A 237032-nucleotide genomic window follows, 5' to 3' on the forward strand; every position below is an offset into this window, starting at 1 on the left:
CTTGCAAATGTAGCAGAACAGCTCTTCCAGAATAATGACGTTGTTATCAAACACTGTGTGGGCATTTTAATTCCAGAAGAAGAGCCACTACCCCAAGACTTCTTCCAGAATAACTATTTTGGTAAATTTCCAACTGTAGGCAAGCCCTAAGCTTTTCAGTCACGACTGGAATGAATCATTGCTTTAGGAGAATGCAACAATCCTGCATATAGAGCATCTAAATCTTTTGGGCTCAAAAAGCTACACAGTCCAGAATTGAAATGTGAGCAATTGCTGCAAATTGCAGGTAAACTCTTTTTTACTTGAGTAGTTCTCACTTCTGCAAATGGTTTCACTGAAGTTAAGGCAACTGCTCAAGCGCTTAAGTGCACCTGAAGCCTCTGAAATGGAGACCAGCAAATTAACTGCATCAGGGAATGAAATATCTGTGACAGAGGAGGCAGGCAGAGGTCTGAGTTATCTGCTCCTCAAGAGAGAGGCAGATAGCAGTTAGCAACCTGCACAGTGGCAGATCTGCTAAGAAGCGGGTGCAGAGATTTTGCCCTCCCCCTTCCTCCCACAGCATCCCCTTGATCCAGTATGGTGCATGCTTTGGGACACATGTCCAGGTGACACCTGGCCTCTGCATGCTGCCTATCAGCATGGCCCCTCTCTCTGGCCTTGGTCCTCACACAGGAGCTGAGTTTCAGCATCTGACATCTCCCCATAGCTGTGTTTCTCCCCATAGTACCCTGTGCAGTGATATACACCTCTGCCAGCTCCAGCATCACCCCCATGTTGCAGGTGGGACCTCAGGAGCAGAAACGGTGCCCTCAGTGCCTGTGGCTGCTGTGTACTGTGCACTGCATTGCCCAGCCAGTGCAATGCAGTGCATACTGGTTGGATCATGCTGTTGGGGTCTCGGGTGCTTTGAGGACACAGAGCGCAACCACAGTGTGCACCACCAGGCATGTGCAAGAGCTATCCCATCATTTCTCAAACTTCAACAGAACAGACTATGCTCCAGGCCTGCTGGGGCATCCCTGGGGGACAAGGATGGCTCCCATCTCTACTATACTAGCAGAGAGAGAGTGGAACCCAACAAAGATTATCCTGTCTTCCTTGCCTAGGTTTTCCTCCCCATGGGCGCTAGTTTGTCTGCACCGGTGAAAAGCTGCTACTGACTGTGTGGTAACTGGGAGACCAGGGGTCTAGTGCAAAGTAGAAGGCCCAGCTTGGTGGCATAGGCATACCCAAAGAGACTCAGGATCACACCTTAAAATGCAGTTTGTGGTCTACAAGCAAATCCTGGTAGGAACTGGTGTATGTCTTAGAGATTGCTGGAAGTTTATAGAAGAGCAGGGAATGCAATGTCCTAAGCTCTGTGCTGACACTGGAGCATCCCCTTGGTCCATTGCTTTGTTATATGGTGAGGTCCAGGACATAGACTTTTTGGTTGGTTTATTTTTCTTTTTTTTTTTTTCTACTTTTCAAGTAGTAAGAATCCCTTTTCTAATGTGGATGCACAACTTGAAATGTAAGCTGAGGAAAAGAGGCACCAAACTCATTTGGGTGCTAGGAAGAAATACCCAGTGCTGGTGCTTCACCAAACAGCAGAGAATTGAGTGTCTCCACCTTATCGCACTCCTGCAACCACTCTGATCCCAGGAGGTCACAGCCTGGCTTGTCCCTGCTGCCAGATCATGCTCTGGGTTTCTGTAGCTCATAAAAAAGGGAGCTACAACAATTTACTGCCCCTGTGATAATGCTGGCCATTGTTGGCAATTGCTGGAGAGGTAATCAGCTTGCAGCATTCATTCAGCAAGAAGACTTTCTGGCTGCTATGCAGTGTGACATCAGCAGTGTCACCTGCACCCAAGCCACACCAGAGGTGACGGGAGAGCTAGAGCCCAGATCAGGGGCAGTGCCCTGAAACACCCCCATTGAAAGAGAACTCAGGGTGCTCATAGCCTCGCTTTCCTTCAGGCCCTAAAAGCCTTGCAGTGCCTCACACAAAGGGTTTGTGCCATGGTGTGCTTGCCCATCCAGGTTCAAACCTGCAGTGGGGCTCAGCTCTTGCAGGCAAAGGCTGCCCCAGGTACAACTCTTCTAGGAGAGGTCCAGTGCTGCACCTCACACTGCAACAGGACAAATGCTGCACCCTGGACTGCAGTGAAGTAGGGCTGAGATGGATGTTGTCATGTAGGGGAGGTGGCAATTGAAAACCCTTGCACAAGTGGCTTCCTTACTGAGCTTAGCACATAGCCCACATACTCCCCCAGCAAGAAAACTCTGGGATATCTACAAGGCAAGTGAATTCCCAAGGTGAGCTGTGTGACGGGCTAGGGGTGTTTTTCAAGTTGGTTTTAACTTCTTCGAGTGCTTCCTCTCCCTTTAGCTTGAGGACAGCTAAATTAAGAGCTCTCCTGTTTCTTTTATCTTTTTTCTTTTCTGTCGTTTATGGCCGCTTTGTGCCAGGTGATTTTTATGCTTTCAGTCTCTTTGGAAATCTGCCCATGCCCCTTCCTTTCCATCAGCTTCTTCAACTCTCTTCTGTTTGCTGCTACATCATTTCCAAAATATGATGACCACGTATATATGCAACATCTAAAAGCATTTATTTACATCATTGTACTAGCATCACCCAATAATGCTTACCATCTACAGTTTAGCATCTCTCCAACTACTTTTTGGACTACCACTGACCAGCCACTTCCATTTCACTTCCCCTGATGATACCAATATATTCTTTCCTCACTGTGACTACAGTCAATTATTTCTTCTATTCTGCATTGCCTCCTGGAGTTTTTACACTCCATTTCATCTGCCATTATGTTGCCCAGTTATCTTGCTGTGTCAAGACCCTTCCAATGTTCCTTCCAATTCTCTCTAGTTTTGACATGCTGCGGCAGTTGTGTTCTAAAATATTGCATCTTCCACTATGCTTTTACACTTCATCTGCACTATATCAGAGCATGATCAGGCCTGGATGCATGGAGGACCTAAAAAGAGGCAGAAACACCTGCTGCATAGAGCGTGAGTCCGTTTGATACAAGCTCACAGGGCTTTTGTTTTTGGGAAAAACTAGGAAAAAATATTCCAAGTCTGTGTGGTAGTGCCTCATGTTATCAATGCTGAGTTCCTTTTTCCTCAGTTGGGTGTCCTTTCACATCACTTCTATCTAATCATCATAGGTTTTGTCTGAGAGCCATTTCTGCTTTTATCTTGCTGCTATAATTAAATTGCTTATGTTTTGCAGAAGCTGCTGGTTTAGAGCATCCTGTTGTAGGAAAAAATCATATACCACACTAAAGAATCCTAAACAGGAGCTTACTCAGTGTAGCTTGCAGGCATCTTTTCATCTGTACAGCTTTGGTCTGTCCCAGTAATGCAGGGCAAATACAGAGGAAACTGTGAGCAAGACTTGTGCAACTCATTTTCACACTTCTCTCAGTCATCCTGTAGAAGGAAGGAGCCTGGTCTTAGAGGATTAAAAAAGAAATAAAATAAAATTAGAAGGATGAAAGAAATTCAGAGGAGAGACTGCGTAAAGGAAAAAGCAAAATTACAGGCAAAACAGCAGAGAGGATGGGGAAACCGTGTTCTGCAATAATTGCTGAAAACATGACAATCCCAACTTAACATTATTAGGATGTGGGGTATCTTTTGACACACTTTTCACTGAAAACAGCTAAAACATGTTTAGATGGATACTGCAATAATGAATAAAATCTTCCCATTCTTCCTTAATCTCAGATTGTCTTATTAAGAGCTCAGATTCACAAAGAAGAAAATCCTATTAAGCTATATGTACACCCTAGCACTAATGTTTGCTTTTAAAGCTATCTATCTCTCTCTCCTACGCACTCCCAAATCACTTAAGAGGCTTTTATTAAATTTCAGAGTTAGATAGCTTTCCTTCGCAGGCAGCCCAAGAGTAGGAAATGCTGGCTAGTTAAGAGCAAGGGAAGGCAGGCAGTATTGAATCAGGAAATAAAATGAAAATAAAAAAAAGGAAAAATGAAACATAAGGAAAACATGGTAGGGTTCTCCCTCTTGAACCATCTGACAATATACTTTAAAATGATACAAGGTCCCCGTTTCATACAACCCTGTTACAAGACACGAGTGCTTGAAAGAGCAGAAGACAATGCCACAGAACCAAACAACACTGTAGGAAATTAGCTGGCTTTAATCACCCAGTGATTTACAGTGACATAGCCAAGAGGACTGAGCCGTGAGAATGGCCGTGCTGATCCAGTGATATGTGTTTACTGAGTGGAGATGGACAGGGTTTGCTTCTCTTATACCGAGGATATAATGACTAATACATGATCATCAGATTTATCTTTTTTTTTTTTCTGGGGGACAGATAGATAAAGATTTTGGTTTGTTACATTAGAGTAAATTCCCACTAACTCCCTTGACCTGTTGAATTCATGGATGGGCTAAATTAATTTGCTACATTATTTTCCTCATTAACAGCTTATTAAGGCAGGTTACAAGAGCAAATAGCAGCATATGGATTTCTTGCAGGCAGGCATTGCCTCCAGACAGCGAGGTTGAAGCAGTGGCCACTGTGCTGCCCAGGCTTTGCTCCAGCCTCACGTAGGAGCTTTGCACAGCATCCTCACTTCCTTACTGATTCAGATGGAGCAGGGCTGGAAAACAAGTCCCAGAGGAACCTGCTCCAATGTGTTTCGTGGCGTATGAGGCATTGCGGCGAGGCAGATGATGTAATATCGATTGTTTCTTAGTGAAAGAGGAGGGGAATGTCAGCCAAAGAAATTACGCCTGTGAATAGCAGATGAGGAGGAAATAACGAGAGAATTGGTGGAGTAAATGAAGACATAAAAGCATGTAATACAAAGAAAGAAGCATTTGCTCTGACCCCTGTGACCTGCTGTGGTATTAGTGTACAGTTTTAGTAGTGTAATGATCATTAAAGCTCTGATCGCCATTACGAAGAGCATGGAGATTTCTCTCTCTCATACAAGACTGTGCGTTTCAGTCTGGTATTAATAAAAATTGGTTTCGCATATCATTACACTTCCCTGGCTTAATCATCTTTGAGCGTATTTTGTGTTCAAATGTTGCCATTTTGGGCAGAGCAGTAAGCCAGTCATCTTAACAGGTTGTTTTTTCCAGCATGTCAGTACAATCCCTTTCAGCATCCGCGAGTGCCGTCACTGTTGCCCGTTTCAGCAGACGAGGAGTGAGACACAGGGCTTCAACACCACCATATGACAGTTTGCGTTGACGGCTTTTTTTTTCCTCCTTTGAGATAAATAATACATTTTTTTTTAAACTAGCAACACTGGGAGTGACTGTGTGATATACAAACCTATCAAGAAAGGCCAGTGAAGAATTTTCCAGCAAAACAAACTTTTGCCCCAATACCAATATGAAAATAAAACCAAAATCGGGCTGCAGAAGCAGGTCAGTTGTGGCAGGGTTGGTTTCCCACTGGCTTGAGGTGATGCTGCTGTAAGGACAGTCTCTCCTGGCCCCAGCGGGGCTCAGCTCTGCTGCGGGAAGCCCAAAGCTGCTGGAGCTCCAGCACACGCAGCAGCTCACTGGGATTTGAGGCTGCTCAGCTCATGGCTGGGGGGATCCTCAGGAGACGAAGGCAGCTGTTCCTCTGTTCCACATGGCAGGGAAAAGAAAAGAAAAATTAGGACTGGCTTGATTTTTCCAGACAATTCTTCTTCCCTTTTCTTCCCTCCCCATAGATTTTCAGTGGAAAAAATTACTCATTTTTCTGCCAAACCAAACTTTTACAAATGTCAGGATTTCTTGTGGAATAGATGTCCTGCATTTCAACCAGCTCTAGACAGAGACATTTCAAACCAAGACATCTGCAGCGTGTTTAGTTTCCTTAGTTACATGCCATATGCATCCAGGTAGAAAGGGCAAGGGTGTGACACAGCTTTTTAAAGTATCTGAGTCCTTCCTTGGCTTTTAGAGAAGCAAGGAGTGTATGTCTACAGCCAGGAAGACGGCAACAAGAGTACATCTGACCTTGCCTCTCCTCCACCCCCCCTTATCATATCAGCACGTTTCCAGTTTCTGATTGCCATTGTTTGGAGAAAAACAGTGCTGCAAGGAAGGGCATGATTTACAGTGCACTTACTTCACTAATTCAGGCTGTACGCACAAGGCTAAGAGCATATATCCTTTTTCTCAGATATGAATAGGGTCTGCCTAACTTCGATTTCCTCACTCTCAACAGTTAGCCTGACCTTCTGCTTAAGCTAGAAAGTTTCCCCTGCCCTCTCCTCCCCTTCCAGGTCAGCAAAGCCCTGGACAATAGTCTAAAGGCAATGAGGAGTCTCCTTCCTGGGATATCACCTTTTCTTGAGGTGGTTCTTCTCTGCCTTGCAACATTTAGGACTCAGTTACTGAAGACTGAGTTGCCTTCTCTGGAGAGCTGGTTGCATATTCCCCTCAAAACTAGTGGTAGCAATAACTTCTAAACCCATGGGACAAAACCACATCAGTTCTATCAAGGCTTGGAATAAAGCAGTGATCCTGCTCATCTCTGAAGATGCTACCTTGCTCCTAGAGGCTAATATTTCTAGACGCCACCCATCTATAAGAGGGCAGATAAAGCTGTGAAGCGTGGACCTAATGATACAAGGATGCTTGCATGGGTCTGCAGAGTCTGAAGCTTTACAGCAAGCTCCTCCTTTTCTGTGGCACAAGGGCAAAGTTTCGTTTTGGTGCTGTAAGCAGATAGACACTATCTGCAGTGGATGATGTAGCTTTTGCAATGCATTTGTCTGCATTTGACTGTGCATGTTATGCTCTGTGCTGAAAGGGGTGGCTGAGCAGAGCAGGATGATGCTTGGTTTGTTCTTCTGCTGGTTGTAGCAGGAGTCAGTAGGAGGGAAAAATGGGCTTTTCTGAGAGCAGCTGAGCTGGGGAAACACCTGGAATGAAAGGTGAGGCGAGGTGTATGGCAGAGAACTGGCAGTGACACCAGGGACTGAGTCCTGTGGAGGGTGGAGAGCATGGGTGGGCTCCAGAGGGGATGGAGGTATGTAAAGACTTCACCTGTAGATTAGAGACACAGGAAGCTCCTGAAAGTAGCTGGCGTCTCAGCAGGCCTGCAGGGAAGGACCAGTTGTCCGGGAAGGTCGGGATTACTTTCCACTGTTTTTCTTTTTATTTAGCCTTCCGCAGGGCTCTGAGCTTTCCTGATTTGGGAGTTGCCATATTCTTGATTAGATTCCCACTAAAGACCACTTCAGATATCCAGCCCCTACTACTGGGGTGCTCAGTGATGACTTCAGGGAAAGGAAATAACCCAAACGTTCACGTGCCTGTCACCCCAGCGAGATTTCTCTCCCTGGTGCCAGGAGGGATGCCAGGTGTCAGCAGCATGTCCCAGAGCTCAGCCCGCTGAGCCACCCTTTCCCTGGATCCTGGGAAAAAGATATCCTCTCTCTGAGCAGAAAGCAGCCTCCCTCCCTCGATAGGGAATCCCTGCACAAATCCCTATTTGCAAAGGCATCCCGGTCTTTCCTTGCACCCATAGGGTGCAGCCCCCCAGCCACCTCTCGGCTTCTGCACAGGGAAGGAAAGGGATCCACAGATCCTCCCTCCCTTCTTCCACATGCACAGCCTTGTACCCCAAACCCTCAAAAGCCATTCACCAAAATGTCTCTATTTAGGAAGGAGAAACAGCAACAGGAGTGCTGAAGCTGGGACGTGGAGGGTGTCCTGAAAGAACTAATAGGCTTTATTTTGTCTGCAGGTACAGACAATCTGTCACTGGAAAGAGGGAGACACTGGATGAAACAGATAGTGGAGAAAAACAAAGAGAAATAATTAGGTACACAGTATGCTTGTGGAGTGCATCTTAAAAAGAGTTATTTGGGACAGGCTGTACTGATGCTGTATTATAAAAAGGAGTGGATAATTTTATAAGCAATATAATGCTTCTGTAGTGTGTGGATGTATCTCAGGCTTCAGAAAATAAGGTACTCTGCTTACAGAAATAAAATCTTCCACTTGTATCATATGATTATACAACTTGCTGGATCAATTACAGTCCATATTTTTTAATCTTGTATTTCTTCAGGCCTTGGGTACCAGCCAGAACTGGTGGCTGAATGTGAACTATTAATGGAGGAGTGGTGAGCTTCCTAATGGAAAAGATCACATTACCAAAAAAAAACCCCAACAGCATTGATTTGTTGTGTGTTCATCGATTTAGCCCCTTCCGTGACAGAAGCGAGGCATGCTGTGATCCCACGGCTTGTCCTTTGCCTGTTCATCAGTCCTTCCCCCTGCCTCCTGGTAGCTGTACGCACCTCAGACCACAGCGGCCATGAGAGCTGCAAGAGGCCACCTCCTCCATGAAGGCTGAGGGGAAAGGCCATTAGCTGGACACACCGACCTCTGCTTTTCTCTCCTGCCAGCAACCAAGGACCTCAGGGTCACCAGTGTCATTCAGGGGGCTGCAAAGGAGTGAGGGGTCCTGTGGCAGATGCAAAGAAAAGATGGGGAAGGGCTGTGGGTACTGTGATGGGTTTAGGAGACATGAACAGAAAGGGAAATTTGGTTGGGGAAGGCTTGGGAGAAGCTAAAATTGGGGTATTGAAGCACATGGGTTAAACTGCAGGAAAGAAAGGAAGGATGAACCCCTCAGGTATTCTACCATCCTAAAAACAGATGTATTCTTTCATGAATTTGACTCTTTTTCCTTGGCTGCAATGAGTTCTGAGGTGTTAAGAACCATATTCCATTTCTTCCCATAACCCTGTGGAAGAAGTACATTGCGGCTGCCCCTCTTTGGGCGACAGAACTGCAACCACTTTCACTTCAAACCCTAAAAAAGGGAAAGATGAGGAAGAGAAACCTGGGGAGGACATGACAAACAGCATAGAGCCAGCATGACAACTTCCTTCAAGCCCCTGCAAATGGGACTGTATTGGGGGCATGGCCAAGGAGAAGCAACTGGGCCCAAAACATCACTGCCCGTGAGCACCGCTGCCCTCCCTGCTCTCTCTTCAGATCATAGAATCATAGAATCATAGATCCCTGGATTTCGATGAGGAGCTGCAAAGTCACCCAAAGTCTTCTTCCTCCACTGCGCCAAAGCCACCACGGACTGCCAGGAGCACTCCTGCAGAGGAGGGAAAGCTGCCTCCTGGGTCTTCAGGACCAATTTAATATGGGTTTGGTGTTTGATGCAGAGCTGTTATTGACTGAAGCTGGCAGTACCGCTAGAGCATGTTCATTAGCAGTCGCAATCACTGCACCAGTGTTGTCATTTGGGCGACTGCAAAGGGCTTTGGCACGAGTGACACCATTTGAGTATTTCTGCAAATAAACTGCAAGAACGCTTGCAAAGCTGCTGGAGAGAGATGGGAGGACAATGGGGGGTGAGAGAAATGCAGGGTTTTCATCTGTGAAGGGTGACTTGTCCAGCCTGTCTCCCTAACACACCTAAACCCACTTTTTGACTAGTTCTGATTGAATTACAAATGCAGTTTTCCTCAGTTGTATGAAATTTGGAGATATCTTATTGCAACATCAAAGCAGGACCCAGCCCCCCCTGACTGCTTATTTCCCGAGGTGGGTGGTATTGAGGGCTCCCCATGATTAGTGAGGCCGGGTAGCACAAACAGAAAAAGGAGCACTGCTTACACGGAAGGTTTTTAATCAAGTAAAATAAAGACCACAGCAGAGAAGTGTGTTCAGATTACAGCCAGTCTTAAATACATATCGGGAGTCTGGTCTGAAGCCCTGTGAAGTCAAAGAGTTTTTCTGTCAGGTACAGTGAGTTTTTTGGATCAGGTTGCAAGTGTAATTTGTCTCCTTTTTTAACTTGGTCTTTGTTGAGGTTTTTCTTTTCTTTTCTTTTTTTTTAAATAATGTGTAAAGCCACATCAGCTGTAATGGATTGCTTCTCCTGAGCTGCTTTCAGGAGCCAGGAAGAGAATCATTGAGCCATATTCTCCTGCTTCTCTGCAGAAAGCAAATGGCTATCCTTGGATATCAATCACTGGGGTAAAAGCTAAGAAATGTTACCAAGGAAACGTTGTCAGGCCCATTGGCAGTCTCCTTTGTGTAGTAAGTTTATCCATGAGCAGCATTTTATTGTCTTGAAATCAAGAAATGTTAAAATAACTACATCATCTTTGATGGACTGACCTGCTAGGCACCCTCCCTGGTGTAACCAGCAACCAAAGTATATTGCTCTACTTTAATCCATCAAGTAGTTAATTCATTCATCAGCTTTGGATTCATAATCTAACATGGCCTTCTAATAAATATAAAGTACATTTATCACTAGGTGAAATATGTTATTTCTCCAAACAGGTAAACATTAACAATACTTGTAATCCAGAGCAAGAAAAGAGAAGGACTGCAATGTGTCACACGTTGATCCAGCTGTGAAGCATGAATAATAGCAAAGTGAATGCAAAAGAGACGGAGCTGACTTTGATTGTCGAGATGCTGCTTTTACATTGTGTGGGTGCCTTTAGTACTCAAGAAAGCAGGGGACTAATAGCATCGATTTCAGCCAGACCTCGCAAAACAGGTGCTATTCCACACTTCTATCATCCAGCACTTACAATGCCTTACAGCATGGACCAGCTCCGCCTCTGCTGCCCCAGCCTGGTTTTCCTGATGCTGTGCTACCCACCGCTCAGCACTTCTCAGGAGGTGACAAGTGCCCTCGGCTGCAAGTCACTTCAGTGCAAGCTGAGGGCACCTCGAGCCTCGTAGGAGGCATTCGTGCTTAGGCAAAAATTTGCTATTTAAATAGGAGGCTGTGCTGCGTGTTTCGTGATACACGCAAATAGAAACTCTGGTGGCACTGTCATCTCCTTCTACAGTCCTAGAGCTGTACATCTGTCTTCAAAGGTGGAGGGCTAATGCTATGTGGCAGTGTAGAAATTAAGGTAAATGGGGACAACTGCCCAGCTCATATGAGCCATTAAGGGTGCACACAAAGCCTCTCAGATTTCCCACCAGTGCACCTAAAATGATGTCCATTCCTAGACCCCAGGACCTTTGCAGAGCACCTTTTCCTGAGGCCACATTGAGCACCCCTGTGTTTCCCCCAGAACGGGAGCGGGGAGATATTCAAATGCATGGGAAAAGCAAGGCCATGGTGCAAGTGAAGAGAGGAGCCTCTTTCATGTAAGGCTCCACAGCCAGTCCAGCCCCGCTTTCTCACAAACCCAGCCATCAGATGCTGTGAGCCTGGGGCTAGCACTAGGTAGGAACGGTTTCTGCGGGAGCACTGGAGGCCTAAACAGTATTGTGCCAAACCATCATCTCAAAAGACATCGATAAAACCCATTTTTCTTGCATAGGTGCTTCAAAGCATTATAAACTTTCCCTCAGACAGAGAGGGCACAGTCAATGCTGTAATTATTGCAAAATAAAAAGATTAAAATTGACTAATATATTCAGGCACCAGCATCAAGTCACATATCTATCTAGTTTTATTGGCACTTTCTTGGGCAGTACAGAGGGAGGCAAAGCAGGCAGTCCTGCTCATTAACTGTAATATTCCATGACTTATACCATTATTTCTGCCTATTTTTTTTTCATTTTGTCTTTAAGGACAGAGTGTGCTGGACTGGATGGTCTTGTGTGAATAACAAAATTGGGGAGGGAGGACTCTATTATCCTGGAAGGAATAAAGAAAAAAGAAAAAGCAAGAAGTAATCATGTTTTCTTCCCCTGCTGACTCAAGACCACACAGTGTTGCAGGGAAGGAGTCAATCAGAGGGGATGCTGAGCTAAACAGTGACACCCCAGCGCTGGAGCAATACTCTGAAATCACTCTGCCCTCTGCTAACCCGGGAGGAATTAGCATCTCATGATCCTCCTTGGAGCGACTGTCACTTTTGGGATGCTGTGCCTGGGCTTTCATTAGACTTCACTCGTGAGCCTCCTGCAGTCTGCTGGAGCCAGCTGGCGTTTTGGGTGCTGTTCAGAGGAGATTACATCCATGCTAAATGCTGAGGAAACCTTTAGAGATAAGGACGTGCATAAATGTCTGTCTGCTCAGGGGCCAGGTTTGGCTTTCTCCTTTCTTATTTTACTGCCATTTGTTAGTTGAAATCCATCACGATGCTTCCTGCTCTCAATCCAGGCAGTTCTCAAAACCACAGGGGTCTTCATGAAAGTCTGAGGTGAAGAGGAGACACCGAAGGCATTACCTTGAGACACAGGCCCTAGTCTCTTTTCCACCAAGGACTTCCTCTGCAATGAATGAAAATCAATTCAGTTTTGTTCTTTGCCTCATTTTCCCACCTGGAGGATGGGGAAGATTACATGTTTTCCCAGAGACAAGAGATCTTCCCAGGGATGAGAGATCTTCCTCTCACGGCAGGATCGTTGTTCTTCTACCAGGGCTCTCATCTTAGGCCATTGCCTAAGAGTCATCTGCCACTAACCTGGCCCCTTCCAGGCATCCCTTTGAAAAGCAGCCACAGTATCAACCTATTGCTCCATTAAGACTCCCAAAAGTCACAGAGCAATGTCTCTTCACAGAGCTTAAACTGGTCACAGGCAGTGAGGACTTCAGCTCCTTGGGGAATGATCTCCTTCTCACAGAGGGATGCTGAGTCGTGGAGGCAGGAAGAGAACTTCACAAGGCTGGGCAGAACACCTTAGCCATGGTTTGCTAGGGGATGGACAAGCTGCAGAGGACTGTTCACCCCCACTTGCCTTCTTTCCTCCAGGCTGGATGAAAAGCAATTCCTTTAACTGGCAGAGGAGAGCCAGTATGCTTCCAGGCTATCATTGGTCTGCTCTGTTTACCCAACTCTCTTTTCCCCTGCACACCCAAGTCCCCTTCTAGCCCCTGCAACAGCTGCAGGCAGGGGACAGCGGGAGAACCACTGCCTGACAATGACTTGATAGTGGGTTGTGAGTGATGAACGACTGGTAGGTGAGAGCAGAAATACCTAATGATTGCACCTCATGCGAAGGAGGGAAGGTGGATGGCTGAGCATGGCTAATACACAAGCAAACGCAGCCCCAGTCTGGCTGACAACTCCACTTTCTTGCCTTTTGCCACTTATGCGATGCTTGTGCTGTTACCTGAGCACCATGAAAGCATGTCGGTGGCTCCCATATTATAAATATGGGGGCTCTCAGAGATGCTTAAGAACATTCATAGCTATGCTGCTGCTTTCAGAATGGGCTATTCTGAATTAGTCAAAAATAGCATAATTTATCTTAACTCTGTTCCCCCTTTTCCTGTCCCAACCCCAGCATCATATAAATGTAACATCCTCAAAGTGAGCTTCTGGCTCATTTTTATTGGCAGTTGGTAAGAGGAGATAAAACATGTCTCAAAAAGCTCGTCACAGGTAGGTAGTCTCTCCTATTCTCTGTTACTCTGGGACTTTACCCTGCCAGGAATGAGTAACTCCTCAGGGCAGCTCTCTGTTGCGATATCCACAGGCCCAGCTGCACAAGGCTGTGAGAGCTTGCTTTCCTGCAGGGGGAATTGCGGGCAATGAGCAAAACTGAGATAGAAACATTACAAATATTTTCTTAATCACATTAAACAATCCGAGGGAAAGGAGCCCATGAAATGCAGCAAGAGTTATAGATCAGGCAGGGATGAGCCAGATGGGGAAGGAAAATGTGAGGAGTCTGGAGGGTGCTGAGATAAAATATTTCTGGCTCCTGCCTCCTGCTGAAATCTCCCTCCTAGCTTTAGCTGGCTTGCAGGACCAACTGCTGGCAAGCCAGCTGTCCTCAGCCCCTGTGGGTGAAGGCAACAACCCAGGAGAGCCTGTTCCTATCGGAAGGTGTTGAGCAGCAGAGCTGAGCAGGACGGTGCTCAGGGACCTGCAGCCCTCCTGCCACATCAGCGCCTGGAGGGACTGTACATCAGAAATAACTGCAGCCATGGCACAACTAGTGCCCAGCTGGGTAAGGCACAAACAAGAGCTCCTGACTGTTGCCACTGTGGTATTTAAGCACCAGGAATGATTTTGGGCAGCTGTCCCCTTGAGGGGCTTTGCAGCCACTGTCGCCCCTGAAGTCCCCTGTTCGTGCCCTGCATGGCATAGGCGAGATTGTGCTGTGATTTTTCATTAGCTGATTGCTTTTGCAGCCTCTGAACTTTACTCCTGGATACTTGATCATCTGGACTTTTATTTGTTAAAGGAGGCATGACATATAACCACTCTCCTAATGTACACTGGGCTGGTTTCACCTGCCCAGTCCGAAGAGAGCCCACGTAATTACATATATTTCTGCCTGGGTTTTTTCCACGGATCCTGTTCTTATATGTATGTAAGTGTTCATACGCCACCCAGTGGCTCCCGAGACTCTGGGTGCTGGTCTCACCAGTGACAGTCCCTCCAAACCCACTTTTCCACGGAACACCTCCCCAGCAGTAAGGACACAGCAGCCCAAAGCCATGCTCCTGGGAGTCATAGGCAGCAACGTCCTTTAAAGTTCTTTCCAGACTTTGATGCACATAACCACGTTGCTCTTTTGCTCACATAACCACATCTCTCACTCACCATGCTCTGTAGTCTCGGGGTACAGCATTGCACCATCAAGTTAGTACAAGCTGATGGGCACTGCATGTACAGCTTTTCCAGTTGCTCACATCCAGCATGCACATCGAATGCTTTCTGCCTGCTCACCTGGGCATGTGGTCACATTCCAAGTTGTCAGCCAGCCTTAAAACAAATTAAAGCAAAGAAAGAAATCGCCTTGGGCCAAACTTGGCAGCATCCTTTCCCAATCACATCTAGCCATGAGTCCTTTGGTCAAGCATAAAAATACTCTGTGCTGTGGCCCCCAGCCCCTTACCGGGTCTCCTTGTCCACACTGCCTTGCACTGCTGCTTCTGGGCTGAGCAGGCAGCTATAGGGGGGGTAAGGGGAGAAAATGAAATGCCAGTGTGCAGCTGTAACCAGCTCCATCCCATCTCCGAGTTTACCTTGCCCTCTTTCTCCATCAGAAACTCACCCTTTTCCTGAGGCCTAGACCACAAAAAGACTTGGGCGGGACCTCAGTTTCACCTGAGCTGCCATTCCTGCCTTTCTGTTGGTTTTCCTACTTCATTATTTTCCTGTAAAAAAAAGTCTTATGCCCCAAAGTCATTACCTACCCCTTCAAAAGCCAAAAGCAACCGCAAAGAGCTCTCCAGCAAGATTTGCATGACATGCCATCCCATGCAACAACAAATTTCCCAGCTGACTCTCTATATCTTGCATTTGGCCAGCCCCTGCTAACTTCATGCTTTAAGTGTATGCTTTTTGATTCGACATGTAGTTATTGGATATTACACATTCATCTCACTCATTTTGCTGCTCCCCAAGGGCATGTTCTTCACCATTTGTTGCCATAATGCTCGAGGGCAAAAAGTCATTTTTCTTATTTAGCCTCTGCTCTATTATTTTGCCCTGCTGTTTGCTGTCGGATGCCAGAGATGAGATGCCCCTTTGGGCAAAGCAGGCATACCCGACCATATTTGCAAAGCAAATCACCCTGAGTGAAGCAGCAGCAATGGCTGAACTGGGAGGGAAAACCTGATCCTTGTAAAGCAATCCCCTAATGATAGGCCAGGGACTGATCCTTACATGCACCGATCCCTTCCTCTGGAGGGGAGGATCCTGCGGGTCTCAGAAAGCCCAAAACATGGAGTTTCAATAGATTTGGTTGCTTAAACAGTGCCCTAGCTGTATCACGTCCTATATGCAAGGCCAGGCAAGAGACACCTTTATGCTTACAAGCGCAGCAGGATCAGGGTTTCATTGCAAGACAGCTCTTTGCTAGTTAGCACAGCCAAGCTGGGGCTCAAACAAGTGCAGGGAGCCAGGCAGTAGCTCCTCCCTCCAGCTGCTCAGGGTGCTGTTGGGGTCCTTCAGTGGAGGGAGAGAGATAACAAGATGGAGAATAGCTTTCTGGCCGTTGGAAGAAAGTACACAAGGACAGGCAGTTCCCTTCCAGGAGGCCCTTTGTCAGAGAACAGCCCAGCAGCTTTTATTACTCAAATCCAGGCAACACTGTTGCTCCATAACACTTGACCAACATTGACCCCAAGCAGATTAGACACAGATGAGTGCCTCATTCTCCGGTGATGCTTGTGCTGGCTGCGACTGCTTGCATGCTTCCTGGGGCCAGCCTTGTCATAGGACCGAAACATGGATTCATGGATTTGAGCCTTGCAGTGCCAGCTTCTGTAACCCACTGAAGTGCAAGGTGAGCAAAAGGATGGCTCCCATCTAGAGAGGAGCATGTGGCAGGGCTTCATGTGAAACCAAGACCAGTTTCAGCCACAGTCCTCCCTTTTGCATAGGTACTGCATTCCCTTCCCAAGCGTTTCTGAATCACCACCTCCGTCTGCAAACACTAAACATAATAAAGAGCCATTGCAGGCTTCATCCAAGCCTGGCTATAATCAAATATATTGACTGATAAATTGAGTATAGTTATACCTCTCCATCTGGTCTCAGCAGAGGACCACTAACATTTTTTTCATATACCCTCATTTTTCGTCTCTTTCAGAATGAGATTTGCATCATAGCTTTTTAATGAGCTAATAGTTAAAATAGCCCCCTATAATTATGCTAGAATAATCCAGCATTATTTCAGCTTAATTATAGGGGGATATCTTAACTATACATCATTTGCAGTTCTCAGTCACTCTAATGCACAGATGTCTGAAGAAATGACATAAAACACTAGCAAGTTATAAAATATCTAGAGTGGTGCTCATTGCGTCTGTGGAAAATGATCACATCTATTTTCCGTACCTCTGCTATGCAGTCTCCCTACTCAGATTATTTCCTGCCAACCAAGAGATAATATTGAAAGCAATGGAAATAAAATACTTCACTATCTCATGTCATGCTCTTATATTGTTGACTCTTTCATTTTCATATCTCCTTGATCCTTTCATAAATCTTCTCATCAACATACTACAGTTAATTTCTCCAGATCTTTAGCAGTTCTGGAAGCAAACCAATTCCTAAACCTATTGTATTCATAGCTATGGCCAGACTGCAGGGCTGCCTTTAACTTTGTTGTGGGTTTTGTTTATTTGCATTAAACGACCTGGAAGAATTGCCGAGGAGTACACAGCTATTCATGGTTAATTGCGTCTCCCCACCCTTGGAGACCACCACATCCCTACAAGGCAGCATTGCTGGGAACGTCAGCTCTCCACTCTGGGTAGACATGTCTCGGCTGCACCATGTGGCTCTTCCTTCTGGGGTACCTCCCGCTGTGGGATGCAGGATGCCTGTGAGAAGGCAGGAGGTGACTTACTGGGAAGTGGCTGTTGTTTGGGGAAGGTATAGCTGTCACCTCTGTCCTCCCACACTCAGCACCCCACTGTGTATTGCCACCCTTGGGCTCACCTAATGCTGTTACCAGCAGCTTGGCTGCATTTCCTCTATCTAAGCCTGCATGCAGGGATCTCAGCCCTCAGGAGTCCTTACAGCCATCACTCTTGCCTAGCTCAGTCATCGCTTCTCATCTTACAAGTCAATTCAATTGTCAAAAAACTCTTAGTGGGGGCACAAGGAAAATGGTCTCCACAGACAGTGCTACCTATAGGCAGAGTAAATATTTCCATTCACAGTTTGAGAGCGTGGTTGGAGAGGATAAATGTGGCAGAGTGGCCTGAAAGCAGGCAGCAGTGGGGGCAGGAGCGTGCCCTGCAGTCCTTTCGCTGTCCCTGTAGTGCTTGGGAAGCCAGCACTGACCATGGGGTAAGGAAAATGTAGCAGTTCCTGGGTGCCCAGCAGAGGAGGGCAGCTGCCTGAGAGGGCTGTGCAGCAGAGGTTTGTCTGGGTGTGGAGGTACCTCCCTGTTGCCACCAGCAGCTCACTGCAGGCTGCCAGCCCTGCTGGGCAAGCTCTTGTGGAGATTAGCGTGCTGCCCTGGGTTGGAAAGCAGGAGGATGATGAGTTGATGCCCGAGAAACCTGCACAGTTGGGTGGCAACCCCAGATACTGCTCCAGAAAGACCAATAAGGAAAAATCCTTATGGACCCTGGAAGGTCAGGCTGGCTTTCTGCAAGGAGAAGAGAAACTTTTAGAATTAGACCACTATGAACACTGTTAGCTCTTCCTTCACTCCTGAATAACCAGGTCACCCTCTGCTTCTCCCAAACCAATCTGGTCTTGGACCACATACTTACACAGAAAACAACGCCTTTTCCACCATTCCCTGAGTAGGGGTAAAATAAAGACATGGTGTTGAGATGCAGCTAGGGATTTTATGTGCTGCATAAATATCTTTAGACATTTCCAAACAAAATAGCATATTAGATGTACTTTCAATTAAAAAAAAAATGGAATAAGTTACAATTTTTTGTAATTTATTTTTTGTAACATTATAAAAAACAATTTTCTAGGAGAAAATGTAGCATAGTCTACAGTTGGCACCCTATGCAAGGAATGCAGGAGGGAACAATGTGTGTCCCGAAGTATATACTTTGATGTTCACAGGTTTGCATACTCCAGAGAAGAAAAGATTCACAGGAATATTCCCGTAGGTCTAGGGGCTTCCACAAAAGGAAAAAGTTAAAGACTTGCTCAGTCAACACCATTCCTCATGTTGCCTTGTAATTAAAAGGAATTAGAAGGAAAAACCTTGTTCTTTGGAATAGGAAAAGTAAAGGGATGGTGGGAAAGCTGATGGCAGTAGTCCATGAGGACAGTAACAGCTGCATGCACGCATACGCAGGCAAAGCTCAGCAGTGAGGAGATAAGGGAAGGAGGGCTAGCAAGGATGGCTGTCGTGCTCTTGCATATGACTGGGAAGGCATGGAGCGGGGCATCGGAGATAGGCTGCAACCACATGGGAACCTCTGCAAGGCTGCCTGACTTTGGAGGATGTTACTGTGAAATGCACTGAGGGATAGTTTGTATTATTGAGCAGACTGGGAAGATGGGCATCACTTCCAGGGAGGTGCTGAGCACCATGGGCGAGCACTGGGAGAGGATTCCTAGCTCCAAGGGATGTGCAGGCAGAGCTGCATTTCTCTGCAGTCTGTGAACCAAGTGCTATTTTTAGCTTCACTTCTCTCTTTTGAAACCTGTGGATCAGCCTAATGGGCAGAGAGATAGCATATAATAAATGTCATAACCTCCTTGGAAAATACCTCCTGGCTTTTAAACTAATCCCTTGATACTTTGAGAGGACTGCTGCGTGACACTGATTAAACCTCAGGGGCAAGGCATGCTGAGGTAATAACACTTAGTGCTTGTAAGATGCTATTCCCTTGGCAGGCTGGCCTCTGCCTCTGCTCCTCCATGCAATAGGGGCTTCAGAGCCCCTCGAGACCATGATCTTGATGTGAATACTCTAAGCTTCCACCAGAGATGTTCCTTCTGGAGGCAGGGGCAAGGACAGAAGCCTTGTCCTTATTCCACTGGTCTTTCAACCCCATGAGCATCTCTCTTTCTCTGCAGAGGTCCTGATCTCTGGGGGGTGCCACCTCTCCCTGTTAATTAGCTGTTACTTAGCTGGTATAGCTGCTCACTCTTGTGACTTCTTTTCAAATGCACTTGGACATTTTCTTATGCTTAAGTGGCTGGCAAAGTGGAGGACCTTCAGTTGGGACCGTGAAGAAACATGAGACAGGTTTGATTTACATTTGATTTGGTGCTTTTTGGTAATTTGTTTGGTACTTTTACTTTTGATTTTAAAAGTTTTTAAAAATTTACTTTTTAATCAGGTAGAAAACTGCACTTAAGTTTAAGTGCAGGCAGATGCTTACCAGGAAGATGATGTCTGGCCACGTGAACCCAAAGCAATAGAGGTTGTCCAGGCAAAGGAACAGGTTGACCTACGTAACAAGCAAAATTTCTGTGAGGCACCACAGGAAGGACCAACCATGAATGAGTAATTTTAGGATAGGGAATGCATGCACTCATCCCACATCTTGGCAGATCCTTCTCCAGTGTATGGCAATAGCCTGAAATAAACCACTGGAGGATTCATGGCTGGTGTGTATGTGTATGGAGGCATGCCTACAAAATACCTCAGCTCACTCTCCATGGCTTGCAGGCATGAGCAAGCCCTGGCTTCCTCTGGCCCTGACTGTCCTGTGAGATGTAGTCTTAAGGGTGGCTTGAGCACATGGACCACCATGACCTGTGCCCTTTCCCTCCCATCAAAGAGCATCCAGCTGAGGAAGGAAGGATTCTCATTTGAGCAGCTCACACTCACCCAAACGGTCCACACTGGCCTTGGGAGAGTCACAAGCAGGACACTGGTGGTTGAAGGTACTCCAGCAGTTGATCTTGTCCATGCCCTATCTGCATGGAAGCCCTTGACGGGCAGGTGATCCAGCACTGATACACTGCACCCAGAGAGGGTAGGTGTCCCTCTACATGTCAGCCCTGCAGTTTATACTAAGAAAAGCACTTTGCAAGGCTGTGTTTGCAATGTAAGGGTGGAGTTGGGCTAGCCTGAGCTGTCAGCAGAGATAATGTCCTTGTAGACAGAGTCTCCTTTAGATGTACATAGTGAAGAAATGCATACTCTGGAAACTTTTAGCCTTCCTATGCTTCTCTTTTGATACTGTGTAGCTATAATGCTATATACCCTACTTTTGTATACTAGGGAAAAGTATAGGGAATTGGAGTGCTTGTTCATCATCATCTTGTAAAAATGATAGAAAACAGTCTCATGAAAGTCCTGAGTACTAGGAATCAGTATGCATTTTTTACTTATGCAGGATTTGGAAATATTGCCAGGGAGCATAGGATGAAGACCTAAAGGAAATCACCTTTTATGACCTAATAAATCCATTAGAATCAATTATATTGAGTTATATCAAGCTGAAAGCTGACCCCATCAGCAACTTTCTATGACCCAGTTGTAAAAATGGTAAGGATGAAATTCTTAAGAGTTACACAAGCCTCTAGTACCTGGAGGTCTGTTTGCTCACTTATTTACATATGCATGCCTTCCTGCTGCAGTTCCTTATTAACCTCCTTCATCTTGTATATGAGTTGAAAGTATCTTTTTCATCTCCCTTGCTGCTGCTGAAAAGGCCTTCATACAGGTGTACTGGAAATGTCTGTCTTACACTCAAAAAGTTCTTATCTCCTGGAGATGTCTGTAAAACCAGTTAATGCATTTTGTCAGGGCAACTGACTCCTGTTCCCAGAGCCTGTCACTTGCCTAAAGCTCAGTCCCTCCCAAACTCCTTCAAGGACTATTATGCATAACATCTATAAAGTCTCCTACGTCATCAATCCATAGTAGCCATCCTGGGCTGTGGGTGACCAGGGTTATCATTCCTTCACCCTGCCTTTAAGTGCACTTCAAATAGTGACAGTGCAGCTGATGATAATGCTTGTTTTGGTCCAGAATCTCCCCAGCTAATCGCAGGCACAGGACAGGAGCTCCTGAGTGAGGAGACTGGTTATCAGGGTCCTCTCCAGCAAGACAGGAGTGAGGGAAAGAGAGCATCCCTAGCACCAGAGAAAGCTGTGTCTTCTCTGCCTCAGGGGTAGCCAGACCACACTCCCAAGCCAAAGTCCTTCAGCTGGGCCCCTTAAACTGCATGCAATGAGTCTTCAGGTCTGTGTTCCATTGAGAAAGTTCATCTAACTGTTAAATAGTAATAAAACAAATCATCAGCATGCCCCTAAAGCCCCCTCTAATGGCAGCACTGGAAGGATTAACGAGTTTGAGAGCTAGGTGAGCTCTGCCAGAATGTTCCCAGACACTCTCAGATTTTAATGAATTTGGCCAGCAATCTCTCTTGGTGCTTGCTTTCTTGCATATTCATATGAGAGGCTTTTAACAGCACAAAGCCTTGTAAAGGCAGCATTTCCAGGCTGCACACATGAGCATTGCCAGGAAGCAGAGCTTGAAACTGGGCCATGCAGGTGTGGGAGCTCAAAGTTCATGTGTGCCCATTTGTGTGGTGAGCACCCACAGTCTGGTTCCCCCAGCTGGGCAGCGATGCTGGGGTGAGGAGCATCAAGTCATCTTCCAGAGCTCTTTGAAAAGAAGCCACCAGCTTGGGAAAGAGTCAAAACAGACCTGGAAATGGGCCTGCTGAACCATTCTGAGTAGCTGGGAGTTGCTGTTAACAGCACTGGCTGAGGATGCAGGATTTTGCTCCTATATCACTTGCCCCGTCTCAGTGTGTGAAGTCAGTATTTTAGGGTCATCTCTGGCACATAGGCTCATGATGGTGAGCACAAGGCTGTAAAAGTTCAAAATATTTAGTCCTTAGGGATCTGTGACGAAAGAGCTGAAGGTCACGTTGTGGTATGTGGTACATCACAGTGGGCAGAGAGAGGGAGATTTTGATTGTCTAATGAAGGGTCCCTGATGGACTTCCACTGGATGTTATATTTGTTCATTAATGCCACTTCACTCCATATAACTGGTCCAAATACTAACCCAACAAAGCAAATTACTTCAGCCCTGTGATTTGCCCAGCAATGCATAATTGTGCTAATTAGATTGTCACTTAATTTAAATCCTTAAGTAAATCCTTAATTTAAGGTGAGCCTTTGAAGGTGCACTGAACAAATTAAAGTACCAAACCTACTGAAGAGTCAGGCTTCCCATGTTCAATCAGTTGACCTTAGACACTCTTAATGTCCAAAGGCCACAGGCAACCTCCAGGGCTTGTGCAGGGTTTATGGAGCACCATGTGCTCTCTGTAGAGCAAGGTGCTGGATGGGACCAACTGCTGTGACCCCTAGGCACAAAATAGGGTCTGCTAGGGATGAAGGAGCAGCCAGCCTTGCACGGAAGGGAAGGAAAGGATATTTGGTCTATTCATTTTCTCCATGCCGACTGAGAATTCTGTCAGACATCGTTAAAATGTGTGTTCAGTTTAAAACTGCAGCAAGGCCAGATGCTCACTAAGTGGATACACTTCAGCAAGTGCCTGCACATTAAAATACAAACTAAAAGGGAAAGAGCTAGTGCAACTGAAGCATTAAACAAACACTGACAGGACATGCATGAGCACACATAAATCATCGTGTTTACAGCGAAGGACGTGCAAAGCTCCCATTTGCATTCAGAGACATCTGATTTTTCAGATGCTGCAAACACACAGTCCCTTTCGCCTGCCTAGCCACAGTCTGCCACAGACAGCTACATAAATAGGGGCAAATAGCTACATAAATGGCCAGTTCATCTGGCAGCACATGCCCACATCTGGGAGTGTGGCAGCTCCTGGTCTGCCACAGCTGCGGGACATCACCTCCTGGGACCATCCAGCTGGTTGTCTAAGCTGTCCTGCCACATCATGCCACATCCGTGCCACGTCCTGGCTGCAGCTGCTGGATGTCCCTAGGAGCTACAGCATCCCCCAAACACTGACTATGAAGTGCCAGCACTGCCTCAGCTACCTGTGGATACATTTCTCTGGCTGACACCTCCTGCCTTCCTGCAAGCAGGAAGGATAAACCACAAGCAGTTCTTTTAAACCAAGTAATTCAGAATTTACACTGCAGCTGTCAGAACACAAAACTGCAGCAGATGTTACAGCAGGGCTCCAACCCTGCTGGTCCAAAAAGTAACGCAGTATCCGGTCAGCTCTCACTACCACCACGTGCAAAATCAGACACTGTCATCTACATCTCCTGCTAGCTTACGAGGCAGAAAATCCATCATGATCCCGAGCAAGTCAGCAAGATGGTCCGTGAGGTGACATAATGGTTAACGCTCCCTTACCACAAAGAGTTTTTTAGTAGACTCAGACCATACAATGTGTCATTACCCCCTCGGTTTTGATCATCGATCTGAAGAACATATCGCCTTGGAGATTAACAAAGAAACTCTGGCTGCAAAGCTGCTGAAAAGGCCACTTTGGTTGATTTTTTTTTTTCCATATTGCTTTGTGTTTCTGCTTCACAGAACAGAAGGGCAATAAAAATTAATTTCATGATGCAATAAAATATTTGCCTCTGAGGTTTCTGGAAGCTGAAGCACTAGTATTTTATTCGCATGCAAAAATTCGTTATGGATATAAAAGTGTGAAGACATGGTGTGTTTGTTAAACCTTAGGATATCACAGGCTTAGAACCAAATGAAATAGCATTTTAAACCAAACAAGGTTACAAACATTGCTATTAAAAATGGTAGTAAATAAATGAACCATTTCCAATCCATAATTGTTTTAATCTTCATGGAGTGGGAGTACAAAAGCATCATTAACTGGCCCCAAATGCCTCAGGATTTGGTTCCTAATTTGCAAGGTCTGCCTTTCCTGAGGTTACCAGATGTTCAGAAGGAGTTTTGTGTCGTTATAGGCTATCTTTTTTTCCCAAGGTTGTGTTTCCTATTCTTACTTATGCTCAGTCAAAAACCCCATCTCGTTCCCTCTGTTGCTGCCTGGTTTTGTAACAAGATGGAACAGCAGCTCCAGAAATAAGGAAAGCAGCACAGCCAGATGACCCTCCTCTGAGGGTCAGAGCACTTAGCTGAGGGGTGGAAAGGGAAAATAGAGAGTGATTATGTAGTGTAATATTCATTTTCCCAGACAGTATGTTCCCATGTTTAGGTCAGGTTTGGGATGTGCAGAGTGAGGCCATGACACAAGTCACTTTGTGTTCTTAGTGAGTTAGAAAGACACTAACAAAGTGATTTTTCTGAGAGGTTGCTTTCACTAGCAGCGGAGGATACTAGAGTGCAAAGCAGTAAATTGCTGGCTGACACTATGCAGTGCTTACTGGAGAAATAGCAGAAGACAAACAACCCACTGCTAGTGCTCTGAAGCATAGATACCCATCGCCTCATAGAATCTCTTGGAGTTTAATCAAATACACACAACTGAGGTTTACATTTGTTATCAGAAGTCACTGCTTAAAACACCCAGTACAGCAAAGCTGGGACCCAGCGGCGTGAAAGGGTCTTCAACTGCCAAACGCAAACACCCTGCCAGGGTGTTTGTTAGAGCAAAGGGGAAAGTCTGGGAACCTGTTTCTGCACCAAGTTGGGGAAAGCGGATGAAGGAGGCAGGAGAAAGTTGAGCAGATGCAAAGGGTGGTTTGCGGCATGGTCCCTGGGCACCTTATGCAGACAGAGGCCATTCTGCCCATGGTCTCCAAGCAAAGCCTGTCACACTGGCCCAGAAGAGGACAGTGATACATCAGAAGGGTGGGAAGTGTCACTGAAACAGGCAGAGAAAGGCAAGGATCCACCAGGGAAGGATTTACAAAGTCACCATGACCAAGTTTTAGGGATGAGGAGGAGATAAAGACTATGAGCTCTCAGCAAAGAACCACTCTTCTCACCTTTATCCCTACCAGCATCCAGAGTAGAATCATAGAATCATAGAATCAAGTAGGTTGGAAAAGACCTTCAAGATCATCAAGTCCAACCATTACCCCAGGACCACCACTAAACCATGTCACTGACGGTCTCATCTACACAGTTTTTGAACACTTCCAGGGATGGTGATTCCACCACTTCACTGGGCAGCCTGTTCCAATACCTGATCACCATTCCAGTGAAGAAATTCCTCTTAACATCCAATCTAAACCTCCCCTGGTGCAGCTTGAGTAATGGGGCTTTGCTCACATGTTTTGTAAATAATCAGCCCAGGTCCAAAGCAATGACCACATTTTGTGTTTCAGCTTCCCACCAGCCAAAGTAAAAACTTGGGGGAGCTCTCAGCCCAAAGTGGAGGCCTGATTTTACTGGTAGTAAGCTTATTCCTGCAGCTTAGACCTTTCTGAGCAGAAAGGGAAGGCTCATTGAGTCTTCAATGCATTAGTCTGTTTTAATAAGCATTCTCATTACAGTAGCTAGAGGGTGTTTGGGCAACGTGTGGAAAGGCACAAGCTCCTGTTCTGGGACCATTCGGCACTCTACATCTATGGCATAGTTCCTCAAAACTGTTAAGAACTGCACTCAGTGGCCCACACAGTCCTTTCCAGTCCATGTTCTTCATTAATCAAAAGGAACAGAGTCACAGGCAGAATGCAATTACGCAGGGAAGTTCAGTTATGCATAATAAAAACATCCCACCAGAAGGAGCAGTCCATGAAGGAGGAGCAGTACCAAGAGACCAAGCAGTGGCAATGCTCAGGAGATATTAATGTACAATGAAATTTAGAGACAAATAAAGATTAATACCATTTTGGGCTTCTTCAACAGAGACATGAAGTTGGAAGACAGGATATTTTCTCACTTTCACAGTAATGGGCTCGCTCTCTCCCATATGACCTCTCCACACAGAAAATTACCATGTGTAATTGCTCTGGCAGAGTGATGCTCTTAATGCTCTTAATGCTCTTAGCCAAACACTCTTTATCTAAGATCACGCCTTCTCTGAAAATAAATAAATAAATAAATATGATAAGTAGCCACAAGTTCAAAGAAGAGCTTCAAAATCAGTGAGAAACCAACAAAACTAGCCAATTTTGTTACTTCCCAAGCTTACATATGCTTATGACAGCCCATGCATAGCACGTACTGACTCCTGTGGGAAGGTTAGTGAAGTTATATAGGCAGTTGCTGGATGACAAAGACTAAAGAGGAATAAAGTACGCAATAGATATTACCTAGGAAGGAGACATCATAACTGTCAACTACTGCATGCAGAGAAAGAGCAGAGCACCACCGCCTATGGAGTAATTTTCCTCCCAGAGGAACGTGTTGGAAACATCATCATGAAAAACTATGAAATTGACCCTGGAAAAATACTAATAAATAGATAGTCCCATAGCAGAAGAAAGATGGGCAAAATTACATAAAAATGTCTCAGGCTTATAAACCTGAGAAGTAGGAGTGATGCTGTGTATTTTTGCTTTCATATGAAAAGCTTGCCCAAGTAAGATTTTTCAAAGCAATTTCTCCTGACAGCGTGCTGAAAATGAAGACTTTTCTTTGATAGCAAAAAAGTGCATAAATGATTCACTAGAGAGAGAAAAAAAATCAGAGCCAGGGTGACAAAGACAGTAAGCGAATGTCAATGTGAAGAGGCATTTGAGAGAGCTCGTAAACAAGCTTCCACCCCTGATACATGCCAGCTTGTGGATTAGGACCTTAGGGCCTGACTTTCAAGTGATGTTTAATCAGGTCTCTATTTCTGCTGTTCTGATAAGAAACTGTGCTGCATTATTGCACCACAAATAAGTTTTGAGTAGAAAATTTAGTAGGAAGATACGTGAACTTCCAGTCTGTGGGGAGAATTGGAAAGATGATTAAGTAAAGGTACAAAATGATCACTGAGTAGCTAGAGACTTTCGCTTCTAATTAAACTGGTTCTGGATTCTGGAACAGATGGCAAAGAAACCTGTCTGATTTCAGGGTGGAGTCTGATATCACTTAAGCAATGTAGTTCCTTGTGACTCAAGATGACTGGATTTGATAGTCTATGAAGTCACTTTCTGTCCTGTGATTGCATGTCCCTAGTGCTACTCCCCCTGAAAATAGTTATAAACAGTTCGTTGACTTCCAAGGGGGCATGATGGGAAGACACAACACCTGCTTCTGTGGTCCATACCTCCTAGGGCACAACAGCAGCACTTGGAAAACACTAGCATTGACAGAATGGGTAAAATTCAGTGTGTTCGTGTTGAGCAGAGTGAGAGCCAGGTATAGGATGGTGGCTCAACTCACGGCAGCTATGCCACCACTGCTTGCTGGAGCAAGAGCTCCTTCTGCCTTTCCCTGAAGTGACAGCAGCAAGAGGCTTCCCATTGCACAGGTGGGAGATATATCAAATCCCTGAGTGTGATTCCTGTTTTCTGGGCTCAGCAAGGTACTCCACTGAAGTTTTATCTGCGATCTTTTCAAGATGTATGGATGTTTCCAGGGTGCAGCCGAAGAAAGATCCCAGAGGCAGAAGAACTGCCCTGGACCCAATAGAAAGGAGACGTCAGTCACGTTTGCACTTGGGCTTCAGAACACTTTGATGTTTCATTATTGTCTTGTGCCTATTGCTGTCTGGTCCCACTCATATTCTGGCCATGACCTGATACTAACTTGGTTGCCACCTCTGAATCAAACAAGCCCTACCCATGCACTACGGTTGGAAGTGTGGAAGTGGAGGCCTGGCCCCCATCATTGTACACTCCCCCAGCCCCTACCACTGTGCAAAATGAGTTAAAGATGATGACAGGTCAGGATGGCTGGGTGTCAGCTGTAAATGGTTCTGCACAACCAGGGAATCAAGGAATCATGCCTTCAGGCATGGCTGCACCAACCTGAAAGCATTTCAAGTTCAACCCAACCGTTCCATCCCAACTCTGCTGCACCTCCATGTTTCTTCTGAGGCAGTAATTTGCAAGCTTACAGAGAACGAGAAAAGTCCTGTGCTCTTTTGGTTTGTCTTTTTTTTTAGCCGGATCTATCTCTGTGCCTGTTCTACACACAGTCCAACACAGTCAACAAAAGCAGCAGATCTCAGAAGGCAATGAACTCTAGGGAACCCCTGGCTAGGAGTAAAGTAGGCAGGAGCTGCCAACAGTTTGTAGCTATTCCATTTCCCATTACATTCATGCTAAAAGGCATTTCCTTATCAGAGAGGTGAAGAGGCACGAAGCTCACAGCAATTCTCCTTTCATGGGCAGGATACAACTGGCTGGTTTTGGAGACAGTGAATGAAGCTGATTAACTATCGCTCACTTTTTCACTCCATCAGATTAACAAGGGACATGCCTGTCATGCCAACAGGCTCCCTGCTCAACCCTCTGTATACGCAGCTTGAGTGGCATGATTCAGTCTCACACGCCACCTTCTGAAGGGAAGAGACAGAGCCGTGAGTCAGTAGGACATGGCTCCTAGTGTCCTTAATGCAGTAGTGTCAGCCTTATGAGCAGCACTGAAATATTTATTAAACACAAACACAGAAGTGATTGTGTCGTCTTAATTCGGCAGTGCTGTCTGAAGAGTTAGAAGGCACAATGCAGATCAGCTTAATTAAAATGTTTCATTTCAGAAGCTAATGATCCTTATCTGGCTACAAGGAACTTGATGAAGAAAACAGAAAAAAAAATGAATGAATTATGACATTAAAATGAACTGTGGGACATAATAATAAGTGTGAATTTCCTTTTGTGATGCCTACTTCCCCTTTGTGTACATACCAGCCTGGAATCACGTATCAGATAGAACAGATGATAGCTACGCCAAGGAAATATGGGACTCTTAGCTGGGCTAATGGCCCAGCAAGTGTTAAAGCCCCATTAGTAAGTACAATGGAAATGAATAATGACTGTAATAAATAATGAACACTTGGCCCTTAGCTAAGATGTATTATACTTCCCATTGTATATCTCAGTAGTTGAGAGTATTTATAAGCTGCAGTCACAAATGACCGGCTGGTGCTAAATGTAGCTTGGAGTAGGCAGACGAAATTTTCTTGGAAGTCTCTGGGCCAAATTCAGCAGTGACGTCAGCAATACTTTCCGCAGTACCATTTGTCCCCCATCTGTGGGAGCAATATGCAATTTAGTGCTTAGAGTATTTGAAGAAAATGCCTACAAATGTGGTCATAACGTTTTGCTCAGTGTCCCTGCTCTTTGAACACCAGAGTGCCTTGTGGCAGCCTGTAGGAAACCAGGAGGAGAACCATGAGCAATCTTGGAGAGGAAGCATTTCCCAAAGTCTGAAGGACCATAGCTTCCTTGGGTGGAGAAGGGTCAGGAACTCCAGGGTGGGAATCAGAGGACTGATGCTTTTTTCCCTTGGACAGCCTAAATGGGAAGGTGCCTTCCCACCCCCCATGCCTGCTGTTCCCAGGGAATGTGTGAACCACCACTGGCATATGGGAGAAGCCAGCCCATGGAGGACTGCTGTGGACAGTATTGGGCAGGAGTCACTGGCTTTTAGTCCCCAGGTGCTCAAGGGTTTGAGCAGACCAACTCTGGAGTCACAATCAGGTCACTGGCCATTCAGTGGCACTTCAGAACTTGTAAATTCAGAATAAATCTGAGCAAGTGGTTCCTTAAACCATCCAGTCAGTGACATCCCATCCTGCAAAGGGAGGGAGACACTTGACAGAGTCCAAAATAATTTCAACCTGTGATTTTATTCATCACAGATCCCTATATGATTTCCAGGAAGGTGCGTAAGCCCGGAAAATAGATGTAAACCAACTGCTGATGGTAGTTGTCTTGCTTAGCTTTAATATATCCCTTGAAGTTCTCCACAGCCCCCTAGGGATCTCTGAGTATGGGCTAAAAATTACTGCTCTAGCACTGTAGCTATAAGAAGGGAGACAACCTCACTTGAGAGGCCACTTTCACAGCTGCTAAAACCACGGGGAGCTGCTTCAGAGGCACAGGGGCGATGCAGCAATGATCTATTTTTCATTGTTTAGGGACAGCAAGGCTGCCCGGCACCCTTGTGCTACGCTGCTGCAGAGGTAGATGCTCAGCTAGTACAAACCAGTGCATATTGTCAAGGGAATTTGGACTTTACAGTCCATTTATTTAGCTGTTAAAGGCACCGCTGATGCTTTTGGTAAGCAGAATATTTTCACACAAAATTGGAGGCTTTCAGCAGACCTGTGAGGACTACACCTATGAAGAAACTCTCTTGGTAAACAGGAAGAAGGAGAAGGTCTGTTTGATTGGTGGCTGCAACAACACCCATTTCTGGCAAAGCCTAGAAGAGGTGCTACTTCACCTTGGGCAACATTTGCTCTATTGACATGACTTGTTGTAAACCTGGTACAGTGAACAAAATGTGAACAGAGACCTATTAAAATGTCAAGCTGCAAAACCCACAAGCCACAGGAGGTGTAATTACCTGTAGAAGAAGTGCAAGGTTTTCCTGAAAGCCAATTTCTTTCCTTTGTACCCTTGTCCTCCTTGCAGTTATGTGCTCTACCTACCAAAATATGTGGCCATCATGCTTAGCAGGGGAGACAGAGAAGTGGGTGAGTTATAAGCAAGCTGGACAAAACATGAAGATAAACAGAAGCAAGAGCTGCTTAAAGCTCAATAAGTTTTTTTAAATGCTGGCAAAGAGTATGAGGGAAAGCAGGCATATTTCTTATGAGCAACTCTTACAGGGAGATGAGGCAGCTGGGATGGGATATGAGAGTGTGAAGATGACAATGCCTAAAGGAAACAGCGTCATGACATTTCTTCAGGCTCCCAAAGTCATTCAAAAGGTTAAACTGAATTTCTTTCATCAGACATTATACTAAGTGGAATCTCTACAAGTAAAATCACGTCACTGTATGACTGACCTTTCTTCTGATAAGGATTTAAAATATGTATTTTTAATCAGTCAGAAGGCATTATGTTTACGAAAGAAAAATCAGCTTTTGAGACAAAATTGTGACAAAGATATTTACATGAGCAGTATGGTTTATGGCACACCAGAGTCACCAGGAAGTGTACTTCCCATGACTTAAATTCAGCAAAATACACAAGGACAGCTTTTGTTTTCCAGGACAATTCTTTTCTAAAGGAAAAGAAAAGCAATTATATATAATCTATTTATCTTTGTATTCTCATTAATGTCTTCAGTACTTTCCCTAATAAAAGAAGATGTATATCAATGATCCTTTTCTTCAAAAGAACAAATTTTCCCAGGCAAAAGAGTTGTGAGTGTATAAAAGCATTCCCTAAGAAATACAAACCCGCCAAGCTCTGTTCTATTTTGTATTTCTCTAAGTCAAAAAGTGAATATTATTGAATTCAGTCTCTGTGAGAGATCCTCTGAGCCAGATTTCAGCTCAGAAGAAATTGTTTTTCCCGTGAGGAGAATGAGGAAGTCAGTGAAAACAAAGCATAATAATGGACCCATCTCCCAAAGTTTAGGTATAATATTTCCAGTAGGCACCACCGTAATTCACTTTATTGAGGGATTCAGTGGACATGTTCATAACCATGAGAACAAAGCTCAGGGGTTTTGTGTGGAAACTTGAGGTGCAGCAACCCTAACACGAAATATATATTAGCCATGAAATTTGGCCATTATACAGCATATCTCTGAAGGCTTTTCATGAAAATTCATGGCTGTTTTGGAGCAAGCCTGGATTTCGGAAAGGCAGAGCTGCCGTATGTGAGCAATCCCAGCTGGAGATACAGTGACAGAAAGGCAGAGCACTGGGTGCCACGTTTCCTGGCCTCAGGGATGAGGGGGATGGAGAGTGGTCCTTCCCACTGGGACTGCTGATGCTGGGGAGAAGCCTCGGGCAGGTGGGCAACAATTCTCCAGCCTCTAGCTGCTGCTCACCTGCCCTGGTCCCACGGGGCCATTGGCTGGGTGTAGGACAGGAGGTGATGGTGGGGAAATGTTTCTGCAATGATGAACTCAATCACAAGGGGCAGCCTAGGGGCTGACTGGACCCCCCTGCCATGCCAATAAACATTTTATCACTGTATGAAATGCACAGGGCCTTGCCTTTGAAAATTTAAAACAGCAGTAGAGGCCATGCACACGTTTGTTCTCCATCCCTTGACTGTAGGATTTCTCCCCCAGTCTAATTTTGCTCCAAGTAAAGCATGACTGAGACTCAGTTTCAAGTAAGCAGGTGCTTTTTCTGTGAGTACTCTGTAGAAATTACTCTGTCAAGAAAATGTTCCAATTTAAGATTGAAACTCAATATCTGGTAATGCCAAAATTGCAGCTAATGGACCAGCACCTTCTGAAGATGATGCAACTTTTAAGGAGGTGAGGAAAGATAAGCTATTTCTGCTAATAATGTGTCTGCATTTCTCGGACCCCTTTCAGCTGTCTACAAAATTGCATTCCCTCCCAGGGTAATACAATCAGCCTTTGGGTCCAAGAAGTCGGTGAGAAGCCACAGGCAGAATAAAACACAGGCTTGAAATTCAGACCAACTGGGGTCAGATTTACCTCACCTGACATCACCCATCTGTAAGTCAGTTTCTCCCTCTTAGCAACGAAGAGAGGCACTTATAGTTTTCCTCTCCTAAAGGAGATGAGTGAACCAGCTCTCTGAGAGGTGCCCATCTCTGTTTGGCTGGAGAGGAGGCTTAGACATTTACCTCAGATGAAGTGCCCAGTGTTTCACTAGCTACACTTACATGAGAGAAACCAGGAGATGGTGGCCTTGGAGAGCTGTCAAGGCTGTGATTTTTACATGTCTCATTCAAAACACCCTGGTGAAAAATGTGGGACTCGGAAGTCTTGAAGAAAATAGACTATAAAAGTCTCAGGTGGCCTCAGTCTTGTGTCATGAAGTAGCTGGGGTGGCCAAAAGCTGCAAAGATGTTATGCAAGAACTCTCTGCCCTCCAAAAACACACGACTAAATGAGGAACCGGAGAGATGCACACAACAAGCAAATATTGTTTCTGCCTCATCTAATCAAGACAGCAAGATTTGCTCTGGGCTGAAATGAAATCAATTTTCTAGTGAAAAAAGGGTTAGAATTAAATTTCTATTAAATATTTCACCAGTGTCTGATTTCCACAGAGATTTTAGTTTAGTGTTGCAAAAACTTATGAACAGTATACTGCTCTTTCAGATGACAATGAAGATATTTTGGTTCAGATATGTCGTTACAGTGTTGTACATAGCCCAGTTTCCTCATGTTCCTGGGCTTTAGAGTCAGTGAAGCCACCATCCAGAAAACGTCTTTCATGAGGTGCTGCAGCCAGGTAAGCTCCATGACACCCCCATGGAGACACGATGATCCATCCCAGCAGACATGATCACACCACAGAACCAACGTGGGAGTGCAACACATCTAAACTACATTGCTCACTAGCTAGTACCTCAGACCTGAAGTATCTCAATTTTTTTCTCAAAAACATGGGTGTTTTCTATTGAACAGTTTTGCACCCCTCTCTGTCACTTCCTTTGAAAAATGTCATATGAAAATACTCGTTTGCTAGCAAGGTCTAATTCGTACTCAGGGCAGGTCTCAGCCATATGATGAATGTGAAGATGGAACCTGGCTCAGACTTTCACTGGACCCAACCTCCAGAGGACTTTGTGTGTCCAGTTTCAATCAATGTCTGCAGGAACTGGGAATCACAGAATCACAAAATGGTTTGGGTTGGAAGAGACCTTAAAGATCATCTAGTTCTAACCCATTTGCCACAGGCAGAGGCACCTTCCGCTAGACCAGGTTGCTCCAAGCCCTGTCCAACCTGGCCTTGAACACTGCCAGGGATGGAGCAGCCACAACTTCTCTGGGCAATCTGTGCCAGTGTCTCACTGTGAGGTGAGTCTGGATAGGGTCAAGATGCTTGGCTATGCACAGCAGGCTCACAAACAGAAAGATGAGTGCATGTATGAGTCTGCATGTATGTCCCATGTGCACAGACATAGTGCTGCTGTCACTCAGCCCACGGCATGACTAGCAGAGCCTTTAAAAAGAAACCACACACGCACAAATATTTTATGTGCATGCCTTATACATAAGGCATGGGCCAAACGACTTGCCCACACAGTTCTGAAATGTACCCTTTTAATCCCTCTGGTGCCAAGGAAATGTTATTGACTACAAATGGTGACAAGGAGAATTGCACAATCCAGTCCATACGTATAAAAACCAGCAGGCTGAGCATAAATGTCTATTTGAAGGAATACAGATGAATCAGTAATGATATTAGAGTGATTAGCCAACTGCCTTAATTGATATGTACAAAACCATATGTGCTTATAAGCTTACAAATGCTAACTCATGCTTACCACCATCTGCACAGAAAAGCCACAGTAAATTTCCTTTTTCTAAATGCAGGTTTATCATTTTAAAAAAGATGGGCTGGGAGGGTACTTAAAGGCTGTACCGTGAAATGACCATCACTCCTGGCACATGAGTCTCTCTCAGGCCAGTTTTGTTTAGTGTCTATAATAGAGGTTGGTTGTCGTCCACGTCAATGCAAAGACAAGAGAAATTTAATAACCATCTTTTCAAGCACAAAAATAAAAGCAAGTTCTTGTGACAAATTATGAGGAAGGCCAGTTGTACATTGGCTGCCCTTCCTCTGCAGCTTTCTCCTGGCTCTTTCCTAGAGCTGTATATGAACCCACAGGAGAAGGCTAAAAAAGAGCAATCCAGAAGTACCTAAATGACTTACAAGTCCACAGGCAGGTCACTGATCAACAAAACTTCTGCTGGAAAGCAATGATGGCAGGAAATGGTCAAGTGTATTTTTTTCCAAAGTTACTGTGAGAGTCTTTGGCTGTAGGAACAAGTCCTTACTACCACGACTAGGTAGAGTATGGAGTCCTTCTGTATTGCTGCAGAACAGTTTATGACGATGGTCCTTCATCAATACCAAGCGAAACCAGCTGGCTTTGTTTAAAATCAGATGTGAAGTGGACTCCAAGAAAGCAGTCTAGAATAACATCCCATTGCCAGGGCAATGATTCAGCCTGACTGGAGTGCTCTTGTATCCACAAGCCAGCTCTGCCTGCTCTGCTGTGGGACTGTCAGGGCAGCAGAAGAGCAGCAAAAAAGTTTGAAAAATGACCTCTTCAATCACCAGCAGTATCTGCTAGATGAGTCCAGGGCTAAGGAGAAGCAAAGGTGCATCTGACCTAACTTCAATAGCAGCAGTTTGTATGTAACCATGTGAGTCTTGTTACCTCCTTATTGATGGAAAGCAGGCTCTTCTGAACTCTAAATCCTTAGAGAATCCCTGTGCTTTTAGTTTTTACTTTAGGGTAAGGTGAGCACAGTGGAAGCTCCATCAGCTACATCAATCAAATCTCATCTAACAACAGAGGGACCCTAAAGGGGCTGGCTCTGGTGTGTTTAGTGTGCCCCACATGGGATGCTTTCATTACTAGAAGTTATTATGCTCTCTGAAGCAGTTTAAGCGACAATAGCGAAAGAAAATATTTTTTTTCTGGCTTATCTTCACTGGCCATAGGGGAAACTTATCTTCACTTGCCATAGGAAGGCATATGTTTGTAACTGTAAGGAGTTTTATGTGTTAGCAAGGTGTATGTCCTATTTTAAAAGTGTTGGGAGCTTAAAATTGAGGTGCAATATTCATTCATGCCAAATGTGTGTGTTTTCCCATCCCTTGGCAGTACAAGTATGCTCCAGATCACTCACGGTCAAGGGAAATCGGTCATATATCTGCTAATGTCGCCAAAGCACACAAATTGCAGTGCTGATGCCAGCTCCATAACTGGCCTTGGGGAGACAGCTGACATCCAACCTGGCATGAAGCTCTCAACATCATTTGGTCTGATTCAGCAGAGAGAGTTTTGCATCACATATTGGGTTTGTCAAGTATCAGGTGCCCTGTAAGGTTATAGGACAAATCCAGGCAGATATTTAGGACCCTAAATTCTGCTTAAAATCAGGAGATAAAGGGGGAAAAAGTGCTTATACATCCCCATGGCCTGAAGGCTAAGTCACTTGCTTAAGCAGCACAGCAGAAAGTTTTATCCTAGCTGTCTCCACAGAAAGATCCATTAGGATTTTCTGTGCTCTAGCCTGTTATTTATGACTTGGGCTTCATAGTGGAAGACTATTAAGAGAGAAAAAATGATAAGGATTCTCCTGGCACTTCTGAAACACGGAGGACATGCATGTGTGACAGGCACAGGTGAGTTACTCTCGTTTTAAAAATCCTGACAGCACTGTGCATTAATAGTGCCATAAATATTGTGTCTCTGCTGCAAAAGAAGCTTAGAAGTTGTTATAATTCAGTTGTCACCATTGTGCTGGCACTGTGTTGTGTCTAGGTGACCTGCAGGCTCAGAATAATAACGAGGGCAATTCATCAGAACCTGCCAGTGACAAAGTGAAGGAGTATGTGATGGGTAAAGGCTTTGATCACGTTAGACAATACCATCTAGAGGAAGGATTGGATGGGAAGGTGCATGTTAAGAGTGCGACTTTTAGACAGGTCCCAGAAGTTCTTGAATGACAGGGAATCCCTGGGTGCCTGCAGTAAGTGTCAGTCACTGCCAATTTAACAGGCACCCCTGAAACAACTCACTCCTGAGGAGCTGACAAACATGGCAGGGGGGTGAATAAGTAAGAAACTGATCCAGGGGCCCCCAAAATGCTCTCATTGACCTGATGGTTTATGTTATTGCACCTCAGGAAAAACAATGGCTGGACAAGCACAGCTGATATGTGAGCAAACTCCAGGCTATGGTCCAGCTTGGATGTGGGCAAACTATAACAGGAACAAAGACACCAGGTGATGTTTGGTGGGCATCAGCACCTTGCACATGGGGCCAAAGTAGTAAAGCTCCAGTGCTTCCTGAGTTAGGCATTTGCAGAGCAAAGGAGTCCCTTGGAAACCAGCCGATCTACAAATTGCAGGAAGCCATCTCAGATCTGAAATTCTCTGGGTGTTTTCTTCATCTGGGGTATCCCTCTTTCCCCATCTCCCTGTGCCTGCCTGCCTCAAGTTATGGAAATCGGTACTCAGGATTCCATAAGCCCCAGAATAATGAAGAAGGAGCAAGCCAGATGCAATTGCTACTTTGAAAAAGAAGCACACTCACAGGTACCACGGGGAAGTGAACTTGCCCTCTGTCTCATGAAATCCATACATCAAGGAGCTTGCCCTGAAAATATACCAAATTAAGTAAGGACCTAATACAAAGAAGTTCAGGAAGTACTGGTTTTCCTTTTTACTCAAGGTGTTTAGAGGTACAGGCATACATTAGCACCTTGCTCAGTAGAAACTCTGGGTCAATGCTAGAGCATGAGAAAAATGAAATGTATAAATCCAAAGCATGTTCGCAGTGCTCCAAGCCAGTGGTATCAAAACCAAGTGAACTTACTGTATTTTCACCCAACTATGGCACTCGGTGTCAAGTCAACACAAAAGTCAGTATAGCACACATTAAATGTACTGATGGATTTTGAAAATCAATAGTGAATATAAAGCCAGAATCCAATAGCAATTTCTAAAGGCATTTAGAAAAGCTTCTCTGTGATTCCAAAAGTCAGTTCCATAGCAAATATAGCCAAATAGGTTAACAATAGAACTATATGTCAATAGTTGCACAATAGCAAAAGAAGACCAGAAGCAACTTAAGAGGTCACCCAAATCACCTTTATCCCGAGGAAGAGTCAATGATACACTTAACAGCCCCACAAGTGCTTGTTTAACCTGTATTTAAAACCCTCCAGTAGCTGCAATTCAAGCTGTGTGCTTCTTGTTCTATAGACATGGCAAAGAGGTTCTCTGTAGAGATACTTTTAACAAATTTAAAGGCTGTTATCAGTCCTTCATTCTTTACATTCTGCTGACCCAGTTAGTTTAGTTGTTCTGTGGAGCCCGTGTTTTTGATATCTGTCGGTGGTGGTATTCTCATCTGCATTCCCTCCAGCTGATTCAGATTTTCTTTGAAGTGCAGCATCCGAAACCGAGCTTCAGCAGACACCCTCCCAATGCTGACCAGAGCAGGAGGAATATTTCATTTATGTTGCAGATGTCTATATTCCCCACTTTAATATTTACCTTTTTTTCATCATATAGACAGAGTTGACTCATGTTGAACCTGCAATCCATTAAAAACTCCAATCCTTATTGCAGATTTGCTGAAAATCAAGTATTCGCCATTTGATATTTCTCCATTTGATATTTCTCCATTTGATATTTTAGATGGGTATTTCTACCCAAGTGTGCTACCTTGCACTTTTCTTTCTTGAACCTGACCTTCTTGATTTTCAGGGCATGCCTCCCATTTGGGAAGACTGCTTTGAATTTCCAGTCCTTTCTTTCAGCATGTTAGCAGTCCTTAGCAGGTTCATATCAGCTACACAAGCATACATATTCTAGTCCATCATCCAAGTCATCAGTGGGAACACAAAACAGAGTTATGGCATCATTATAGCATTTCTTTTTTAAGACACAACAGTAGTTAGTATTCTAACCTAGAAGAAAATCTAAAGCCACAACCAATAATGTTTACAGGTGGTACAATACTTAGCGATATACTAAATAACGACAAGTCAACTACACAGAGAGATCTAGATCATTTTGTACACTGGATTCATCTGAGAAGCATGACTTTTAATATGCCAAAATGCAAATCACAAGCATCTTTGGAAAAGAAAAACGCAGGTCATACCTGTGGGATGAGGAAGTGTGTTTTGGAAATTCTAACACTCAGACCTAACCCACTGAAAAGGGACCTTGAAGCAAAATAGCAGCAGGGCATAACAACAGCCCTTGTATAAGTAAGCAGTGAATCATGAAGCAGAAAAAACATCCAGCAAAGGGATCTTCTAAAGAGTCAGAATGTCTCCTACATACGTATTTCCCAAGTTAAAATTAAATTGATAATTCACTTTTTGAAGACACCAGCAACGCATTTCTTTCAGATACCTTTCTACCCTGTAAGATATCATATGATATCAAACGCATATCAGTGCCTAAGATCTTCAATGTCAGAGTGATTGCTTACTTGATGAAAGGAGTGGGGACGTTTGTGCTGCTCTCAAACACAAGCGCATGAGGGCAGAATTCAGATCTGTGTATTCAAGGCACCAGACATGTGGGACAAGGAACAAAATGCTGTGGTCCCCACAGGAGTGTGCAATAATCCATTTCAAACTTTCAAATTCTTAGCCTGTAGTGAAGAAACTGCACAAACCAGTGGTTTCCATTTCTGAATGTTTTAAGCAAGGAAATCTTCTTATACAGTCCAGCTTGCTAGTATATCTGGTTGCTTATAGATTAAGGACTAGTGTGGCTTTACAGCTGCAGAGCTGGGGCTGAGAGGTCTGTTCTGCAATCATTAATATTGCACGGTCGAGTAGAGACCACTGAGATTGAGTCATTTGCCCAGAAACCGGTAAAAATCGAAGAACTGAATGAAGTTGTTCAGTGCCTGAACTAAGAAGGTTCAGGGCAATTCTATTGCTGAAGCTTTAACATGGGCTTTATTTGTTCTGCTGCTGGAGCAGCAGGAAAAACCACTAACAGAATATATCTTTTAAGGACTTGTCAAAGTGCAGAGCTCTTTTTAATTCCTTGCTAACAAGTCTCCACAAGCACGAAGAAAGATTGCAAGAAAGAGGTGCAATGTCAGACTCCATAACACAGCATTCTTGACTGAAAAATTAAATTGCAGCAGGAGTCTGGCTTCCACCATAGCCTCACAGATAGGCAATGTCAGCCCCTCACTAGATATGAAGTGCCAGCCATCTCATCCAGCCCATTAGCTCCAAGGATGGCTGTCTCAGATACTTCAGAGGCTGGTGTGAGGCACTTCCAACACCAATAGCCACAATTTAGCACAGTTATGCAAGGCTGCACTTGAAAAAAACTATTTTGAAAGCAGCATCACAGAGAAGGCCACCTATCTAAACCAGCAGTTTCATCCAAGCAGACTTCAGGATCCAGTGCCCTGGAGCACCCACCTTGGAGAATTTCAAAAAGCTGGGAGAAGACTTTGTTTTGCTCCTCTGTGATACTGAGAAAGAAAGAACTACTGAGCCAGTTTTCCTTAGCTGAGGTGGAGCTCTGAAATCTCCTTTATTTCCACATTTTTAACATCTAACTGCCTGAACTGGTCCCATACAGTACAGCACAGCACAGCTCTAACTACTTTCTTAATGTATTTAAATATATGCAATGAAAGTGTGGCTACGGTGCAATTAAAGTGCCATTTCTGTTCATTTTAAATGTCAGTGTAATTAAAGTTCACACATAATATTCATAAATCTGTAAAATTTCCTATGGATTTTTTCAGGCTCCCCATTTAATGTTTCTGGAGATTTCCATATGTGAAAACTTTGGCTTCTGTTATCACTAGTGCTTGGTTAGTTGAGGTGTTTCTCTAGTCACTCTCTTTGACCCAAGGCTTGCCTACACTGTTGCAGGCTGATATGTGGTCTACATGTCAGGCTTGTACTTGTTCATGATTTTTTTACCAAAAATCACCTGCCATTTTACAGTTCTTTAACCTGCAAACAACTTTATTGAGATAGAGGGGTAGTGCATCCCCATGCACACTGGAAACAGATGAATATCCTTGAGAAACAGCTGCTGTGCCTCCAGTGGTCTCCTGCTTTCACACAGGGCTATGCCAGTGGCAGGTATCATGCAGCTTGATTTCCAATGATGTGCTGTGCTGTTCTGGGATTTTTCCTGGCTGCCTTGTATGTCCTTCTGCCAAGGCTAGAGCAGAGCCAGCCCCTTGCCATGGCTCCTGCCTGATAAGCCCTGGGAACTCTTCTCTTCTAACTTTATTCCCTGGTGAAAACCAAGAGACTCCTCCCTGCTGGAAACAGTAAAATTTTTTACATGTAGGAATTTTCAACATTCCCCTGAATCCTAGCCAGAGTACAAGTGGGTCTCTTGGAAAGGGAAAGCCAAAGATCACCTTTGCAGGGCCAAGCCACTGAAGCAGTAAAATTTTCTGGTTGGATTGTAAGGAGATTTTCACAGCTTTCTCATGACCATCCTATGACTTACAAATGAACTTCCCTGGTATTGCTGCAGCTTTGGACATATTCTTCATAAAGAAAATCAAAAGCAAGGGTTCTTATAGACTGTGCCTCCCATTGGAGAATATCCCCCCCCAAAAAAATAAAAAGAAGAGGAAACCACATTAACTCAGCCAACAACGTACATCAGGCAAGTGTAGAACCACTCCAGTCCCCAGCATTGTGCAAGCACAAACTTCCCTACACTACCTTAAACAGCTTTTTTAGCCTCGCCCAGCTCTGGGTTTGCCTAATATGTTTACTTCTCACATATTTTAATATGGTTACTTCTCACATATTTTAACTTTGCATGGTCAGTTCTACATACCAAAAAATAACTGGCTTTGTCTTCATAGTTCTGCTCATCAAACAATTAAGGATGATTAATGAAACCTACCACAATCTCCCACAAAGTATGAAGTGAGCCATGCTATTGCAGTTATACACTAGTTTATGAGAAGTTACGATGATTCATGTCTGGCATGAAACCAGCCAAGCACCTAGCTGACATATGGCTTCTGAATAGGGACACAGTGCTCTTAGACCTGGAACTGTTTCCTAGAGATATTTTTTCCCACCAGTGAGGACCCTCACTCCTTGCTTTTAGATTGTAGAACACGCAGGAAGCTGCTGTGTTAGGCTGACAACCCTCATCAGCCTCCATCCACCTTTCCTTCTTCTGGTCATACAGCAGCTACTCAGAGTAGGGTGAAAAAGATCTGTATTCCCTCTCCAAATGGCCAATTGAAAGGCTTTAATTAATTAGAAGGATCCTCAAAATGAATAGTGCAATGGGAAAGCACATTCATGGACACAGCAATGTGTCCATGAATACAGAAGTCACATCGCCAATTTCAGAAAGTAGCTGCTATCCTACTGTCTGTGATTTTTCAGTAATAGTCACATTAGTTAGTTCACCCCAACAATCATGCAGATCACCTTGCAGCACCATTGTGAAATACTTTTTTTTTTTGAGAAAGTCCAAATCCTCCCAGGGGACACAAAGAAGGGGCACCCAGGTGTTCCCTCAGTAAGAGAGAACAACCCAACTGCACAAACCAAAGCTTTTCATGATGATGCCTTCTGCTGGGACATTGCCAACACATGTGGCAGCAAAGCAGCAGTATTGGGTCTCACATGTCAGAACCCAAAACTGATCCCCAGATGGGCTGCTGCAGAAACAAGTCTGGGAGAAGTGTCTGCTTGTTCTAGTCTCATCCTCCTCAGGAGTGTGGCTCTGAAGTTGCTGCATGAATATCAACGTGCTTGGAGCAGGCTGATGAGGTTCAGCATCAGTGTATTTCCTCACTGAAAGCAATTGGGAAACGGCTGTTACTGACTTGCAAGAAAAAACCCCAAAACCCCACAGAGGGAAATGGGTTAAAACAAAGAGAATTATACAGATTATTTAACTGGAGCACAAACCGCTTAATCCTGTTGTTGCGTAGTGCATAAAAGTCTCAGAAATATGAAGGTTTTATTCCAAAATAGCAGCGTGGTTGACATGAAAGTAGTTGCAATGCCATGGTAGGACTCATTTCCCCTAAGTCTCAAATTCATATGTCTCACTGTTTCTGGTCCCTTTGCAAACAGCAGAGAGCTAGATACTTCAACACAGTTGTGACAGGGGTGAGGGGCTTGAGCCTGGTGGTTTGGATCCTCCTCTATAGACACCTGCCTCCCTCCACTGACAACCGGATAGCCCCCTTTTGGGTGGCGAAAGTGAGTTAAGTGGGGTAAACAGCAACCAGCTTGAATGCACTGCTGCAGGTTCTCCATCACATCACTTCTCAGGCAGGAACATGCCAGAGCCAAAAAACCTTGAGTGGGACCTTCTCCTGTCCATGCACCAACACTCTCACTGCAACATGGGCGGGTTATTGCCATGTGAGGGTTATGGTGGGCAGGCAGGTGGCTCCACTGTCCGCTCTGGGACAATGTCCTACTCCATCACCTGCTATTCCTCTGGGAGCCCAGTACCTGCTGCCGACCGATCACGTTTCAATAGCATCTCTCTGAGCTGCAGTGTCAGGCACACATGGCAGAGAACAGAAAACAAATTTATGAAGCTGGGCCAACACCACAAGGAAGGAAATGCTAGGTTTTATGGACTAAAGAGAAATCCTTCAGGGAGACAGCCCTTTGCATCATAAATAATGAATACACATCCTGCTACCAAAGCAGAAACCTATGGAACATCTTACACCACTAACAAAATATTTTTGTTAGCCTGCTTTGCCTTACAATAATGCCAAAGGGAAAGAAAACTTGTAGACAGTCAAAATGACTTGAACACATTTTCACTGAAGACTGCTGGATCCCAAGAGAATGTTTGTTTCTAATCTAATAAAGAGAGTCTGAATTCATAAACAGCTCCTTGAATTGAAATTTCTACTTTGTGGAACTTGCATTCAGCTTCACTACCTACGTATGTCTCTGTTCCTGGCTTAGCATGATGGCTCATTCAGATCTGCCCCAAAAGAGATAGCTTTGTAATTGCTTATGCAAAGAAAACCTTTTTTGTTTCAAGCATAAAGTCTGATGGAAGGGAAAACGTACAGTTACTGAGGTCAAAATATATTTTGTCCTTATTTGGACTGGTTTAAGCTTTGGGGATTGAAACGCAGGGGGGCTGTTTGCTTGTTTGTTTGTTTGTTTGTTTGTTTTACTCTGGGAATGCAGCTCTTAAAACAATTAGTCATCTCACAGAAATTAAACAGAAGAAGAAAATCTGACTGTGAAAAAGGTATTATTCATGCCCACATTAACCAAAACAAAAACAACAAAATGAAACGCAAACAACTCAGGGATTTTCAGTGCTTCTGTGCCCTTCATGGGCAGGGAAGGACAGTGCACATGCCCGGTCAGGAAAACTGCCCACTCCATGTGGAAGAAATGCGGCCAGAAAATGGAATATTTGCAGTAGAAAATGTCTCTGCCATAGCACTGAAATGGTTCTGCATTTCACTGTATTCCTCATGAATTTCAAGCAGCACACTTGCACAGCTGACAGTATTAATATTCTGACCTTAACACTCACATTAATATTCTAAAGCAACCCAGACAAAGTGAGTTTACAGCTGAGGTTAACCTCCCCTCTTAAGCCCCTCGCCCTCTTACAAAACAAAAATCAGAGAGCTGCCAACACAGGCCAAGGTGAGAATCCTAAGAAAGAACCAGGCAAGGTGGAAGAAGGAATTTCCCCTGGGAAGGGCTGTGCCCCTTTCAGGCATGCTTTTTGCCTTCTTTGGATGGAGCCATGGGGCACAGACTGGTTCTGCAGCAGGACCAGGAGAAGCATGAGCATGCCACATGTGCAACATGAAAAGCTTTGCTGGCTCAGAGCTCCAAGTGCATTCTGAAATGTACCTGCACCTCGCACACAGCATTTGAGCTTACATCTTGCCTGCTGCTCTCACACCTCCAGGGCACCACTCGTGTCCTGGCACTTTCTGGCTCCATTGCCCAGTGCAAGCTCAGAGCAGGGTCAAGCTCTGCTCTTCGATTTGCTCCATTTCCCCGGGGGATTCTGGCTTGTGCACCAACCCAAATCTAAACCCCATGATACAAAATAACATAAAATAACATAGAAAATAAGATCACGTAAGATGAAATATAAGAAACCAAACCAAAATAAAATGGAATAATAAAACAAAATTCTGTTTCGACTTGTAAGCTTGTGTCCATGAAAGTATTTTTGAAGCTGAAAACCCCTGGCATTGCAAGGGAATAACAGTGCCATTGTTGTTCAGCTCTGGGTGAGCGCAGGGCATGGAATGGAATGGAATGGAATGGAATAGAGTGGAGTGGAGTAGGATGGGATGGAATGGAATGGCATGGAGTGGATTGGCATGGAGTGGATTGGCATGGAATGGAATGGAATGGGGAGTCATGGAATGGAGAGTCATAGAGTGGGATGGAGTGGAATAGAACGTAATGGAATGGAATGGAAGGGTCTACACTAGACTAGAATAGAAATGGAATAGCCTATGCTGTATGATGCGTGCAGGTCTGCATGACAGGTGATGCCCTGGATCTGGTGGGTCAACTCAGAAGGGCGGCTCTCTGCAGTCCAGGTCCCATATCTGCCTAGGAGACAGGGACAGGCTCAGCTACAACAATGGCTCAGGCTGGGACTGAGGGCCCCAGGCTGGGCTGGGACATATCCCCTGGGCCCTAGGCAGGGGGTGATGGGTGGGTGTCCCAGTGGAGATGGGTCCCAGCCACCAAGGCCTTTGAGCACCCCCAGGACCCTGGCAGAAGTAGACCTGCTCTGCTCATAGGTTCTCCTTTAGACATTGATGGTTGGCCTCCTTGGAGACCAAGTATTGGGCATATGGACCTTCTCTCTGATGCAGTACTGTTCTTCTTAGGCTCTTGTGTCTCAGTATGTTTTCCCAAAGGAAACAGCTCAGGCATTTCTAAAAATTAGTACAAGGAAATAGAAACAAATCCACAGGAACTGAAGAGGCATTGCTCACCTCTAAAAGATTTGCAACCATCTGATTGAGGAGCATGTCCTGCTTCAGACTGAGGCTTCCAGCCTCACTAGTGCTAAACATGTGGAAACCCAGCTCATATGGATGAACACAGAAGACTTCCATAATAACACGTCTTCTTCTACACTGGGACCTCTGGGGAGATTTAGATTAGACATCAGGAAGTAATTCTTCCCTGTGAGGTTGGTGAGACACCGGCACAAGTTGCCCAGAGAAGCTGTGGCTGCCCCGTCCCTGGCAGTGTTCAAGGCCAGGCTGGACGGGGCTTTGAGCAACCTGGTCAAGTGGAAGATGTCTTTGCCCATGGCACAGGGTTGGAACTGGATGAGCTTTAAGGTCCCTTCCAATTCAAACCATTTTATGATTCTATGATTCTATGATGGCCCACCTCAGCAGCCCTTTTTTCTAATCCAGCCTGATTTGATGTCATTTCACCAGTTTGATGTCAATCTGTGCCTCTGCTACCTTGAGCAGGGCTGTCATTTGCATCAGTGAGCGATTAGAGTCAGGTCTTCAGTAGTCACTGGCAAATGTCAGGACTGGAGGGATAATTTTCATCCTTAATCAAGGCTACAGAATAGCTGGCAAGTGGTTATGAGACAGTCTCATCTGGGGTCTAAAGGCACTTGAATTGCAAATGGTGTTTGTTCTGCTCTCCTTCAGCAGCCCTTCCGTGTGCGCACACATCTGTGCCTGGGAGAAGAAGGAGGAACCACATGCTTTATCAAAGATGAATGAATTCAGTGTTCATTTTAAAACATTAAAACTTCAGATGACTTCCCAGGGTGGCCTTTATGTGACACAATTACACTGTTACTGAATCTTCCTTTTTTATTCTTGCATGACTTTCACTGGCGAAGATCATGCTGAAAGCAACAGCTATTTTACGAATATTACAGTCCTGGATCTGACTGTTCGCCAAGACTTTCTGTTAAGTGCAGGCTATGTTCAGTAAAAATACTGTGTCAAGGCCAATATACACTAGGTAGAGATTCATTAAACATCTTCGCTTCTATTGTCTTGTTTGGCCAAAACCAAGTAACATTACCTCTCCTAATCAGAAGATGTAACTTGCATGCAAGCCTGCCTTGATTTTTATTGCTGGTCCTTTTAGGAATCTCCAAGTAAACTTTCAAGCCATTTGCTGGCATAAACACCAGCTGCAAGACCAACAGCAAGACCAGCAGCAGGACCAGCAGCAGGACCAGTGAGGTGTGCGGGCTGCCTGCACCCTGCCAGCCTGATGGGAGAAGCAGCAGAGAGAAAGCAGCTCAGCTGTGGTTAAACCCAGGGCATCCACATGCATGGATGGAAGGGTGTTAAGGCTTTGAGATAGTTACAGCGGTAATTTTTTTTTCTGTTACCTTTCCTCTTAGTTCTCCTTCTTTTAGTTCTAACCGTTTTTTTGTGAAACCCTTCAACAATGATCCCCTCACCTTATGCACACCATGTCCTACAGGGACAGAAGCACCACCCCATATGCCTTATTGTTAATGCGTGGAGTCCAGGTCAGACAGTAAGGAAGGGTGTCTTGCCAGGGCTATTGGGGCATTTTTAATGGCTGCATTTGGATGAGAGAGCACTGGGGCCCTCTGCCAAAGCATTTTTCCCGTTTCCAAATGCCTGAAAAACAGGCACAAGGCACCAGTGAGGGTGAGGGAGGAGGAGAGGAGGAAGGCCTGGCCTGAGACATCCTCGTGCCTCATCTGCTATCACAGCAATGGCACCCCCGTGTCTCTTTCAGAAATGTCACCATCTCCTGACTGGTGCTCCACCTTACCTCATGCAGCTGGACCTAGGGGACTCGGACCGTGTTCTTAACTTATAGGAAAGTTACGTCAGATTCAATGGGCAGGTACCACTTCTGCAAATATCGGCCAGCAAGTGTTGCAGCCTCTTCTGGGCAGCCACAAGGGGGCAATAGGACCAAACCTACCTTCTTTTGGCTGACATGTCCCTGTCGGCAGAAAGTAGGTACTCGCAGATGTACTCCAAGATGCCGGGCTCTCTAGGAAGGTACATGTGTGCTGAGCTGCCTGGAGTCAGGGAGATGCATCCCTGGATCAGGAACATCAGTTTGGTCCTGCAGCCCCTAGCCAGGTCGGCCTCACTCAGGAGCCATGAGCAGGTCACAGGCAGAAAGCCCATGCTGATCCCCTCCCCTGGCCCTGTATGGGGCCAGCAAGGAGGAGACACCTCCAATTCTGGTGCAGGAAGCTTGGTGGGAACTGCTCACCCACCTTGCTCCAGGGGGAGGAATCAGAGTTTCACCACTGTTTTCAGAGGACAACATCTTTCAGCTCTGCAACCCACAGCCAGCAGGTGTGCAGAATGATAATTGCTGTTAGAATATTAAAATAATTGTGTCCTTTGCCCATATTAAAAGCTGAAGTGGCATATTCTCACCATAACAAACCCCAGTGGGAACCAGATAAATGTTCCCATTGTGAAAGTACACACTGTAGCGGGGTTCAGCTCTTAGCTGCATCAGAACAACGAAGAAACCTGCTATTTGCATAGAACATCACTGTATTTTACTTCTGTGCTTTCCATTTAGCAACCTTCAAACAATTTTTTTACAGAGACAAGTAGAGGCAAGGACAAGAGGCAAAGCTGTATGTTTACATACTAAACACAGAGTATCTTGAAAAGAGAAAAAAGTCATATGGAGAATAGAAAAAAAATAATATGACTGTTGAATCCAGGTCAGCTCCATGTGAACAATCCTGCTAATAGGCCTCATCAACCAAAGGGAAAATTAGTTCTTGCTGTTGGAATTGTTATAAACGAGGGTTGTTAAAAGATGATTTTATTACTGTGAAGCTGGACTGTATTTAAAAATGTTATTGAAGATTTTCTAGTCACCTAATAATTTTAGTAGGAACCACTTAAAAGATCAGCTGAAAACGTGGTAATTTCTGCATTATATGAACAAGTTTTTTTCTTCAGCATGCAAAGCTACTGTGGTTTTATATTTAAGGTTTACGTAAAGCCTTGGAGCTTAGAGGTGCTGGTGACCTCCATGTGAGAACTAACTTACTAACAGAACCCACCCCCACCAATATGCTAACAAGTTTTGAAAAGTCCCCCAAAAAAAGCCTGTGGGATGAACATTAACATCTACAGGCTAAAGAGGACCACCAGACACTGGGGTAGGGCAATTCAGCTCCAGAAAACTGGCTCAGATCCAGACCAGTAAATAAAAGTAGTTAGCTCCAAGTAGCCTGTCTGCCAGAGCGTGGTGGTCTGAGTTTCTCACAGACATGAGCCTTAGAAGAAGCTGGAGGTTAAGCATGCACCTCAGCTGACCTGGGTTGAGCTCCCCATGGAGCAGACACTGCTAATGGCCCCAGATGTGTCAGCAGAGGAAAGCGCCAGCTTCCCAGCTCAGAAGTCGGTGCCTGCTGGGCATATTTAATTCTGGTTTTAAAGTCAAACCTGAGGCCAAAAGGCATATCATCACTACAAGGTTAACTGGGCTTGCCCCATTGCCATTGCCCCAGCTGAAAGACACACCTCCTTGCAAAACTCTTCTCTCTGCAGTGGTCTATGAAGAAGCACAGACCAGAGCTCACATTAGCACAGTATTTTGACTGCGGTAACTTGGGCAAGGGAATGGAGACGATCACCACATCATGGCTGCTCATTCCCCCAGGAAGCCCTCCAGAGCCAGGAGGGGTACCAAACAAGTTTTCCCTTTCTTCATGATGGGGGAATTCAGAACAACCTTCTCATGGCAAAAATTGGGATGTATGGGATGCTCCTTGCACCATCAAGAGCCACGCTGGCATGTGAACAACAGCACCAGAGTCCCTGTGTAGGGTAGACACCAGTCTCATGGACATCAGTCCAGCAGACAGGGAGGTGCTCGGCACTGGCGGCCCGGGTTACTCCACAGCAGCAACGTACCCTGCTGTAAGGGATACAGCAGGGACAGCTGAGGAGGATTTTGTTCCTTCAGCTGGTTGAAGGGAGGTCAAGACAGGCCACTGACCTCACCGGCTGATCTCACAGGGGAGAGTCCCTGCAGTGCAGCCTGGCAGACACCAAACTTCCCCTTCCATCTGCCTCCACGATTTCCTGGAGCCTGGAGTTATGCAAAAGGTTTTGCTCCATTTCCCTCCATGGCTATCATGTCAGCTTATGGGTAAATTGCCATGACAATTAGGGAGAATAATGGGAAGATGTGACATATGTTTCTTTTACTTCAGTGCTGTCTGTTGAAAATTGGAACTAAAAGGTACCAGGCAGCTTCTTCCCTGCCTCTGGAATTTCACAGAGGGTGACTCCAAAGCATTAAACAGGCAGAAATAATTCCACTTGCACAGACTAAATTAAAAACAATGAAAGTGCATGATTTTCTTTGTAGCAACCCTTGCTTGCAGCAGTTCTGTACATTTCAGATAAATAGAGTAGACGCTACAAAACCTTTTGGAAGCTAATCAAAACCTCTAACACAACAATAAAATCTTCTCACAGCTGGAGCTATAGAACAGCATTAATATTTACTAGCCAATGGGTATATTTACATGAAAGAGGATTCTCAGAGTTTCTTCAATACACAATTAAGGCATACATAGGCTGGCAAGAAAATAAAATAAATCTTTTTATTGTGTCTATGCTAAGATGTCTGGTAATGGGCTAATAATTACAAATGTACATGCAAAGTTCTTGCAATAGGGAAGGTTTTGCAGAAAACTTTATTTTCATTTAAGCACATCTCAAAGTCAACTGTGGCTTCTAAATTGTAGGACACAGAGGAACAAAACCCAAAGGTTTAATTTGGAATCAAGTACTTCACCACACAGCTTGTCGACAAAGATTTAGTGTGAGAACTATGGATATCTTTCACAAATGCCCAGATAACAATAGCATTCAGTTGGTGTTCAAGGCTAGGGAAAAATGGTTTGGAAAGAATAATACTTCTTTTTTAACTAGAAAATATGAGGTGATATTCCTTTAGGTCTACCCTTGTGTTTAGTGTCAGAGTCCAGGCTGGGATTTGCAGTGATGACGGACAAGAGCTGTGCGTACAGTATCTTACAGGGAAATGCTCTGGACATTCATTCCCATTTGCACCAATAATTACCTAACTTTAGAGCTGTTCTGCTGAGAGTTGAGTAAGGCTTTGCTGCATTAGGACCTCAGTTCAATCCTGTAATTCCTGGCATGCTGTTTTTCATTATCATGTATTTGTTATTCATTTGAATTTCTGCTACAGAAATATCAGTACAATATACTGTATATTCTAGACAAAAACAGCTGGAAGATGGGAAAAAGAAATATTGTCAGTGTTCAAATGAATGATTTCCTACATCGTCTTGCCTTAAAATGTTTTAACTATAAAAAAAAATGAGCAACAGTCTTAACAAAAATTATTGGTTTGGGTCTATCAGTCATTAGTGGTTCCTTCTTCATCTTTCAAGGCTCTGTTATCAAAATGTTATCAAAAACATATTGCTAGTGAAGGTCTTGGGCTTTCTCCCTCAGAAAGAGGTTATTAAAAGGGAGAAGGGAAATAAATTTAAACATCCAATTTATTTACCTTTTTTTTTTTTTATTGTTTCTTTCATCTTGGATAATGGAAAGTCGCTAGCACCAGTTTCATGTTACTGGAATAAGTTTCACTTTCAGGTTGTCAGAGCTGCCGTATTATGGCTGCCAACGTCACAGGACGATATTTATTGCTAGAAAAACAACAGCTCCCACTGGATTTAGAATACAATATAATTGCAGTATTTTATAGGGCATAAGTTTCATAAATGCCAGAGGTGATTGGCCTCTCTCCCCCATCCTCAGTGTCTGTTTCCTTCTCCCCCGCTCCACTCCCCCCAGCTAGGTCTGGGACCACTCCAAGCCGGCAATGTTCTCTGCATGACAAGCATGCTGACACACTGAAAGGAGAACAGCATTAATTGCCAGCTTAAGCCTAAAACCACACAAGGGAATTGCTAAGCAAGGCTCAGGGTCGGGTACAACCAGCCTTACACCTCTGAAGCTGGGAATGACACCAAATTTCATGAGACTACCCACATGCAGAGCACCCTGCTGCAGCCTCCAGACTGACCTGAGCCCATCAGAAGAGAGTGTCATGTTGGTTTTTGTCTCCCCAAGTCAGAAATGCTAATTTTCATTCATGGATAAGAAATAAAGGTAAGGCCTTAGAAGAAATTCAAATGTTTGGCTGAAGGACAAATAACTGAGCATTCCTGTAATGTAAAGAAAGCAAGAGTGAGTCCAGTTTTTATTTTGTCCTATCTTCCTTTCCAGCATTAGTAAACATTCACTTCAAGCCACATTTTCCAGAAAGTAATCACATAGGGAAAAAAAATAAAGGTAAGAAATGGAAAAGCACAGGACCATAGAGGTGGTTAGAGATAAGGAAAGCAGCCGTCTAATTTTAGGCAGAGAGAAAAGTTAAGAAAATCAATAAATTTCTTGAGTGAAAAAAAGGAAAGTAAAAAGAGTTCTTTAGTGTGAACAGAAGCCAAGAATGAAATCCTGGTTCCTGGGCACAACCCAGCACTTGGCAGGATAATTTCCATAGGATCTAGGAAGACAATTCTTTAATTTTTCCCTATGAAATTTCCAAGCTGAAAAAGACAGAAGAAATACATAGATCTGCTTTAGCTCTGGGCCTTAAGTAGGGAAGCCATAGTTTAAAGTCACCCAGAGAGTCCATGGGAAGATGCACTCCTTGACACAGCTTAGCAGTGTGGTACTTCCCTCTCAGTGCCAGCCAAACATCTCCTTCCTCACCCTGCACACATGTTCTCATGCACGTAAGGCACAAAATGCAGGTGCCAGGGTGGCTCAGCACCAACATGTGCTGCAGATGAGGATCTCAGCAACTGCGGCATGGTAGTAGCAATGAAGTCTGTCCCAGAGGGAATACAGAAAATACAAGGAGATACTCAAAAGCAGAGAGCACGTTTGAAAACAATCACTTATAGGGGCATTTAGAAAAGTTGCCGGGGGGAAGTGTGCAAGCCATCCCATTCAGAACTCTTGGGGTCTAATTTCAGAGGCATGAATGTTTGCAGAGAATAGGTTTTCAGACACAAAATAAAAATCATCAAGACTATATTTTTTTCAAAAGCTAGAGAGATCCTTGTCCCTATATGGAAGCTGCATAAAGCACTCTTAAACGTACCCTAATGAACCTGCCAGCGTACTTACTAATGAAGTAGGTGCTGACTGCCTCAACAGTCCCTATCCAGAAGCCTCTTCTGGAGAAAGTTCAAGGTGCTGGGTTTACTCCTGCTTGTGGCCAATATTTACAGCCAAAGAGGAGAGACAGCCTTACTTAAGCTGATAATCAGCTTTTGTTTCTGACACAGTTTTAAAAGCTAGCTGCGCAGGTGAGAGTATATGGGAGATCTGAATGTGCTCAGGGCTGAATTTATGCTGACACTAGACAGGGCTGTCACGCACAGAGCAAAGACGTGAGCTACACGGATGCTGCCAATGAGCTCTGGGAGCTGTTTATTTTGTCCAGTGGCTGTTCTTTATCTAAGCACACACCAGGTAGGAGCTTCTTTGGTGAAATGAGCTTGCCCAGAGCCACGCTTCACCCAAGGTTATCAGTAATTTTCAGGGGAGACCAAAGCAGGCATTAGTAGAGGGTCAGAAGAGATGTCACATCCACTCTGACCACTGCTCATCTAGATCAATACCCAACCCTTTGTGATGGTCCAGATGCTTGGTGGCGCGGGACACTCTAATTCTGTTTATGTCCTCACTTCTCAGGGTTTGTACCACTGTGATTTTTGTGACCTTACAGTGAAGTCATTCATATCCAAGCCCTAAAGGCACAGCAATTTGAGGTCATATCTGTAGCTAAGTTGCATCAAAAAGGGGGATGGTAGGACCCCATTCTCTAAACTGACTCATCAACTCCACAACACCTTCATGTTCCCAAGATAGAAGAGAAAGGGTTTTATTACCTGCTGCCTGCATTTCTTCAGCACTTGCCCAAGCTGTATCTGGTCTCAAAATCAGTGGCCTCACAGCAAAATATAAAAACTTACATTGCAACAGATTGACTTGGTGATATTTGCCAACAGAGACTTTCACAGTTACTCTGACTGAGTCCAAAATCCTAAGGTCTCTCTTTGCCAGCAAAACATCTGGTTTGCAGAGTCTGTTACAGCATGTTGTAGGGGTACAACTAATTCATTTCATAGCCACTTCATTGTGCCTAATGCAGCACAAAGATAACAAAGCAGTTTCACTCTAAAACACTAGCTCCCAGGTCGGTATAATGGATTAAGCTGATTAAATCTGGGCCACATCACCGCATGAGGCAATTCGTAATGTCAGTGGGACATTAAACAGCAGGACTTGTCCTCTTAGCAGTCAAACCACATACCACTCACAACCCACTGGAGTGCCCTCTGTAAAGGTCCATGTCAGGCCATGGGCCCTAATACCATGCCTATGAGTCACCATAAAGAACCACCTAATTGAACATTAGGCAACACACATATCTACAGCTGGTCCCTTGGCCACTTCACAAAGAAAGGCAGGGAGATAACCCACTGTGTACACAATGCTGACAACACTAAGTATTTCACAAAACTCTCTTTCATTTTCCTGGGAAGGGCTGCTTTTGATCAGGTGCTGGTGGGGTTTTCCAGATCTTGACTGAAGCAGCATTTGCCTCAGTTGTGCTTGGGACCATTCGGAGGTGGTTTCCAGGAAGGTCAGTTCCCTGCTGCTGCTGCTAGCTGGCCTGGCAAATCCAAGACATGCAGCACAGTCCCAGCCCATCCCTGGGACTTGTCTCCTGTTAAACCACACATCTCCCTGCCTATCGTCACCATCTTTGAGCTGTCTCTGCCACCAATATTGTGTTAGAAAGCCTCTCTATGCACCTCAGCACCTCTGCAGGGTTTGTTGTTAATAGCATTTGCTTACAGGAAGCTTGCAGGCAGCCTTGACAGAAGCCATTACTTTGTCAAGGACATACCATTGTAACACAGCAATTACAGGATTCTGCAGAAGCTGGGCCCACACAGTCCAGATGCTCCGAGAGCTGGAGCACCTCTCCTATGAAGACAGGCTGAGAGAGTTGGGCTTGTTCAGCCTGGGGAACAGAAGGCCCAGGGGAGACCTTAGAGCAGCTTCCAGGTGCCTAAAGGGCGCCTACAAGAAAGCTGGAGAGGGACTTTTTACGAGGCCACGTAGGGATAGGGCAAGGGGTAATGGCTTTAAACTGAAAGAAGGTAGATTTAGAATGGACGTTAGAAAGAAATTCTTCACTGTGAGGGTGGTGAGACACTGGCACAGGTTGCCCAGAGAAGCTGTGGCTGCCCCATCCCTGGCAGTGTTCAAGGCCAGGCTGGACAGGGCTTTGAGCAACCTGGTCTAGTGGAAGGTGTCTCTGCCCATGGCAGGGGGTTGGAACTAGATAAGCTTTAAGGTCCCTTCAAACCCAAACCATTCTGTGATTCTATGATTCTATGATTAATGGGTATAATCCTGCTGGTTTGCAGATCTCTCTAACTCTTACACAATCGCAGGCACAATGCTGTACTGCTTGTTGCTATCCCAAGGCCTCCTTTTGAGGTGCTCCTCATGTAGCCCGCCAAATGTCAGGATAGACAATTACCTCTGGTGATTGACATTAAGGAACAGAGCTTCAGCAGTCATTAGCAGAGGCCTCCTCTACAACAAAACACATTCATCTATTCTTGTCCCCACCTAAAACACAGCTTGTGAAAAGAGAAAGAAAGAAAGAGAGACGAAGAGACATAAAGAGGGAACAAGGGAAAGAGAGAGAGAATGGAGGGGCAAGAAGAGGGAGAGAAAGAGAGAAAGAGAGAAGGAAAGGAAAGGAAAGGAAAGGAAAGGAAAGGAAAGGAAAGGAAAGGAAAGGAAAGGAAAGGAAAGGAAAGGAAAGGAAAGGAAAGGAAAGGAAAGGAAAGGAAAGGAAAGGAAAGGAAAGGAAAGGAAAGGAAAGGAAAGGAAAGGAAAGGAAGGAAGGAAGGAAGGTTGATTCTTTTCCCTTCTGTAAACTAAAAGCTCTGTTATCAATTTTTATTCTTCAGGTTTTTAGCCTGAAGAACTATACAATTCTTTTCTAAAGAAATATATAAACTGCCATTTGATAAAAAGAAGAAGTTTGCTCTCTAGTGGCTGAATTTAAATAGCTCAAAAAAAAAAAAAAAAATTAAACATGGGCTGCTGAAGGAAAGGAGAGTTTCATCCACAATGTGTCCTAATCTTTGTGCCCCTAAATATTTGTTCTCTACCAATATTTACTATGGAGCAACTATCTATGACCAGTGTGATTGTACTAAGGAAAACTAAAGCACAGGGTACTGGTACCTAATCCCATGAGGTTTAGAGTTGGAAAAGGAAATTAGTTCTGTCTCTACATGCTTCCTGACATGGGAAGAGGCTAGAATGGAGTCTGAAGGGTCAACTAGCATGGGAGAGCATGCTGAAAAACCCAGATGTCACTGGTCCGCTCCCCCCACCCAGTCCCTGCCCCCGTTTCCCATTGTGGAGATGCACATCGTAACCCCTCAGGCGACATGTAAACCCCAGTGTCTTGGATGGTGAATGTGCTTCAGAGAAGTGCTTTTCCCAGGGTAGTGCCACTTCCTATCAACAACTAAGAGTGAAAGGGAAAAAACAAAGAAACAAACCAAAGCTACAGCCTCAGTGAAGGCAAACCCCATCCACTTCGTGATATTTTTTAGTGTTATTATTTCATGGAAAAGGCTGAAAGACCTTACACTTCGGCAGCCAGATGGAGAAGGGGATGAGGCAGATGAAAGCTACAGCCAGGTCTCAAAGGCCCGCCCACTTGTGAGACCCATTCCCAGGCAGAGTAATTGCCAATCAGAAACAAACTACTTTATAATTAAAGCATTGTATGAGCAAGGGGATGTCTGGGGCTTTCGCCTAATTGCTAGACGCGGCAGGGAAGCACAGCAGCATGGAGAGAGGGGCTCATGCAACACTTGCTGAAATCAAGAAGAGTTTTGCCATGGAGCTAATCCAGCGCAGCAGCAGAGGTAGGGCAGGCAGAGAGGCACTAGCGATCCTCCAGCCAAACCCTGCTCTATCTTAGCCCACGAGAGCATATACACCACCTCCTCCTTCTACACAACCAGGGCAAGCAGGGGTACAGACAGGCCCTTAGGGATCTCATTCCCAAAAGAAGAGCCCCATGCCTTTTGTCACCATGGATCATGCAAGTTTGGGCCATGCCCCATTGTTTCTGCTGCTCTTGCTCCTGGGCCACTGCCTGTCTCACAGGTTGCATTGAGGAGCCCTTTGTGGAGCATGGGCCCTGCAAAGTCTTCTGCTGGGGAGTCCTTTTTACTTCCCATTGTTTCTTCCCAGAAGACAGGTATAGGTGTTTGACCATGATGCCGGACTACCTCTCTTAGCTGCTATGGTTGTCCAATCTGGCCTCCATAACCTGGTTCATTGGGTCCCCCAGGACCAAGCCCTTCTTGAACAAAGGTATATCTTTGAGAAATGGCTTTTGTGTGAGAAGAAGAGTGGGGTGATAAGGAAAGCAAATCCCTGAGACTGAGCACTGTATATGGGAGAATCTCATCTCACTGAGCAGAAATTCTATTATTGGAAATCATTGTTGAATTTTGATCTTCAAACAAATAATAGATACTTATTTACAGAACAAAACCATCCACACCTCAGACATATTTCATCATTATGGCATTGCAGCATTTTGGAATTTTTTTTTTTTTAAGTTTGAGCTTATTAATACTGTAGATGGAAAACGCAGAACAAGCTTTAGAAACCATTTCTGAGCTTAATCAGACTCTTGGAGATGAGGAAGTGACTAGGTTAGTTTCTAGGGGGGTCTTTGGCTACAGCATCATTTCCTACTGTGAGCTAGTCTAGAGTGACACAACATGAGTGGGAATCAGACCCAGGTTCTGGGGCTCTTTGCAAATCCCTAACCTCCCCAGTAACCACCATACTCTTCCAAGTTCCTCCTACACCAGCTGCCTCTGTGAACTATCAGCTGGACCACACAGATCTACTTCAGAGAAAGATGCTATTAATCCATCCCAGTAGGGACCATCAACCCATTCCTCTGATATAAGGCAGCAATAATATGGAGTTAGCATGGAGTTAGGTTGATATCAAGACCAAACAAACCAGAGCTATGCCAGTAGGATTGGTAAAAGCAAGACATTCTCCTTCTTGGCAGTCTTCACTTTGAACGGGCCTGAGGAAAAAGATGTGTATCAGCACTTTCCTGTGACTATCAGAGCCCTTCCAGGATGTGGAAGCACCATATATTCTCCTTTCTTCCCATCAGTCCTTCCAAGAGGCTAAACCTACTACATGATATTGGACTACCTTCTCCAACTGTTTTGCTCCTCATGTGATAGAGTCTAACACCAGAAAGATGCCACTGTGACTCTCTTTTCTGATCTCCTACATAACTTGGCTCAGTGGACCTCCTGGAAGTGATCAAAGGTACACCTTTAAGAAAAACACCATGAATGTTAAATTGCCTGTGAGGGAGAAACCACCACAACCTTGGTTGAAGTCATCAAAGTCCAATGATTATTACACTCACAGTAAGAAAACGCATCTTTATTTTTGTCTGTTTGCTTACTTTTAGCTTCCACCCACCATTTTTTCTGTTCATTTGCTAGAACGAAGAGCGCTCTGCCATCAAATACCTGTCCTCATCCAGGCGATGGTAAGTAAGTGACCAGCCTCTTCTCAGCCTTCCTTCCAGTATGCCAGACAGAGGGAGGCCCTGGAGACTTTCTCATGTGCTGTCACTTCTCTTCGCAGATCTGTAACTTTGCATTAGACACATGTTGAACCAAACGTTGCTCATTTACACTGAGATGAACAATCAATCCTCCTATGAACTGACCTTCAACATTCTCTGTTATCATCTACAGATATCATTGGCAATGGGTCCTCCTTCTGCAGCATCAATAACATGTTCAGTAGAAATACAGCTTTTGGATAATGATTTGTATCTGTGAATATGAATTGATCCCCAGCAGTCAATGAAGACAAATCTAACACTAATCTAGGCAGATCAGAATCAAGAAAGTAGGTCTTACCTATAGGCCAGAGGAATTTGTCTGGGAAGCAGTGATCCCAGAAAGGACATAAGACAAGGAAGCAGGTTGAACACCAGGTTCTTGAGACGCCACGGCCTTTCCTGGCCAATCTGATCCCTCTTTAATGAGGGGAAAGGGCAGATCTTGCCTGCCCTGAAGGTAGAAATCTGGCAGAGCTAAGCCTGAAATCCTACTTTCCAAATGGCTTCCCCTCCGGAACAACCCCTCCTGCCTACAGACCAACCTGGGTGAGAAGGACATGCCCATTGAGGTCTCCCCTGGCTTCTGAGGCTGGACACACTGTTCGAGATGAAAGATTAAGTCATCCAAGTTGCTGAAATGTCTCTCCTGCACCTTACAGTGTGTAAGGAGGCTGGCAGGAATGGCAAGCGGATCAGGAAAGGGGGGCAGAGGGGGAAATGTGTTAGTATAACGTGACAGGAGTAGAAATTACATTGCACCAAGCTTTGATGTCTCTCCTAACAACCTCTCAGTTTTTCTGATTTCCTTTCCGGCACTGTCACACAACTAGATTAGATTTTGCTTATGGACAATCTGGCTCGGGCTTCACCAAAACCTAAGGATCTCTGAACAGGACATGCTAGAAGTTCATTAGTATAAGTTACACTTCAGCAAAGCTGAATGTTGCATAAAGCCTCTTTTTTTGACCAGTGCTGAATCTGAATGAACTCCTCTTTTGACTCAGCTTTCAGTCCCTGGAATTGAAGACCTTAATTTCCTGTTTTTTAAAGGGACTTAGTTCCCGTCTCACTGAAAGTGAAATCCAGGCTGATTAATTCTGTTGACTTGGGTGCTGTGCTGTGCATTGTCTTTTAATGTAGCTCAAACTTCTTTTAAAAGTGTATATAAGGAATAAAGGTGAATTATGAGGTTGTTCTTATGTATTCTTAGTGTTGCCAGGGAAACCATTTCCTGCCTGTGTTTATCCCAATTCATCTGTTTTTTCAAGGAGGGGAGGTAGACCTTCCAAAATAAACAGACAATACTCTGAAACAAAGATACTTATTAATCAGACAGGGTACCCCCAAGATACATAGCACGGGATCTGGTACTTTTCCAGTCAAGGTCACTAGTTGAAATACATCCCAAATTCATAGCTTCTGGAAAAAAACTGATATAACGAATGGACTGTCTGCATTGCTGATGGTCTGTGCCTAGTGCATCTTGGACCAGGCTGTTTCTAGGGACTTAATCAGTATTGTTGTGTGCAGCTGGCCCTTGAAGTCTATACTCACCTAGAACTGGTTCTTCCAGATCAGACTTGACACACATCTGGAAAGCATTGCAGGGACTTGGCAATCCTGTGAGTAAGGATAAGCACTTGTGGTGGGCCCACAGAAACACCTATGGTGTTCACAGAGCACCTTGCAGAGGATCTGAACCCCATACAGGACCCACAAAACGACTACCCGCCACCGGCTGACATAATGTGGCCAGAATCCTTGTTCCTCAGAAGTGATCTGAATATACCCTTAGAAAAACAACAGAAATGGAAAGAAACGTGTGCAGTTACCATTGGCTTGGTGGGATTGACTGCACTTGAGATAAGTCCAAGAAGGAGAGAGGGTTTATGCGTTTATGCTATTAACCTAGAGCTCAGTTTCTCACTGTTCACATGCTCTGTGACCTTGCCCCATGAGAAGTGGGTAATAGCACTTCTCTATCTCACAGAGGCATAAATACACAAAAGACTGAGAGATGGAAATATCATCTTCTTGAGGATTAAAAACATACTTTCAGTGGCATATTGCCCTGTGCTGTCAAAAAGGACAGCACTGTAATTATCCTCCCGCCTTCTGTTCCCAACAGACAACACATCACTCCCCTTGCACTTTATAAGTTCCTGCCTGCAAGGAGCTCTCTTGAATGAGATCCCCCTTTCCAGAGTTCTGGAGGTCCACCTTGTCCTGGAGAACAAAATAGCCCTGGGGCCCTCAGCCAGCAATTTGCATGCAAGCTTCATGCACACCTGATGGGCTGGTGTCCAACATGCTACACATCACAATGTACAACAAGAAAGCACCAGCATGAGGACCAGGATGCTGCCAGACACTTGCCACAAGTGCTCCCTTTAGAGCCACCATGAAGTAACTCTAGAAGTCAAAACCCATGCTGATGGGGCCAGCAGGAGGGAAAGTAGGGTGGAGAAAAAGGTAGCTATGCTGGCCCTCCTCATCTCTCTCCAGGTGTTCGTACCTCCCTGCCATGTTTTCCGTTTTGCTGTCTTTAAACATTCCTCATCATGTCAGAGCAAGAGTTTAGTGGGAAAACCCTCATTGAGAAGATTATATGCAAATACATTAAAATCAGAGCATATTGCTAGAGTTGTATGTTGCAGATCCTGTGGGTGTGTTTGGCCTGTAGCTTTTCAACTAGAGAGTGCATGTTAAGCTGTAATCCCAACCCTGTGAAAGCCAGTGACTCCAGTGACTCCAGTGGGTCAGGGATGCAGCTCCTTGCATTCAGTACCTGGGCATTTCCACTGATGTGTGAACTGACCTGGCAGGCACTGAGCCTGGCCATTGGGCTTTGCAGGAACCTGGGGATGGGAAACAACAAAGGGGATGATGAAAGTCTGGGGAGGAACTGAGCCCTCACACAAGCACGCAGAACATCCTGCCATTTCTTCTCCTTTCCTAGAAGCATGACACACTGCATCACTGGGAAGACAACTGAACCAGTGTTTTGAAAGACAGGCTCTCAAAACGGCGCAAACTTCTGCAGGACCCTTTTCTGTTTCTGAGAAGTTTTACTCTGTTTGTCTCAATTGCCAGCAAACTTAAGACTATATCTCACTAAGCCAAAAGAAGAGGGGCAATAAAGGACTTAAATGATCAGCTTTTAAACCAACTGAAATGAAAAAGATGAAACAGCTTTACGGAGACAGGCCATCTGTCTGCAGATGTCACAGGCTGGGTTAAATTAGGCAGCCTCACCACACCCCTGCATTTGAGATAACTCTGAGAGATAGCTAAGCACATATTTAAACCCAAAACAAAAGCAAACACACAAAGCTGCTCTAAATTCCAGGCAGAGAAGATGGGCCAAGGGTGGAGTTGCCTGTGCATTTTCTGGAAGGTTGAAACTCCCTTCCCATGCCCTAGGCTGGTGCCTCTCGGGCATCAGCCTGGGGCTTGGCACAGGGAACGAGCCACCAGGGGCAAGGGTAGCAGAGGAATATCTGGTTCTGGCTTCCTAGGAAAAGGATCATGCAGGGCACTGCAGCCTGCACATCACCTTGAGCATGGTGTGCGCATAAGGGGAAGGAGCAGGGAGGCAACATATGGAAGCAAACCTGTTGGATTCAGATCAGAAAATGCAACTGCCTTTATAGCTGGGCTAACTTAGGGTGAGGAAAAAAATCATGCTTCCCAGCCCATGGAGCAGACTCGGGCAATCAGGGTGAGTACACAGGAACTCCACCAGCAGAGACCTTTTGTCAGCTTATTTTTGAGGAAGTCATAGTTGATAGCTGTACCATAGACTTTTGGAGCCCTTGGCTGCACTGCCACCATGCCAGCCTTGCTAAATGCTGGTACTCAAGGGCAGACCAGGAGTACTCACTCAGCTCCTGGGATGGGGGTTACGTTTTGGTCTGACATCCTGAGATGTAAGGGGGGAGTGAGGCATGGAGCTCTGCCAGACCTGTGCTGCCCTTGGATGAAGCCAGCCTGGGCTGCCCCAGCACCACCTTGCTGGAACCCAGAGGAAGGCCTTCATGGATGCCCAAGGGCTTAGGGACTGGCTGGGATCCTGAGCCTTGCTCAGCATCAAGCCAGCATTAGGAGATACACAGGGAGAGCGCAGCAGGGCTCCTGGGGTTGAGAGAAGAGCAGCAAAAGGAGGCAGGAGGAAGGCTGAGGATGTAGCAAGGAGCTAGAACCAGGCACATACTGAGCATTGCCAGGCAGACAAAAAGCAGAGAATCCTCATGTGGACAATCCCTGGAGAGGAAGTCTGACACATCCTGAACCCTCGCTGTGTCTTAGGAAAAACCAAGTATGTTCTTGTAAGTAAACACAATTGGCACAACTTTATCATACTTGCATCTCCTACCTACAACAACCCACACAAAGCTTAAGGCTCATAGCTATATGGGTCCAAAAAATTGTTCAGAAAGCTACATTTGACCCCGCTATAGGACTGATTTTGGTCCCCACTGTTTATACTAAGGAACTCTTTCATATGCAGCATAAGTATTTTGAGTATATAATAGTAAACTATTAAAAGGGCTTTTGGTTTGCGGTATTTAAAATACTTCTTCAATCAAGACTTTGCCTCTTGACAGTATTATCCCTGCAACTTTCTGCTGATCAGTCAATGGAAGGAAAAAATATCATTACAGCTTCTTGCCAACATGCAGTATGATGCAGTTAATTAAAGAAACATAAATTTCATGTGTGATGCTAAAGCTCACCTCTGCACCTCCGAATGCACACTGGCATTAAATCAGCTGGGTAATGATGGGATAATTTTGTTCACCATTTTAAGCTGAGGTCTACATGGTCCATTACAGGAAGGAAATGTCATCTTGTGATTTACTGAAGGCGATGTCCGACTATACGGCCTATAATTTAGGCCAGATTTCCAGTAATATTTTGATTTGATGACTGAAGTATGAACTTGAATGGTCAGACTTCTGAGCACTCTTAAGCATAGGAAGCTTAAATAGTTGGAGATTTCAGAGGAGAGGCTCACAGCCTTGCTGCCCCTTTGCTGCCCTGTGCACCTCCTCAAGCTGGCAAAACAGATCTCTGGGGTGGCATTTGCTGTATTTGCATGGGTAACAGCTGGGTGCACATGACAGCGTCACCCCAGCAAGAACTGAGCAACAGATGATAGAAAGCCAGAGAATTGGTATGTCTCCTGCTCGCACCCATGTCACTGAGGGAAAACCATCAGGAAAACTGTGTCTTTTAAATGAGCAAAGACACTATGTTAGAGTCACCCCTGGTAAACACATGCCTTCAGAGAGACAGGCAACTATATCAAGAGCATCGGTGGTTCAATATAAAATGTTTTAAGAAACAAACAAACAAAAATATTTGCATTGCTTCAGTACCACAAATTTAAAGTTTTCTTTGGATAAAAAAAGACAACAAAACTCTGTAGATTTCACATTTGCCAGATTGTGCATAATACAAGCACAAAGCAGAAGCAATTATTCTTTTTTAAAGAATAAACTATGTGCCAGCCACAAAATCTCAGGGGTCATGTCACTTGCCCTTGGTCTCCACAGCCTTTGCTTGGAAGAACATTTTACCAGGGTCTAGAATACAACTGGCTCATGCTGCAAGGCAGGAAGAGCATTTCTATGTCCATACAACAGCACTGTTGCCCTCAGGGAAACACATGCCACATGCCTTGGGACTATGGAGGGTTGAAAGTGCAGCTCCCAGGGTTAACCATTTCAGGCTTCAGTACTCATTTACCCACCCCACCAGCCTTGTACATCCCAACTCTCCAGTCTCTCGAGCTGTGAAATCCGGAATGTGAGCAAAACTCTGCAGCAACAAGATGCTCACACAAGGTCAGAGCAATAGGAAAGACAAAAAACCTGGGCAAGCCAGGCTGCCAGACGCTGCGCTGGTGCCGCAATCACTGAAAATGGGAACGTTTCCAGAAAGGGCACCGGCTGCATCATTCATTCCTGACAGAGTTATGCAGCTGTTACTTAAGCCAGTCCTTGTCATGCCACAGTTCCCTGATAGTATCAGGAACTACATAGACATTTGTCAAAACAGGATGACATCTAAAGATAGCATTGAACCTAAGGGAAAGGAATTTAAAAGAAAACAAATAACCATGGTTACAGCATAGGGTGAAAAAAGTGTTCCCTGTGTATGGACACATGACTTGGGCGACCTTTGCTGAGAAGGACTCCTGAGACAGCACTAAGCTGCACAGAGCCAGCGAAAGGAAAACGAGTCTGAGCAACAAGCGAAGATATTTCAATGCTCAAGGCTGCACAGCGCAGCTGCTGCGAGTCAGACACCCTGCAGAGTCCAAGGGCTCAGCCTGGGGGCCTCAGTGATTTGTAGCTGCAGCAGCTGGAGCCCACACGCTGCTGCGGTGCTGACAGCCAAGGTGAACATGCCGAAACCTCCACCACACAGCCAAGCTCCTCTACCAACCCACCCAAACACCCGGCCAAGCCACAGATCAGAGCTGCAACTCAGTATCACCCTGAAGCCAGTGTTAGAGTGCCTAGCACTAAGCCGAATGCCACGCTGTGCAAAGCTTTGCAAGTAAGTTCGCTATGGCTGCTCACGCTTGTTTAAAATCATTGGTGGGTTAACCTTGTACGAGCATGTTGGGTGCTGGATGAGGCACTCACTCGTGCCGCTCTGCCTCTCTGCTGCACCACATCCTCCCAGGAGTGGTGTAAAGGCAGCATATAGTCAGCGGCTAATCTGATAGCAGTAGTGTGCCTGCTCTTGCCCAGCGCCTGCAAATCACAGCATGGGTTTATAAAAGCACTCAGGGTTTCCCACGGCCTGGTGTGAGAAGCTGGCAGAGGCCAGAGCCTGCTTACCTGTGCACCTGGCTGGTGTATGAGGAAACACTCAGAGGTAAATTGCCACCCTTCTGTGCCCCTTGAAGGAGCAGCCGGGGTACTACCTCAACTCTTGAAAACCCCATGTGTTGGCTGGTCTCTACGCGACAGCGCCAAGCCTTTTCCTACAGCTCCGCAGCAGCTTCTCACTCAGACCCTATCCTGGCCAGGACAGTGAGGAACAGCAGAACTGAATCACGCCTTTTGCACTTGCTCCACTTCCTCCTGCTGCCTCCAGCACCACAGCGCTGCTCTGGTTCGTGGCTTCCCTGGCCTTTCAGTGATCTGAGGGCTGACCTGTGGGAGGATTCCCGCTGCATTGCTCACCCCGAGAACAGACGTTACTTGATCTTGCTACCCTTTGACCACCACAGCTACCACTAGGCGAACGGCCCACACGTAAGGCTTCTGTCACAGATGCAAACTGACTGAGCTATCAGAGTAGTAAAAAAGTAACAGAAACATTTGCCTACCCAGGCAAATCCAAAGGATTGGTCTTCTCTTCTTTGCCCCCTACATGTCTCTATTTCAAACCTCAAAAGCACTTGGGTACCTAAGTATCCATCTTTCACCACCATGTGAAACAATAAGACCCAAACCAGCAGGATGTTGATGTGGGAACTACTGGTACTGTATGTTCCCGAAACTCTTCTGAGCAACCTGGCCAAGAAAATCCTGCTTTGGTGACTTCCAAGGAAAGTCCACACAAATCCTCTAGCTCCTGAATTTTCCAACTGATATTTTTGGGTGGTGTGGCCTTCCTCCACCAGTGCACCTCCTGGATGGAGTTTCTGACAGTGTTTGCAATACTCAGGAAGGCGACAAGTTTGCATAAAAGCACCACTTCCATGCTGAAAAAATAGTGTCACATAACCAAACTGTGATGAACTGATGAAAGTTTGTTCTGAGGATGTAATCCCAACTGTGTTAGGTAACACTGAAGGGTGGCATTGCTATGGACACAAACAGATTTTGCAATCCTCCCTTTTCTAGCTTACTCACGCACTCTAAGTTAAATGCAGCTGAATTGACCTTTTATTTTCAATAAAGGCCATCTCTGAGTTTCTGACTGGTCTCTATTCTCTTTCTACTAAGCAACAGTATGTCCTTAAAGTTTTATTTTTACTGTATGCAGGCACGAGCAATGGAATCAACACAAGCAATGGGATCCACATACAGCAGCAGTGATAGAATCACCGTACAGCATGGCAAGTTTACAATTGCACTTTGCACTCCAGCCAGTGGTGGGTTTCTCTGTGATGCAAAGGAAGATAGTAAAGAGGCTTCAGCCCTCTAAACAGTACCTCTGTTAACACCAGCCAGTGCTGTGACTGCTGTGGTGTCCCACATCCTTTCTCCCAAATGCTCAATCAGCATTAACCACTAGGCATTTTTTTTTAAAATCAACAATTCAAAGCATCTGACTAATATTTTCTTCAGCTTTCACTTCCCACTCTCCTGATAGCATCCCACTCTTTTCAGTATCTCTCCAGCCACCACGGAGTCCAGCCAGAGAGGCTGAACAAATGCAGAAGCAGACAATGAACTTTCCCAGAATTGCTTTATTTGCTGCAAATAAGTCAGCCAGTAAAATGCAGTGGGAAAGGACAAACTTTGCCATGTTTTTAACTTGCTACACATCTTCAAGATGCGAGTTAAAACTACAAATGGTTATACTGTATAGCAGAATCAAATGCATGACTGAAGTTACAAACAGGTTTTATCGTTCAGTGTGTAACCTAAAGCACCCGACCATTTAATTCCCCAAACCAGTTATATCAATACATCAGAAGACATTGGGTATTTTTCAGTTGTCTTTTTCTTTTTCTTTTTCTCTTCTTTCTTTTTTTTTCCAGAACTATGTTGCAATATAGTTTTTAGCACAGAAATTTATCAAAAGTATTTACAATTAGTTGAAAGTTCAAAGGGGCAAGATAGGAATTCAGATTAAGTGAAAATCTAAACAAATGTAAAGAAAAATGAGGATCAGATTCCAAAAAACCTTCTAGTCTACATCGCAAGCCTTACAAATGTTCCTGATTTGTGTTGTTGTTAAAGAAGTGTAAATTCCATGATAAATTGATGTAGCTCCTGGGATGAATAAAATCAATAATGTAATAACATTGAGTTAATACAAAGCTGACGTTGATTGAGAATGAGTACATAGAATTTGAGGTCTCCTTCCATGCTCAAGGAGACACTAGTAAATCAGAGCCAGACTGCCAATTAAACTTTGTTATTTTAGGGCAGATGAATAAAATAATGTGTGATGAAGAGAGCAGGCTGTGAGTAAAGCTATTCAGGTGGAAACCGAGTGTTCAGGGAGCCTATGATTCCTGAATGGGAGCATGTCAAGAAGTCAATAATGCCCTCAGAAGGCTTGCAGAACCTGATTGTGATGCTTTTTCCCCTACTTATTTCTATACAGGCAAAGCCACTGGGGATAGTTTCAAAGCAAAAGACCTTTACTACAAGGAATGGAGCCCCAGTTCACAAATTAGTCTTTGCAATTTGTCTCCAATTTAGACATATATTATTGCATTCCCTTCTCATATGGTGAAACTGGTTGATGAATGGGCCTGCTTCACCTCCTAGCAGACCTGTTCCCTGGGCATGTTCAGTGTTCTTGCTGCTTATTTATATTCTACCCTTGTCAGGGGTGGAGAGTCAACATTGGGTGAGCTCTAGTCCTCTCTGGATACCCTGCTGAGAGCAACTGGGGGCTAAAGAAAGGAATTTTTGGTTGCTAGTATACTAACTTACACTTCAAATCCCAAGTAAGGTTTAGATAAGTAGGAGTTACAAGAAAACAAGCAGATAACCCAGAATAAAATGAGTGTGTGCAACAGAATGAGCAAATGAAGCCTCATTTTTTATTCCTTCCTCTCTGTCCCTCTTTTCCCTTTCCCAGTGGGATCCTCTGATATCTGGTAAGACTTCTCCCTCAGCAGAGCCAATATCTGAATTATTTGCTCTCCCAATTTTATGGAAATTTAATGTAACTTTGATACCACTGAGGACTACACACTTGAAGCAGGGAAGGGGAAATGACTTCAGAAGCTCAGGGTGCTGCCAGGTCTCAGCAATTGTCTTTCATGGGGACATGGGGAGACTGCAAGAGCAGTGTGACAGCATGAGTGACTTGCCTGCAGGTATGCAAAAGGCCATCACAGAGCCAGACCTCAGGTTTCTCACTTCCAGCCCTCCGCCTTGGGAAAATGCAAAGAAAGATCTCTCTTTTTCTATGGCTGTGAGACCTACATATCAGCTGGATAACTCCTCTGATAAAATATTTAGACATCCGTTCGGACAGATCACAACCTCCTCATCCGAAGAAAATACCTCCCAGGCAAAGACCCTATCACTGCTGTAACGAGCGATTCCTTTGTGCCTGAGGTGTGCGGCAGCCTCGGACTCTCAGTGATGACTGTGCTGGGATCTGTGCTGCACACACCACTAGTGACAAATAACTACTTGACCAGTTACCAAACTCTTCAGACTGACTCTTATGCATGTACACCCTCCCCAGATGTATTGGACCAGAGGATTTCACAGGATGACCAGCTGACCTTGCTTCCACTTGATCCCCTGCAAGTTTGGTCACCAGTTTCAGCAGAAAGGGGAGATGAACCCAGGATTTCCTGTCAGATACCAATGTTTTCCAATTGCAATTCACTGTTGTGTGTAACTATAGAGGCTGATAAGTAATGAGGGAGGAAAGATGTCAGACACGAATGCCCTTGAAATAAGCTATTATAACAATACCATGTCGGGATCAAGAGAAGCACATTATCCTCAAGCTTGTGTGAATGAACTGGGGCTATTTGGCAGCTCTGTAACTCATTCAGCTTTTTTTCCTCTGAGTAAAACACCAAACTCATTCATTATAGTTGGCTTCAGGGCTCTTGGGAGCCACCCTGAAAGCTCTCCATCTTCAGCACGGACAGCTAATCTGGACAAATTTCAAACAGTTTAAGAAAGAGTGTGACCCCCTAGGTAAAATAACCAAAGGTTAAAGGGACATCTTGGTGTGTATCTGTAGAGAATATAAATTGAGATGTTTATTCCTTCTCTCTGGAGCCTGCACAAGGTTCAAATTCAGTTTATAAGCTTATCACCAAAATTAATTCTACAGAGTACCTTAAACATAAACTCCCATTCAGTCCAATCAAAGCTTTTCCAGCGCGAAGCAGCTGAGCTACAATTTCTTCCCTTGTTCAGCCAGCCAAGTCAATGCTCTTAATCAGTATAAAAACATTAGAAGTCAAATGGTGGTTTTCAATAAAAGAGGTTTGATCAGCTTCCAAGGAGGTGGCAGAGGTCTATGGAAAGAAACATTCCTGCCTGCTCCTAGAAAATGTATGTGAGCCCTGTAAAGTGCTGGGCTCCAAGAGGACCCTGTGGCTTGCTGATGACTAACCTCCTTATTCTGGGAGGAGTGTGAACCCCTTCACCCTTCACTCTAATCCACCTCCAGCCTGAACTCTGTGAGTTCCTTTCTCCTGAAAACTCATTTATCTCAGCTCCTTCGACTGGATAATAATCAAGCCCCTGGGCTTTGCCAGAGATCAAAGTATGATTGCTCCAGTTGTCTCAGAATCTATTGCTTCTTTAGATGCTGTTGTTGCTTATTCAGACAAACCGACCTTATGCTGAAAGTCCACAGCAGCTGTGGATTAGAGACTGGGCAATGTTTTGAAAGTGATGTACACTGCGCAGCGTCTGTCTGTCTTTCTAGGTGCTTCCTCAATTGCTTAGGGGAGAGTGCACATATGCCCAAGAGCACTGTGTGGACATGGCTGTCCCCAACAGCTGCTTGTTGGTAGCACTCCTACAACTTTTTTCCAAACACAAGCCCATAGATGACAGCCTCTGCTATGTGCTCATTCAATATACACCCAGATGTGCCCCAGGGATCAGCAAATTTGGCTGGAAGCTAAGGTCCTCTTTTGAACTTACTGTGTAGAAAGTCAATTCTTTCAGCAGTAAAGGAGATACCTGAAGCCCACAGCCCCACAAAACACAGACAGGGAGAAAAAACACGGACACTAATCACCTGTGCACACCAGAAAATCAGTTACACTGCCCAAAGCTTCACTTGTCAAACAGCTAGATCTCCTCACATTACAAAAGGGAAGAATCAGGACAACACTGTCTTGCAATCAGGTCCCTGATGTGCTCCCAACCTTCCTGACATTTCTGTGCTATAAACAATCTCATTCCAAAAGTATTCAAGCACTGACTGCCAGAAACCATTTTACCACCCAAGAATAGCTCAGGTATGTGCCTCTATATGACTGAAATAAAGATGATCAAGAAACATACATGGCAGTAAGAGTAAGGCTGTTATGAAATAAAATCATTCTCTGAAGCTCTAGACTTCAAACATTTTGGGCCAGAAAATTAATGTGAATTAGATTTTGATGCATGCAATTAAGTTACAGCAACAGGACAGCAGGGCCTTTTCAGGTTCATGTGCTGTGAAAAAGAAAAAGACCTAACTAATGAAGATGCACTTTTGCACTCATGAAGTCCTCTCCTCCCCCCAAAAGACTGTCAACAGAAGTGGGCAATAAGACCAATGTAACCCAGATTGTTTGAGGAAGATAGCTTGCTTATAACAAGACCTACTCACACGTGCAAATCATCAACAAACATTTCAATTGGGAAAACTAACCAAATTTGGTGGGAGGAGCCTTTTTTGCCTTTGGAACTATACTTGAAACTAAGCATCACTTGCAGTCATCAGCCTTGTTGGACACATCACTACCTCAAAGAGTTTAATCAGTGAAGCTATAATCTCTCTTTAAGATAATTTGGGCCAATTCTTCTCTCCCCAAGGAGACATTGGGAGGTAGGAGGGATATGTCCACACATTGGTTGGTGCAGAGAGCTGACTGGTAGGAAGCAAACCTCCAACCAGGTCCTAAAGACAGACTTGTGATGAAATTTTTACACCGACTTGTTAAATCTTTATCTGATGTCCTAAGCAATAGCCTGTGCGCAATCCCTAGGTTCAGGAGCTACCTGGAACATGTATCTTTGTCCTGATGTCACCATCGCTTTCATAAATAGAGAACAGTCCTGGGTTTTTTTCCATATCTCCAGCAGGCCAGGTGGAGATGAGGAGATGCACATGGAAGCAGATAAATCTCAAGAACCTTCTCCCAAGCTGCTCGCTACCTGCTGATGATCCATCCTCTCCAGCCATGTTACACAATATCTGTAAATCTACAGAATCTACACACTAACCGAAGTGCTGCAGTCAGTGATTTCTTATAGAAACTATTCCATCTAAAGGAAAAGAAAGGTAAGCGAATTACTAGTCAAAGAAATAGAAATGAAGCACTGTTATCTCTCATTTTTACCTTCTTAAGTGCCCATCAAGCTTATCAGCTTTGCCTTGTTAAGTGCCCATCAAGGTTATCATCCTCTTTGTGCATCTTCCTTTCTTATCACCACACTGTGACAGGCAACTCAGATTTCCTTTGAAAGTCTGACCACCTTACCTGTATCACACATCTCACAGCCCTGACCAGGTGTGACCTCCCAATTTGGCATTCACACAGCCTATTTCCACTTTGGTGCTTTTGACCAGCTTCCCTCTGTTTGCTGACAGAAGTGTGTTTGTGCTTAATTACAATTACCATGCTATTCAATCACTGACAGATACAGGACAGGAGTTGAGTGAGATTTCTAGGAATAGTACATCTTTCTTGTGCTGCTGAACTGTCTCTCTCTGAAATGCTTGTGAATTAGGGATTTGAAGAATCTATTTGTTCCTGCATTTGGCAAGCAAGACATTTCCTGGGTAATGTGATCTTCTCATTCAAATTCCTAAAAGTGGAAAATAAATGCCTTGTTCTTGCAGTTGTTTGTAATATAATTAGTTACATACCTGTGTATGTAAAATACTGTTTACCTCCATTTTTCACCTGTAGTATACAGTGACAGATGATTATACAGAGTAGTTGCTGCATTGTCGCTGAAGAAGGCACCTGATAGCCTGGTTCAGTTCACCTGTCAAGACTTAGAGGTGATTATTTTTGATGCACTGTTAACTCTTAATCACGATATTAATTGTGCCTTGCATGAGACAATGACAGGTTTCATCCTGCACCTTTGATGACAATATGGGGTTTGTCATACAGTTCAAAAGGAACAGGATGAGGAGGGTATCATTCTTTCTCCATTTTTGTTTCAGCTGAGTGAGAGAAATCATGTAGGACAGCAACTGGAATAGTTCAGCAAAAAGCATTCATCCTTCCCACCTCATGCTGGTCACTAGTTGTTGACATGTTTGACTCCTGACCTAGATATCCGTAAGATGATGAGAAATGTGCACATTGAGTGATTTCATCGTTTTACTACAGCATTTCTTGCATCTCCACTTCAGCCAATGCCCATTGCTCTCTGAAGCAGGATACTAGACTTTATCAGTTTGGTCCAGCACAGCAACTCCCATCTTCCTACAAATAAGGAAGGTGCATTTCTTCTTCTGTTTACCAGACTGGATGCACTGTCTGTGTGAATACTTACCAGACTGCTCCCTCCTTGCAGCCTCCACAAACCTAAGTCCATGCTTCCCACACTTGCAGCAAACTGCCATAGTCTGACTCCTGCTGCATGACCACAGGCTTTCAGCAGAGCTGACTGGGCAGTCTTCAGCTGGCAAAGCGAGTGGGTCTGGGAAGGTAGAGTGGTGGAAAGGCAAAAAGGAGTCAAGGCAGTGTAGGGCTTGTCTCACCCACCACAGGCTCAGCTGCAGGACTGCTGCCTATCCATGTTTGCATCATCTGCGGGGCTGAGTGTGGTGTCCCTCCCATCCTGCACGAAGAGTGAGTTCTCTAATTCATCGCAGTCAAAGAAACTTTGGGTGCCTGCATTCAACATGAACAAAGAGTGACAATGTCACTTCTGATTGCAAGCAGTGAGGGTCACAAGACCTCTGATTAAAAAAGTAAAAGGAGGCATAGTCTGAAAACACAAGGATAAGATCCTAAGAAAAGGATCAGGTTTTTTTACACAGCTAGCTAGGTAGTGTGAGATGTGATTCAGATGGGGTTTTGATCCAGATCCATGTAACTACAAACAGGACAAATCTGCCGGGTTTCTGTGCAGCTCCGTTGTGCTTTAGGGAATTGTCACACCCCTGATACTGTGCTGGAGAGGAAGAAGGTGACTTCGCTGCAGGGGAAAGCCTAGCCTGTCATGCAACAGCACCCATATTTTCCCAACCAAAGGCTCCACCGCCACTTTGCCAGGAATGGGAAAGCCCCACCCCTTCTGCAGAAAATAGAGCGGATTGCAACAAACATCCCTTCAAAAATGCGCAGCTCATAATGGCTGCAGGCCGCAGCAGGCCATTTCCTATCCTTCAATTAGTGATCTTCCAAATGACTCACAGTGAGCATTGCATCAAGGGACCTGCAATCTGCGAGGACTATATCCAAGTATTCATTGACAGGACTGGTAGCGCCACTTTTTTGAAGATTGCCCAACTTCTCTTTATAAGGTCCCATTTTCAGGTTGCTTACAGCTCTGCCAACCCTTTATCAGCTCCAGTTCACATGTTTCAAGCTTAGTGCCTGCTTACAGCTCATTGCCTGTTCGTTGGGTTTGGGGGTTTGGTTGAGTTTGGGGCAGATATCTTACTTTCTGTTTAACCAGTTCAGCTGTTTCCAAGAGAGATTTGTCAAAAACCAAAAAACAAACCAAAAAAACCAAAAATCAAAAACCAAACAAATTAAAAAAAAAAAAAAACCAACCAAACAAACAAAAAAAACCACCACAAAACAAAATAACAAAACGAAACCCACCAAAAAACCAAAACAAACCACCCCCTCCAAAAAAATCAAATACAAAAAACCACAACCCAGAAACAACAACAAAAATTGTGGCTTTCTTCCATTAATTTCTCCCTGTGGCAGAGAACTAAAATTTATCAGGCTTATGGTACTCAGGTCATCAATCTGCCATGGAAAGTCCACAGCAAATGGACTCCTGGTGGTAATCAGATTGCAAACAAGCAACATAGCTCACACAGTAGGTGAACCTGGTCCTTCCTTACAGCAGTTATTCCCAGCCGCACTGACAGCATGGAAGCACTGTCATCTGCCTACGATACAGAAAGTCCAGCAACTAGGCTGGCCAAAAAGAGCCTCATCAGAGAAAGGTGAGGATCTGAGCCAAGCACTGGAGCAGAAGAGAAGGGCTCGGTCCTTGGGCTTTCACACAGAGCAGGCTAGGGACCAACAGTGACTGGTCAGCCTCACCCTCTGTAACCTCATAGCACCTAATGTCTATTTGTGCAGCACTAAGACAACATCACCATGAACAGCATTAGACCATCTTGGGAATGAAGCACTAAACTGATCAGGACACAGGCATCAGGTGTGGGAAGCAAGCTTGCAGGCAAGAACCTACTACCAGTGTGCAGCTTGTGGTCTCTGAGTGATCCACTCATTCCTTGTGAGGGTGAAATCTACTTGGACCAAGACCAAGAGAATGACTTGTGAACCTGTCACTTCTATCTGCCTCTGTCATCAGTTTCCTTTTAGTCTAGAGAAATGAGCCCTGCCAATTCATACAAACTAATTTAGAAGAGGCTCTAACTAATTTCTGGAGGTTAATACGTTCCATATGCTCTGGGTAAATACATGAGAATAACTGGCATGTGCCTGCTTCTTGGACTTGGGAGATTGTTATGCCAAAAAGACACCATCAATCAATCAATTGGCATTGATTAATTAGAGGGGAGATGAAGGACAGTGAAGATACTGTAATCCTGTTTTCTGAACAATGGATCTGAGCATGCATAAACTCCAAGCATTCCAGAGCCATGCACCCTGCAATATATGGTGTCTGAAGCAAGATCAGAGACAGTGTGGGAATAGTATCCAAGGGGAAGAGGTGTTGCATGTTGGAGGAGGAAGAAAGGTTTTCAGCAGTGAAACCAGGCAACTATGTGAAAGTAATAGTAATGAAAGAATATGGATGCTAGAAGTTAGAGGGCTAAAGCTGGATAAGGAGAGGGAGTAAAGCAAGGGAGATATACTTGGAGGCGGGAATCAGTGAAAGCCTGTCTGCTTCCCACTCTCCCCCTTTAAGGGCTCAAACTAGACTGGAGAAGCTAGGACTAGCTCTTCCTACCTCCCAGGCCAGTCCTACCAGCTCCATGGCAAAACAGAGGGCCCTTACCACAGCCAGGCTGCAATGGGGAAAAAACAGATACGAGTTCATGAGTTCATAGGGTACAGGCTGGTTCTCACAACTGCATAAAGGTGTGGTGTGACGTAGCCCGGACAGGTATTCACAGCACCAGAGGGCACCAGTCAGCAAGGAGCAGCAGTTAACTGGGTCCTTGGGGCTACAAAGCTAAGAGGGTAGAAACAGGGGGATGAGCTGGAAAAGTAGACAGGAAGGGCTACGTACCATGAGGGTCAGGGTGGCAATGTCAAGAAGCTCACCTATTTTTTTCATTTGCTCTTCGTAACCAACTTGGAGTAAATCTCAGGATACATGGCTTCTGGGATTTCTCTCTTTGCCCTGACAAATCAAGAAAATGAGCCTACAATGTAAATTTAACCTACCTCCTCTACTACTTCTATCTGCTCTGAACTGGGCATGGCCATACCAAGCATACCCCAAATGTGGCTTTGAAGAAAGTTTAAAACACTTTGAAGAAAGGGGAACCACCAGAGCTACTTTACTTCTAGTGTGGTAGAATTTGTGCTGTTGGTCTCTATGGTGGGCGCTCATTTACAGCCCTAGAAGCAATAAGACACTAAGTAAAACTTTCAGCTCTTGCACTGTCACTTACAGACCCCTCAGCCTAATTGCAAAGATGATACCATCTGTATTCCCCTGAATACAGTCACTGTCTCAGTTGTTTTCCTGCCCTCTGTTCACAATCCCAGTGGCAAGAAGGCCCAGAGGCACTCCCCATGACACAAATCTCTGCACTGATACAACCATTTGAACACTGGAAAAATCAGGCTTCCTTTTCCCCTCGGTGTCCTTGTGCTCTGAAATTAGATTTCCTTAGATGTAGGGTAATTAATGTGAGTCCTCTCCTCAAAAAAGGCACATCAGTCGGGCTACAGACGTAACTCTTCAGCTGCATAACAGAGAGAAGTGTACATCCTTCCCATACAGCCTGCTCAAAACCCAGTCTCGGGGCTCTAATGGACTATTGAAGAGAAACAGCTGTGGCCAAAGCAGACTCCCAGCCCGGGAAATCCTTGGTGGAAGAGAAAATACCCTTACCTGGCATGATGATATATAGATGTGTTCAGAGCCAGACTCTCAATTGTTACCCAGCCACACAGCCATCTTCCTGTTTTTACCCTACAAATTAGATCCTCTAAATCCCCCATTTAGCTTCTTTCCCACTAAACTTTTTAGTCAGCTCACTTCATTTTTAGGTTTGAATTTTGTCACAGTAACCGCTCAGAGCAATAGAGGCCTCCTTTGCAGAGGTCACCGCAGGGCCTTTCAGCTAAATTAGCTGCTTTAGCTCTGACAGCCCTTCATTTAAACTCACTTTCTTACTGCTCTGCTTGAATTTCATGGCAAGCTGGACCACCAAGAGCGAAAGGATGTTGTCTACCAATCACACCAGAGATTAGGAACACCATGTTTTGGAATGAAAACTAAGAAAAATATGAGGATACAGCTGAATAAGGGTATTCAGAAAACCTTGATGTGTCATCTTAATCATCTTCCTATTCATGAATGCACTCGAAACCTCTTACAAGGTTATGATAAGGAGTCACTCAGCAGTGTTACAAGAAGACAAAGCGTTCTGGTTTTTTTCCAGGCAGCAAGTTACAACACGCAAGCGAACAGTGTGTGCAGAACACTTTTCACCTCCATGTTACCATCCAGAGCTGTATTTACCCTTGATAAATGATGAACTACGTCCTAACAGCTGTGCTACGTATTTGAGACTAGCAAGGGCAGGTGTAAGGTCATACCGATTCTAGAGCACTGACTATCAAGACAAAGGGACTCCTGCTGTGTCATGTGCTCTGTATTTCATGAAGCCTAGCCTTAGACTATTTCCTGAATCCCTTGTTTTCCTGGGGACATGGCAACAGCTTATGTACACTGCTCTGAAGTTAAAGACCTGGCCAGCTTATGCTTTTTTCCCTTCCTCTACCAAACATTAGCTTGTTCCTTTAAACCCTGCTTAACCTTACTTTGGTTCCTGTTTCTCTGCAGGGTCCATACACCAACAAGAGAAGTGAAAGCAGCTACTTCTTTTCTTTCCACTGCTCTGAGCAGTACTTGAATACTTGAAAGTGAGCAAGAGCCAGAGACGTGTCCAAGAAGCTGAGTGAACCTCCAGTTACAGCTCAAAACAAGGGATCTTTAAGCTAACCCTCTCGTGCAGAATTTCCAGACCTCATCTAGTAGTGGGAGTTTGCTTTGCTGCCAGTAATGCATGATCAGACTGCACAGGAGCTGAACACTAAGGCTGGGATTCATCTCACTGAACGTTAGCTCTCTAAAAAATTCAGATGATCATCCAGGCCTCCTCAGCACACAGTGCAGACAAACAGAAGAAGGGTTCATCACGCCCATTTCATACCTATTTTGGGCTGGAACAAATTGTTCCTGGAAGGTGTCTGTTTGTCTCCAAAAGGAGTAAAGACTCATGTGGGCCAGATACTGAGCTATCAGATCACTGGGGTTAGGTGAGAGGCATTGAAACCATCTTGGACAATTGTGTTTATCTGGGTCTTTTGCCAGTCTGTACATTTGTATCAAGGATCTCCTGATGCACTTCCAAGGCATCCAGAGGGCTGTTGGTGGTGCTTCCAGTGACCACATGTCTCTGTTGCTTTCTGGTTGATTTTGTTCTCAGGAAGTTATTTCCCTTCAACCAGAAACATCATTATAAAAGTCCAAAGATGATGGGCTATATGGAGGAGAAAAAGAGGAGGTTACATCTCCCCCGCTCTTAATGGTGTCTGAAAAATGCCCCAAAGCTGCCCTTAAATGAGTAGCTTTGTGAGCAGTGTGACTAGTGACTCCTGATTTCCTATGGATTTCTGTTTATGGTTAAATTCTCTGATGCTTAATGACATACAAATGCCAATTACAGCTTCCCCTGCACTTGGGGAGGTCATAATGATCCACTCCCACACAGTGTCTGTGTCAGCCATGAGTTCTGCCTGGGCCTTTACTCCAGTGAAGGCATATACAGGATATGTCTTCCAGAGAGCCAGCTAGTTTCCTGATTGGAATTGGCCTGTAAGTTCAAAGATCTGGGTGGGATGGCAGAAGCACAGTCAGTCTTACAGCAAATACAGCAAGCCTCTTCAAAACACAAAAAGAATCAATTTATACTGTAAAGACGTAAACTAAGACCGGAAATACTTTTTCCAATGAAAAGTTTTCTTCACCTCTGCCTTTTTTCCTGTTACTTCGCACCGTTGAAGGCACAGGCCTGGCAGATGGGAAGAAGAAAGAAGTTGGTTTTGTTGTTATTTAGATACAGAGCACCTTAATGTATGCTAGTAACTGCTGAGTCGGGTGGAGAAGGAAAGATAAAGGGCAATTCAGCCCTTTGAATGCTCATATCATAAAACTGAATACGAAATAATTACCATAAATGAGGCAACTAGTTCCAACACCCTCTGCAACCTGGATGACATCCTTCTGTGTCATCAAAATAGAAGTTACTTGCAGAAAACACATCACTTACTACCTTATCTCAGTCACCTGAACTCACACATACAAAAGGAGACGACCAAAGTCTACCAGACCATCTCTCTCTGCAAAGAAATGAACTACAGAGATTTTAACTTTACTTCTTTATCCGAAACTACTGGCACCAGGGCAGGCATGTAATTTTATCCCTAAATAGGGTGTTCCTTGGGCTCTTTGCCAATTTAATTGGCTTATTCATATCCTTCCCTTCCAGATTACCTCAGGGTGATTTACATGTTGGAGGCCTATAAACACTGATGATTCAGTGCATGAAAACCAAAAACACTGTTCAGTGTCTGACAGGGTCCTCACTGACTTTTGCCCCCAAATTAATTGTCCTTATTGGAACAACCTAACACATAATCAAGCTCTGACATCATCCTAATGTTATACAGACAACAGAGCTTCTAAAATACAATGGAACTAATGTAATTTGTTTTTTCCTGGTGTTTTCAGGTACCCTGTAGGAGGAACAGCCAAATGGGAAGATATATAGATGCTCCTAGCCCAGCTTCTTCAGATTACTGACCATTTTGAAGACTGTCTCCTGATTTTCCATGAATAAACCACTTGGACTGACCTCTAAAGAAATGCAAACACAAAGACAATTTCATTTCTTTTCTGCAAAACACAACTTTTCTTATAGCAGTTCAACAGCTACTTAATATGGCGGTGTTTAGAACAAGCAGGTAGACCTTCCAGTGTATTCAGAACAAATTTCCTTCACATGTTCAACCTGAACTCTCTATCTAGGAAATATTTTGCAGGCCAATTAAGGACAACTTTACCTCCACTAAATATGGAAACAAGCAAAGATTTGTATTCATGAATAAAGAAAAAGCTCAAAGAGGTTAATTTTGCCTTTTTGTTGATTAAAGCCTTGAACTTGCATGTACCTCTGTCTTTTTGTGACATGAACAGCTTTGATAAAATGCACTAGAAAACTTTACAGAACATACTTCTTTACATCTTTGGTTACAATTTAATATAGTCTTGTCTCAGTACTCTGACAAAAAGCAGTCACTTGGTCTCCCCTCAGGGAAAGATTGCCACACCCCATATTCGATCAGATTCCACTTTCTCCTTATGCTATATGCCCCTGCAGTGCCTTTCCTAAGCAAGTGCTCTGCTTCTAGGCCAAATCTATTACTGGCTACACAGCCACACATGCAAATCCAGCACCCTCCCGGCAAGTTCTTATTTTGCTTTCCAAAAAAATTCTCCATGCTTAATACCCATCTCCCTAAGACCATCAACCAGCACTTTCCAATGCATTTCACAGTAAGATTTCCATAATGTTTTTAAAAGCCACAGGTTGCTTTGTAAGGCAGTCCTCACTATTCTGGTACTTGTTTTCAAAAGGACTTTGGCATATCAGCTCCTAATAAAGTTCTTTTAATAACAGAGTTTATGCACTTAAATACCTGCCGGAGGATGAACACATCTCCACCATTACAGCTGAAGAATTTCAAAGTCCAGCACTTATAAATCAGCGCAAATGCCTTAAAACTAGTTTGCCTGTTTGCACTGACAGTTGTGGTTACAGGTGTTATGCACTTATAAGCTCTGCCTAGATAGTAAAACTTGCACCCAAATTCACTCGTATTTCCATTCACTGACTGTGTTTATCTACAAAAGATCTGCAATACATTTGTCATGCCCACATTGACTCCATATAACATGTTCATACAGAAGTTCCAAGCAACATCACAGAATTATTACAGTCCTCATATGTAAATGCAAGTGAGCCACTGCATATAGTTTTTAATATATAATGCAGGAGAGCAAACATAATGAAATGGTGGGAAGAATGAGGAGTGAACTCCCTAGAATTAAAGCATATATGTACATAATTTTTGTAAATGGCAAGAATGTTTCACTCCTACTGAATACTTTAGAAACATTTATACCACACACAAACCAGTAAATAAGATGCAGATCTCACAAGAAGTCCCTTATAAGACCTGATCATTTAGAATATTAGAGAGGCATTGCCTAACCAAGAGCAATAAACTCAGCCCGCACTCCATACTCACTGCAGGAAAGTGGAGAGCTGGGCAGCCCCAAGAATTCCTCTTCTTTGACCCACAATGAAAAAAGGATAATAAGGGTGTATGTACTCACCCTTGTCTAGTTTTCAGTTTCTTCAAGGAAAAGCATTATGCTGATTCAGGGCTCCAGTCATGGCCCAGGAGAATTTTGTTCTAATACTCTGCACACATCAAATCTCTACTTTTTTAAAAGTTCTCAAGATTCCCTCTCTTCCCTTAATTCAATCAAGTCTAGTAACAGACGCTTCTTTGTTGCTTGTCACCAAAGTATTTTAAGCACTTTGAGTCCTGTCTCTTTTTAGACTTGTTTCTAAAGGAGTCAGTTCTGGCCTTCAGCTCTTTGTTTTCTTTCAAAACCTTATTGAACGAGTTGTGCTCCTCTGCATTCACTTCAAGGACACCACGTTTTCTTTTGTCATGATAACTCTCACCCTGAAATGTCTCAAACTTACAATCAAATGCAAAAAACAAAACTATTTTTTCCATTTAGTCTTCTTAATAGCATCCTGATGGCTGTGCATTTCAGATAACCCCTCAAAAGGACATTCTGGGGGTAACAATGCAGAAAATTATGCCAAATCCTTGCTTGTCCTAGTTCAGGCAAGAAAAGCCATTAGTGTATTTTATTTGGGAACATCCAGATTATGGCTCTATATCTACAGTTTATGTTGCAAGAGGGATTGGCAGCTGCAGTAGATCTGGCCCTCTTATCCACACCAGGTCCACGTTAGCAGTGCCTTTTCTAAAACATTAAAGGAAAGTATGTGTTGTGTGAGCACGGGTATTGTATAGAAAACCTGTTCCTGCTTCCACCCAAGCCAACAGGAAAACAAAACAGTCTAGGAGTCAGAGCTTTCTTTTCTTTACCCTTATTTAAATGTCAACCTCTGTTTTATGTGGTTGTTTATTAAATAATAATAATACAATAATGCCCAGAGGCTCCAATTAGGACTGGGAAGTCACTGCAGTGGGATTGTGCAAAGGCAGAGGAAAGGACAGCAGGCTGGGAATTGGATGGCTCCCCAGCAGTGAGGAGCATGGGCTGGAAGCTGGCTCGCCTCGGCAGGCGGGAAGGGCTGCTCCCAGTGCTCCTTGCCACCGGCAGCAGCTAAGCCTTTTGTTTGCATGGGAGCTTAATGTTACTTCGGTTTTTGATTTTTATTCATCTAGGGTTTTTTAATGTCAAGATATAGAATAACCAGGAAGACACACAAAGGGGTTTTCTTCAAAGTAGCTGAGCCCACAAAGGGAAAAAAAAGAGCGTATGTAGACGTATATGCTAATTCTTATTAATTAAAACCAGAGTGCTGTGCTGGAGCTGTGCACAGGCTTTATTAGCTAATATTAAAACAAAGGGCTGATTTGCCTTTCACAGAAATTTCACCTTGGCAAAGCCCTGTTTTGCTGCAGCAGAGTTACTCCTTGTTTCACACCAACATGAGCACAGGATTAGGCCAGGAGCCCTCAGGAAGGACTCGAAAGCCAGTAACAAAACAAAAGGACAAACAGGAGGCACATGGGGAGGACAGTCCTAAGGAGCGGGATAAGAACAAGCATGTTGCTCTTGGCAGAAAGCAACTGGCAAAAATTAATTGCACAGTCAGTCTCTTGCTCAGTTCTTTTTGTTTTGTTATGAAACAGGATTTGTTTTTATTATAAAGGAATGGGATATATTTCAGCAGAGGAATCTGAGCTGGATAGGCTTTATGGCAGAAGAACGTTTTATGGGGAGATTTGAATGAAGACAGCATGGATTTGGTTCACAAGATGGGTGCAGTTGTTCCAAGCTTAAACAAAAGGGCAGCATGAACGAAAGCCCTTGGAGGAAAGCAAGGAGGGGAGAAAGTGATCAGAAGAAAGCTGGGCTGGCCCAGAATGCATGGGAGCAATGACACAAATCCTGAATTAATGCACCAGCAGAACGATGGTGAGCCCTGAAGATGAAGCCTGAAACCAAAGGGATGAGCAACCCAAGAAGGACCAAGAAGGGGCACAGCAGCAGTGACATGCTACCGCTCGGTGAGGAAAAAGGAGGAAGAGGGTAGTAAAAGCTTTATCTCCTAGAATGGGTAAGAGAGAGACGCTGAACTGACTGGAAAGGAGAAGCTAAACGTTCCCCTTCAAGAAACTTCTAGAAAGCTGGCAATTTATGAGCATCTTCAGGCTAGAGGTGACCTAAGTCTGGGGAACAATTTTGGAAACAAGATCTGAGGTGGGGAAACAGGTCATTGAAAATATTTCATAGAAGAACAATCGCGGCCTAAAACCAGTGTTCGCATGGGAGAGAAAAGAGAGCAAATGACCTCGGAGGATGACAGAACTACCTGTGGTGGTGAAGAAAGGATGAGGAAGGGATTTGCCAGAAGACAATGGTCATCCTCTTTCATTTTGTGAATGGAAAAAGTACACTAAGTAAGAGGTACTGCATGGGCTTGGCAGAGGGGGCCAGAGATGGGGAAACAGAGGGGTGGATTGATCAGAGATGGAGAAACACGTTAAGCAGTAGGTGTATATAGGTGGCACAGCACACATACATACCACCCATGAAACCAGGAAGCATACCGGAGATCAGCTGCAGAGGGAAGGAGGAGGGTTTTGAGAACAAAATGTAGCCAGATACTATCTGAAAAAAAAAGAGAAGGATGGAAAAGACAGGTAAGATAGTGACAGAGAAGCTGAACCCTTAGTAAACAATCTGGGAAAATAAGAGTTTTAATTCAAATCCTCAGTTCTTTATTGTTCTCTGTAGAGTTTAACAAAAGCGAAATTTTCAGCTGGCTTCCATTGAGTTTCCATGCAAAATTTCCAGAAGAGCAACAGGTCTGCAATGAAAAGTGCATGCCCATTTCTTTGATGTGCACAACAAACTACAGAGGTACGTGATGCAAGTGAACAGAATGGACAGTGTCTCAAACCTTCTCCTAGACCTAAGGAAACTAGTAGGAAATTGTTAATATGCCTCAGTTGTCACTGTGTCCTATATTGGTTTGTTCACTAACATCTTTACACAGAGGAAAAGCCTGACCTTCACTACATCTCAGCCTGACAGAATTGTGTAAACTCACAGAGGATCTGGGCTCCAGTCCACTGCAACAATGGAGAGGTGTTCACAACTGTAAGCATACTTTACTTCAATGGCTCTTAATTCACATGTAGCGTATTACTCACCTGATTAATATTTGGCCTGTAAGTTTTTTTTCACCATTCCAGTTCAATGTATTTTTAGTTGACTTAATTCTACTCTCCAGTTAATATGCAATACCAGGCTGCTCCTTTAATGTTATAATCGTTTACGAAAAATTAATTGCCCTACAAAGATATAAGAGAACATTTTGGAAAAAAATCTTTGCATAAGAAGTTTAATAGTGCATAAATAAATAGTGCATAAAGCACTGTGGCAGTTTTTTAAAATCAAGAGCAAAGCACAGTTTAGTTCAGTGTTTCTCCAAAATTCGGGCAGGGAATGTTATATGCGAAATTTAAAAATGGAAATTCCTTACAATAGGAAAAGGAAGGAAGATAACAGGCATAACATAAATGTTTGTGTATTAAAATGTTTGACAGCGGAGAGTAAGGGTGTGCAGGACATGGGGGTGTAAGGCATTCTTTCTTTAGGTTGCAGTAACATTTCCAGTACCTCATGACACTGCTCTCCCTATACCCCATCCTACACCCCATTATTTTTTTTGACAATCACAACCCTATGCAAGGTTGTGATTGTCCATGGATAGAAGTGCGCACTGATCCACACTTTGCTAGTGTTGCTTTCCTGAAGTTGTGGAGGCAATTGCAGTAGCCAAAGCTGCAAAATTTTACTCACTGCTTCCTAATTATTCTGTATCCAGGTCCATTAGCACAATTCATGTATATACACCAGTGAGTTTAGTAATTTTCCTTTTATAGCCTATATTCTGAATATAGGTGAACTGACTCAAATTAGTTATTACTGCTTCACCTTCTTGCAGGTTGTCGTGGTTTAACCTCAGCCAGCAACTAAGCACCATACAGCCACTCTCACTCCTCCCCAGTGGGGTAGGGGGGAGAATTGGAAGAGTAAAAGTGAGAAAACTCATGAGTTGAGATAAAGACAGTTTAACAGGTAAAGCAAAAGCTGCTTGCACAAGCAAAGCAGAACAAGGAATTCACTCACTACATCCCATGGACAGGCAGGTGTTCAGCCATCTCAGGAGAGCAGGGCTCCATCATGCATAATGCTTACTTGGGAAGACAAACGCCATCACTCCCAATGCATCCCCCCTTCCTTCTTCTTCACCCAGTTTTTATTGCTGAGCACAGCACCATATGGTGCAGAATATCCTTCAGTCAGTTGGGGTCAGCCGTCCCGGCTGTGTCCCCTCCCAACTCCTTGTGCACTCCCAGGCTACTCACTGGTGGGGTGCGGTGAGAGGCAGAAAAGGCCTCCACTGTGTAAGCAGGGCTCAGCAGTAACTAAAACATGCCTGAATTATCAACACTGTTTCCAGCACTAATTCAAAACAGAGCCCCTTACCAGCTGCTGTGAAGAAAATTAACTCTATCCCAGCCAAAACCAGCATAACATGGAAAAATTTTAGTTCCACCATGACTTCGTTGTCGCCGTTTTATATTACAAAACAACTGCAAGGACTTCCTGGGTCGTTCACAACAGTCTTGTGCCACTGAGAGCAACCATATCATACAATGCTTTTTCTTAAAATATTAAGCCCCATCTAACGACGACGTAAACCTCATCTAAAGATTTGAGGTTGATTTTGTTTATTTTAACCTATACTACTGCTATGAGGAGAGTGCTCTTGAAATGCATTCTTTTGGTAGTTATAAATTTTCCTTTGGTAGTTACAAAATTTCCAGTTTAGTTCAGGTAACTAACAGTTCCTGTATCAACACAGTCTGCATTGCTAAAATAGATCTTAAAAATCTCCTGAACTTGACTCCTTGCACTTTTAGAGAAAAATCATAGACTTCAACAGTTATTTGATTGGGCCAATAACCTTTATCTAAGAATCCTTCAACTTCTTGTAATAAGTAAAGTTTCCATTTCTATTTTCCTAATCAGTTCAGCTACCTTTTTCTAGACATGTTCTGGTTTTAATTAATCTTTCCTGAATATATATAAGCGGAAATATACACAGTATTTTAGAGGAAATGGGTGGTTTGAATGTCTTTTATATTGGCAAATATACTTCTGTACTTCTGCTGGAAATAGCTTAGGTAGGCCTAAGAAACATATTTATCCTATTGAAGGTCATTGTATTTTGCAGGTTCAGATCACAAGTTTTGATATCATTTACAAGCATAAGTCAGCACCTAAAGAAGCAGAGCTGACCTTCGCTGACCTCTGCCTTTCATTCCTGTTCTTGTATACCCTTCCCTTTTGCCAGCAGTACTATACAGTTTGCTTTGTATAGCAAAGCAGATTGAAAAACTTAAACCATTTTTCTTTTGGCTGTTTTTCCCACCTTACAATTCCAGCACTAACCCCCATTTTTTCAACATAACTAATCCTTTTTCACTTGGCACCACACAAACACTTCACTGACATCCTCACAGATAACCTCCACTGCATTTTGTCCTCCAAATGTGCAACCGCAGTATGCATCTGATACATTGGTAAGAAACCTTCAGCACACATGGCCAAATTCAAGTGGAAAGACACTGCTTAAAGTGACTTTTGCTCACTTGGGATGAGGTGAAACAAGCCCTAGAAAACAGTTAAGCAAACCAGTGGTCCCATGTTGGTGAGCATAACCTGTTAATGACAAATGAGTCACTGTGTGAAGTGGGAGGAATATGGTTAGATGGCATAAAAGGACTGTGAGGTGGACCCTGCATCAAATGAATAGGATGTCTCAAGGAAGAGGAAACAGAGTCAAGATGGTAGAGAGCGAGAATGAGAGGAAGACATTAAAAAAAACAAAACAAAAGGCAATGGGGAAATAGAGCAATAGCAGAAGGAAAGGGAAGAAAAGAGGATGCATACAGACTAACCTTAGTCAACCGGTTAACATTTCCATCACAGTCCCAAAGCAACACACTGAAAGGGTTACTTTCCCACCCCATTCAGAGCTGTACAAAGGTCAAAATGGTGTCCTGTGTCTGGACTTGTCTTTTTAACAAGTGTCACACTTCAAGTGCAGATCCAATGAAAACTAGCACAATACCAGTTATAAGTTCTCCCATTAACAGTATTAATAAAATTTGTGGGTACTATTTATTTTAAAAATATGCTTATAATATATAATTTTTAAGGCACCTCACGTAGTGCATAATGGGACACTGCAAATTGGTTATATAATAACTAAGTGGAAGAAAGAACAATATAAACAGTGGTTTGCAGACTTGACCCTATGGTGCTTCCTGCCACAATGAAAGTAAAAACACATGTTCCCCAAGAACCATCAAGCAGTTTGTCACTCCTGTTGGACATTTTGCTGCCTTAGGGCTTGTCTACATGCAAAGCTACATTGGTTTAGCTGGGTTTAATCTGCTGCAAAGGGCTGTGTGAAATCTTCTTTTGACTTAAATCACACTTACTTCAGTTTAACTCAACAAATTAAAGGTCCGATAAAGCCTGAGTAACTGTTGATTAGGACAATTGTGGTTCTAATCAATTGCTTACAATTATAGTGCTGCCTGCGCTGGCAAAATCTTCTTTACTAGCAGCTTATCTTGATGAAGTTTTGCCCGATTCCTCAGACTGTTTTAATTAACTTAAATTGTGCCTGAACGCTCCTTAGGACCTGGTGTCACACAAGTTAATGTAACCAAATCTTTTCTGCTGCTGAAAGCAGAATATATATATATCTCAATACTAAGTTCAGTGGGACAGATACTAAGTTCAGTGGGAAAGCACTGGTTATTCTAAAATATAATTATTATTTTTTTATTGCACCCAAACACAGGCACTTCTCAGCTTATGGATGACGGCAGAAGTGGCTGTCTCCATCCTGTGTGGGCACATGGCATTCCAAACTAAACAAGTGCATCATACGCATGCTGAGAGAAACACCCAGGGTTTCCTTACTTCAAAGCCTGCAAGAACAATTTTGCCTCAGTCTTCCTGGGTGAAGTGCTTGGTAAGAATACTTAAGACTGTTGCATGAACACTTATCTGCTTAGGGAAATGTTATGGAAATGAAGAATTAAATGAATGGAAACCCAGCCATCATTATTCCACAGAAAAGTTTCCACAGAAGGAGTTATACCGGTATAGTAATAGTAAGACAATTATAACACTGTAATAATATCAGTACATTTCCTGAGCCTTGTTATGGAGAACCAGAACTTGGTTTAGTTTTAGAAAGGCTTGTCAGCATTCTCCTTACCAAGGAAACACTTCAAGTACTTCCTCTACAGAGGAAAAGGTAACAGCAGAGGGATCATTTTGCTATTTTCTGTAATTGGTTTTAGGCTAAGGCACATCAGGCAAACCTAGGTGAATTTCACCTAATTGTTCCGACATTGTCACAAGCTATCTGGAAGAGAAAGCAAATTATTAATTACTACTTCTATTTTTGTTGGGTAGAAAGGCTCAGCTAGGTCACCCCACCACCCAAAACCTCAGTTATGCTAAGAGTATCATAACCATATTGCCAGCACACACATCAGGTTAGTGTTTAGCCTGACTGGGTGCTGTTATGGCTTAATTAACAATATACACCACACACGGAACACATGAAGCAAAAACTTGCTTCCAAATGATAGAAAGGTTTGTTTTATTTTTGGTTTAGATATCATTTGAGAAAGGCTAGCTTCTATTTCACAAGATAATAAAAAAAACCACTGAAGTGTTAACATTTTATGAGTATATTCCTTTTTATCTTCCAAAGACAACTTGTCTTTGTGCCCATAGTTAACACGCTTTGATACAGAAAAAGCTGAAAGATACATATATTTTGGGGCCTATCAACCTCTCTTAACTTTTCCACTGGCGTGAACTGCGACACAGTTTACTTCAATTCAGAAGCCGAACAGGAAAGAGCTCCGCTCTTCCCACAAGCAGCTATGGCTCTTTGAACCTCTTCCCCCGCCGCACTCCTTGATCAAGAAAGCGCTTTACACAACCGCGAGGAAACCGGCTGGTCACGGAGACACAACTCTCGACACCCCGAGCCCCTCTCTGGCCCGTCCTTAGCTGTCACCTCCACCCGCTTCCTATCTCCGACTCCTGCCTGCTCCCCGCACTGCCCTCCCTCAGTGTGGAGGCCACTAAACGCACTTTACCCTTATACTTCACAGCCAGCTAGCCTCCCGGCGGACACACAGCCGCCGGCAGACCCGCTCGGCACTGCGGTCACAGGAGGCCCCACGCCGCAGGGCCTAGCGCAGGCGGCGGAGCTTCGCTAGCCCCCTTTGTGCCTCCGGAACCGGACAGGAACCCTCCCGCACATTCCCCAAGGCCGCGCCAGACTGCCAGGATGCCGAGGGCAGCCGCGCCGGGGACCAGCCCTGCGCCCCGCCACCCGCGGGCACCACCGCACCGACCCATCCCCGAACCCGCACCCCACACAGCAGCCTCCGAGGGGGGATTTAAATCAGATCCCGGAAGCCGGGGCGGCCGGCGCAGGGCACGCCGGGATTTGTAGTCCCCACGCCCTCGAGTGCGCTCGGCCGTTGAGCGCGAGGCCGGGGCGGAGAAACCACAAATCCCCTGAGCCTCCGCGGCCGCCACCGCCCCGGGAGCGCAGGCGCAGTGTGGAGGGCTGGTTTTTGAATCCGCGGCGTTGTTATTGACGCCATATTGCTGGTGTGGGAGTCACAGGGGGAAGCGCCGCTGCCGCCCGGGCCCCACCGCCATCGCTCGTCATCGGCGGCCCCGGACCGGGTAACCGGGCCCGGCCCCGCGCCCCTCGGCACAGCTTCCACCCCGCTACCAGCTGCGGGCGGAATTGGCCCGGCTAGGGCAGGGCGGGCGGCGAGAGCGGGGATCCAGCCGGCCGAGCCGGAGCCGCTGGCGGGGCCGGGGCCGCTCCCCAGAGAGAGGCCGACAGGGAGGCGGCGGAGGCCCTGACGCAGCTGCCCCCTCCTTTCCCTGCCGCCCTCCCTTCCCTCCCCCCCTGCCCGCCCCAGACAGCGGGGAAGGCGCGTCTGGGCAGGGCCGGCTGCTGCCACCACCGCCGCCGTTGCCGCCGTCTCCCCTGCCCCTCGCTCTGAGCCCCCTTCCGCCGCCCCGCCGCCGCCCTGCGCCATGGCTTGCGGCGCCACTTTGAAAAGGACTCTGGATTTCGACCCGCTGCTGAGCCCGGCGTCCCCGAAGCGGAGGCGATGTGCGCCATTGTCAGCCCCGGCCTCGGCCGCTGCCTCCTCCTCTTTCGCCGCCGCCTCCCCGCAGAAATACCTGCGCATGGAGCCCTCACCCTTCGGAGAGGTGTCGTCCCGGCTCACCACAGGTGAGGGACGCGGCCCCGCCGTGCCCGGCAGCCCCCCGGAGCGGCGGGCGGTGGAGGGCTGGGGGTAAGGGAGCGGGGCGGGCGGCGGCGGCGAGGGAGGCGGCGGGTGCGCAGGGCAGGGGGCCGGGAAGGCGGCCGGGACCAGGGGGAGGTGGAAGAAGAAGAAAAGGGGAAGGTTGGGTGGGTCTCGCGTTCCACTCCAGCCGTTTTCTGTCGGGCTACGCGGCTGGCAGCGGCGGGGGCCGGGGCGATCCCCGCTCGACTTGGCACCGCCGCGACGGAGACACAATAGAAATGGCCGTTTGCAGCAGGAGAGGGGGAGGAGGGACGGGGAGGAAGGGGGGGGGGCGGGTTGAGCCGATGCGGGCGGGTGGCCATAGGAAAGGGGTCGGGGGGGGGGGAGGGAAGACTGGAGAGGGGGACCCGAGCAGGGGAACGGGGGGAACGTCGGTGGGGGTGGCTTGATCCAGTGCTGGGGAAGGTGGGGGGCCAGCTTTCCTCGCGTCGGGGACGGGCACGGAGGATTTTTTTTTTTTCCCCTTTATCACGGGTGCCTGGATGTGGCAAGGAGAGCCGCAGGGGCGAGTCAAGCTGCGGAAACGCTGGGGGTGGCGGAGGGGGACGTGACCGTGGTGTCAGCGGGGCTGGGGCTCGCTCCCAGCCGGCGCCCGGAGCCCCTCTCGGTGGGGCCCCCATCGATCCCTTGCAGCCATTATCGGTGGGTCGAACGTTGCCCGAGCCGAGGCGGCGGCACCTCCTCCCGTTGCTCAGACATCGGGGGGGTGAGGGAGGGGGGAGCAGGGGGAGGGCGGGGAGCGCGGCCTGTCATCAATCACCCGCAAAACGCCAGTGGGAAAAGGCAAAAGCAGATAAAACAAAGGGGTAATTCCGCTTCCAGTCCCTTAATGCGTGCCGCCGTCCCGGGTGACCCATTCTGTGGCATCCTTAAAGTTTGGTAGGAAAACCGAGCAATGAAAGCGATTGTGTGCTAGGGTGAGAGTTGCCTTCGGGGCAGATAAAACGGAATCGGGCAGTCTCCTCGTCCTGGAGACGTCGGGTGAGAACAAAATCTTTTTACATTCTTAACGTGTGAGAGATGAGTCAACCGGTGGCCCTAAAAGCTCCGGGTCTGCTTGTGTAATTGTCAAGCAAAGAATCATCCGAGTTCGCTTTACCAGAGAGCAGGGAGAGAAGAAAGGAATGAATCTTGGCCGGGCACGCAGGATTGATTGGCCCTTCCTTACGGGTTAGTCTAGTGGGTAGCTTCCAGTAATGCACTTAAGAACGGCTAAGCTCGCAGCCGTGAGTGGCTGTGGCGCTGAGGTATGGATCTGTGTCCTTTGTGTGCAGGAAAAAGAAGTCCCTTGCAATTGTTGCAGCTGAATTCCTCCTGCTGCTGCTGCATTCGGTACTCCCTTTACACAAAAGTTAGCTCCGGATTACTGCTGTTGTTACTGAGCATAAAGTTCGAATATGTTTTGAAATTGCTATCTCCTCCATGTAGGAGGGTGCCTTGTTTTTATATTCTCGATTCTGAAAACTGTACAGTAGAACACCTTTTTTACAGGTTTTAATCAAATAATAAATTGCTACGGAGGAAATACGTAGAGGGCATACAGAATACTTAAACTTGGCATCAGTGCCTCGATATTTTTTTGAACCTCTAGGAAAAGATCTTGAATGAGTCAGCGGTCTGGGATGGGAGCTGTGATGGATGGCACTCCCTGGTACAGTGAGGCATTACATATACTTTGAGATAGATGTTTAAAATGACAATTGATTTGATTCTTTTTAGAAGGTAAGTGTGGCTTCATTGCAAGGTTTGCTTTTGGCTTGTTTCCTTGGGATTTGGAGAGCTTAGGTTTTGAATGTTTAATATAAATATTGTCTGGTCAGTAAATGTGTATTGCTGAAAGGAGATAATAACATTTTCAGTAGAGATAACCCACAGCAGTATTTGAGGCAATATTTAGACTTCTATGTTAATGATTTCAAGGGCCTTGTAACTGAAAATGTTACTGAAGTTGAGCAAATACAGGCCTCATCTTATCTTGAGAAAATCAGAGGTGCAGGTGGTAATCCATGTGAGAAGGTGATTCTCTCCTGTCAAGGGTGTGTTTTATGTAAGCCATTTGTATAATACAGTGAAAAGTGAAGGACAGTAAATCATAATGTCTTTTACAGCACTTGACTGCTCCTGAGCAAAACTTGAAACATTTATAAATTGTGTGCATTTACACGTTTTGTTTAAAAGCTCCCTCTGTGGGGTCTGTTACAAGGAGAAATACCTTTGCATGGTGTGAGTGCAAATGTGACTGTTAAGCAGCTTGCGCTTAGGTTTTACTTGCAGTTGAATTCATGGGTATTACCACATTGTGTGTATTTCATTTCGACCAGCAAACAAAAAAAACCAGAGCTTGTAATTTTAAAGGGGCCACTTGAAAGATTGTGTGGAATTCATCTCATCCAATTTTGTAAATGTGCATGTGTCCTAATAATTTGTAGCTTTCTTGATAGTAGGAAGTAACAGACCATTTATTCTAGAACTCCAACTTAGGATGAGGGCAAGTTTGCTATGGAAAAATGTGTTGCTTTCCACTGACTGTAAAATGAATTTATATGACCATTTCTGGTGTAGATTTCTACATTTGGGTCAGAGAAATCTCGCTGTGTGTGTGAAAGGAATTCCAGTCTGACTTTAAAACGTGCTGCCAACTGAGTCACTGTTTTGTTCAGTTTTTATATTGGGAAATTTAGTAACAATAGCCAGAATTCAGTTGACTTCAGTTATGGTTTTCTCAGTGTGTTACTGCAGTGGTTAGGGTTCTAGCACTTAAAAGGTGTCTGTCTGAATTTTGTTTAATGAAAATTAATGGTTATACAAAATCAGAGTTCTGGATATAAAACCTGAGGCTGCTACTTCATTTTAAGTTCACGCTTAAGCATTTTTCTATCTGTCTGATACTCTGTCCTGCTAGTGTTTAACTATACCCAGCAGAGACTATATGAGCACCAGAACTTACCACATGGTGAATCGTTTAAAAAAATGAATTATTTGGAAGCATAATACGGGTTGATTGAGGGTGGTGCTGAGAACTAAGAGTACAGTGTGGTAGTCAGATAAGAAAACAGCTGTCTTCAGAGTGGTCATAGACAAATAAACGGTATGTCTGTTCGAGAGAGGGTAGGCTTATTCAAGATGAAATTTATCTCTAACAAGAGTGGTTTAATATTTTGTGGTTATTTGAACAGCTGTTAGGTCACTTCCAGTTTCTCTGTGAATTTGGCAGCCAGATTGCAGTTGTGGCTATACCTTCTGTGGAACTGTGCTTACTGGCTTGAGCATGCTCATGTGTGTTCCTGCTAATTTTTGGATACCATTGTTTACATCTAGAATGAACATTTTTAGAACAGCGTTCACTATAAGTGGTGCAGAACATACCTGCCTGGCATAAGATGGGTTTGATTTTGAAAAAGCAGCTCCTCTAAGAAGTTTTCTAGTGCTTGAATACTACAGCTGAGTTTTACTTTCATGTAAGTTCTAGCTATATATGAGGCTGTTGCGTATGATCAGAGTAACTGCACTTCAGTCTGGGTGCCTGCGCGTAATGCACTGTACATGTTCGGTTTCCTCTGAAGTGCTAAATGCTGTGCTGTTTGAAAGCTGTTAAATGAGTTCTAGAGGGTGGAAGGAGGAAGCAGTGGCAGTATTATTTTTCTGTTCTGCGGGATGTTTTAGGACCATTATTTGCAGCTTTACCCTGATGAAAGATTTTGTTGGGGTGGGGGGGGGAAAGGGGAAAGAAGGAAAAAGAAGAATAAATTATCCTGAAGTTGTTTTTTAAATTCAAAGGCAGGTCAGCATAGAAAGCCTGAACGTCTGACTTGCTTTTTTTTTTTTTTTTCAGCCGAGACTGAAGCTACAGTGGGAAATACAGTCCAAAGAAGTGGAGGGGGGAGAAGGGAAATGGAATGTTGACCTTAGGGATTTAAATCTAATTCATGCTACATAGTAACTGAGAAGACAAACTGAGATCAGCAGCTTGCTTCCATATTCCTCATCTGAAATCTGAGGTTAACTTGCAGCTAGAACTTTGTAGAATCAGAAAGAATGTTGCATTTAAAAACAGTTTGTGTAATCACTTAAAAATCCACAAACTCTTGCATCTGCACATGCAATTTTTCCTCCATCTGAAACATTCATCTGCCTTCCCCAGCAACTAATTAATGTTGCAAACCAAAAATTGTACTGGGTTGAGTTATTGAGAACAGTCCTTCAACTCAGAACACTGGTTGAAATCCGAGCAGAGATAATGTCAAATGTTTGACGGAATATGGAATCTAGTGAATTTATGCAGTATGTAGTAATGCGTGTGCTTAAGTGGTATTTGCTGCTCAAACGCAGCCATAAGGCAAATGTCTAAAGACAGCAAATGGAGTTGGTTGTCAGAGTCCCTCACGAGGGACTCTTTACAAACAGAAGGTAGCTAAATTTCTCTTTAATGTATACCTTGTTCATTCACAGCATAATGGGGGGGGGGGGGGGCGGGAAAGGATCTAATTTACACAAATTTGCAAAGTTACTGCAAGAAAATGACTTTGACCTTTTTGAATAGGAAGAACTGTTAGTCTTCCCATCAGGCTGTCCTCCCGTGACCTTTTAGTTGCCCTGTTGAGCAAACTTTAACTGTTTCTGCCTGAAACTTGGTCAGACAGTGGCCAAGTACAGGTTTGGCTTTAAAATGAACAGATCTAGCAGCTTTGGAACCTGACATATTAGTAGTGCTGCATCTCCTTCTGCTTAATTTCTGTTTTGTTAACATTTATCTGCATGTGTATTTATTGCTAAATTACTTTGGCAAGATGCCAAGTTTCTTATTGTGCTCCAGTATTGCAGAAATCATCAGGATTTTAAAAAACAAAACATTCCCACCCCTTACCAAAAAACCAAAACAAACAAAAAAAAAGGCACACAATGTCTGCATCTGGAGTTGATAATTTATATGAGAAATTTCTATAGATGCCTGTGGTGCCTATAAATGTTAAATACCCTTTGTTGTAGATGTCATAAAATGTTGAAGCAGTTTTTTGTTTCAGTGGCAAGTCTGATAAATGCAATGTGACATTTTTTTAATGTGAAGAGAAAGATCTAATTGCTGTGTCTAATACATTTTGCATTGCTTGATTTATTTTTCATTCCTCAACCCCTTGATCAGGAGAACTGAGATTTCCTGAAATAACACTTTGGCAGAATGAGCTAATGCATATGTGAGCATGCAGCTTGTTGTGGGAGAACCAGAACCTTCGTCAGCCTGAGACCTTGAGTAATTGGATCTGGTGAAGTGGCCAGCTCTGTGCCACAGAGTCCCATTACGAGCTGCTGCTGGCCGTTCTGTAGCTATAGACACTGGCTGTGAAGTGTCAGCATGTACCCATTATCAGTGTTCTCTCTGGCTTAGAGCATGCTCCTCTGACGTGAGCATGATTTCCAGAAGTATACATTCTATTACTGAAGTCTAACAGACCATGCCTAGTTAAGAAACATAACTGGAACAGCTGTTGTCTGTGACCAAAGCAGGAAAGTAAGAGGAATATCTGGATTATTTTAATTTCTGTCTGTGCCTGTGGATACCCTGGTTAAGTAGATAGAAAAAGTGAAGAATAGTTATCCATTGCTATGTTGCAGTGCTGCCCTTGGGGAAAGCTAGCTGCTTAAAATTATCATTATCAGTAGTCTGGTGGGAAGACCAAAACTAGGAATGTGGTAGCATCAATTAGATGTTGAATAAGTGTGATGGCCTAATGGAAATGTTATAAATTTGAACTAGGACAGTGAAGCAGTTTGGCTTTGACAGGAACTGAAGTCCCAGAAGATGTATGCTGTTGACATCAGGATAGCATTTGATTGATTCACTTAGAAGAAATCTCAGGCATGGTTCAAGTTTGAATGCATATGTTGAATGGTGACATCGCAAACTGAAACCTGAGCTTTAGGTTCCATTTCAGGCCAGGAAAACTGCTACTCTGATTTCAGCCTATTGAGTCACCTTCCTATGTGTTTTGCCAAAGTTGCCTTCAGCTAAAGGAGAGAAGCCAGGAACTAAGATGAGAGATTGCTGGTTTAAAAATCAAGGCAAAAGAAAAAAATCCTTCAGGGGAAACAATCAGCACCTTCATAGTTGATAAGCGGTTATTAAACTGGAGAAGAAAATTGTTTGCCTTGTTACCTTTTCAAATTGAACTGCTGTTTCTCTTGTACGTAATTTCTAGGTAATTACAGGTCAGGATGAAGTAATTAGATGACAGAACTTTGAAAAAGAATAACTTGCCTTTTATCATGAATTAAAGGAAGTAAGAGGACGACATCACTCCTTGGAAATGAATATTTGGCTTTGTAATCCATTAGTGTGACAGATCATATTCTGATTTGCCCCTTCACGTTTTATTCTCTCCTCATTGGGTGTGAAAGCAGCTGAAATGTGAAACATTGATTCCCCGAGTGACATCTCTTACTCTTCAAGACGACTGGCGTGAATGTTGTCCTTCATCTTAATGTGATCTTTTATGAACCTGTGTACTCAACTTTATGCTCTCAGTACATTGTGCTCTAGATGAAAAAAGAGTATCTCATTATTTTCAGATGTATTTGACTGAATCCTCTGTATTTTTAGTGGTCATGGTCAGATAGTAGCAGTTTTATTTGCCATTCTTTATCTTAGCCTTGAACTTGAAGGAGGAGAAGGGGCAATGTAATACAGTCTTGCATAACAGGCTGGGATTCATAATCATCCTGAAATTGAAACATCATTTATGAAGTACTAATTCATTTCAGTGTGTTAGCAGTGTGGCTTTTTCTTGCTGCTACCTTAGGGTAACCAGTAAGGAACACTGAGCACAAGGGGTAAGGTGATATTAAAAAGAAACTGAGGATAGGCCACAGTGATATATGTTTGATCATATTAAATATATTCCTTTTGTAATCTCATAAATTATTGCATGACGCACAATGTCTCATTTGAACTTCAGCACCTATGAGATGGATGTCATTGTTGAAAAAGGCAGTTTGGGCCTCCACATTGAGGAACACACAAGAAAAAAAAAAACCTGACCTGTGTTTGACATCAGTTAAATGCACATTTTAATTCATTTGTCACCTGCAGAGAGAATAGTCAGAGCTAATTGGAAGTAAGAAAGGTTAAGAAAATGAACTTGAAAAGGCAGGAAGGTTTTCTGGAAGAAAAACTAGGTTGGGGAATGAGATCTGCTAATGCTAAGCTTTGTTTAACTGGGCCACAAGTTTAAAGGGCTTTGCGGTTAGCTGTCTGTCATATAGGTATCGTTCAAAAGTTGTCTTGTTTGCACTGCCTTAATATTTCATGGGTTCTTTAAAGTGCTGAGATGCTATAGAAATGTTTTGAACAGAATCTGTTCATCAAACAGTTTTGTGGATTTATTAAGCAAAACCATAAATGTCAGAAGAACTTTGGTGCATTTAAACAACTTTTCTTATTCTGCTAGATTGTTTTAAAAAAGAAAAGATAATTCAATTTGACATTCAGATTTTCGTTTAAAATGAGTCATAAATACTTGCAAGCTTACATTTCACTTCACAATAAAGTAGTTTTGTTTAAAGTCAAAGATTTTATGCCACTGTATGTTAATTAAAATGTTCAGATTTTGCTGCTGCAAAAATGTGCCTGCTTAATTTGAAGCATTACTAGACTGATCATTCATGTGTGAAGTCATTGAACAGTTCAGTGCTACATTAAACTTGTGTTTCTTGACTATTAATCTCCATTTTACCAGTGGTGGAAATCAGGAAGTATGAGATGTGTCATTTTCATAGTGATCTTGCCTACTAACAGCACAGAACTGAGCAGAGCTTGTACTCCAGTTCTCTGTGCTGAGCAGTAGTACCTTAAGTCTCCTAAGTTAGATTAAATAGAGGAATACCATTTACCAGAGCAAGTTATGTACATGCTCTGCAAGTGTGTTCAGTCAGGACTTAATGCTTTTCTTTTTCTGCCAGTGGTTGTTTGCAATGTGGACAGTGTATTGTCATGTTTAAATAGTCCCCCCTCTCCATTCCACTTTGCTTAGTTTTATTTCTTTATTTGAAGTTATAGTAATGCAAACTATCAATTTGGTTTTCTCAGGACTGGGATCTCCCAATGGCGTTTCTTGAGATTTTTTTATTTTCAGAGCGAGATTTGAAGATGGCCAGTTTAAAAGTGTTGTCAAATTACAAGTAGATTAGAAATTACTGTAATATCATTGAGACTTCTGTGTTCACAATTCAGTATAATTTGGCTTAGAACTATGCATCATCAGTGTAAAGATCTTAATTTTCTATCCATATTCTTCCCCCGCCCCCCCAGTTGCTCTCACTCCTTCCATCTGGCTGCTGTTTTGACATTTTCTCTGAACTACTCTGTATTTAATTTGCAGGGGTGATAGGGCTGGAGGAAACCTGGCTGATGATTGTTATTTTACATCTTGCAGTTTTATCCATTGGACCAGAGTCTGTTTGGTTTTTGTTGGTTTTTTTTTTTTCTTAATGATTTTGGTGGTTAATGTGGTTTGAGAATATGTCTGCAAGAAGATAATAGGGGAGCTGTAGAGAAGATTATTATCGAAGTTGTTATGCCCAAAATTTGGCTGATGCTTTTGCAGTTCATAGGGAATCTGGAAGGTATGCCCAAGACCCGGTAGTCGTAGTGAAGGTTGAACATGGTCTGTTACATTCTTCAGTTGACGTAAATACAGTGTGAATGCTTGTAGTCATGTTTCTCATAGTGGAGACACTTTAGGACAGATGTTATCGTATGAGCTAATTTGGTTCCTACTCAAAATTATGCAGTATGACTTTAGCTGGAACAGCATTGGATTCTGAGGAAAAGTATTGTTTTACGACCATAGTGCCGTTGAGTAGAACCATTGCAGGGCTGTTCTCCCACTGCTGCAGTGTGTATGCATATGACTAATTCTGCATGGGATTCTGTTAAATTTTGGAAGCCTGACTGCATCTTGGATTAACCTGATTTATATATTTCTGTACCACGCTGGAGCATAGTATGTATCTTGTCCTACAAAAAGTATGAATCCTCCAGGCATCCTTGAGTGCTTTTTTCTGCAGTTTAGTTACCTTCTCTTCATTTCTGTACTGAGCTTCTTTATTACGTGTTCTGCATTTGCCTCTGCTTTGAACCAAGTTATTGATCTCCCTTTATGGAGTTGAAAATTGTACAAGTGCTGTAGGCATGGGACTGAAAAGATATAAACTGTAAGGCCTTAATCAGTGAACAAAATCCAAGGAAGAAGCTGCTTCACTGACAAAAGCTGGTATTCCTGTTGACTGTAGAAACAATTTCCTCTTTTATATATTGGGAGCTCCTGGTCTGACCTACAGAATTGAACCGCCACAATAGTTAAATCTCTGAAATAGGAATTGGTGAATGTTTGCTTCTGCTTGGCCTAGCATAAGCTTCCTTCACTGACTGAACAAGCTGGTAGCTGAAGTTACTTGTTCACATGGTTGCTTACTAGAAAATGTTCAAATATGAAAGTTCAATAGCATACTGTTAACAAACCTGCAAACTAGTTGAGAATTTTTCATGGTATTGTGTTGGCAAAATGCTGACAGAAGGAGGAAGGTACTGAGTACTTTGCAACTCTGACATGGTCACACGGATTTGTATGTACTGAGTTTCGGAAAGCTGTCTCTGACAAAAGTCTGGAAGTCTCAGTAGAAGCTGATTCTGTAGGAAGTTTTTCAAAAAAGGCACACAGGATTGATAGTTTTACTGCAAGGATTGCTCTTTCTCTTGTAATTCTGCAATGAAAATGAGATTATTAAAAACGCTGTATTTCATTCACTGTGATCAAATGCTGAGCTACATATTGCCGTACTCCTTTAAAAGATGCTATCGATCCATCCGTTGTCTTTATTTGGGTAGATCTGAGGCTGACAGAAATGTTGTGGAATGCTTTTGTATTTTGCCTATGGGTTTGCCATTCTTTGAGATTTTAAGCAGTAGTTGCTTTGTGCATGGTACTTCAGGTACATGTTTTATTCTGGAGTCTTTTGTTACCCATAACAGTATGAATGATAAATGCTGTCTGGGGGAGAAAGATGTCTGCAAGTTAAATGCGTGAAGGGAAGATTATAAATACCAGTAGAAGTTCTACAGACTATTTTTTATCCATATATATTGTATTGTTGATAGTTTCTAAATTTTAACCTTATGCTGTTTATTTTTGTTAGCAGCACTCTGGCACTGATACCTGACCTTAACTAACAACTTTTTTGTTAGTATTCTTCTGGTTCAAACAGTCTGGAGTTACTTTCCTTCAGTTAGATTCAATCTTCGTGTCTTGAGTGGAACATGGTGGGTTTTGCAGGCCATGTTTAAAGAGTCTATCATCTGTTAATTACCTGCAGTGTTAGGTGTTTAAGTGGAAACCAAGTTAAGTGAAATGCTGAATTGTAATTATTTTAGGCTTATTTTTTATATTGTTTTTCTTTCTAGAACAAATTCTGTACAACATAAAACAGGAGTACAAACGCATGCAGAAGAGGAGACACTTAGAAAATAGCTTCCAGCAGACAGATCCTTGTTGTTCTACTGATGCACAGCCACATGCATTTCTCCTTACTGGACCAGCTTTGCCAGGTACTTGGAAAATTCTGTGTAATTCTGCTATGTCTTTTTAGCCTCTGTTACATAAATAATTTTCCCTAGTTATCTTTATATATATATCTTTATATATATCACCAGTTACTGTTGCTTCTTTTGACAATGAATTCTGTGTAATTCTGCTGTATGTTTTTAGACTCCTGCTTGAGTGAGTAATTTTCCTCAGTTATCTGGTGTTTTGTGGTACATTCTCACCAGTTACTGTTGCCTTTTTTCATGATATTAGCATTGATCTGGAAGATTGTAGCTGCTTGTTTTCAGAATCAGTAGGATGCAAAGCTTGCATTGTTTTCAAGAGATCATCCTGCGTACCCTGCCACTGATACTGTAATAGGCTTTTGCAAAGCATCTGTCTTTGCACAAATACACTGTACTGTCATTTTTACATAAAATAGAAGCTTAAATTTGTAAATGGCATTCACAGTGCTTGTGTAAGATGCCTGTGCATATTGTCCATTGTAGATGTCTTCCTTGGGAGGGTCCAATTTTAGTAGTAATCAGAAGTGTTCAGATGGCAGAGAAAGACTTCTCCAAATGCTTTGTAAAGCTCCTAATGTAAAAGTTGTGAAGAAAATTGATTTTAAAGTGGTTCTGAACTACTTTTAAGTGTAAATTGGTGTGCCTGAATGTTTGATCTTAGGTACTTCATCTGCAGCATCATCACCATTGAAAAAAGAACAGCCCCTGTTTACTCTCAGACAAGTTGGAATGATCTGTGAACGTTTGCTGAAAGAACGTGAAGAGAAAATCCGTGAAGAGTATGAAGAAATTTTGACCACAAAACTTGCAGGTATATTATAGTTCAAAAGAATGTGTTAGGATTGTCCACTGTAGATGTCTTCCTTTGGAGGGTCCAATTTTAATAGTAATTAGAAGTGTTCAAATGGCAGTTTAAGTGTTCAAATGAAAGCTTAAAGCTTTTCCTGATGTTTGTTACACTGTACTTTTTTTTCTGATCTAACATGATCAAGATTGCATACAGGACAGAAAAAATGGTGTGTAGTCTCTTTGATAGGTTTTTTCTCCTATGCTGGCTTGAGTAGAAACTATGACTGCTGGGTATTACTAATCAGTTGAAACAGTGGATTTATTTCAGATGGAACTTTCTCTTGCTATCATGTCTGAATTGATGATTTCCTCCTCATTTTTTTTTTTTTTTTTTTTTTTGCCAGAAAGCCTTTCTATTCTCCTGGCTTAAGAGCTCTTTGTGAAGGGCTTTTTTTTCTCCTCCTGCTTGAGAACTGATTTCCTTTTTCTGGAATTTGGCAAGATGACAGTACCTAAGATTTCTCTTTCTCTTCCCAGTACTTGCCTTTACATTGCTGCCAGCAGTGTTTGGTATCTGCCTGAGTGTCAGTCGTTCAGCTGATGCTCTCTTTTGAATTGTTGTATTTCACACCATTTAGCTAATATTTTTGGTGCCTGATGCCAGCTTACCTTTCCATAAGGATCATGTTAATGTCAGCATTATAAATAGGACTTTAGTTGAAGTCCTCTACTTCTAAGCATCTTACTAGCATTCAAGCATCTAAATTCTGGTTCATTCAGAGGTAGGTGCCTTCACAGTATGATTCAGTGTCTACTTTAATATTTGTGGTGATTATAACAGACATCTGAGTGCACTTTAGGGCAGCAAACCTGCTTTTGAATCCCCACAGCTGTTCTGCCTCCCACCTGAAAACACATCAGAATTAAAGTTTGCAGATCTCTTCTGGTGTGGTAGTAGTGATGTGGCCATGCAGAGTGTCAGCAGACTTGAGTCAGCCTTGTGGCTTGCCTGTGACAGTGGGGTCTCTGCACCTGAGCCTCTGTTCCCATTCTGTATAGCTGACCTGCTGTTCCTGTGTAAGAAATTGCTACAGTTTTGAGTCTCTCTTAAATCTGCATCTATTTACAACTGGAACTAGACCTCTAAATATTTTTGTTGCTTTGGACCTAATGCTCCATTTCTGTGCTTATAACCTGCTTCAGACTGATGAATTATGACCCTTTAGAGTGTTACTCTTCTAATTTGTGTATGTTAGGAATTGGGTCACTGCTTGCATTCTCTTAAATACATTTCAGTTACCAGTTAGCAGTGATCATAATAACTATTTGAAGATCAGATATATTTACATTTGTTCCAGACACTTTCTGAGTACAAACTTTTGGTTCTTTACAAGCAGGAAACCCTCTGGCAGGTTCCTTATGTGTGCTCCATGTGTCAGTCCCAAAGGGAACATTTTCTTTTGCTATTTTTTGGAAGGGACAGGGGTGGTTTACAGTGAGATGGGTTAAGTTCTTGTTCTTAGGATGGTGGTCATCAAAAGAGCTAGAAAGATCATCTTACTGCATCCCATATATCAAGCCAGTATTGCATTTTCAGCATTATATGGAGATTTAGAAAGAGAGACTACCAAAAGAATTTACAGATTCCTTACATAGAAGGCCAGTTACGTTTTTCTGCCGACAGATGATTATATTCTTTTCTAAACTTCGTACTGTAAGGTGATACTGATTCTTGCAGACTAGTGAAGTCAATGGAAGTGTACCTGGGAATTCTGTAATAAATCTCAATTGAATAGCTTCATTCAAGTGACTTAGCTGAATGTTTGGATCTGGGATATTTTCCTGATTCCTTTCTGAATCATGATTTTCTTGTAGGTAGTTAGCCAGACACTGCCTTATTTTTTTTTTTTCTTCTCCCATGTTCTTTGTGAGCAGAGTTGTCTTTCACACAGAGTGAGTGTTTGATAAATGGAAAACTCAGATCATGGTAATGCCCTGATTTCCCTTCCTGCCTGTTACCTGAAACTGCTGTGTTAGCATAAACTTGGGTTGGCAAGATCCTTTGCAGGTTTTAAAACCAGGGGAGTTCAAGGGGCTAAGTGAAGCTTTCGCTTGAAAGGTTTTCTAGAATCCAGTTGTGAAAAACAGCTTTTTATGCTAAAGGTCAGGTCCATAGTAATCATGTTTCTATTCATGTCATTCAGCCACCTTTTGATTGAAAACAGGTAGTTAGAACATGTATGATACAGGGTGCCAGTGGTGTAAGGGTGTTTGCAAGTGTTCACTTAAATTTTCATACAGCTCACTGTAGGTTGCTCAGACCTTTGGATTGCTTAACTTTCTGAATCTGAATGCCACAAGAAAAGGGATTTTTAGTAACACAGGATTCTTTAGATTTCCAAAGTCATAGTTTTAACAAAGATGATGCTAAAAAGCAGCTGTGTATGTTGACTTAAACCATTAAAGAAGAAAGCTTGCAAGTTGGTTTCTGGCCTTTAATACATACTTTGAGGAAAAGTTCTAGTTGCTGGTATTTTTGGAAGTGGTTTCTGGGCAACAGATCCTTCAATCTGCTCTTTGTGCTATTTTGTTGTTTGGCTAAGATCCTCGCATGGCTGCTGAAAAGCCATCGGTCAGAACTGCAGCGAACAGAGGTCCTGCTTGTGGGCAGAGGGGAACTGGCTGCCATGACCCTGGGCCCTTTTGGCCAGGGATGAGTGTCCTTAGGTCTTGGGGTCAGATCCGAACTTTGGGCTGCTGCTGAACTACTTGCTGATTACTGATACCCTGTTTACTTCAAAGGTGAAGCTCATCCCTGCAAGAGGATGGGGACTTTAGTGGGGCAAACCTGTGGGACTAGGAACCACTACAAATCTAACTGCATTTTTGGTTGAAGATTGCCTTCTTTGACCTTGCCCCTTTCTCAGAACACCCCACATTGCTGCACATGTATTTTTCCACAAGGGAGGAAGGGGAATGGAGAGGAGCGGCATCTGGTAGATATTACTCTCCTTGTTCAATTTCCTAATTCTGAAAGGTGATACCCTGCTGATGAGTGCAATATTAAACTGAATAAAATATTGCGAATGTATTTGTGTGTATGTGCATAGAAAGAATAATCTCTCAGGAAAATAGCAATACTTAGTTCAAAGCCAAATTAATACATTTGAATCTAAATTTCATTTCAGATTACACAGTAACTGTTTTCATGAAGTCCACAGTCAACTACATGTCTCCTATTGTGGCTACTTCTGTGACTGGAATTAGTTCAGTGCTAGTCACTTGGTGTTTCATCCTTTTAGTTCGTTACTTGCTTTTGATTTTGTGGTGGTCACCAAAAAGAATTCAATTCCGTAGCAAGTGCCTTTCCTCTACTTCTGTGTTACCATTTCATTAAATTGACTTTCTTACATCTTGTGCTGATAGAAGCAGAGAGAAGTTTTTTTTCCAACCCTAGCACTGACTTTAATGCTATGTTTGCTTAACTACTCTGCCCCCATTATGGATCTGTGAAATGAGTACACTTGATTACTTCAAAATACAGTGTCTGATGTTCAGCAGGCATTAGGTGTGTTGAGGTCTGTGTATGTGTGCAGCACAGTTCTCTTAGAGCATACTACCATCATTCCCGTTACAGACATTTATGTGGGGAAGTTTCTTAGGGTGACGTTGTTTTGGGGATGAGCAGGAATGGGGATTTTGGACATTGCTGCATTGTTGTTCTGGGGGATGAGAAGGAAATGGCAGGTATGAACTGTGTGAAGTCACTTAAAACTGCTGTTAGTGGATGTGTGTTTAACTTAAAATGATTTGTATGTATAAAAAAAGTAGCCTTCAGTATGTTCCAGCTTGAGTTGATGTACTTACACTTCTTCTGCTTCATGCTTGCAGAACAATACGACGCATTTGTGAAGTTCACGCATGATCAAATCATGCGACGATATGGAGAACAGCCCGCCAGTTGTGAGTATTGATTCCTTCGGGTTCCTCTCGCACCATTACATTACCGAATATTCAGGAGCTGAAATGGCCAGGCTTTGTTGATAAGCTGCAGCTAGGCCCCAAGTTAAAGTATCTTAAATTGGTAATAGGAAGGCTGACCAAGGTTGAAAGGAAGACATGGGATAAAATGCAGCTTTTGTTTAAAAAAATCTAGGACTGTCTCCCATAACACGCTGGTGGTGTATTTCTGAAGCAGGGTTTGATGTTGCCTTGGCAGGTTTGTGGCAGAGCTGGCATTTATTAACTCCATTATTAACTCTTGCTTTTTTTTCTTTTTCCAGATGTTTCATGAATCACACTTTCTGCATATGTGGGCTGCCCTATACACCCTGTTTTATTGTTGCAAGCTGTTCCAGTAAAGACTTGCAGCAATGCCATATTTTTTCCCCCTGTGAACACAGGTTATTTCAAGCTTTTGTCAGTGGCAACCACTCTTATGCAGCAGCTGGTTTTGGAGTGCTCCCTGATGTCAGTACCACCTGGATGTGGACCTTTGCTACCTGTAATAATACCAGTGGCCTCATTTGCTGTATCATTACAATTTGGCTTCTTATGTTAATAAGTTTGAAAAAGTTAAAGGATTAAAGCTGGTGTTCTAGAAGTTGCCCTTCACTGGTTGTGTAAATAAAATTGTAGAATGACACTTCTGACTGAAGTTAGTGTGATTTTCATAACTGTGCACTACAACAAAGCTGTAATCACAGTTAAGTTAGAATGTAATCCCAGGACAATTTTAAGCAAATAGCCCACAGTACTGCCTGTGAAATAGTGAAGGAGGGCATTTCTGTATTCCATGACTTTTTTGGGGGTTAAGAATGGGTTTATATGATTTCTCATTTTTGTAGTTTTTATTTATTCTATCAGTCTTTAACAAATGTTTATTGCTGCAATTTTTCAGTGTATCATTGTTTTACTGCCCTTGTAGTACTGGAATTTAGTTGGAAGAATAAAACATTTACTTCTAATCTGTTTGTTTTTAATATGCAGGTGGAACTTTTGCTGTGTATGAATAAACTTAAATCTGAGTGTTTAAATGAAAACTTTATTTACTGGCAGTAGTGGGTGGGTCAGGATTTTGGATCAGGAGAAGGAGGTGGGTGAAAATCTCTCATAATTCTTCAGAGGCAAAGAAGTCTTCCTTAGATTGGCTGTGGTGTTTTCCTGTTGTGGAAGCATGTTTGGTACAGAACTGATAAGAAACTGTTGATTTAACTTGCTGCAGCTGACTCAAACAGCTGTGTTTGTCCTCCTTCAGATTGAAATGACGCATTAAAGGAAATCTGTTTGTAAGATAGAGCAGGCACTTGCACCACAAGCTGCAACTGTGTAGGTATTGGAAGAGCTAAAGGTGTGTAATCTCTGTGTTCAGGGTCGAGGAGTTTGTTGTTGGGTGCATTCAGCTTTTTCCAGACTGCTGCTGTCTGTGCAGTTCTGAGTCCCAGAGTGAATTACTGCAGAGTTACTGTATGGCAAGTCCAGGTCTGTGTGCTGTGAGGTAGAGGTATTGCTTACCAAAGGACTCGGGGTATCTGCTTTGGGGACTTGAAAGCAGTTCCAAAGTAATCCTTCAATTATAAACTGATGTCTTCTCTAACTTAACTGCCAGCTTCTGGTTAAGGGCAAGTCTGTTGTGTAGTAAGTCTGTGTACCACTTGAAATTGACAGAAGAGTTTTAGTTGAAATGCAGTTGAAACTTCAGTTGGTAGATGCAGGCATTGATTGGCTCATGCTGATGGTTATGGTATCAGAGAAGCCATGTGATGAACTCTAGTTTTTAGTGAAGGTTTATTCACTTAGTAGTGAGGTTACAAGTTCGGAATTGGGCACATTGCCACAGTATCACAGTATTTTCTGCTCGCTTTCCTGAAACTCAGCTTACCTAAATATGTGGATTCTTCTTAGTCTATTTTCCAAGTCTCAGAAATGGGGAACATATGCTAGAGTCCCTTCTCAGGTTTTATCTGAAGATAAAACCAAAATTTTCAAGGGCTTTAATTCCTGGGTGTTTGTGTTGGGTTTCTCAGTCCATCTCCTTCCTGCTCCTCATTTTTTGCCCTCCTTTTATTGTTAACTTGCCCAGGGTAGAAAAGCCACTACTTCTTGGTGGACCACTGCCCAAACTCCAACATCCTGATACACCTCCTCTGTCTCCTGTGTTCTTATCTTTTCCTTTGGGATAATATTAAGAGTTATAAATAAGAAGTGATGTCATGTCAGCACCCAGCCACTCCTGTGCTGCTCCAAATTAATGCATAATGAGCAGTCTTCTGGCAGATGAAATCCAATGCCACCATGGATGCTCGTGCATCACAGCTGTGGTATGCTTAATTCGTGCCTAGTTTGGAAATGAGATTGCATTCTTTGAAATACTCCATTTTTTTTTAACCTGCTGCTTGTTCTGTCATGGACCTTAAACTGGCTCCTTTTCCTGATCTCGGTGCTGATGTCTGATGTGATGAATTTCACGTGAGTCTTGTTCTAACAGGTGACTTTTTTGTAAGGAAATGATTTGCTGCTTGATTACTTTCGAACGCGTTGGGAAAATTGGGGTGCTGTGGGGAGCAGGCTGGTGCTTAGAAACAAACCTGCTTTCAAGTCAAGTAGAAATGGGTAAGATTCTGTAACTGCTCGGTTCTTGGCACTACATTTTGTGGTGGCCACATGGAGAATATTTGTGTGTAGCTGCAGTCTGCCCAAAAGCCAGGCAAGCTGAGGACAGTTAACGGCAACTTCACAGAGTGAAACCAAAGATCTGGGTTAACCTGGTTTTAAGACAATGATGTGTAAATTCTTTTCAAGCAGCTCTGTTACTGTCTACTTAAAAACCGGTGTGTACATCCTGACTGTCGGGTTTTGTGCCTAGGTGTGAAAGCATGTAACCATAAGATGATTCAGCATTTTTCAAGGTTGAAAAGGAAGGAGATTGCTTCAGTCGTGTGTGCTGATGCTTGCAATCTGCATTTGTACCCTTGAACAGCAAGGCCATTAGCACAATCTGGTTAGAAGCCGTGTTTTGTGAAAGCTCTCTCCCTTCCCCAGTTGGGAATTGGGAAGGATTTAGCTCTGTGATTGCACAGTGGGGAGGAAAAAAGGGAGTATTAAAAAGTTCATGCTCTTGTTGTGAACCAGTGCTCATGACCTTTGTACTGGAAGCCATTCTCTGAGATGAAAAATGTGGGGATGAATGTTTGGCTTGTACAAGCACCTAGCTGGTTCTTGTATTTTACTGCTGTTGTGGGCTCCAAGAGAAAAGTTACCAAGTTTGTGTTTGAAACCACAGTGTGGTAGTGGTGTCGGGGAACAGCATCTGCAGTGGTAGAGAAGCGTGGCAAACTATTCAAAGGAGTTAACTTACTTTGAGGTCTCAGTTTTGGCAGTAGCATTGTTGAAAAGTGTGGCTACTGCAGAATGGGGTATGGTTATCCACGCAGAGGTGGGGCTTTACACTGTGTCATGGTTTGAGAGCCAGTACCACAGTACAAACATTGGGGTGTTTTGGGTGTGTGTATGTCCTGTTTGCAGAGAAGTATCAGCAGAACATGGTGTTACTATGCAGGCAGTTGTAGAAACTAACATTTTAAAATTACATAGTATTTGCAGTTCAAATCTCGCGTGTGTGTATTTCAGCTGGAGTATGTGAGGGTGAGTTTGCAATATTTACAGCAAAAAGTAAATAAATTATATGAGAGGAGCCAAATGTAAAATTGATACTGTATTGCCCGATAAAAGCCTGGTGTTACTAGACCCCCTAGTAGCAAGCACAAGGTGCTTTTTCATGGCTGGAGTGTCTCCTCTGTTCGCGATGGATGTTGGTTCAGAATGCAGCGAAGTTAAGCTCTTTCCAGGCAGGTGGGACTGCAAAGAAAGGCAAACTAAAGGAAATTTATGACCATTCTTTTTCCACTTGTAACTGTCCAACCTTCCTGCCCTCCTTGCTGAAGACCGAAATCACACAGTACTTCTTACATAATTTTAGTCATTTCCCCTTTATACATCTTAAGGTCAGAAGTGCCAAGTACTGAATTAAAACTTTGATCCTGAGAAACCGTATCTAGCATAGCAAATGTGACTGTGTCAAGATTTATTAGTAGTTAAAGGGAAGAAACAGACATTAACTATTAATTTTTCTGTTTTAATGTCATGTTGCCTGTGCGTTTGGGGATTAAAAGCACACGCTGTTGAGGCTTGCTTCTCTTTATTTCCAAATACTTCACCCTCCAGAGGTGTGCATTAGATGGTGTAGGCTGGTCTTGCATTGGGTGATGTGAGGGGAGGGAGCTGCAATAGTTGGCTCCCTGTCCTCATGCAGATAGGTGAGAAGTTTGGCTGTTCTACTGCTCCCTTTCATTTGTCAGGTGCATTTGCAAGATAAATAGGTGCAGTTCAGGATGGAGCTGATCAGCGTTCCCCTCCTCCTCCTGAAATTCCTCCCTTTCCACTGCTTGAAAGCCTTACGTACAAAGGCCGCTAAGATACAGGTCCTCTAGCTTGCCCTCTGAAGTGAGGAACAGTGGAATTTGTTCACCCCCTGAGACTTGGTAGAAGAGAAGATCTTTTGCAGCTGCTCCACTGAGATTGTGAAAGTTCTTGCTGAGTTTTCATCAAGATGTCTCCAAAGTTGTATATTTAGGCAGCATAAAGGCCAATAAACTACTTGTCCTCATTGCCTGGCAACGTTTAGAACCAGGCCCTCCCTTAAGTACAGCAGGAGGTGTGACTGTGGCTCTGCAATTAGAGCAGTTGGAAAATACATGACTCCTACCGTCTCTGAGGGTATTTAAAGCAAGCCTAACCCATCCTGTGCACATTCCTGGGTAACAGCCTGGTTGGTAAGTTACAGGTTCCTGTAATAGCACTTCTCCCCTCCTAGGAGGGATCTGGTTTATGCAAGTGATTCAATCTTCAGTGCCCCAGGCTGTCCTTTTCAGTTGTTTGTGTAGGCTGAAGTGCCAGTGCAACCAAGTGGGAGCATCCGGATTCTACTGACAGGTCAAAGAGGAGGAAAGTGAAGCCTGTAATCCTCTCTAAGGAAACTGAGGAAGGCTGGAAGTTTTCTGGAGGTAAATAGAGTCTCTTTTACCATAAGCTTAAGTAATCACCATTCAACTTTTAAGTGGGCTGGGAGGGACAAAATTTAAACACTTTTCTCTAACTGCAGCCTGTTCCTGTTCCTAGGTGGTAAGACTGACCTGAGGTCTCCACTGAAACTGCTGAAATGCATGTGTCACGGCCCTCAGGAGAGTTCATCAAGGCATGGCACACATGCACGCTTTCCTGCAGGGAAACACAGCTTTCTCCTTTTGGTTTATAAGGCTTTTTCCACAGGTGGAAAACATGGGATGCTGACATTAGCATGAACACATTTGCTCCCCAGAGTCTGAGGGAAATCGATGCTTAATGTGGTAAGAACTGCAGTGTGGCTTTTGAGTTCCAAAGACTGGTCTGGTTAGCCACCCCCATGCTGCTCTGATACCTGGCATCGGGTGTAGGTTTAGGTTTTTCTTAACCTCTGCTTCCTGGGGACCAGAACTCCAGCGCTGACCATGGTTTTCCAGTGCTTCACCACAGCACTTCATGGCTTTTGTTACAGTATCAGGCACTGATCTGCAGCTTACTCTAGGCAGAGAGCAGCAGCTCTCTGGTCTGCCCTGATGACCAAACGAATCAGCAGCAGCTTTGAGCCACTCCAGTCCTGTTCCACAAAGGGGGCAGCATTAGTAACCTACACCCAGATGTAGGCTCTGCTCTATGCAGGCAGAAGCTCAGAGAGCGCACCCTGGGCTTGCTACTGCCCCGGGCTGAGTGGCAGGGAAGGTTCTTTCACTGAGAATCTGTTGGATGAGCAGTGCTTTCACACTCTTAACCAATAGCTGTTATTTTTCACATAGCTGTTTCCTTTGCTTTCCTATAGTACACATCCTCAGCAAAGAGAAAAGTTGCAGCATTTACTTCAGGTGTGGATTTTACTACCTTCCTCCAGCATGCATGATTGCCATGGTCTCATTTAGTCTGTGCTGACACACGTTTCCCTGACAGCAAGTCACCCACTGCTAATCAACTTCAGTAGAAGAAGGGAATGGTTTAAACAGTTTGCTTTTGATATTCTCAAAGAGCAAAAACTTGTACCTTCAAAATAATTCCACCCCTTTCTCCTCATGAAGGAGTTTTCAGGGTGTTATAAGCAGTTGTGGTTCAAAGAACACGCAGCAGAACACGGAAGCTTTACTGTCTTTCTTAGCATACCAGCTTTATTTATTTTTAAATGTGTAGTTCAAGGATCTGGAAGGCATTTTATCATGACAACTCAATTCCCATCAGCTTATGAGCAAGTTACTTAATACTGCTTCATCAGTTCTGGAGCTTACGCAGCCAGTGTTGTCCTTTTTGGCTTGCTAGCCTGAATTACATCAGTATAGTGTTAAATATCAGACATCAAAGATGAAAACTGGCACAGCAACACAGTGTTTGGAACATGAGCATTATGAGAGCAGTACATCACACAGGGATGGTGAGCGTTAAAAACCAACAGTGCTATTCAAGCCTACCCAGGCACTCAGAATGTATCTATCTCACAACATTCGCTCATCACTGACTTCGACTCGGTATGCGAAGTTACAAGGACTGGGGTAGTGGGAACACAGCTGTTGCGCGGTGGGAGAAAGAACAGGTTTACTGAGATCCTGGTGGCACATTAACAGCCTCCCCATGTCAGCCGTGCCACGTGGTCTGTTTTCTGCTTGCTGGGCTTTATGAAGCCCAAGAGTTCCAGTTCAGAGACAGCACGAATAAAACGAGCACTGGATGTTTCAGATAAGGAAATTGCTCTTTTTATGACATGTATTGATGGAGACAGCACTTGCTCTAGGAGGGCAAGATCTCTTAAATCATGGTAAGCACTGTTTACACTAAAATTGTTGGGGAAGAGGGCAGAGCATGATTTGCCTACAGAAGCACAAGTCTTCAATCTAACCACCTTTTGCTAGGTGCAAACTATGTGGCAACAAAGGGAGCTCCTTTCCCCACTGCTAGAACACACTTAAGCCTACGAAGATATTAATTTTGTAGTCTGTCAGAAGAAGAAAGAATTCTTACTTCCATGTCTCCTGACAAAACAATGGGAAGTTAGATAATTACAGAGATATTTTTGGGGGGGTTTCATAAAACAGCACCACCTTTTCTATACTCCTCACTATATGTTTCTTGCTGCCTTCCTGACACACAACTATATATCCTTGAGTTAAATAGAGAATTTAGTTTTGTGTTAATTATCAGCAGACCTGTAAAAAAGGCCGCCTACTAAAGGAAGGCTAGGTGAAGTTTTACAGCATAGAAGTATTCTTCCTGTAGTTGATAAACATCCTTTTGTACAGCTAGTGATAGCTCTGTGGCAGCACTACTGTTGTAGCCACGAGTTTTGGCTCTAATGCTCATCCTTTAGACATTTTTCAGACCTCAGTTAAGAATCAGTACGAAGTGAGAAGCAGAATGCGTGTTTCAAGGGAACTAAAGATCTCAAGTCTCAGGTACTAGAACTCAGGGCTTCTACTGAGGACACTACTTGTATAATCATTTCTTCTGCTAATGCTTCCATCTTCCTCATCATAAACTCCTATCTCTGTTTCTTCATCTGCTCTCTAGGTCACAGCTATCTGACCCTCTGTTCCCCAGTAATGTCAATCTCCCCCCATACAGCAGCTGTACCAACTCTCAGATGATTTAACTGAGTAGAACAGCTTCAACTTGGTTTACAGTCTGTTGGTTCCATTTCAGACTCAAACAGCTCCCATGGTCAGAAGCTGCTCTCTTACCTCGCCACCCCCAGCCCAACTGCTGATCAGCTGATGTATTTCTGTGACATTTCCAGTACATTAACGCTGTTTAAACCAGCCTTATTTCCTGGAATTAGTTATCAATGCACATGAAGCTGAATTTTAAAAATCTACGTTCGTTAATCCTGTGATTACCAAATGTCAAACTTGAGAGCAATGAGAAAGGATACTGGATGATATCATCCACCTGGTCTGAGGAAGCTGCATCTGCATTTGGTCCCTCAACTGCCGTCACCACTGTTGAGAAAGCCTAGAAAGGGAAAAGCAGCACAGATTTGACATGTCACAGACAGAGCTTCATATAAAACAATGAGCTCTGAGCTGATGACTATCAGGAGGAATGAGATCTTGGAATAGCAACTCCACAAGAATGTCAGTTTAGCAGCCATCAAAAGAGCAAGCAAGGTTACACATTAGCATGGCAGGAATACAGAATGAAAGACCTCATTCTCTGACTCGTGTGCCTGCATTTTAAATCCCAGTACAGTTCTGGTCCCTGGCCTGTTCTCAGAAACAATACAAAACTGAAAAACATTCTCAAAGCGAGACTGCTTAAACATGGGAAAATGAAGGAGATTTTTTGGCTATGAAAAAACCTGTAAAACTGAGGGACAGCAAGAAGCTTCTGTCCACTTTTAGTGCCAGTACACAAACAAGGCAGCAGCAAACAACACAGAACAAGTAAAAGGAATGTCCTCTGCACTGCCTGTAGTTAAGCTACAGCATTTCTTGCCAGAGGATGCTGTGGTTGCTAAAAAGGTACACTGGTAATATAATCCAGATAGGCTTATGAGATAGAGAAACCACTGCCGTTTAGGAAACAGTAGAACTAAAACACAGAATCCTAGAATGGTTTGGGTTGGAAGGGACCTTAAAGCTCATCCAGTTCCAACCCCCTGCCATGGGCAGGGACACCTTCCATTAGACCAGGTTGCTCAAAGCTCCGTCCAACCTGGCCTTGAACACTGCCAGCGATGGGGCAGCCACAGCTTCTCTGGGCAACCTGTGCCAGTGTCTCACCAACCTCACAAGAAAGAATTTCTTCCTAGTATCTAATCTAAATCTCCCCTCTTTCAGTTTAAAGCCATTACCCCTGTCTTACCCTACATGCCCTTGTAAAAAGTCCCTCTCCAGCTTTCTTCTAGGCCCCCTTTAGGTACTGGAAGCTGCTCTAAGGTCTCCCCCGAGACATGACTGTTAGCTAGGGCGTATTTGGAGAATGTTATCATATTCATGTACGTTCTCTTGTTACACTCCTCCCCGCTTTTGGTCACATCACAGACAGGATATCAGGCTAGAAAGACCTTTGCTCTTCCTCAGCACAGGCATTTTCTCCAAGAGCCCCACACTTGGCAAGCACCAGCATTTGCCTGAAAGTTTCCATAGAAGTGTCACAGAAGACTTAAAAGAGAATCAAAAAAAAAAACAACCGGTAACTTTGTGAAGCATAAGATCAGATCTGTGCCGAGCATAAAATAGAAGCAGGAGATTTTCATCACAGAGTAATAATGCTGTAAATAAATGATTCACAGTAGTCAGAGGAAGCCTCTGTGGGCTGGTGATTGGATTCTTGCACAGGAGGGACTGAGGTGTGCAATGATTTAAGCTGTCAAAAGAGGCACTAAAGAAAAGCAGACATGCAGCAAAAGGATAAATCAGAATAGTGAGAGCAGGTAAAGACCCTGTTTGCACTGTCACATACCTCTAACCAATCAACAAGGTTAATCAATCTGCCACACTCCAAGTGAAGCTTGTACACAATGCATATGTCAGGGGCTTTATTAGAAATGCTTCCGCCGTCACTCTTCAAAGCTTCATTCTGACGAAAAGGAAAGAATGCAGTAGCTTCGATCAGCTCTTAATCTTGAACAGTTTTAAGGGCTACATAGGCCATTATTTCAGGAAATTCACATGGCAGGTATTTAAACCAAATATTTACTGTTTGTGTGGTTAATGGCAAGTTGAGGGTACAAAGGAAAAAAGAACAAAACAGGAAAATAAGCAAGCACACCATTAAAAACAAACACCAATAAAACACCACGCAGCTACTTCACTCCTGGTGTTGCTTCTACAGTTTTGTACACTTACAGAGTCTCTAATGAGTGATTATCTGATTAGGCTTTTCCCCCAATTCTTTTGCAAGTTCTGTTTACATATCAGGAGGGAAATATTCTGTTCTATGGATTCAGGAAAAGAAACTAGTCAGGATTTGCCTCAGACTGTACTATGTAGAAAAGTGTCTCTTCCCCTCCACCCCTCAAAAGGAAAAAGGAAATCTTAGTACAGATCTATCAGATATACTAAAAAGCAGAATTACTTCTCTCATCTCAGTTTTATCCTTGAAATGTAATGATCATTTCTCTCTGGCTTGAAACTCAGCAGCTATAAAGGCAAAAATCTGATTCCTCACAAACTACTCTGTATGTCAGGAAATTCACGTCATCAGCAGTGAACCATTTACTTGAGAAGTAAAAAAGCCACTTGAGCCAGAAGCAAGAGCTGCAGCAACATTTCGTATCGGTTCATGGTTCTTTTTTCCAGTTTTCAGTTTCATGCACTCTTAAGAATGAAAACACCCACTGACCATTCCTGTCAGTTCACAGAAATTTTTGCTGAAATGCTTTTAGATGCTAGTAAAATATGCAAGTTACTTTTGGGAGGTGTGTGAAGCCCTAGCAAGATGCCTCCATAAATAAATGCTTTTCAAGATAGAAAAGAAGGTTGGGCAAAGAATGTGACTTTGCTCAAGAATCTCTAGCCTACCTTTCACAACTCTCAAACCCTGCAATTTGTGAGACTCAGGTTCAGTTTGGACTCCAGCACTTTGGAGGCATCTCACAGTTTCCAGAAAGCCTGACAATTGTCAAGCTCAGTTATTCTGTACAAGGATCACAGAAGCTGCAGAGATTAGGTTAACATCTGTCAGTTCATCCAAATGGTCTCCAGACAATTCACAGTAAGACGGCTGAGCCCTCAAAATGTTACAATCCAGACATTAATTTACCAGACTATAGTTCAGGAGGGTACCATAGCAGTTTCAAGTACTGCTGTGTTAGTAACCAGCACAGGTGAAGTTACACCTTCTGGCTGATATAGTGGCTCACCAGTGCCCAGAAGGATAACCCAAGGCCTTTCTCTTTTCCCCTCTGCTACTTCACCTAACTCTGTGGCTTCCTACCACTCACCCTTGTGCCAACGCTGGCATTGCTGGATGCTTTGCATTGATTTTCTAATCTCAAGAACAGTTACCACTATCAAGAGAGGATGCAACTTCTAGAGCAACTGCACTCTCCTGGAACAGGTTCATCTAGAGAAATTAGTATCTAGCTGGACCACACATAAGTGCTGAGAATGATCCAGGAAAGATACTGCTCTGGCACTGCAGGGGCTCTGCCAGCACCTGGAAGAGTTCAGCGTCACTTGTGATAACTAGGCCAAGTCTTTACAGCGTAGCAGGAGGGACTGCGTGCAGGGAAACCTCAGCTTCCTGAGGCAGCAGCACACGTGCTGTGCTGAGAGGAAATAACTACACAGACAGGCAGGAAGCTGCCCTAGAACAGGCAGCAGTTGTGAAACCACCAGTACAGCACCACAGAGGTGCTGCTTCAGAAAGAGCGAGGCAGTGGGCACAATCCAGAACACTGTTGATGAGGGGTTCCTCTTGCTTGACCCTGACCCCAGAAGCAAGACAGAAGACAGACTCATCCCTTGCTCTGGAATTAGCGTTACTCTCTTTCCAAAGCACCAAATGCATGTACTATCTCCTTTCCCCGATAAGGGAGCTTAATTGGAACTTGAGGATTTTCATTTCACAGCAATTAAAGTATCTTTGTGGGTAACAGGGCTCATTCCTTGAGATCAGTGTGAAAATTGCCCTTCCTACCCAAGGTCAAGATCAAAACTTGCATGACCATCTAAACCCTGGGAAGATCCAAGATCAGATTTCCTTGTGCAGTGCCTTGCTGCTATTCCAAGTTACAACTTGCTGAATTTTCAAGGGCTCAGTGAAAACAGAATTACACTTTTTTTTTGGCAGTGTTTTTTGTTTGTTTCAGAATAAGCATGATCCTTGGCTCATGTTTTGCTAAATAAATAACTGGTCTGGATTCCTGTAAGAAAGGCATCACATACTAATCATTTGCGGGTACTCCACTGAAGCAGATCCTTTTCTGTCATTGCCCCATGGAAGGAACAGCTCGAGAGAACTTTGCTCTGGTTATGGCCCAGGAAAGTACAAGCCATTCAGAAGTCACGGATACAAACAAGAAAAAAATACTTCTTTGAGTCACATGGATTAAAATGCAAAGCAAGGTACTCAGCCAGTACTGCTGCTGTTAGAAACTATGCCAAACCTTCACAATCTACTTGGAAAACATCAGAAATATGTTAAAGCACGTCAAAGAACAAAGTGCAGGATGACAGAGGGCTTTAAACCCTGTCAACTCATCAAAGAGAATACTTATTAAACACATCAGTAGGTAGATTTTGCTAGCTTTCCTAATCTATATTTTTACAGGTTTTCGAAAACTATAAATGACTGAGGTTCGTATTAGGTCTCTTTAATGGTACCCACTTGCTAACTACTGTTTTCACAAATAAGCTCTTTAAGTGGTTTTAGAAATAGCTCCTGCACACAGCAAAACTGACAGCCATCGTTCCAATAGAGGCACGGTGCCAACAAACCCAGTATGAATCGGGTTGTAGATTTCAAAGACTGATCTTTATCAAGTATGACTCCTGGTAAGTGCTGGCTTTGATTCAAGTAACATATAATCACTCAGCTCCAGCTACAACCAATTGTTTTTCTTCAAAACTGTAATCACAATTTTAAGGGAAATGTTAGGGCACAAGGATAACTCCAAGTAGAGTCTATAATCAAGGACAAAACAAAGAAATGTATGGTCACTCCTTTTCCAGATCCTGCTCTATTTCTTTCTTTTGGTCATCCTGTGAATTTGATTTAGGAAAGAAGTGGAAAAAGGGCTGTTTTTCTTCTCTAGAAAAGGGCAGGGTTAAGTAATAGAATCAATGACAATCCTTCTCTTGGACTTTGAAAATACATAATGTCAATACTCAACAGATATTAGAGTAAATAGAAAATCAACATACTCCTTTAAATATGCCGTATTTAAGCTATTGTTAATGTCATCACTCTGCCTGAACAGAGTCTTCACCTTACAGCAAGTCTACACAGTGAGGACTAAGCATGAGCCCTTTAAAGGAAGTCCCTGGAAAGAACCACAGACACTGTATTTTTCCCCATGGACAGTCATCCCATTTGTAATGGGGGACAAAATTACTTCTCTGCTACATCAACAGGAGGAAGAAAAGATCAAGACTAGAACAGGCTCTGGAAAAATGGATTCCCCACATAGAACCCTTTCCATAATTAGCTGCTTTATTTCGGCCAGCCAGATTCCCCAGCTCTTTGCAAACTCCCCAGTTGCTTATCAACACTAACTTGCTGGTTCTCTGCAAAACAGCTGAATGTGTGCCAAGCTTCATGAAACAGCAAAACTCAGCCTTACACACCATCATCCCGTGTAGCCTTCAGAAACCACTCCAGCACCACGAACAACTCACTTGTTTCTTACCTTCAGGTAGCTGTATGGGTTATTCAAAGCTGTATGAAGTGCAATCCTCGGAGCAGCATTCAAGTGCCCACGAAGAACACTGGCTGTGTTGAAATATACTATCTCATGCAGAGTCTTGTGGTCTGCAGGAACAAGGTAATTCCTGAAAAAGCAACATGAGGTATGGGGGAAGGAGGGGAGATACAAGCTTTACCTTAAGGGAAACAACAGAAGTCTACTGCAGTTAAAGACTACAAGAATGTATGTTTCCCCACCAGTACTGACAAATCTCTGAAAACCGAGATGAACAGTGCTGAAACCAACTTTTAAGCAGGGAAGTTTGTTATTATAAACTCTACATCTAATGGATTTAGTGTAGCTGGGCCACTGACAACAAATAAGGGCAGCAGCTGAAATGCTAATACCACTCATGTACTCCACAGGTCTTGCTTAGCCATCTCAAAGCTTTGTGGTGAGTCTCTGCTCGTCATTGTCTTTATATGTGAAGCTTTTTTCTTGGCACAGTCATACTTCTGTTACCTTCTCTGCCCCCCCACTCCAGCCTCTATAATTAACAAGTGCCTTCATCTCTTCCCCCATGCCAAGCCTTTCACATTTGCTGCTACAGAGCTGCCTCCAAACCCCTTTCTGCTTTGCCTTGCTCACCGAAACAGTTCCCAAAATGCACAGGATATCACACTTGACATCTATAATTTCATAAGTAGAACAGATCAGCAAAGATTAGGGTAAAAACTCTCAACTCTACTTTGCCACATATACCCAGTTCCTCCCTCAACTTTCTTCTGTAGCCAGTTACGTATTTTTTTTAATTGTTATTTTTAGAACCCTCAACAAAGAAAGAAGAGGAAGGAAAAAAAAACGTGCTCCATTCTGCAGAGACCAAACCACAGTTTTGACAAGATTAACATGTTCGCAAGATTTCTGTCACAAGTTACGGTGCAAACTAATACGGGAACATAAAACAGGAAGGCTCACCTTACAAGACTGTCTATATAGTCAACAACTTCAAAACGAAGCATTTCAAACTTTGTCAGTTTCTTAGATCGCCTTGAATCCTTCAACTCCAACAAGGTCTTTAAAAAAAGAGTGGTGCATAAAACTACATGGGAGGTAGTTATTCTCCGGAGAACACAATCTATATGCTTAACATGTATAATTAATCTTTGCTGGCATGTCTTCACTGGTGATGTCTGAAAGTGTGATCGTGCAGTTATTTTTATTTAGGCCAGTGTATTCAGTTCTCAAAGTGGTAGGAGTTTGGGAAACTCAAAGAAATATGTGTTAGGCAGAATGTGTCATTTACAAGTTAAATAAGAAGAAACCCCCTAATTTGCATTTTAAAATCCTAGTTTATGACAGATATTTTCTATAATTGTCATTGTGCCAGGTGGGCCTGACATACACAGTTGCTACTTATTCATTCATTTTTAAGAAGAGTTACTTATACACAACCTTTACTCAGAGCTCCAGCAAGCTGGGAAGAACTAACCACGGACAAGTACATCTTAAACGATTCAGTTAAGGAACTAGTCAGTAAAGCCTACGCAGGCCTAACCTTCTGAAGATGATAAAGGTCTGTCTTCTTCTGGAGCTCCTTTTGTGACGATACGGACACATCTTGTTCTTGGAAAGCTTCTGCTACTAGAACAAAACTAATGTTTGATATGTGGGGTAAACTTTTCCTGACTACCTATATAGCCCCCTTGCCCCTAGAAGCAACCTGAGAAGTGTTCAGCTAACACAGACCCAAACACAGGCAGCTTTTGAGTCTTGTACCTTCTGACAGAGAGTTAAACAAGGACTCTGCAGTGCAGCTTCACCAATGGTAATTAAGTAACCGGAGCAATTCAGCCCTGAGCAAAGATCCAGCACAAGCCTTGCACAGCACTTGAATTGAGCACTTATGTCATCCTAGGTCATACTCTTAATATCTGTAAATTGGACAGATTAGTACTAGATACCACTGATGCTTTAGGAGTGTTCAAAAATCCAATCACTGCATACATATCTCTTCTCATGCGCAAAACCCACTATGTAAGAAATGAGTTCTCCGTACTTAAGGCAGAAACTGCAACCAGAGCAGCAAACGTAGCATGCTAAGTTATTTCACTGTTCAGTGCTATTCTCAATTTATAACAAAACTTTGTTTTCACAGCCATGTAGTTTGTTGATCAACTGCACCAATAATTAGTAATTTTTAGGTAAAACCAAAGAAGCAAAACCTCCCGAATCACCATCAATGGCAGGATGAGCGATAATCAATCAGAATCAAAACAAAAGGTAACTAGATTTCTTGCCTTACTTATGAAGATGGTAATAAGATGGAGATTCCACCTACAGATCACAGGTAGAGCTCCAATCAGCTGTGACAATCACAATATAAAAGCTTTCTGGTGACCTACATAAAATGAGTTGGTATTTTCCAGTACCCCGTGGACATTTGCATTTGTGTTGAAGACTCCAAAACATAGAACTTCCTCTCTCCACTACTGCACCAATACATTTCATGATATTTTTTATCAAATCCTTCAGCTCAAAATAGACTAAGCATAAGAGTATTTTGTTTCCTCAAGCTTCATGTTTTCATTTTTTCCAGTTCATGAGGCAGTTGGGAAGATGGACTTTGTTGTTGTTAACAATAAAAAATAAAGAATTTTGGACTATCTTTTCACTCCAAGAGCTCTGTGGGAGATGTGGGTACATAACATTTTCGGCAGACTGCTGAAAACTCCCACTAAAGATCAACACAGTCACAGAAACACACTAGAAGTAGCCACCTATTCATGTAGAGTTTATCCTAACTTCCCCTTCTCACTTTTTCATTATAGCTGAAGGGCACTTTGAAAACAAACTAAGACCCTTCATGGATTCATTAGATCATCTCTGCTTTAAAAATACCTTCAAATCCTACGCGAAAATAAATACTGCCTTTTTCTTCTATAGTTCTGCATGTCCCTGAATTCCCAGAGTTGTTCTCTTTTATTACCTCAAAGTGAAAGTCAAGCTACTTAAAAGCCTGTTGCTTCTTTTTTCCTAAACTAGACCAACCTTTAGGTTTTCCATCATAGTTCAGATCCTTCAGTGCTGTTGTCTTCAGTGACATATACAGCTTTTTCAAAGTGATCACCTATTTCTTGCACCACAGCCCTGCTGTTACTACATCTATTCAAAAATACATGGTACATGCAAGAGCCAGTTTTTCTAAACAAGCCTCAGTTAACCCCAGAGCATTACGTGACTACTTTGATTAGTATTAGACTGCATTTGGTGGAGATTATTGTCTACTTGTCCAAATGCTGGGTAGCAACCACCCTGATAATGAACTTAATTTAATAGGCATAAAGCAGAACAGATAATAACCACTTCATCTCTAAATGCTCATAGGGGAGCACTACTGTAGTTCAGGGGAGGCAATGAAATTCCTATTCCAGAAGAATGCTGGAATACGTCATATTCCTGTTTCAGAAGCAATACGGCACTAATCTGCCTCTGAAAGACAGAAGGCTGCTGCTCATTTGCCTTACTAAACTTTCAGATACCATGAACAATCAAATACATGGGCCCGACAAGTTACAGCCTGCCAGCAGAGCCCTGACAACTTGGGCTGTGCCCTGGCAACAACAGTGCCCTGGCACTTGGTGTCCTAGCTCTTATGTGAATTTAACTGAACATGCAGGTGAAAGAACTTTATATATACTTGAATTAATTACCGTGTCACAAGGAAGTCTGCTCCTATATATCTCTCAATATCTGGTTTTATTTGTTAAATGCTTTAAACAATTGCAACATCTGGTAAAATGCTCAAAGTATACGTATGACAGATTCAGTGAGTAATGTTTGCTGATCTGCCCAATTTCTTATCTCACATCACTTTTCCACATTATAAAAAGCATGAACCACATACCAATAAAGACCCAACACTTCCTGATTTTGTGCATGTATTTAAAGAAACAATCCTGAAAAATCTGATGGTTTGATACAATGACAGGATATCACCAGGGAAAATTATACCTATTGGTCAGATTATAAACCAGCTTTCCTATAATCTGCAATGGAATGTTCGATGATACACACCCACCTTCTAGTTTATGAAACTGGGTCAAGAACTCCTTCAACTTCCCTATTGCTTTATCAAACTCGTTTCCAGAAGATGACACAAGTATCTCCACACACTGTTGAAGCATTGTTTCCAAATCAGACTTATTCAGCATCCTAAAAGACACAATTGTTGGCTGAAGTTGAAACGCAGAATGATGAAACAGTTTTCAATGTTCTTAGTTGGAAAAATGTTAAAAGATAATTGGAAAAACTCCTTTTAAAAGAGAAAACTTTCAAGATTTCAAGCATTCAGTCTTGCAGTAATTTCTTTCCTTGCTGTTGTCGACAGAAGGAAACAAAGTAACTTGGACAGATGTCCTTTACATTTTCCTGCAGAACTGACAATGAAAGCTTTCCTGATATTCTGCTTAAAAACACTTCCTGGATACAGAGTTACAATGTTTGAAACTGTGACTCTGATTAAAAGAAGTATGAGGGGTTTGTAAATCATTCCCAAGAACGGTTCATGAAATAGTAAAAAAAATGAGATTAGTATGTGTTCACACAGCCACAAAATCCATTACTCTGTGTTCAGAGTGATTCGCAAGCAAAACCCTAATTGCTGTTTTCTGTATTTGGTCACTATAAGCCTAAAACCTAACCACCACTAGAATCACTGAGGTTGGAAGAGACCCCTTGAGATTATCTAGCCCAACATCCAGCCATTTACTTATCTTTAATTATGTATTAGGGCATTTTATAAACATCACCAAGCACTGCTCAGTCTCAGAATCTTCACTTAAAAGATACCAAAGCAAGTCCTTGCAAACATCCATAAATGAAATCCAGATTGCAGTCATTGCATCAAGCTAGTACCACTACACAGGCATGGAACTTTCTTCACTCAATGTGAGAGGTTCCCATTGCTAAACACTCTGGTTCTGAACAATCACACATCTGTAATATCTGCTGTTCCTAGGAGCCCTTCCCAGCTTATTCTTGTGGTTTTGCTTTGTCTTATTGAAAGCAAAGCTGCTAACAGTCTAAGGATTTTAGTTTAGAAGACATGAAAACCACAGCTACACGAAAAAGGGAGCATGACAGAAGAATGAAATGATGGTGATCAGTGTGTCAGGGAGTGCATCTCCGTATCAGCCACCTAAACATTGACTAAGAGAGATTTAAGGAAGAATTTAGGAGAGGCTGGGGAAGCTTCATGGATGTCCGGAAGAGCAATTGCAAATTGATCTCTGGTTTCTAACTGGCAGTTGATGCTAAATGCTTGTAAATGCGACAATTTGAAACTTCAGTTTATCTGATTCCGGGTTATGGATTTTTGCAAGTCTGGTGTTGCTTTCGGATACACTTGTTTTGTACAGAAAAGCGTGAGGAGTTAACAACAGAAGGGGTGACCTTGAGCACACAAAAGGCTAGAAAACATTTTGAAACTGTCTTGTAGAAAATAATGGGTAAACAAGACAGCCTTCTTCCAGGCCAGACAAAACACTGCAATAATTAAACACCTAAGATAGAGAGAGGATAACCAAATTTGGAGATCTATGAAAGAACAATTTATTTTAGTAACATTATTCAAAAAGAAGCTGAAAGTTCTGGAAAAAAATATTTACCACAACAATGGGACCACAGAGCCCAAAGAGCAAGCAAGAAAATGGTTATCACCTATCAGAAACATGAAAGGATCCTTTTAAACCTTTTGGTCTTGAGATTACTGAAAGGTATGACAGGTATCAGAGAGTGGGGTTAAGATTTTAATTCAGTTAGGAGACAGGCTTAAAGCAGAAAGGAAAATCTCAGATCATCCGAAGACAGTAAATAAATCTGTCTCTGATTATTCAGAGGCAAGTTAAGAAAGAAAGGAAGATAGGATGAAGTCCACAGAAATTCTTTCTGAATGCTGAAGTGGGGAATCATCTGAAGAAGTGGTAACAGAGATTGGTCAACAACAAAATGACAACAGTCACAGAAGGGTGGGACTGTGATAAGCAGCATGTGCTGAATGGCCTCGATGAGTGACACACAAAAGCAGTCGGCAGTATCTAGAAGAGCAGAGTACAGCATCTAGACAGAAGACAATAGTTCAGACAGTCCTCAAAAGTTTTGCCACCTAAAAGCTTGACCAGATGTCCCAGCCAGTTAGCTCCCCATAACCAGTCAGGGGAGACACACTCCAACATCTCTTAATCTTATCTGATTGCATTAATCCAATGTGAACTACAGCTCACACACGCTCTCTGTCTCCCTATTATATATTTTAAGACTCTAGACAACTAGAGTAAAGTAGAATAACTATTCTCTAGATTGCTAAAGTTAGATAACCTGAAACACCATCTTTGGAGAGAGCACTTTTAGCAGAACGGATAAAAGCCAGTCCAAGGACAGGCTGAAGTATAAAAACAACCAACCAACCACAAAAGGAACTCAATGCAACAACTGAAAACACCACATTCAAACATAAGGGAGGGTGAAAGAGAGTCTTCGTTAGAAACAGAGAAATAAGCTGATCAAAAGCTTCTCTGTTTTTTACTTTCTAAATACAAGCAAAAAAAGATGGACCCCAGAAAAACACTGACAAGAAGAATAAGGGATCGGAAAAAGCAACCATAAGGGTATCAACAGGTGATGTGGCCCCTCAGGAGGCAGAGATATTAAGGAACAGTGACTAACTTCCATACCTGAGCAAAGGAGAGAAAAAAAGAAGATTGTGAGTAGAAGGGGAAAGATCACATTTCATCATTTTCTTCTAAAAGACAGCAGCAAGATTCTATGCAGAAAAAGCAGAGACAAGTATGCGTACAATGGAAAAGAGAGTTCAAGCTGAAAGAGGAAAAAATAATAATCATGGCTAGAATCCCAAGTATTTGAAGGAATTGGGTTGAAGTAGTTTTGTAAAAAAAATAAAAATAAAAATTGAAGAGTACCTGGATTAGGAAAAAAAAAAAGGGAATTAAACAGATAAGGATAAAGGGGGAGCAAGCCAGAATCTGATGGCACCATCAACTTTGAGACAGGAGAAGAGACAGATGAATTAAAAGTGCAAGAAAGCAAACTAAACATAACAGGAGAAAAAGGAGAGGAAAAAATAGCAAAGAGTTATTAGAGATTACAGAACAGACTGTACAGGAAAACGAGCACTGGTGGGCAAGGGGTGATAGGTGATTGAGTGCAGTCAATATTCAGTGAGTCAGAGAAGGATTAAGGAGGAAATAATGTAGAAATCACAAATCAAGAATGTAATCCTTTCAAAGGGATGAAGGCAAAGAATATAGTGCAGTGGCGATGTATAAGAGTATGTTTCCTTGTGTATATGAGCCCAGAAAGTTTTCCTCCACCCACCACCGAAATGGTTTTTCTATGCAACTTTACTGTCAGACACATAAAACCTCACAGGCTTGGAGGCTCTGGAAGAGGCAGTTATGGTAACGGTGTTGCATCAGAACTGATGTATTATGGCAAACAGCCACTTGCCATAATAAAGCATATTTAAAAGTCTGTAGCTGCAGCATTGCGATTGAATGATTTTTCATTAAGAAAAATGGCCTAGATGACTTTTCCATTTTCAGCACTGACAGTCAGACAACCCAAGTGGAGGCCCTCCTAAAGTCCTAAGCTTATAATAACACAAAAAATTAACTCAGCCCCTGTACAAACTGTCAGACAAAGGAGGCAAGGAGAAAGCAGTAAATTAAAGAGATAAGAAAGGTCTCAGCTATTCATTTGGAAGAGATTCTAATTTTCACAACAGATTAAAATTTAGGCCAACTAAAAGTAATAGTAATAAATGATAATATGTAACACAATCATACTTTAAAAGACAAAACCCAACTGATGTTCTTATTCACACACAGTAATCTCAGTGGTTTCAGCATAATTACTCAGGGCAGAAATGATACTAGAACCTGGTTGAGTTTCATGGAAAGCAGTTGAAAGACGAAAAGAGCAGACAATTATACTTGCAAACAATCCTACAAGTAGCTGCGAACAGGTAATATCCTCAGCTTTAAGTTCCAGAATAACTGATGACTGATATTCTCCATGTGCACAATGGTATTGAAACAAAATGGAAAAAACAAATATCACCTTGCTAGCTGAAGAAATGACTCATAATCTTCTGTCTCCCACACTTGGTTTTCCAAACATGCACAGTGCAGCTCTCTGATCTGTTATGCAGAACGTGAAGAAAAGATAAAGTGTTTTACAAACAAAGTAATGCGGAACTCTTACAAGAAACTTGTCAAAGCAATATGTAATTCCCTTGGAGCTTGTTTTCCAAAGATGCAGAAAGAATGCAAAAGAAATGAAAGCATTTAGTATCCTGGAATCTATGTGTTGCTATGCATGAGGTTTCAAACATCTAACATTCAGATTAAGATAACTGCAGAGAACAGAGAGGAACTCCAATCAAATGCCCCAGCTAAAACATATTTTTATTTTCAAATACTAGGACAGTTCATGCTGATTTTGTAGTTAGGAACAGATTCTAATAACAGTATGTAATACATTGAGAAAAGAAAGACAGACAAGTGCACATGCACAGAATATATTGCTCTACTAGAGGAAGAAGAAATTGCTTAGCACAAGAAGGTGGATTTAATGACGTTAGAGCAATATGGCTATTAAGAGCCATTATCACTGTTCCCTTACTATCATTTTATTCTGTACAGAAGGTTGCTAAAATCAATCTCTCCAACTGATTTTGACTAGCAAGCTAACAGGTGGCAGAAGAGTGTATACTGTCTGCAGTGCATACAGATAATCCCAGACGTGGGAAAGTCCATGTGTGCATTCTATTGCTGATGTGCACACCTGCCTCTTCCTGGAAACTCCTTCCTTTTGACTGGCAAGGTATGCCACTAAAGACATCACATGCTGTTGCCCTCTGCCCATAGCAAGAAAGCAGCTGTTTCCATTTTAAGCAGGGAGCAAAGCAGCAGAATAGTAAACAAAGAGAAAGAAAAAATACTTATTCAGATGCCACACTTTGAAACAAACAAACAAAACAAATTTCACGGAAATGGAATAATCACCTGCTTGCCCAAAGGATACTTTGGAAGAGAACATGTGAAAACATGAAGACATCTCAGAACTGAAACATAATTTTCATGGTAAACATGCAAGTCCTCCAGCAACTTCTGTGTTGTTTCCTACAGTGACAAAATAATTGCTTTATAAGTCATTCTGACATGCAGTTATTTAAAACTCTCATAAAGTACTACAAATGACTCTGAAGTTTGACATTGTGGTGTGCTACGATTTAAATCACCAGTGTTAAATTAAGACCACTATGCAAAAAAGCTGTATTTCAACAGTTCACTGCAATCACATTGCATGTTGTTAAACTTCACTTTCTTCCTCCATCTCACTGGAGATTTTTCATTGATTAGCATTATTCTTTTACCATTTTCAACTATATTTCACTTTAGATTTGGTGTGTCATCCAGCAGAAAGGAGACTGTACACTATACTTTTAGCTGGCAATGAGAAAATATATAGCTACTTTTACTCAAATCCTTATCATTTGCATTTTTATACTACAAATGCATGTAAGATTTTATTTCTTATATTGCAGGTGGCTGCTGTTTTTATTAGTTAGATATATATAAAAAGATTAGTTCACAGAAAATAAATATGCAGTTGCTGTTCCTACGTGCTCTTAATTTGACTTCCACTTATTCAGAGAGAACTGCAAGGAAAAAGAAATCATGCATTCGGAAAAAGAAATTATTAACTGTTGCTACTGAATTTACTGGATGGCATCTCGTTATCACCAGCCTCCCATAGAAGCATATGTAACACTTCTGAAAATTTCTGGTAGCTGTATTAAAGTACTTTGGGCTCATTCCATTTCAGTTTGTTAATCAGAAGATCTTCTCTCACCTGTCTTTAGTCAGATAAAAGAGGAAAGAAAACCAACAGAATTTGTTTTTTCCTTTTATCTTTGAAGATAAAGAGGAAAAACCAACAGGATTCTCTACATATTTTATTGCCATTTTGCTCAACTCTCAGAAAACTATCCCAAATGGAAAGGGAAAAATAAAACAAGCCACTGAAGTTCTCTACAGTTAAACTGAAACAAAGAGTATCAAAGATTAAAAAAAAAACCTTATCTGCAGACAATATAAGGAAGTACTAACCTGTGGAAAGATTAAATATCATACTTCAAAGACTGAAAGTAACAAAGACACTTAGTGCTGCACAGAGCTTTCTGATGTTACAATAAGTTTGAGATGATTAAAAACATTACAGACATTTCTCCCCACAGAGTTTTATCTATTAGAATTTAAGTGTCACTGATATAACAATTGTTTAAATGACTTCTAAGATCTTAGGGGAGACACTCACAAGTTTGTATATTAATTCCAAGCAGGATCATTAAACAAAAATATGTCACACCACAAAAAAAGCTGAGAAAACAAGTTCTCTTTAATGCTGCTACATCAATCTTATTCCCCCAAACCCAGAGCATTATGGCATCTATTAGAGCATCAGAGCACCTATTAGAGCAGCTATATTTCCTCATCTTGTTTCCCAGATCAACTTTGAAAACATTATTAGAAGACTATGCAATATTATTTCCATATATATAGATTGCCACATTTACATAATTTCAAATTAAATTTGCCATGAAAACTTCAGAGTTGTAAGTAATCAGGATGTACAACTGCTTTTTAAACTGATTATTCCAAATAGGTGGAACTCTACCCATAGTTATTAAAAAAAAAGTGGCAACAATGTGGAATATAAACTGCAGCTGATAAAGGGTATTGCAGGTTTAGGTGGTAAGCTTGAAAGGCAAGTTCACCTGGTCCTGAACATGAGCAGTCACCACAGTGACTTTGAAAGCATTTCCAAAGTTCAGAATGATACTGCAGATTAGTACAATATATAGAATAAGCAGCACCTCATTAATGCAGCAGTAGGGCCTTTTGTCCCCAAGCAGACTACACTGCCAGCTTGGCAGTACAGTGATAGTCCTAACCCTGCTGCAGAGATTAGAACAAGTGTCTTCAATTAAAATTTGTCAGAAGCATCATATGCGCATAAGCACAAAAATTCTGGCTTCCTTCCCAAACTCACAGGGTGAGGCTTGTGATATAAGGGGTATATTATTAAACGTATAAAGTTTAATACACATAAAGTTTAAGCTGGTAAGTATTAAACTTTCGAAGCAGCAGCACATTACACAGTCTTTAAACTTGAAACAAAGAAAAAGAGTCTCAGCTGCTCATTCCCACTCCTTCCCTCCTCCTGTTATTTCAACAGAAGCGAAATAATTCTGCAGAAACAACCCAGCAAAAACATTCTCATGTCTTGTCTTTTTTTTTTTTTGTCGGGTTACTTCAGTTGGATCGTTGCTCTGATGACATTAATTGCATAGCCACACAAGGAATTGTGCTGGCGTATTTGCTCAGGTGTGAATAAACAGCAAGGCAACAGCTGTAGCTTAATCTATTTTTGCCACTGAAGACTATAGATCATAAAATCATGTATAAATCATGTCTAGCCTTGACGACTACAATTGCACTGCACTTGCAAACTTGTGTGCTACCAACCTCTCTTCCAGCTATTACTGTTGTTCTTCACACTTGAAAAGTCTTTGCGGACCAGGAAGCTCTGCTAGGATAAATTAATTGCTTTATCTCTGGTAATACTATTTGCCTGACAGGTTAGCTATACTTGAAATGAAGAGTTAGGAGAAACCCTTTACCCTGTGCAATGCTTCTGGCAGGGGGTCAGCTGGTGAAAATAACTAATAGAGCTTTGTTGGTGAACTCCGGAAGGGCTCACAATAGTAGTAACCTGACATTAATCACTTGACGAACCTTCAGATAAACATGTAACGTAAATTAAAGTTTTAATCCTGTATGACATCTAGTGTGAATGTGTGCCTCAGGACCCAGACTGCCCTACTGAGATCAATCAGAAACTACAGAGAGGGTATGGAGGATTAAGAGCTTATGAAATAACCTCCAAGATTACTTACTCATTCTTCAAACACTTCACTGACTCTCCAAGAAAGTCAATCTGAGTAAGCATTAAAAGACCAGGCCACAAATAAACCTTGTAATCATCTTTTTAAGCAGTTATATTTCTAGACATAGCTAAAAGTTGATGTAAGAAAAGTTGTGCAGTTTTGTATAACAGTATATGTGGCAGCCCTAGAGATTTGGAATTCTGACCTGCCGATCCCAATTCTCTGTTACTGGACATGAAGCACAGTATGTACTGTACAAAAGATGTTATACAGAACTATACATCTTAGTCTTGTGTTTTATTATGCTCCACAGACTAATATATTGGGAAAGTTATTTGTGCTTTCCAAAGACATTCTTGAAATTTTACCTTTAAGAAGTTGTCTGCTGTGAGCAGTGCAATCTGTTTCTCTGCTTCTTGCCTTTCTACATATCTGATGGCAAGAAAAGAACAAGAACATAAAAACTATAATGTAAGGTATGATTAAAGGTTACAGGGTTAAAAATTTCAAAAAGTTTATGCTGCTATAAGGGTATCTTTGGAAAGACTCAAAAAGGGACAGTCAAATCCAGCAAGTTGAAAAGCCACTCCAAAACCCTAGAGATCATGCTCCAAGCCAGCTTAACAAGTCCCAAAGTGATTTATGGTTATTTGTCATAACAGCTTGTTTCTGCATTAAGAATGGGGCGGGGGGGAGGAAGGCTAGTTCAAGTGATTACACATCACAGAAGCTGAACTCTCTAGACCAGAAGGTTAAGGCTTCATGAAAATATTTGGAACTGTCCTCTTTTTGATCGATTTACCTTTGCTGTAGAAATATATGCACAAATGATCTACAGTTCTCAGGGAGCTACATTTACATATTCCTTTCCTTTGTTAAAAAGCTGACTAAACATAAGATTGTCCAAAATTTATTTAGCCTTTTACCTTCTAAAAGAGGGCAGTCTTCGAATATTTTCACACTGATCGTGTGATAAAGAATTTACTCGCTTCTTAGCATCTGCCCGTTGGCAACACAGTACACTAAGCGGCTGGGAATAGAAATGTTCCACAATACAGAGCTGAAAAACAAAGCAAGAAACAGTGAAGTTAATAAAATTCATCCTCCCTGCTAAATCTAGCTTTTAGTGCTTTCTTATTACTACAGTGCATATACTACAATGGTAGTAATGGTATTCCTTTAAAAAAGAATTCATTACAGTTCATAAATATTCCGTAAGTTGCTACAGGACACATCATTCTCTTTTAAATACAGTCACATAATTACCTTTTTCGCTGTATGCACTATTCATTTTCAGTACCTCATCTTTCTCTCCTCTTACATGATGATAACTATTGCTTGTCAAATATTTTCTATTCACTTCTGTGAATTACTGCATTCTTTAGGTTATATATTCAGCTCCAATGCTCACAAATAACAAAGAGTATATTTAGAGATATGAAAAGCAACTACTGTACAGAAGCAAACTTATTGCATTTCCTAATTTCAATTTCTGTTTCATGTACCATTTCAAATACACTGCTAAGCTCTTACTGTGCATACGCACAAACACACTTTATCACTGATTTCAGCTGCACTAAAAGTAGCATCAGGGCCTTGCAGGATAGTAGCATATACTCCACACATCTATTCTTAAAAATAAAACAAAACCCCAATCAGACTACCTCACTAAAAACTTTTAAAACATAAAAACTGTCAAAGAGGAAAGACACTTCCTGTCAGAAAAGTTAACATCACTGCTAGACATAATGAGATGATGGTGATTCCTTGTACCTATCACTTAGGAAATCTGATCCAAAATTGCTTCATCCTGAATACTTTTAAGGCACAAAGACACAGACATACCCTGTCAGAGACAGGACCTGTATTTTCTATCAGGCCAACATGGGCTCATTAAAACCTGGTGACTCTTTCAAACAAGAGGAGTTGAAAACCTATCCAAGGCCAGGCAGGTCTGTCTGCAGGAAAAGGTACTAGAGCCAGGATATTTCTCTTGGCCACGTGTAATCACTGAATCTTAGACATCGAACAATCTGAAACACTCTAAAGGTATATGACACTAAAAGGGCATGTTTTACTAACAGGTTCACACATGGAACCAGGCAAGAAAGAAATAATTTCACAATCCTGCATAAGAACAGATTACAGGGACTGAAAATTCTCTGGACAACTCTTGTCCATGATCCACAAAGGCCTGAAGGAGACTCAGACACAGAAATACATCTAGGTATGAAGACCTATATAAGCCAGTAAATTCTTGTTACCATTGCCTACCTGAAATCCTTTGATAAAATTCCAGACAGAAAAGTCATGGTACAAGAATATGTTGATGAGAACCTGCAGAACTTTCTCACCCAGTTTAAAGGGAAACCGGGATGTCAGAAGCAGCTAAGGGAGACAAAAAGGAAAAGTAGCTACAACAGAAATTCTTTCCTGAATTCAACTCATCAAAATTTACATACACAACTCTTAGTATGTGTTAGCATTCAACTAAATGAGATACTAAATACACTGCCAACTTCTAAAAACAATACCTCTACTAAAATATCCATGCAAAGATTGATTTTCAGTTTATTATTTCACCACATTTTCGTAAATACCTTTTGCTAATATGCAACACAAAGTTAGTTTTGCTTAATGCTATTTTTGTATTTATTTTTAAAATTACAAACAGAAGAGAGGCTGCTGTAACCACCAGGGATACCACTACTTTCAGCATGTGTAACAGGGATTTTGGAAATCCTGCACAAAGTGGAGTACCAAGAATCGTACAGGCACAGCATCGACATGGCTTGATCATCTGGAAAACACTGCTAATTTTTGACAAGCAGCAAAATTCAGGCTGCCTGTCTGTACTTTTCCATATTTAAAGCTATGTTTTTCTGGTGGGAATGTCAAAGTGTAATTGCCCAAGTACGTATGGGCAGATGTCAGTGCAAATGAAAGATGAAAGCAGGTATGTGAGTGTGTCTCAATGTGAGAAAGAAGCTCTCAATACTAAGCTACTTTGCAGCTATGAGTAGAAATATCCAAAATACACAGCTCTCAGGAACAGATACCATATCAAAAGCTGCAGATAAACCTACTTTTAAAGGCCACATGTATACTGTGTTTGAATACACACACACTCCTCCTGTTCAGAAAGGGAATTACCTTGTCAATTACAGTAGACAGGTGCTCCTTACAGGAAAGGGACTGGAAAAGCTCTATGCACAGCAGAGAGGAGACAGAGTGAGGAAGTAAGCTGTGGATAATCATTGGAGATGTAGCGATTCCAAAAATCAGTACTAGAGGTAATTCACGGATATGCTGACTAGATCATGGGGAAAAGGAATAAAAACCACAATAGTTACATTACACAAAATCATGAAACAAGTGCATTATGTTCCCACTACAGCGCTAAGCTAAGATGCAGAAATAGGTAAATTAAAAGATTTGTTGCCAGTAAACTAGAAGAGTTTTAATGTAGAGTAAAATGAGAAAGAATGGAATCTATTTAAAGCCCTAAAGCAGAAAAGGAAATTAAATTATATTTTAGGATTCAAATTTCAGGAAATGGCATAAAAAGCATCTTCTCAGTTAGCGTATCATACTGCTCCTGTCTGCCCCCAAAGTTCTATTCAGAGAACTGAATCTTACAATTTATTTTTTTTCCAAAGTAATAAAGAAAAAAGAAGAGACACGAAACAGCTAACAGTGTCCAGAAAATGGACAGATTTTGCACCATTTAATAAATGTAAAACAAATATGAAACACCTCTAATGTTCTATGTTCTATTAGACTTAAAAAATAAAGAATTCAAACTTCTTCAGATTCAATCTTCCTCTTCAGATTTTTTTTTAGTATATGCCTTGCGAACTGATAACCAGGATTGAATGCTGTATTCCTTGTGAACAGCATCAAATTATTCAAAATACAGTGTTTTCAGTATTATTTAATCATCATTTTCCCCTTTTCTAAAAAATTAGTGTTAAGGAGATACAAATTCTGCTATCTTAAATATCTTCTAGGCTAAAATTGTCCATTTATTCCATTTTTATGATTTCGCCACAGCAACTTTTTGACCTTGGTGTTTTAATTGTTATCCCACAATTATTTCATTTCTGGAACTCCTCAGAAGTCATTGCTAGAGACTGAAACATAAACCAAATAAATTTCATCTATTACTGTCCACTGTTGATAACCTAAGAATATCGGAGAGAAATTGAATCTTGTGATGAACAAATCAGAAGAACCTCTCACATTCACCCAACCTCACCCTTTATTAAACACATTTCAGACTGAAATTGAGAGAATAAATGCAATCTCTACAATCACCCAGAGGCCTTTTTTCAAAGTATTATGCAACTCTGCCAAGCTTTTATTTTACCCATCTTCTGTTTACTTTAATCAAGACAATAGTTATAAGCTCATTTGAATCCTCTAAACCTTTTCTTCTGAAGGGACACAGAATCACTTCAAGAAAGTGTATTTGCAAATAGTAGACTGTTAGACTTGTACAGCAATTCATCTACATCCCACATACTGTTATTTATCCTTGCCACAAAATCGAAATAAAACACAACACTTCACAATTAAAACCTCATTCCCCCCTGCTTTACCCCCTAATTATTTCCAGATTATTGTGCATTTCTGATTTTAGTTCTTCAGATGTTCCCTAAAGAGCCCATCTGCCAGATCCGAAGTAAAAAATTGTTTTTATTGTGGGTCTTTCAGCAAGTGAAATTGCCTAGCCTTGTTGAGAGGTAACGTCAGGCATGCATGCTGCAGCTGCCTTGTACAACTGCAGCCACAATTTTGCTGCACCTGTAGTTTCAACCTGGGGACTGAATGTAAGATGCTCTTTTTGGATAATAGCATGAGGTTTTGATTAGAATGCATGAGATGATATTAAGGGAGACAGGTTAAGGAAGGACAGAACCACAGGAGGAGCACCTGAAGTAGTCAGCTACTCATTACGGATCCTGGATGACACAAAAATTCTCTGGGTAAGTTTTATATGCTCCCATTAGTGAGTGACTTTTAAACAGCGTTATATCAGTAGTCATACAATTGTAAAAGTCTGCAGAAGAAAGATCAAGGCATACTGAAAAATTAGTTTCACAATCACAAATTCTATAACAACTAGTACCAATAAATATTCTTATGTAAAGACTTGTATCAGCTACCCAGTATCTCAACCCAGCCCTTCGGCACACTGCTTCAGAATCCCAGGTTAGCCTTAGGATAACTTATCCCCAAAACTTAACAAATAGGTTTTTGCACAATCACTGCTGCAAAGAAGCAGCATCAATATTTGATTCCAATTCTCCACTGGCCTCATTGTTACGCTTCAAAACAGCTGCAAATAGAAAATGGGTAAAGGAGTGGAAGAACTAAACTTCAGCCCACATTACCTGCTGATGACTATGAAGTCTTGAAGGACTTTTGTGGTGAAACTTTCCATGTCTTTGAATATAACTACAACTGGAGGAGATTGCTGGTGTCTTGAAGAGGAAGTTCTTTTTTTGCTCAGAGTTTCAGAATCTGTTTTCTTTAAAGCCATTTGTTATGCATTAATAAACATATGACAGTAAAATAAAAAGATTTAATCACATCTACAATATTATAATGCCTGAAAGTGACATGAGGTGACTTTTTGCTATAGCTGTATTTATTATTAGCATCTAGAATTACAATTTTTCTTCCTTCTGTTTGGCACAGTATGAAGTACAAAGAATAAACAAATCTTAAAATCCCACATTCCAACAAAGGCAAGAATAGCTCTGTGGAACACAACTGATGAAATTCTGTTGGGATTGAGGGAGAAGATTTGAGTTCCACACGTTGCATACATGAAACATTGCCCATTTCTCATATCTTTATCCAGTTATATAAAAGATAATGTACTCATTAAACTTTTGTTTAAACACACTGCTTGTGAAGAAGTCATCGTAAAATCAGTTCTAACGTCATGACAGAAGCAAAACTAAAAATTTCATTAGCTTTATTAAATACAAAGATGCAAAAACATTTTGAAAGTTACTTGCTCACTGCTTGTCAATGTAGCGTGGGCTGCAGATGACAGAATGGCACATTAGCACTAACAGGGTGCCCTTCCCTGGATGGCTGTTCTTGTATAAAGTGTTGTTTTAATAAACAAACATCTCAGCACTCCTGGGAGAAAAGCATCTGGCATGAAGTTGATACTGCATGTTAAGCTTCTAGTTCCCAATTAAACCTCAAAACATACCTTTGTTACACTCTTATACCAGTCAATAAGAGAGTTCATTGAACAACGTATTCTATTCTGGGAAACCTGCACAGAGTCCTCATCTTCCAATGAGACCACATCAGTAGAGCAGTTCATCAGCTGCCCCATCAGCTTCTGCATCAGATTTTTTACGCCTTCCCATTTTTAGAGACACAGTAAAGACATTTGGTTATTCAACTCATACTCTAAAAAATTACCCCAAGTTATCCCTTATTATTTGTTCACTTTTGTGATTATTCGTCTTCTCTCTCCAGAATGCACGCCTCATGCTACAGAAAGCTTGAAAATATTCATGTACACGTGTTGTTAATGCAATAAAAATTATGCTATAACTTGTCTAGATAGCAACAATTCAGGTCAAGATGTTGGCCCTGAACCTTTCCTGAACTCCAGCCACATGCTATTGGAGTGACATAAAAAAAACCAAGCCAGTCAATCCATGGATCTGGGGATGCTGCTGGAAGTGATTCTAGTCTTTTTAGTTAACAAAAAAAGGAACAAGGAGAGTGGGACAAAATTTTATTCTACCCATTCCCCACTTTAATAACATGACTGTAAGCATTTAAAACATGGAATGCATACATACACTATCCAATTAAACAAGAGAAAAGTCAACCTACAACATCAGTGTGCAATGCATTAAGCAGCATACTCTTGACGTTTATGCTACAGCTAAGCAGTATTTCAATCTTCATTGTTTTAAACAGAACTGGACACCTCTTGAAATACAGTAGTAGGCATTATTGCTGTGTTAATATGGGATTGAGCAAATCTTTAGAAAGTCTCCAAGATCCCTCTCACTGTAAGGGTGGTGACACACTGGAATGGGTTGACAGAGAAGCTGTGGCTGCTCCATCCCTGGCAGTGTTCAAGGCCAGGTTGGACAGAGCCTTGGGTGACATGGTCTAGTGTGAGGCATCCCTGCCCATGGGAGCAGGGTTGAAACTATATGATCTTAAAGTCCTTTCCAACCCAAAACATTCTGTGATTCTATGATTATTCTTACATTTGGGTGCAAAAGGTAGGATTTCTAGTTAACTGTTAGCTTATTCAGAAGAAGCAGCAAAGCTATTGCAGTATTTACCTGGGCAATCTTTGGCTTCCAGCAAGGCTATATAAGGAGTAATATTATTTCGAAGGGCTTCTGAGAGATTTCTAAAAGTCAAGTCATGATCTGTAACATTTACACCTAGAAAAAGAAAAATTTTTAAGGGCATTTTTTCCTGTGATTTGCGACCACCGTGATTTAATAATAAACTGAACAGCAGACAAAACCCAGAAGAAATATTCGAGGAAGGAATGAAAAGCATTGCATCATCTATGATGAAAGATGAAAAACTAGCACAAGATTACGCACATATGATAATACTTGCTGATTACAATAAACAGGGAATCTCTGCAAAAAACCCTGAAAGTTGGGGGGGTGGGTATTTTGTTTGGTTGGTTGGGTGTTTTTAAGAAATATTTCTCAGGGGTGTAAATGTGCAAGGAGCGGGATTGGTTTTCTGTCTTCCCTGCTACTCATACCCTCAGAAGCCATCCACAGTCATCTAAGGGCTGCAGACCAGAAAACAAAAGTTCACCTTCTCTAAAAGAACAACACTGCATACACCTGAGACCTGGATCCTCACATGGCTTATGTAAGGAGGGAAATGTTAATATCCTTAGTCAATGACAACAACAAAAAAAAACAACCTCCTCCAGAAGGCAATTCACAACTTCTCCCACAGAGCAGGAGCTTCTCACTTTCCACTGCCTACAAAAGCTGACTACCTTCCAGGCTTTGTTAGTGCTCACATAGTAAACTTGAAGCACAGGCCTGATTTTAGGTTCCCTAAAATGATCCACTGAAAATGCAATCAGGTTGCCTTGAACCAGGTTCAGGTTTACAGTTACTACCCTTTGAAACAAGAGGGTGGGGGGAAGAAAAGAACCCAAAAAACCAAACAATTCCTAACTTCACTAACTTCAGTAATATGATCTTCCACTATTTTCTTGACCTTCTGCTCCTTTTCCAAGATAATGACACTGCTCTCCTACAGGTAAATATGCAGTGCAAGAACACATACCAGAAATACAGAAGCTGTGTAATTCTACAGTTAACCATAGAAACCACTAAGCGTGTTGGGGGCAGAAACAGGAACAAAATGCAAGCATCTCCAGTGCCTCAGGAAAAACCCCCACTAAATCACTACCAGCTGCCTAAAACAGACCTTTAGGGAAGATATTAACTTACTATGCATATCCTATTATGCATAAAAAGGGAAAGAGGTCTTATCCTGCTTCCTTCTCCCAGCCCAGCCTCTTCTGTTAACATTTCTGATGCAGATAATTGCTAGAAGTCATCACTATATTTCTCCTTGATCTTTGTGTCAGTTTTAAGCAGATGTACATAACAAAATATACCTTAAAAAATTACCTAAGACAAGAGCTGCAGTAGGGATTTCTCTGGACTTCATCCGACAAGTCCATTCTGTTTTCTTTTCTTGGAAGTCAGAATGAGACCGCCTCAAAAAACTTACTAGATTATCAAGCAACTGCTTATTCAAGTCTTCCTGTATTTGCTGTAAACAAACACAGAGAGATTTTATTTATGAAGATGCGGAAACACCAGAGTATCTTCCTGTTCCTGCCCCTTTCCTGCATAATTTTTAAACCTTAAAACTCCAGGGTAAAGTTCTAAGTAACACTAAGTTTGCTTGTGAACTATAAACATGTTAATTTATTCACTGTGTGGCAAACACAGACATTTCCAATCTTGGAACTTCTGGTCAAATGCCTCAACTTAGAGAGCAAATGAGCTTAACTGTGTTGTCACTCCACAGGCTTTAAAGGAGGAGAAAAAAACATCTGACAAAGTGTAAGTGACATAGGAGGAATAAAACAATATAATTAGTTTATGGAAGAATGTTCATGAAAATTCCTATTACTCTCTCTTGGCTTACAAAACATTTTTCTGAGAGATTTACATGAGAGCAAACATTGAGTCTCTCCAAATCTAATTCAGGATGAAAGGGATAAAAAAAAAAACCCAAACCAAAACCAAAACCAAACAGAAAGCATTAAGTATGTTTTATAGGAAAAAATACATGACTGCTACATTTGCTACTCTGTCTTTTGCCCTTCAGGATGATTTTCATATGAGAATATGCATACGTAGGAATATATGGAAAGGTGAGAGAAAACAGGGAAAGATAAAACTTTTAAAAGCAGACATAAAGTGGCAGCATTATGTATTTCTTGAATTACGTATATGCCTTTGAAAATCTGTTTCTAATCCAAGGTATTCCTTCTGCTAGAACAGACAAAAAACATCGCTGTACTCTTAAATTCAGCATATCAATATATACTCTAGAACACAGATATTAAAAAACTAGATTAAATCCCTGCCCCCAATAAAATCATCAAGTTTTATTAGCACCAGGAAGTGACACATGCAGCAGTGAACCTGAATTTAAACTAAGTGGTAGAGGCCATTCCTAGCAGCATTGATGAGACAGCTATCAAAGGAGTTAAGGGGACATCTCCAGGAGACTGCACATGATGCCTGCTCAAAAACTTGAGCTCCATTTCCATTATACAGAGGAGTTCCTGTTGCTCTCCTGATAAAACTGTACACAAAGTAATCTTAGTCTTTTCACCCTCTGCTTATTATTAGATATTCTTCTGGCCTTTCTGATGTTGATTGTGCACCTGTGAGCTCCCACACGGTAAATTCTATGGCAACTCAGAAGAAACTGTAACATGGCACTTTAAAAAGAAGAATTTACACCATCAGCTTTATAACAGCATCATAACACCTCCTGTATTACCACACCTCCCATAAAAATCCTCTGAACTGCTTTTTCAAAAGTCATCAGACCTTGAGCTTCTTCTGATCATTATTGTACGTATTTTCACTAAGCTGTCCTGAACAAGAACCTGAATCCTTACTTAGCATGGTTACATTACATATTATTTCTTCCAATGCACACTTGTGAAGATGGAATTCAGGCTGCCATAGCACTGCTCATTTACTAAGTTTTCTTAAAATCCACCAGTCTTTTCTTGTCAAAATAAACTTGCTGCTGGCACTACTTTGCAGTGTTGCAGAAAGTATGTCAGGCTGCTCTGCATCTCAAGGGACCAGCTCATTTACTTGCATGACACTGCTTACTCTGGCAAAGTCATATGAACTGAAAGTTCAGTTCCTGCTGCTACACTAGATTTGGTCAAGATTATCTATTGTGTGGTCTGAAAACCATTATCTGCACATCAAAGCTAAAATTACCATATTATAAGCCCTTCACTTAGGCTTTTTGTTTCTAACCTGGATCCTGGTAGACTGGCAAGTGGAATTCCTCACCTTACAGGAAAGGAATGTTTGTGAAAGACTTTGACGAGATGTACCATAATAAGAACATTTGCAAGGCCACTGCTGACAGCAAGGGTCAAAACTGGGATACCTTGCAATACTGAAACAGAAAAGGTCCAAAATCCACCTTCCAAAAAATTAAGGACAGTTTCCACAGTACTTTTGCCAACTTTTCATGTTGTGAGAAGCCTGAAAGAATGTCACCACCAGATGACAGATGGTGCTGCTACCATCACAGCATAGTTTATGATGGACATACAAAGGCCAAGAGTGCTCCACAACAAAGTGCCTGGAAGTCAAATCCTCTTCACTCTTCAACACCTCAAGTAGATATAAAAAGACTGGGAAAACACCAGCACAAGCACATGGTCTGCCAACAAACTGTCAGATAACAGTACCCTGGCAAAAACTTTGGAGAACATCCTCTAAGCTCCCTTAGCACACTACCAGAACCCCTAGAATAAAAGTCCAAACCAGCAAGCCATCCGCTTCCCAAGTATTCTGCCACAGCTCAGGCTTACTACACCAGGGTTTGAAAGTATATAAGAAAGAAAACCCTGACTGGATAAAGCTCTCACCTACCTGGTCTGACCTCACAGATGATGCTGCTTTGAGCAGGAGTTCAGACTAGAAACTTTCAACCCAAATTATCATGCAATTTTAGACGTAAAAACAATCATCACCCCAAGTTTGCCAACAGTGGGATAAAGAGATGGTAATTCAAAACTCGGGACAAAAAATATCAGAGATACCCCAGTACCTGGATAAAGAAAACTATGTATAGTAGGCAATCTGCTTTTGGGCAAATCAAACTCTAAGGCAAAGCCCATATCAATTTGTCAATGTAGGATGAACTGTCTTCCATCAGGAGAAGGAATAACAGAAAGTATCTGGCACACTCCTAGGAGCATCAGAGAAAACAAGGGTAGGAGATTTAGAACAGGAAAGAACAACGATTTTCCAGATGGCAATGACTCTGTGCTTCTGAGTGATTAAGAGAGGCTTCCGCTATGATGGGCTGTGCCTGCTACTCTAGAAGAAATCCTTGCAGAGCACTAGGGAAAAAATCCCACACTTCTCCAACCTGAAAATCCTGCAGCCACTGTTGGCAGTGTAGAACCGTTATTTCGAAAGCCTTGACAATACTGTGCCAAAGAAAGAAGATCGAAGAAAAGGTCTTCCAGAAGTAGCTACAGAATGCCATCTTCCCTGTAATCCACTCTGTAGTTGATGAGGCAGTTTCTGGTGCAGCTGTCAACATTACTGCCAATGCTGGTAGCTAACATGTCAAGCTAAAGCAGTTGCCAGGAAGATACCAAATACACCTCCACAAACTTCTGTTCATTCTCTACAAGCAGCACTGCAGTTTAGTGCACTTCTTTGCACAGCCTGGCTAGTTATGGTTTGAAAAGGGTGCCGACTAGTCAAAGTGAGCTGGGTCATGGAATAGTAGGAACAGAATTATAGGAATTTATGAGTTTAGCCCAAGGGTCCAGATTTTAAGCTACATCCAGCTGGCTTCTACAGTACATCCCAAAACAAACTTTGGAAAAAAAAAATTCTCATAACGTCTAGAGCCCAAGAGCAGGCAGAGCAACATGGAACACTTGCCCAGAATCCTTGACACTGAATAGAGGAGGAAATCCCTGCTGTACGGAAGCAACTATTCATACCATAATGCAAGCCAGCTGGCTATAGGGAAACAACAGCAGCATGCCATCTAACACACAATGCTTAGGAGGCCACAGTTCAGTATGAAATTAACTCTGATCCCCATCAGACAACCCCACTGACACTGTCTGTACTAATTCAAGAGACTATACTTGCAGCTCTGCCATTCAGTATTTGACATTCATGCAGTTGTAGTCACATAAATCCACTGTGAATTCTAGGCTGCTATGAACTCTGTAACACTGAGCTCAAGAGCAGCCTAAAATCCTCAGAGGGTTGGCAAGCATGTAACTGAATTGAAGGTAGAAAACAGCAGTATGCCAGGAATTAATAAAAAGGACTATTAAGAAGAGAAGATTAGAAGCAGCAGCTTGACGCATTAAAAGCATGTAGTTCTGTGGCTAAAAGTAATGTGCAATTGATGGATTTATTATTACTCTCTTATATTCTGGACAGGGATTCAGTCTCAGTCAGTACTTCTGGCCCTTCTCCTGCTTTAGCTAACTGCCCTTGTAAGTGTGTAAAAAAAGATCTCTAGAAGCAAAACAGCAAGCAGCATTGTTAGAAATGCAAAACACTGCTTTAGTATGTGGTGTAAGACTCACCTCTGTTTCCAATTTGATCTGATTCCATAAAGATTGACAAGTATCAAACCGCAATTCTCTATCCTCTGAATCATTTTCTCCTTCTCCAAAATGGATAGCTAGAAAGAGAAAGCAAAGGCAAGCAAAATGAGATTACTGAAACAAAACATTTTTTCTTGAGAAGAAAATGAAGCACCCGACTGAAATGAGAACACCTTAATATACATATATATCTGAGGGAGATAACTTTTCTCTTAACCAATTAATTAACTGCTGGTATCTGGTAGAATAAGCACGAGAACAAATAGAATCTGTTGCCCAGATATGCAGACAAAAGGTAAACTGGCTTCCATCTCAAGTCCCAGATGAGCTGAAGGCTAAATCAGAGCAAACAGCCTTTATTATTAAAATAAAAATTAAAAAAATCTTTCCCTTGCTTCAGAAAGTTTTGTGGGTCTCTTTCACCTATTAAATATTCAATCCTCCTTTACTATTACAGTCAGATATGAATCATAAGGGCTTGCAAGAATAGATACATGAAAACCCTTTCTGTTCCCCAGGCAAGATGCAGATAACACCAATTTCCTGAAAATAATAAGGTATACTGGGAAAGGACTGTCAGGTTACATGAAATACAGATTTCTTTATTTTTTTAAAAATACATTTAATTGACACAACTGTGTGCCAGAATATTTAACAAGCCAGCAAAACTTTTAAGCACAAACTAGGCCTACATTTCTGGCTCACCTTGAAATTGCCTCTCACTTCTATACATGCTCTTTATGAAAAAGAAAAGGAGAATGGTAAAACAGATCCTTTATGGTAAAACAGTGTCTTGGTGCATTTTCTAAATACATCTGGCTTCCCAGGTGCTGCTCTGCCTCACAGATGTGAGTATAGAAATTCTTCACCAGATTCCAACCAAGAAGGAAAGACAGAGCTGGGAGTAAAACGGGAGACTGAATAGAAACTTGCATAACTGAGTGAGCTTTCTCTTGTCATTTTTCCTCCCATACTCACACAGTCTACATTTCCCTTAAAAAAAAAAAAAAAAAAAAAAAGGTACAGGCTTGCAACCATTCTTATCCTCTCAGCATACATTTTACATGCCTGGGGTAGGTTTACAGCCTCACTAATACCACCTGGAAGAACACAAAAACTGAAGGTGAAGTAAATAGCCTGTTAACTGTTGCTACAAGGCAACATTAAACATAACTATTACTTTTTCTAAGCATATGCATATAAAAAAATTTAATTTGCTATCCATTACTGTCCATTTGGTGGCCATTCAATGGAGCAGCAGCAGCAGACTGATCTGTAGCAAAGAGCCAGTTGATGGGCACGTTCAGTCTCCCAAAGCATTAAAACCACCCCGAACAGCTCTGTAAATGATGAACAAGAGGCACTCCTTACCCTCTATTTTCATCGTCTCCCCTGACACCTCATTTGTATCCCTATGAAAAAAAAATCACTTAAAATACATAATCGTCTCTGATTACACAGGTCACAGGCTTTTTAGTTGAAGGACATCACATTACTGGTAATATACCAAGGCATACTGGTATATTAGCATATTGTCAAATACATTTGTATTACCAAAACTCAAGCTATAGCTGCAAACATGCACAGAAGGCCTTTTGTGGGGTGCAACAGCTCTATCAACTTGTAATGCTCAACTGAAACCTCACACTTGACAGGTTTGGGCTTCCAAACCTTTAGTGATGCACATCAAAGCACTGATTATTTAGAACACCATTCTAACCAACTGCTGTGAGCAGCCAAACTAGCTCACCTCTGCCTCTCTTTTAGGGGTAGATCAGTTCAATCTTTTTTTCTATCTTAAAGATTTGCTAACAACACATTTAGCAGGATTTACCCAAGCATTACTCATCTTGCAAAAGTGAAAAGATAATATCCAGTAATGGATAAAATTTCAATACGGTTTAAGTGCATAGATCTTGGTTGTTGGTTTATTTGTCTTGCGATGACTTGGAATGACAGACCAGATTCTATTTTCCTGTCACTCATTCCCTGAGCTACAGATGTGCCAAGTCTCAGAGAAAAAAAACTTGAAATTAATTTTAAAGCAGGTGTTACAGCAAGTAATGCATGAGCCTGTGGTGATGTCCACAAAAATCTGGCCTTATGACTTTCGCCTCCACTTTTTTTATACAAGTTGTCACACATTTTGACAGCTCTGGTTATGCCAAAAGTTTAAGCTGGGAATAAGAATGGTAAGTTTCCTAACTGAGTCTCAAACAGCAACTATTTAAGCAGCATTATCTGTAGCTCCAATAAGAGTCAGTACTGTTCAGTCTTCCTCAAATGACGAGACCTGTATATACTGCATATAGGCTTAAGAAAATATATATAACAAATACTAGCTGACAGAAGCCGATATGAGATCTTCACAAATGGCTTTTCTGTCTTCTTTTCTCAAGAAACTTAGGCAAACTACCCAGAATATGATGAGACTTAGGAATGGGATATCATTTCTAACTCCCATAGCTTAAAGGTGGCTCATTCAGATAAACAATTTGCCAATAAACAATTTACAGTCGCATGGAAAGGAGTTCTCTTGTTTAAAAAAAAGTGCAAAGACAAAGACAGCTGTACAATCTTTATTGCTGAAGATGAAAAACACATTTACACTAGCCAACAATTTGCTGGGGTCCCTCTGAAGAAATGAATTTTCAGCAATATAGACATCAAGGAGCAATGAAAATCCCGAAGCAGCTATGACAGAACTCAAACAGATGTGGTGAACCTTCCAGGATTAATCCTTCTCAAACATAGAAACGAATATCAAAATGCACTGACCTGTTTTCTGAGACACCCTTCTCTTCTTGGGACTTGGTTTAAAAACAAAGCAGCCCTAGAGAACAACAAAAAAATATATAAACTTCAATATGAGCATCAATCCGACTGGTTCTTCAGGCCACTTTATTTTCCTTTAATTTCAGTGCTCCATTAAACCAACAATTTGAACTGAACTACCAGCATTTAAGGATACTGATTTGCACGTTGCCCCTTTATATTCCTGTTTCAAGCTGAAAACCCCATGGAAATAGTATCCCAGCATATTTGGAAGGAACTTTTTCATCTTCCCATTACGTTCTTCAATTCAATCATCAACTAGAACAGCAGCGGAGTCTTTAAATGTCTCATAACCTCCAACAGGTTTAGAATTGAGAGAAAGTGATTCCCTGGGGACGCATCAATAGTTTTCTCAGTACAGTTTCAGTTAAAAACAACAACAAAAAGGCCAGAGACTGAGACACATAGAAAAAGTGATCCAGAATAATGCAATGAGTATTAATAAGTCACTTACAAAAGCCAATGACACACCATAGCTACAGAGGACAAGGGCATCCCAAGTTGAAAAAGTAAAGACGGTTAGAAGCAGAATGGCAAACGGTTTGGAAACGGTTCAGAAAAGTAAAAACCTTGGCTCCAGGGAAGCCCTCCAGATAGAATTCATCTCCCAGTTACATCTATTTCATCACAAAGGAGGAAGAAATAAACCATGAGTATTAAGCTCTGAATTCTGGAAGATTTTTTTCATTTTCAATTTCTTTCCTCATCCTTGTAAAAATTCATCTCTTTTGAAGGGTTATAATAATTTCCTATGTATCAGAAAAGGTATGCATTCCCCAACTCTAGCTGTACAGCAAGAGAGAAGGAAACACACAAGTATTCAAGACAGACAAACAGATTGATTGAATCTCGTGTTTCTCAATCAAGATGCTTATACAAGCAAAGATTGCTGAACACAACTAGTTCAGTAACTAGCATAAGAATGACCTAGTGAAACTAAAACTCTAGAGGTATATTTAATTTTGATCATAGGCACAAATCTGTTGGTGACTTTACAGATGTTACTTCCTTTCTTATGCAAATAAGAGATTGCAATAGAACACTAATAAGAATATCGGCTTCCTCTGAAAAACAGCCTTATGAACTGCAGGTGCCTTCAGATTATTTACACGTTACAATGTATATTAACAACCATCTAAAACCAGCTGCACAAAAGTTGTGGCTGTTCTACAGATTCTAAACACTCTGGAACAATTCCACTACACACAATGCCTCAGAACAGTAAGTTGAGAGTTGGCACAACTGGAGTTGGCCAAAATAACTATAAATCATATATATAAAAGAAGAAACAATATACATTTAATCAAATCAAACACAAATACTATTTAATGCTCTACAAGCATTGCATTTCCCTACACCACTCAGTGTAGCAGAGACCAGAATATAAAACGTCAAAGTACTACACAGTGCACTCAGCAGCATACTGCATTCAGCTCTGGGGCCCCCAACATAAGGACATGGACCTGCTTGAGCGAGCCCAGAGGAGGCCACAAAGATGACCCAAGGGCTGTAGCACGTCTCCTGCGGATACACGCGAAGACAGCTGGGCTTGTTCAGCCTGGAGAAGGCTCAGGAGAGACCAGCCGCTACCTAAAGGGGGCCTCAGGAAAGCTGCAGAGGGACTTTTTACAAGAGCATGTAGGGAAGGCAGAAACAGCTTTAAGCTGAAAGAGGGTAGATTTAGATTAGATATTAGGAAGAAATTCTTTACTGTGAGCATGGCACTGGCACAGGTTGCCCAGAGAAGCTGTGGCTGCCCCATCCCTGGCAATGTTCAAGGCCAGGGTGGACAGAGCCTTGGGTGACATGATATAGTATGAGGTGTCCCTGCCCATAGCAAGGAGGTTGGAACTAGATGATCTTTAAGGTCCCTTCCAACCCAAACCATCCTATGATTCTACAATAAGGTAAGACACAAGGGGCAAGGGAGTGGGACACACTTCACTACCTACTTAAAGACAACAGCCATTTTTTAAAGGGAAATCCACCTGTGTTGAATTAAGCTTTCACTTTGGAAGTACTTCCCTTTACTCCTGAAAGTAATAAACGTGCACAGCAACTTCCACACCAAAGGATCCAGCTGCACATCACAATTCAGTGCAAAACAATATAAAGGACAGGAGTCTTACGATTATAAAATGCATCCTTCTGCTGTGAACCACTGCTATTGCTCATTACCTCATCAAGTGAGACAGGACATAAACATTCCAATACAACATTTTCAGTCTCACTACATGTTTACACTCTGATGAATGCCCTGTGCCTACTTCCAACTCTAAGTACAGGCCAGATAAAAGCCTTCGGCTCACAAATATCATGGCAGTAATAGATATTTAACATTACTTGTGAGTAACTTCTGCTTTTATTTCTCCATTAAATTAGCTCCGAAGAGAGATCAGTGTTTCAAAGTGGAAGCAGGCAATGCCAACAGACTTGAGTTGGAAGTGGCAACACCTACAGCCACAGCACTGCCGTGAGGTTTACTTCGAGTACGAGCACTTTCTATGTGCTGACAGGACAGAGGAGCAGGGCAGGAGGGCTGACTGCTGTGAGGAAAGAAAAGGTAAAACGGGATTAAGCGGGCATGAGGGCACGGATGAAGAGCCACCAAGACTTGACACAGCATGGGGCAGCCGGAAGCCTGGCACAGGGGATGAGGGCAGCACCCGCAAATCGCGACAGAGGGACAGGGCAGCTCCTTCAGCACCCGCACAACCGCCCTCTTCCTCATGGCGCCCGGCCCAGGTGCAGTGCCAGGGCGGGAGCGAGCCCGAAGGCGGGCGTGCTCACCCGAAGTCACGGCAGAGGGTGCCCCATTTCTCCCCTTCCCCTCACCTTGGAGACGGAGCACGTGCTCATGTCGCCCCACTCTCGCCGCAAGCCCCCGCGGTCCCGGTCGCGCCGCCCCGCCGCCACCACAACCGGGGAGCGAGGGAGGGCCCGTGGCGCACGCGCACTGCGGGAACACCCCCCGGCTCCCCAGCGGGACGCTGCCCATGCCGCCGTCCCTCCCCCCCGGCACAGTGGGACAGGCCCTCTGCGCGCCTCCTCCGCGCAAAGGGGGACCAATGCGCTCTTCCTCTCTCTCCCACCCCCGTGCTGAGAATGGTACGACCCAGCCCGCCCCTGGGCGGGCGGAAAGGGGTGGGGAAGGGGTGGCCGCGGCCTTCCGCCGGCGGCGCGGCCATGGCGGCCTGTGCCTTTCGGAGGAGCATCGCTTCCCAGGTACGCCGCTCCCTGCCGCAGCTTGCGCGGAGGAGGGGTGCGCCGTAACCGAGACGTCCCCTTCACGCCCTGACCCAGGCCCCTACACACCCCTTCCAGGCGGCTGATAGTGGGTCTGACCCGCTATCACAGGGGCTCGGCGCGGGCTGGGCTTGGCTTCCCTTCCCTGCCGCGCCCCGCCCCGTTCTGGCGGCCGCCGTCCCCTGACGGCCCCGCACGCCAGCGGCTCCGCACTGGGCTGCAGGTTCCACCGCCCCGCGGGCTTAAACCCGTGAGCTCAGGAGACTCGTCCCCTTGGCGAGAAGCCAGCCATTAGTAGCTTATTAGTGAGGCCCTCGCGTGGTCTGGGCCTTCTTGTGCCCCGCTCACTGGGCTCGGGATAAGCCAAGTGAGGTGTAGAGGCTGCAGGAGTTGGTAGAGGCAAGCGGGCGTTTGCCGGGATCCTCTATGGGGAAAAATAAACAAACAAAAAGCTATCTGTGGTGGTTTGTCTTGCTTCTCTAAGGTTCCTTCAACGTTTATTGGGTTTGTATTGCATGTCGTGTTGTTTGTAATAGTTAATAAGTATTTGCCTTTTTACCCGGGTTGAAACTTCCTTTCAGATGTAAATGATGCATCCCCCACGGGCATTTAAACAGGGAGCAGTGTTTTTCTTGGATCTTTTTTTACTTAAGCCACTTCGTTTTTTATTTCAAATTTAGCTTTCAAAGGTTTTGGATCTGCCACCAGAAAATTTGATAAAGTCCATATCTGCAGTTCCTGTCTCCAAAAAACGGTAGTGTTTACATTTTATCTTACAATGTCATGTTTTATTGCTGTGTTTATTACTGCAAGAGCTTAACAGGACATAGGGGGAAAGAAATGCAGGAAAAATAAACCAAATCTAAGCTAATATGCCAAACCAAATAGAAGAAGATAAATTAAATGTGATAAAATTGCTATATTTTTTCAACCAAACTCGAAATAAATATAATTGCTGAAATATGGGCAGTGCTCGAATGTCAAATGTTTCAGCATTAATTATCTGAATGTGAAACTGCTTAGAACCAATGTGAAGTTATAATGGATTTTTTTTTTCAGTGTCCTGCTCAAGAGTTTTAATGATGTTAGCGAGTAAATTGCATTTATGCTCGAGCATAACTGTTGTTTATTCTGAGATGGTGTTTGTATCTACTTTCTGTTTGTATTGAAGCAAAGGTAATATTTGGCCTATCTCAGCTTTCAAAACACAGTGAACTTTCAGGTATCTGTGCCTGGCAATTAGGCTCGTTTCAACAGGGTTTTTTGGTATGTTCTTTTATTTTTCAGGCATGTTGCTGATTTCCAGCTTTCCATCGCTTCTGTAACAGAAGACAGTTCTAGTGATAGCTCAGCACAAGACCTTCATCGTCAAGCTCAGAAACTAGCTGAAAGGGTATGCTAATGCATTAGAATCATATATTTATGCTATAATGAACTTACAGGTGTTAACAGGCCTTATGTGGTACATAGTTTTCTTTCTCCAAGCATCTGTTTGGGTCAGAGTAGTTTAATGATTGCACCTATTGTAACTGTACACAGAATCTTAACGAGGAATTTGAGAAGCGGTTTAGGTAAACTTCTTACGAAATTATTGTTTTGAAATAGTTTGAGAGTAAATAATATTGGTGAAGTTAGGAAGGTATCTAAACAGTATGCTGTGGTCTGTACTGTTGCCCAACACTTGAGGAAGAAATTGAGTAGGCAGTGGCTTGGAAAACCAAAGTCTGCAAAATCCAGCACTAAAATGGCAGGGGATAAATATAGTCTCTGTTTGGGGGACAAACAGGCCAGACTTTCAAATCCCAGATGTGCAACCAAAAGTTCTAAAACAACTTAGAGATGACTAGAACCATAAAATAATTCAGTTTGGAACGGACCTCAAGAAGTTATCTGTTCCCATCTCCTCCTTAGTGCAGGTTGTTGAGGATTTTCAGATGAGGTTGCTGAGGGCTTTTGAAATCCTATCAGGTGTTGAAAGCCTCCAAGGATTAAACATCTTCCCTAGGCAATCTGTTCCAATGACTGTTACTATCACGGTAATGTTGTTTTTCCTTGTGTCTAGTCTGTCACTTTAAAACCAGCTGCTGTTCCCAGTGTTTAGAAAGCTGCAAGTCTCTGCTTTATTGTTTGTGGCTCATTAAATAGATCTGGGACATTTAGCCCTACATCTTTACATGGAAGAGCAATTGTAACAGTAAAGAAGAACATCAGTGTAAGCCCATTTGTGATTGCTTCAAACCAATAAATAACGTTTAATGTAGTGGATTGAATTAATTTTTATAGTGGATTGAATTATAGTTTTCCAGTTTACCAGTTTTCATGCACTTTGTTTTGCTTTGTTCCTTTAGCTAAAATGTGATGCTGTAGTGAGTGAAATCAGTACTGGTCCAGGAACAGTGAACTTTACGATAAACAGGGAATTATTAGCAAAGGTGAGTACTATATTTCAGGTGCATTAAAGTAAAAATATATTCCTCAGTATAAAACTATAGAATATTTACTGTTGTCTTACAAAGATATTTTCTATATAAAACTGTGTTTTGTAAGTTCTCGAGGATCCCTTGGATATCTTGTCATATAGGCCTAGGATTTGGAATGAGGCTCGCAAAAGTTTATCCTTATGAGAAAACAATATGTCTACCATTCACTGATAATCATTTAATGATAATCCATTTAATTTTTTCATTAGCTATTTATAATCAGTCTATCTTGGCAAGAACATTACAGCTGACTATTCACTGCAAGAGTAGTTTCAGTGGTAAATTTTATTCATGGATTTTACAAGGTGCTTTATCTGTAGGGATTCTAGTCAGTTTATTGATTCAAGCAAAACTATGTGTCTGGCCTAGTGGGAGTTTTGCTGGAAAAAGTGTGGAATTAGGACATGTAATTTTGCATTATGTCACTGAGGAGAGAGTAGGACATAAGACCTTGCTGTAACTTTCTCTGATAAGAATAGGTCTATGGGTAGATTTGATGATTTACGTGTGTGTGTAGCTTACCTTCTTAGGTGCTGTAATAAGAACAGAGTTAAAGGGTTTTTTCAGTTTTTTCTACAGGTGCTGTTTTTTGGTTTTTGTGTTTTGTTTTGTTTGTTTTTTAAATATTCAATACCTACAGTAGCAGAATTTTAAAGCTTTGATTTTCACCAAAACTCTGTCTATAATTTCTTTAACTTTTTAATTGATGAGATACAGCTTTCAAAAGATACAGACATTTTCATCTGCACACATGATCTTGTTTGCTTGGCAGATCAGCCATCTAATTGCTATTGTGAATAAAGGCTATGGGATCAGTCTCTTGTGTGATTGGGAAACAGTTTACCTGATCAGGCTTTCTGTTCTTGAAACATATTTTCTATTTTTAAATTATTACTATTTTTCAATCTTCCTTGTGGTTTAGACTGTGTTGCAGCAGGTGTTGAAAGATGGCTCAGAGTATGGAGTAAAAAGTGAACTTTTCTCTGCAGTGCCTAGACAAAAAGCAGTAATTGAGTTCAGGTAAGGACATGTGGTGAGTCCTTTGAGGAAACTGCCTTGTCTGCTGGTTGATACTCATTGCTGTAATGTAGGATGCCTGTGAAATTAAACCATATTTACATATTATATTCAGCTGTATTTGGTACAAGTAGAATATAAGTTATCCTTAGGGACTCAAGGCTTTTTCCCAGAATATATTTTTGATATTTAAAGAGTTCATGCCTCGCAGCATCCTGCACTAAGAATACTCTCACTTAGTGCATAATAGCACTCAGTTCTTAAGTAGGTTCCCTTTATTTTGTTATCAAGAAACATGACCTGAATTTTCAGCCACTAACCCATTTCTTTTTTCCCCTTAATATCTTCCTCCCTGTCTTGGGAAAGCAGCCAGGCATTTGTCTATTTGTCTTGCTAAGTCATCTCAGTTGCTGACCCCAAAATTAGTGTCCAGTGCAATTTTGTTTACAGTCACCTGCTCATGGAATGAGAAGTGACTGACTCTGATCTCTTTATGTAAAAAGATTTTTGTTCACTCATACTCTCTTTGCAGACTTCCATAGTCACAGAAAATGAGCACTTTGTTTGAATTTGGAGGGTGGATTTTCATAGCTGAACTTCCAATTTATTATCGAGGGCAAATAATTGTGGGTACAGTTGTGGGGTGGTTTTTTTTGGGGTGGGGGCACTGTTGGTAGATCATGTAATTTTTAGTTACTGATTCTTGTACACAATACAATACACAACACCTGTCCTGGTATTAGATATATCTCTAGTAAAGGTATGGGGAGAATGACCCATATGTCCAAAACGTGTAGAAAGTGAGAAGGTAGTGTAAGTCCTTTGTCACTAGTATAGTTGGGGTTTGGGGGTTCTTTTGTTGTGGGGTTGTTTGTGGTTTCTTTTTCCCTACAGCACTGGTTGTTAACTGATACTGGGGGAAACACTGGTTGGATAGGAAAACTTGCTGTGTAGAACAGAAGTTAATCAGGGAATTTTAGGAGAAAATTGGAAATGGTGGTTTTGTTTCAGTTCTTCGGCCATATGCAGGAGTTGACTTTGTTTGACTTGGCTATTTGGCAGTCTTGTACATTGAACTAACGTTATTTATGGAAAATCTGTTACAGCTCCCCTAATATTGCCAAAAAGTTTCACATAGGACATTTGCGATCCACAATAATAGGTAAGTATGCATCTAACTGCCTCCCAAAGAGGCTTCTTTGTTTTCCTGTTTCACTTGATGGGGAGTACTTCTAACCTTTCACTCTTCTAGTGGTGTGGCTGTGTCAGGCTTCACTTGCTAATTAAAAACCTTTTGCTCATTATGCAGTGAAGAAAAGAGCGTGGTGTGGTGCTGGCAGATTTATTAAGTCACACGTAATATAGTTTTATGACTGTGAACATTAAACGAAGTAGTTAAAAATTATTCTACAAAGATGCCCAGGGCAGTTTTCAGTGAGGTGTTATGAGAGTTCTTTGAATTTTGAATTTCCAATTTGCACTGGACTGCAGAGCAGTCAGATAGTTATGTCTTGGTGGCTGTCTTGCAAAAAGCTTGCTTTTATATGTTAATTACTTTATGCCAGCGTTACTAACACAGTTGCTGTAATTTGTAATGGAATAATTAATAAGTTTATAGTGCACTACTCTAATGGCAGATGGAAAACATTATTTCTCCTTCCTTTCCCTCTCTCACAATAAAAACTAGTAGGTTAGGTTATTAGCAGAGGATCCTAACAGCAACTAATAATATGTAGGGTTTTAATTATATTTAATGTATAATGTATAGTTATTAATTACGTAAAGTTAATAATTCAGCCTCTTCAGGGACTTACAGTTGAGTGAAATTACATATTTTGGGCTTTTTATATTCCATTCTGGACTCTTCGCTATAGGAAAAAAAAAAAGCCACTTTCAAAAATAGTTCTGTAGATCAATGGTTGTCTGATAGTAAGAGAATGAATTGACTATAGAGAATGGAATTGAAAGTATTTTCAAGCTACAATATGGTGTTATAATAGCAGCAGCAGAGAAAGCTTTCTGCATTTTTTTACATCAGTATTGTAATTAAAAGGTACCCTTGAAGAACAGGAAAATAGAGGAAGGGATGTAGGTATTTTTTCTTCGTACTTCTATGGTTGTAGCTAATCTTGGGAGAAAGATGAAGGGGTTCTGTGTAATACCAGAATCAAGATGCGCTTAGGTGATATGGTAAGTTTGGAGCATACCAGACATCCAGTGTGTTAAGTGCAGAGCGCAGTACTGTCCAGCAGTACTTGGAGATTCAGGACTTGATGTTCTCTACTTAATACCACAGTTAACAGCAGTTGTTGAATTTTGAATACTTGCTTAACTTCCCGGTATGAGTGCCTGACTGTAATGGGAATTACGTATACTCACAAAAGATATACTTGTGAGAATACAAGAAGACTTTAAAAAGTGGTTTTTGTATTTATATACTCTTCAGTCTGTGCGTGCACATACACATGTGTGTTTTTATCACATATCATGTTGTATGAGATGCTTTATGGCACCTTTGAAGTGCACAGCCTTTCTTTTCATGCTCAGAATACTACTGCTTTTAGTCGTCAGTAGTTAATCTGATTGCTTTTCCTCTTCCTTTTGAATACAGATCATGCAAAACCAGAAAACTGTTTTGTTGGGATGAGAGACTACCTGCAACTGAATAATAATAATAATAACAACAACAATTTTGTCTCCTTACCAGGGAATTTTATAGCAAATCTCAAAGTTGCATTGGGACATGAAGTAATAAGAATAAATTACCTCGGTGACTGGGGCATGCAGTTCGGTACGTTTTAATACCTGTTTTCCTGTTCTCTTTTCTACTGTATAATATGGTCTAGATTTCCAGCCTCGGTTTTTGCAGGTCCATTGGATTCATCTGGGCTCATAAAGAGTAATATTGTGTTTCCTTGAATGTAATGTAGAATTAATCTCCTTAAAGTAGGAACAAAACAATCCAGACTGATTCATCAGCAGTATGACTTATACTGCTGTACAGGAAATAACAGGAGGAAATTTGCCCTCTGTCCCTCAGTAGCTCCTCTCTCAGATTACGTATATGTAATTTGGGGTTTATTTTTAAAGGGCAGTATAAATATTTTCTGAGTGTACTGGTTAGACCTTTGGAGCTCTCACAGCTGAGCAGACTTCTGTTGCTGCCTCCAGACAAAATGTGTATATATTACCATAGCTGTTGCCTGTCTCCTGTGATACTGTTTTATTCAGATTTTGCACATGGAAGAGCTGTGGAAAAGTAAACTTGCTAACTTACCTATGCCACACCTCTACACACAACAATAGAATAATTGGAACAAAATGTATGCTTTGTATTTGGTTGTCTTTGTATGTTTTCTTTATCTGTTTGGGGTTTTTTTGTTGTTGTTCCCTCTGGAAATGACTTCATTATTCATAGAAGCATAATTACCTCCCACAGCAACTGTATTTTGGCAGGTTGAGGCCCGGAGAGTTTGTATCTTTAAAGATATCCTAACACTTCCTCCAGAATATTCAGTTTCCCTTTGAGATGTAGCAAAAGAGAGGTGGGTAGGTGGAGAATATGCAAGTGAATAGGCTGTAGAAGACTATTGATCTTGCATGCATATGCGTTTGCATGTACACACATACACACTCCCACCTCTTCTGAAATGTCCATCAAATAAGTGAGGACTGAAAAATCCTCTCATGTGCAGCCTAGCATGGCTTGATATTTATTGCCTGGCCAGAGATCATTAATGTCTGACTGCTGGATCTGTAAATACTCCTCTTATATGACAGTTGATTCATCCATAGAATTAACAACTTCATTGATTTCTGTTGTTAATCTTGCATTTCAAATTGATCCATAGTCTCCTCTCCTTTTCAAATTTCCCCCCACAAGCTGTTTTTGACATATTTTTAGGCATTAAAAAAGGCAGCCATGCCCACTTCCTCATTTTTGAAAGCTGGGACACCTGTGAAAACTATAAAATTCTCCGACATCTTTTGCAGTAGGTTCTGAAAACCGTGTCCATATGTTTGTTTTTAAATAGCAAACACAGAGTGCAGTATGTACTAAGCGGCCACTTTTTCTCATTCCAGCCCAGTTTCACTGGTACTGCTGTGTATGGGGACATTAATGAACCAATGTTATGAACAGAGCTGCATTAGAAACCTAGCGTAAATACCCTACATCTGCTCTATTTATATATTCCGGTTCATCAGCATAGATAAGCTAACTGAAATATATTCAGTTCCACCTATTTTCCTTCAAGAGTAAATTCCTTGGGTTTAGACAGTAGAGAATAACATTCTTATGACTGTGAGAGCAGTAACAGAGTATTTTTTCCGTTGTTAATTTATTTCCTCCACAACTCATCTTTCCCGATTCTGTTTCTGATCAAGCAGTAGTTTATAGCAGAGCTTTGCTTCACTTAGGATTTGTTTCATAGGAATTGAATGCAGAATGAGTTCTCCTAAAATTCAGTAAATTTCATCATTGCGTATTTCATTCATTTTTGCCCTTTAGACATAATTTTATGGCTACGCTATTGTATAACAAATGTGGCAATGACAGTTAAGCAATGAAATGCAATGTGGTTAAAGGGCTTTTCAGCTGACCTCATTTATTCTGTCTTTGAAAATACTAAATTGTACTCCTAAATCTGAATATCAGGAACTTTATGTATTTTCATACTAAGTTTCCTGAAAGCATAAAGATCACAGTGCCTGTCAGTTGCATGTGTACCTGTTGTGCAGCACACAACTGTTAGACTCACGCTTTTGACCTAGTAGTTCCAACTGTTTCTTTCGCAATGGGTGCTCTTTATTTGGGCTGGCTCAGCTCACGTATATGGTGGGTTTTATAACAAATAATGTAGTCATGCTTCACAAAACTGTAGCATAGGATTATTATTATAATGGTCCTTTCCCAGAAGCAGTACTATAATTAATGATCTGTCAGCATTTCTATTACAACAACTATTGTCAGAGGCTTTAAAACATAGTAATTGAAAACATATTTTGCTGAAACATGGCAGAGAAGTCCTCAACCTTTAGGAAGTTTTGGGGCAGGTTTCTTAAGGTAACAAATCTTATGCAATCATTCTGTCTGTCCATCTGTCTTCCTGTCACTGCTCCTAATAAATGTTGAACCCATTGGCCAACTTCACCCTGATCTGACAAAGAAAAATGTCTCTGAGAACAAATTTCTTCTGGTATTGTGACAGTTGGCAGCTGAGTAGGGGTAGAAATACAATGTAATACCTTCTGGGAGAGAAAGTTGACTTCTGTGTTTAGCCTGCCGGCTAACCAGTCAGCACATCTAAGTCAGAATCAGTCCCAACACATGCTGCATCTTGCCAATAATTGGCAAGTAGAACAAGGGCTGGGGATAGTTTGGGGAAGACAGGAATGTGTGGAAGGATGTGTTAGGGTAGAATAAAAGCTGTCAGTCTTGCTGGGTGCTGGAGTGTGAAGCCAGCGCTGAAAAGTGGAATATGTAGGTATGCTAATATCCAAGAGAGATCATTAGGAAATCAAGCTCTGATTGCTCATAGAACAAGCTGTCCTTAAAGAAACTCCCTTTAAATAGGATTAGACTAATTTTATTTCCTAAACCCTAACATGTTTTTCTTACCTAAGTCTGACACGGCTCCTACTGCACTCAGTGTTTCCAAGAGGGAAGTTCTTGAGACAGTGCTACTTGTTTAGTTGCAGAGTGCTTTTCAAAGGGATACCTGCATACCTATTCCTCAGATGCTGTTTTCACATCAGTCCTGGTCCTTGTCAGCTCAGAGGAATGAGCTGCTTAAAAGCAGCCTCAGATGAGAGGCTGCAGGGTTAATATTGCTAGATTACTGAAGGACTTAATGAGCTCTTTTGATTTAGATTGTGATTTGATTTGTTGCCCTTTCAGATGGCTTTCAGAAAGTGCTGAAGCCAAATTGGATATGTGAAAAAAGCTGCATATTCTCAGCATTCAGCAAAAAGTTCCCTTGAAAATACTGTATGTGTGGTATGTGGAATACCATATTGTGTCCCAGTATTGTCTTGGAAATGATACTACTAGTAAGGGAGGAAGCAAAACAAGGAGTTTTGAGCATGTTCTGTTACTGGACAGTTGCCACTGTATGACTTCTCATTTATTTACTGTGTAAAAGATAATTTTCTCTACAAGTCCAGAAACACAAATTCCATTTATGAGGAATTGAAAAATCAGCATAGTATTTCTTACTAGTTTCTAGCTATTATAGTTTTGGGGTTTTTTCATACAGTGGAATAAAAGGTTATGCTTTTGATTTGTTGTGGAAGGGTTTTTTTGTTGTTGGTTTTTTTCCTAGCATACACCATCATATTGTTCAAAAATGTAAGGCATTTGTTTTCTTACGTACAGTGTTAAGACTAGACTTCAACAAAACAATACTCTGGCTGTTGTCTAACTCTGTATTTAATTGTTATTCAAGGCTTATTGGGTGTTGGTTTCCAGTGCTTTGGCAACAAAGAAAAGCTAAAATCCAGTCCTTTGCAACATCTTTTTGAGGTAAGTTCAACTAGGCATTTCAGAGGACGGTCCATTTAACTTGGCTGTTGGTTTTGTACAGAATGCCATGTCTGCAAGGTCATGATGAGACTCATGTTGGATTTAAACAACCTTACTTGATGGACCAGTGCTAGCCTGGGCCATGGCAGGAGAGAGAGTTTTCACTAGGCCATGGCAGCAGAGATAGGGTTCATTAGGCTGAAAAATATGTCCCATAAAGGAGGTAATCATATGGGTACTTAGGTTGCATTGATTACTGCTCCTACCAGCTGACTTGACTGCTGTCAGCCGTCTTAACCGACCATAGAGGACCACTAAGTTCACTGCGATGACTGCAGTGGAAATGGAGTCTCACATCTGATGCTGTAACATGTTGGGTACCAAAGTTGCATGTATGGTGTAAAAATCCTCTTGTTAGTAATTTTAGAATACGTAATACTTAATTTCCATCACTCAGTACAGATTTCACTGGGCAGAAAGGGTCTTTAAAGTCTTTTGTATCTAATATGGAGCCTTAGCTGGAGGAGAGATCGTCACTCCAGAATACTGTGCTGGCTCTGCAGAAAGCTCTTCTTTCTTCCATCAGTGTGAAAGAGCCAGGAGGTGCAGTTTCTGCTAACAAGCATTCAGGGAATGCTTTCCAGCCATAGGGAGGACTGGTTCATTGCAGGAGGTGGCCCTTTTGGTTGCCCGCCACGCCCACCAGCGTATATTTCTCAAATATTCCCAATTTCTAACTGTTTGTTCAGCTGCATTCCTATTTTATATAAAAAATCAAGATGTTTCAAAGTGCTGGTCTTCTGTTTTTGTGTGAAATTAATATTTCTGATAATTCATTTAAAAAGAAAATTTCCACAGTTTTCATATGATAAATGTATAGGCAAATGTACCTTTCAAACATCTTTGCACCTTCCATTTTGGTCAAGAGCCAGATGCAAACATGCCTTTTGCATTATTTTTGCTTTATAACATCAAAGATTTGAGGCAGGGGGATGTTAGCATGTGTGAAGCTACTGAGAAGGGATTGCATTTTCCCTTTAAATTTCTTTTTTGTGGCAGAACCAGGCAAACATTAATCTTTGAGGCTTGTCAGCAGAACTGCCTCTAAATCTCTAAAAGTCTTGGGGCATAAAAGGAAGGGGAAAAGTTCAAGAGTTTTGCTGTGGAAGCTTTTCGTTTTCTTTCTTTTTTCTCTTGAATAGGCAGAACCCACTTGAGCAAGGTACTGTTGGCACACTCATTGCCTGAACATTGCAGGAGTGATGTTTTTAGAATTATTTAGTTTTTATCAAGATTGTAAGGATTTGGGGAACAAAACTCTTAGAAAGACCTGAAAGTTAACCAGCAGTGAACTGTTTGGATTGAAATACATGGTGTAACCACTAGTTAATTTAATTACTTTTACACAGTACTTTAACTTTTTAAGAACTTTTCCATGGGCTTTCAAGACTCTACATGTGGAAAGCAAGGAATTGTTGTCTGGGTGAATATTTGGCCTTTGGATATAAAGAATGTGTTAATGAACAGCAGAGCCAAATTTGCTGTACAGAGGTAAAGTTGTCTAATACAAGAGTTTGTAATGCTTTTAGCAAACTGACAGGGCCAGCGTGTGTGTCTGGCCAGATGTTGACATTCATATGCTTGACTTGAGCCACTGAATGGCTGAATTTTATATCTATATGCACCGCGTGTTCATGAGATAATAGATATTTTTTAAAGCTGCTGGAAATAATTGTCACTCGTTGATTGAAGTGATTTTACTCTTGGCTGCTGTTGTATTTTTACCTGTTTTAAAAAAGTATTTTAATTAATAAATAATGTTCTTGGGGTTTAAGTGGGGCTTAAAGTCTTGTCTCATGTGGTATTATTGTACTTTGTTGAAATGTGTTGGTATGGAAATCATAATGTGCACCTGCTTTGATAACATTCTTGCATATCAAACATTAGGACAAGTACAATGCTTCACCTTGAAGGATGAAATCCATTTACTCTCACAATGTCTAATACATTACCATTATTGTATCTGAAGTAGAGAAATTATACTAGCAGGGTATATGTATATGTACTAGCATGTGTTAGTATGGGTATAGAGCACCATAAGTAAGTGGCTTTTGCATCAGAACTGGGTTGCTTTCTATCTAGGATTTTGCTGCTTCAGCTGCCATCTCACTTTTAGGTAGTGCAGTTGTTATAAATATCAACTTCGTGGTCCTCTGAAGAAAAGTCTCTTAATTTAAAAATCTGTGATGGTTTCCCTTTCATACATAAGTTAGTTCTTCCATGTTCTACTGCTGCAGTTGTTTCAAGGTTATGAAGAGGACAGTAGCGACAGCAATAAGAAATTATGACATTAGTCTTGTTTCATGATAAGCTGCACATTTTCCTGTTGGAGTTTGCACTGTCATTCGCCCTTTAAATGGGAAATGTGTTGCTTTAAGATGTCTTTACAATTTTGACGTTACAAATGTCATCTTTAAATGTATTTGTATTGTTCTCATAGAAGTTTGCATAATTTTAGTGGAGGAGAGGATTATACTTCTTCAGCATTTTCAGTGCCATTATATTTTAGGTGTATGTGCAGATTAACAAAGAAGCAGAAGATGAAAACGTGAAAAAGCTGGCAAAGGATTTCTTTAGAAAACTGGAGGAACATGATGAGCAGACATTGTCACTTTGGAAACAATTTAGAGACTTCAGTATTGAGGAATACATCCGAATTTATAAGGTACAAATCATCCACTGCTTTTTCTGTGTTGTTGGTAAAATGGTCTTTTGTAATCTATTGCTCCATCAATCTACTTGTCAGTGCACAGCACCTTTTCATCCAAGAGGCTGACAAGCAGTGAACTGACTTAGGAACAGAGGTTGCTGTAATGTTGTCAATTCATTGCCTTTCCAGTAAACTTTACAGTGTTGCGGGAAAGATATTTCCCAGTATTCCAGGTTATGCCGCATTCTGTTTGGAAAAAGCACAGTAGTTGATTTAACATCCAAGCAGCCCATCACTTTAGTTGCTGACACCCTAGATACATTTTACTGAATGGAGTCCGTGTAGTTGGTAATTGGCCCTTAGGCTAATTCTCCCTTTTTAGAAGCCCTGAAGCTGGGAGTATGGTGCTGAGCAACAAAGTAAATTGGTGTTAGATAAATGTTGTTCAGTTTTGCCTTATCTTTGAAGTCAGCAACAACCCACTAACCCTAACTGTTTCCATGCAATAAATTTTATTAGGAGATAACTCTGTTTTCACATTTCTGCTCCAATATTGTAATGCAGAGCTGTGTATGTTGTGTATTAAATCGAGTGTAAGAAATTATAGCAGAAGGAGTTTACAGTAGTAATCAGTGCATAAGTTACCTGCAGGTTGAGTTGAGCTAATATACAGCCATCTGTTGCATACTGTAATCTCAAGAATGGAGTCAGTGTCCACTGTTTTGTGGGAGATATTTGTGCCACTACCCACAGAATTAATCTTGTGAGAATTTGGGAAACAGGAGTGAGAACACCTTCTGTCACTGAATCCAGTTTCTTAGTATTAATACTATGTAGTCTTACTCAAGAACCAACTGAATCTGTCTGAAAACAAGCACATGTTTTTCTTTCCCACATTCTTGCAATGAGATTCTGGAATGGGTGCCCAGTTTTGATGGGCTTAGACACTTTTTTTCCTCACTTGCAGCTCCAAAGAATTTGTGACTCGTTTTATACCACTTCTTTCTTTTAGTAGTATTCTTTACTTAAAACTGCACTTTTCCATGTCCTTCCTCTTGATGTATTTGTGGAAACTGGTCACGTCTTCTTTCATCCTTGATTGTAAAGTTAAGAGAGAAGTGGCCTGCCCCTTCCTCAGTAATCCAGATCACTTGGCTGTGCTTCAATTTTTTCCCTTCCACAGTAATCCAGATCACTTGGCTGTGCTTCAGTTTCTTCCCTGAAACATATCACTGGGTTCGTGCCAAGTACTGTAAGTTAAGATCTCCTAAGTGAGACACAACCTCAGTAATTCTAGTGGAAAGCTGACCTGACAGGGTAAGGGGGTATTGGGCTGTGTATGCGGCTGCATCATGGTGGTCACTCCTCATTGAACACATGATGGCTGGCACGGCTAGATCTTTTCCAATTCCATTCAAACTAATAAGTGTCAAGCTATTGGACTGACAGTTTGTTGCCCCCAGTTAAGCAACTTGTCTTTTGTACTGTTGTATTTCACACAGTTTTGACAGTTAAGTTCATCCTATCTCTCCTAGGTGTACCCTCAGCCTTCCTAGTAATGGTGATTTCTGTATGCTCAGCAATGCATGTGAGCAGCTCCCGCTTTGTAAAATGTCTATTAGTATCCTTTTATAACAAGATTGGTTTTATGTTCAAGTAGCTCCTCTGCAGTCCACTGGTTTCACCTCCAGCACAGCAAGTTAGAGACTTAGCTCAGAATTTTTGTACTAATTGCTCTATCCAGTTTATGCCTAATTTCTCATGAACATTCTATCCAACACTGTTTATTCACCTCAGGGAGATTAATTCTAATGCAGAAATGGATTAAATTGAAATCCAAACATCCTTTCCTTTTTACTAGTGAAGTGACATTTCCTGGAATAAAATTAATCTTTGCACTCTGAGACCTGTGACACAAACCTACAACTGCTGTAATTTGAAGAAATTTTTAGCCTCATTCTTAACAACGTTACCCTTCTTTGGTATGCTTGGAACTTTGCAGCGTCTAGGAGTGCACTTTGATGAATATTCCGGAGAGTCATTTTACCAAGAGAAGTCCCAGGAAGTTCTAAAGATGCTGGAGGATAAAGGACTCCTTCAGAAAACAGTGTATGAACTCGTTATTCCATCTATTGGTGTAGTTTACTTAACATGTCAGCTGCATTTCAAATAGATATGATGAATGAGGTTTGTACCTAATCTAAGGGGAAGAGTTTTCTTTAGATGGTTTTAGTAGCTGTTCTAGTAGAACACCAACAGGATTTGTGCAGTCACAGTGAAAAATTAAGTTTGAATTTCTATGGCTAGCACAGAAGCCTGGTCATGATAAAGCAGGTACAAAGACAGCGTTCAACTCCTAACGGCCTTCTGGGCTGTTAATTGGTTTGTTAGCTGCATGTGCCATTGAGCGAGCAGAGTCAGGTGAGATCCTTGCCTTGAAGGAGCTGCCTGGCTGAACTGGGACAGAAGCTGTAGTCATGTAATGCACCAGAATGTGGGCAGGCTGCTCCCTGGCATCAGTGGTGACAACAAACCTAGAGGAATGGTTTTCAAAAAGACTGAAAGGAGGTAGTCATTCAGAGAAAAGAATGAGATTGTCTGTGGTGGGAGGAGAGGGAGTCCATGGCAAGAGGCTTTGTTTTGGTTCTGTCTTATCTGAACTTACCTGCATATTTGATGTGGCTTGCAGTTACTTCAGTGTTTTCTCTCAACTTACAGAAAAGGAACAGGAATTGTGGATCTTTCAGAAAAGAAAGACCTCTCATCGTTTTCCACCGTCGTGCGCAGTGATGGGACATCTCTTTATATCACAAGGCAAGTAAGCCCAGCTGTGTTTCTTGCCATTTATTTTGCCAGTAAACTTTTGTATGTGAGTACATTTGTAGCTGATAGTACAGATTTTGAAGCTTTTTATTTCTGGGATGGAACACCTTCACTAATGAGTAATTGTAACTGGAACTAGCAATGTAACTGTGATGGGATAAAAATGGCTCAGGAAAAACAACTACTTTTAAATATGTTTCCTTCCCCTCAGCAGTCTGTTAGTAAATCTCCTCTTTCCATAAATTGTAATACTTTCTCCAGCTAGTAACTTCAAACACAAAGCTGGGATCTCTTCATCTAATAAACACCTGCCAAATAATGAAGATTTTAGAAAGACCTTTGCTTAAAATGCTTATTGACAGTGCAATGCAGAAAAAAAATGGCTTGTTCAGCCATGTCTTCATTGATTCAGTGGACCACCAGCACTGTAACATCAATTTTAGCACTGTTTTCCTGCCTTCTCATCAGTATCCTAGAATTCCACTTGGGTATTTTAATATGGAAGCCTTAACAGTTTCTTTGTGCCAGTAATGTAAATAGATCAGATGCCTAGCCCTCAGGGTAAAGTGTGTACAGCTTTTCAGGGCAAGGGTGTTACAGAGATGCTGCAATCGGCCCTGAACATTAGGGAGCTGCTGAATCCTGTAGCCTGACAAAGGCAAGGCTGCCACAGATCCATGCCCACAGGTCCAACCAGTAGTGAGGCTGAGCACGTGTTTCCAGCAGGCACACAAACTCATATATACACACAGCCAACCAAACAGGGCATCACAGACAAAACCACTCAGCACAACTGGCCTCATTCTGTTCCCCTCTGTCTGAGTAGGATGAAGATCTACTAGTGTGAAGAAATACACATGTATGAATGTGTGTATATATATACACACACCCCTATGTATGTGATACAGATTATCTACATAAGTAATACACATGTATTCTATGTACAGACTATGTATGCAAAATATGTATCCCTGCAGTAGCTGAGCTTCGATGCTGACAGTGTTCAAAGCCAGCTCAGGTGGGGCTTTGAGCAACCTGGTCTAGTGGAAGGTGTCCCTGCCCATCGCAGGGGGGTTGGAACTAGACGAGCCTTAAGGTCCCTTCCAACCCAAACCATTCTATGATTCGATGATATTTGCTGTCCATCACATGTGGGTATGTGTTCCCTCACTCCAGTTGTTGGTAGCAGAGACACCTTGGCCATGTGACTGACCAATGCTCGTATTTCAGTTGCTATCACTTAATTTCACTTATCTCCAGTCCCTTCAGTTGCTGGACCACAGATGCATGGCCTATATGAGCTGTAGTCTGCAATTCCAGTTACTGATACTCAGATCTCCAAACACACATGAACACAGAAGAGAGACCTCCCTCACCCAGGAAAAGTTTGAAATGGAGTTTAGTGAGAAGACAGGACAGACTGTGCTGATCAAGTGTAGGGCACAAACAGACTATCATACTAATGAGCAGTCAGTTTACAAACCACGTGTACTTTTGATCATCTTTTCCCTATCTTTTCTCATCTTTGGTTCCTCCCCTGAGCATCTCATAATAAGTCTTGTGCAATCATAGAATGGTTAAGGTTTGCAAAATGCTTTTCCCTTGCATGGTATGTTTCCCATGTCCCTTAGACAGTAACCTCTCCCAGTCAGAAGGTGGTCTGGAGAGCTGTTCCTGGTAACCCCTGAGGCCAGTTTCAGGCTGGGACATGGGGCTGATAGCTCTCCTGTGACAGTCCTAGGAGGGGCTCGAGCAAGGTGTTTCTCTGTAGTACTTTGTGTGTGTGAAGACGAGCTTTTTATCACATAACATAGTGCATGAGGGTTAGTTTTCCAGGAGGCGTTTGTTTCTCTCAAGTCCTAGTGGATTGGTTGTCCCAGTAGACAGACAGAGATGAGACTTAGCTCTGCACATAGATACTTTCTTCAGTAATTTTCATAGCTAGTGGTTTACAAAAAAACTCCAACATTTCAAACACATCACTAAGAAAGTATACATGTCCTCTTTTTTGTGTAATCCATACAGGGATCCCTTTAATCAGGCAGTCCTCTCCCCTCAATAAGAGTAGATTCTTTTTCTAAGAGGCGAATAATGAGGTATGTTTGATTAAAAGTCCAAATAGTTTCTTGTTACCTCTTTCAGAGATCTGGCTGCTGCTATAGACCGAATGAATAGGCATAGCTGTGATACCATGATTTATGTGGTAAGTAATTCTAGATTGACCAAACACTTTTGAGCTTGACTGTCCAATAATCCAGGGGGGCTCTTATTGCAATGTGACTTCAGCACATGGTATTTTTGGCAGGGAAATAGATGCCCTCACTGCCCAGCAGGTGTGCCTCAGCATGGCAGCAGTGTTTCTTGGTTCTATTTCAGTTCACGATGGATGCACAAAATGGTTGAAAAATCAGCTCTGGAGTTAATCTCTGTTATAAAAATTCATTGCAATTCCTGTTAAAGAAACTTTCACTCAATTGACACTCTATATAAATGTCGTAATTAATATTTAAACAAGTCAGAAAAAGCTGTTAGTGTTACAAAGGGTTGTAAAACAGTACTTTAGAAAGTAATGATCTAAAATGAATCTAAGTCTACTCTAAAGTCTTAATATCTTATCTGAAATGTAAATTTTTATGGCTTCAAACAGTGCCTTCGTTTCATTATGTAGAAATTGCACATAAAGTGCAGCTTAATCAGTCTGGATGGATGAAGCAATTGTAGATAGGAATCTGGTTATATTTCGTGGTTTGATTTTATTTGCTTTTTAACAATTCCAACAGTATCAGTAATCATAGAATCATAGAACAGTTAAGGTTGGAAAGGACCTTAAGATCATCTAGTCCCACCCCCCCTGCCGTGGGCAGGGACACCTCACCCTAGACCATGTGAATGAAGAGCAGGATTATCTCCTCACTTGTGTGAAACTCTTTTTTTGCTCTAGTATTACCAAGGACATATCACACAATGCTTTTAAATCTTCTTTTTCACAGATTTAGAAAAAAAAATCTCATTTTAAAAATCATATTCTTTTAGGTGAAGTCAGTTACTAACGTGGAAAAAAAAATGCATGTTGTTTGTGGTGTGTTTGGTAATGCCCGTGTATCTTCTCTGGTACAGCTTTTTCAAAGGCAATATAATGTGGCAAATACCATGATTCGGGCGGGGGAGAGATCAGTAAGCATAAAATTACATACACAGATAGTTTAACGTGACTTTTGGTTAAGTTACATTCGTCCTTTTCAGTCTTCAGGAAGCTTACAGTAGCTTACCATTCCCACATGTGGTCGTAGAACAGGGATATTTTTTTCTTGTATTTTTTTGGGGGGAATTGCTTGGGTTTGGTGGGAGGTTTTTTGCCTCTACTGACTGGAAGGTTCACTGGCATCAGAGAGCAGTGTGGCTGTGAAAGCACAATGCATTAGGAGTTAAGGAGACTGTTTCCTGTGTAGTTCACATGGGTAGGTAATTATTTGTATTGGTTATACCATGAGGTAGTAGGACAAAGGGAGAAGGAACAGTTAGAAAGAAAGAAAATAGTTGGGTAGCTGCTTTGCACAAATGAGGATGTGGGCTGAATGGAGTGAGCCAACGTGGAAGCAACAGCCTAGAGTTACCTGGTTGCTCATAGTTGAATGCCAGTAACTGTTTACTTCCTTGCCTGGGCCTCTTTGATCTGCACCCAATCCAACCAGACATGCAGCAAAACTGGACTGTGATGCAACCAATGGGTCTGTTACTATCAATCTCATTCTAGTTGGAAATGACAGGTCAGCCTGTCTCTCAACCTTGCATAGGTTGCAGAGGTCTTTTATGACACCATTAGTACTTTTATCACTTGTGGCTTTCCGAGGGCTGAGAATGTGGGTCATAAAATGAGAGGGCGATAACATAAATTATTAGGAGAGTCCGTGGGACAGAACTGCCAGCCTGGCTGAGCTTTGCTGCTGTTCTGTGGCACTACTTTGTCCTGGGTTAGGACTTTACTCAGAGGTGGGAGGACTTCATGGGTTGAAGTGAGAACACCAATGATTTTAGTCTTTAATTATTAAATACAAATGCATTTCAGAATCCCGATCTTGTTACAGGAGAATTATATAGAGGCTCTTGAGTCTTATTTAGTAAGATCATCTTATTTTCATCAGATCCACTTGTTTAAAAGAACATGAAATTGGTTTTCTAGTTGTAATGCTGTAAATCAGTGCATTCAGCAATTTATATTTAAAAAAATCTGACTTATTTCATAAAAATGCAGTGATATAGCAAAATATTAAAAACATTTTAAAATGTGACATATATTATTAAAGAGGTACTTAGATTCCATTCAATGTTGCACTCCAAGCAGATGAAAACACTTATGTATAGGCAGAATTAAATATAATCCACACTGTCAGACTGCAAACTTCTCCCTTCACTAATAATTTCTGAAAAAGTAGAGTACTTTTCTAACAAGATGCAAAATCCTATTGCCATAGATTCCAGCTGTTGCACTTTTCAAATCTAGCCTGTCTTCATAGGTCTTAATTCTGCTTGCAGTGACTTAGTAGCACAATTTCTGTGGTGTTATGTGTTTGCATGTTGAAAACTAATCCTTATCAAATTTGAAGTGTTTTCTGATATGCACCTATTCTGTTCCTTAGACAGATAAAAGTCAAAGTAATCACTTTCAACACTTGTTCCAAATACTAAAGCTTATGGGTTATGACTGGGCAGAAAGGTATGTACTTATGAATCTTAATGATATATCTTTTTTTCTGTTTAAGAATGGGTGATATGTACATTGGCATTTCAGAGTGCTCTTTTGTCCACCTACCACTATGCTGTAGCACACATCATGTAGGCAATTTGAATGAAACTAAGCTCCAAGGTGCGCTGCTGGCGTGCAACTAATGAACCCCAGAGTGTAAGCAGACTTTTGGCCTGTAGGACCCAACTAAAGCAACAAGGAGGGGAAAAAAACCCCAGTCAGAAAACAAACCCTCAGAACTGTGTGCAATGTGAGCCTCAGGTCCTCGGCACCAACCTTCTCAATCCATACGTCTGCTCCTGCTGGTCTGCTTTAACATCACAACTCTGGCTGCGAAAACCAGCCCTGTCTCTCATTTCACAGGGCTTTCTTAACTGCTTGATGTGAAAAAGAGAAACAACCTTTCAGAGACATTACAGCATAGCTTCTGGGATATTGTGTTATCACATATTAAATGATTACTTCTTAAAGTATGGTATTTTGTCAGCAATCTGAATTTGGTTTGAGTCAACCTTCAGGCTTGAAATATTTATTGCTGGGAAATGTATCCCCGCTGTTATTCACTGTATTTACTGACGTTGTTAGCAATCCGAGCAAAGCTCAGTCATGGATCTGCAGACTAAATCATATTCCTCTCTGAGAGACTGCATGTCTTTTGTGGTTAAATATAGGATTTTAGCTTTCAGGAATATTAGTCTGCCTCCTTTCTCAGTGCTTAAAGTTGCGCTAAAATTACCCTGAGTTATGGATCCAGAGTAATGCTTGGGGTTATTGTGAGCAGAAGCAATGGATGTTTTATTATTAGCAATGATTAATTACACTTTTAGCTTAATGTGCCCACAATAGAATTATTATGACTCCCTTTCTAATCTTATTAACAGATCTGTGTTGCCACAGTAATTTGATCTGTCTACATCCTGCCTCTCCTCAGTTCATTACAATTTATTGCACTGAGTCCTCTGTACTAAAGCTAGTAGCAAAAGAGGTTCCCGAGAGCACGCAAATGACCAGGTTATCATAATTCTGATCATAATTTTCCCATTATATAATAAGTATGGAGCTTTGGTTGCTGAAATGTGAGTTACTGATTCTATCACCAAGCTTCCCACGTCGCAGCGCTATTTATTCAGCTGTTATTGCTGTTTCCTGGTAGAGATTCCAGTTCTGAACAAACACACTGCAAACATTTCTCTTGATTAAAATGTAATTTTCGGTCCTGCTGCTTTTCACCACAGGTGCCAGCATGTGTCTTTTGGTCTGGTTCAAGGGATGAAGACTCGGAGGGGAGAAGTAGTTTTCCTGGAAGATGTTTTAAATGAAGTTCGCTCAAGGATGTTACAAAACATGGCTTCTGCAAAAAGTTAGCTACTTCAGGTCTTATTAATTGCTTTTCTGTGTTGATCAAAACTGTGTCGTCTTTTCTACCTTTCGCTTTTTCCTGTCTCAGACTAATCACAGTGATACGCTCTGTGCACTGTTTGTATCTCCCATAACATAAACAGTGTAAAAATAATCCTTTGCAACTCTGTCAACTTCCCTAAAGGGATTTGCAAATCCCTTACAGATTTGCAAATTTTAATATCCAGTGGCATTATTCCATCACACTTTTGCACAGGGAAGGAAGCACCTGCCTTTGGGGGACAACAGTTGCTTTTTTCTGGAGGGACGAACTAGTCGATAGTGGGGTTGGGGCTGGAGTTCAGGGAATGTCAGATTTCATCCAAAGGATTTGTAGCTCTGACAGTTTTCTCTGGCAAGACTGGCTGCAGCTTATCTGCAACTACTGCCTTGTCATCCTCCCAGTCTCGGGACTGTTTCTGGAGTTCCCAGGAGGTCACTGCTCTGCAGGAGAACCTGCCGAAGGGGATGTTCGCCTGCACCTGGGGCTGTGGCTTTAGAGCCCGTTCCTCCTGATGCAGTAAAGATTGAAGTAGTTCCCAGTGAAATGCTGCCCCCTCTTGTGCTTTCTGGGGTTACTGAATGTGCTGAATGAACTGAACAGGTTAAGCAGTGTGCATCTTCTTTGGTCTGCCTCCTCTGCTTTTTTAATCCAGATAATTTTGCTTGTAGAATGGACAAGGGGAAGGCAGGCAGAGTGATAGAAGGGTGATCACCCCATTTTCAAACCAGTTTTACTGCAGAGAGGAATGGAGCTTAGAACTTCAGTTTAAAGGTTAGTAGCATAGCTGAGTGCAAAGCAAACTTATTTGATGCTGGACTAAACTGTCGCAGCAGAGGTACAGACCCACGTTCCATTGCATAAGCAGTAGGCAGAAGAACAGCTAAAAGAAGTGATGGTGGCACCGCAGCATTACCCTGAGCTTATCTATTAGCTTCTAAATTCTACCTGTGCTTGTAGAAATTTTCTCCCTTACATTTGAATTTCTGCCTTACTTCTGTTTCCTAAATTAGATATGGTAAATCCTGAGGAAAGGCTGAAAGAATAGCCAGTCTGAGACTTCTCAGGGCTATGAATTGTCATGTTCTCTCCCTCTACTCCTCTCTTGTGAGATGACACTGGAAGTCCCGTGTCCAGCTTTGTGGCCCCCAATTCAAGAGGGACGTGTTGGAGTAAGTCCAGAGGAGGCCACAAAGACAATCAGAGGGCTGGAGCACCTCCCCTATGAAGACAGGCTAAAAGAGTTGGGCTTGTTCAGCCTGGAGAAGAGGAGGCTCTGAGGAGCCTTGCATTATATAAAGGGAGCTTATAAGAAAGATGGAGAAAGACTGTATTACCAGGGCCCGTAGTGATAGGACAATGGATAACAGTTTCAAACTGAGAGTAGGTTTAGATTGGAAGGAAGAAATCTTTCCCTGTGAGGGTGCTGCGGCACTGACACAGGGTGCCCAGAGAAGCTGTGGCTGCCCCATCGCTGGCAGTGTTCAAGGCCAGGCTGGATGGAGCTTTGAGCAACCTAGTCTAGTGGAAGGTGTCCCTGCCCATGGCAGGGGGTTGGAACCAGCTGAGCTTTAAGGCCCCTTCCAACCCAAACATTCTATGATTCAGTTCAGATTCTGAGTATAAGCAGTTTAGGTCATCTACGATGGCTGGTGTGAATACTCCCTAAATGGATGTCCAAATGCTCCCTTTGCTCTTGGACCAGTATTTCTTTGACTGTTTATGCCTCTACATCAGTTAGAGATGTTTTTTATCAGTTTTTAAACAAAATCTGAATGGCCCTGTCATTCTTCTCCTGATCTTGGAGATTGGCTGTCTCAATTGTGAAGAGGAATTCAGTGTAGTTTATCCAGCCTGTTGTAATGAACCCTTCCAACATTAAAACGTGCATTACACATACTAGGAGAAGTGGAAAAAAGCCCATCTGAAACAGCTGTATCCCAACTTTTAAGAAGGATTTATATCCTGGACTACTTGCTGTACGCATCCTGACAATTTCCATATTGCTAGCTCACAGTTATGGAAGATCTGCTTTTTATTGGCATCTCCAATCTGAGCAAGGGAGCTGTTACGCTGCTACAGACTTATGATTCCTTTTTTTCTGTTTCTCTTCAGCAACCAAAGAGATAGAAAACCCTATGGAGACAGCAGAGAAAGTTGGCCTTGCAGCACTAATAATTCAGGTGAGTCTGAGCTGCCTCCTGAGGTGTTTGCATCTTGTGTGAAAAGGTCAAAATAGAGATGGAGAGCCATATCCAGGTGACTTCAGTTTATTCTTCCAGGACTTCCGGGGCCTTCTGTCATCTGATTATCAGTTTAGCTGGGACCGAGCTCTTCAGAGTCGTGGAGATACAGGTGTGTTCTTGCAGTACACCCATGCCAGACTCCATAGGTAAGAAGGAGCATTTGTGTGCAGAAGTACAGTTTGACATGTGTTTTAACCTTATTAACTTCTTTGTTCATTGGTAGAGTTAACTCCTTCCCTAAATACTCACGCTGCAGCAGAGGTGTGAGTTTACGATAGGAGTCACTGAGACTTCCCAGAAGAGCAATCCAATTAAAATGAAATTTCTGCCTCATTTCCACAGGGCTGAGCTAACTGTCCATGTACTTCCTCAGTTCTAGGAGCAGCCTCTCTGTGCGCTTGCTGTCAGTGATGAAGAACGGTCGCCCTAGGATTAAGGAAACTGATTTAAAAAACAAAATGCCCGTACTTGTAAAGTATACCACATCACAGAACTTAGATGTTTTAGGCTACCACTGTAGCTAGTAGGGGTGTTTTTTGATCATTCTGTTATTTCTCACTGTTGTAACCAAGTTGTTTTGACCTTCCTGTTGACTCAGGTCAAACATGTAACATATTTAATTCTTTCTAAAAAGAGTTTCAGAAGAGTCCAGTTTGAACAGTTGTATTGATTACCATGATCTGTCAGAGCATTTCGAATGCAGACATGGATACAGCTTTTCATAAAAGCATGTAAGGTACCTTCTTGTATCAATCAGGCCAAAGGCCTGTACCAACCTGGTATTCTGTCTGAGGCAATGGTAACAGGAGATGGTATTCAGGGAGATCATGCAAGCCTGATCCCTCTCTGTAGTCCATTCCTCTTCTACTCCCTTATCATCTAGGTATTGATGGTGCTGCAGTACCGTTACTGGGGTATTGACGGCCTCCCTAGCCCTTTCAGCATCAGCTTCTGGACCTGTCGTCCATGCACATCTCTAATCCTGTTGATCCTGAATGGTTAGAACAAATTTTGTTATCTTGGGTTGAAGTCAGCCGATCTGTCTCAATGTTCCATTCAGCTTGAGCAGAAGATGCCTACCCTTTTTCCTTAAAAATACAAATTACTGTTTTTCTTGTCCAGCTTTGCTAACGAGTTTTCATCCAATATTTGGTTTTTTTTGTTCTTACATTTTAGTTTAGAACAGATGCATGGGAATGAGCAGCTAACTGATGTTAACGTGGCATGCTTGCAAGAGCCAGATGCCATCTCTGTTCTTCAGCATCTTCTCAGGTTTGTCTAGTTTTCTTTCCAAATACCAGGGACAAAATACAGTTGTCTGTGAGACAATGCAGAAGTTCCCCTGATTTTTGTCTCTCACATCTCTAGCACAATGCTATAAAGGCAGGAATCTTTCCTGTTTGAACAGTGCCCACTTTGGACGTGCTGACCAAGATGAGGTGCTGAATGCACAGGCAAGAGATGTTGTGGTAGTTTACTATCCAAGGGAATGAGGAGTGCTCCCTCCCTGGTGCCATAGCTCTTACGTGACCATCGAGCCCTCACTGTCAGAGCTCACTCCCAGTTTTCCTTGCCTTTAAAGGAGGAAGAGCTCAGGGAAGGGAAGTTCAGCTTGGGCATGCTGGCAGGGATAGAATCACAGAATGGTTTGGGTTGGAAAGGACCTTGAGATCATCTAGTTCCAACCCCCCTGCCATGGGCAGGGACACCTCACTCTAGACCATGTCGCCCAAGGCTCTGTCCAGCCTGGCCCTGAACACCGCCAGGGATGGAGCATCCACAACTTCCTTGGGCAACCCATTCCAGTGCCTCACCACCCTCACAGTAAGAAACTTCTTCCTTACGACTTGTTACCAGTCTGCGGTTGGACATTCAGCTGTTGACCACAACTCTTCGTGTGCAGCCGTCCAGCCAGTTCTTTAGCCACCAAGTGGTCCATCTATCAAATTGATGTCTCTCCTGTTCAGAGACAAGGATGTCGTGCGGGACAGTGTCGAACGCTTTGCACAAGTCCAGGTAGATGACGTGAACTGCTCTGCCGCTGTCCATCAGTTCCGTGGCTCCATCATAGAAGGCCACCAAATTGGTCAGGCAGGATTTCCCCTTAGTGAAGCCATGTTGGCTGTCACCAACCACCTCGTTTTTCTTCATGTGCCTTAGCATGCTTTCCAGGAGAAACTGTTTTTTGCCAGGCACAGAGATGAGACTGACTGGTCTGTAGTTCCCTGGGTTTTCCTTATTCCCCTTCTTGAAAATGGGGGTTATATTGCCCTTCTTCCAGTCATCGGGAACTTCACCTGACTGCCAGGATTTTTCAAATATGATGGACAGTGGTTTAGCTGCTTCATTCGCCAGCTCCTTCAGGACCCGTGGATGGATTTCATCAGGTCCCATGACTTGTGCACGTTTAGGTTCTTAAGATGATCTCAAACCTGATCCTCCCCTACAGTGGGCTTAAGGTCTTCATTCTCACAGGATGGGCCTGAGAGCTGAGCAAAGAAATCCACTCCTGCCTTTTTAATTGGAAATCTGTTCAGCCCCAGAAGGGTTTGTAGCTTTTTGCAGGCTGTAAAAAAGAGGATGTGTACAAGCGGACAGCAGAACATATGAAAAAAAATGGATCTCCATGACTTTGCCTGTATAATCCAGTTTAATACTGTCTTTAAAAAGTTGATTTTCTTCCAGGATTATGTAAACCCACTTTGGTTTTGTATTTTCTAATGTAGCGAGATTCCCTTTAGCTACTTAAAATTCTAATCTGCATTTAGTAAAAGCAACATCCTCTAAGGGACGATTTTGACTGCCTTGTTTATTTAATATGTATTTTTTGCTCCTAGGAACTTACAGTTAGTGTTGAAATGTAAAACAGTGTTCCAGGAGCAAATACAGCTGGTGTTCTCTTTGCTCTAGCCTGCCTCCTTGAGCTCTGCCATCCACAGTGCTTGCATGATGAGAAGCAGAAGCAATCTCCTTCAATAAGCAAATGAGGAAGAAATAATCAATTCTGGGCAAATTACATGGCTTAGGTCTGGTTGGGAAGATTGTTCTTGTTAACTCTGCAGTTGTGTTTGTTCTGACTTAAGCTGTCTGATGAGCCTTATATTTGAGTACACCTCCCAATCCCTTCTATACCAAACAACCCTCCTCTTTCTTCACAGGTATGATGAGGTCCTGTATCGATCTTCTCAGGATCTGCAGCCCAAGCACATTGTCAGCTACCTCCTCACACTTAGGTAAGGTGAATGCTGATACTGGCTGTCTGTCTCTGGTAAGGACAGGTGTTCCTGAGCTGGCTCTGCAAGCCTCATGTCTGCACTGCTTTGAAGAGCAAAAATAGTGGGAAGATGTAAATTTGTGGGACAGTTTCTCTGGAGCAGGTAAGGTATGAAGTAGGATAGCAAACAGTGTAACAGAGATTGAGGTTGGAACCAGGAACAAAGGAGCCAGAAACTGAATGCTTTCAACAAAAAAGGATCATGTTGCTGTAACTGAGCATCTGAACCCAAAATCACACTGGACTAATCCTACCTTAAAGAGCAGATCTGAGTGATAATAACACTCTCAAAGCTTAAAATTTCGGCTAGGAAATTTTGTCCAACCCCTTTTAACCACAGATCTCAGCCTGTGTGTTGAGATGGACGAAGCATACTATTGTAAGTTATATGGCATATAAGTTACCTCCGTAGGGACCTGTCTGCTTTAACAGCACTGTGAAACACTGGAGAACACCTGCTGGAAGAAGCTGTAGGCCTGTGTACAGGGAAAGCCTTAATGAATAAAGGAAAATTGTATAAGGAATAATGCACCTTGGGAATGACAGGGCAGGCTCTTGAGAATCTTTCCAGACCAGTTTGGGTTTTTATATGGGTTTGGTTGGTTTTGGTTTGGTTTTGGGGGGTGGGGAGGAGGGGTGGAGAGATTGTTTTGGGGTTGTTTTACAAGCATGAAGGTGTTGATGGCATGCTGTGACAATATGCAGGCTACAGAAAACCGTGCCCTCTCTCAGCCAGGTGGAAATAACTCTCTGGCCTGCTGCAGTTGTGGCTTTTCCAGTTCTGCTGCTTTCTGTAGCCCATAGCACTCCTCTTGTCAAGAGACTTGCTTGTTCTCAGCATTCTCCTCGTGTTTTCTATTTCAGCCATCTTGCAGCCGTGGCACATAAAACCCTTCCCGTGAAAGGCAGCGCCCCTGACGTAGCGCAGGTATGGTATGGCACGGCACGGGGCTGTTACGTGGCTGGGGCCTGGGGAGGGTGTCCCTTCCAAGAGGAATGCTCCCTTGGGCTTTACCAGCCTAGCTGTGTAACCACTGGGGTGAACATGCACCTGCAGGCTAATGAGCCAGCAGGCAGGCTCTCCTTTGGGAAGGCAGGGACTGCCATCATGGATCTGCCTGATCTTCCCAAAACACAAATCTCCATAAGGACAACTGCTCCAAACCCAGTCAGAAGTAAACATTTGAGCAAGTTAACTCACTGGTGAATTTCAATGGTTTCCTTGAGTGGTTATGTGGGAAGACAAGAGAATGAGGAGATAACTGACTCAGTCTCCTCCCTCTTGCCACCTACATATCCCAAGTTGTCTGTATTGCAGTTCCAGCTAAAGCAGAGGCTGACAACTGTTAATCTGCAGTTCCAAATATAAGCAAATTATTTTCTACTCATCTCCCAGGCAATGTTTGACCCCCTAACGGCTCAGTAAATGATATACTAATTACACTGCCTTTCTTATTTTCTCTTTCATCTATTTCAAAAGCAATTACCTATCTGGTTGTGGTAGGAAGTCACATTTAAGTGTTGAGCTGTGTTATGAGGGAAAAATCAGTTTTTCAATTCAGTGGAATTGATGGAGCTGTGCTCTGTATTTGAGCTCAGATGCTGTAAGTATTCCTGCCTTTGAAGACAGACTAAATGAGTCCAAATTACAAGGAAAACTTCAGTGCCTTATCCTGTAAAAAAAATTCTAAATACCTTACAATGTGACAGCTTTCAAGAACTGTTTTTCTGAAGTAGGGTTGACGGAGCCTTTCCCAAACAGCCAGTTGTGTAACAGCTAAGACATTGACAAGGAAGAGTGGAGATTTTCAAAGCAACCCACAGTTGCTTGACAGCCTCTAACCCCGGCACAGTGAGAGGAGGGATTCCAGCAGTATCTGCAGGCTGTAACAGCTGCTGAGGCAAGAAAGATTTTCCCTCTCTAGTCATTGCTAGCTCTTCTGCAGGCGCCTCCTCTGGTTACCTTGCCCTGAGGGCACAGGGCTGGGCAGGATGCTTCTTTTCAGCTTCACTTCAAAAGCAGCCCTTGACAGAAGTGTCCCTCCACTGACCCTGCAATGGGCTGTCAACAGCTGGTGTGAATTCTGCCAGCGTTGGTGTGTTACTCAGTACTCACATCACATGTAGGTCTGATTCCCAGTGCTCTGCCTGGGTACAGAGGGATGTACACAGTGTTCTCACCTCTGACAGGCTGCTCCTAACTACTGTCCTGAGAAGCACGCTCTGTTCTGCAGCAATGCTGTAAGCTGATGGCTCTTCTTGTTTTCCAGGCAAGGCGCTGTCTCTTTCAAGCTGCTCGCTCAGTTCTAGCCAACGGGATGAAACTTCTTGGCATCACACCTGTAACTCAAATGTAATGAGGCTCTATGCCCTGTAAAGTCATGTCTCTCAGTAAAAGGGTTTTTTAAGATAATATAAATACTCTCCTGTGTGTCAGTGCTAGTGCAGTCTGGAACCTCTCTGCCTGCTCTTGAATGTTTGTATTCTCCATCACACTGACTGCCATGCAGGGGAGCCCAGGGGAGGACAGTCACCTCTCCCAGGCACTTGGTAGGAGTAGTGTACTTAAGACATTAGTCCACGTGGTATTTCCCATAAAAGAGAACTGCTCTCTATTTGCCATGCAAATATAACATCCTTCTGGTGGAGGAAGTGGTGTTAAGTGTGCTGCCCTAAGTGATCAAAGTTCTCTCTTTTTGCAGTTGCTATTGTGTGCATAGGCCTAATAGTACATCACCTGCAGGTGCTTGTCTGTTGGAACAAACTGAGTCAGACCAGGCCAGAGACTTATTCCACGTGTGTTGTACTGCACTCCCCCTTCTGTAACCTTAGCCGAGCCCAACTGCCAGCTGTCACATCCTGTTCCTCACCCCTTCCTCCGTCACACTGACCTGACAACAGGGAAGAAGAGGATTTGCTGCCCAACTGGTGGAACAGGACCTGCCGTGCTCCCTCAGCACTGTACAGGCAGGCAGACGTGGCACACAGAGCCACCACACTGCTGAACAGAGGTGGGGCATCACGTGTAAGGTAGTGCAGGTGACTGACAAGATCTCCAGCACCACAGCCTTCACTTACCAGAGCAGCATGGGGGTGGCACCCTGTTCCAGGTGCACAGAACAGCTGGCAAAAAAGTCAGACAGGAGCATCCTTCCCCGCTGGAACAGAATTTAAGCGTGTTTGTTACTGCTGTGGTTAACACACCCCACTTTCAAGTAAAGCCCAGCTCGTTAATTCATGTCTGAAGGAATCTAACCAGGATATGAACTAGGTCACGTTTTGACTCCATGTTGAAGGTAGATGATGCACCAGTTAGTTTTTCTCTCAATGCAGAGTTGCAGTTTCTGGAAGGGTGAACTGAGTGAGGCCTCAGAAAATTGAGGAGGTTCAAATTACACAGTTGGCACTCCTAAATTAAATCAAAGCCTAACATGCATTATAGGAAGTGCTTTCAAGCATCACTTGGTATGCACAAAAAGGTTTAGAGAGAAAACATACAGGTAAAAATCTTATGCTCTGAATTGACTCATTCGTACTTAAGCCAGAGATACAAGAACACACAAGAACCTTCCCCTGTACAACCAGGGCTTGACAAAACACACAGGAAATCCCTCTGCCAGCTACAGCAGGTATAAGAAACATTTAGAAAGCCTAAGAAAAGCACCAGTCTTTCATTCTGACTTTTTAAACCAAACACCAAGCACTACTTCTAATCACTTCAAGGTGAGTGATGCCTGAGGCATGATTATTCCTGGTGGAGTTGGGTCATCTCGTGTCTATCACCCAGAAGAGAAACTTTTCCTGTTGTTAATCAAACTGCAACTGCCAACTAGTTTAAGAGAAAATGCTGGCAGTGATTGCTCTTTTTAATAGATTTTCATGAAGCTTTTGGGCATTTCTGCCCTCAACGGGCAAGACAGTTTATCAAATACACAAAGAACCAATTTCTTTCCATTATATACATTATATACAATTGAGCGTTCAGTTCCTTCATTCTGCTTTCCTTGTAAACGGGTTCTCCAGTGCTTGCTGTGAGTGAGGAATCCCTTCAATAAAACACCCATCCAGCTCCTTGGCTGTGATGTAGCCTCAGGGTCAGCCACCGGAAACTTCCCATGTAAAACAGAACTAACTTCTGCTTTTAGTCTATCCCACTTCAACCATTCCATGACTAGCTTAAGGCTAAGTTTAAAAAAATGCATTTTTTTTAAAGTCCATTTTTTCCTCTTGCCTGCCTGTCCAGTTCTATGGACAACGTCACACAGTAGCAAGCCTCTCTTTTGAGCTCTTTGTTTCTGATGGCTGGATTTTTGTGGTGTCTTGTCGAGGTAATCCGTAGAGGTAAATAGAAACACACACCAGGAGAGCACCCAGGGAGAAGGTAACAGCTGGAAGGAGACAAAACAGTTAATAAACATCTCTGTATAAGAAGAAATCTTCAGAAGAGTAAACTATATAAATTACGATATCTGAATGGCAGTATTAAAGTGACTCAACACTAAACAGGACAATGAGCTGTTAATAATTCACAGAACCTAGATCCTCCTCTGTCACTGGGAACTCTTGAGCATTCACAATCCCCACACCATTTCTGTTAGTCTCATACCAGCAAGAACGTGGTGGTGGTCAGAAAAGCAAGCGTGAAACATCTCCTGCAGTCCAGATGCCATCCAAAAGGCTTACGTTACAATAAACTTAATCATAGAGACACAGTGGGTGTGATAAAGCGTGTGGTAGCACACTGCCTTTCCACATCTAGACAGGGCTAAGAAACACTATTAATGACACTTCCTCCTAAAGATCACCAGTCCAGGCTTGATGTGTGTCAACCATCAAGAAAACATTCTGCCCAAGTGAGTTTTTAAAACTAGTTGTGTTTCTCCATCACTTGCTATATGGTGCTGTTTTTCAGCCAAGCACTGATGATTTTCTCCTTCGGCAAACTTCCCTTCAGCTTCAATTAACGCCATATCAGAAAGCCACCATCATTACACCATTTACCATCTTTGGATTATGGAAGGAAAGTAAAACACAGCCAAAACTAAAGAGCAACGGCCTGAGCAGGAGCTATTAGGTCTAGTAGCAGACACAGACTTGATCAGGGAGAAAATCCTTTGTGGTTGCAGAGCAGCCCAAAGCAATCTGCTGTTTGCTCTCAAAAATATTCACCACATATCAGTCACGCCCCCAGCTCCTGTTTGTTTGACTTGCTCTCATGTGGTGGTGTCCACAGCAAACGGGGAAGGCAGAAGTTAATGCAGTAGCAGGTGTCACTTAACAGGGATGTGTAAAGCCCTTGGCAGAAATAGCTGAGGAGCTAAATTGGCATTGGCTGTGCTAAAACCAACAAAAAATGATAACTTATCAACAGCAGCCTTAGGTAAGCTGCTGTATCACACACTAAACTGCATCAGAAAGTGATTCATTAATAAAGCCAACATGGCTTCACTGAGGGCAAATGCTGCCTGCAAATTTGGTGGCCTTCTACAGTGGGGCATTGGTGGATAAGGAAAAAGCAACTGACATCATCTACCTGGCAAAGCATTTGACACTGTCCTGCATGACATCTTTGTCTCTAAACTGGAGAGGCACAGATTTGATGGGTGGACCACTCTGTGGGTAAGGAATTGGCTGGATGTTCACACTCAAAATGCTGTAGTCCACGGCTCAATGTGCAACATAAGAAGGACGTGGACCTGTTGGAGTGAGTCCAGAGAAAGACCATGAAAATGATCAGAGGGCTGGAGCACCTCTCCTGTGGAGACAGGCTGAAAGAGTTGAGCTGGTTCAGCCTGGAGAAGAGAAGGCTCCAGAGAGACCTTAGAGCAGCTTCTGGTGCCTAAAGGGAGCCTACAAGAAAGCTGGAGAGGACTTCTTACAAGGACATGCAGTGACAGGACAAGGGGCAATGGCTTGACACTAAGAGGGTAGATTTAAATTAGATATTAGGAGGAAGTTCTTTACTGTGAGGGTGGTGAGGCACTGGCACAGGGTGCCCAGAGAAGCTGTGGCTGCCCCATCCCTGGCAGTGTTCAAGGCCAGGCTGGACAGGGCTTTGAGCAACCTGATCTAGTGGAAGGTGTCCCTGCCCATGGCAGGGGAGTTGGAACTGGATGAGCTTTAATGTCCCTTCCAACCCAAACCATTCTACAACTTTATGATAAAGCTGTATGAACTCATAAGCTGTTTAAAACACAAAGAACCTTTCCATTTGAGATTGTAGGATGCCTCTAAAAGAGCAAACCATGAATGCCTCTGAAAGCACAGGATCATCAGGCACCTTATGCAATACACCAGTGCACAGGAGTCCTGGAGAAGATGAAGTTAAACCCAGAAAACTTCAAAGGAGGCATAAAAGACCGCTTTGGTATGAATGGCATACAGCCTGCTAGCAGCCTGCTGGCCAGGAAGGAAACACGCACCTACAGTCAAATCAAAGGCAAGAAGGCACTTACTTATCTGGAGGCCAAAGAGGGCGACTGATGCCACAGTTGAAAGAACAATGGCTGCCGCTGCAGAAAAGCCTTTCATAATGTTATCTGTGTACTTAACAACGACCGAAGTGTAGAGGCCACCTACGCTGGCGAGAACTGGAAAGCAGATAAACAGGTTTCTATTAGTAAAGGTGCAGTAGGTTACTCTTCAAACGATGCATTTTACTCCACTGGTGTACTCCTTGTTTAGGCTGTGTCATCCTAATTGATGATTTAATGCAATATTTGGCAAAATGGGATGTCTGCATGGCATCTAGCAGCTCAGATACAACTAATTTAAAGATGATCAGCTCACTACTGTTATTTAGACTGCTGCTTCAGCACAATTTTGAATTGGACAAGTGAGTAATTTCCAAGGAAATGGTACTTTTAAATAGAATCCTTCAAAGCACATTAAAAAACCAGTGCATCAGATTGGATTTGTAGCTTTGTGCAATCAGTTGTATCATAGTTAAAAAAGCAGAACCATGTAACAAGATCCTAAAAGCACAAGATACTTACAGATGACAAACCAGACGTAGTATGTATAGCCATAGAAAAACCCTTTCTCAAGGACTTGGGCTCCGTCTGACATGTACACACCAAATAAAGTCACCACAATCCCAGATAAGTACATCTGAATATTCCTCACCCACAAGGAAGTATCTGAACTCTTCAAGACCTTCTCAAAATAAACTCCTACAAAAAAAAAAAGGGTTTCATTGAGATGAAGCATCATCCTCCAAACACCATGAACCATTGGTTCTACTGCAGTCATCTTGTCTTACAAACTGTTCCAAATGCTGAGGACCCAACACCACATCCTGCCAACGTGTGTCTTCCACAACAGGATTTTAATGGGTATGGAATATGAAAAATAGATTCTATTTCTCTTTACAGTTGTTGTAACAACTCATTAACAATTGAAACTACTCCTCATTTCTGTTTGATCTGCCAGGCTTCTGTCCAGCAGTTGCTTCTGTATAATTCTACACCAGAAAAAAATCCCAAACTTTTCACCTTGGTTTCACCCTGGCACCTGGTATTTTATTGCCCAGACAGTATTTATATATTTCAGTATGATGAAGAACATTTTTTTTCCCCTCCACTGGGATACTTAGCAGTAAAATCTGAAAACAGGGGTGGGACTGTATTAGCTAAGTACTGAGACTGAGAATTCCTCAGAAGCCTCGTGCTTGCAGAGTGCTTGGCAGAGTGGCCGCATTCTGAAACCACAGCTTCAGGGGATTACAAGAGCAAATCAAACCCGACGCCTTCTGCTAACTGAAACTACAGATTGGTTTTGAGGAAATGGAATTCATTTTAATCTAAAGCTCTTGTTCACACTGCCACACTGCTGAGCATTACTTTTATGCTCTGCCTCAATGAAATTCCCCAAATACCTTTTCAGTACTCTGCCTGGGAGGTGTATGTCAGGCTAAAAGGCTGACATTTGACAAGGCCATCACTACCTGCCTTTTTAACCATTGCTCCCACACCAGGACTCTGCTTATCTCTGGAATTTCCTCAGGATTTTAAAACACAGACAGCAGTTTGCAGGACTCAGATCATCTCAGCCACTTCCACGACCTTCTGGTGTGAGTCCTCCTGACTAATTATTGCTGATTAATGTTGCCCAAGATCCTTCTTACGATATAAGAAAAGTATTTGGAACTGACAAAGATGGCAGAGAGAAAAGATCTGTGGGTTAGAAGCCCCTGGCACACACTCCTCCCAGAATCCCTGAGGTAGCTTCAAGGAAGGTCTTGCTACTTTTTTATTCATGAAAAATGCAATTTATAATTTAATACAGCGTGGGGAATAAATTAGAGAACAGATTTATATTTCAGGGGTACAGATAATAAAAAACTCACCAAGGAAGTATGATATTATTTCATATGAATACAAATGTCTGAAGTCTAACATCAACAAAACCCCAGTATTGTTAATGACCGCAGTGCTTAAAAGAACCCAGAAGCATCTATCTATCTATCTTGAGATTTCTGCCCGCTGAGAAGGCCCACACAGCACACCCAGACATAATCAGGTACCAGAGATTTGGCTTGAGTGTCAACCATACTTGTAAGTTTTATAAACTAGGGCAAGAGTAAGCAAAGCAATGGAACTATGCTTTCAGATGTCCGAAAATGCATGAAAATCGCTCCTCTAGGCAAGATGAAGGAATGAATGGGTGCTCTTTAGGAGAAATTACTCTTCAGTACTGCTTCAAGTTACAAGGGATCTGCCATTACATATTTGTCCAGTGCTTTTATAAGCATTGCTGGTCTGCCGGATACTACAGGACCCGTGGTTTGAAGGAAAAACTTTTCTATCTCTGAGGGACAAAAACCACATAACTTTGTTGACTTTGCTGGAATAATATACACCACTTGACATGGTCAGTCCAGAAACTGAAGGTTCAGTGCCAAAACAGCTTCTTCGTGTGGGTGTGGGAAGGAAGTAGAGGAAAGGAGTTTGAATAGTATTTATGTTTTCAACATGTAAAGCCCCAAGGGCACAAGGAGCTCCACAGAAGAAATGCTCTGTCCTCCCAGCTGCCTCAAAGCTACAGCTGTTGGTGAGGAAACACCCAAGCTGCGATCCTTCTGCAGGAGAAGAAAGCCATATGTGTCTAAATCCTCTAAAGCTGCCTATATCAGCCCTTCTAATGGTCTGAATTTGCAGACCTTTAGAAGCACAGCTGTCTACCCGCGCTACTAGGGAAAGCTACAGAGCTTTAAGAGACTCTGAAGTCTTCACTGTGATGCTGTGTTTTGTCTCATGGCTTGGGAGGATCTATTGAAATGAGTAAATTTATAACCTTCAGGAAAAGATGACTGAGCTCTACACAGTCTTATTTAGTATTTCTGCTTCAAAGTGCCCATTTCACTGGAAAGACACCAAAGAGCAACACCCTCCTCCTTTCCTCCCCTGCCAATCAGAATGTTTTCCATAAGTAACGACCATGTATGCACAGCACAGGATTATTTTTGCAGGATTGTACAGTATTAGAGGCGAGTGTTAGCACCTTGTTTTCTTCCAGAGGGAGGGGAAAGAATCGAGTTTACAGCCAGAGAAATATGCCCCTGTGAGCCAGATTTCAAATTAAGGAGTAATTTGCATTTCCTTCTTTCTCAGCACTGGCTCACTTGTCCTGAAGTTCTGGTCTCCTTCTGCAGAAGCCAGAGAAGAACTACTCTGAGGGGAAACACTGGCTGTAGAACAAAACCAAACCAAACCAAACCTCCTTCCATGTGGTCTATCTAGGCTTCTTGCTACTCATCTTCCTCTCTGCCCTACTCATGCTCCCTCTGCATCTCAGTTACATTTACCACCTACAGGACCAAGGCAATATGTATTCTGGGGCTGAGCTAAGTGCAAGAACTGAGCTAGGAGCTCCACCATTCCCCTTATAAAAAAATGCAATGATTTTGTGTGATCACCATAAGGCAGCTATTCACTGTAGAGCCCAATTTATAAAATTGATGTACATTAATTAATTGTACCAAGTTATTATGGATGTTCCCTACAGTATTATTCTAACCATTTGAAAGATGCTTCCACATGCAAACCAGCCTTCTAAGTTGCATCACGTAAAACCAATAGTACATGCTTCTAGTCATTTGCTTGACAACGGGAGTGATCATGTCATGAATCTGCCATAATTACTGCAAGTAGAAGTAGTTACGAGTAGAGGGTGTAAAGTAATTTTTTATCTCGTAATCAACAAAGACAGCTAACTAACGTAGAAAGTTCTGGTTTAAACATCATGACTGCAGTCCTTTTAATGTGACCTGCATACAGAAATAATAATATACCTGCAAATCCCGAACACAATACAGCAACAGCAATGGCTCCAAACCCTAGCCATGGATTCTGCTCCACCTGCAACATCAACCGTTATTTTAAAAAGGACACAACACTTCAGTAATTTACAGTAATCAATTCCAGAGCTCCTTTGTTAAGTACAGCAAAATGATTAGCATTTCATTACAGTGTAAAATGTACTTCCTTAGCTAGAGCTGCCCTTTGGATTAGCTTGTGTAGCTGTGTGGTGTTTTCATTTCCCATGTGGACCCTCAGCAACCCCGCTATGCTCAGAGCACTGTCTCCTTGGAGGCGGGTGTTCTTCCCAGCTGCAGGACCGGCCCTTCCCACTAATGCCACTGACCTGCTGCTTAGGTCTCAGCCGCTGAAGACGCTTGTTTCTTCCTAGAACGGGATTAGGTCAGTGGCTCTGAAGGGTGTGTTTAAATGACATACCCGCAGCCACAAGGCATTGGAGTTTCCCTCCTAATTTTGCCAAGTGCTTTGATTCCAAGTTCTCTGCTCCAACAACTACAATGATACCAGGGCCAACTGCTGGAAACGTTACTCAGATACCCGTATCATGGTGCATTAGGCTGATTATGATGACTGTAGTAATTTATACTAATTGTAGCAATCAGTTGCCTTTCCAACCAGCAAGACTGGAGCAATACCACAAGCCTGTCTGAACTGGTATACAATAAATGTGAAAGAGAACGAGCAGACTGGTGGTTATGTTAGAGATGAAGTGGCTGGAAATAAGCAACGGACGCTGCTCTGTAAGATATAATAAACCTCACCATAATCTCAGCTGCTGTGAAGTGAAACGCAGAGTATAAGGCAGTTTATTCTTCATCATGAAGTGGCAAAATGTAAACTCTTACCTGTACTTTCGTAGCCTGAGCAGGCTTCCACTGAACAAGGGTAACACCACCGCACAGCATGAAGACAGAGAACCACTGCAACTTACTAAGGGTACGGTTTAGCATCAGGACTGTACATAAAGCTGTACAAGGGATCTTCAACTGGTATGTCACCTAAAGAAGGTGGGAATATAGTTGAGGATGTGGTTTATAAACTCCTCCAAACCAAGAAAACAAAACAGAGAATTCAACTACAGAATGACAAATACAATTTCATATTGACTTCCTACTGATCCCTCGGGTTTGGTACCATTGCCAATTACAACAAAGTGAATTTGAAGTGACTCCAGCTGAGCAAACCAGGGCTCTAAAACAGACAGCTCTAAAACAGAATGTATGCTCTGAATATAACAAAGCATCATTTGGCTTTTAACATTGAAGCTGAAGAGAGTACCATGTGCTAGGCAGACAAATACCTAGCATGCATCCCTCATGAAACAGGAAAGAGAAATGTATTTACAGATCAGTTACTGACAAAAACATGTATTACCTGGTAGACTGCTGCATCCAAGTTGCTAAGAGCCACAAATGCCATATTATTTTGGAGACCATATACCAAAGATGGAACACTTAATTTTAGCAGTTCTGTAGGACTTCCAAACACATTTTCTTTCAAAGATGTTATTAACCTTGCGAGACTTCCAGTTTCTCTGCAAAATAAAGTATTAGTATAACAGAGGGCTCTCCTAAACTGATATTTGGAGACAGAAATCAAATCAATGAATCCTATGGGAAGGCTGAAAATCTGTTCTCAACAATCAGTTGTACCTTCTGCTTATTAAAGAAATATTAACTGGGAAAAACAGTGAGGTTATCAACAAGTAGAAACCCCTGAAGGTGAGGAAGGCATTCTGGAATGAGGAGGTTAGATGCATTAATGTGTAACAAAGTAAACAACAACCATGAACACTGTAAACAGTGCAATAAGTCACTAAGTATACAGGCAGTGGGACAGAAGGCTGTTGTTTCCTCTCCCCCCCTGTTTAGGGGGATATTAATATTTGTGCGTGATGTCAAATGCCTGTGCTTTTCCAGATCCCCTTTAAACTGGGCTTCACAGCACAGACAAAAAAGATTGTACCCTTGCACACTGCTGAGCTGGAAACACCTCTCATTCCTCAGCCAGCCCTGTTTTCCTCCTCTGTCTGTGCTGCCGGAGATGCTGGACCAGCACCAGCCCACATCTGAAGAGCTCTGGCAGGTGTGTGGCAGCTCCCTGTCACCTTGCACCTTCACTCATCTCCTACATGCAATTACAGCACGTGAAAGAGCAGGCAGTGGGGAAGAACATGCTGCTGCTTGCTTCTGTCCCCTTCTGCAGCTTGTTCCTCAGCTTATTAAAGCTGACCTTTGCATTGTTAGTTCTCCCTTATCACTGGTACATCAATCTGATGTTCTTGCTTACTTGTCACTGCTACTCAAGTCCTCCAGTTCCCTTCCCAGCTCTCCCCAAGTCCCATGTTCCCCCTTTGCATTCTTCTCTTGCTTGGCCGCTGACAAACACCAACATCCTGTCCCCTCCCACAGGCCTCTCGACATGTATTGCTCTTGAATTTAACACACCTTTTGCTCCCATTACACCATTTGCTTCCATTGCTTGCTTATGAACAAATGTCTCATCCTCCTCAGCATTCCAGGAGCCCAATTCCCCACATTTCAACCATGTCCCAGCATCTTTCTTTTTCACAAATGTACGTCATCTACCTGCCCCAAACTCTTACGAGCAATTACCAAAATTAGCCATCTCTCTACGCCCCAGGCTCCTTCATTAACCACCTTGTTCCTGCATATTTTCTGTTCCTCATCAACCCCTAACTCTGTGCTCCAGGTTCTTAAACTTTTCCTCTCCAAAGATTTATGTACTCTATCCTCTCATGACCCTTTCATCCAAGTTTCTCTCCTAGAGGCGTAGAAGAAAAGGAAGAGTTCCTGGTAATACCGCAGTGCAGCTGGATTGAAGTGCTTCTATCTGAAATGTCTAACTGCAAATAACATGTAATTATCACAGACACAGTTCTACTCTGTGAGACTAAGTAGTCAATAAATACCACACAGTGATGGCTTCTTCTATTTGCTGATACTAAGGGAAATTGTTAAACAACAAAATAATATTTAAACTATATCTGCTTCTGTTCAGACCATGCTCAGCGAATTAGCTGGTTTAAAGTCATGTCACAGCAGTAATAGTAGTTCCTGTCTACGTTGACTTCCAGCGTGGAATTTCAGCAATGAAGAATAACAGGTGCCCAGTAAGCACCATTTTAACTTTAGGTTTTGAGAACAACAAGATGAACTATTAGATAGTTCATCTTTGCAGTGGGTGTGCTTTCTGAAGCATGTACTTCTCAAGAGTCTCTAACTGTAAGTTGAATTCAGTACAAAGAGCATGTGGAGACAGACTTAAATCTACACAAAAAAGATAATTTGAAACAAGCCTCTGTGTACAGCTGATAATGCAAAATAAGGTGCCCAAAGATGTACCTTGCAAAATCAAATAAGAAAATAAAAAAATCTAGCTTGAATTCAGTGGTTTTGATGTTGATCTAGATTCGACTTAAAAAACATATTCTGTTCTCTTCGTAGGTCTGAATGGGTGAGAGATACTAACAATTAGTTCTGCAACAGAAACATGCATTTATTAGAAAAACTGAAGTTAAAACTAGAGTTTGCAAATCTGCTTTACTTTTCTTCATCCATTGCTAAGTAATTATGTACCATCTAAGAATGTAGACAACGTAAGTACCAGATGGTGAATTGGACTTTAAATAAATAGGAGAAGTTGAGTTGAGTCGTTGAGTAAATAATTAACACAGTTTACACTATCATAAACACCTCTTTTAAAAGACAATCTTTTGGCATTCATCCGTTCAATGTGCCTTCCAGGAGAAACCTTAAAAGTAAACACAGCTGAGTAAGAATGTAAGAAAACAAATTCTGCAGGCGGAACAAGGCAAGAGTCATACCCCAGTATCCTGTACCTTGCAGTTATCAGACCTGGCTGGTTCAAAAAGGAAAAGGTACCCACCCAAATGTATCCCGCTGTACAGAAAAAGCAGATCATATGCTATCTTCTAACTGGCTATTAAACTACAAAGGCACCTTGTCTGGGGTGAGGCAAATTGGTTAGGACTTCAAAACCGGAGGAAGTTGTAAAGGAGCCACTGAAAGAAACTATGCTGGAATTTATGCTACTCAGTATATTCGTAAGTAAGTGAGCTAAAATGGGAGATTACTAGGAAATTGGCAAATTTTGCTGATTATGCTCAATTATATGTGATATGCAAAAAGAAACCTTCAATAGTTCTTTCACTACACCGAGCAGAATTCACCAGATCTCTTGCCATCTGAGAAACAGCTCAGTCACCTGGGCAGCAAAGGAAGGCACCCAGACCCACCAGCAACCGAGACATCCTGCCATTAAGAGGTGAGCACGACCTGATGAATAGTGTCCGCTGGTGCCCATCTCCCTCTCCACTATGCAGAAAAACACCCCACTGGCTGACTAGATCAGAACAGATACTATAACCTTCAAACAGCTTAATGAATCAGATTAATCCCATTTTAATTGGCAAATAAAGCTCAGTTGTCAATAAATGAGGAAGAATCATAGGAAATAACCCCATAATACAGCAACCATCTCTAAACCAGTTACAGGCGTTTGGGAAAAAGATGTGAGTAGCCCTATGACAGCACCAGACCAAGGCTCAACTGTGTTCAGAGAAATGAGCAGAACACTACGAATCCTTAGGAAAGGAACTGAGACCAAGACAGAAAGCACCTTCGCCTCTCTGCCTAATGCCATGGCATGTTCACATCCTGAATGTTTCATGCAGCTCTGGATCCTGTTGCAAAAAGGATGTAACAATAGTGGGAATGCTGTAGAGATGGGTACTAGGATGGTCACGGAAAAGTTAGAGTAGAACTCTCAGCTTAGAAAATGAATGAGTTCTGAAAACACAATGTAGATCTGTAGAGATATGAAAATAAAAACGAATGGAGAAGAATTATTCTTGATGTCTGTCAACATAGGAAGACAGAATCCAGTGACACTGCTAGATAAAGCGTTCATTAAAAAGTACTTTTTCATATACCATGTAGTTATATTGCAGAAATCATTTCACAAATACAGTAGGGACTAACAGATCGAAAAGAAACTGGACAACTTCCCAGAGGACAGGATCGGTAGGTGCTACAGCGACAGTGTGCACACAGCATCCAGGCTGGGAAATCCACAAGCTTCTGCCAACAGCTAAGGAAAGCTCAGCCTGTGGCTGCCCTATTGCCTATACTTCTGTTCTAAGCATCCTCTGCTTGTTACTGTCAAATGGAGGACAATGGGCTACATGGACCTTTGGCTGTGCTGGGCTGTTCTAAAAATGTAATAGACTTCCGAGTTAAAAGTAACCACCACTATTGAGAAACGTGGGTTGCTACAGTCTCCTGAAAGCGGCCTGGATCATGACCCACACTGGCCACAACACTCTGAGAACCACAGTGCAACCACTCACTGGCAGAGACCCTCTTGCCAACATTTTGTGCTGGCACAGGGAGAAGCCCCAGGCGCATAAAAAGGAAAACAGAAATCTGCCACTGGTCACACTTGCCTTTTCTAACACATTGCATTTAATGAAAGGTTAAACAAAAGGCAGCTTGCCACAGCTGCCTTATCAAATCCAAATATTGTCTCATTTCTAAAGCAAGTTAAAATGCTGTTTTGATGTTAAGTAGACATGTTCTGATAAAAATCTGAAGTACACCGTGTGACTCCATGATTCTCTAGCACAAAACAACCAGCCTTCTGATGTACCAAAAGCCACAAAGGGATAGGCAGGAACCCTAAAAGAACAAATTCTACTACAACAGCAAGAACCGGGCTTTGGAAAAGTACAGAATATAAAGATTCTTCCAAGGAGGAATGCAGCACAGGAAAGCAGAGAGGAAAAAGAGCAAACTGACGGCCTCTCTACTTTAGATGCTCACATGTGGACTGAAGTTCTAGTTCTTAGAAATAGTCTGGGATGACAGAAACTTAATATTTTCTGACCACTGTCTTTCAGCATTGATTCCCCAGCTTCAAAGAGACAGCAAATGTCTGTCTGCAACACTGTTTGGGAAATTTATGAGTAGGAACATTACAATTCTATACAACTCAGCAGACAATGGCTTGCAGTTCAGCTTTCACCTACACCAATAAAGACCCAAAACACCACAGATAATCCAGGCTGACATTTTGAACCTGTTCCAAAGCATACAAAAATAGAAAATATGCAGAAACGACACACCTGAATATTGTGCTGTTTACAAAGCAGTTTCAGTTGAGGAGAATTCACAAGCTCTAACCTGCTTTAAAATGACTCTTCCACAGCATGACTACCCAGCCACATTCTCAAATGTATTTCTACTTCAGTATCTGAGAATCTGAGGTTAGAAGCAAGGATTTGTTTTCAAAATACTGATTAGCATTCCCACACTTACTTAGCCAAGATGCCCACGCTCAAGAACAACTTGATAACTTCAGTGATGCACACAGCCGTCGTTGAAAAGTACAGTTCTGTGCCCACTGTCCTTGTGTACCGCAATGCAACCGTGTACGTTGCAGCAACCAGGGTCATCACCGTGAGGCAGTACAACTTGAACAGTAGGCTGACATTTTCTGGAAGAAAACAAAGATGACCACTCAGCATGCCCTTCATTTTAACTTAAGGACCGAAACAGGCTGTTCTCCACCTGGAGGGCTGTATCAAACACTACTGTGGCAGCATACAATAATCAGTGTTGTGAAATGCTTCCCATAAACAGTTTAAGTCAAATTTTAAAGTCTCTTCTCAAAGAAGCTTGCACAGGAATCCTGGGTGTTTGAAAATAAGATCTCCTCTTGCCCTCATAATCATCCTTCATTCTAGAAAAAACTAATCATAGACTAATATTTATCTAACAGTAATCAAAAGATCTCTCTTTCCTTTCCTGCTCTTTAGTTGACAGTAAAAGCTTGCTCTGATCCTCTCCACGCAGCATACTGAAGTCTGACACAGAGCGTTGGCAGACTACTGAAAGCAAAGAGAAGTATCAGCAAAGAAGGGATTCACTCTAGCAAATCTTGATAAGTAAAGCAGCATTTCCTTCAGCCTTATTTTACACCCGACTTCATGGAAGAGAGCTCTGCTGAGAATGGTTATGGAACTTCAGACAAAAGGCTTTCCTGAAAAATTATTAACAGTAGAAAACACTGAGGTTGTGGCTATTAGAATCACAGAATAGTTAGGGTTGGAAAGGACCTCAAGATCATCTAGTTCCAACCCCCCTGCCATGGGGGTTATTATTTACTTGTTGGTAAATTAATCCATACAAGGACTATGTATCACTTGTGTTATCACCAATATCTTCCCTATTGCTATGCTCAGACAACAGGAGCAATTTTTGTAACAGTGTTGCCCTGGATCAACTGCTATGCTGCAGAATTTGGGAGTCAGCCTGTGCCAGGCCCGCTGGCGCAAGGCAGTTTTTCACACAGCCACCCTCGTCTACGGGCCGAGAGTTTCACTGGGTGAGTGTGACCAGTTCATCCCCCCGTCAGAGAACGGCTCAGACTGCATCCCTGCCATTAACGGGAACAGAGCACAACTCCAAACAGGACTGCTGTGCACGAAGGCATGGCCTACAACATGCGACATCAGCGAACGAGTGGTGTCTACAAAACCATCTTTCAAGCTGCTAAATTACTCTTCATTACGTACAGTACCTGATGGCTGGATGTTGGTCACTCAGCAGCATCTTTCAGGCTATTATCTGAATATCCCAAAGAAACGTATTCTAATTGGCATAAGTTTATGCTCCTGGGCTGATTAGGGAACAAGCTAACAGATAAGCTCCAGGCAGATTTGTGATAACCTTGTTCATTTAATATGGGAATGAGTTGCTGAATCCAGTGCAACTGATGTTTTGGTTCACTTTTCTTTCCAGCCAGTGATGTCTTCAATTGCATAACATTTCTGCGAGGTACAGTTAATACCTCCTGCTGCTGCAATCGTTTAAATTAGCTACTTCCTTACAGATAAAAATCTCGCCCACGTCAGTAACCACTTTTAAAAGGTAGAGCCAATTAGTTTTTGGACTAACAACGCTTAGAAGAGACTTACAAGCTGTAATCCATTTTCAAATTAAATTTGGATTGCGGGGAGGGGCGGTGGGAACCCAAGGCCACAACAGCCAGGAAATAAAGTTAACCCAGTCCAGCCTCACAAGGGTGGATTTTCTAACGATGTTTTAGTGCTGACAGAAATTATAACAACCATGTGTTTTTACACATTAAGATTAATGTGTACATTAATACACTACCAAATAAAATACACTACCAAATTAAAACTAAATTTAATCTTTGCCTATGTTAACTACTCTTTAAAATACATAAATAAATAAATGCCCCAATTAGGCAACGGTTTGCAAACTTGGGTAAACTAAATGCAGCATGATGTAATGAAGCTATGATCATAGAATCATAGAACCCACTAGATTGGAAAAGGCCTTTTTGATCATCGAGTCCAACCTTGACCCCAGGACTGCCAAGTCCACCACTAAACCATGCCACTGAGGGCCTCATCTACACAGTTTTCGAACATTTCCAGAGACAGTGATTCCACCCCTGCCCTGGGCAGCCCGTTCCAATGCCTGAGCACGCTTTCAGAGTTCTAGCATTATGTGAAAAGCTGTTTGCAGTTGGTTCCTCCAGCCTGGCTCACCTGTCTGCATCAGTACCAGGGCAGCACTGGGGGCTGAAGGAAAGCTTAGTTGGGGTGCCCATATCTTCTGCTGGTAACTCTGAACTTAAATCAGCTTAGAAATTAAAAGAAACTTAAAGTTGAAAGATGTTGTTTTCTTTCTCAGAGTTTCTCTCACTGGCTTCAGTAAATCCCACTCAAATTAAACGGAAAGAGGAGGCTTCTTATCCAAGTAACGAGTTAACAGCCTCAAGCTGTGCCAGAGGAGGTTTAGACTGGAAAAATGTCTTCACAGAGAGGGTGCTCAGGCATTGGAACAGGCTGCCCAGGGAAGTGGTGGAATCACTATTCCTGGAAGTGTTCACCAACCGCGTAGATGAGGCCCCCAGTGACATGGGTTAGCGGTGGACTTGGCAGTCCTGGGAATGGTTGGACTTGATGGTTTAAGATATTTAGGTCTTTTCCAACCTAGCGGATTTTGTGATACGATTTCCAGCAAAAGGGACCAGAGAGGCCAAAAGCTTTGGGATACAAACGTGGGCCTCCCACAGAGCTCACGCAACCGCTCTTGTAAGCGGCAGCCCTGTGCCCGGGAGGCGCACTCAGCGTGCGTCCCGCCGGGGCGGCGGCGTCCCGCACCCAGCCCTGCACACGCTGCGGGAAACCCTCCTGCCTCCGGCCCCTCTCCTCGCTCCCACTGAGCCTGCTGCCGGCAACTGCGGCGCCTGTGCGGGGACCCCATGCGGGAGGCGAGCAGAGAACAGGCGGCCCCTTCCTGAAGCGTTTAAGCCCACCCTGCCTGCCCCAGGGCTGCGGGAGCGCCGGGGCTCTGGCACCGCTGCCCCCACTCCAGCGGAAACCCAGGTGGTAGCTTCAGTGACCCGCAGGAGCGGCGGGGTCTGCCTACACAGCCCACCACCACCGCCGCCCCGCAGCCCCGGGCTGAGCCCCGACAGCGCTGCGCCACCTTCAAACACCCCCCGAGGGGGAACCGGCACACAGAGGCGCCGCCGCCCTTAGGGCCACCTTCAGCCGCTGCCGCCTCCTGAGCGGCGACGCCTCCGGCGGCCCAGCGAGCCCCGCCGGCCGGCGCCTCGCACACACCGGAGCCGGAGAGGCGGCAGCGCCGCCCCGCAGCCCGCCCGCACCGGGCGGCGGGAGGACAGCAGGAGGGCGGGAAGGGGGGCGTGGGGGGAGAGGGAGAGCGCCCCTCCCCGGCGCGGCCCCCGCAGCCCCTTTCCCCCCCGTGTCCGCGGTGGTGGCGCCCGGCGCCGCAAGCCCCGGCAGGGAGGACGGTTCCACTCCCCCCGAGCCGGGGGGAGCCGCTGGCGCGTGGGTCCCACTTCATCTTGGGTGGGGGCGGGATTGCCCCCCCACCCCGCCACGTCCGCGCTCCCCCAGCAAGCCGCGGTTCCCCGCGGCTGCCCCGCGCCGCCGCCCTCACCTTTCGGCGGCGACATCGTGCCCGCGGAAGGCGCCAAAGCGGCCGGGCCGGAGCCGTCCGCCCTGCGCCGCCGCTCCTCCCATTACACCATAGAGTGCGGCGCCGCCGCCGCCTAGAGCGCCCCGCCTCCCTCGCTTCACCATCGAGTCGGCGGCCCGTCCGCACGGATAGTCTCCCCCCCAACCCCAAACCTTGCCCCGAGAGGCGGTGGGCTGGGGCGGGGCGCCCCCTGGCGGGCGGTGGCTGTGTGCCCCGCCGGCCGGGGCGGGTAACCCTCCGCGCTTACCGAATTTAGCCCTTAAATAAGAAAGAGCACCCGTGAGGCTGCTCGGAAAGTGTCATGAAGGTAACCTGGGAGCAGCGGAGCCGGCCCCGGGTGCCTGCCGGGCCCCGGGAGGGGCGAAGTTGGGGGGTACCCCCCAAAGGGTGGGGTGAGGGGGGGCCAGGGCAGCAGCTTTGCTGCCGCAACACGAGCCTCGCCTCAGAGGACGAGGAGACCCGGAGGGGTCGGGGTCGGGGACGGCGCCGCGTTGGGTGTGTGCAGCGGCGCGGGCAGCCGTGCACCGCCGCGTGGGTGAGGTGGCTGTACGGGAGCGTGCGGACTGCGCAGGGAAGCCGGGGGAACTCGCGGGACAGGCCGCGGTTAGCGCACCTGCCGCGGGCTGTGCGGTGTGCCGGTCTTGTGCTCCCCCAACAGCAACACCTGAGAAGGGTGGAAAACCCCAAACCCAGCTGTGAAGGGCGGTAGTGCTGATGGGGAAGTAGCAGCAACTCGTGGCCAGAAGCAAAGGAGGAGGTGGGACTGTCCTTTTCAGTTCAGTTCAACCAGTTCAGGAAATAGCACCTCTGCTGTTTCTTAATCACCGTGGAGCACAAGCAAGAGCTGATTTAACACTGTTCTCCAAAACAAGCGATTTGTTGATTTTAGTCTTCTCTGTTTTCCTTTGGCATCTGGATTTTAGGTGTCTACAATCTGACTTCTGTGTATGATGAGTAGTCAGTGTACTCCTTTCGTATTTCCATGTTCTGTTCAGACCTTAAGTACTTAAGAGCAGGGTTAATAACATTGTATGGTGGCAAAGATGAGTTTACTAAAACCCCAGGTGTGAGCCTGTGCACTGTATGTGTATGGTCTTGCCCTCACGAGTACACTCACCTGTGTACCAGCAGAAGCAGATTAAATAAAAACCAAACCCAAATTCCAGCAGGCATCAGCTGAATGTTGTCTCCCATTTCACAAGACTAAAGCCATTAAAAAGTAACCTCTCATTTTTTTCTGAACTATTTTATTGGCAATAAACACCCACACACATATTTCTCGTAGCTGGGAGTAAGTTCATAGCTAACTGACATCTTTCTGCTGTGCCAAAACCAAGATGTAGATTACAGTTGTATTCCCCAGTAGTTTAAAATACTGCAGTATCTTCTCCAGTGGAAAAGAATAAGCAGGATAAAAGGGATTTTCACTCAGTTTTCTTTTCAAGAAATGTATTTACGGATTCTTGATATACCAGTTTGTTGGTTCAAAATAAGACCTTTAAGGTGGAAGGTTCAAAACAAATGATGATAAAAAATACACAGACATCACAACAACAACAAGTCTTTAATAAAGCAACAACAGAGTATTTTCCTCGATTAAAAAAAAAAAGCCATAGCTGCTAACAGCATTCATATTTTTAATAATAAAACTGAAAATTGGTGCCAGCTCATAATTTAGAAACACGGAGGAGCAGCACATCTGTCTGCTAATGCTCAGCTTATTTTCACATAAGAGAAAAATCACATAGTGGAAAACCATTTTGCTAAGTTCTTTCCCTGCTCCTCTCCTTGGAGACAGATAAAGAGAAGGAGAATGCTGTCATGCACAGTGCCACAGGAGAATCACCCAGCAGCTTGAATCTTCAAGCTTCATTGTCACAGGCTTGCGTAACAATGGAAACCACACTGCACCATGCTGCACCTGACTGAAAAAGAGATTTGGAAACCTTGGCACATCCTGTGCCATCACAGATGCACACCTGGACATTTTGCAGATATCGACTTCTGGAGCTCTTTGTTGTGAAAAGTATCTCTGTTTTAAAGTATCCCCTACTTGCATTTGAGATGTTTCATTTTGAAGCTCAAATGATTCACAAACAGAAACACTAGCTGCAGTTGCACTGATAAGACCTGGCACATTTTTCCCTGCCACAGTGAAATAAAGCTGAAAACCTTTTCCTGTTGTGCTTTAGGTTTTCAAACACAAGTGAAACAGAGCTTTTGAAAAGGTGCCCTGGAGACAAGGTCCTATGGTTTCAGCATGCTCACCAGCACACTGTTCAGTTGATGAATACAGAAATTGCTAGGCTGCCAGAACCATGGGAGACAGATTCCCCCTTCTCTGCTTCCCTGCTTCAGCCTGCACTCGCGATGCCTGTTACCCTGCAAAGACGCTTGGGTTAACGAATGGAGAGGCCCAAGAACTGAGACTGATTTACTTTTGCTGCTTTTACTTTCTTGACAATTCTGCTGTAAGCGCAGAGCTGTGACATTCAGGTGACTCTTGTATCAGCTTTATTTCATAGAATCCTAGAATGGTTTGTGTTGGAAGGGACATTAAAGCTTATCTAGTTCCAACTCCCCTGCCACAGGCAGGGACACCTTCCACTAGACCAGGTTGCTCCAAGCCCCGTCCAACCTGGCCTTGAACACTGCCAGGGATGGGGCAGCCACAGCTTCTCTGGGCAATCTGTGCCAGCGCCTCAGCACCCTCACAGGGAAGAATTTCTTCCTAATGTCCAATCTAAATCCATACCCTTTCAGTTTCAGGCCATTACCCCTTGTCCTGTCACTATATGTCCTTGTAAAAGTCCCTCTCCAGCTTTCTTGTAGACTCCCTTTAGGTACTGGAAGCTGCTCTAAGGTCTCCCCAGATCCTTCTCTTCTCCAGGCTGAACAAGCCCAACTCTCTCAGCCTGTCACCACAGGAGAAATGCTCCAGCCCTGAGAGCATCTTAGTGGCCTCCTCTGGATTTGCTCTTGCAGGTCCACATCCCTCTTGTGTTGGGGAACCCAGAGCGGAAAGCAGTACTGCAGGTGGGGTCTCACGAGAGCAGAGGGGCAGGATCACCTCCCTTGACCTGCTGGTCATGCTGCTGTTGATGCAGGTCAAGACACAGTTGGCTTTCTAGGCTGCAAGTGCACATTGCTGGGTCACATTAACCATCTCATCAACCAACACCCCCAAGACCTTCTCCATGGGGCTGCTCTCATTTCACACCAATGGGAATTCTGCCTCCATAGGAGCTGCAGCATTGGCCTTATATCTCGTAAAAGCTATTCGTCTTATATTATCCTTTCCATGTACCAAAGACATGGCTCTCAGCAGCAGTGTTTCAGCAGGCAGTCATTGTAGTAAAACATCAAGAAAATCTGAGAAAACACACTACAGATTTAAATGTTAGTTTATGCTAAAGTCTTTAGGAACATCTTGATTCTAAATTGCTGTTTAAAGTGTGGGTGCTTCAAGATTATCATTTCTATCACTTGATGCCAGTCAGCAACCCCAACAGATAAAAGAAAGAAATCAACTGCTCCTGGAATCAACAGACACAGTAAAATCTTTTTTATCGTATTTCAGATATATGCAGGGAATTTTGTTTATACATTCAATATATATCTTCAGATTTCTCATTTTCACTTAGGTTTCATCTAGTGCTCTTGTTAAGTTTACTTTGACTGTATGAGTAGTGGGAGATGATCGTCCTCGGAGACCTTCCAGGAAAATCTGTGGTCTGGGTACATTGCTGGAGTTGTCGCGCTTAGTCTGGGTGCTGACGTCTTTTGGCAAGTACACTTGGGTGCAGTTCTGTCTTCTCATACTGCTGAGATCAGTCTGCATGGCATGAGTTAATTTGCGGCGCAAATTTGCCTAAAGACACAAAAAGTAGCAAATTAAGCAAAATCTTCTTTGAGCATTTTAGCACTAATGTATCCTTAGGTGTGTTCGTGTGTTTTACATCTCTGGGATTCCCAAACCTGCAACACGGTCCACTGTCAATACACAGTTGGTATCGTGATTTGGTAACTCCTGAACCAAGGGGATGTGTGAGCAGCACACATGTATGTACGTACCCACACAATTTTAAGCCAGCCTCTCCCTGCTTTCTGATTTTCCTTTAGTCATTTTGCTTCACATTTTGTTAAATGCTGAAGCCTTTGTGTTGTTAGAATAAATACTGGTTTCATGGTAAGCTCTTCAGTACTTCAAATTAATTTCAATAGGTCTGAAAGCACCCTGACCATAATGTCAGGCTTGGGTAAGTCCCTCTGGGTATCTGCAACCACGGTCCAGAATATTGTGGATAACCCAAGTACAGGCTCAAGTCTTTGGTTTCTACCAAATGTGATGAGGTTTGGGGGTTGGTGTCACTAAGTATCAGATAAAAGGGAAAAATGCCTTCTTTCAAGACATTGCTCTTTATCTATTGGCAAGGGGCAAACTTTAGGATAATTTATGATTAAAGTTCTGTTTAATCACAGAAACTGCTGTAGATGCAACAAGAAAAACCACCTCTCAGAAAGTGTTAATATTACAAAGTCAGCACTTGAAACAACAAAATATTCCTTAGTCCAATGAGCCTTCTATGTCAGCAGATGTACACACTGTAAATCATATGACATAACGTTGTAAATGAAATACACAAAATACAGTCTCACGTGGTGGGATCCAGGCCCCTGCATGTAAGTAAGAAAGTCCCTGGAGTCCAGTCCAGGCAGCAGAGACTGGAGTCAGTGGCAGCTGGAGAGTGATTAAGTTGGCCTAATTCAGTGCTTGTATCGGGGTGAGTCAAAATGTTCTCCAGACTCCACTAACTAGGTCCCTCTTAGCTGGAGCGGAAGTTAAAGCACTTATATTTAGACACATTTTGGCACCTCAGTCTACAACTGAATCTTATGCATGGTGTCACCAAGGAAAATACAGAAAATAAAGAACTTTTGAAGAGATGGCATAGAAGGAAAGACAGTATTTGAGTCCTTTTTTCCTAGGATTTTAATGACAATTAAAAAGACAGCAGGCAAGAGATACTGTTTCTCTTTTACGTTTATCCCTCGTGAAAACCAAATGCATGCTACTGCAAGGAACTGTGCTTGCACAGAGCAACAGATGTGAGCTGAAAATTTTACTTGTGACATCAAATAGGTATTCTAACGAAGTTATATTTTAACACTTCATCACTATCACTGTGAGTTTTCTGGCTAACTATGAACAGCAGGAAGAAAACTAAGGCATATGAGCTCATTTTCTAACAAAACCTCAAATATGTCCAGTGCTCCCCTAAAGTATCAAATTCACAGATGCATTGGTAAGTTTTCCTGTTATTTTGACACTCTGATTCTAAATGCTGTATCACCTCCATATTACAGATTCAGCGTAGTCACTGTAGACAAAACACTTGCATGCATCTGGGATTTTTTGTTTCATCTCAGTATCACTCATCTCCCATATGGACAGTTGAGGCTAAAAACCCTTAATACTTTAAAGTACTTTCTCTAAATATCTCAAACTAATGAGCTACACATTTGCTTGTGAATGGTCTTCATGCTCATCTGTTGGGAAACATCCGCTTTTGCTTATGCTAAAATAAGTCACTGACCACATCTTACATTTATTTATGTACTTTCATCCATTAGAGAAGCAAAGGAGGCTTTTAGCCAGGCCCTTTGTAAACCTAATTGGCTTCTTTATATACCTCAGGAACAACTATTACTTAGCATCCTTTACAAAGCAGTTAACACTGGCAAGACTTCTCAGTCCTGAATTTTGGTTTCATTTTATAATGTTGGAGATTTCATGGCAAAAAGAACAATAGAAAGGAAATAAGCAGCACAGCAGACCACAGGCCTCTGTCGTGCATGAGTTCACAGACAAAATGCAGTCAACCCTGCAGTATTCTGTGTCCAGTGGATATTGGTAACTGCAATATTCCCTGTCCTCACAAGTTCATTTTGATTGAATTATGAAAACCAGGTGCTATACCTGGACATCTGCATGTGCTGGCAAACCCTAGAAAGAAGCTTTTAAAGATATGTGTATTTAAAAGCTTTTATGTATGCACCCAACCTTCTGTGGATAGACTGTGCTTTCCAATCCGTCAGTAAATCATCATGATAGTATAACAAACATTTCTTCTGGCTTATATATACAACAGAAAACCTTCTTGCTCTGTTTCTTACCACTCCAGTCCTATACGAAAGAGGCCTCATGCTTTGATACCTTTCAAGGATGGATAAGTCAGCTCAAAGAAAGCCTCTGCAGGGTCAAACTCATCCAAAGTTATTCCTAACCATTCTGCCTGCCAGTTACTACATTTTCCTCCTCTTACTTGATGGTGATGAACATTAATATAAATTACTCAACTTGCAATAAAGTTTCGCCTTTCTGCAGCCTGTTGTTTGTTGTTGATTTGTTGGCTTTTTTTTCTTTTTACAAAGAAAGTATCTAGTAATATCTTCACCCTGTTTGTTTCAGTGTAGAGAAACAACTTTAGAAATCAAGCTAATAAACACATTCTTATTCCTGACAGAAGGTAACTGAAAAACTTGGAATGAATAGACTTAGCAGTGGAAGCACTGGTCGTAAAAACTGGGGAAGAATATGGGAGAAGGGAGAGAATACGAAAGTCTAGAAATAAGGAGAGAAAATACTTGGAAAAAAACTATTGAGCCAGTTGTAACAAAGTGTGTGTCTTTGAATAAGGTTAGATTTATGCTGCAAGGAAAAGAAGTTTACAGTAATTTATTCTGAACTTTTTTATCCAACAATGAAAATCTGGTAGTAACAATACAAACCAGTTTTATAGCTTTTCTTCTCATTTCCCATTCATTCCACTCATAGGATGTCACAATGGTTGGAGGCAAGATATGCGTATCAGTTTGAGAACTACTGTCACATTTTACAGTTGGTTTCATCAAACCTTTGTCTGGAGTTCTGGCCTGGATGAAAACAAAGAAAGAAAACCAAGCAGGGCATTACTGAGAAGAATGTGGACTTCTCACAAAAATAGCAAATGGATATGCTACTTTTTAAAAGCAAACAGAAACCTGCGAACCACAAGTGGATAATGATTTTTACATTCAACAACGTCTTTCTTTATTCCTGCCTCCACTGAAAAGAAGAAACCATTAAGTATTTGATGGATTTAATTTCTGACAGAAAACCCTTCAGGCAGAGGCCACAGCTGCATTTCAGACTCCCACATCCTGAGTGAGAGCTTAATCATTGGATTTTGGTCAAAAGGAGTCCCATCACCACCACCACAGGTATTTTATGAAGCAGGCACCTCACTTTGTCTTTATGAATGGACTAAAAATCACAAATCATAACCGGGAGAAGTGCTTACATCTCTGCCAGAGCTGGGATATAAACTATATCTTTCTCACCAAGGGCCAGTTCAAGAGTACATTCTTTCCATTGCTAGGGACCTAGAATTCACAATGGATCACAGAGAATGTCTATGAATCCAAATCATATCTTTGGATTTCGCATAGTAGCACTGTCACATTCATGATTAATGAGTCCCCTTTCATTTTGTAATATAATCCACAATTCCTGTCCCCAGATATCATTACACCTTCATCCAGCACACACAGATGAACTGCTGAGCCAAAGCTTTAGTTAATATGGTATCTGGCTTATCTTCTATTGCACTTATTTACTGTCCCTTTAAATTTTGCAAAAATGAGGAAAAGAAACATCAGACACAGGATCTTTCTAGGCTAAAGACAGACAGCTTTTATTGCTGTCACAATCCTTTGGATCTGTGTCCTCTCCTATGAAGAGATAAGGTGAGAACAACATTAAGGGAAAACGTTTCTCATCAATACTCTGAAGACCTGGAAAAAATGGACCTTCAGACATTCTGTATGACAGGCAGATGATTATACTTCTGAAGATTGGTATCATCTGTTCTCTTTATGTTCTAGAAAGGACAGACCAACCAGTAACCCAACAGCTGTTCAGCAAGAGGCATGGGCAATGTGTACCTGTGCATATGGAACAAGGTATTCAAACTGATGATGAAGCTCAAGCAGTTGAATTAGCTCTGCATATTCTTTTGCTTTTTCTACATTCAGCTGAATGAACTTATCTGGATCTTGAGCAAAGATGTATGCAGCTTCTTTGGAACTGAAAACATAACATTTCTCCTTGTGCTTCAAAATTCCAATAGCAGCATTTCCTAAAAAAAAAAAACCAAAAAAACAACCAAAACCCAAAAACCCAAATGAACCAAACCCCACAAAATAAAATGGTGAACAGGATTATATCCAATACAAAATACACTCATAATCAAGACTCTGTGTTTTCCTCAAGTCAGTTCCACTTCCTTTTTTCTGAAATCAGAATAAACCCCTGAGGGTAAGCTTTTTTAAAGACAGACAAGTCTATTTGGTTAGGTCAGTACACCTGCTTTTGCTCAGTTCACATCCAGCTTGCCTTAGTGCATATCTGTCAGAAAAACAACAGATAAAACACCTACAGCAAAGGCATAAGAAAACAGCCCATACCCCCAAATGTTTCCCCTATAATCTCCAGAAATATGTGCTTGCAGATCAGCCGTCCATATATACCAAAGGGCATAACACTGAAATTAACTGAAGAAGCAGCTGAAGCAGCTGAAAAGCTGGACAACAACAGAGAAAATGAAATGCCAATAAAGGCTGAACAACTTATATAGGAAAACACAAATTGAGCTCAAGGACAGTGGCAGACTCTGCTTCAGCTGTCATTGCCCAGGAAAGATCTAGAATCATCCTTGCCAGCGCCCTGAAATACTAAATGGCACTATTCAGTGGCAATCATAAAAGCAAAAAGAATGTCAGGAATTGTTAAGATGCAAACAGAGAGAGAGAAAAAACCCAACATTATAACAACCTATATCTGCCACATTTGTAATACTACATTTTGTTCCAACACAACAGAATATGAAAAAGTAAAATGGAGCTGGCAATGAGCAGAGGCTTGGGATACTTTTCACAGAAGGAGAGGTTAAAGAAAGACGCCTCTTCAGCATTAAAAAGAAGCAACCAAAAATAAATAATATGATAGGAGGTTATAAAACCATGAATTGTGTGCAGTATAAAATTACTATTTGCTAATTTTCCTAATAGAAAGTCTATCAGTCTTTGATGAAATTACTAAGCCAGAGCTTAAAACCATCTCAAAAAGAGGTACCTTTTCATAATATATATAATTATAACTGTGGGACTCTTGACAGTAATAATATTCCATGGCAAACCCTAAATGCATTCAAAAAGCAATTAGATAAATGAAAAATGTCTCTCAAGGATTACTCAACAGAAGGTTACAGTCCCAGCATTTATCTGAGGAAATCCCATAACCACTAACTGCTAGAACAGGCAAGGATATAATTAAGGAAGGATCATTCCTACTTGATTTCTCATAATCTTCAAGTGTTCATGACTGTCCATGTTCAAAAATTAGCTACAGGGCTAGAGAGACCTTTGGTCCAACCTAGGGCAGTTGTTCTCACATGCAATACTAAATAAGCAATTTACACTGCTGATAAAATACGTATTTTTTAACACTGCCCATTAATGGCAATATTTTCCTCCCAAACTCCTTAGAGAAAAAAAAAAAAATCCTATATAGATAGGTTCTATAAAGGATAGGGAGACAGAAAACATGAATTGATGGGGTAGCTGAAATCAGGCTTGCTTTCAAGACAAATGACCCTAGAAGAGACCAAAAAAATCCCTGATTCCTTGACTTGATCAAGTGCACTTTTGCATTCTTTTCAGAGAAGATTTTTGGTATGTTATAAAAACTATCTAAAAATACGTACGATGTAGGCATGAATGGGTGTGCTTGCAACACACAGATACACAAAATGGAAGGAATGACCATTTTCCTACGCCTGTATTAAAACACATTAACAGCAGTAAACAAGCCTGCATTCAGCTGCAGTAGGTTATACAGACGCAAATGCAGCAGTTGGAAACATTTATCCATTCCATCTTGTTTCTGGCTCTGCTTGCTTGTGCCTGCTTTCTCTTGAAAGCCTCCTACCTTCTATTTAGGGCAGTTTATTTGTGTATTTTTAAAAGAAAGTTACTTGAACAGGCGAAGTAAGTCATCTGGGGTGAAAATTACAAACATGATAACAGTACTCTAGCTAGAGGATGCATTCAGAGCATGTCTTTATATTTTCCCTATTACTTGTGTACGTATAAGGTATGGAAAAGACTTAACTACAAAGCATACCTGGGAGAATGAGGCCTTTCACACCAATTGCATGTGCACAGAAACCATGGTACTGGATTAGCAACTGATCAAAATTATCAGTAGTCTCTGGAAAAAGCCATTCTTGGTTCTCGAAATCAGAAACATTCACTCTGGTTCCTAAGAAAAGGTTTAACAAAGGAAGGATTTCAGTGACAAAACATCAAATAGTGAAAATACAATAATGTTACAGGATGACCAGATTACCCTGGTGTTCACAGGTGGCACCTGCAGTGCCAAGATCCCAAAAGCCAAACTTCAGCCCTGCCTTAACAGAGATCCTACCAAAAAATCAGTCCTGCAGGAGCCTTCTTTAGCAGCATTAGTTTTCTTTGGAAGCAGGGGACAACAACAGGAAGGTAATACCTTATTATTCTGTTTTGTTTTCACCCACTCAGGCATTACAAATCCCCTTAAGTATAGCTTGGTTGCTAGGGATACTATCTTACAAACAAGCATGTCTGGTAACCAAAGCCCTGTTAAATTAGTTTTATTCCCCCTCCATTTCAGAAGTTCTGAAAGGTAGAAAAAGACATAAACAAACTTAAGAAATTAAAAAAAAAAAAGCAGAAGTAGCCTTCCCTGATCATTCTGCCATTTTTATAAGGCATGGTTCTATCTAGCAGATCTATTTTAATTTTACGTACAAAAGAAAAAGCCCAAACTACACTACATGAAAAATAAAACCACACACTACAAGATGTACTTTAATTTACTGGGCAAATTCTGGTTATTAAAAAATAAATATGGAGCACCTTCTGTAAAAAAAATTCAAACCACAAAATCTTGGGAAATCAAAGGAAACCAAACAAGTAACAACTTTCCGTACCCATGGTTTCTCTTAACCTTTCCTCATCACTTTTCACAGTCAGTCCTTCCAGAAGAGATGTTAGCACTTCCTCAGGAAAAAGTTGTGACTGGATTTCTGAGAACTGCTGCAGATTGTTAGTCATATTTGTGAGGAACTTTAGCAGTAGCATCTCATCCCGAAAGCCGGTCCAGAGGTTAGAAAGTGCAACAAAGAGAGGCTAGAAAGCAAAGAAAATGAGCTGAAATCCAGATTTGTTTTATTTCTGCAGTGTAACCCAAGTGCTGTGCACAACAGTCCCTGCTATAAAAAAAGTTGGGCTGATCTCCAAGGCCTTCAGCACCCAGAAATTCCAGGAAAACTCCTGGGCATTGTAAGAGGAGCTCCCTTCACATATGCCCAAAGCATGTACATCCAGCACACAGGCCTATAGGCCAGAATGGTACTTTTCAACATTTTACACCAAAACTTTTCCCAAAGGCATTACTCAGAGTGCTTCACTAAATACAGTTTTACAACTGAAAATAAGGTGTTCAGGAATAAGAAGGACCAGAAGGAATGCACCTGGTTAACTACCAAATGAAGTAAAACCACACCTTATATGTGCAAAAAATCAGGTTTTGTTCTTTTGCCTGCCCTGCTTCCAGAGTGACTTGGTACTACAGCCCCCAGGCCATCAGGTGTGACAGATTAATGGAGTGCAAGCCCTTCAGAGTGGTATAGCCTTCCCAACAAAACTGGCATCTGCCATTCCCAGCAGCGATGCCGACATACAGCCATACACATGTACAGCAGAAGCCTACAAACTCTGAGTATAGATGATGATTTCAGTGTCAGTGACATAAAATGTGCCCTGTTACATCTAAACACACAGAGGAAATTCAACTAAACACACAGAGGAGATTGAACAAATCTGAAATGCACACAAACAACATTATATTTTATGCTTGTTAACAATAATATTGTAAGAACAGCCAATGAAGTCAGCTCTGGAATTCATCAGCACCTCTAATGCTGTGGAAATTTTATGGTTGCAAAACTGGAAGAAACTAAAGGAAGGGCAGCAAGATCTCAATCATTCTTTTTAGAATAAACAAAGAACATTAATGAAATCTACTGTGTTTCCTAAAATGAATGCTTTCTACAAATATAAGCCTTACCCTACAGGTAAGTCCTTCAGACTTGTTCTTAGGAGGGCTCTAATTTTATCTCTTGGCTGTGTTTCACAAAACTTGCATAAAATTATATATTTTGAGATCTCTGTACTCTGACAAATTTGACTGAATTTAGCCAATAGGTTCAGAAGCTATTGGGAGGGGCAAAGAGGCTGAAACCCCCATCACATAAACCTGATTTCTTTAGAAAAATGGTATCAAAGACTCATACTGTAATTACAGGAATTGTTATCTGAAGGGACTTCAAAAGAATCACACTCTGATGTGCTGTTATCTGTCATCTTTACAGTTTCTGCAAGGAACAGGAAAGAATATTTACAAAAACAGGAAAATACCACTGTAAATCTACAAATACTGACAAATACTCAAGGCACAGTAAAATCCACTTAGTTCTCTCTCTCCCTTTTTGTACCTTGCTTTTCTTTCACCTTGAGCTCAAGCTGTTCTGTTTAGTTGGCCCCTTTAAAAACCACAGATGCAGATCACAGAGAGACAAAAAGGCAGCCTTTTTCTTAACACAAACTATACAAAAATACACCAGCAAAGTATTTTGTAATGCTTTAGTATTTTTTTATAATTAAGAACTAGGTTTTCCATTCAAAATACTTACAAAAACTTCGTTGGCATCTACAGAGACCTTATTCTGCACTGTGTTTTTCAAGCGCTCCATTGTTGTTGCAAACTGCACATGCATCTTTTCAACTTCTTGAGCACTTGTAATTGCATCAGACTGGAAAGAGAACTTACTTTGGGTAAGAAGTGTGACAGTCAAAAAATCAAGTATTTAGTAATAAGTATTACATTTTTCTGTAAGTGTTCAGGTGTAAAACCAGGCTCTTCTCCCAAACATATACTAGTAATTTTTTATAAAAAACCTCAACATTTTTACAGTGAACTGAAGAAAAAATTAGAAAGGAAATATCTTCGCAAGCTTTATGATATACAGGAAAGACTGCAGTTTCCCAAAAGGCAAGTGAAAAGGTCTTTAAAAAAAAACCAAAACAAAACCAACCAAACAAAACCCCAACCAAATTTCAAGAATTTAAATTGTGTTCTTCAAAGACTCCATTTGTGTTGGGGCTGTCTGCAGACTAAAATTGAGATGATTTATGGACTGGACAAGGAGTTTTTTTCTCTTATGCCTTTTGGGATAGAGTGAGCATCAGTATGCAAACAAGAAAAAAGTCCTAAAGTCCTTTGCTCATGAAATTAAACTAAAAAAGGAAACCTCCTGAAATTAAATGGAAGCACAGATACACAGAGATACACACAGATACAGGAAACAAACAATCCATTTTGTCTTTTAGCTAAGAGTAGCCAAACCCAGTAAGTTAGGTGCAAAGTTCAGTATGACAGGTGATGTAGGTTCTCATATAGCAGACATCATGGTGGGGATCCATTATAGACCACCCTACCAGGATGAGGAGGCAGATGAAGGAGGGAACTGGGGTTGTTTAGTCCGGAGAAAAGGAGGCTGAGGGGAGACCTTATTGTTCTCTACAGCTACCTGAAAGGCGGTTGTAGTGAGGGGGGTGTCAGTCTCTTCTCCCAGGTACAAGTGACAGGACAAGAGGAAATGGCCTCCAGTTGCACCAGGGGCGATTTAGATTGGATTTTAAGAAAAATGTCTTCACCAAAAGGGTTGTCAAGCATTGGAACAGGCCGCCCAGGGAAGTGGTGGAGTCACTATCCCTCGAGGTATTTAAAAGACGTGTAGATGTGGCACTGAGGGACATGGTTTAGTGGTGGACGTGGCAGTGCTAGGTTAACAGTTGGATTCAGTGATCCTCAAGGTCCTTTCCAACCTAAATGACTCTATGATTCTATACATATTTTTTTTTTAATTTATTTCTGAATAATTTTTCTTATATTTCTGTCCTGTACAAGAAGGTAACTTGAATACATTCCATCTGTAGTAAAAACCTACAGGATATAACATGACGGTATCTCACCAGAAGGATGCAAAGGAAGGCCTCATATTGTCTCGCATTGAATAGTGCTTCTTTTAATTTAAAAGAACTAAGCTGCGTATGCCTGTGTTGGTCTTCCTGCATGGATTCCAGCAGAGTTGTGTACCGGTGGGCCAGTATATGGCAATTATGAAGACCTTCATCGATAGCTCGTGTAGCTGACGGAATGGCTTCATTCAGAATGGCTGGCACTATTTGTGCAGAATAAATATGAGATATGTATCAAAAGAATGATTTAAATCTTTAGCAGATTGCTGAAATGCAGTATTTGAGCAAAGCAGTCTTCCAATAAAATTTTGATCTCTAAATTTTGTCCTTATATTCACGCATTTATTTTTAGCACAATTTTCCATTCTTGGTTTCCTCATTTGTAAAATACTTTTCCTGCTAGGAACACCAGCAAGCAGCAGTGCAAGAATTACGCTTGAGGTATGTCTACCCAAACCCTTGTGAGCACAGAAAGACTAGATTTAACAAAGCTAGAATGGGAAGTAAATTTGTACAGGTATTACAAGCGGTCTAACCACAGCTGGAGAAAGCTGAGCATTTGGCTGCTTTACTTTTTGGAAGCAGGGTAGAAAGCCAAGCCCTGGTGAGACTGCTGCTAACACTTAAGGCTTTAGCGGTCTAACTACTGGCCTTAAGCATAAAGACATCCATTTTATCTCCTGACCTAAGAGCATTCATGCCGTGTTTTTTCTATTAAGTTACATGTAAACAGCTCAGTGCAAAGACGACCATATTATAATAAGCCAACACAGGTAACAGGATTAACAATCATACTATCTATTCGAAATCCCACAGATACTATAGTGACAAAGACCACAACATGTTGTAAACTGTGCTTTTTGTAGAACCACAATAGTTGAATGTTCCCTCACACTGTAACCCAGGCCCAGTGAACCTAGAATTGACTCAGCCACAACACAGAAAGCTGACATTTGTGGGAAATCATATGTTACAAAAATAGAAAACCAACAATGCCTTGCTTAGCATATGAGAAAAAAAATAAAAATCACCAAATCTAGAAAGTTGCTTACTTCTTTTTCTGTGCTTTACTTAAAATCCCATCTAGCTGAGCCAGTGCTTTGCTTCCCAATAAAGCACCATTGTCTTAACAGGAAAAGTATGTGCTGCAGCCTTTGTTCCAGAAACTCTGGTCTTTTAAAATAAAAGGTTTTACCCTAAAATTGGGCTGCAGATGCTTTTTTCAAAGAAGTCTCCACAATGAGCTACAATACTACATGCATATTCACAAAAACATTTCCCCTGACCAGTCATTTATTTGGTTATTAATTGTAAATTTACCAGAAATAACGGGGCTTTGGGGGAAAAGAGAAAGTGAGAGGAATAGCAAAGTCTTGCCCTACAGTGAATACAGCTTTTGAAAAATTCCAGGATAGCCATTGACATATTTTTTGCTTATTAAAGCAGCACAAATATTCAAAATACAAGATTTTTGGGAACATGTTAAGAACCTGAAGAGGTTACTCTAAATTACCAGAATACAGATAATGCCTCAGCAACTTTTATCACTTCTCATCACACGTACTCAACAGAAAATTGTAACTGGATTGACAGCGTCCTTTTAAGATTTTAATTAACTACTTTTAAAGGCAAATATTACATATTTAATTAACTTAATGGCAAGGGATCATGGAACAAGCTATCATGAAGTAAATCAGTGCATGAAGTTAATACATATAATCCTTCCACGTCAACCACATAGGGCTCCCTCTTAGCTAAAAAGTAGTAGCCTACGTGGAATCCTATAATCAACACCAAATATTTACTTTTCCTTCAGATTTACAGGCCCTGAGTCAAAGCTGTTTATCCAGAGATGGGATATGACTGGAGCTGCTCCAGTGAAGAAGGCCAGGGTGAATTATTTGGGAATACACAGCCCGAATGCAGTTGTCTACTTACAGTCATCAATGCTGCTTCCTCCTTTCCCGCATTCCTTGTTGTACAACCGAATTCCTGTGACTAGCATGGCAAAAGTTTTCAGCTGTTGCTCTTTGTTCTTCTTACCAAGTGAGGTGAAAGTAACTACCTCTCTCTGGGAGAATACACTCTGCAGAGCAGCTATAAGCATTACGTATGAGGGAACAGAAAAGAAAAATCATTAAACAAGCAAAAATACCCTCTCCTGAACAACTGCAAAAAGTAGGAAATCCGTGGCAAATTTAGACTTCAAGGCTGCGCAATGACAATAGGTAGTAAGTGCTCACCCCAGTGTACCACAGCTGTATCTAAAGATCAGCAAAGAGAAGATGAAATTTTATTTTTCTGTAAGAAAAGCCCAATTTCACACCTGGGAGTTTACTGACCTGTTACCTCCCTGACAACCCCAATATCTGTTGGGGATCCTAGGCCAGAGGCCAGCAGCACATAGCTAACGATCTTTCGATACACATTTTCCATTTCTTCTTGCAGATGAGGACAACTATCTGTGATATCTCTGACCACAGGAGCCAGCCTTGCCTCCAGAACACGGTGCTGCTCACTGAGTAATTCAGCTAGGAAAGAAGAACAGTTAGAAAGTGCCATCTAAATTCTTTGAAATTTGGCTTATACACAGGGTACGGTTCATTTCCACCCAAGTCAGAGCACTAACTTAAGGTTCTGGAAGCACAGAAATGTGGAAGAGATGTTTAACATACCATACCATTATAATTAACAACAGTGGAGTTAAACATTAACATAATTATCATGATTAACGTCGGTCAGTAGAGTCCAGAGAACTATTCAGGCCAAATTAAGCAGCAAGTCTCTGGCTCTCTGGACTCCTCTGACTGCAGTAGGACCTAGCACACACACACATGATACACGTCTGAAGTTATATGCTCAAATCTGAAGACTACTCAGAATCTTCCTGGATTTACTGAGCTTACTGAGCTTTTTGAGTTCAAAGGACTTTGGAGCAGCTTCGTAGTGTTGCTAGTTTTTGGGTTTAATCCATGCTAACAAGAAAACGTTTTCATTACCTCCCCACACAGAAATGTTTATTTTTTGTCTACTTTTGTTCTGTCCTCTGTTTCCCATTCAGATCTAACGTTACAGTTACAGGAGAGACATTTTCCCCATGTAATTTTTCTTCCACATTCACATTCTCAGACCATATGCAGTTACCACTGATAAGACCAAAATATACTCAGTTAAAACTGTAACTGATTGTTCCAGATTGCTCATATCTCTCAATTAGGGCTACTGATAAAATATCAAGTTCTCTTTCAGACACACGAGTGCAGCTCTGGGTGCTGGTTCTCTTTCAGACAGACGGGTGCAGCACAAGTGTTTCTCGCTGAAGGCAGCTATCCACTGCACCTGACAGCATAATTGTTCTCAAGCTATCTAACCCGTTATGTTCAATAAACGTCTCAGACAGGGTGAGTGTACTCTCAAATCTAATGCACATTTTTTCCTCCACCATATCCATAGTGAAACACCATACTTCTATGTAGTACAGTTATCCAGGGATTTTTATTTTGCTGTACTGCCACCACTCATTTAAGAGTTAGCCCTACAGAGTGAGATATTAAATCCTTAACTCAGCATCAACTTCTTCTATGAAAATATATTTGAAATTACCTCGGTTCGCATAGTTTGTATCAAAGTAAACTTGCATCTTAATTGTGCTCAGGGATGGGTTTGTTGTGTCGAGCAGTCTGGTAACACAGAGCTAAGAAGAAAGAGAGAGAAGTGAGTTCTTATCTCTGGGGAAAAGTCTGAACTGACAGTGACTATGCTACAGGTATCACAACAGCAGTAGTGCCCCCTCACTACCATTCTCTGTATAAAAGTCATTTATTTACATGAGAAAACACATAGCCCAGTCTTTGGCTACAGAACCATGAGAGAAAAAGTAGCGTTAAAAATTTTGAAAGTGTTCATACCAAAATAAAATGGCATTTTAGCTACAGTCTTTGCTAAGTGCTGACTCTCAACATGATGTCAGAATTACCTGGATAATATTTTGCACATCTTCTTTTGTAAGGATTTGATCCACATTTAAGTCATTTCTTGGATCTAAAGCAACAGCTTTCACCTAGAGATTGCCAAAAGAAAGCTATTAATTTACCTCTCAACATACACTCTGCAACTAACCTTTTATTTTCCAAAAAATCTCTAATGCAATCAGTATTTACTATTGTTTTTTTTCATTTCAACCTTTGATAATGAAACAAAGTTACATCATTTCACATGCTGTCAGTTTCAATCTCAGTTCTCAGACATAAGGGAAAAAAAACCCGTTTGTGATGAGAACTTTGCAGAGAAATATGTAAATGCATCTCCTTCAAAAAGTTTCCTGGAAAAATATTTTCTAAGTAAAATTTTATAAAAATCCATTGTGGTTGTTACATGCATCAGTATAAATGTTCGCCATTTGGATAAAAAAATCCATTGTGTTCTGCATACAGGGAAATATCTGCATGTTTGCAGCTGGTATGCATGCTGTGTATCTTGCCCGGTACAGGATTTTCACTCACTAAAATCCACATGATTTTTACTGGTCATGTTTAATTGATGAATACTGCTTCTGAACTCAATGTAATTTTTTAAAGCCATGATGCCACATTTAGAGAAAGAAAAGGCAGACTAACTGTACTGCTGTGAACCATTTACATTCATATACAAGTTTACTGAGAGCTGCTTCTGTTCTTATACCATCAATAAAAAAAGAACCTAGCTCCATCTTTCTTCACACACAGCTTTCAGCTTTGCAGATGCATTCGGACTATATTCTGCAGCAGTGCTGTGTCTCCTAAGAGCAAATGCCAAAGCATGTAATATTTTTTAGGATACTTAAGTTGTCTACCAAGGTCAACACTGAGATTGATTCCATTTCATTTTTAGTTTAAGTGGGATCCAAGCCCACTCCTTCAAAGATTCAGCCCATTTATACTACATGGCCCTGCCAAAACAGAGAAACAAATAAAAGAATCCATCACAGTAGAGGGAAGAGGTAAATGTCAAAGAATAAATATAGCTGCTGCAATAAACATTTGCCTCTGAGTCATGCCTTTTTGTTCATTTATGAGAGCAGGAAGAAATGTTATTAAAACTTGGGAACACTTCTCCTTCTCACTTTAGAAACAAACCAAATGGTTTCTCTGCCTGCAGAAGAAAACTGAGGGAGAACTCTGAGCTGGACTTCAAGGAGTTCCCAGGACTCAGGGCCTGCAGCCTTTTCAGGGCCTTATATTCACACAGATAGCATTTCAGAGATATTAAATACTTTTCCATGTTTTTAGGACCCTCTATTGAACATCACTGAACATCCCTTTAAAGCTTCTTAGTGTGGGCAATCCGAAACCGAGATATTTCAAAGTCCATGTCACCCCTGACAGCCTCGGCTGCTGCCATCCCACCCATGGACCTGCCATTTTAAGTTTGTTGACTTTTAAGACCGAAGGAATCACTGCCATCCTCTCCTATGCCATTCAGTCCAAGCAGTGCCAGCGACTTTGGGGGAACTATTGATCCTGTGTAAAATTAATCCCTCATGAAAGCCTTAAAAACCAGTTTGAACTGCCAAGCTACAGGCACACAGGTCTGAAACTCCTCATCTGTAGGCCATCAATACAATTTACCTCAATATTTTACACTCCATAGCAGAATTCGAACATGATTAGAAAAGCACCCATATGAAATCACAATAATGAACAAAAAAAGCAGCCCTGAACATTTACTTTGCCCTTACCATGAAAGCCACTAACGTTTCAGAAACAGTTTGTCCCTGGGCGGCGCATTCTTGTCCGATCTCGCGGATGATTTTCTTGACGACATTCCTGGTCTGGTCGGAGGACATGCTGGACAAGCACACGCGTTAACGGGATCAACAGCCGTGTAAGACCCCGGGATCGCCCTTCAACGTTTCGCCACGTGGGGCTCCGCTCCGCCAGCCGCAGCCCCCCGGCCCCGCCGCGCCTCCGCCGCGCCTCCGCCGCTTGCCGGGACCCCGCAGCCCTCCCACCGCACCGGGCGCCCACGAAACGTCCCGAACTCACCTGTCCCGTCTCCACACACCCCCCCCGCCCTGTCCTGTCCCGGCCGGCGGCGAGCGGTGAAAACAGGCCGCAGGCGGGCACCAGCCACCGGTGTTGCCATGGGGACGCAGCCCGGCCTCGGCCGCCGCCGCCCGGGGGAGCGGTGCGGTGCGAGTGCGGATGTGTGTATGTGTGAACAGAGTGTTTATGTGTTTATGCAAAATATACGTACATGCGTGCCTGCATATATACCAGATGTGTATAGAGAGGCACAGGAGTATATGTAGATGTGTACATAAACATCTATATGAAGTTCAACACGGCCATGTGCAAGGTCCTGCACATGGGTCAGGGCAGTTCCAAGCACAAATAGAGGCTGGGTGGAGAAGAGATTCAGAGCAGTCCTGTGAAGAAGGACTCGGGGTGTTGGTTGATGAGAGGCTCAACATGAGCTTCAAGCAGCAGCGTGCACTTGCAGCCCTGAAAACCAACTGTGTGCTGGGCTGCATCAAAAGAAGCGTGGTCAGCAGGCCCAGGGAGGTGATCCTGAGCCTCTTCTCTGCTCTCATGAGAGCCCACCTGAAGTCCTGTGCCCAGCTCTAGGGCCCCCAATACAAGAGGGATGTGGACATGTTGGAGCAAGTCCAGAGGAGGCCATGAAGATGATCAGAGGGCTGGAGCACCTTTCCTGTGAAGACAGGCTGAGAGTTGGGCTTGTTCAGCCTGGAGAAGAGAAGGCCCCTGGGAGACCTTACAGCAGCGTTCCAGGGCCTACAAGAAATCTGGAGAGGGACTTTTTACAAGGGCATGTTGGGACAGGGGGTAATGGCTTTAAACTGAAAAAGACTAGATTCATATTAGATGTTCGGAAGAAATTCTTTGCTGTGAGGGTGGTGAGGCACTGGAACAGGTTGCTCAGAGAAGTTGTGGCTGCATATACATGTGTACATATCTATATACACGTGTGTGTATATATATGTATGTGTATATATACGCAGATGCAAACCACACGTATCTTTGATATCTTTGCATATCTTCCAGAGGAGCTTATGAGGGTAGGAGGAGGCAGGAAGAGCAGCAGGCACAGCACTGTGATTTATTTCTTTGCATATTCTCTATTTTGTTTACAGTTCCTTGGTCTCGAGCCCAAGGTGGTGGCAGGGCAGCCTGCCAGTCCCTCAGCACCAGGGCACAGGCATAGGCCAGTATCATGCCTCACACCAGCTGCCACCACAAGGCCTGCGAGCACTGGATGATGTCTGGGCCTTTGGAGACATGGTTGTTGTTAAGGTCACTGTAGACCACCTTCGTCTGTGGTGGTCCACTTCCCTAGGTAGATCCTCCTTGAAGGGATATTTCTCCTTCCCGGCCCAGGGGAGCAGCTCCAGAGGCTGCAGGCAGTGGCCCCCCTTTTCCGCATCAATAGGGTCGTCCCTCGTGAGGGGGGCACTTCCCAGCACTCCAGAGCCAGGCTGCTGGCCCCCATGTCCTAGCACTGGAGCAGCCACTTGCCTGGCTGGTGGTGAAATCTTTCTGCATCTCACACCAGGGAAGAGGCAACAGGCTTGCTTCTGCCTCCTGCCCGCCTCCTACTGCCCTCCCAGGGCTGCTCTGCTCCATGCTCCTCCTCCCTCTCCAAGGGGGTGGACTTCTGTTTCCACTGCTTCTCCTTGGAGGCAGCTGGGAGCTGGGTCTCTGTGGCAGCTGCAGCCGGGCCTCTGCTTCAGCCACCATGTCCACTTTCACGTGTCTGGGCGCAGAGGCATGCTTGCCCATGTGTGGCTGCTGGAGGAAGGCCCAGTAGGCATAGGCCATGCCCCAGTGCCAGGAGCTGCTGTCTCTTCTCAGTGTAGATGAGACAACTGGCCTTCAGGTGCTGGACTGCTTCAGCAGGCCTCCACAACTCCTCAGGTGTGAGCTGCCACGCCACTGGGGGTGAGAACCACGTCAGGCACCTGCCCAAGCCCTCCCGCACCCCTTCCCACCCAGGAATCGTCTGCCCTGGGGCACATCCCTCAGCCTCACCCCCACCAGGGCAACCACAGAGGCACCGCTGAGGCCCGAATCAGGACCGCTGGGCTGCGAGTCCAAGGAGGTGGCAGGGGGCAGTGGACAACGGGGGGCCACGGAGACACTGTCATTACCCACACGAGCAGCATCCAGCTTCCAAACCAGGCTGACAGCACACAGCAGCATGAGTGTTCCCATTGCAGAGAGAGGCTTGAGAAGCCAGGGGTCCATTGCAGCACCGCCAGGAAGACCTATTCCCTAGGGATAAGAGGTGGAAGGTGCAATCACCGGCTGCCTCCAAGAGATGAAGCAGCACTGTAGGGGCCAAACTCCAGGCTCAAGAGCACTTTTACCATACATCCACCAGGGCAAAACACAGTAACAGAGAAAACAGCAAAGAATGAAAACAGCCATTCACAATCTCTGCCAAGTCTGTTGTTATCTCGTCCCCTCCTCAAGCGCCATGTTGGGTGCCAAAAAAGACAGTGTTGGGTTGACCCCAACCACCAGCAAAGCACCCAAACTGCTGTTTGCTCACTCCCAGTCCCTGCAGTAGGGCGGGTAAGAAGATAGGAAGATCAAAAGCAAGAAAACTCATGAGTCAAGATACAGACTGTTAAAAAAGCAAAGGAAAGGGGGAACCCCCCTTTCCCCCCCCCCCCCCCCCCCCCAGTTAAAAGGCAATCACTCACCAGCTCCCACAAGCAGATGGATGCCCACTCTTAGAGCAGTGGCCACCTTGGAAGACAAAACCCCCACAGAAAAATCCCTGCCTCCTTTTCCTCTACGTTTTGTAGCTAAGCATGATATTATATGGCATGGCCAGTTTGGGCCAGCTGTCCTGGCTGTGTCCCCTCCCAGATTCTTGCTTGTGCCCAGCCTAGTTGCTGGTGGGGCAGAATGGAAAAAAGAAAACCTTGAGGCTGTGCAAGCAGAGAGCCAAAACACCCATGTGTTATCAACATTGTTTTAGCCACAAATCCAAAGCACAGCACCACAGGGGCTGCTGTGAAGAAAGCAAGCTCCATCCCAGCCAGAACTGATACAGATGCAATAAATAGATGCAAACAATACACCTATAAATGCAAACAATATGTAGGTATATGCATGTATATATGTATACACAGAACGTGTGTGAGTGGTACACCGTGACTGCTGGAGGCAGAGGTGGCACAGACAAGGCTACTTCACTCTGCAACACAAGCAAGAGAGCCAAGTTTGCTTTCAGGTACCATGCTTGCTGCTGGAGGTGGCAGTTCCCCCCGGTGTAAATGGGGTTACAGCCCACAGGCAGCAGCCCCAAGTTCATCCTCAGCTCGTGCACACACCAGTGAGCATGCCGATGGATAATAGCAATGCTTTGCTGTAACTAGTTCAGTTAGTCAATACTCAATTAGTTCAAGCTTTTACATGTCGGGTAGAGGAAAGAGTAATAGTGAGTTAATTAAATTTAAAAGCCATGTCCCTAAAAAGCAATCAGGTAAGCTCAAAAGGCACAGGGAATGCAGGAATAAGATTTGACAAGCTACGCCAGTTTTCACCTGATTTAATTTTTTCCCTTTGGTTTAAGGTGTCTCTACTGAGAATCATGATGAGACCGAGATGGTAATTTTTTTCCTCTGTGACCTCAGACAAGTTGCTCTTATCAGCAAAATAAGATGATACTATGCTACCTGGCACGCACCTGCAGGATTACATCTGTGTTCTCAGTGTGTTCACAAGGCTACAGTGCAATCAGTCCCAGCATCACCCATGGGAAACGCTTTGGGAAGGTCTGTGGAGTAGGCATAAAAATAATCCTGCAAAGGACATTGTGAAGTGTTAGGTTTCATTCTAGTAGCACAGCTAATGGGGCTTCTTAATATGTCTTCTGCATTCCCATCTTAAAATATCAATATCCTTAAGCTCAGTAATTATAGTAAGATATTTATCAAGAGAACAAAAACCTACAGGACCACTTTTTCCACAAATTGCAGGACGAGAAGCTTTCAACCTCCCTTCCCGAAGCAGAAGCCTGTTGCTGAGTTTAGGGTTGCAGAGATTCACCTCTGCACTTCCCAATAAATCACACATGATGCAGTTAAAGGTGGGGAGGAGTGAGGGGAGAAGAATAACATAGTTCTGGGGATGAAGAATGACATAGTTTTGGGGATGAAAAGGAGAAGGCGCCACTACCAGGTTTCTCTCTACAAAAGCAAATTTCAAAAGGCAGTGAAAAAACTTGGTGCTCAAAGCAGTGATGGTAATGCTTTATCCCCAAAAGATTATCAGCTAAAAGTGGATGGTTTTAGTTTAACCAAACACTATCTGCAGTAGAGCTGGTGCTGGAATTTGCAATTTTGCAGCTGCAGAAAGCCAGTTCCCATCCATAACAGTCAGAGGCTATGGATAACACATTCACAGGCTTACACAAATACTTTGAGAGAGAGCAAGAAGCCGTAGGTAGCGTTTTTCCAGAAAAGGAAGAAGAGGGAAAGGGAAGAAAGAAAGAGAAGAACAGCCAATTATATGTTTGCCAAAGAAGACTTGGTTTCAGGGAAGGTCTGTGGTCTATATTAGACCACAAAATTAATTTAACTTGTTGGTAAGCTACTGAAGGCTTAGGTTGCAGAACAGTGTTTCGTGATCAAAGCAGCTGGATTTCTTTCCTAGAATTAGTATTAATTTTAACTTTTAAACATAGTTCCTGGAAATACAGGGCTGGTTTATCCAATGTTCTTGTAACTAGAATTAAAGACTCTTATTCCTTCCTCAAAAATTCGCAATATACAGCTGCTCAGAGACCGAAAGACAGATAAACTCTTCCCCCCAGCGGTGTGTCTGAGGCATTGACTGACACCGATACACAGTAAAAAGATTCTTGGGTTGGTGATATAAGGATTTGACATAATAGCCTGAAGAGTCATTGAAAACAACATAGTGATTTCTAAATTGCTATAAGGGTTGACAGCCTAGTGCTTTCTCCAAGGGAAAGCATATCACCTATTAGCTACCACATTTAGGAAGTCACCTCTTTCTGCAGCTATATCCATAAGGCAGGTTTACTTGATAGGTTGCTCAAGCCTGAGCATATCCCCCCATTTTCCACTGTGGGGACACAAGTTGCAGCTGGGTGCTTTTACACCACAGAAGTGAAGGGGAGACAACCTAGAACCAGCTATGTGACACAGCAGGCGAATTTAGAGCACAACTTGAGCCCTCTGAGGACAGATGTGTCATGCCACCTTCTTCAGTTTGTTAGTTCACAATAAAACTGAGTTTTGAAGCTGAGAATGTTTTGGTGCAAGAATTATTATTCTTTCTTCCTCCTCCATCAGCAATTGGAGGCCTCTGTGCTTGTGCTGCCTTGTTTGGAGCACCACGTAGTGCTGGATGATGATGCTGACCAGCTCAGCTTGTGACACATTCACACAAGAGAGTGCAGGGCTATTTCAAGTTTCTGGGGCTCTCCTGGGAAGCTATGTAAGTGGTAGGTATATATCCATTTCAGGCTCATTGAGGCACAGAGCAAACTGATGGTCCACATGTAAGGGAATCCCAGGTGACATCTGTAGCAATTATTTTAGGTATCGTTAATGGTTTGAGCCTCCCTTTTAGAATATGGTAAAGGAATGTTAGACTGCTTCTCTGTTTTCTTCTCCCAGCTACAGTTAATAAGGTATGTCTGGGTATGCCAGCACCATGCCTCCCCCTAATTCTCACTATATCAGACTTTTGCTAAAATATGAGGGTACCTAGCAGGAAGCTTAAATTTACTCACTGTACAGGGAACTCTGATCAGGGAAGGTGACTGTTGTCCCCAGGATGAACGTGTCCCCAAGGCAGCAAGATTTTGCTGGACAAAGAAGACCAATTTGGCTTTTAACTTAGAAATTGAAAAATTCATTCACAGATAACATGGCACAAAAGGTTAACTCTTCATTTGAGCATTTCTGGAAAAAAAAACCAAACCCAAACGAAAACCAGAAACCAAACAACCAAACCAAACCTAGGCATAGAAACCAGTTAATAAATGCACTCTTGTTAGCCCGGATGCCTTAGTAAGCACAATAGATGCACTGTATTTGCCAGGTTACAGAAAAGGGTGCGGAGCAAAATTGTTTGTCCTTCAAAGCTTGAGAGCTCTGGCATTCGCTATGGAGAGGGAGCGGAGAGATTCCAGACATACCATCATCGAGTTCATCAACTGGATACTCCTGCAAAAGATACATTATTCAGCTGCATTCAGATGAATCACTACCTAAGGCTCCTAAACAATGTTAACATTACATTAACATTTTGGTCAAAGGCATTAATAAAAATAACACAGATCAAGAGTGTTTTCCATTAATCATCCCTCTAAAAATCTGTTGAAAATTAGACCCAGGACTTCTCGTAGACTACTTGAGATAGAGAAAGTAGTTGCTATATATTCCTGCTGAGTTAAGTTTCAAAAGAGCTGCAGTTTGACCAAAAGCACACACTGCTATTTCATGAGTTAACTAGATATTATATAGTCCTTATGTCTGTGCAGATGGTAATAATTCAGAAACATTAATATTCTTTTTACAGGAGGCCATCTTCTTGTGCAATGCTAAGATGAGTCATTGCAACAGCCCCAAATCCGGCCAGTATGCAAAAGCAAAACAAAAAACCAACTCAAAAGTGATGCAGTAACTTTCCCACGAGCTGAACAAGTGTAGGAAGTAACTGCTGGGCAGCACCCCACAGTGATGGCATCCATCAGGAGATCCAGGACTGAGGACTTCCTTCTCAGTTCAGGCTATAGGGACTTCTTCCAGAGTTCCGGAAACACGATTACCCAGTAAACAGATAAAGGAGAAAATGTTACAGGAAATATGCTGCTGTGGCTCTGACTCCCTTAGTAGAGAAGAAAAAATGCACTAATACTGGGAATGTGATTATTCCACAGTTTGTAACTTACCTTCTTACTCAGCTCACTTTTATTCAGCTATAGGCTTCCCACTGGCATACAGAGATGCTCTTCATTCATCTGTCAGAAAGGAAGGGAATGATCAGTGCCTCAGACAGGGAGGGCAAGAGGATTATTACCCACACTACTCCAGAGTGTACTCCTGCAGTGTTTTCACCATGTCAGGAAAGGAACTAGAAACCAAATGGATACTCTTGCAGTTATGTACAAATTTCAAATCCTTCTCCAAAATTCTGAATTTTGTTGCCCAAACCCATTTCTACTCCCAGTGCAGCTTCTCTCCCCTAGAGTAGCTGCTAAGGCTTAAGATCCTGTCAACTTGTGCTGAATATTTGGCAGAATAACGCTTTAGAGAGCTGTGCCCGTTTGTAGTGATCTTCAAAAGCAGCACTAAGGACTAGAAAAAAGGGGTATTTCACATCATGGGATGCCTGGTAACTCTTAGAAAACCAGAAGGACTGCTGAATTAACACTTCTTCTGACCTTTAAGTTTAGAAATGCATTCTGAGATTTTTCTACAGATACGCAGCACTGACCAGCTGTGATTGTTTTTTCAGTCTGGCATGACAGCTAATCTTGGTAATAGAAATGAAAACAATATTTAGACAGAAAATACCCTGAGGAGATAGGAAAGCAATTTGTGAAATGACAAGTACAGAAAACATGTGATGTAGAAGTAACCATTTAACCATAGAAATAAAATATGACTGAAAAGGACTTAGAGATGGTCATTTAATCAATCTTGCTGAAATAAAGAAAGGAGTCCTGTGTATGACAAGGAGACTTCTTTACTTCAGAAGACCTTCAACCCTCCAGCCAGCTCTACCACTCTGCAAAAGGACCTGGTCTTACTTCACACCGAACAATATCCTCTTCCTCCTAAAGGTTTTTGAAGGAAGCCCACACTGGCATTAAAGCTTGTTTCTAAGCTTTTTGGGTGACTCTGAATGCACAAACTGCTCTCAAAAGTACCTGTGAAACTTTGGAAGCATATTTTGTTGAAAGACCACTGGTCATTTCTTTGACCTCTTGCTTATACTGGAGGTTTCACAGCATTCTACAGAATGGACATCTAAATGGGTAATTAAATATAGAATATCAGAGGAAAGTATGTAAGTTTACAGCCCGCTAAGATCTGTATTCTCCCTATATAATACTTCTTCTGGAAGTGCCTTAAAAATTTCCACAATGTGAAACTTCCTCAAAAGCTTGAGTTAACAACTACATATCAATGGGTATATCTGGTAGTAAACCTGTTTATGTCCCCATCAAGTAGAACCTGCTCAAGCCACACCTCAAAATATGAGCAGCAGATCAAACATTTACCCCATACCAGACTGGAATGTTATTATACTCAGGGCAGGCATGACAAAGTCTCTTGCTTTGTTCTGGCATATCATCCCTTGCTTCTAATGAAGACAGATATTCCTAGTACCCACACCTATGGTTATCTGGGAGGTGAGGCAGCCACCGGCCTGCATTGCTTGTAAAAAATTGCCTGCCTCAGTCACTCAGAGCAGTCTTGCAATGAGCTGCAGAAGGGGCTTCTAACCAGCGTGTGAAGGAAAAAACTGTTTCCATGTCCTGTGGAAGACTTGGGGATAACTAGAGGCCTGCAGCTAAAGGAAAGATGTTTCTCTCTTGTCTGTACTGACCACAGCAGAGTGAACATTTCTGCCATTTGGAGCCAAGAAGAGAAGAAGGAAATAAAACAGGTAAGAAAAATGGGCTATGCATACAATGTGGGGTGTGTGTATGAGGGTGGGATAAAGCTAAAAGGTGACTGCATGTGTTTATTGTAATTCCTCAAAGATGCTGGTTTGCCAGCTTTCACACATTTCTGTTCTGGTTATGGTTTCCTTCACTCTGACTCCAGTAGATTAATCAAAATAATTTAAATACTTTATAAAAAACGTTGTGGTGCCTCCCCTCTGCATACAGTGTGCGCACATACAGTGACATGATGGTCACTGCCAGGGGGAGGGAGAAAGAAGCTGCTGCAAAATATCCTTCAAGAAGTTCCTGCCTCCAGCATACATTCAAGAAGGTGTCTTTTAAACTGTTGTCAACCCTTCTGGCAGTCTCAGCAGACTCACCACTTCTCTGGTCCACACACATCAGATTCATTAAGATGATAGCTTTTTACTGGCAGGACGATTCCAGCTTTTAAAAGATAATTCACTAGAAGGTGCTGTAAGAGCATTAGTGGCAGGAGCTGTGGAAGATCTGCAGCAGTGCCAGGAGCCTTGCTCGCAGTGAACAAATCTGCACACTATGTTTGAACTCAGACACTGTTTAACACCCTAAATTGAGTTACCAAAACATTTTATGTCCAAGAGGGAAGAAGCCTGGCAGGAACATACTGAGAACCAAGGAAAAGCCACCACCTGACAGCTGCCATTCTCCCTGGGGTGTTCTTGCTGTTCCCCTGGGCTTTAGACAGTCACGTAGCTCTCAAGTTTTCCAGTCTGCTTCCTGTGCCAGCATTCGGTTAAGAACATATCAGTACCTTGCAGAAGTACAGATCTTTTTGTCCTAAGTAAGGCTGCAAGGCAATTAAAATAATTTATGTTCAGGAATACAGTGTCTAAAAGCCTTTTTTTTTTTTTTTTAGCTAGAGAAAAGAAAGACATGCAGTTGTAGTATTCTCAAAGGAAATATTATTTTAGTAAGGAAAAAAAAAGAAGCAAGCAGTAGGGACTCTAGAGACTTATAGAGCTGAACCCATATTATTCAGTTCCAAATGAGCTCGGTTCTTTCCAGCAGTCTTTCAACACCATGAATGTCCTCTTTCACTGTCAGACTTTCAAGACCCACTCCAAGTCACTCGACATATTGCTGCTTAGATAGAACCAAGCACAGGAACAGATGAAACTAAGGCTTTCAGGCTTTTACAGTATTAGAAGCTTTTTGTTCAGGAGGATCTTTGAACAATGTACATTCCAACATCTTAACCTTGGATTTAAAGCTAAAAGGATTGGAGGCATGTACTGAAAGAGCTCTGCTGGTGTGGTGTGTGTAGAGAATCCCAGGTTGTTTTCCTTCTGAATGGAACAAAAGAAAGTTTTGCTGTCTTTCTGGCAGCTTCCCAGGAATCCTCTGGCAAGGTCATAGTGGTCCTGCAGCATACTATGAAAGAAATCCAACTCATTGTCCTTGGTGAAAGCCCTGCAGAGGATGGTCTCTATGGAGCTCAGTTCAGAACTGGCCAGCCTGCAACAGCATGTGCCAGCTTGCACAGCATAGACACAGATCAAGGTCTCAGCCACACGGGTGCATCTCTAATTGTCCAGTAATAATGTCAGTGAATTGCAGTTCATGTCCCATGCAGCAGACTGGGTGGCTGATAGCTTCTGTAACTCTGCAAGCTTTCCAGCAAAGTCAGCCAGGAACTCCGCAGTACCCTTCCAATACAGCCCCTTTTGGCAGCAGAACTAAAAGCATAAGAACTTTTCCTTGGCAGGAAAGTTAGCAATTCCAAACTTTCACTTACAAAGCTCAGCTTACTGAACCGAACCGAGTATTACAGCCTTATCCGAGTCATGCTTTGAAACAGTTCCTTTCACATGGTTTGTGAGCAGGCATGTGAAGTTTCTGCTCTTGACTACAGTAATCTGTTTCATCTAAGGTGGTTTGTAACAGAAGAAAGGATCAGCCCAGTTTGTCTGGAGATCAGATTTCTCTCATTAACAAATAAAGCATTCCAAACTATTTAGAAGTGTTTATTCAGGAGAGGTCAGCAAGTCTTGTACAGAGCACTATCTGTTTAATAACCAAGTGATGGCTATTATTGAATGTGTATATATATATTTTTTAATGTTACCTAGTTTCCATTCTCAATTATCCTTAAAATTACTATTTAATCAGTCCCTAAATAGAATGGGTAACTAATATAAACTGGTTACGAGAATAATTGCTTAACAGCTATTTTCTGATACTGACTATACACATTAAGAAATAGGAGATGCAGCAAGTTTTTATTTCCTTGAATTGCCTCCTCTTCCTTATCACAGTGATGGCGTCTCTTTGCTTTCTGCTTCTTCTTCATTAGCACAAGGATGTTTGGGTTAAATACATTTATAGATGAAAGTCAGAAGTCAAACACATTTACAGTTTGTTTTATTTTCTGTTGCATAATTCAAGAGTTGCCCTGTAAAGAAACACACCTTAGGCAGTTAACTTTAAACCTAGACTTGTCCAAGTTATTACTCACAAGTGATCGCTGATGTGACTTGTAGTTTCTAGTGAAGAAATGGGTTTTGTAAAAAACCCCAACAAGTGAACCAACCCAAACCAAACCAGAGTCAATCTCAGAGGTGACAGGGTTTAGGAAAAGCTTAACACAAACATCACAGCAGCAGCCAGCTCCTCCTCTGCATTCCCCACATGACTGATGATACTGCATTAAACATGCCAGCAAGCATTTACCTTGTTCTCTATTGAATCAAGAGCAAAGGTCCTGTTTTATAACAAAAGACCTACATCTGTATGTGTTGCCTAGACTCTCAAACTCTCTCCTTTTAAGGAGGAATCAGATCCCTGATCCAGCTCACAGCACCACAGCAAATGGTTGGGCCAGAATACAAGAAGAGGGTGGGGAGGAGAATACTTTAATCCAATTTTACTGTAGACACTTTATTCTGTGAAAATGTGGCCTTACTTGAAGGTAATGCTAATGTCTGTTTAGCAAGGCGAGGGTACTTTTATTACCTGAATCAGAAAGTGAAGGGACACATTCTGTTTTCAACACGCAGCTCCAAGTCCAGAGTAACTTTCCAGTTTTAACGAGGAAACCCTCCTTTCATACAAGTGGGGAGAGTCTGTAATAAGAGTTATCCCAAAGGATCCTATCTTTCATGCTTGCCTTGTAGCCCTGTCGTACCTTGGGGAACACTGATACTTGAGCTTCAGTGCTGACCCAGCTGACACTGAGATACTAGCCTTGCCAATGCTGGAAATGTTTCAAGCTTAGTTTAGTGCTTTGGCATACCCAAGACGTGCACCCTGGCTCTTCTGGGTTAGCAAGTTTGCAGGCCTTAGATATTTTCTGACACTTTCCTGTAGTGTTTGCCAACAACTCTTCATAAAGGTCCTCTTCATAAGTTCCATAAGCTACACTTTCCTTTTTCTAGGATTGCCATCTTCAGATGATTTGGATGCATGTTTAACTATGGCAGCTCCTACTATAACTTGGCAAGAGCCTCCACAAGTTCCTAGTATGGATTTTTCATACTTTTTCTGCCAAAGTAACAGGTGAGCTGTATAAATGTTTAATTTCTAACTTACTACCTTGCACCCGTGTGCGTTACTATAAAGATTGTAAAGCAACCTTAGCCATATAGTGCCTTAAATACTGTGAACCAGTGCCCCAAAGAAAAAGCGCTCCATTTTTATCAACCTAAACAAGAATTCACAAAGAAAATTCACTTTGAGAGTGTAGTTACTCAAAACCTGTGCTGGTTCTACTTAACAACAAACTAACGAAAAGTCTCGAAGAAGCATTATGATTTCTCTCTGCAGTACCTTTTCAGTGTTTTGTCTTTCTCCTCCTCAAACAGAAAGGGTTCTTTTCTTGCATATTTCATTTCATGGGCAAATTTGATTTTAAACAAAATTTGTTTCACTCACATTCTCACAACCATGCTTTTATATGCTTTTATCCAGGTAGTCTAACCAGGATTCACTGAGGTGACATACAGGACAAAGGAAAATACGTATCATGTCCTCACCATATCTCTTGGGTTATTTGTCAAGTTAAAGGGGTATGAGCACAGCTGTAATACATTTACTCACACACACATTACTTGCACCATCTAAGAACACTTCTGTTTGAATTCATGTTTATGAAAACCTGTTGAACACCCCTGAACTAATCTTTGAATCTAGAAAATACAGGTAGGGAGACCTTCTAGCTAGTTCACTTTAGTTAACAGGTGCTGGCATCTTGATTTCTCCATCTTTGCAGCCAGTGAATGTCACAAGCCAGAACGAGCAAGTATTTGGTGGTCAGAAGTAAGATATTAGACCTTAGAGGAAGAGGTTGGGGCCTTCAGGAGACACTTTCCAAGGCTATTTAAAGCTATGTCTGTCAGCAACAGCTTATGTAGATCATTTATCAAATCAGGCTGGGAATGTATGAGAATGTGTATCCTGCTGAACAGTATTTTGAGTCAGCTCTTCAGCCATTTTCTCATGATAGTCATCTCTAAAGATTTAATGCAATTAAACATTCTGGTCCTGGTAACCTTTCTAAGAATTCATCTCCTCTTATTACAATGGCCTTTATTTCAGAATTCTCCAAATTTCATTCCTATATACAAAAGAGGTGTTCATAATACAACAGTATACAGAAAACCAGTTTCCTCAAAATACAGGAAAGGATACATTCAAGCAGAGATTATTATTGCTATTAGAAATGTCCTTCATAACTGAGAAATGAGATGCAGCACCTGAAAAGTCAACAAATGTGCATGGTGAGGTTGTTCAGCTAGAAGCAGGAAAGCAGAAAACAGGTTTTATGGATGAGATGGAACCATCTACTCAGTGGACCCAGAAATAGGCATTTCTTGCAGACAGACAGATTTAGTATTTTAAAAGGGATGCCACAGAAGGGCTTCAGGTGCTCGCTAGAATAGCTAAGTGTCTCAGCATCAGATTCCTACTGATACAATGAAATGATAAGATTCTTCAAGGCGAAATTTAAGGCTGACAGTCCAGGTCACTGACTTTTTAAATCCACGTTGAAAATCAGAACTGATTATCATCAGGATTATAAACCTCATACTAAAGAGGGATTATCAGAAACATATCAAAGATGGTTAACACCTTAGGTATAGATTCAAAGTAGCTCAGATGCCAGCCTCAGAGTTAAACTACTATTTTCTAAAACCTAAGACTTGCAGTATTCAGCAGGTTGAGGGTGGAAAAAAAAAAACCAACCCAAAAACCCCCTAAAAACCCCCCAAACAAAACCAATCAGAAATCACTATGGGATGCCACAGCCAGCACAGGGAAGGGGCTGCAGCTTTTGTGGCTAGCAGCAGTAGTACCCAGAGCCTTGCAACTTATCTGGTACTAGCAGTGTAAGTAACTGAGAAGCTGTGAGAGAAGACAGAATGAAGTGGAGGTCAACTCTGGCCAGCAATATTCCATTTATAGTGTGGCTTAAGTTTTCAAATAAACAGACTGAAAGTGCCTGTGCCTTTTGGAATGTTTGTTAGAGGAAGTAAGAATGTAATCTTGTGAGAAAAATAATGGAAAAATATGGTGCTCAGACACCTTGATGGGTAGGATTTTTCTTTAGTCACTCAAGTTTTAGGACAAGTGTAACAGAAGACTGCAGCTGTATATTGGAAAAGTCCAAGCACACAAAAGAAAAGCAAGAAAGCAAGATCCAGTAGTAAGAACGAGACAGCTATACTCTTAGAAGAAGCCAAAACAAAGTGCTAGAGGCCGTTTTAATACGAACAAGACAAATTGTTAATGATCAGCTAGAAGAAGAGCCAAGATTTGGGCAGGTCATGTCATAGCTGGGGTACAGCAGTTTCATTTATCCTTCTACTTGGAGTTAGTTTACTAGCTGATGTTAATCAAGCTGTTTACCTAACTCTTGGTTTGCTCACTGGCCCAACAAAAGCTAAGGTGATGTGTTAACTGCTAGTCCCAGTAAAAAGCAATAGAGGCGGCACAGGTTTCCTCATTTCTCAGGACATTTCTATCACTGTTGTTGGCCCAGTCTTCCTTCTAGGATTTGTCTTTCCTTCTCGTCACTGCTGACAAGTCCCCAGGAAAAACCCTGCCTAGATATCCCCAAAATACCCATGTACTCTACCTACTAGCCAATATTAATGCCAGTTGTCCAGCATCTGCATCTCTCACCAGTCACTTGATGCATTTTGCGATTAGTCACTCATATTTATTAATGCAATCTGTATTTTAACTAGCAGCAAACAAAACACTGAGCTGTAGTTAATTAAGCCCAGCAAAGGAAATCACATCAGTAACATAAATCACAATTACTCAGTTTATATCTGTGTGGGTACACTACATCCATGCACAGAGAGAGCGTATTTGTTTTGCGCTCTGTTGCCCATGAGGCACTGAGATTCCTTAATTGCCTCACACACACAGACAGCAAGTGCTCACGCTCCAAATGCTACCAGCATCATTAGTTCCTTTCACACTTCATTTCTCTATGCCAGGGATTCAGAAGTTTCACAATCTGCACATCCTCCTTTAAAGACATCACAGATCTCTTCTGCAGACCTTTGAGGGACTAACGATGGTTCTAGTTTATTAATTAGCTGCTTATCAGCCATACTCCCCAGCTCCCTCCCAGTTCAGCTGCTCAGCTACACTAATTAGACAATCCACTTTTCAGTCTTTTATAGCACTGCCTTAGACAGAAAGTTTCACTGTTCCTGAGACTCTGGTGCTTTCTGGCAATAGAAGACATCCGCTGAATGACTAATTGAGAAACCCTGATTTCTGTATTATTAATTGCAGCATTACAGCTCCCCATTCTAGGTTTTATCTCATGCACTCTGCCATCAATATGTGCCACCACTGGCACCCTAGCGTCCAGATGTTATCTGAAAGCTTCTTTATTTGCATCATTCAGACAAACAGTCAAAAGCATGTCTTCACGCTCTCTCTGATTCAGAGTACAAATAAAGTGGGTAGTGTTACTTTTTATGCTGCAATCCTTCTCAAACAGGAACAAAAGCAAGCCAACAAACATATGCTGTCTCTGCTTCATGCAATGAAAGGCTTGCTTGTATGTCTGAACTCCCAATTTTTATTAGCTACCAATACTTCATGTACTCACAGATTTCATTAGTTAGGTATGTGACATGCAGAAAGTTATAAAATATGAAAATTGGCCAGTCAACCATAATTAATACTGTGCAGCCAGTACAACTGGAAGGGAAAAAACAATCTCTTCAATCAGGCTTAGTTGGATACTTTATGTTCTAAAATATCTCCTTGAAATACCAAACAGTGTCCATGGCAAATGGCTCTCCAGATCCCATAGCAATTTTACTGCTTGTTATCTTGTCTATCCATTACATTGAAGAGCCTTTCTCTTAGGCCAAGCTGCGGCTCCTTTCATCATTACACAAGCAAGTGCACAGACTGAAGAGGACATGCTGTTTCTAAGCAGAGCCAACACAACGTCACCTTGGCTTTTGCAAGCAGTAAACCAAAACAGTTTTCCTTTTCCAAAAGGCAAAGAGAAGCAATGCCAGTGACTGGCAGACTGTTCCATGCAGTGTGTGCTGTACACACACTGGTGAGGAAGCCCACCCCAGAGCATGCCTGCAGAATGCATATGTATAGACATGGCTGACCAGACCTTGAGGCCCTGCTGCCTGCCTCCAACCATGCCCCCAAGGCTGTAGGTCAGGAGGAGCCTGGGACATGCACTCACAGGTGCCCTTGGTTTCATCTGGATGACTGGATGTGACTAAGGTCCACTCCAGGAACACTTACCCTGTAGGCAGCCGTGGTCTGCATCAGTCACTGCCACTGTATCCCAGATATAAAGCAGGCTAACTCTGTGAGACAGGGTGACTTCTTTTTTTCTGAAACAAATGCTAGCAGTAAAGCTCTGCAGAAGTATATTATTATTATATCCTTCCTAGTAGAGAAGAACAAAAAAAAAATCTATCACCACAAGAGAACTAGAGCTGTTTGTTCAAGGGGAGTTGAAGCACTTCAACATCACCTAGGTTTTCTGACATGAAAGACGCAGAATTGCCCCTCATCTTGCCTTGTGCACAGAAACAACACATGCAAACAGAATGCCTGGTAGCTGATCTAGACTTATGACCTTACCAGCAGTCAACCCTCAGACCTCACAGCCTCTCCAGTCACTGGCTTTGACCACTTGGTCCCTCAAGTAGCTAAATCTTAGATGTTCTGTTCTCTCCAGTATCTTAGATTTATGGCCACTTGTTCCTTGGCTCCCACACTTTAGCCTAGTTGTCAGCTAGCCTGTCTTGATATTTACAGTGATTACACACTGACATACATACCCAGATAATATGCACTCCAGTCTCTCAATTGCTGGGACCCTAAGCCCTCAGCCCCTGTCATCTGTGTTCCGACTCCAGCTGCTGGCAGGTAGACCCCCATGCATACACACACGCATACACACAGAGAAAGCCCTGCAGCCAGGAAAAGTTAGAAAAGGAGTGCAATAAGAAGACAGGACAGACTGTGCTGATCAGGCACAGGGCACGGTCAGCTGTGACCAGCCACGTTTACATGTAACCAGCCCATTTTATCCCCTTATCCCTCTCTTTTACCGCTTTTTGTTCCCCAAAAACCTTGATCCCCCTTTCCCACATTTGGTTCTTTCCCTAAACATTCCATACTAAGCCTTTGTACAATCCCAAGATACAATTCTATATCCCATAAGGAGTCCTATACCTCCAGGCAGTATCCATCCTCAGTCTGCAAAGTTCTCCAGAAAGCCTCTCTAATTGACTTGTGGTGGTGGGTCTCGCTCCCAGTCCATGGGGCTAACACCCTCCTGGGATACCCCAAGAGGGGCTAGATTGGAGGCTTATTCCTCTGACTGGTTTGTTAGGGTTCGCACAGCTGCTGCTGTGCCTCTGGGCTCCTCTGGGTGTACTGAGGTGAGCCTTCAACTAGCCAACCCAACAGAGTGTTCACCAGCTTTAGGTGTTGCATGATGCAGCTCCTAGTAGTTTAGTTCCACTATTTTACTCCTGTAGTTTCAAACTACTTTTATGCTTACTGCGTACGTAAATGTTTTCTTTAGAAAATGATTTATGGAGCTTATGGAGTATTTCAGACTGCTGATGGACTTTTAAGATGCAAACACAACTCTTATCTTGGGTTCTGAGCAATTTATCCATTTGATTAGACAACTGTGAACATGAAGTTTGGGTTCTTTTTATTGCAAACCTAAGAGGGAAAATCAACAGAGAGCATCAGCTCTGCACAGCAAGAGCTTCCACAGTTCAGTGGAGTAAGGTTTTACAGGTATTTAGGTCATAAATAGTGCCAGAGCCTGCCAAATATCTGCTCAAAATATTTTATATGAATTAAACTGTTTCACAAGAAACCAGTGACTTCACTTGTCTTCACTTCTTAGTTTGGTAGAGTGATGGATATCTATGAGATTATTCTGCTTTTTGGTTTTCTGGGGTTGTTTTTGAGCATGAGGAAAAGAAGGCTGCATAGATTGCTCTCTTAAAAAAATCCTTTAAATGAGATACCTATAGACAGTTTCCTTCACCATATTATACTTTCTATCACCTACAGTAAACACCAGCTCCTTTACATTGTTCAGCTACACTCAAGATGCTGTACAGTGTTTTCAGATTAACAGGTAACAAATGAGACAGACATAAAGCTTTAGCGAATATTAAGCAAATGCTGTGGGAAGTCTTATTACACAGTGAAGGCAAATCAGCTGTTTAGGCAGGCAGAATCTCAGAGCAAATCAGTGTACTGAGGCTGGCCTAAAGCCATGCAGGCTTCAAGCACGTGTGAATAGATAAACCTGAGCCCTCCCAAGGGAAAATTATTTTGCATGCCTGCTGGCACTCACTTTTTGCTCAAAAGCTGTCTCTCAAGCCAGGCGAGTTTTCAGATCATGTAGCCACTCACGTGCAGGGACTTTAAATAGACATACACACCATTGCATAGAATAACCACCCTGTAAATCTCAGAACCTGAGCTGAGATTGTTCAAAGCCTGTGTGTCTTATTCCACACCTGAGTATTCAGGGGCAAAGCCAACAGTTCTCATAG

General features: G+C 42.6%; 5 protein-coding genes across 20 annotated transcripts; 2 read left to right on the plus strand and 3 right to left on the minus strand.

Annotated features, from left to right (window-relative positions):
- Positions 1 to 89853: 89853 nt before the first annotated feature.
- Positions 89854 to 107026, plus strand: AKIRIN2 (akirin 2). Of its 5 annotated transcripts, none has more exons than XR_003992074.1 (6): positions 89854 to 90594; positions 101124 to 101267; positions 101947 to 102081; positions 104862 to 105055; positions 105951 to 106022; positions 106343 to 107026. XR_003992074.1 is itself a non-coding variant. In XM_030490919.1 (5 exons), exons 1-5 carry the CDS (start codon positions 90393 to 90395, stop codon positions 106351 to 106353), a joined length of 564 nt encoding a protein of 187 aa, XP_030346779.1. In that variant the 5' UTR covers positions 89884 to 90392; the 3' UTR covers positions 106354 to 107026. The 5 variants fall into 5 exon arrangements, 3 of the variants coding, with proteins under 3 accessions (XP_030346780.1, XP_030346779.1, XP_030346778.1); XR_003992073.1 differs by having other exon boundaries at positions 89873 to 90594; positions 101932 to 102081; XM_030490919.1 differs by lacking the exon at positions 104862 to 105055 and having other exon boundaries at positions 89884 to 90594.
- A 5256-nt stretch (positions 107027 to 112282) lies between these two features.
- ORC3 (origin recognition complex subunit 3) lies at positions 112283 to 150226 on the minus strand. Of its 3 annotated transcripts, none has more exons than XM_030490907.1 (20): positions 150090 to 150226; positions 147198 to 147252; positions 144399 to 144496; positions 140188 to 140332; positions 138853 to 138957; positions 137748 to 137902; positions 136912 to 137048; positions 134669 to 134828; positions 133790 to 133903; positions 132442 to 132575; positions 131884 to 131947; positions 128568 to 128684; positions 127621 to 127700; positions 123563 to 123696; positions 121040 to 121125; positions 120460 to 120557; positions 119485 to 119626; positions 115593 to 115709; positions 114061 to 114140; positions 112283 to 112858 (listed from the first exon to the last, which is right to left on the minus strand). In XM_030490907.1, exons 1-20 carry the CDS (start codon positions 150111 to 150113, stop codon positions 112753 to 112755), a joined length of 2151 nt encoding a protein of 716 aa, XP_030346767.1. In that variant the 5' UTR covers positions 150114 to 150226; the 3' UTR covers positions 112283 to 112752. The 3 variants fall into 3 exon arrangements, with proteins under 3 accessions (XP_030346767.1, XP_030346769.1, XP_030346770.1); XM_030490909.1 differs by having other exon boundaries at positions 121040 to 121122; positions 150090 to 150225; XM_030490910.1 differs by lacking the exon at positions 140188 to 140332 and having other exon boundaries at positions 150090 to 150224.
- Positions 150227 to 150276: 50 nt separating this feature from the next.
- On the plus strand, positions 150277 to 180135 carry RARS2 (arginyl-tRNA synthetase 2, mitochondrial). 7 transcript variants are annotated; one of them, XR_004389927.1, is made up of 21 exons: positions 150378 to 150479; positions 151181 to 151254; positions 151788 to 151893; positions 152849 to 152932; positions 153903 to 154000; positions 155104 to 155159; positions 156705 to 156788; positions 160444 to 160520; positions 163090 to 163245; positions 165233 to 165339; positions 165949 to 166044; positions 168196 to 168256; positions 170691 to 170767; positions 172033 to 172157; positions 174312 to 174379; positions 174479 to 174551; positions 175326 to 175440; positions 175619 to 175714; positions 177601 to 177675; positions 178581 to 178644; positions 179987 to 180135. XR_004389927.1 is itself a non-coding variant. In XM_030490912.1 (20 exons), the coding sequence occupies exons 1-20, from the start codon at positions 150360 to 150362 to the stop codon at positions 180071 to 180073; spliced, it is 1704 nt and encodes a 567-aa protein (XP_030346772.1). In that variant the 5' UTR covers positions 150277 to 150359; the 3' UTR covers positions 180074 to 180135. The 7 variants fall into 7 exon arrangements, 5 of the variants coding, with proteins under 5 accessions (XP_030346772.1, XP_030346771.1, XP_030346774.1 ...); XM_030490912.1 differs by lacking the exons at positions 150378 to 150479; positions 175326 to 175440 and adding an exon at positions 150277 to 150362 and having other exon boundaries at positions 174479 to 174588; XR_003992071.1 differs by having other exon boundaries at positions 174479 to 175440.
- Positions 180136 to 181520: 1385 nt separating this feature from the next.
- SLC35A1 (solute carrier family 35 member A1) lies at positions 181521 to 198186 on the minus strand. Its single transcript, XM_030490917.1, has 8 exons — positions 198079 to 198186; positions 194395 to 194572; positions 189410 to 189569; positions 188881 to 189033; positions 188008 to 188074; positions 184712 to 184888; positions 184172 to 184306; positions 181521 to 182104 (listed from the first exon to the last, which is right to left on the minus strand). Exons 1-8 carry the CDS (start codon positions 198092 to 198094, stop codon positions 181974 to 181976), a joined length of 1017 nt encoding a protein of 338 aa, XP_030346777.1. The 5' UTR covers positions 198095 to 198186; the 3' UTR covers positions 181521 to 181973.
- A 1476-nt stretch (positions 198187 to 199662) lies between these two features.
- On the minus strand, positions 199663 to 218475 carry CFAP206 (cilia and flagella associated protein 206). Of its 4 annotated transcripts, XM_030490485.1 has the most exons (13): positions 218325 to 218475; positions 218018 to 218126; positions 216278 to 216361; positions 215905 to 215995; positions 214644 to 214832; positions 214240 to 214398; positions 212296 to 212504; positions 210954 to 211073; positions 209190 to 209388; positions 208343 to 208480; positions 206104 to 206297; positions 204910 to 205053; positions 199663 to 201988 (listed from the first exon to the last, which is right to left on the minus strand). In XM_030490485.1, the coding sequence occupies exons 2-13, from the start codon at positions 218123 to 218125 to the stop codon at positions 201758 to 201760; spliced, it is 1866 nt and encodes a 621-aa protein (XP_030346345.1). In that variant the 5' UTR covers position 218126; positions 218325 to 218475; the 3' UTR covers positions 199663 to 201757. The 4 variants fall into 4 exon arrangements, with proteins under 4 accessions (XP_030346345.1, XP_030346347.1, XP_030346346.1 ...); XM_030490487.1 differs by lacking the exon at positions 214644 to 214832 and having other exon boundaries at positions 201504 to 201988; XM_030490486.1 differs by lacking the exon at positions 210954 to 211073 and having other exon boundaries at positions 201504 to 201988.
- Positions 218476 to 237032: the final 18557 nt, after the last annotated feature.

The sequence above is a fragment of the Strigops habroptila genome, chromosome 6 (assembly GCF_004027225.2).
Source record: "Strigops habroptila isolate Jane chromosome 6, bStrHab1.2.pri, whole genome shotgun sequence".
Lineage (NCBI taxonomy): Eukaryota > Metazoa > Chordata > Aves > Psittaciformes > Psittacidae > Strigops > Strigops habroptila.

Coding starts and splice junctions, on each gene's coding strand:
- AKIRIN2 (XM_030490918.1), top strand. CDS start 90,393: ATGGCTTGCGGCGCCACTTTGAAAAGGACTCTGGATTTCGACCCGCTG. Junction 90,595..101,123: donor GTCGTCCCGGCTCACCACAG/GTGAGGGACGCG, acceptor TTTTCTTTCTAG/AACAAATTCTGTACAACATA. Junction 102,082..105,950: donor TTTGACCACAAAACTTGCAG/GTATATTATAGT, acceptor TCATGCTTGCAG/AACAATACGACGCATTTGTG.
- ORC3 (XM_030490907.1), bottom strand. CDS start 150,113: ATGAGCACGTGCTCCGTCTCCAAG. Junction 144,497..147,197: donor AAGGGTGTCTCAGAAAACAG/GTCAGTGCATTT, acceptor TTCTCTTTCTAG/CTATCCATTTTGGAGAAGGA. Junction 132,576..133,789: donor ATTTTATCAAAGGATTTCAG/GTAGGCAATGGT, acceptor TTTGTTTTTCAG/CTCTGTATTGTGGAACATTT.
- RARS2 (XM_030490911.1), top strand. CDS start 150,441: ATGGCGGCCTGTGCCTTTCGGAGGAGCATCGCTTCCCAG. Junction 177,676..178,580: donor AGCTACCTCCTCACACTTAG/GTAAGGTGAATG, acceptor TTTCTATTTCAG/CCATCTTGCAGCCGTGGCAC. Junction 178,645..179,986: donor GCGCCCCTGACGTAGCGCAG/GTATGGTATGGC, acceptor CTTGTTTTCCAG/GCAAGGCGCTGTCTCTTTCA.
- SLC35A1 (XM_030490917.1), bottom strand. Junction 189,570..194,394: donor AGCGTGGGCATCTTGGCTAA/GTAAGTGTGGGA, acceptor TTTATTTTGCAG/AGAAACTGGAAGTCTCGCAA. Junction 182,105..184,171: donor CCTCTTTGGCCTCCAGATAA/GTAAGTGCCTTC, acceptor GTCTCCTTCCAG/CTGTTACCTTCTCCCTGGGT.
- CFAP206 (XM_030490485.1), bottom strand. CDS start 218,125: ATGTCCTCCGACCAGACCAGGAATGTCGTCAAGAAAATCATCCGCGAG. Junction 214,399..214,643: donor GGTTGTCAGGGAGGTAACAG/GTCAGTAAACTC, acceptor TAATGCTTATAG/CTGCTCTGCAGAGTGTATTC. Junction 206,298..208,342: donor GAAAGGCCTCATTCTCCCAG/GTATGCTTTGTA, acceptor TTTTTTTTTTAG/GAAATGCTGCTATTGGAATT.